At 38.3% G+C, this 288,358-nt stretch overlaps 1 protein-coding gene, 1 long non-coding RNA gene and 1 other non-coding gene across 8 annotated transcripts; all 3 read left to right on the forward strand.

Annotated features, from left to right (window-relative positions):
• Positions 1 to 58,554: 58,554 nt before the first annotated feature.
• Csnk1g3 (casein kinase 1 gamma 3) lies at positions 58,555 to 164,649 on the forward strand. 6 transcript variants are annotated; one of them, XM_048358100.1, is made up of 14 exons: positions 58,555 to 58,980; positions 94,439 to 94,863; positions 101,456 to 101,496; positions 104,760 to 104,829; positions 119,796 to 119,944; positions 122,129 to 122,363; positions 138,191 to 138,276; positions 138,408 to 138,492; positions 140,247 to 140,395; positions 141,393 to 141,488; positions 145,019 to 145,114; positions 153,655 to 153,761; positions 154,431 to 154,454; positions 162,284 to 164,649. In XM_048358100.1, the coding sequence occupies exons 2-14, from the start codon at positions 94,686 to 94,688 to the stop codon at positions 162,336 to 162,338; spliced, it is 1,371 nt and encodes a 456-aa protein (XP_048214057.1). In that variant the 5' UTR covers positions 58,555 to 58,980; positions 94,439 to 94,685; the 3' UTR covers positions 162,339 to 164,649. The 6 variants fall into 6 exon arrangements, with proteins under 6 accessions (XP_048214057.1, XP_048214052.1, XP_048214054.1 ...); XM_048358095.1 differs by lacking the exon at positions 145,019 to 145,114 and having other exon boundaries at positions 58,558 to 58,980; XM_048358097.1 differs by lacking the exon at positions 145,019 to 145,114 and having other exon boundaries at positions 58,558 to 58,980; positions 140,250 to 140,395.
• A 51,270-nt stretch (positions 164,650 to 215,919) lies between these two features.
• LOC125359653 lies at positions 215,920 to 219,191 on the forward strand. Its single transcript, XR_007212596.1, has 3 exons — positions 215,920 to 216,107; positions 216,270 to 216,273; positions 219,178 to 219,191. It is a non-coding gene; the product is annotated as an uncharacterized LOC125359653 (long non-coding RNA).
• A 33,748-nt stretch (positions 219,192 to 252,939) lies between these two features.
• Positions 252,940 to 253,048, forward strand: LOC125360336. Its single transcript, XR_007212724.1, has one exon. It is a non-coding gene; the product is annotated as a U6 spliceosomal RNA (small nuclear RNA).
• Positions 253,049 to 288,358: the final 35,310 nt, after the last annotated feature.

Raw genomic sequence — 288,358 nt, forward strand, 5'->3', positions numbered from 1 at the left:
AATCAAATCAGAATTAAATCAATTAGAGACAAGAAAAACCATCGAAAGAATCAACAAAACAAAGAGTTGATTCTTTGAAAAAATCAACAAGATAGACAAACCCCTGGCAAACCTGACCAAGAAAACGAAGGCAGCAAGCCCAAATAAACAAGATCAGAGATGAAACAGGTAACATCACCACTGAATGAACCAAAATTCAGAACACAATAAGGGACTATTTTGAAAATCTTCATGCCAACAAATTTGAGAACCTGGAAGAAATGGACGATTTCCTAGAAAAAATTCATATCCCCAAACTCAACGATGAAGATTTAAACCTTCTAAACAGACACACATCCAGCATTGAAATAGAAATGGCAATAAGTGATAGCCCATCCAAGAAAAGCCCAGGTCCCGATGGATTCACAGCAGAATTCTACAAGGCCTTCAAGACAGAATTCACACCAATATTTCTCAAACTCTTCAGTGAAATTGAAAGAGAAAGTTCACTACCAGACACATTCTATGAAACCAGCATAACCCTCATCCCAAAACTCACAATGGAAAGAGAACATAGATGCAAAAATATTCCCAACAAAATTCCAGCCAATCAACTTCAACAGGTCATCAAAAAAATCATACACCATGACCAAACTGGATTCATCCCTGGGATGCAAAGTTGGTTCAATATACGCAAGTCAATTAATGTATTCCACCACATCAACCAGAGCAATGTAAATAATCACTTGGTTATATCCCTAGATGCAGAAGGCATTCGATAAAATTCAGTACCCATTTATGATACAAGCCCTGGACAAACTGGCATTCCAGGAAACATTCCTGACTATAATAAAGGTAGTCTATGGCAAACTAACAGTAAGCATAATTCTACATGGTGAAAAGCTAAAGCCATTCCCTTTAAAATCAGGAGCAAGACAGGGATGTCCTCTCTCTCCTCTCCTATTGAGCATAGAACTAGAATTGACTGCTGTGCAGAGCTAGTAAGCAAGCAGAAAACATAGAGGGGCTCCAAACAGGAAAAGATGAATTCAAACTGTCTCTCTTTGTAGATGACATGATCCTTTACTTAAAGAACCCCATAGACTCTACTCCCAAGCTACTAGAGCTGATCCAAAACTTGGGAAAGTAGCAGGATATAAAATAAACTCTCAAAAATCAGTGGCTTTTCTATATGCCAATGATCCGAAGACCGAGGCCAAAATCAGGAAGGCAACTTCTTTTGCAATAGTCTCAAAATGTGTTATGATTATATACAGCTGCAGATCGTTAAAGGGTTTCTTATGGGTGGGGGGGAGGGAACTAACTGTTAAGATGATCATGAACAGTTGTAGGTTGTTTAAAAGGATAACCATGGTGTCCAGATTATCAAGTGTTGAGATCTTAATGAATTCACCAGGGGGATATTAGGATGTATCTCTTAAGTTTCTGAAGAGATTCAATCAGGAAGGATGTCAATAACTGTTCAGTTTTTACAGAATTTCCCTAAGAGATGGTGTTAACCATATGAAGTTGATAAAGGGATTATTGCAGGGGACTTGGTAAGCAATCTAAAGTTGTTAAAGATATGATCTGGATGATATTTTTGAACAGCTTTTGGTTGTTAAAGGGAGTATCTCAGTGATGGGGTTACAAACTGTTTAGATTTTACACAATGTACGTAGAGGTACCCTTACTTAACCTAAATGTAACCCTACCCCTACCCCTACTCCTAACTCTTCTCTGGAGGTGATTGAGAACAGTTGTAGCTTATTAAAGGGATTATCTTGGCAAGGTTATAAACATCTGTATCCTGTTAATTAATTATCTTGGTGATGATTGTACACAGCTCTATCTCGTTACAGGGATTGTGTCAGGGATGCGGTAAGCAACTGTTCCTATTTTCCAGAATGTAAGTAGAGGTTTATATAAACAATTGGTAAATTGTTAAAATGAATGTGTTGGTTATGATTGTAAACAGTTGTAGGTCGTTAAAAGTGTTTTATCGGGAAGGAGGGAAACACGGTTAAGATGATAACAAACAGTTGTAGGTTGTTTACATTGATTACCTCGGGGATTAAGTCATCAAGTGTTAAGATCTTAATGGATTCACCAAGGAGATGTTAGGATGCAACTTTTTTGTTTCTAAAGGCATTCTATTGTGAATCAGGTAAAAAAAAAAAACTGTTCAATTTTTACAGGATTTCCCTAGGAGAATGTGTTAAACAAGGAAGGCATAAATGGGATTATTGTGTGGGACTTGGTGAACAACTCTAAATTTTTAAAGAGATTATCTGGGTGATATTTGTGAACATCTGTAGGTTGTTAAAGGGAGTATCTCGGAGATGAGGTAAAGAACTGTTAAGATTTTACACAATGTACCTAGGGGTTCCGGGCTCGGGTCGCCTCCCCTGGCGCGGGGGGTCAGGCTCTACTCTACTCTAATTGCTCCCTTTCTCACTCTCTCCCCTGGTCACCCGACCCACAGGTAAGGCCAGAGTGGAGTGGGTGTCTCAGGAAAGACCTCAGGTGCACGCGGCCATATGAGATCGCTTTACCTCCCTCCTTACCTGTGAAGAAAGCCAGGCGTACGCGGATCTCAGAGACGCTTCAAGAGCAAATCTGATTTAATAAGGGAGTGGCTAGCAGTTGATATAGTAGGGGGAGACAAGAGAAGGGGTGTTCGATCAGAGAGCTGGCGATAGGCTGGCGAGCTTGTCATAGGACCCCCTCATGAGCTAACGTCACCAGCTTAGCACCACCTCAGGGGCAAAAAGCCTGCGAGACTGGGGGGCACATGGGCTGGCGAGAAAGTTGTGGGGCTGGTTACAAAGCCAGTTGTTCTGGTTCCGGACCCAGAGAATTGTGGACTGCTTCCACATTCCCCCAGGGCTGGGGAAGGGGCGGCGTCTCAGGAGCACTCTCTATTGCCCTTCCCCCTCAAGGCCAAAGCTGAACCCCAACAGAGGGTTACCCTAACCGCAACCATAACATTAACCCTAAATGTAACCTTTCCCTAACTCTTATCTGGGTATGAATGTGAACAGCTATAGCTTGTTAAAGGGATTGTAGGCCATGTTCTAAACAGCTGCAGCATGTTAAAGGGATTATCTCTGTGATGATTGTACACAGCTCTAGCTCATTAAAGGCATTGTCTGAGGGATGTGGTAAAGAACTGTTCATCTTTTCCAGAATGTACATAGAGGCTTATGCAAACAACTGGTAAATTGTTACAGGGAATGTGTTGGTTATGATTGCAAACAGCTGCAGGTCGTTCAAGGGGTTATCTCAGGGAGGAGAAAAACAAGTGTTAGTATGATCATAAACAGTTGTCACTTGTTGAAAGGGATTACCTCGTGGATCAGGTTATCAACTGTGGACATCTTAACAGATTCACCTTGGGGATGTTAGGATTCAACTCCTAAGTTTCTAAAGGGATTCTATTGGAAAAGGGGTCAATAACTGTTCTGTTCTTACAGGATTTCCCTAAGAGATTGTGTTAAACAACAGTGCCGATGTCAAGGGATTGTTGTAGGGGACTTTGTACACAAGTGTAAAGGTTTTTAAGAGATTATCTGGGTTAGGCTGGGAATATGGCCTAGTGGCAAGAGTGCTCGCCCCGTATACATGAAGTTTGATTCCCCAGCACCACATATATAGAAAATGGCCAGAAGTGGCGCTGTGGCTCAAGTGGCGGAGTGCTAGCCTTGAACAAAAAGAAGCCAGAGACAGTGCTCAGGCCCTGAGTCCAAAACTCAGGACTGGCAAAAAAAAGAAGAGATTATCTGGGTGAAATTTGTGAACAGCTGTAGGTTGTTAAAGGTAATATATCGGAGGTGGGGTAAAGAACTGTTAAGTTTTTACACAATGTAACCACAGGTATCCTAACTGTAACCCTAATGTTAATCCTAAATGTAACTCTAACACTACTCCTAATTCTTATCTGGGGATGACTGTGAACAGCTATAGCTCATTAAAGGGATCTTCTGGGGCATGCGATAAGCAACTCCTCATCTTTTCCAGAAAGTAAGTAAACAACTGGTAAATTGTTAAAGGGAATATGTTGGTTATGATTGTAAAAAGCTGTAGGTCGTTCACAGGGTTTTCTCAGGGAGGTAAGAAACAACTGTTAAAATGATAACAAATAGTTGTAGGTTGTTTAAAGTGATTACTTCGAGGATCAGGTTATCAAGTGTTTAGATCATAATGGGTTCACCTGGAAGAGGTTACAATGCAACACTTAAGTTTCTAAAGGGATTTAATCAGGAAAAGGTCAATAACTGTTTAGTTTTTACAGGAATTTGCAAAGAGATGGTGTTAAACAACTGGGAAATTGTTACAGGGATTATTGCAGGGAACTTGGTAAACAACAGCAAATTTTTAAAGAGATTATATGGGTGATATTTGTGACCAGCTGTAGGTTGTTAAAGGGAGTATCTCGGAGATGATGTAAAGAACTGTTAAGATTTTACACAATGAACCTAGAGGTACCCTAACTGTAACACTAATGTTAAGCCTAAATGTAACACTAACCTTTACCCTACCCCTAACTCTTATCTGGGGATGATTGTGAAAAGCTATAGCTCATTAAAGGAATTTTCTCCTCAAGGTTCTAAACACCTATAGCTTAAAGGGATTATCTCGGTGATGATTGTAAACAGCTCTAGCTCAATAAAGGGATTGTCTGGTTCATTCTGTAAGCAACTTTTCATCTTTTCAAAAAGGTAAGTAAAGGGTTATGTAAACAACTGTAATTGTTAAAAGAAATGTGTTGGTTATGATTGTAAACAGCTGTAGGTCCTTAATAGGCTTATCTCCGGGAGGAAGTAAACAACTGTTAAGATGATAATAAACATTTCTAGGTTGTTTAAAACAGCTCAAAAACTGTTCTATTTTTACAGGATTTCCATAAGACATTGTGTTAAATAACTGTAAGTATGTCAATGGATTATTGCAGGAGACTTGGAAAACAACTCTAAAGTTTTTAAAGAGATTATCTGGGTGATATCTGTAAACAGCTTTAGGTTGTAAAAGGGAGTATCTCGAAGATGAGGTAAAGAACTGTTAAGATTTTAACCAATGTACCTAGTGGTACCCTAACCCCAACCCTAATGTTAACCGTAAATGTATCCATACCCCTAACTCTTATCTGGTGATGATTGTTAACAGCTATAGCTTGTTAAAGAGATTGCTCTGCCATGTTATAAACAGATATAGCTTGTTATAGGGATTATCTCGGTGATGACTGTACATAGCCCTAGCACTTAAATGGATTGTCTGGGAGATGTGGTAAGCATCTGTTCACCTTTTCCAGAATGTAAGTAGAGGGTTATGTAAACAACTGGTAAATTGTTAAAGGGAATGTGTTAGTTATGATGGTAAAGAGCTGGAGGTCATTAAAGGGGTTATCTCGACAAGAAGGAAAACAACTGTTAAGATGATAATTAACAGTTGTAGGTTGTTTAAAGGAATTACCTCTTGGAGAGAGTTGTTGAGATCTTAACGGATTCACCTGGAGGATGTTAGGATGAAACTCTTAAGTTTCTAAAGGGATTCTATCAGAAAAGAGGCCAATACCTGTTCCATTTTTACAGGAATTCCCTAAGAGATGGTTAAACAACTGTGAAGATGTTAAATGGATTATTTCAGGGGACTTGGTAAACAACTCTAAAGTTTTTGAGGAGATTATCTTGGCGATATTTATGAACAGCTGTAGGTTGATGAAGGGAGTATCTAGGGAATGAGGTAAAGAACTGTTAAGATTTTACCCAAAGTAGCTAGAGGTACCCTAACTGCAACCCTAAAGTTAACCATAAATGTAACGCTACGCCTAACTCTTATCTAGGTATGATTGTGAACAGCTGTAGCATGTTAAAGGAAGTATCTCAGACTTGATCTAAATAGTTGTAACTTGTTAAAGTGATTATTTTGGTGATGATTATACACAGCTTTAGTTCGTTAAAGGCATTATCTGGGGGATGTGGTAGGCAACTGTTCATGTCTTCCAGAATGTACGTAGAGGCTTATGTAAAAAACTGGAAAATTTTTAAAGGGAATGTGATGGTTATGGTTGTAAAAAAACTGTAGGTTGTTAAAGGGGTTATCTCAGGGAGGAGTGAAACGAGTGTTAAGATAATAATAAACAATTGTAGGTACCTCTTGGATAAGGTTATCAAGTGTGGACATCTTAACGGATTCACCTGGGGGATGTTAGGATTCAACTCTTAAGTTTTTAAAGGGATTCTATTGGGAAAGAGGTCAATAACTGTTCCGTTTTTACAGGAATTCCCTAAGAGATTGTGTTAAACCACTGTGAAGATTTTAAGGGCTTATTGCAGGGGACTTGCTAAAAAATTCCAAAGTTTTAAAATGATTATCTGGATGATATTTGTGAACAGCTGTAGGTTGTTAAAGGGAGTATCTCGGAGATGACATAAAGAACTGTAAATACTTTATGCAATGTACATAGAGGTTCCTAAACCTTAACCCTAACTTTAAGCATAAATGTAACCCTAATCCTAACCCTACCCCTCTTATCTGTGGATGATTGTGAACAGCTATAGCTTGTTAAGGGGATTATCTCGGTGTTAAAGGGGTTATCTTGGTGATGATTGTACACAGCTCTATCTCCTTAAATGGATTGTCTGGGGCATGTGGTAAGCAAGTGTTTATCTCTTCTAGAAGGTAAGTAGAGCATTATGTAAACAACTGGTAAAATAGTTAAAGAGAATATGTTGGTTATGATTGTAAACAGCTGTAGGTTGTTCAAGAGTTATCTCAGGGAGGAGGGAAACAATCTTAAGATGACAAAACAATTGTAGGTTGTTTAAAGGGATTACCTCAGGGATCAAGTTATCAAGTGTTGAAATCTTAACGGATTAACACGGGGGATGTTAGGATGCAACTCTTAAGTTTCTAAAGGGATTCTATATGAAAGGGATTGACTCAAAGATAAGGTTATCAAGTGTGGACATCTTAACAGATTCACTGGGGGATGCTAGGATTCAACTCTTCAGTTTTTAAAGGGATTCTATCGGGAAAGAGATAAATAGTTGTTCAGTTTTTACAGGAATTCCCTAAGAATTGTAGCTAAACATCTGTGAAGATGTTAAGGGATTATTGCAGGGGACTTGGTAAACAACTCTAAAATTTTTAAAGAGAGTTTTGGGGTGATATTTGTGAACAGTTGTAGGTTGCTAAAGGGAGTATCTCGGGAATGAGGTAAAGAACTGTTAAGATTTTACACAATATACCTACAGGTACCCTAACCGCAACCCTAATGTTAACCGTAAATGTAACCCTTCCCCTAACTCTTATCTGGGGATGATTTTGAACAGCTATAGCTTGTTAAGGGGATTATCTCGGTGATGACTTTTTTGCCAGTCCTGGGGCTTGAACTCATGGCCTAAGCACTGTCCCTTTAACAAGCTGCTGCTGTTCTCAATCAGCACTGAGACACTCCCTTTAAGAAGAGATATTTCCCAAGTCCTCGGAGATAATCCCAGACCAGAACAGGTTATGCCACTGCTACATTGTAATATTCATAGGATCAGTAGAGACCAAGAAAAGGATCCTTATAGTTGTTAGGGAGGAAAGATCAGTCACCTGCCAAGGAAAAACCATCAGAATAGCTACAGATTTCTAAATAGAGACCATGACAGCAAAATGACACTAGAATGAAGTATAACACATTCTAAAGACAAACAACTGCCTACCAAGAAGATTGTACCCAGCTCAACTCTCTTTCATAATTGAGGGAGAAATAAAAACATTTCATAGTAAACAAAAGATGAAACAGTACGTTTCCACCAATCCACCATTACAGAAGATATTTAAAGACCTATTACATATAGAAAATTAACAAGAACATGATATAAGCATAGAAACAGCCCCTTATCAGCCAATCAGATAATCATACTAAAAATGAACAAGGCACATTCCCCAAGAAGGTGTATAAGATGGCAGGAACTGAAAAACACCTCTCTTCCTAACTCTCATATTAATGGACTTAAGCATTCAATAAATGACATAGATTGACTAGTTGGATACAAAAGAAAGATCCATCTATCTGCTGTCTTCAAGAGACACACCTTGTCCCACAAAACAAACTTATTCTGAAAGTGAAAGGCAGAAATAAAATATTTTCTGTATACCAACAAAGAGAAGGGCAAGAATGAAAACAAGAAAGCAATTCATTTGTAATAGCCTTTTAAAAAACATAGGAATTCACCCCAAAGGTGAAGGACTTCTATGATGTAAACTTTAAAAACCTGGAAAAGGAAATTAAAGCAAATCTAATGAAGTAGAAAAACCTCCCATGCTCCTGGACTGGGAGGAATAGCATCATGAAAATAGCAGTATTGCCCAAAGCTATCTATAAATTCAGTGCAATACCTATCAATATCTTAGCAACACTCTTTAACGAAATAGAAGAAGCAATCCAAAAACGCATATGGAATAATAGAAGACCCTGAATAGCAAAAAAAAAAAAAATTCTTAGCAGGAATAAAAAGATGGTGGAGAAATATTAATACGAAACTTCAAACTCTATTATAAAGCCACAGTTATTAAAACTAGACCCTTATATATCACCCTGCACCAAAATCAAGTCCAAATGGATTAAAGACCTCGAAATCAAAACAGACACTCTGAAAACACTAAAGGAAGGAGTAGGAGAAACGCTTGGGCTCCTTGGCACAGGAGGGAACTTCCTTAACAAAGACTCAGAAAGGCTACAAATCAAAGAAAGGTTGGGCAAATGGTACTGCATCAAACTGCAGAGCTTCTGCACGGCAAAGGACATAGTTTGCAAGATCAACAGAAAGCCCACAGACTGGGAGACGATCTTTACCAGCCATTCAACGGACAAAGGCCTCATATCTAAAATATTTACAGAACTAAAAAAATTACCCTCTTCCAAAACAAAACCGCAAAGAGCCAATAGCCCCCTCATCAAGTGGGCTAAAGACTTACAAAGAGACTTCTCTGATGAGGAAATGAGAATGGCCAGGAGACATATGAAAAAATGCTCTACATCACTGGACATAAAAGAAATGCAAATCAAAACAACATTGAGATTCCATCTCACTCCAGTAAGAATGTCATATATCAAGAAAACTAACAATAACAATTGTTGTAGGGGATGTGGCCAAAAGGGAACCCTACTTCATTGTTGGTGGGAATGTAAACTGGTTCAGCCACTCTGGCAAGCAGTATGGAGATTCCTCAGAAGGCTAAATATAGAACTCCCCTATGACCCAGAAGCCCCACTTTTGGGTATCTATCCAAAAGACCACAAACAAAATCACAGTAATGCCACCAGCACAACAATGTTCATCGCAGCACAATTTGTCATAGCGAGAATCTGGAACCAACCCAGATGCCCCTCAGTAGACGAATGGATCAGGAAAATGTGGTACATATACACAATGGAATTTTATGCCTCTATCAGAAAGAATGACATTGTCCCATTTGTAAGGAAATGGAAGGACTTGGAAAAAAATATACTAAGTGAAGTGAGCCAGACCCAAAGAAGCATGGATTCTATGGTCTCCCTTATTGGGAATAATTAGTACAGGTTTAGGCAAGTCATAGCAGAGCATCACAAGGCCCAATAGCTATACCCTTATGAACACATAAGATGATGCTAAGTGAAATGAACTCCATGTTATGGAGACAATTGTTATATCACAGTTGTAACTACTTTCAACATCCCATGTGTATCTGTAGCTTCTATTATTGATGATGTTCTTGTATCACCTTCCTGTGGTTGTACCTACACTATCTCTGTAATCTTATCTGAGTATATTGGAAACCATGTATACTGGTATTGGAACTAGGAAATTGAAAGGGAATACCAAATTTGAGAGACACAGGGTAAAAAAAAAGACAAACAACTACAAAAACAATACTTGCAAAACTGTTTGGTGTAAGTGAACTGAACACCACGGGGGGGGGATGGATAAGGGGGAGGGGAGGGGGGTATGAGGGACAAGGTAACAAACAGTACAAGAAATGTATCCAATACCTAACGTATGAAACTTTAACCTCTCTGTACATCAGTTTGATAATAAAAATTTGAAAAAAAATAAAGCCACAGTTATAACAATATCTTAGTACTGGTACATGAACAGGCCTAAGGACCAATAGAATAGAATTGAAGGTTCAGAAATGATCCCACAGACCTATGGCCGCCTAATCTTGGATAAGGAGCCAAACTTATCACATGGAAGAAAGATAGCCTATTTAATAACTGTGATAGCAGAATTGGCTATACATATGCAGAAAACTGAAGTTCTCATATGCTTATATCACCCTGCCCCAGAATCAATTCCAAATGGATTGAAGACCTCAATGTAAAATCAAATACCCTGAAAATATTACAGAAAGGGATAGGGGACACACTAGGGCTCAGCACAGGTTGAAACACAACAGATTAAACAGATTAAAGAAAGGCTGGATACATGGGAGTGCATTAAACTGCAGAGCTTTTGCATGGCAAAGGACATAGCTAGCAAGATAAATAGAAATCCCATGTATTGGGAGAGTGTTTTCACAAGGGCCTCATATCAAAAATATGCTCAGAAATTACCCACCCCCCAAAATAGCAAATTCTCAAAGTAACAATCACCCCATTAATAAATGGGCTAAAGTTTTAAAAAAAAATACTTCCTTGGAGAAGAAATAAGAATAACCAACAGACATTTGTCCACCTGAGGAAATGTTTAACATCTCTGGCCAATAGACATTTGTCCACCTGAGGAAATGTTCAACATCTCTGGCCAATAGACATTTGTCCACATGAAGAAATGTTCAACATCTCTGGCCATAAAAGAATTGCAAATCAAAACCACATTGAGATTCCACCTCACCCCAGTTAGAATGGCCACTATCATGAAAACAAATAACAGATGCTGGCAGGGATGTGGCCAAAAGGGAACACTACTACACAGTTGTTGGTTCAATCATTATGGAAAGCAGTATGGAGGTTACTCAAAAGACTAAATGTAGAACTCATCTATTATCCAGCAATCCTACCCCTGGGCATTTGCCCATATGAGCACAAACAAGGCCACACTAAATCTACCAGCACAACTACATTCATTGCAGCATTATTCACCATAGCTAAGATATGAAACCAACCCAGATGCCCCTCAGTGGTTGAATGGATCAAGAAAATATGGTGTGTGTATACAATGGAATTCTATGCTTCCATCAGAAAGAATGGCATTGCCCCATTCATAAAGTGATGGAAAGAATTAGAAGAAATAATATTAAGTGAAGTAAAGCAGACCCGAATAAACATAGGCTTCATGGGTTTCCTCATTTGTAATAGTTGGTATATGTTTAGGATATGTCCAGAATAGTCCTAACAGAGGATCACAATAGCTCAATACCTATGTACATATGCCCATATATAATGATGTTAATCAAAATCAACTCCAAGATATGGAAACAAGAGGTTTGTTTTTTTAATGTACTATGTGGATTTTTTTGCTTTCTTTTTCCCCCCTTTGGTTTATACCCTACTATTACTATTCTTCTTTTTTATACCTGGTGTTTTGTATATACATTTATCTGATTTGGGAAAAGGAAGGTGAATAATAAAATTGTGAGACAAACAGCAAAGGATGAACCAATACAACAGCAACACTCACAAAACACTATGTTGGAAATGCACCTTACAATTTGGGGAGAAGGGGAGGAGGAAAAGTAGGAGTAAATAAGGGAGGGGTGACACTGTTCAACAAGAAATGTAATCATTACCTTATTTAAGCGTAACCCCTCTCCCCATCACCTTTACAATAAAATAAATTTTTTTAAAAAGTTAAAAAGAACATAAACGTGGGCATTTCATGTTAGTAGCAAAAAATAAAATAAACAAAGAACTTCAAACAAACACATCAGTTGTTTGGATAAAGTGAATGCTCCTGTTTGGTAATTTCATTTTTTATTTGTTTGTTTGTTTGTTTTGTTGTTTTGCCAGTCCTGGGGCTTGAACTCAGGGTCTTAGCACTGTCCCTGGCTTCTTTTTGCTCAAGGCTAGCACTCTGCCATTTGAGCCACAGCGCCATTTCTGGTCTTTTCTATGTATGTGGTGCTCAGGAATCGAACCCAGGGCTTCATGTATATGAGGCAAGCACTCTTGCCTTTAGGCTATCTTCCCAGCCAACTGGTCATTTCTTTCTCATTAAAAGCAACAAATCAATGAGGACACAGAAGAAAGGGAGCCAAAGTGCAAGTTTTCTAATCTAATCCCTAAGCTAGGAACTAGAGTAAATAAACCCACTTTTACTAAGCCTCCTGAAAACAATAGAACTGACGAAGCTTGACGGTCATCCTGTAGGGTACCATAGGACATTAGAATAATGCTATGGAGTGAGAGGTTATCAGTTTTCAGTCTTGTGCACCTACAAACAGACTTGCAAACTTCACCATGGTGCTATCCATCACTGCCAAATTCCTTCTGCACGACTGTTAAAGATGGAGAGGGGGAGAGGGAAAGAGAAGTGACAGGACAAATGGAAAGTTAGTTCAGATATTTGTATTACACAGCATCTACACTTGCACAGCTAGCAGGTAGAATGAAGAACCAGACATCCATCTTCATTTGACATTTATCTCAGCCTGTCCTTCACTCAGGAGCCATAGATGCTAGCACAAGCTCCATGCAAAGCACTCCCTGGAGTAAGCAAGCATGTGCATGCTAAAGGCCACTTGCATACAAAGATGTTCTACCAACGGAGTATCTCAAGGGGTAATAGATTTCACTTAACCATTTATATACACCTTTCTACTTCCTGTGGTGACAAAGGCCAATTCTTCATCACAAGCTCTACATGGAGTACACTGTAGAGGAGACCCATGTAGAGAGTATACCTTCCATCTAGGACTCAGACATTGATTTCTCTACCTTTTTTCTTGTATATAAGCTTATCTGATCTGTGGAAGGAAAGGGGAATTGCAGAAACAGTGGGACAAAGGATGAAACAATGCCACAGTGATATTCACTAGACAACCATATTGGAAATGACCATTATAACTTTGGGGGAGGGGAGATGAGGGGCAGACAACAGGAGAAAATGAGGGAGTGAGTTCAAAAAGAAATATATCCATTACCATATTTATGTAACTGTATCCCCTCTGTTCATTCACTTTTACAATAAAAATAAGACAATAAAAACAAAAACAGCAAAGAAATACAACACACTTGTGTGTTTATTTATGAAGTAATTGAGTCAATAAAAAGAAAGCATTTTCAATCAGAACACCAACTTGCTTGCTCAAACTTGCTAAATATTAAATGATTATCAGTATTTTTTTAAGGATCAGGGACAGTGCCTATACCGTGGATTTGAACCCCAGGACTGTCATGCACACAAAAATGATTACCATGTACTAAATTGCCATCAGGAGTTTCCCATGTATTTATATAACATACTTAGATTATATTTGCCTTTTCCCTCCCTAAATTCCCCCTTTACTTTTATAATCTTCTTTTTCTTTTTCTTTTATTTTTTTTAATCATCCACAGATGAGAGAAAACGTATATGCTTGTCTTTGTAGGGCTGGCTTCTTTCACTAAACTTAGGATGTCCAGTTCCATCCATTACAGCAAATGACATAATTTTTTTAAAAAAGAAAATAACTCTTACCTCATGCCTGATAAATCTGAAAAAAAATCTGAGAAATCTAAAAGGAGGATAAAACTAAACATTCATTATATTTGATACCTTATATTCTTTCTATAATTTCTCATAGAATTACTAAGAACACATTGGTCACCAAACACAGTCATCATGTCTTTTTAACCCTTTTAAAAAAATTGGGCCCTTCATTATAATACATCTGAACTCTGGGCTTTAAGTATTTTAGATTCAGTGTACTAAAAGAAACATGAAGCATTTTCTGTTCATAGGCAGAAAGTTATTTTGCTCTGAAGGAAATTTGGTAATGGAACTACATTAGTCCAAATTAGTTTCTGATAATTTGGTTTAAATAATTTGTCATTTGGCCAAATATACATATATGTTCAATTTTCAACAATCACTGATATTCTCAAGAATAAAATGATTCCTTTCTAATTACAAAACAATCGCCTTTTTCTTCTCAATTCAAGTAAATAAAAGATGTTATTTTTGTCCATTTGAAATTGCTATCATCTCCAGTTTCAATACCATGTACTGTTTTATTTGCTTACCTATTTGGCATGTTTCCCATCTCTTTAATGGCCTGTGTTTGTTTTCTTTGATCTGTAAATATTGAGTGAATTCTTTTGTTTCTCAGCCTTTAAGCTGTTTGCATAGTTTTAATACTTTCAGAATTTCTCACAGAACCTTCCACAAGTATGTCCATGGATGGAACTGGAGATCATTTTATTCAATTCAGTAATCTAGACTCAAAAAGATAAATACTAAATATCTTCTCACATATGTGGAATTTAGATTTTAGAAAGGCATTAAAAAGAAAGGGGAAACTGAGCAGAGGAAAGGGATCAATGTGGATATGAGAGATAAAGTTGGTAGAGGTTATAAATATGATCAAGGTGAAGCATATTGTATGCAATTAAAATATTTTAAAAACTGAACAAATGTACTTTCATAAATGTATATATCTAATATCCTGGTTCATCCCCTTTCATTTTCTGACTTTTATCCCCTATCTTATTCTTCTTCTCTATCCCAAGCCAGGCTTTCATCCTGCATGCCTCAGTATCCTAGATAGTATAGATATATGCCTCCCACACCTCCTACCACCTCCAGTAATCACACTTTGGCTGCCCATTCCCATAGTAATTCCTTAGAACTTAGAACCATAGAAAACATCCCAACTTTAGGGTAACTAATTTAAATAATTTGTGCTTCAAACAATTTCTCCTCTTTTTTTAGTATCTTCTGACTTTTACTCTCCACACAACTCTTTTTGTTCTTATAGACTTCCTGTCCATTGACCTTCCATTTATTTCCTGACAACCTTGCCTTTACTTCATTGTTATATAGCTTAGTTACTACAATCCAGCACTTACATATCCTCTTTCCAATAACCTGAACTCCTTTTTTCAAGTGCTTTACTATCCTTCTTCCTGGAATATTACTCACCCTGGAGGCCTTTATTTGCTTTTTACCAAGTCTACTCAGGCTTTTACATTCTACTAGAGAAAAAACCCTACATTCGACAGGTTCATGTTACCATACACTTACAAGTGTTAAACTCAGTCCTCATCTGACATACAAAACTATTTATGTTACTTAACCTATTCTCCAGATCCTGATATTGCTCATTATTTTCAATAATAATTACTCAGGAACAGAATCTATGTAGTTATATCACATGATTATATTTATGTAATTATTAGGTTGACTATATGACCAAGGCTGAAGAGCTGCATAACAATTACCTGTAGACTACAGAACTGGGGAGAAGCTGCTGTTAAGTCTACAATGCTAGACTCTGTAAAACAGCAGTGACCAGTTACACAGCTCCAGTCTGAGTCTGAAACCTTCTGAGAGTTGCTGGTTGTAAGGCCTCATTCAAAGGATGAAGGTCTGGATTCTGAAGTCCACAGATGACAGAGTGACAAGGAATGTGCCCACTCAGAAAACTCTGAGCATACATACAGTGAAGTTTCCTTCACTTGGCTTTTTCCTTCCATCTGGGCTATAGCTATTGGATGGTACTACCCTCTTTCTAAGGGAGTCTTGCTCATTCAATTTGCTGACCACAAACCAATCTTCTATGGAAATCCCCACATAGACACATCAACAAGTGTACTTTAACAAGTTTTTAGGCATCTCACCGCTGGTCAAGTTGACAACCTAGATGAACCACCCTCCTCTTTTTCCTTCAAAGGTTTAGTCAGTTGCAGGAGACTTTCTCATGTCCTCCTTTAACAAAAAGAGAGTAACTAGAAAGAACATTTCCTCATCTTGTCATCTTAAACCCTATCCATTTATATCTTCATCCAATCTTTCCTTTTTCATCTTACCCAAATACTCTTATCGAGTTCCTGCCGGCTCGCTGCCAGGCAGTGTTCCTGTTGCTAGGAATCCAAAGGAAATACTCAAACTTCCAGCTGTTTTGTTTGGCTCTGGGTCCAAACACCCACATTAAGGGGAAATAACATAATATGTAGAGAAATAAATAAAGGAATTTGTTTAGAACTTGGGTGATGTATGTGAGGTCATAGTTTCATGCCTGGTGTTTGCTCTGTGTGTGGGGGGGTGTGCTTGTGGGGGTGTGTGCATGCATGTGCTGGCACTGGGCTTTGAACTGAGGGTCTCAGGCTCTCTTTCATTGTGCTGCTAAAGGATGGCATTCTACTTCTTGAGCCATACCTCTACTTCCATCCTTTTCCTGGTTAATTGGAGTTAAGAGTGTCACCGACTTTTGTGCCCAGGTTAGCTTTGAACAAGATCTCAACCTCTTTAGTACTACACCTGTGAGTCACTGGAGAGCTTATCTGGATTTTTTATTTTGAGCAAGTCCAAAACCTCATACATGCTAGGTCAGAGCTCTATTATAGCTACATTCCCACTCCTTAGCCTCTTTCCCAGGAGGTATGCTCTCTTCTGGATTCCAGGGACCCTTCTTCACTCCTTAGTGGAATCCTACTTCTCAGCCTTGCCCTTACATTCCTTCATACAGTTTGGTGGAGAACACATCCCTCAAATAAACTATAATAATTCTATTGCGATGAGTGCAATGATGACAATGAGATGAAATTCAATTACTTGACAGAAGGAACTGCCTAATTTTTAAAGTAATTCTATGATAAGGAAAGCAAACAGGAGTTGTTCAGGGAAAGGCATACAAGTGTAGGAGCACGTGTACAAGCAAGTCATACCTACGGAAGGAGAGCTGGCTGGCAAGTCAGGACGATAAATAGCTGAAATAATTGTGGGGATATAGGCTGTTTGTCTAAAGGCAAATATTTTGCGATGGAATAATGAAATACTGATTGGTTTTGTACTTGTTTTGTTGTTGTTGTTGTTGTTGTTGTTGTTGTTGATTTTGTGCCCATCCTGAGACTTAAACTTAGGGCCTGTGCACTATTGTCAAATATTTTGCTTAAGGCTAGGGCTGTAGCCACAGCTCTACTTTCAGCTTTTCCACAGTTAGCTGGAGACAAGAGTCTCATGAACTTTCCTGACAGGCTTGGTTTCAAACTGCAATCCTGAGATCTCAGCCTCCTCAGTAGCTAGGTAATGACTAGTTTTGTTTTGTTTTTAAATGAAAATTTTTTTAAAAAGCAAAATCCTAATTTGAGCACTTAAAATATATTGTTCAAGATTGGTAGGATGCAGCCAAAATAGATGGAGCAGAAGCAGATTGGAGTTAATGTGAGAAAGGAAATGGATCCATCATAAGGACAGCATGCTAACCTTTCCAATTTTAGCTCTAAAGAAGAGAAAAAAGATGGTTAGATGTTGTGCTTCCAACTTCAGAAAAGTATCCCAGTTTGCTGTGTTAAGTTAGCATTGTACAGAAATTAATAACCATATTGGTCTAGAAATGTTAAACTTAATTTTTCCACTTGTACAGGGGTTTCACCCTGAATTAAATATAGGTCTTGTCTACATGATTGATTACAAAAACTAATAAAGAATTTTCTATATAATTTTTAAAAGATGATTAGATGAGGCTGTGAAGTCATGGGGGTTGATCTTTCTCAGGACAGAGTTGACAATTAATACTGTGGAGAGGTCAAGAGTGAAGGAAAGATATATTGACAAAGATGCAATCTGATGATTTAGGACTCTGTCAGAAGTGTGCTCTGTGGTGACATATATGCATACTTAAAAATGCTCCCTTCCTGTAGCAGGGGGAAAACATGGCAGATAGAATAAATGATAGAAGGTGAGTCATAGTGGGGCACTAAGGAGGATGCAATGTATAGGCTAAGCCTTGAGGCTTAGAATAATAAAGATGACCTCAAACATTATTGATGGAGGCCCAGATACAAGAGACACTTCAAAGTAAAAGTCCATTTTACTTCGTGATAGGCAATTAGGCTGTTTTGAAACCTAGTGGGTGTGAATCAGTGCTACTAAACTTAGAAATAAATGTTAGCACTCTGGTTTGGCTCAAAGATGAATCCACCCGCACCCCGCCCCACACTGTGGGAACAATGATCAGGAGCTGTAGGGAAAGAGTGAAGTGGAGAAACTGAGCAAGACCCAGATGCTACCAAGTCATCTCCATTCTGTGGCCCATTTTTCTTCTTAAAGTTTTCCAGAATAAGAAAGACATGCACATCCAAGAGCAAGTGCAAAATTATGCATTTCTGTCTCTCAGCACTAAGAAAACAGAAATGATGTTCAAAGTATTTCCTTGGTATAAATGATATCTTCAGGAATTTATCATAAAGAATAAGTCATAGAAAAACACAAGCATGAAGATTTCAGGGTAAAGTAACTCTACCCTGAAAACAATCTACATATCCATTATTTGAATAATAAACAAAGCATGATATATGTACACAATATACTCTACAGAGATTCAAAAGATAGAAAAAATGTCAATCTAATATACCCATATAGAAAGACATCCACAAGACAGGTTTAAAAGGCTGTCTACTGCTAGTGGTTCACATTTGTAATCTTTACTCAGGACACTGAGATCTGAGGATAGTTGTTTGAAGCAAGCTTGCACAGGAAAGTCTGTAAGTCTTATTTCCAAACAGCCACCAAATACCAGAAGTGGACCTGTGACTCAAATGGTAGAGTGCTAGCCTGGAGGAAAAAAATCTTAGGCCCTGAGTTCAAGCCCCAAGACTGGTATACACACACACACACACACACACACACACCCCAAATTATATTTATGACATGTATGATGGCATATGTAAAAAAAATACACATAATAAAAGTCAAAAGAGACACAACCAGAGACGAAAACTTTGCAAAGATATACAATCAAGTGTTAAATGTGATTGAATGTGAGAACAAGTCCAGCTTATTTTTGCTTGTTTTTAATTTTCTTTGTATTTTCTAAGTATTGACCATTGATATGTGTTGTTCTTTTAAGGTAACAGTTAGTTTTAAGCTTAAGAACCCAACGCTAAATAATTTGGGATACTATAGACCAATATTAACTTTCATCTGCATAAGCTATTCATAGTAAAAGAAAATAAATTAAAATTTGGAGCTAGGAGGTGGTAAATGTGTGTGAATTCTGGAGTTTGAACTCAGGGCCTGGGTATTGTCTTTGAATTTTGTTCAAGATTAGCGTTCTACCACTTGTTCCACAGCTCTACTTCTGGCTTTTTTTTTTAAATTGTCAAACTGATGTACAGAGCGGTTACAGTTTCATACATTAGGCACTGGATACATTTCTTGTACTGTTCATTACCTCATCCCTCATTCCCCCCTACCCACTCCCCATTTCCTTTCCCCCCTCCATGAGTTGTTCAATTCATTTACAACAAACAGTTTTGCAAGTATTGCTTTTGTGGTCATTTGTCTTTTTTACCCCATGTCTCTTGATTTTGGTATCCCCTTTCAGTTTCCTAGTTATAATACCTGTATACATGGTTTCCAATGTACTCAGATAAGATACAGATATAGTGCAGGTACAACCACAGAAAGGGGACACAAGAGGATCATCAACAATAGAAGCTACGGTTTCAAATCGCATGTTGAAAGTAATTACAACAGTGATCTAACAGTCGTTTCCATAACATGGAGTTTATTTCATTTAGCATCATCTTATGTGTTCATAAGGGTATAGCTATTGGGCTCTTGTGATCCCCTGCTGTGACTAGCCTAAACCTCTGCTAATTATTCCCTATGAGAGAGACCATAGAGTCCATGCTTCTTTGGGTCTGGCTCACTTCACTTAGTATAATTTTTTCCAAGTCCTTCCATTTCCTTACAAATGGGGCAATGTCATTCTTTCTGATAGAGGCAGAAAATTCCATTGTGTATATGTACCCCATTTCCCTGATCCATTCGTCTACTGAGGGGCATCTGGGTTGGTTCTATATTCTAGCTATGACAAACTGTGCTGCGATGAACATTGTTGTGCTGGTGGCTTTAGTGTGTTCTTGTTTGTGGTCTTTTGGGTAGATGCCCAAAAGTGGGGTTACTGGGTCATAGGGGAGTTCTATGTTTAGCCTTCTGAGGAATCTCCATATCACTTGCCAGAGTGGCTGAACCAGTTTATATTCCCACTAACAATGAAGTAGGGTTCCCTGTTGGCCACATCCCCTCCAACATTTGTTGTTGTTGATGTTGTTTTGTATTGGAGATGAGTGTTGCACAGACTTTCCTGCCAGGACTGGCTTCAAGCTATGATCCTCAGATCTCAACGTCTTGAGTAGCTAGGCTTACAGGTGTGAACCACTGGTACCCAGCATTTTCATAGTTTTTAAAGAGTATTTTTCAGTGTCATGAAGCATATTCACAGTTTTGTGTACGTATCCATCATCAGAATCCCTTTCATCTTGCAAAAGTCAAACTCCATACTCATTAAACAACAACTCCCTAGTCTACCTTCCCTACAGCCAGCCCCTGGACACCAGCTTCTACTTTTTTTGTGAATTTGACTACTTGAAGAAGTAAAGTGGATTCATATTTTCCATTTTGACAAACTTAGGACAATATCTTCAACTGAACATATGTCAGAACATAATTTCACTATTATTAAAGTGTTATAAAAAAAGGGTTGCCATTTTATATTCAGGTAATGAGTCATTTTTTGACAATGTCACCCTTTCCATATCTTTCCCTCAGATTCCTCTCTGATACCTGCCCACAAGTTACATAGGTCATAGTCCACACAGAGGATACTGAATAGAATGATTGCATTTGCTCACCCTTCCACCTCCATTTCTGTGCCCCCTCCTTTTCCCATCCTTAAAGAAAAAAAAGCAAAATTTCCATGACTTTTAAGTTGGAGTAACATTCCATTGCATCTATACACCAGATTTTGTTTATCCACTCATCCGTTGATAGAACTATAGGTTTTCTCACCTTTGGCTGTTGTGTCATCCTTTCTTGTCAAACAGAGATGTTCCCTAACTCACTTATTCAGGGAAGTTTGTTTCATAATCAGTCATGAGCCAATCCAGCACTAAAATGAGTTCTCAAGTATTTACAATTTATCATCTATTTACTTTGTCTGAAAATTCAGCCCTAACTTGTGATGACAATTTTTGACTAACATATAAAATGATGTTGATTGATTATGCTGTCAGTGACTATGCATGTTCTACTAATATTGGCTAGCCAATCTGTTTTTTGAACACCTAAACTATGAGAAGTGCCACCCCAAGAAGACTCACATTAAGAATGCTGTTTCCTTTTCTTTTTTCTTTTTCCTTTGTGCCAGTAGTGGGGCTTGAACTCAGAGCCTGGGATCAGTACCTTAGCTTTTTTTGCTCAAGGCTAGCTTTCTACCACGTGATCCACTTTTGAGTTTTTGCTGATTAATTGGAAATAAGATGCTCACGAACTTTCCTGCCTGTACTGGTTTTGAATGATGGTCCTCAGTGCTCAGCCTTCTGAGTAACTAGGATTACAAAAGTGAGCCTCTGGCACCTGGCAGTAATGCACTTTTCAAACACGGTTTTTGCATTTTGATTACATTCATGGTCAGCTTCCCTCTCCTTCAGGCACATAGGAGAAATTTAGTATCCAATTTTCCTTGCACTTAGGGGAAACCATGAATGTTTCTGGTGAATGAATTGTAAGAAGTGTGTGTGTATGTGTGTGTGTGTGTGTGTGTGTGTGTGTGTGTGCGTGCATGTGCATGCACACCTGCCTCTTTTAAGTTGAATCAACATGGTCTACATGTATGGTAAAGTTCTCTTTCTCTCAGTGCAGACCAAGGATGCTGTTTGTTCCAGGCAGCGCAGTTAGGAGGTGATAGAACTGCAAATAACCATTGAGGAGCCATATGGCAGGCGTTTGCCCTGGAGTGTTGCCCAGAGCTTCCACAGATATGTAGAAAGGAAGAAATTAAATCACTAAGATTTGTGGGTTACTTGCTTTAGCAAAACAACCTAGCCTATTCAGACTAATACAATAGTGAATTATTTAAGCACATTGTGGGTTGACCAACATTCATTATTCATGCTTGAATTAAAATGAGTTAGGCTAATATGTGCTGGAATGGAAAAATTCCCCAAACAGAAAGATATAGAATAGAAGGTGTAGCATGTTACCATTTATGTGCACTATAAACACAATTGCATTGAATATCTGTCTAGAATCTAAACAAGTCAGCAATAATTGTCTCTGAGAAAAGGAAAGCAAGATGGACAGGTGATAAGAGGCACTTTTCATTACGGTTGAGTTCCTTGGAAATAAATATTAAGAGTACTAATGAAAATGTAAATAAATTCAGTAGTCAGACAATCAGGAAAAAAAGATAAATTTGAGAATTCAAGCAGATTCAAGTTCCTTTGGGTCATTGCTAGTAGTATTAGCTGATTGGACAAAATGCCAATCTTATTCACATTGTCTTTTGTAATTTGCCTATGTTCAGAATTAGACCATGTCCTTTACATGGCATGAAAAGCCAATAAAACTTTTTTTTTTTTACTTTTTTGGCATATGTGGTACTTTTAGCTAACCATTAAATAAACTTAATGAGAACATGTTTTTAAAAAGATAAAATCAAACCACAGAAATATTGAGTGAAAGCTAATAATTTTCAGTCTGCTGATAACTAAATGTTTAGGAACCATCAATGGTACAACTCCTTGGAACAACTAACTTACAGCTCAACAAAATGAATACCAGGAAGCTGTAACTCATGTTGCCAGGAAGGGTGGTGAGGCTGAGGGTAGGACAATAAATGAATGGAGATAGGAAATGTGGGCAGTCTAATACATAGCATACATATATGAAAATGGTTCTAGGTAATTGAGAACAATCTGTGGGGCTGGGAGAGATGAGAAGGAGTAACGAAAAGAATGACATCCATCAAGATGCATTGTACTCACAAACTGTCATGCCAAATTAAGACCACTTTGTGAAATTACTTAAATATAATTTTTTTAAATAGTGAAATGTTTTAGAACTGTATGTCCTTATGAATTGAGGCTATCAAGAAAATATCAGCTGTTTTAGAATTTATAAATCCTAAATGTTATAGAAATGTTACAATTTCTAAAGGTTATAGAAAATAATTTTGCTTTAGGTATCACAGTGTGTACATGAAGGTATTCCTGATTTCTGTTTGGGATGGTTTGTTTACAAACATTTGAAAACTAGCACTCATCTGAACTTAACAAAACTGTTTGACTTATTCTCTTTTCCGGTTATTTGGTGAAAGTTTGCAGCATTACTAATAGGAATATTGACTTTCTTTTCTTGAGGATTTTGTAAAGCCAGAAAGTCCTTTTCAACCATGCACACCAACAGTAGCTCTGGTGTGAGTCATACCACACTTTCTAACTTCCCACACATGTAAGGACTGAGGTCAGGGGGGAATCTCTTTACATACAAGCAAGCCCAGTTCTATGTCCAAATAAAAAGTATAGAGAGTACTCAGAGTAGCTTACTTTCCTTCTTCATGTACAAAAGTTGATTTGTGAACTAGAAAGGGCTACAGGAGGCATGCCCTACTGCTGAGCTCTTAGCTTCTCTGCTGTCCTGTAGGTATGGTCCCAAGCCTGTATGACTCTAATAATTTGGCTTTCTGGTAGCTGCTTCCTGGGCTGAAATCAAGAGGCTTTCTCCTTATAGGCTTGGTCTGCCATGACCTATTTCCATTTCCTGGACTGTTTGCATACTATGAACTGTGTTGTCTTTTGTGAACTCTATGATAAAACCTTTTTCCCTGACCCTTTCTACTAAAGTGTTTTTTCCTATTTCCCAGCACTGGCAGATTCATAAGCTTTCCTTTTTTTTGGTGCTGCCCTCCAGTCATAACTGATGTCTATGCCTCTGTTTTGCTGCTAGAGATTGCTTAGGAAAAGCACTTCTGCTTTGCTCAGTCTCTCAGCTCAGGCATGTGCAGGAACACTTTCCAGAGAATCCCTTGAATGGAATCCAGATGAATAAACAGGACATTTGAGGAAAGTGAATATACCTAAGTTATATAATTAGTCACATGCCACATGCTAGGAACAGATGACAGTCAATTTGTCTTTGCACTTGTCAGTATTATGTGAGGCTTTCTTCCCCCAAAATATCAGCTGTCAGAGGCTCACACCTGTAATCCTAGCTACTACAGAGGCTATGATCTGAGGATCACAATTGGAAGACATTCTAGGCAGAAAAGTCTCTAAGATTCTTATCTCCAATTAGCTAACAAAAGTCTCAAAGAGGAGTTGTTGCTCAAGTGGTAGAATGCCAGCCTTGAGTGAAAAAGCTAAGGAAGTTCTCAGTGTCCTGAGTTCAAGGCCCAGTAATGGCACAGAATAAAAATTAAATCTCATTTCAGTGAACTGTTAGAAATTGCCAATATTCTTTTGTAACAATAGGATTTTGTTAATGTTAAAACAAAATGTTGAGAAATTACTTTAACAAAGTTATAGAGTTTTAAAGAAATATTCATTTATGTATTTATTTATTTTTGTCCATCTGAGGGCGTGAACTCTGGGCCTAGGCACTATCCCTGCACTTTTGTGCTGAATCTAGTGCTGTACTGCTTGAGCCACAGCTTCATTTCCAGCTTTTTATGATTAATTGGAAATAAGAGTCTCATGGGCTTTTTTGCCCAGGCTGGCAATCCTCATATGTCAGCCTCCTGATTACAGTCATGAGTCCCCAGTGCATGGCTTTTTCTTTGTCTTTTATATATAGATTGACATGTATAAATAAAATGCTAAGCATATTGGTAATATATGCTAAGTATAGTAACATTAGATTGTTGATTTTAAAGTTGTCTTTTCTTGGGAAGCTAATACTGGTCCTTTGTTCTTAAATGCCTTGAAGACTGCAGCATATTCAAGGGTTGAGTAGAACTCAACTGTGCAATTTTTCTTATTCTAGGATCAAATATTCTATCTCCAGGATCATGGACACATTCACTCAGACATGGGACATATCCAGGAGGCTGGGATCTGAAGAATTGCAGTTCAAAGACAGTCTGGGCAGGAAAGTCCATGAGATTCCATTTCCAATGAGCCTTCAAAAAGCTAGGGTGAAGGTGTCGTTAAGTGCATTTTTTTTCCTTAGCTAGAAGCCCAGTGAGAGCTCAAGACCCTGACTTCAAACATCGGTACAGGGAAAGGGAGAGAGAGAGAGAGAGAGAGAGAGAGAGAGAGAGAGAGAGAGAGAGAGAGAGAGAGAGAGAGAGAGAGAGAGAGAACGAGATAGGGAGCATGAGAAACAGAGACACTGAGACAGAGACACAGACAGACAGACAAGAGAAATACTAAATAGAACCATGTCCTATTTCCAGATATGAAGACACAGTAAGAAGGCACTGTATACAAAGCAAAGACAATGCTATCACCAACTCTTCAGGCACCTTGATTTCAATCTTCCTGATTTCTAGAACTGTGAAATAAATTTCTGTTATTTACAAAGGGCCAGATCAAAGGCTTTTTGTAGCCTAAACTGAGGCACTCTAGGTGAATGAACAGAAAACTTTTGTCTCTGGCTGAAAACTGCAGTGGGTTGTCTGTGATGTGAGTCCCCTCAGAGATTTGGTTATTGGAGGCTGACTCTTCAGCATGTTGCTAGGACCTGTAAGAGACAGAACCTGCTGGGCATCCCTTATTGAACTGGAGACATTCTCCCCAACGGGAGTGTGGGTCTCTCACTCATTCTTCTCTTTGCTCCTTTCTCAGAGATGAGAATTTCCACTGATGCCTAAAGAAACAAGGTTAATTGATTGTGGACAAGAACTTCTAAAACTGTGAAAAAACTAAATATTTTAACAATTATATTGCCCCAGCCATTTTGTTATAGTAACAGAAAGCTAAATAAATAAGGATTTAATGTATCTGCTGGGTTTTTGCTTAGCTTTGGGTTGATACAATCTATTCTCCAATTCTTCCCTTTTGGAAGGAAAAGCTTGTTCTATAATTGCCCCATTGGAAGTATATAACTTGCTTTTTTTTTCTTTTGTTTTACATATACAGCTCAGAGAGTTCAGGTTGTCTTAGAGATGACTATGGACTTGGACCTTTAAGCAACATTGGAGCAAATGACAATTTTGCATTGTTAGAGACAGAATGAGCACATTTTCATTGTGAGATGGATGGAGGGACCATGTTTTCTATATTCCTTCGTTGGCTCCTCACAGGTTCATATTTTGGAAGCTCTGTCCTCACTGTGGGGATGTGAAGTCAGGGTCTAAGGGGAGATCGCTGCTGACTGTTCCTCTTGTTCTGGTTTTCTGTTTTATGGTGTGGCGTTTTTATTCCCTTGTGTACTTCTGTCCTGTAACCCCAGCTCCTCAGTAGAAACAAGCTAAAACTGGCCCTTTGCTCTTCAATGTCCAGAACTGTGAACTAAACAAATCTCTTTCCTTTATTCATATCTCTCATTTTATAGCACCAAAACCTGAACTAACTTAAGACCACACACAGCATCTACAGAAGAGTACTCCATAGCAGCAGTATTGCTGCCTAAGCTATACAACTGAGTATTCGGTAGGCATTCTAATGTGACACGATACTTGTGATTCCATGGATATTGGTATATTGCCTTATTTGACTGAAAAGATAGATGGGTCAAAAGTAATATTTTCAAGAGATTGTTAATAAATATTGTTCATTAACTCTACAGATGGCTGTGTTTACTGATATAAGACAGGAAAGAAAACTGAAAGCCCAAAAAATGCTCACTCCAGTAACAGCAAAAACAAAAAACTCCCCTGTAGGAAGAAGTGTAATCACCCTGACACCAAGTGCTTTTTGGTTCCTCTGGATTTGGGACCCACATTGGAGACGCATGTCTAGTTTTGGCTGATAAAATCCTAGACACTTGGTAGTGGCGATTCCTGACAGTCTTGCCTGAAGAATCCATGCAGTTAGCCCATGCACAGTGTATTTGTCACAGTGTGCCCACTTCTTGTGCCTACTGAATAGGCACAAGAGTTCCTTAGAGAATGTCCAATTTTATTACAAATCTCTTCCATTCTTTCTTTACCAGCACCCAGTAGCCACTAAAAGCTGTTTCGCAGATGGAACATTATTACTTGGCAAAGTGGTTGTGCTTATTCACAAATACCCTGGGGCCTCTGCCATGCTTCATTTATAGGAATCTCCACAGGGTTTAGAAGGCATTCCACTCAGCTGCAAAAAGAAATTTTGAGACCATGTACATTGAGTGGCAGAGAATGCCTGCTGCTTGTTGTGCGTGGAGGGGCAGGCTGTGGGGGAAGGGGCAAGTCACGATACTGAGACTTGAACTCAAGGCTTAGGGGCTGCCTTACCTTTTTGCACAAGGTTGGTGCTCTACAACTAGAATCACGTCTGCACATTTGGCTTTTGCAGATTAATTGAAGATAGGGTCTCATGGACTTTTCTACCCAGGCTGGCTTCAAACTTCAAGCCTCAGCCTCCTGAGTAGCTCAGGTTACAGGTATGAGCCACCTGTGCCTGGCTTGTAGTGAAGCTTCCACTACCTAACCTCTTTTAGTCCCAGTCCTTGTTAAAACTTGAGGCAACTTAAGTCCTCCTACAGATAGGTCAAAGGAACACAGCCACATTGTTGTTGCTTCCAAAAATTCAATGCGGTGTGTTACTGTTTCTTTAACAGTATTGGGAATATGTTTGCATTTTATATGTGTGAATCTTAGATATGATTAATGACAACACAAAACAGTACTATACAATCAGGAAAGCATAGATTCATCTTCTGAAAGTCACTTTGAGTGTACACTTATAAGTATGTCCCAGTGGTTAGGATCTAGAATTCCCATCTGAAAATTTGGGCTTTGATCATTACCTGAGAATTACTTAGCATAGATCTGAATATGATCTATTTTATTTTATATAGCTATTTACTTTTGCCAGTCTTGGAACTTGAACTCAGGGCCTGGGCTCTGTCCCTGAGCTTCTTTTGTCATAGTGCCAGTTCTGGCTTTTTCTGTTTATGTGGTACTGAGGAATTGAAGGCTTCGTGCATGCTAGGAAAGCACTCTATGCCTTAACCATATTCGCAGACCCATATGAGCAATTTTTATAAGAAAGTAATGTGATCCAATCTAGAAGGAACTTCCACAACTCTTCTTTAATGCCCTGTGTGTTAGTGCATGATGGGTTTAGATTTTTCCAGTTTGATCAGTTCCTTTTAAATTTGTTTGAGATTGTTTTGCTTGTGAATTGAAGTAATGCTCCTGATTTTATCAGTGAGGTATGTACTTCCAGTAGTTTTGCAATAATGGTGCTTCACCTTACTAGTGAAGATGCAGGTCTATCTATATACTTCAGCTGTGAACAGAATGAAACCTGGAACTAACCCTGGGCTTGGTTTCAACCTGGTGCATTATGGTATTATCTTCTGACCAGCACATTTCTCTGATAGCTAATAGTTGCTTTCACCTCTAAAGTACATGCAGGCTTTTAATGTCTTGTTTTCTCTATCTAATTACTTAAGCTGGAACTATTTTATTTGCTAATATTTTCTAGCTTAGGTTGAGTTTCAAGCCAAGGACATTACTGCAAGAGGAGCAACAAGAGAAAATCAATACGACATTGTTTGCAAGTGAAAATATCTATGAATAACTTAAGGTTCTCCTTTGCAGTGTAAGGTCAATTGTGATATCTTCCCCATTTATGCAACTCTGAGGGCTTTTTAAAAAATATTTATTGTCAGACTGATATACAGAGCGGTTACAATTTCATATATTAGGCATTTATACATTTCTTGTGCTGTTTGTTTCCTCATTCCTCATTCCCCCTCTCCCTCCCCCTTTCCATTTCCCCCCATGAGTTATTCAGTAGATTTACACTAAAAAGTTTTGCAAGTATTGCTTTTGTAATCGTTTGACTTTTTTACCCTGTGTCTCTTGATTTTGGTATTCCCTTTAAGTTTCCTAGTTCTAATACCTGTATACACGGTTTCCAATGTATTCAGATAAGATAGAGTGATAGTGCAGGTACAACCACAGAAAGGGGAAAGAAGAAGATCATCAACAATAGAAGCTACGGTTTCACATCGCATGTGGAAAGTAATTACAACAGTGATCTAACAGTCGTTTCCATAACATGGCGTTCATTTCATTTAGCATCATCTTATGTGTTCATAAGAATATAGCTATTGGGCTCTTGTGATCCCCTGCTGTGACTAGCCTAAACCTCTGCTAATTATTCCCTATGAGGGAGACCATAGAGTCCATGTTTCTTTGGGTCTGGCTCACTTCACTCAGTATAATTTTTTCCAAGTCCTTCCATTTCCTTACAAATGGGGCAATGTCATTCTTTCTGATAGAGGCATAAAATTCCATTGTGTATATGTACTACATTTTCCTGATCCATTCGTCTACTGAAGGGCATCTCTGTTGGTTCCAAATTCTAGCTATGACAAACTGTGCTGCGATGAACCTTGTTGTGCTGGTGGCTTTAGTGTGTTCTTGTTTGTGGGCTTTTGGGTGGACACCCAAAAGTGGGGCTGCTGGGTCATAGGGGAGCTCTATATTTAGCCTTCTGAGGAATCTCCATATCACTTGCCAGAGTGCCTGAACCAGTTTACATTGACACCAACAATGAAGTAGGGTTCCCTTTTTGCCACATCCCCTCCAACATTTGTCATTATTAGTTATCTTGATATAGGACATTCTTACTGGGGTGAGATGGAATCTCAATGTTGTATTGATTTGCATTTCTTTTATGGCCAGTGATGTCGAGCACTTTTTTATATGTCTCTTGGCCATTCTCATTTCCTCATCAGAGAAGTCTCTTTTTAAGTCTTTAGCCCACTTGTTGAATGGGCTACTGGTTCTTTGAGGTTTTGTTTTGGAGGAATGTAATTTTTTTAGTTCTGCATATATTTTAAATATGAGGCCTTTGTCCGTTGTATGGCCGGTAAAGATCTTCTCCCAGTCTGTGGGCTTTCTGTTTATCTTGCGAGCTATGTCCTTTGCCCTGCAGAAGCTCTGCAGTTTGATGCAGTCCCATTTGTCCATCCATTCTTTCATTTGTCGCATTTCTGGGTCTTTGTTAAGGAAGTTTCGTCCTGTGCCAAGGAGCCTAAGAGTTTCTTCTACTCTTTCCTTTAGTGTTTTCATGTTATCTATTTTAATTTCGAGATTTTTGATCCATTTGGAATTGATTTTGGTGCAAGGTGATATGTAAGGATCTAGTTTTAGTTTGTTGCATGTGTTGAAACAGTTTTACCAGTACCATTGGTTAAAGAGGTTATCTTTTTTGCATCCTTTTTTGTTAGCTCCTTTATCAAAGATTAAGTAGGCATAGTTCTGTGGGTTCACTCCTGGGTCTTCAATTCTGTTCCATTGGTCTTCCGACCTGTTGCAGTGCCAATACCAAACTGTTTTTAATACTACAGCTTTATAATTCAGCTTGAAGTTGGTTATTGTAATTCCTCCAGCACTGTTCTTTCTGCTTAGGATTGTTTTTGAAATTCTGGGTCTTTTATTGTTCCATATAAATTTCGGGATTGCTTCCTCTATTTCATTAAAAAAAATGGTGTTGGAATATTAATGGGTATTGCATTGAATTTGTAGATAGCCATTGGCAATATTGCCATTTTGATTATATTAATCCACCCAATCCAGGAACATGGGTGGTTTATCAATTCCCTTAGTTCTGCCTTGATTTCATTTTCCATGTTTTTAAAGTTCTCATCATAGAGGTTTTTCACTTCTTTGGTTAAGGTTATTCCTAGGTATTTTATGTTTTTTGATGCTATTGCAAAAGGAGTTTTTTCCTGATTTCAGCCTCGGTCTTCGGTTCATTAGCATATAGAAATGCCATTGATTTTTGAGGGTTTATTTTATATCCTGCCATTGTGCAAAAGTTTTGGATCAGATATAGAAGTTTGGGAGTAGATTCAATGGGGATCTTTAGGTATAGGATAATGTCATCTGCGAAGAGGGAAAGTTTAACTTCATCTTTTTCTATTTGGATACCCTTTATAATTTCTTCTTGCCTTATCACTCTTGCTAGGAATTCTAGTACTATGTTGAAGAGAAGGGGAGAGAGCGGACATCCCTGTCTTGTTCCTGATTTTAAAGGAAATGGCTTTAGTTTTTCACCATTTAGAAATTATACGTGCTGTTGGTTTGTCATAGATTGCCTTTATTATATTCAGGAGTGCTCCCTGGAATTCCAGTTTTGCCAGGGCTTTTAGCATAAATGGGTGCTGGATTTTATTGAATACTTTTCCACATCCAGAGATATAACCAGGTGGTTTTTTATCTTGCTCAGGTTGATGTGGTGGATTATGATAATTGACTTGCGTATATTGAACCAACTTTGCATCCCTGGGATGAATCCAGTTTGATCGTGGTGTATGATTTTTTTTGATGACATGTTGAATTCGATTGACCAGAATTTTTGCATCTATGTTCATCAGGGAAATCAGTCTATAGTTCTCTTTCCATGATAAGTACTTGTCTGGGTTTGGGATGAGGGTTATACTGGCTTCAAAGAATGTGTCTGGTAGTGAACTTTCTCTTTCAATATCATTAAAGAGTTTGAGAAATATTGGTGCGAGTTCTGTTTTGAAGGCCTTGTAGAATTCTGCTGTAAATCTGTCTGGACCTGAGCTTTTCTTGGATGGAGATCACTTATTTCCATTTCTATTTCAGTGCTGAATATGGGACTGTTCAGAAGCTTTAAACCTTCATGGTTGACTTTGGGGATATCAGTTTCTTCTAGGAAATCATCTATTTCTTCCAGGTTCTCAAATTTTTGTTTTTGATTTTGTTTTTGGCCTGTCCTGGGCCTTGGACTCAGGGCCTGAGCACTGTCCCTGGCTTTGTTTTGCTCAAGGCTAGCACTCTGCCACTTGAGCCACAGCACCACTTCTGGCCGTTTTCTGTATATGTGGTGCTGGGCAATCGAACCCAGGGCCTCATGTATACGAGGCAAGCACTCTTGCCACTAGGCCATATCCCCAGCTCCCAGGTTCTCAAATTTGTTGGCATAAAGGTTTGCAAAATAGTCCCTTATTGTGTTCTGAATTTTGGTTGTTTCTGTGGTGATGTTACCTGTTTCATCTCTAATCTTTTTTATCTGGGTTTGCTGCCTTCATTTTTTGGTCAGGTTTGCTAGGGGTCTGTCTATCTTGTTAATTTTTTCAAAGAACCAACTCTCTGTTTTGTTTTTCTTTTCTCTAATTCATTTAATTCTGGTTTGAGTTTAATTATTTGCTTCTGTCTATTGACTTGGGGTTTGGCTTTTTCTCTTTTGAGGAGATTAAGGTGCTTCCTTAAGTTGTTGAGTTGCTGTTTCTCCAGCTTGTTGATGTATGCACTCAGAGATATAAATTTTCCTGGGAGTATTGCCTTTGTTGTGTCCCAAAGGAGCTGGTACTTTGTGTACTCATCTTGGTTAATTGAATTTCTGTTCTAATTTCTTCAAAGACCAATGATGGTTCAGCAGTGTGTTGTTTAGTCTCCATGTACTGTAGGATTTCCTGCAGTGGCTGTTTGAGTTGAGCTCTAATTTTATTCCTTTGTGGTCTGAGACAATGCAGGGAATGGCTTTGATACTTCTGAATTTGTACAGATTTTCTTAGTGCCCTAAGATGTGATCTATTTTGGAGAATGTTCCATGAGCTGCCTAAAAAAATGTGTATTCAGTTGTTGTTGGACGGAATATTCTGTAGATGTCGTTTAAATCCAGTTGGTCTGTGCAGTTGTTTAGTTCTGTGGTTTCTTTATTCAGTTTTGGGCATGTTGATCTGTTCAGAGGTGACAGTTGATTGTTAAAGTCCACAACTAACAATGTGTTTGGGTCTATCAGTGTTTCTAGAGTCAGTAGGATTTGTTTAATGAAGTGGGTGCCCCTGTATTTGGTGTGTAGATATTTAGAATGGTATAGCTGCCTGTAGCAGAGATCCCTTTATTAGAATGTAGTAACCTTCTTTTTCTCTCCTTACCATTTTTAATTTGAAGTGAGTTTTATCTGATACTAGGATTACAACACTAGCCTGCTTTTGAGGGCCATTTGCTTGACAGATATTATTCAAGCCTTTCACTTTTAGAAGATGTTTACTTTGGCTGGGTAGATGTGTCTCTTGGAGGCAGCATAAAAATGGATCTTGATTTTTGATCCAATTTATGAGCCTATATTGTTTGATTGTAGAATTAAGTCCATTAATGTTAAGAGTTTGGATTGAGAGATGATCATTTGTTCCTTTCAGTACATCTATCTTGTTAAAAGTTGTATCTTCCCATTTCTTGATCTAATATTCTGGTTTTCTATTTAGGGTTCATTTCTCTGCCAGTATTGGGATCTTGATTATTTTACCTGTACAGTACATCTTTGAGGATATAAAGCTGGTTTAGTGGAAATATATATTGTTTCAGTTTTTCCTTACTGTGGAAGACTTTTATTTGACCTTCGGCTATGAGTGAGAGTTTAGCTGGGTACAGTATTCTTGGTTGGTAGTTATTTTTACTTAGGGCTTTGTACACCTCATTCAAGGCTCTCCTTGCTTTCATGGTCTCTTTTGAGAAGTCTGGGGGTAATTCTGATTGCTTTTCCTTTATATGTGGTTGTTTTCTTCTCCCTAACAGCTTTAAGCATTCTTTCCTTGGACTCTACTGATCCTGTTTTGATCATAATGTGGCAGTGGGATGTCCTATTCTGGTCTGGTCGGTTTGGGGTTCTAAATGCTTCATATATCTGTATAGGCCTATCTTTCTGGATATTTGGGAAGTTCTTGGCTAGTATTCTGATGAATGGGTTGCCTATTCCATTAACTTCTTTCTCCAGGTTTTCCTCAATACCTATCATTCTTAAATTGGGCTTCCTTATTGTGTCTTGGAGCTCCTGGAGTGATCTGTTTTGTCGATTGGATTGGTTTTGTATTGATTTTTTTTATCTTTCTCCATAGATTCTAGGGAATCTTCAGCTCCTGAGTTTCAATCCTCTACTTCAGTTAGTCGGGATTGTAGGCTAGCTACTTGATTTCAAATCTCTTTTCCTTCTGACTGGACTTTTCTGATGATTTCCATGTCCTTGCTATAATTATCTCTTAAGTCCTGCATGGACTTCTTTATTTCATTAACTTTATTAATTTGGTTTTGAGTGCTGTCTCTCAAATCTTTTATCTGGGACACTATCTTTTTGTTTTACTCTTGAAGTTCAATTATCTTTCTATTTGTGGAGGCCATGAAATTCTCCATTAATTTTTGCTTTGCCTCTTTACACTCTAAAATAGTTGACTGAAGAGATTCAAACTTTTCATTTATCATTTTTATCAGTAGACTTTGTAGAGCTTTTTGAGGTTTCTCTTCTATGTCTTTGATTGAGTGCTCTGCTTCCTGCTTGTTTTGAGTGGGAGATGAGACTCCATTGTTTGCCATCTTTCTTGTGTTTCTTCTGCCCATTTGGATTGGGAATGCTAATTTACAATCACTTGTGACCACCATTTAAGATTCAAAGCAGACCTTACCAAGCACTGTTTTGTAAATCTTAGACGTACACAATTATATACAGATACATTGTATACCTGTGTATAAAAGTAGATTTGGTGTTCCTAAAGAATACAATTTCAATATTACAACCAATCCTGAGCCCTGTATTCAGTAGTTACTTATTTGCTGTTACAACCCTATGAGCAATTTTTGTTCTTATATTAAGTTCTTTTTGGACTGGGTAGCTTTGTCTTTGAACCCCTTTGATTCACTCTGATTGAGCAGGGATACCCTCTATCCAATAACCAGGTGTCAGTGGAATCTGGAGGTCCTGGAAGTAAGTGAAGAGTGTAAGTTAGAGGTAGTAAAGAGAATAGAGTAAAGTGTATGGGGAGGGTGATGATTTGGTTTAGTTTCAGTGACGTGGAAATGTGGAGAAGAGTAGAAGCAGTAGAAAGAACAAGGTTAAAATGATAGACAATGGAGTGTTAGCAAAATAGAGTGGAGGAGTAATTCATAGGAAAGTAAATTTTTAAGGAAAGAGAATGTGAAGAGAGAAACAAATTAAAAATACTGGAAGACAAATGCACAAAACATAGAAAAGTATTTTTTAAAAAAAAAGACAGAAAAATGAACAACCAAAAAAAAAAAAAACTTGATAAAACAAACATGTAAAAATGGAAAACAAAAAACCAATGACGTTTCAGAAATGAAAAAATAAAAAAAAAAACATTTAAAAATGTTTTGAAAAGAAAAAAACATGGAGTCTTCCTCGTTCGGGTGGGCTTTCTCTGGTTTCCTTGCTATGGTCTGCAGTCTATTTTGCTGCTTGACTGGTTTGACTTGCTTTCAGTTTGCAGGGAGTGGATCTATTCTGACCCCCCTCCCTTGTTAATGAAATCCTGGGGCTCTGTGGTTAACACAACTTACAGGTAGGCCTTTGGCATCCACTGTAGATGGGGGACATGAACAGTCTTGGGAACTGTGGCTCCCCCTGTCTGCTGTGGGTCCACTGCCTTTAACACCTGGTTCTGAATAGGCTGTGGACTCAGCAGGGCAGGGAGCCTCTGGCCTGGTTTACCTGGCTGAGAGATGCTTGCCTGGGGGAGGTTCCTCCCTCCTGGCCTGGGGAGCCTCCTGGGAGGAACTGGCTATGGAATTCAGCTCCATTTCGGGCTGGGAATTGGGCTTCCTTTGTGAAGGGACCATTTATCTGTCTCGGGAACTGTTTGTTCTCCCATCTGGTTGTTCTGTGTCACCGGTAGGTCCTCGCCACTTTTGATTTTATTTTAGAAATTCCAGCGGGCAGGTCGGGGCACCTCTGGTTGAGTTCACCTGAGTGTGTAAGCCTGGGCCCAGGACGAGCCTCCTGTCTGGGCAGGGGGCATTCTCCTGGGTGGAGCTGGCTCTAACTGGTCAGTCCCTTTTGCCCTTATCAAAGATGGCTCCTTTTTCCTTGCTTTCCCCAGGCCCACTTTAGTTCCAGTCTTGTCTGACCCTATGCCAGTATCAAAGATGGTGCTTTGCTCTGGCTGTGGGGGAAGGGCTACCTCCCAGACGCTGCTCAGTGGGCATGAGTGAGAATGTCTTTCATGGGGTACTCACACTTTCTCTGCGATTTCGGCCCGTCCATGCTCAGCCTGCGATCCGCGCGTGTCTGCCACCGTCTGGAGGATTTCTCCCTGCTCACCTCTGTGTTCTTTAGGTGCGCGGAGTGCAGGGCACCTGCACTGGCGCCAGCAGTGTTGTGGTGGTGGGTCGCCACCTGGAACTCAAATCTGTGTTTTCAGGCCAGCAAAGGCAATTTCTCCTTCCTGGCCAGAATCCCTATACTGTTATAACTTACTTGAGCTGTCTTTCTAGGAGTAAAAGTGTCTCTGGAGTGGGAAAACTGCAATGTTGGAGGGAGCTTAGCTAGGGTTCTGCTGCTCCTCTGCCGTCATCCCAAATAATCTCATCTTTGAGTTTGTATAAAAAATATGTTAGCATTGAAACAAAGATATAGAAAAAATTGGCCTACTAAAAATTTTAAATCCATAAACAGTCCTGAAAAAAACCTTTCAACCTTGACCTAAACAGGATTATTTTGCTCTATTTCTTTAAAAAAAAAACTAATACTTCTTTCTTTCTCACATCATTAATGAAGTGTCCATGCTTAGCCTGATCTAATTTAAATATTTACCTGTCTTTAAAAATTTCATGTAATTTCAGTATATATAAAATATATTATTTGTGATATATTCATTTTAGAGTTGACATTTCTTTTAAAACATTGAACATGAAAGACAATATTTAGTTAATTGTTGACACAGACTTGTTTTAAATTTTAGAGAAATGACATGTCTTGTTTTGGGGGACCTAGGAAAATACATGTGTTAGTTACCAGAACAGTATGTGGATGGGTGTTAGCCTGACTTGTTAGTTTCCTGGAGAAATTGGATATTCTCCTGATAGAGAAAAGCTCTTGGAGCCTCACAAATTGCAGGTTTGGGGACCTAGATTCTGATTTCCCCTTTGGGAAAGCTGATTTTGAAAAGAACTAGAAACTTGTCATTTTTTTATACTGAGTTATCTATGATTTTTTTTGTTAGCGACAGAAATGATCTTAGCTAACTTAAATGAAAGAAATAATATACTGGGGGGATGTAGCTATTTCCAGAATACAAGATATGTTGAAGACACAGACTTTCAAAGGGACAGGAGTTAAAACTTCTTTGAGAATCTAAGTGTCCAGGAAGTCCAGACTAAAAATGAGACAGCAAAATATACTCATTATCTGACATGTAACTGTAAACCCCTCTGTATATCACAGTAAAATAAAATACAAAACAATATAAAATTTAAAAAATTAAGAAGTGAGACAGTATCAATTATTTTCACTTTCCTTCTCTTTGACATTCAAATTTGTGGAGAGAAAGTACAATTGATCAAACTAGGGTCTCGGGACTACAACAGGCAAGACACTTAGATATAGGGCTGTCTATATTCATGGTGGATGGGTAAGGGTCTTAGAGAGATTGAGATACTTATATTTATATAAATAATATAGATAAGTAAACAACAGATATTCATTCCTAAAGGTAGTATTTTTCTCACCCTAATATTTCAGAACTTGTGATACTCATTATCCCAATATTCTATTCTCCCTCCTCATAGACTTATGTATATTTGACACTAACTTTATTTTTTAATCCTTTTCATTATAGACTTATCTTTAGAAAGTAGGTAAAAACTCCAGTCCAGTTTTGAGGAAACATTCAGTATCTCTTAGGTTAGATACAACTTTATAGTTAAATCTATCATAGTTTTTAGATACAATCTTCTTGTTTCTGAGACTTTAGGTTAGTGACCAGAAACTTTTATCTCTGGATCTGATCTGACCCAGCTTTGCTTCTTGCTAGTTCACTATCCTCGCCCAAGGCAAGAGACTAGCAAGAACCTGGCGCCCTGTTTCCTACTATTCAACTCTCCTCACATGATCTGCCTGATTGCTTCCAGTTTATCTTTGAGCCTCAGTTAACATTAACTATTTGTTTAAGGTAGATAATGAGGCAGTTACACTCCAGAGATGCACATCTGCCATTGTATCCCTCACATTACCTGTCCAGCCCTTCACAAGTTGGGGTGCTTTGTGGTGGACCTGAGATCCTTAAATTCTTTTCAGTAGATTATAAAATCGATCTTAAGAATGGTGTCTGATGGGTATCTTATCATCTTAATTACAGCTGATGGAAAGGCCAGCAGTGTCCATTTTAGGGTTTTCATTATCCCTGTCTATAAGATACAAGATTATACAGGTAACTACAGATATCATGGCAAGACCTAACCTGGCCACTTAAATGTTGGTTCTGTTTAATCATCCCTCCAATATAACTATCAGTGTTTAGCCAAGCAAGCTGTCCCCATTGCTGCTCAGCCTTTCCTGGAACACACATTTCAGTTAAACAACGTATGAAGATTGATGTTTATTATTTGTTCTGTGTCTCTCTTCAGAGTAGACAGCTTGTTAAATGTATTGGTCTTCTTTAGACTGACTTTATCTTCCTGTTCTTAGCACAGTAGGTACTTAAATGTGTCATTCAGCAGTACCCACATAGGCTTTCCTTATACAACTCGGATCTAAAAAGAGCATTTAAGTCCAGTGTAGGTGGAGCATGCCTATAATTCTAGCTACTCAGGAGACTAAGATATAATGACCCAGTTAGAAGCCAGCTTAAGCAGACAAGTCTGTGGACTCTCATCTCCATTTAACCACCAAAAAACAAAAAATAAAAAAACAAAAAACAAAACAAAACAGAAAATGGAACGGTGACACAAATGGTAAAGCATTAATCTTGAGTGGAAAAGCCAAGTGAGAGTACAAGTGGGGCCCTGAGTTTATCCCCCAGTATCCCCCATGTGTGTGCACACATGCACATGCACAAACACAATAAGTAAACAAATAAATTTAAATATTGCATGTGTAATGAACCCAGTCCTAAAATTACTACTTTGATCCCTAAAAGAGACTCAACCATCAAATTTGGACACAGATACATGGAAAGATACAATGGTTTCAAACTGTTTTTTTGTATCAATTTTAAAATCCTTAGAATGTGTCTGAACTTATAATAAAATATTCTATTGTTTTTTGTATTTCCTGAAATCTAATGTTCTGTGTCAGGTTGGCCTTGTCCGTGTGCATGAGTGGGCAGGAGAATGCTTCACACTCTGCCTGGAACAGTGAGCAAGAGCTCTCCACAGGGTCACAACTCCCAGGCCCTTTGCCTCCTCCATCATGCTGTCCTGTTGTGAGTCTGGGGAATGTTCTAGAGAAGGATGGCAGACAGAATCACACTGATAATTTGTTTCTTTCAGCTTAAATGAATATGTCCAAGTGAATTGCCACCCACATTTGAAATTCCCTGGAGTTTTATAGTACTCCCCCTTTTTTCTTTCTTTAAAAAGTGCCATTCTGCTAGCAATGAAAACTACTCCATAATCCAACAGTTGTGACATTGTTTTGTAAAATTCACTAAAAAGCCTTTTAAAACCCAATTTAGAAAATAGTCTATAAATATGCACAGTGTTGCTTTCCATTAGAAAAATATGGCAGACATTGACACATCAGATTCAAAAGAGCATATAAGTACTTTAGCAATTACTGTGGGGGTTGATCTGGAAGAGCAGTGTTTCTTTCCATTGGTGATGAGTGTGTGGGAAAGAGTATTTCACAGGCAGGCAGCTAAGCAACAAATGTGTTTGTGGTAGCAAAGCAGGGGAAGGCATTCATAAAGGTTATGAGCATAAAATAATTAGACATCATCTGCGGTAAAGCAAATAACAGTAACCTTCCAGTCAAATTCTGATTTACCTCAAAGGATAAACAACCTGTAGTCTAGCTCTTACTAGTTCTCTAACTAGATGTGGCCAAGCCCAACCAATATAGTAACTGTTCTGTTTTGAAAAATACAATGTCTAGCCACATGACATACTACTCTTTTAAAGAATGTCAATTGGCCAGCAGCTGGTGACTCACACTGATAATCCTAGCTAATCAGGAGGCCAAGATCTGAGGATTGCAATTGAGAGCCAGCCTGGGCAGGAAGGTCTGTGAGACATTTATCTCCAATTAATCACCAAAAAGCTGGAAGTGGAATTGTGGCTTAATTGATAGATCTTGAGCAAAAATGCTCAGGGACAGTGTCCAGACCCTGTGTTCAAACATCAGGACAGGAAAAAAAAAAGAATATGAAATGATAAGCCAGATGCGGGTGGCTCATGTCTGTAATCCTAGCTGTAATCTTAGCTATTCAAGAGGCTCAGATCTGAGAATCATAATCTGACACCAGCTGGGGTAGATAAATCTAATAGACTCTTATCTCCAATTAACCAGGAAAAATAAAAAAGTAGAGGTATGGTTCAAGTGGTAAAGTGTCAGCCTTGAGCAGAAAAAGTTAAGTGAGAGCTTAAGGTCCTGTGTGGGGCACAGCTGGAAGTCAACTAGCTGGCCCCGCCTGTTTCTCAGTCTTGGGGTCATGTGTGGCTAAGATGCCGGCGCCTAACAACAATGCGCAGCTGCTACAAGTGTCTTTGGTTATAACCCGGAGGTGGTTCTGTGTACTGAGATGCCCTGGCTCTTCTGCCCTTGATGGACAGCTCATGCCTCCCCTTCTTGCCGATCTTAGACCTGATTGGCTCCTGTGCCTTATATTAATGGCACGTACTTCCCCAATAAATGAGATCTTGCACCGATTTGACTCCCAGGCTGTCTGATTATCCTCCAGTGAGGGAGGGCTGGGTGCGGAAGGCCTGCTGACCCTTCTCCTTTCTTGGCTCATCCGGTCAGGGGGTGCCTTTCCAGTCTCTCCCATGGGTCAGGGGAGCACGGAGGGGGCTAAGGACCCTGACAACTGATGCCCAATGTGGGGCACGAGGAAGTGTAGGTTTTAGCTTTAGATGACCCAAGGTAAAGGTATCCCTGAAAAGATGGGGCAATCTCACACTAAAAGTGAAATTCGTCGAGCCAAGCCAAGCCAAGCGAGTTCTGAGGTAAGGGTATCCCCGAAGAGATGGGGCAATCTCACACTGAGCTTTAGACGACAGGAAACTGAACAAAGAAGACTGTTTAAGGAAGAAAAGGAGAGAAGAGGGGTGTGAAGCGGAGCTGAGTGGAGCCAGACAGAGTAGAACCAGTCGGACTGGAGGAGCAGAGTGGAACGCTGAACCCAGCTGCCTGGAGGAGTGGTGCAGAGCCCACCAGAGCTGGCTGGAGGAACGAGATGCGGGAGGAGGACCATGAGGAGGCCACCAAGAGGAGAAGCAGCAGGAAGAAGGACAAGAGGAAAGGGGGCTGGCTGGGCCCAGGAGCAAGTGCAAGGGAGTTTGCGTGTCTCAGGGGCATCGTCCTTGGAACAAGAGTGGCCTGGTGTGGGATGTGGCCTCCCATGCTCTGGCAGCAGGTGAGTGGCAAGTGGCGGTGCCACTGGGTACCAGTGCACCAGCGAGGGAGCACATGGCGTGGAAAGGCGCTGTGGGCACTGACGCGGGACAATGCGCAGCTGCTCATTAACCAGCTGTGGGGCCCCGGGAGGAGGGTGTGGCACAGAAATGATGGCCCCGAGAACGACAAGGATGCGACCTGTTGCTGGGCGCTGAGGAGCTCCATCGGAGACAGCGGCCCCGCGCAGTAACAGGACTCCCTCTTGAGTGTCAGTCTCCCCCCCCCCCCAAGTAAAACAAAAAGGGGGAGATGTGGGGCACACCTGGAAGTCAACTACCTGGCCACGCCTATTTCTCAGTCTTGGGGCCACATGTGGCTAAGATGGCGGCACCTAACAACAATGCACAGCTGCTACAAGTGTCTTTGATTATAACCCGGAGGTGGTTCTGTGGACTGTGATGCTCCGGCTCTTCTGCCCTTGATGGACATCCATGCCTCCCCTTCCTGCCGATCTTAGACCTGATTGGCTCTTGTGCCTTATATTAATGGCACGTACTTCCCCAATAAATGAGATCTTGTACCGACTTGACTCCCAGGCCATCTGATTGTCCTCCAGTGAGGGAGGGCTGGGTGCGGGCGGCCTGTTGCCCCTTCTCCTTTCTTGGCTCATCCAGTCAGGGGGTGCCTTTCCCGTCTCTCCCGCAGGTCAGGGGAGCATGGGGGGCTAAAGACCCTTACAGTCCTGAGTTTAAGCAAGGCCTAGTACCAACACACACACACACACACACACACACACACACACACACAATTCCAAAATAATAATCATGAGTCTATGCACATGAAATTTCAAGGACAACAGTTCAACTATCTCATTGGTTTGACTTTCATCAGCAAGAATTGGTCAATATACATATATAATTGAAATAGTATGCCTTAAGGAGCAAGGAAGAAATAAATACATGTAACTGATGATCACCACATTGATTTAATCAAGGTTGGATTTAAATATGGGTGTCTCATTTAATATATAGTTAATGAATAGAAAATGTTCTATGCTTGTCAGATAGTTTGAGCTAGTGTTTTTACATCTATGGTTTGAACAATATAATTGCTCCCAAGATTCCCCATTTTTACCCATGTACAAAATAAAATGTTACATATGAAAAACTTAAATTGTTCATTGTAACTATGAAGCAGAGAGACAGTTATGGAGAAAAGATGAGCTGTTCAAAAGCTCTGATGAAGAAAGGGACTTTTTGTTCCTGTTTCATGCTATTGGTTTGTCTCTCTATTTGTGCTGGATCAGCTTAAGGTCAATTCTAGTGATGTATGGTTCTTTCTCTTCTTCTTCCTTATGTGAATATTGAGTCCCTGTCTATTTATGCAAGAAGCAAGTAATTTGAGTCCTTGGGCTTCTATGATTAAAGTGAAGGTCACTTCCAATCTGGACAGATGGTGTAGACCTATTTTTCCTACTTATTTCCACCAAGCACACTATAAAAGGATGCTGAAATTGAGGGGATGGGGGAGGATGATGAAAGGGATGCACTGATGAAAGGGATCAACTGATATGTTAAATTGTAATTCCTTTGTCCAACTACTTAAATATAATAAGAATGTAGTTTAAAAAATAAAGAAAATTTTAAAGGAACTCTGGAATGATAAGAAGAAGACAATGTGGTTTGGGACCTCAAGATTACAGAACATTTCTGATAGAGAATACATCAATCATGTATGGTCTCCATAAAAAGCAGCTCAGTGGCAGTGTCATGCACAAAGGGAGATGACCCAGATCTAGACTAACTTTCAACCTAGTGACAGGAAGCAGCCTAGAAAGGCTTCTTCATTTTCTTGACTCACTTGAGTCCTAGATGACAGCATCAGGTGACATGACGGCACTAGAAAGCTGAATTTGACCCACTGGAAAATTCCTCCTAAAAAGAAGTGATGGGGAGGGCCCTCCTCTTCTCTGCAGGGCCTGAGATTCTCCTTGTCTAAAACTTGTCAGAACTGTAATCCTAGCTACTCAGGAGGCTGAGATTTGAGGATCACGGTTCAAAGTCACTCTGGGCAGGAAAGTCCATGAGACTCATATCTCTAATTAATCACCAGAAAAAAAGAAGTGTTGCTATGGCCAAAAGTGGTAGAGCACTAGCCTTGAACAAAGGAGTTCAAGGACAGCACTCAGACCTGCGAACAACAACAACAAAAAGAATCTCACAAACTTTCTTTCCACAGCTGTTTAGTCCTCAGAACTCAGTCTCCTGAGTCGCTCTCTGTAATTTTGATAGCATGTTCGTGGCATTATAATTTACCAAAATATATCATTTACATGACTTAGAATAATGAACAAGGGATTGTTCTGGTAATTATTTACAAATCTTAAACTGTCATGACAAAAACCAACCAAAAATAGAGCTCTACACTTTAAACTTTAATAGAGGTAAATTTAGGAGAATTACAAGAAGGTAGTTGGAATCATATGGATGTTTCTAAGCTTCATGTCTGAAGCTGAGTATGTGGACAACACAAATTCATTTGATATGGTTTATATCCATGGTTCACCTACCACAGATTCTTCTTTCTTTCTTCACGTCCTTCTTTTCCTCCTTCTTCTTTTGTGCTGTCCTGGGTTTATACTAAGGGCCTGGGTGCTGTCCTGGGCTATTTTGCTGAAGACTAGTGCTCTACCCCTTGAGCCACAGCTCCATTTATGACTTTTTGCTGGTTAACTGGACCTAAGAGTCAAGATGTTCCTGCTTTGGCTGGCTTTGAACCACAATCCTTAGATCTCAGTCTCCAGAACAGCTAGGGTTATAGTCATGAGCCAGGGGCACTTGCCCCGATAAGGAATTCTTGTATGTAATTTGGACACTCTGTGGCTCATCTGAACTCTCAATGCTCAGGGGAATTTATCCATTCCAGAATGCTTCTGGATGCGTCTCACAAAGCTTTTACGTAGTATTTAGAAATAGAGTGATGTTTACAATGTCAGTCCATGGCCATTCTTAGGTGTTTCTCAGAGACACATTCAGGTGTAAGAGAAGTTCATTCAAAGTTTTTGTTTTGTTTTGTTGGTTGTGGGGCTTGAACCTGGGCCCTGGGTGCGGTCCCTGAGCTCTTTTGCTCTTTTGCTAGGGCTCTACCACTTTGAACCACAGTTCCACTTCCAGTGTTCTGGTTAACTGGAGATAAAAGTCTCACAGACATCTGTGCCAAAGCTGGCTTCAAATTGCAATCCTCAGATCTCAACCTTCTAAGTAGTTAAGATTACAGAAATGAGTCACTGGTGCCTGGCTTTTCAAAGATTTTTTAATTTAAAAGGAAAAAATTTTATGTTCAATTTTTTTGTTTTCCTTGAGAAGAGATATGTGTAAATTTAAGTAAAAATGATAAGAAAGATGTAGTGGTTCATTCCTGTAATTTTAGCTACTGAGATTGAGACCTGGAGGGTGGTAGTTCAAAACCAGTCCAGGTGGAAAGTTTCATGAGAATCTGTTTTCAAAACAACCAGCACAATGCAAGGTAGGAGGCATAGTTCAAGTGGCAGAGCACCAGCCCATCAAGCAAACTGAGGAGAATGAAGCCCTGAATTAAAACCCCAGGACCTCCAAAATAAACAAACCTCCTACTATTATGGTGAACCAAGTCATGATGCAAATGACTGGGATGTTAGGTTCTCAGAGAGCCACCTTTACCTTCACAGATCACTATAAGGAATAGAGAAGTCATTTCAAGATATACAAAACAGTCATCCATCCAAGGCTCCTTTTAGCTCATTTTCAAAAGCTTTACTTCAGTTTTGAAACATGAACACTGAAGTAATTATTTTTAAGATGCTTCATCCTGTTGTCCCTGTTAACATGAATTCTTTTTTTTTTTTTTTTTTTTTTTTGCCAGTCCTAGGCCATGAACTCAGGGCCTGAGCACTGTCCCTGGCTTCTTTTTTGCTCAAGGCTAGCACTCTGCCACAGTGCCACTTCTGGCCATTTTCTGTATATGTGGTGCTGAGGAATTGAACCCAGGGCCTCATGTATACGAGGCAAGCACTCTTGCCACTAGGCCATATCCCCAACCCCTGTTAACATGAATTCTAAGAGAGCAGAAAAGGGCAAAGTAAAGTATCAAGTTTTGCTAACTTAATTTTTTGGTCTAGTAGATGAAAATATAGAACTATCCAGATGACAAATAAATTAATGCCTGACAATACATCCAATGGCATGATATGTTAGTATGATATTTACCACCTGTGAAAATGTTTACCATCTGGGCTTAATTCCAGAACTCTAACTTCACTCATTTCTAATCTATAGAAACTTATTTAAGGATTTAAGTCTGATGTTGTATAGGTTGAGGGTAATAGAAGGATCCTAAAACAATAGTAAAATAATGTGTGAGACTAGAATTAATTCTAACCCTCAAGCAATCTAGAAAGTACACATATAAACAATACATAATTTTGAAATAGTTTTGAGTTATCAGGAACTTTTCCAGAAAACCCCTGTGGAAGTCTGTGGAGTTTGTAGAAACAAGATCAGTTTTCAGAAACATGTATGAAACTGAAGAAGTATATACGTCCCAATACAATTGCTAAAGTAGCAACCACAAGAAGACTTTCAGCTTGTGGAAGACAAAGCAAAGGGATACTCCAATATCCAGGAGAAAGAGACCATGGCTAATCTTTTAAGAACATATGCTTCCAGGGCCAATCGCTCAAACTTGTGATCTTACCTATGCAGGAAGCTGAGATCTGGGGATCACAGTTTAAAGCCAGCCTCTTTGATCTCGAACTAAAAATCCAGAGGTGGAACAGTGGCTCAAGAGGTCTTTAAAGTTTGTATCAGTTACTTTTGTGTAGTTGGGACTAAAGAACCTGACCAAAAAAAAAAAAAAAAAAAACCCAAACAAACAAAAAACAAGGAAGGAGGGCTTTATTTTGATTCTGGTTTTACAGTGTTTCATTCATGAGCATTAACTCCATTATTTCAGGGTCTGTGATGAGGGAGAACATCATGGTGGCAGGAGCTATTGATGTATTGATGGAGAACAGTTTAACTAATGGAGGACAGGAAGTAGAGGAAGAGAATACAGGAAAAGTCAGGGCAAAATATGATTCCCAAGAATAAGCTCCCAGTGATCTACTATCCCTAGGTAGGTTCTACATCATACCTTTTACCATCTCTGAATAATGCCATCACATTTTGAATCCATAAAGAGATTAACCCATTCATTAGGTCAAAGCTCTCAAGATGAAATATGGAAACATCAACACAGATACTCTCAGAAGTGTGCTTTTCTAATTTCATAGGTGTTTCTCAATCCAATCAAGTCAGTAATGGAGATCAACCATTACATAGCTTAATGTGGGTGAGTTGGATTGTAAATGTTCCAAATAGAGTCAGTGTCGCAGAATTCAGGCACATATGTGCATGTGTGTGGTGTGCTTGAAGGTGATGGCAAGGGGTGATGGACAAAATGCAAAAAAATGCACCCCACAACAAAACAGTGACTTACATAGGTATTTTATCACACACAGTACACGAAATATGTTACACACACTGTATAGTATATTTAGTATATAATATACTGTATTATATAAAATATACATATCTAAAGGTATATTATATACTCACACAATTAGAATGTAGATAGCAACTTAGTGATACCATTTTAGGGTTACCACACCCCAAATTGGATCTTGGTTTACACTAGCCCAGCAGTAGAAGGCTCACACCACACGTAAGAATGTATAAAACATATAATCTCCTTGCAGACAGTCAAAACACATATGGGAAAACAGTGTTACTGAGACCACAATGCAGAGATCTCTCTCAGAAAGAAAGGATAATATTGTTGAGGCAAGAAGAGGGCTGGTAGGACAGGCATGTCTACATTACACTAGATTATTCTGAAAAAACACATTTTGTGGTAAAGCGCAGGGACTGGGTAATCTACAATAACTTTAGTTGGATTCCATAAGCATAAGACTTATTTAAAATTGCTTCTTACATTTGTTTGGCACTTGGCTGTTAGCAGTAGCTTTGTATGGGGGCCTTAACATTTTTGGGGCCATAACAGTGCTGCTTGGCTTTTTCTATACTAGGCTTTTTCTACTCAAAGTTGGTACTTTATTATTGAGTCATAGCTCCAAGTCCAGCTTTTTGCTGGTTAATTGCAGATAAGAGTGTCAAGAATTTTGCTGTTTGGTCGGGCTTTAAACTACACTCTTCAGAACTCAGGCATGAGTCACTATCATCCAGCCTTACTGTTGTTATTTACATAATATCAAAGTTCTATATTAAGTGGAGAAAGGTTTCTGAAGAGGAAAGTCAAGAAATATTTAAGAATATTGGAATCTCAATATCCTTCCAAGATTTCAGTTGCCTCACATGTGCTCTTCCATGTTCTTCAGTTTGATGCTGGGCCTGCTCACAGAGCTGAAGTGGCATCACCACAGAAACCAAAATAAGGAAGTAGATGCTAGCTTTCTCTCTCTCTTTACAAACCAAAATTCCAACTCTTCCTTGGAAAGCAGCCTACATGAGGAATACCAAATCATCAGGAAAAATCCCAGGGCTTCATCTTCAAATTGGACTGGAATGACAGAATTTCATTTGACATTTGATAACCTTTGTTTAATGGCCAACAGACCATTGGCTTTGGAAAAGAAAACTGTTATGCCATATTCTATCTATCTATCTATCTATCTATCTATCTATCTATCTATCTATCTATCTATCTCTATCTCTTTTATGCACTAATTAAATATATTCTGAACCCAACACATCTCCATATCACTCTATCACACTGTGCACACATTTACTATGAAAGTGTGTGTGTGAGTGTGTGTATGCTGGTCCTACAGCTTGAACTCAGTCAGGCCTTGGGCATTTTCCCTTACCCTTTTATCTCAAAGATGGCACTCTACCATTTAAGTCACAGCACCATTTCCAGCTTCTGTGTTGTTAAGTAGATTCTCATGGGCTTCCTCATAAGGCTTTGTTCAAACTGTGATCTTCAGATCTCAACCTCATGAATAGCTAGAATTACATGAGTGAGTCATTGGTACCCAGTGTGTATATATATACAGTGTGCGCACTTTTCTCCTAAAATATAGAAAGTGCATCCATCACACTGCTTCTATTTTATCAAAGCTAAGCCTAATCAGGACACATTAGAAGATATCAAACTTCAAACAAGGCAGCTTCCTATTGAATCCTCAAAGATAAAAGTACTTAAACTTCTAAGCAAATAAAAGCTGGAAGACAAAGCCAGGTGCTGATGGATCACACCTGCTTTGAGTGAAAAAGCTAAGGAATAGCTCCTAGACTGTGAATCCAAATGCCAGTACTTGTAAAAACAACAAACAAACCAACATGTATATAACCAGACATTTGGAGTTAGTCATATATTACTAGCTGTATGGACATGCATTTAGCTTAAACCATCAATCTCCAACAAGGGAAAATAATAACTTACCTATGGCAATTAAAACAGATATTATCTCGAAAAAGCCCAACACTCTTCCAGTAGGCACTCTTTGTTGCTATTTTCATTTCATCTTATCCTAGGAAATAGTGATTAAACTAAGCATCCAGACTGTGCCATTTGTGTATTCTCATCTCATCAACAGGGATTAGTTCCCACCTCCTTTTCAAAATCTAAGCTCTTGTATTTGACTTGGGTAGAATAATGATCCCTTACTCTCAGATTGTCCAGGCCCTAATACTCAGAATCTGTGAATAAATTATCTTCTGTAGTAAATGGGACTTTGAATTACATTAAGTTAATGATTTTGAGAGGAAAGAACTACCCTGCATCACTCTGGTGGATTCAATGTAATCACTAGCACTCTGATAAGTAAAAGGAAGCCTTCCTTGGCAGATACGATGACAGGGACAGAAAGAGAATATGGAATGGTGGAAGTTTCTAGAAGCTGAAAAATGCAAACAGATGAGCTCTTTCTTAGGGGCTCCAAGAAAGGAACTCAGTCAAACCAATGAATGAATTTTGTCAGAACTTTTTGGATTTTTGATGTCTAGACCTATAGGACAATACATTTGTTTTTATCTTCAATCCCAATGTTTGTAGTAATTTGCTTTAGCAGCAAGAGGGGAGTAATCTAATATTGTATTTCTATTTGGCTTGTGAAATGTGGGGAGCAACAGAGACTCACTGTAAGTCAGTTGGAGCTAAGCAATATCTGCAAGTTCGTGATGTTTCTTCCAATTAAACTCTAGGACTAGAGGCTGGTTAGTTGCTCTCCGGTTTCATTTTCATCCACATCAGGCCCCTAGTGATAACATTAGAAGATAACACAGTCCTCCTGCTTGTTTTGCCCTAAATCACACTCAGTGATTTCAGCAAAGCAATCATCAACAAGAATAATAATGAAAAGTCTAAAGAGTTTTGTGCGGATTTTTGTCCATACACTATATCTTACTGGGGATATACAAGGTTGTGTAATTTCAAATTCTCTCAGCATTTTGATCTTTTTCCTTCTTCTTCTCTTTTTTTGGTGCGGGTCCTAGGGCTTGAACTCAGGGCCTGGCTGCTGTCCCTGAGCTTTTGTACTCAAGGCTAGTTAGTACTTTATCACTTGAGTCACAACTCAACTTCCAGCTTTTTTTTTTTTTTTTGTAGATAAGAGTCTCATGGACTTCCCTGCCCAGGCTGGTTTGAACCTCAATTCTCAGATTTCAGGCTACTGAGTAGCTAGGATTACAGGGGCAAGTCACCAGTGCCCAGTAACATTGTGATCTTTTATTAAATAATTATAGATATATGTATATATATATATATATATATATATATATATATATATATTAGATCAAGTAATCTTGGTCAACCATAGTACATACTTATTACAAAATTATTTTTATTGCTCTGGCCAGTGTTTTAGTCAGTGTTTTAGAAGTAGCTAATCTTTATTATTAGAATCACTTAATCACATGCAATTTGTTTAATTTTGGTGAAATTATTTTAAAGCTAGCTTCCTTTTCTTGGAGGTATGTAGGGCCTCATACTTGCTAAGCACATGTCCTACCAATTGAGTTTTACCAAAAGTTATCTATCTATTTACCTATATCTACCTATCTATCTACCTACTTACCTACCTATCTATTTATCTATCTATCTATGTACCTGTGTATCTATTTAACTATCTATGTATCTATGTGTGTATGTATGTATGTATGTATCTATCTATCTATCTATGACACAAGCTTTTGCAAAGTTTGCCTGGTATGGCCTCAAACTCAAGATCCTCCCTGGTCTTCCAAGTATCTGGGATTCTAGAAGTACCGTCATGCTCAACTAATGCCAGTTTCTTTATAACACCAAATGATTGTTATTCCTGATTCTTAAAAGCAGTCTATTCCTGCCACTAAACAGGGAGAAATTAATATCTAATTTAAAGACACATAGAAGAAAGGGGATTGAACTTTTAGTTTGTAGCCCAAATACTAAACAATTATGTTCTCTTTAATATTATAAACTCATGACTGATTTGATTAGGAAGCTTGCAAAAGGAAGTGATACACATCAATAAGTACCCAAATACAGTAACTTTATAACACAGAACACTCCATTGTAAAGAGACCAGTGGAGCTTTCTTTGCTGGTATGTATTAACACAGTCAGAAGGACACAGATAGTAGTACACTAGTGGCTTACATCTGTCATTATACCTATGCAGGAGGTTGAGATCTGAGGCTTAAGATTTGAAGCCAGTGCAGGCAACTGATCAGTAAAAAGCCAGAAGTGGAGCTGCAGCTTAAGTGCTAGAGTGCTATCTTTAGAGAAAAAGCCAAGGGACAGCGCCCAGATCTGGAGCTGAAGCCCCAGTATTGATACAAAAGAAAAAAGGGATTGGGATAATGAATTTAACTATTATAACTATAATTCAACAAATATAAACTTGTAGATACTACAGTAGTTCTAGAAAGCAGCAAATATTGGCATGTGGTTTAAATTTGTTATTAGGTTAGTTCATCCAAGCTAGTAGAACATAATGCATTAACTGACAGTCCAAAGGTTAGATTTTCAGTTGGCAGAGTTTCAGCAAGAAGCTGAGGTAGGGCTGCATGGCAACAAGAGACAGATGTACTGAAATAGAAAGCTTTGGCAGGGTGTGACGGGCTTTGTCAATGACGGGAATACAAGCCTGAATCTAGAGAGTTGTAAGACAACAGTGAGGCAGAGATGACATCACACTTAAAGCAGGCAGGTCCTCTGGCCACTAAGTAGAATGAGATGGAGAAAGTTTGTCTAAAGGAATTGGGACTGTTATTATGAAAAACAGAGGCTAGAGGGATAATATCCCAATGATGTCTATATGTACATTAAGTAAAATCAAGAATAAGAGAACATAAAAGTTTAGCAGCATGGCTCAGGTGGTAAAGCACTGGCCAGTCAAGCAGGAAGCTCTCTGTTGAAACTCTATTATCATCAGTAGTAGTAGTAATAAATAGTAATAATGCTTGAAGCAACGTCAATGTTTTAACCATGACTAAGAAAATAATTTCAATTCTATGTTTTAGACTCTTTAGTTAAAATTTAGACTCTCAAGTTAAAATTCATCTTCAGACTTGATATTTCCAATTTCTGATTACAATTCATGTTGGAATGGAAAATGCAGAATCCTAGGGGGTATGTGGTATCTAAAAAACCCAAAAGTTTAGTGCTCACTACATATCAGACAATGACATGCCAGACTGATCACTGCATTTACTCTTCCTGACATCAGCGGGTGCTGGTGGCTCATGCCTCTAATCCTAGCTACTCAGGAGTCTAAACTCTAGAGGATCACATTTTGAAACCAGCACAGGTAGAAAAGTCCTTGAGACTCTTATTTCCAACAAAACATCAAAATTCCAGAAGTGGATGGGTGGCTTAAGAGGAAGAACATTGACCTTGAGCAAGAATCCAAGGGAGAGAGCAAGGCTTTGAGTTCAAACTTTCATACTGGTGCACGGCCTGCGTGCACGCGCGCACACACACAAACACACACACACACACACACACACACACCTTCCAGATGTAAATATAATACAGGTTTTATGGACTGCTTTTTCAGATGAACTGAGGATCAGACCACTTAAGTAGTTTGTGTAGGAAGGAGTATAGAAAGAAGCTTAAAAGCGGTATTATCCTAATTATAAAAAGTCAGAAAGAGAAGTAAATGGAAGGATTCTAAGGCATTCTCTTACATCAATTTTAAATTGTTGACCTTGTGATTTTATTTAATCAGTTTTGAAATCAAGACCCTAATAGGAACAGGTAGAAAGATGAAGACATGTCAAAAACTCAGCAGTATAAGTTGGTAAAGACAAGGATGAAGTTACAACCAAGTATGGCAAAGACTACATAAAGACAAGTAGACCAATTTCCTTCTTTACTGTCCAAAGAGCATAGGGAAGTTTTACATGGCTTGGCAAGCTTTGTAACAGTGTCATTCTGTCCAGAAAATAGCAATCCACTCATCCTGGTCATTCTAAGCCATTCATGTTGAAGAAGTTCCATAGTTTGGAGGGGATCTATCAAAGCAGAGGCCATCAAGGCAAACAGGCTAGTCAGAACCAGCCATGGGCAGAACTAACAAAGTTTTCCAAATTAAGCTCATACCTTCTCTGGATTGGTTAGGAGTTTAGAAAGGGTTATCATTTCCAAAACTGGATTTCAAGCTATTCATTGTATAAACACTAGGAATGTAGGTGAGTGGCAGAGCCTGAGGTCTAAGCAAGAGTCTATAACTGCATGCTCCATCTTCAACCAGAATCCTGAAGGATTCCTGAAATTTGGGGCGGAGCATCCACCTTACATAAACTCCTGAGGTGGATCTAGGGAGACATAATCAAAGGAAATGAAAAATAAGGGAATTCAAAAACCAACAGGAATTAATCATTAGGATTATCTCCAAGTGTTAAATCCATGATATTACCCAGAATTCAAGCTAGTCTTAAATAAATTAAGAAAAAAATAACAATCCAGCATCCCCACTTTTGGGTATCTATCCAAAAGACCACAAACAAAATCACAGTAAAGCCACCAGCACAACAATGTTCATTGCAGCACAATTTGCCATAGCTAGAATCTGGAACCAAACCAGATGCCCCTCAGTAGACGAATGGATCAGGAAAATGTGGTACATATACACAGTGGAATTTTATGCCTCTATCAGAAAGAATGACATTGCCCCATTTTTAAGGAAATGGAAGGACTTGGAAAAAATTATACTGAGTGAAGTGAGCCAGACCCAAAGAAACATGGACTCTATGGTCTCCCTTATTGGGAATAATTAGTACAGGTTTAGGCAAGTCATAGCAGAGCATCACAAGAGCCCAATAGCTATACCCTTATGATCACATAAGATGATGCTAAGTGAAATGAACTCCATGTTATGGAAACGATTGTTATATCACAGTTGTAACTACTTTCAACATCCCATTTGTATCTGTAGCTTCTATTATTGATGATGTTCTTGTATCACCTTCCTGTGGTTGTACCTACATTATCTCTGTAATCTTATCTGAGTATATTGGAAACGTGTATACTGGTATTAGAAGTAGGAAATTGAAAGGGAATACCAAAATTGAGAGACACAGGGTAAAAAAAGACAATCAACTACAAAAGCAATATTTGCAAAACTGTTTCGGTGTAAGTGAACTGAACACCTCAGGGGGGGAAAGGGAAAGTGGGAGGAGGGAGGGGGTATGAGGAACAAGGTAACAAACAGTACAAGAAATGTATCCAATGCCTAACGTATGAAACTGTAACCTCTCTGTACATCAGTTTGATAATAAAAATTTGAAAAAGAAAGAAAAAAGTAATAAAAAAAGAAAAAAATAACAGCATTAACCAACCCTTTCATTTATAATAGAACATTCTTTGGATGGCTAATTTTGCTTAAAAGCTACCAAAATTCAGGTCTGCTAATGGAAAAAAACAACAACTAAATTTCCTAGCAAGAAATTTAGCCACTGTTTTCAGATTTTTATCTTTAGAGATTTTTCCTTATTGAACTTCTTTCCCTTCAGATTGTATCTTTAATGCTTAACATGTTGTTCACAAGTTACTAGTTCTTACGGATTGCCTATTCTTTATCTTCTCTCTTATCTATAGATGATTTACTTTGTATACTGCTCTGAGGAATCCAATGGACTGGATGTTTGTCCTCTCCAAATTCCTATGTTGAAGTCTTAAGGACTAATGTAATGGTATTTGGAGGTGAAGTTTTGGGAGGCAAACTTAGTCAAGGTCAGGGATGCAACCCTTCAGGAAGAGATGAAGAGGAGGAGGAAGGGTCCACAAGAGAAAAGGCCACTCAAGGACAGAGGGAAAAGGTATTATCCTGAAAGCTGGGATGAATGCTCTCGCCAAAACCTGTAACCTTACTGGCAAGCTTGATCTTGAACTTCTAGACTTTAGAAATGTAAGAGAATAAAATTATATTGTTTAAATTATAGGTTCCTTAGTAATATTTTGTTATGGCAGCCTATCTTAGCTCATTTTTCATTGGCATAACATAATACCGGAGACTGGGTAATGCATAAAGAAAAAGAGGCTAGCCTAGTATGGGTGGCTCATTCCTGTTACAACCTGGGAGGCTGAGACTTGGACAAGGTCTTCCATTAACCAGTGACCAGAAACAATGAAGGCATGTCTCAAGTGGTAGAATGTCACCCAGTAAGTGAGACTGTGAATCCCTGAGTTCAAGACCTGGTCATGGCATAAAAAAGAATGGGTTTATTTTGCGTCATAGTTCTTTCTGGAGGCTGGGAAATCTAAGCTCAAGTGGCTGAAACCTGTAAGCATCTCCTTCTGCTTGAATTTATGGCAGAAAGTAGGGCAAAGGGGGGACACAGAAAGAGAGCATGAGGAGTGGATTTGCTTTCTAACAACTTGCTGCCAAAGTAACTCACCAAGTCCCACTAATGAACTCATTCATGCAAGAAAGGTTTTAATCCTTTCACGATGGTTCTTCTATGACTAAAACACACTTCTTAACTCTCCTACACTGAGGAGTTAAGGCATACTCAAACCATGGAACAGCAAGAACTGAGAAGATATATTTTGTTAAGCATTTCTGGAGATCATTAGTGTAATGTCTCAGAAAAGTCTCATGTTCCTTGTATATGTAAACCTTTTCCCATGGTTCCCATGGCCAAAATAGTTAAAATTATCCTATGGCTATGTCTTGACTCTTTTTACCTCCACTCATAGAAACACTCTGAAAGGTTCCTAAAGCAGTATCTTCCCCCAAGATTGGAAATCTCCCAGGATGTTTCTTGTCCCTCACTTTCTTGGCAAGTGGGACTAGGGAAGAAGTGAGGAAAATACATGTCTTTGTCCTAGGTCCTAGGCAACTGTTACAATGTTTCACTTTACATCCTTTCACTTTGTACTTGACCATTTTTTTCTTAGTTGTATTTATCTTCCAGGTACATTAATTTAAGAGTGACATTGAAAAAAAGAAAAGGAAATAAATACAGTTCAATGATGCGGAAGGCTACTTAGCCCATGTCAATCATTAAGTCACTATAGTAGTTTTCCATTATCAGTAAAATATTTAGAAGATAATGAAGGTTTTATCTGTTTTTACTTTGAAAATTTAAACCTGGCTTCCTTCCTGTTAATACTTGAATTTTACCTTGCACATTCACTTACCTATTTTTCTTAAGACTGGCAACTCTGCCACTTGAGCCACAACTCTACTCCCTGCTTTTGGATGGACTTTTTTTCCCTTACTGGATTTGAATAGGGATCTGCAGATCAGATGGCTGATTTGAGGGTCTGGACTCAGCAAGTCAGTATTTTAATCTCATAGTTTCCTGCTAAAAGCCCCAAAATATTCCATTCCTGCTCCAACCTCATTGCTTATAGGGAAGGGAAAATGGCCACTGTTTCTTTTCACAAAATTGACATATTGTTCTCTCTCAAACAAAACAATGCATTTGTTGGAGATGAAGAGACCGCTTTTGTCAAAAGAGAAATATGACAAATTTATATTTTCAGTTTTTTATAAAAATTGGACAGGTGTAGACAAATAGATATATGCCATAATAGTGATGATATAAAGTAATACTTGAATATAATATAAAAATCATTGAAAGATAACATAAAGCAATACTTGAAGAGCAGTAATGCTAGAAGCCATAGAGTGACATGTGACTGGTATTTACTTTGTAATGAGGCAGATAGAAAAGTATGAGGTGTCTGCTTTTGATGAGACTTCATGCTATGAAATACAGGTTTTGCTATGGGGCCTGTACTTTGGCTTTTAATTCATTAATGCAAGGTGTTTTCATCTTGTCAATTTTTTTTTTCATACAAGATAATAGATCTGAAAATTTAGTAGCTTGCCTACTTTCATTTATAGGACGTTCTAGCCAAATTTTTAACCAAATATCCTTAATAAAGGGGTAAAACACAAATATTTCCACCCATATCTACTTAAACAATGATTTAATCATATATTTATAGTTGAATGTCTTAAACATCCAAACTTAGAGGTTGTTATTCACATTAGTTCTTAGTTTTTGGTAGTGTGGTTGGATTGAAAATGAAGCTTTCTGCTTTGTGTGGCTTCCTGAAAATAAAGATAGGATTAACTTTATTGTTTAGAGATAGATCACCAACTTTAGGATTCCTCCTTTGATAGGCACATCATTCCAAAACCCAAGAATGCATAAAATAGCTGCTAAACTGGGCTCCAGCGGCTTACATCTGTAATCCTAATAATTTAGGAGGCTGACCTATGAGGATCTCAGTTGAAACAGCATGGGGAGGAATCCAGGAGCCTTTCATCTCCAGTTAACCAGCCAAAACCTTAGCTCAAAAAACTCAAGCTGTGGCTTAAGTGGTAAAGCCTCATCCTTGAGTGCAAAAAGGTAAAGGACAATGCCTAGTCCCTGAGTTCAAGTCCCAGTATACACACACACACACACACACACACACACACACACACAAATTGCTGTTCTTCCATTTTCTTTCTTTCTGGGATTCAAACCCAGCAAGTTCATACCCAGGAGTTCAAATTCTGGAGTGCTGGGTTGAAATCCAGGGCCTCCTGAATGCGAAATGAGGTAAGCAAGCATTTACTGTTAATCTAGGACAGAGTTCCCTGTTTTCTCTCGCCATCCCTTTCCTTCTTGTTTTGAGGCCTGGTCAGGCTATGGGGCCCAGATTGACCTCCAACTCACCATCCTCCAATTTCAGCTTCTTGAGTAGTGGATTACAGGTGTGTACTCGTTACCTAGCTTGAGTCGTGTATAGAATGATGTGTGTTGACTAGGAAGCAGTGTTTAGTAAAGAATATAGTCTTTTGCCCTTTCTCTGCGGGGTAGCATGAATTTGACAAGTCAAGTCAGAAAACTTTGACTCCAGTTTGGGCTGTACAACTTTTATTTATTTGCGAGTCTTGGGGCTTGAACTCAGGGCCTGAGCACTGTCCCTGGCTTCTTTTTGCTCAAGGCTAGCAGCTACTCTACCACTTGAGCAACAGCACGACTTCTGGCCTTTTTATATATATGTGTGCTGAGGAATCGAACCCAGAGCTTCATGTATGCTTTATCACCAGGCCATATTCCCAGCCCCATGTACTACGTTTAAACATGAGTCATGTTTGGCTTCTTAGGATGCCAGGAAGTTTATTTGAAAAACGGACCTCTTACCTAACCACATTACAAGGTTCAGAGCATTTACCTGAACTAGAAATGGCATGCTTCATAGCAGCAGATTAAAGGGAAATGTGAGCCACTTCACCTTTCCAAGCATCTGAATCCTGGATGTTAGCCCGTTGACGTCATCTCCCAGGCCAGGCCCTGTGGTTCTCTGGCTCCAGTTGTGGCACACTTAGAGAACGCCTCAGCGCCTTCACTTTGCAAAGGACGCCCACAAGGTTTTTGGATCCCTCAGTTCGTAGCAGGAGCATTTCTAAATCCCGGGAGCCCGTCTCCAGTTCTCTCCGCACACCCAGCAAAGCCTCTCCAGCTTCAGCAGAACACTGGGAACTGCCACCGCTCTTCAATCCCTCATACACAGCTCCTGCTGTGTGGGCAGGGTGCGTGGCCTCTGCGTCACAAGCTCTGATGGCCAATGAGTGTGGGGCTGTTCTTCGGGCAAGCGAGCCGACCAATCCAAGCTCGTCGTGAGCCTTGGGGCCCTGCTCGGCCCCCTCCGCTCCTGCCGCCGCCGCCGCTGGGGAGACTCTTTCCTCTGGTATTATTTTCCCGTGTGTTCACTTCCGGGTCCGGCGCTGATCCGGATTCCAGAGGCAGGAGGATGTTTGACCTCCGGATAAGCGAGGCGCCGCTGTGCATTCATTTCTGGTTGCCTCGCTGGCGACCGCTGCGGCCCGGGCGGCGACCCTCCCGCCAGCGGCGGTGGTAGAAGGCGCTGGCTAGGCGTGCGGAGACGCTGTCCAAGCCGAGCTGCGTTCCCTTGGCCGCTCGCGGCTCCCCCGCTTCGCTCGTTCCGTCCCGGCGTGGCTCAGCTTTCCTCCTCCGGCCGCGCGCGGTGTTATGTGCCGCCGCCGTCGCTGCCGTCGCTGCCCCTGCCGCTGCCGCTGAGGGACAGACCGCGGCGCGCTCGGCCCGCGACCCTGCTGCGGACGGCTGCGCCTCTGAGGTAAAGTGCCTAGGGTCCGCATCGCTGCCCTCGCGCCAGTAGCGGCCTGGCCCGGCCCGACCCGGCCTCGGCTCGGCCGCGGTCGCCGATGGAGCTGGGTGGGCGGCGGGGCACGCGGGGCGGGAGAGGGACGCGCGGGCCGGGGCAGGCGCGGGGCCCGCGGAGCCCTGCGACCCGGCCCAGTGCACGCGTGACCCTCGCAGGACGGTGCGGGTGGACTCCGGGGCGGGCTCGAAGTGCTCGCGAGGAGAGCGCGGCCCCCTTGAGCGTCTTGTGCCCGGCAGACCCGCGGCTCGGGAGAAACTTCTCCGTGGCGTCCGGGCGCGCGTGGGGAGGCGGCGGGATCTTCCCGGGAGAGTTCTAGACTCCGCTCCAAAGTTACCAAGGCGTTCGTGGTAAAGGCCCCCGCGTCGCTGCCACGGCTGCCGTGTGGGCCCCCGGGTGCTGGTGCCGCCCTCCAGGAAGCGGCCCCGCCGGCCCCCCTCGGCCCGGGCCCGCAGACCCCGCGCGTCCTCCTGAGGGTTGCGCTGCAGGCTGTGCGTCCCTGGGCTGGGGTCCCAAGGCCCGGGCACGGTCCCCATCCCCTCTCAGGTCTTGGGAAGGAACACAAAAGTTACTGAGCAAGGGACGAGTCTGGGTCGGGGGCGACGGCCGACAGTGCTGAGCGAATTCGCTCTTTTTTTTGTTTTTTTACTCTAAGCTATTAAGTCAGTGCTTGCTTGCCTTTGAACCTTCTATTACCACATCTAGCAGACCAGAACGTTAAAAACCTGTTTTTACAAACATAAATTAAAAAAGAAATAATTTATTTTCTTTATATTCTTGTGTGATAGGCATTGGAGCAACGAGAGATAGTTTACACCAATTTTGATAGTTTTAAAAATAAAAATGTCGGATTTTTAGTCATGTATGTCTCTTTGAAGATTAGCTCGATCCATAAATAAATACTTCAGGGAAGAAAAATAATCACAAATGAATTTAAGAATGATTTTCAGTTAGAAGTATTTGAGACTGGTTTAATAAATCATTTTCCATGAAAAGTGAGATCTGATTTGTGTCATTGTCAATAGCTTTTTTTGAGATGTGCTTAAAATTGTTTTAAAATTATGTCCAAACTTTGCTTCCTGTCCTAAGCCAGAATAAACTGTTTTCCTATTTTTGTATATGTTTTTATAAGCATTAGAAGAACTGTGTTGCCAAATATGTTGTGTGGCTTTGGCATTCATTTTTTTTTTTTTTTACTTTTGCTTTGTGAGCCTGCATTTCTGGATATGCATCAGGTAGGACTTCGTATTAGAATGGAAGACAGGAAGTTTATTTTTATTTTGCTATATTATTTATTGAGACAGGGTCTCATCATGTTGCCCAAGGAGGCCTTGAATTCACTGCATAGCCAAGCTGATTTTGAACCCTTGAACTTCCTACTTTAAGCTAATGCCACTATGGGAGGATCTTTTTTTTTTTTTTTTTTTTTTTTTTTGTCAGTCCGGGGCCTTGGACTCAGGGCCTGAGCACTGTCCCTGGCTTCCTTTTGCTCAAGGCTAGCACTCTGCCACTTGAGCCACAGCGCCACTTCCGGCCATTTTCTATATATGTGGTACTGGGGAATCGAACCCAGGGCTTCATGTATATGAGGCAAGCACTCTTGCCACTAAGCCATATCCCCAGCCCCTATGGGAGGATCTTGATGAATGATTATCTTTGACTATTCATTGAGCTTATTGCCTTGTTCTGTCATTTAAAAAATTAATGCATTATGTAATTATTGACATCTTCCACATTAGACCTTCAAACACTAAGAAAATATTAATTATTAATCATTTAATTCAACCCATGTCTTACTATGTATAAGAGTCTTGGACTATATGGTGATGTTGGAAAAGTGGTTAGAATAGGAATAAAATACTAGTTTTCTTCAAAGAGAAGCAGACATGTTCAGAAATAATTGCAACAGATTTCTGTAGATTTTATTAGAGGTTCATGTAGTTTAGTGTTTGTGTCTAAGATACTAATCTGGGGGGAGTAATCAGTGTACCTTAATTAATTTAATTTTTTCCTTTGTGTGCCAGTACTGTGGCTTGAACTCAGGGCCGGGTGCTGTCTATGAACTTTTTTGCTCAAGGCTGGCACTCTGCCACTTAAGCCACAGCTCTACTTCTGGCCTTTTGGTGGTTAATTGGACATCAGAGTCTTGACTGGGCAGGGATCCTCAGATCTAGTTTCCTGAGTAGTAGGAGTATAGGTTTGAGACACTGGTGCCAGCTTTTCATTTGCATTGATAGTGAAGGTGGGAGACTAGGTACAGGGAGCATCCTGGGCAGGAGCATGTGAGAGAGGGAGTTACAGGACCTGTTGAGCTGGACATGTGGCTGCTGAACCAGGAGCTCCTTGTAGAGGAGGAAGCTGTGAAAGTAGGTGGAGATCAGCCATGGAAGCCGGGAATCCCTTCTATTTAAAAATGAGTCAGTTTGAGGTATCTCTAGGTTCAGTGTCTATCTTCTGTGTTTATATTAGGTAGGCAAATAAGGATAAAAAGTTCAAGGAAACAACAAAATAGTGAACTTGCTATCATTCATGATACTAGAGGATAGTAGAAAAGTATATAGCCCCAAATAGTTTATAAATGTCTTTGTTCTATTTTTTCACTTGCATTTGAATATGGGTGTGTCTGGTAATCTGTGTTTGCTATTATGTGAAATAATCCAGACTGTAAAAACCGTGAGTCAGGAAGAAATGGGAAATAATCCAGACTGTAAAAACCATGAGTCAGGAAGAAATGGGAAGCTTTCCATTTACCTTTCTGTGTCTCTTGTGGTCTCTCTTGTAATTCTTTCATGCTGAGAGCAAGTCATCATTATGGTATAGTTTTTTGGTTCACATTAAAAAAAAACCTTTCAGAATGGAAAAAGTGTTGGTTTCGTTTTAAAAGGCTTCTCATCATATCAAATTAAAAAGGGAAAATACTGGAATAGTAAGTAATGAAACAAAATGCAGGTCACTGGATAGTTCTGTTACTGCTAATGCACTTGAAGGTGAAATTTACTCTGGATAAAATGATCTGTAAAACAAATCTATATGAAGAAATATATCTATAACTGTAGGAAGATAAAATGAGAAACATCACAGTTCTAGATAAGTATGTATGAGTTTTTTAGTCATTAAAGATGACAAAGAGTATCAGGTAACCCTAAAATAGTTTAGTCTTAAACTAAATGGAAGGAGTGCTTAGAAACTACTAGTTTCCAAATGCAGGTAAAATCATGTTACAGGCAAGTGTTTTAATGCTCCCTGCTCCCCAAATAATTTTCCTCTTAGCATTCACCATAGTAGGTGAATTTGTGTTGCTTGGAACCTTCCTAAAATGATGTCTGTTACAATTTGTTTTAAATATTTTGTGCTAGGATCATAATTGATACTGTTAAAACAGCTCTGAGTTAGATGGTACAATTTCCCTTTTTGAGAACAGGAAATCGTTTTTTTAGAGTTCAAGTAAACTGTTGCAGATATATCTTGGGAGTAGCAGAATGCATGCTTAAACTATTTTTTCCTAACTTTATAGTTTTAAACCACCAGTTACTTAATTTGATTCCTAGCCTTCCTTCTTCATTTTTATGTCTTTCCAAAACATACTTGATACTGTTAATAGGCTTGAGTGTTGGTTTTTCAAAATATAATGTGTTTAGAAGTGTCAGTTTTGGTAGTATCTTATTTCAGTTGCAGGGATTCTGTAGGCACAAAAAGTATGTTCCTACTAATTTAACCTGCTTGGGATCATGGTCTTTGTGCCTCTTTGTAGAATAGAAACACTTTGAACCATACTCAGAACCAAGTGTGTATTATCCATGAATGTAAAGTGAGTCTGGAGGGACTGTGAACTCTGTAGAGAATATTAACTGAGAGATACTTGTGGGTGTAAATAACTTTAAGAAACATCATGGAGACTATCTTTGGACATTCTTCACCACCACCCCCCTCCGGCCCTGGTTTCTTTTCATGAGGATTTAGAAAGTGTACATGTTTGGACTGCTCAAAGAGGTTCATCATGCCTGTCCTGTAATCCTAGCTTCTTGGGAGGAAGTTGAAGGACAGAAGGAACAGTGGTGATGGTATATATGCCTCTCAGTCATTGGCTGAGCATGGTAGTGTGCACCCATTATTCCAGCATTGAGAGAAGTACAATGGCTGGGTGTGATTGGCCGCTACCTGTCATTCCAGTGAAAACAGGAAGCATAGAATAGGAGACATAAAACCAGATCTTACCTGGAAAGCTACCCAAGGATCATCAAGTGGTAGATTGCTTCCCTAGCAAGCTTGAGGCTCAGAATTCAAGTAACACACATACACCTATTAAAAGCAAAAATAGGAAAACTAGGGACACACGCACACATACACAAAAGGCAAAAAAAGGAAAACTAGCATCTTAGGGAGATAAATGTCAATTTATATTTGTGTACGTGGGAGAAAAAACAGGCTTTTTTGACACCCCCCCTTTTTTTAACTAGTGATGTGTTATTTAATTATAATTGAATTTAATGAAAATTTGTGGCTAAATCATGTCGACATTTTTATAGCTTTCTATGGAATAAGGTCAGATTTCATGATATTCTTTTTATTAAGCGTGTGTGCGTGTGTGTGTGTGTGTGTGTGTGTGTGAACTCAGGGCATGGGCACTGTTTTTGAGCTATGTTGCTCAAAGCTAGTGCTGTACTGCTTGAGCCACAAGTCTGTGTCCCATTTTCTTTTTTTCTGGATAATTGGAGATAAAGAGTATTTAGGACTTTCCTGCCCAGGCTGATTTTTAATCTAAATCCTCAGATCTCCTCCTACAGGCATGAGCCATTGGTACCAGGCTTATACAAACTGTCAATGTTTAAATCAGGTAAAGAGTAGGTTTCTTTTCAACTATGTCACCCCTTTCCTTGCTCTCTCCCAGTTTTTCCCTTCGAATCCCACCCACAAGTTGTAAAATTCATTTTCAACATAGTATCCAATGAGTACTACAGCTGTCATTGTTCACCCTTTGTCCCTCCATTTCTGTGCCTCCCCTCACCCTCCAAAGACATGTAATAGAACAAACAACAGAAAGAAAAGACCAGCAAAATGAAAAATCTTGTTTCCATTTCCTGGGGTACGTTTTGATAAATATTTTCAGTACTTTTTGTCTGTAGAGTAGTAATGTTACATTTGAAGCTTTATTCAAGTTTACTGCATGTACTTTATTTCGGTGGTAGCCACAGAGAAAGAGGGTTGGGTTTGTATGGAACTGCCGGAGAGGGGGACTGAGACTTTGCCATTATGTTCTTTAAGATCAGAAAAAATCATATAAAATGCCAAGCAATGGTACTGCATAACTCTTCCTTTCACTTTCCAAGTTGTTGATACATAGGAATTGCTAGAGGGTTGACTGTTTGGTAGAGTCACCAAAGACTCTGGGGAAGAACTCACTACTGTAGAATACCTCTCTTCACTCACTCACTCATGAGATGAAATGATATTAACTGCCTGATAACCATGCTACCCTGCATGAAAGTATTTTCTAGTTTGTTCTTGAGCTTCTATTTCCACTAGTCACCAAGAACCATTTGTGTTACAACTCAGTGAACTTTTAGTGGTAGCTAGGTCTTGATGCTGCAATTGCAGAGTTTAATGCAATATTCAGCAAACTCTGAAGGCAAAACGGTGTTGGTGTGAGAACGTTGCATTGAAACTAGGAGAGTAGCGAAAATCAGTTAAGGATGAAATAATTTTAAGTGATTGACAGAAAAACCCAAACAGTCTAAAAGAATTCTAGTAAGGCTACTTTTCAAGTATTGTGTGATGTTTTTGCAGATTTTAGAAACAGGAACTGGAAATCACAGGTGATATCTGTGGTTTTGGCAAGAAAAATAAGACCTGTACTTGAAGAAAAGATCTTGTACTTTGTATTGTTTTAGTTGCAGTAAAATGTTGAGGTGATTTTTAAAGATGACTTCTTTTTTAAAGCTAATTGAAGCATTGTTAATTGTTGATACTTAAGTAACTACAAAAATATTTTTCCTAATTCATACTTTCTCTTGGAGACTTATTTAATAATATCTTCTTTTGAAAAAGAAATAGTTTCTGGCATTTAACTTACCAAAGGTTTTTTCCTACATGAATTATTTATCTAGTTGAACATCACTCTCATTCCCTTATATTTTTCCAGTGTGGTTCCTGGTTTCATGTGGTACCTTTCAGCATTTATACAGCATCAGCATTGGAGAGAAACCTTACAATCTCAACTTTTCCGCAATCTAAGTAGACTGTGTTCCTGTGGATTGGTAATGGAGATTATTCTTTGAAAGAGAAAATGTCACACCCTTGATGTATATCAGGAACAATTGAGCTTAGTGCATAGCATGCTGGTCTAATGGCTTATAACAGTTAACCTCCTTATCTGGTCTGTCTCAGCTCTAGTGGAAAGGAGAATTTGCAGTTGAAAACAGAAACTCCCAAGTTGGAAAAAGAGAAGGTATATGAGATATACATTTTATCTGGATTTCACTGTATTACAGTGCCTCTGAAGTCTAGTATATACTGAAATGGAACATTGAAATACAGAATTAGTTGTAAGCTGGAAAGTAGCAATGCTGAGTTCTGTTCTGCCTCTCTGTGACTTTCTTGCTTTGCTGTTCTCTGTCCACATGCTGGTAGCAACGTCTAGATATGGTTTGGTAAAAGGAAAGAATGAGGCCTTTTTCCTTTCTCTTTTTCTCTCTCCCTCTCCTCTCATTCTCTTTATTTCTCCTCCTTTTTTTTTTTTCATAAGCAAGGAGGTCTTTTGCAGTAGCCTTTTGCATTACCATCTTTTCCCTATCTTTTTATTGACCAGAATTAAGTCTTACATTTTTAACTAGTCATGACATGTGGAATAGGGTTATCTCTCTAATCAGGACATGTCCTCTGCAAATGATGATAGGGTTGCATTTCCTTGAGTTCTATGGTGGAGGAAGAATATTTTAAATATGTTGGGAGTAGAGGGAATGTGAGAGAAGTGGATGTTAGAGAGATAATCAATAGTGACCATTATGTCTATTTGTTTTGAGAATGAAAATAAATAATGCATACAAACACACTTTGAACTTTAAATGTGTTGCACAGATGTAATGGAGGAATGATTAGAAAGCTGTTTCCACCTTGCAATCTTAGGTATGCTCAGGTTTGAATATTGTTAGAGCTAAAAACACTGCTAGCTTTTTAATAGAGACTAATGTAATCAACATGTAAAAAAATTGAATATTTTTTGTGGAACTCAACAAACTTATTTTAATTTTGAGGTAAACATTTGTCTGTATAAACTTGTTTGTTTTTCTTAGTTGCTGTCATCCCTCCTTGCCAAAAAATTGCCCACATCTTTGATCTTATTAGATTACTTTGTTCCGCATACTAGTAGATAGTAAATGCATTGAGGAAATGAAAGTTTATTAACAGACTTTGAATTGCAGAGTCTCAGTGAGCTAGGAGGAAAGGATAGCTTTGAACTTATTTTGAGAACAGCAAAAATGGATGGTAGCACAGAGTGGTATGGGAGAATCACAGAATTTTAGAATTGAAGTGATTCAGAGGACGTTTGAGTAGAATGTTGTAGTCACCCACTTGATTAATAGAGTTCTCATATCTTAATTACTAATGTAGTGCACTTTCTGCCCAAGCAGTGGGAAGTAATAAACATATTCTTGTCTACATTGCCATTTGCTCAGAACCATGGGGTGTGACTATTAGTCAGCCAGCCATTTTTCATATAGATATCAGTGTTTGTGTACTTTGGGAGAAGGTAGCCAGAGGTCTCATTTTTTTTTAAAGTAAAACAAGCAAACATTGTATTTACTCTCCAACAGTTAATATCATCATCATCATCAAAAACAACAGCACACAGAAACATACAATACTAAGTAATCTCACAGTTAGCATTATTGTGTATTTATGCACACACCTAGATAGATGTCTGTATACAGTCAATATACACAGTAAATGTGTTCATTTTCTGGACAGCTAATGACATTTACTTACAATAGGAGGAGATAGGAGCTGATTTTTATCTTTGTACTTTTTGTATTTCCCTTTGGGTTTTGAACTCTGCCTGTGTATTATCTCTACCATCAAAAAATGATAATTTATTTTGAGAAGAGAAAATATTCTTGGTGACATTGTTTTCTTCCAACTTAGATTTTAACATAAAAATCAGTTTTTATCGTACAATACCTTGAATGCATTGATAGATTGCAGGGTTTTTTTTATTTTAAAAGTTGTATTCATTAACATTATTTACTTTAACGTTTTAAGTTAAAATTGGCCATATACCTTTCGGCATAAGTGTACTTTATAAAAGTAGTCTGTTTCTAAGCATTTAAAATTATTATTTATTTTTTAGATTTATTTGTTTTTGACTTTTATGAAGTGATAGAGTTAAAGTTATATTCAGAATTTTCCCTAGTTAGTAGGGAAATGAAAAAAAAAGGTTTTTCCTACACCCAGTCTGTGTCATGTTTATTTGCTATTTCTCTGACATACTTTTTCTGGCATTGAATACTGTACTTTCAAGTGGTAGGCAAATATGTTAGGTAATTTAATGGAAAGAAGAGTGGAAATTCAAGAAATTCCACTAGTTAGAGGTATGCAAATATTCAACTACAAGTCTGTTTAATAAAATTCCATTTTCAGATAGCCTAGCATCATTTTAGAGCTGGAATTATTAAATCTCAGTTATAGGTGTCAGGGTATATTGTGGGTAATATATCTTCGTGTCATTGAGGTTCTATAAGTGTTTTTATGAATAAAGTATCAAAATACAGTCACCTCTTTAAAACCATTGCCTGAATATTTTCTGCACAATCTATTGAAAGTTGATTAACTGAGACATATATGTTGTGTGATTACTTAATATACCCTACTAATAAGGGTGTGGATTGAAAGCTGGAAATAAAATATTGAGTATTTAGGAATGAAATTATCAAGTAAGTTAAAGTGGATTTCTGTCATACTCCCTAATTTAAAAACTTCCATTAAGATTCATATTTTTTCTCTTGTAAGAGTAAAGGAAAATGAACAGCTTTATTTATATTAGTTCAAAGGGATTGCGATACTTCCATATATGCCTATACTTGGTATACATTAGCCGAATTTGCCCTATTACTTTCTTATCTCCTTCCTACCTTTTTGAAATGTTTTAATAGGTTTCAGTGTTGTATTTTTATACATGTATATGAAGTTCTTCAATTATTCATTTATGTATAAAGTAATTCCATCTACTCATATGTGTACATAAAGTACTTCAAGTACTTCAAGAGGGGTATGAATATGTCATACCCCTCTGCCCTCTTGGTTTTTCCTTCCCAGTCCCACAGATTGCCACCCTAAACAGTCTCAGTTTTACACTGGTTTCACTCATTCATTTTCTTTTAAGGTCAGATTTGGCATATGAGAGAGAACATGTGATGTTTGTCTTTTGCAGGCTGGCTTATTTTACCTGCTATGATGATCCTCTAGTTCTATTCAAAAAGTAGATACTTGTAGACAATTGCAGAGTCGTGACTGTAGGCCTGGGAGAGCTAACACTTAATGGATTTGAATAGGGATAGGTTCCTGGAGAATGCAGCATCTACCAATGATAATATTACTTTTTTCCCTTGGGATTTAGAAGATAGAAAAAGTGTGGGGACCCTGCCAAGTCATTTATAGTTCAATCTGTGATATGACCAGGGCATTGGCACCATTTAGGATTTCTATGGGCTATTGCAGTTTGTGACAAGGTTAAAAGTAACCAATTTAGCTGGATACTGCTAGTTCACATCTATAACCCTAGCTCCTCAGGTGGCTGAGATCTGAGGATCTTGATTTGAAGCTGGCCTGGGAAGACTCATCTCCAATTAACCACTCAAAAACAAAGTGGAGCTATGGTCAAAGTGGTAGAGTGCTATCCTTCAGCAAAAGAGCCCAGGGACAGCGCCTAGGCTTAGAGTTCAAGGCCAATATCAGAAGAAAAAAAAATTAACAATTTTCTGCTTCCTTTTATCCATGTCTCTTAACTCTTTTTTGAAAAAATGACTTCCTTGGCCAGATGATTGGTGACTCGCACCTGTAATCCTAACTACTCAGGAAATTGAGATTGGAGTGTGAAGGGTTGAAACCACTCTTAAAATAACCAGGAAAAGCTGGGCTGGAGGTATGTGCTAGATGGTAGAATTTCAAGCTGAGTAAGTTCAAGGATTTGATTTCGAGCAAGAGTTTATGCCTCTGAGTTCCACCTCCAGTAATGGCCAAAAGCAAAGAAAGGAAGAAGATATCCTTTTATTTTCAACCTGTCTTTTAAATTGGAGATGACGTATGAAAAAGAAGAAATACACAGAAAGTTTAGGCAGTTAAAAAAATGACTTCTCGTGGTTTGATACTTAACATCCTTAGTTGAGGCTACTGTATTATTGTACTTTAGTAAATTCTAGTAAGCATCGTTGTCATTACTAGGGCATTACTAAAGTCAAAAAAAGTTTGTGAAAGGGAATTAATTAAGAAAAACTTAAGTTATCAATTTGGTGCCTTGGGAAATATTAAGACAATTAAAAATACAAACATGTCTTGAAAGATATTAAACATTATATAAAGGCATGAAGTGTTAATGAAAAGTTAATTTATCTTGTGTTACATTTATATTTCTAAAATCCCTGAGTTGTGGTTTTCTATTTGTGTTTTGAGACAGGGTTTTACTCTGTAGTCCGGTCCTGCTTTAGCCTCTCAAGTGCTGCAATTACAAATGTGTAATTTCCCTAGAGTTTTATTTTGTGTGTGTGTGTGTGTCCATCCTGGAGCTTGAATTTAGGACCTATGCACTGTCCCTGAGCTTTTATGCTCAAGGCGAGATGCATTTCTGGCTGTTTTGCTGGTTATTGGAGGAAAGGGTCTTACAGACTTTGCTACCGGTGCTGGCTTTGAACTGCTGTCCTCAGATATCAGGCTCCTCAACAGCTAGTGTTACAGGTGGGAACCACTGGTGCCCAGCATAAAAAACACATTTTAATAATGAGTTTTCCTTTCACAAAAGTCTGTTCTGGTATATTTTTATTTTATGTATTTATGGGTTCACTGGTATAAGGACAAGTGTTTGACTATAGTTGCTCTTGCACACTTCTCCATGCTATCTCATTCTTCAGGAAGTATATATGCAGACTTTTACCAGTCTTGTCAAAGGTTCCAAGACTTCCTAAATTCTATAGTTTGTTTGATGTGGAGAAATTTGGGAGAGAACCTGTGGACCTACATTAATTTGTGTCTACTGCTGAGTAGAAACTACTGGATAGAAACTACTTACCATCTTCTCTGATACAGTTTCAGTAATAGGCTAGTGATTTTTTTTGCACTGTAGGCATTTTATTTATTATTTTATTTGTTGTTTATTATCTTTGTTCTTTTAACTGTTACTTGAAGTTTTTCTGCTTAAGTTATTATCAGTGCATATGTGGCCCCTCTGTGTCCCAGAAGCATGTTTCAGGTGACTTTGGCATAGCCGTATTTTTTAATAAATGCCTTCTTTAGTTATTGTGATTACATAATTTTACTTCTGAATATCGTAACTTCATGCCAAAGTACCGAAAGGCAGTCCTCTTTATAAAGCCTCCCCCTCTCCCCAACCTTGGGGCTTGAACTCCTGGAGCTGTTTTGCTCATAGTAGCACTCAACCACTTGAGCCACAGTTCTACTTCTGGCTTTTTTAGTAGTTTATTGTAGATGAGAGTCTCAGTCTTTTCCTGCTTAGCTTTGAGATCTCAGATTTCAGCACTCTGACTTGACTGGCTTTCAACCATGAGCCTAAGATCTCAGTCTTCTGAGTAGCTATGTACCCCGTTAGCTTTCTTTTTTTAAGTAACAGAAGCAAGGGTGTGGTTATAATGCATCTATTTTAGTTTCTTTGAACTTCATTAATTTGTTTTTAAAACTTCATCCAAAAATCTTTATACTTACTTTGACTTTCCCTACCCTGCTGATTCAGTGCCTAATCTTTATCTTTTCCTTTTTTCTCCCTTTCTTTTTCTTCTTCAAAACAGTGTCTCTCAAGGGAAAATAAACAAAAAACACCTTTTATTTATGGCATTTGGAATCAGAAGAATTTCAGAAATAAGTTTGCATGTAATATACTAGTATTTCCCTAAAGAGGACCTTACTATATTGAAGCCTGTATTCATTTCTTCTTAATGTTGAGCACTGTCCCATTGTATGGATGTACCTTAGCGTGTTTTAACTATTCAGCTGCTTAAGACTTGTTTCCAGTTTGTGGTGATAACGAGTAAAGCTAGCATAAACTTTTGTTCAGGCTTTTTGTGACTGTAGGGTTTAATTTCTCTTGGGTAAATTCCTTGGATCTAGATTATTTAAAAGTATATGATTAACTTTATAAGAAATTGTCAAACTGTTTCTTAAGAAGAGTTCCAGTAACAAGTAGTTCCTGAACTGAAAATGGCTATACTGAATTTGTTTGATTGCATGCCAGTAATATCATGACAATAACATAATTGTGAATACAATATTTTCAGTTTCATAGAACTATCAGTCAGGGAATGGTTTAGGGGAACCTCATTTTTCACTGGATGTATTCTCTAGTATGCTATGGAACTGTTTGTTTGCTTAGGCAGTATCGCTGTGATCTCTGTAAGAAAAGCTACACTTTTAATCCTGCTGTTCTAATTAAAGTTTAAGGTACCTTTGGATCAACTACTCTGTCTCTGACTTTAAGTAGTCACCCTTTTGGGAAAGAGTCTTTTGATTTGGGCAAAAAGAAATCTTAGAGGAGTTTTCTTTTCTCATTGATTTATCAGTCCCTGTGTAAGGGCATTCTAGAAATTTTGTAGTTAACTTGATTGTTTAAAATTTACAAGCATTTTTACTTCTGTGGCTAGTCTGTGATGAGTTGATAATGTATGTGTGTGTATCCATCTTTTTTTTTTTTAAAGGGATTGTAACTTTGTTGTAAGACTTGTGTCACTGACTTTGCTGAAATGTATTTTCATATTTATCTAGCATTATAAAGAATAACCCATTAAGTAAATTAGGAGACTAGAAGACCCAAAGTGTACCTTTTATCGAAAGATATTTTTATTTAAAAAACCTTTTTTTGGTGCCGGTTTGGGGGCTTGAACTCATAGCCTGGGCACTTGCTGAGCTTTTTTGCTCAAGGCTAGCACTCTATCACTTGAGCCATAGCTCTACTTTCAACTGAAGATGAGTCTCACAGACTTTCCTGCTCAGGCTGGTTTTAAACAATGATCCTCATATCTCAGCTACCTGAATAGTTAGGATTATAGGTGTGAACCAGTGGTGCCTGGCTCTTTTGGATTAGTTAAATGGCAGATTGTAAGGTAATTTCCTCAGTATTTTCTGGTCCTTTCTCCTAGTAATGCAGTGTTTTTTTATGCCAGATATTTAAAGTGTGTTATCATGAAGAGATATCTATAAATGCATTGTTAAGTTTTACAGAATTGTTTTTCTTCTCTTCTCTGACATATTTTTTTACATTAGTTTTCCCTTTTAAAATTTCCTTCCTAGGATGGCTTCGAACTGAGAGATTTCAGATCTCAACCTCCTGAATAAGAATGAGCCAATGGTGATTGGCTAGACTTATTTTAAAACAAGTATACTTTTTTTAAAACAAGTATCCTAAGTATACTTTAGGAGCTTTTATTAAACAAAAGATAATATGAACTTTGTGACCACTGTTAGTGATTTTTTCTTTATTCATGGCTATGTTTTGGAAAATTATAATTAAAATATGACTGACCTTTGATCTCTGAAGAGTTATCCCCACTTCTTAAAGCATTGTTTAGATTTGAAACTTGCATTGCAGCTATAAGTTGCTGGTACCTTTGTCTTTCTTGCTTTGGAAGAGAGTTGGTTATATTAGCTAATATTCATAAATTTGTAAGCGATTATTCATTTACTTATTTACTCAACAAACTTTGAACCATTGTTTACTGTGCTATATAATAGTTACTGGAGAGACAGTTGAATAAGAAGTAACTACACCTTGAAGACATATTTTAAAGAGTATTGTAAAGAGTTACAAATACTCTTGTCTTTCTTCAAAGTTGATAGTTAGAGGTAGAGGTTTGATCAGAAAATTTCAGAATGTTTTTTCATTTGGGTAGATCAGAGATTTTCTTTTTGTAATGTCAGTCATTAGTGATCATTACCTAGTTTCCTTATCAGAACTTGTCTTATTTATTAAATGGAATAGTGTGTGTGTGTGTGTGTGTGTGTGTGTGTGTGTGTGTGTGTGATTACTGGAGCTTGAACTCAAGTCCTCATGCTTTCCTTTAGCTTTTTTGCTCTACCACTAGAGTATACCTCTGTAATTCTGGATTTTTTTTTTTTTTTTTTAAGATAAGAGTCTCTTGGATTGCTGGATGCTAGTGGCTCATGTCTGCAACCCTAGCTACTGAGGAGGCTAAGATAAGAGGATCATAGTTGGAAGCCAGCCTGGGCAGAAAAGTCCATTAGACTCTTATTTCCAGTTAGCCAGAAGTGGAGCTGTGGCTCAAGTAGTAAAGTGCTCGCCTTGACCAAAAGAAGCTCAAGAACAGTGCCTGGTCCCTCAGTTCAAGCCTTAGCACTGGGGGAAAAGAAAAGAAAAAAAAAAAAAGAAAAGGGAAAGTAAATAAGAGAAAAGAAAAAGAGCCTCTTGGATTTGTCTACCTGGGTTGGCTTTAAACTCCTATCCTCACATCTCAGCCTCCTGAATATCATAGGTATGAGCTAATGGTGTCTGGCTTGTAATGCCTTTTTTTTTTTTTTTTTTTTTTTTTTTACTTTAAAGGCAGGATCTCCCTATGTTGCCCAAGCTAGTCTCTTGACTTGACTTCCCACCTCAGCTTCCCAAGTATTTTGTCTTATAGGTGTGCTACATTGCACCTGTCATTTTTTTCCACCTGTCATTTTTAAATGGGTGAGAGGTGAGGGTGGTCTGTGCTTCTCTTCCTCACTTTTAATGAGACAGTTATCTTCATCAGTTAGAATTGATTCTTACTATTGAAAATTCTGTATTTGAATGTTTGCCTGTTTGTTAAAACTTATTTGTAACCTAAACCATCAATACCCCTGGTCTTCACTCAGTCAATCACAGACATGAGTGTACACAATGGTGATTCACTCAAGGCATATTCCCAGCTGAGGTTGAATGAAGTGATTTTGACTTCCAGGTTTGCTTTTCATACTGTATTTTAGCCTTTCTTCCTTCTTTTTTTCCTTCCTCAGTGGCCTGGAAGCTTAGTGTTAGCATGCTGTACAGTGGTCCTAAGTAAAAAAAGCGGTGATGTGCTCTATGGAGAAAAGCAGGTATTAAGTAAGTAGAGGAGTTTTTAAACCAAAGCATATGTAAAGCAAGGTTGTTTATTGATGTGCTGTTGAAAATCCTTTGACTAAAGAGGTTGGTAGGAACTTAAAACTTGTATTTTCCCTAGGAGCAATGGTTCAATTCTGTGTTTACAGAGACTCTATAAAAACATACTACCACAAGTCAGCTGTGGTCTGATTTTTCCCTGAGGAGTGGAAGAAAATGATTTTTAATATCAAAAGTATACTTGTAGATCATAGAAGCAGGTATATCATTAAGTGGTGCAATGAAACCCTCTTTCAAGACAGGCTCATTATTTTATTTGTAGTACCTAGATCTGTGCTGGTATGTGGTAACTGTTTTTGAATGGAAGTAAAGTCCTAAAGTAGAACATGACTTTCTTTGATCTCTTTCAGTGAACACTTTGTATTGTTGCTGTAATTCGGAGTTGAAACAACATTGTGATTTTAGTACAGAGATGACCTGCTCATATAGATCGATCTGGTGGATATTTCAGTTATACAAACTTGGTATACCTCTGCTTGGTATATTATTCCTGTCATTCTTTAAGAATGGTCTGTGCTTCTCTGGGTATGTGTAACAACTGATTAGGGTGCTGGCCTTATTTAAATGAGACAGCAATCCAGAGAGTAGGGGAAGGCTAAGAATTTTCAAGTGGCAGATTTTTAAAAGGCAGTTTACTCAGTATTTTCTGATCCTTTCTTGGTGACAAGTCATTGTTGTGAGAATTAACTTAATTCCTTCTAAGGGCATGGTCCGATTGAACTAACAATGTCATACTAGGACTTGCTTCTTAAGGATCTCATACCTCTTAACATCATCACCCTGAAGACGAAGCTATCAGCATACACATCCTCAACACCCAGTTGCCAGAGAACTGTCAGACTGGATAATTAACTTGAGTACACTTAGAACAATATTTATGCTCACTGAAGAAATTGAGATTTTAATACTTTCTCATTTGCGTAGAGATGTCTGATACTCCTGTTATATAGTTGCTTTAACTATAAAAACACATTTTTACTCCAGCCTATATGAAAACTGATTTTTTACCCTGTGTTACACACGTGAACTCTGTTTTCCTTTCTGCTATGTACTGTGTTAGCTAAAAAACTGCTGCTTGAGGCCCATTAAGTTGGCTTAATGATCCTGTAATGGATCTCAATTCATAGTTTGGCAAACACTGATACAGGTGGTTATGTTTAAAAACTGCAAAATCCTGGATCTTGGGAAGTCACTGAAATGAAGTTCAAAGTAGAAGTTTTGTGATATGTTAATAAATCTTTCTGAGAAAAAAAGTTGTAGTATATAATTACAGAAATTTATTTACATTTCTTGCATTGCAGTTAATGATTTCACTTTTAAGTATTTATTCTTAGACAACCACAGTTGAGCAGATGCCAGAAGCCGGTTACTGGGACACTTGCTGCTAAGAGAAGCACGTGATGTAGTGCCTTGCCATCTCATCACAAATATCCTTAATCATTAAATTTCAGAGAACGTGTATTAAAATATAACTATGACAGAGACTGAATAGAGTTTGAAACACTGAATGAGTCATTTTGACTTAACAAAGCAAAGGGGAATCAACACTGTGCCAAGTAATATTTGAATACAGAGTTGGATTTTTAAAACTATGTTGCAGTTTTATACTTGAAAATAATACAAATGAAAAGTTACGTGAAAATTATAGATACTTTTTGGGGGGGATGGGGGGGGGCAGTCCTGAGGCTTGGACTCAAGGCCTCAGCACTGTCCCTGGCTTCTTTTGCTGAAGACTAACCCACTACCACTTGAGCCACAGCACCACTTCTGGCTTTTTCTGTTTATGTGGTGCTGAGGAATTGAACCCAGGGCTTCATGCCTTCATGTACTATGATGTCATATACTCAAAGCAAATTTATTTCTGCAAACAAGAAATCAGAATTCAAACAAAAAAGAAGTATGATTAGCTACAAGTTTCCAAGTTCTCATTTATATCTACTACTTGCTGAAAAGACCACTGACAAATCATGATAGAGGCAAGCACTCTACCACTAGTCCATACTTGCAGCCTATAGATACTTTTAATGCTTATTGTTCCAGGTGTATGGAACAGTTCCGTATATATTCCAACTGTGATTTCGAAGGGAGTAGAATATTAACCATTGAAAAGTTAGAACATCTTATTAGCATTTAGGTGAAAACTTTATTTTAGGTCCTAGTATTTTCTTATGAAAATGTAATAAATTTATACTGATGAGTTGTTAGACTACGTTCTCTGTTTTCTCTAGTTGCAACCCTAAGGTGGTCAGATGGCTCTGATAGGGTTTAAATAATTGGAGCATACAGATTAGAAAAACTGACTTTCTGTTCTAAAGATTTAGTGATCATCAAATTAGAAATATGCCTGTGACCTACACTTCTACTTATTTAGTCAGATTATATCTAATGTTTTCTGAATTTAGGAACTTTTATCTTTATTGACTATTGCTATATCAAAATTGAAATTGTCTGTGAAAGCAAAGTAAATGATTACTTCTTGAGAATATTCAAATGCACCATTTTTTGGGATTTCTATTTGTAATTAAATATTTTATTACAATTTGTATATAATTACATAGGTAAATGTACATATTAGTACTAGGAGATCTAAAGTGTTTTTTTCTTTGTTGTTGTTGTTTTTGCCAGTCCTGGGGCTTGAACTCAAGGCTTGAGCAATGTCCTTGGCTTCTTTTTGCTCAAGGCTAGCACTCTGCCACTTGAGCCACAGTGCCACTTCTGGCCTTTTCTATTATATGAGGTGCTGAGGAACTGAACCCAGGGCTTCATGTATACAAGGCGTGCACTCTTGGCACTAGGCCATATTCCCAGCCTGAAATCTAAGGTTTTAAAGTGGCTGTCTATCTTATTGTAAAAGTTAAAATATCCTAGAGAAACATAAATAATTTAAATTTTTATTATGAAAAATTATAAGCAGGTACATATCTATAAAACTTCTCTCAGTAGTTATTCCTATAGATGCCTAATTTTTAGATGTGTTTTTCAGGTACTTCCCTTGTAACTTTTGAATCTAAAGTTTCTGTGACAAAGCCACGTATTGTTGGCTTATGCCTATATTAGTAGCTACTCAGTAGGCTTAGAACTGAAGATTGCAGTTTGAAGTCAACCCAGGCAGTAATATCCATGGAACATGGTAGTGGAGATGTGGCATGTGGCTTAAGTGGTAGAACACCAGCCTTGAGTGAAGAAGCCAAGAGAGATTGGAAAGCTCCAGTACTGGCATAAAACAAAGCAATTTTAGTTTCACAATTTTAGTTTTTGCTGTCTCATTTCCATCTGTAGGTGTAATATAATGTCATGATTTATCAGTGGTCTTTTCAGCAAGTAGTAGATATAAATGAGAACTTGGAAACTTGTAGCTAATCATACTTCTTATTTTTTGTTTGACTTCTGATTTCTTGTTTGCAGAAATCAATGTGTTTTGAGTATGTGACACCATAGTACATGACAGCATAGTTTGATTTCTAACATTTTCCCTTCACTTCCATACTTAAATATTTCTCAGTCTTTTTGTAGTGCTACTAGTATTTTTTTATTGACATTAACAAGTTGAGACTTTAAATAAATAAAACACAGATGGGTCATAGAGTTTAGAATTGTTTCTAATATATATACACATTATTTCTATTATATATGACTATATGCACATATGTATACATACATGTATATGTATATATGTATGCCTATGTACATACCTATGTATATGTCATGCGTATAGTACATGCATATTTGTATTTGTGTATTTATTTTTGAGATACAGAGCATAGAACCTAGTGCTTTACCAAACAGATCCCTGCCCTCCTTGCTTCTTAGAATGGGTATGGGAAACAATCTAGTGAGAAGTAACAAAACAGTAGTTATCTGCTTTCCTGAATACTATGACATGGAAGGACTATGGATTTTAGGTTAAGAACTTTCCGTTTATATTTACCTCTACTGTTGCATTCTATTTTCATTCAAACAAAAACAAAGATTTATAGAGGTATTAATTACCTCTACAAACTTTATTTATCAATCTTTTGAAATATTCTTTGTCAAGCTTCAACAGTAATTTTTTTTTGTTATTTTTAGGATGAAAGCTACCTATTTGATAGAATTAATTTATTAGTGCCTGTGTATGGAAAATTTAAATAATATAGAAACAGGCATAAGCAGTAGTCCTTTGGCTCATAACTATAGACCCAACTTTTCAGTAGATATATCTGCTTTTAACTATTTGCCTTAAATGTTCAGGCGTTCCTTTTGATAGTTGCAAGGAACTGACCTTCTCTTTGATACTGTCAGATTTTTGCGGTTTCTCGGTTATACACTAAGAATTATGGGATATTTAGATCACATATTTTTTTTTAATTAAATTTTATTGACAAGGTGATGTACAGAGGGGGTTACAGTTACATAAGAAGGTAGTGAGTACATTTCTTATCTTATTTGTTATACCCTCCCTCATTTTTCTTTCCCTTCCCTAGTTCAGATAAGCACATATACAATATCCAGTGTGCCAAAATCATATACAAAGATCACATATTCTTATTTCCTTTTTTAACTAAGTGTTTGGATAGTTATGTTTTGTCATTCCTTTCCTTTGATAACCTTAATGTTCTTTTATCTGTATTTCTTGTTCTAGTCAATTTTTACATTATCTCTTTATATTATGGATGATGCAGATATGTACTTCCTTTCATTGTCTGTGCCTTACTAATAGCCAAACAAACTTTTATACCACTGTATACGTTTTTTTTCTTGTGCTTGTCCTGGGGCTTTAACACAGGTCCTGGGTGCTATTTCTGAGCTTTTTTGTCCAAGGCTAGGACTCTACCACTTGACCTACAGGTCTACTTTTGCTGTTTTGTTGGTTAATTTGAGGTAAGAGTCTCGGACTTTCCTTTCTGGGCTGGCTTTAAAACACTTCTGAGATCTCAGCCTTCTGAGTAGATAGAAATACAGGTATGAGCTACTAATGCCCAGCTGTACTATACTTTCAACATTGCTAATGTAGGTAAAATACACATTCGTTGCTGTGATCTTTTTCTTGCATTCTTTTGGTTTAAATTCTCCTACTTGGAAATCATTTTATCTATGTTTACAATATTATACTAGCTGTGGAATCAAGTAGTATGCTAGCGATACTTTCTTCCGTGCCTACCATTTGAAGTCTCTTTATTCCACAGTTCAGGTGAACAGTTTTTGGTGATTTCTGACTCTTAATTTTCTTTGTTCTCTGTATTAATATCTATGATTAGATATTTGGGAGTTGGAGGTGTTGAATTGTTTTCTAGTTTGAACTCAGAGGCTCATACTTTGTTGACTGATGTTCTACCATTGAGCCATGCCTCCAGACTGATTTTTTTCCTGGTTATTTTTGTCTATCGCCTCCCCTTCCCACTGGGAATGCCTGAGCTGTGATCGCCCTATTTTAGGCTTTCTTTTATTGCTGGGATCAGTGGCTAATGCCACCTTGTCCAGTCTTCCTTGGTAGAGAGAGAGGAGTCTCCTTGACCTTCTGTATGAGCTGTCCTGTAGTTACAGCCCTTTTCAACCCCAGCCTCCCAAGTAAGTAGGTTAGGATGATAGATACATACCACTGCGCCCAGGATTTTAGTGGCTGACATTGGGTCTTGCAAACTTTTTTTTGTCTGGGATGGCCTTGAACTATGGCTTTTCTGATCTCAGCTTCTAAAGTATTTTGGATTACAGGTATGAGACACTGGCATTTGGCTCTTTCATTTCTCTTTAAAATTTATTTTATATTTCTGCCTTATATGTTAGAATTGTTCTCCCCACTTGTCTCTGACCATTCCTTTTACTGCATTAGTATTTTTCATATTTTGCATCTATGTTATACTGCTCAAAGTCTTTGAAGAGCTAATTGTTTTGACTCTCAGTGTTTCTAAAGATCTCTTCTGTTGTTTGGATGATCTACTTTACCAGAGTTAAAATCTTTTTTTAATGTGAGTGCAGTTTTCTTTCATATTGTTCAATTTTTCCATACTTGATTGTTGATTGATATTCATGAATGGTTAGGTTAATACTTCTGAGAAATAATTTCTTGGGTTTCCTTTGCTTTATTTTTATTTGTTTAGCTGTCTTTTTCTTCATAATGCTCTTGGACTTCTAGAAGTGCTTAGAGAAAAAAGAACTCATTAATCTATGATATGTATAAGGGTCTGAGGTTTCAGGCAATGTGTTAATAAGTTCAGGGATCATTAAAATTACTTGTAAGAGTACTTATCAGACACAGTAGGCAGTTATAATTATGTGCACAGTATAAGAATGCCTATAGGGATATCATAGTCTAATGCTCCAACCTTATAATTATTAAAATAAATTTTGGCAGATTGTCTTATCCAATACTCCCAACTAGTTAGTATCTAAATTGGCACTTTGAAGCCTTCTTTTTGTCTAATCTTGTGTTCTTTCTGTTACAGAGGCAGGCAGCCATCTAAGAGCTCTAGAGGCACATAGCAAGGATCCTAACACCTGGGAGCATTGGGGTATGGTACAAAATTATGAGAAGTGGTTTTGCAATAAAACTGTAGAAGATTCATTCTTAGAGCTTGTGCTCTTCTTGGGTGTCTTAAAGATGTCAGTAACCATGCTGGAGAAGCCCACATGACAGGAACCCTTGAATCTGAGGGTTGCCTATGTCTGATAGCACAGTTTTACACAGATTTTATACAGTTGGAATTTTCCACAGGAGTTCTGCCCACAGTCTGAAGAAGATTGGAAGAGTGTTTTTTCCACTTGAATCCTTAGATGAGGATGTGGCCAAAAGAATACACCTGGGCAGATAGCTAAGCTGTACTCAGTTTTTCAGTACATAGAAATCATAATAAAATAAATCTGTTGTTTAAACTCCTTCTCCTTCCTCTTCTTTCATTTTTGTGGTTACTTGGAAATAAGATTTTCTTTTATGCTGCTGTTTCTTATATTTTCTAAGAAGTGTTTGCTTATGTAAGATCATTTAGGGATTCTCTTTTATGATTTGAATATTGTATTCAGATTTGTGATCCACTTCAAATCACTCATGACATGCATGTTCCCTCCCGTAGATGTGTGGTTGTTCTGATGTTGTTGTTAGGAATACTTCTTGCCATTAATGAACTGATGAGGTGTTTTGCTGGCTGTGCAAGTATGGACTTATGGACCACTGTTTCATTTCTCGATGTGCCAGTTTCACCTTGTCTTGATTATTGTAGTTCTCCCTAATAAGTCACTATGTAGTGTAGATCCTCTAATTTTTGACTTTCTTTTCTGAGATTGGTTATTCTAGATTCTGCTTTTCAAAATTACTTTTAGGATCAGGAGTCAATTAAAAAGCTCTATAGTCACATTGTTTGGGATTGTGTTGGCCCTGTAGATCAATTTTGGAAGTATGGACATCTTAAGAACATTTTATTTTCTAATCCGTTTATTTCTTCCTTTTAGACTTCTCTGCAACATTTGGTGTTTCAGTGTACCTAGTGTAGCACATATTTTGTTGAAATTAAAACATTTTAATGCTATTCTAAGTTTTTCCTTGAATTTTGTTTTCACATGTTTGTGGCTAGTTCATGCATTTCAGCTTGTTGTATATTGACCAGGATTGCTCTAGTCTTAGTAGATTCATTTTTTTTTTCTAGTGACATATTTTTCTGAAGATTTGATAGTTTTCTGAATACATGATCATGTTAACTGTGAATAAAAACAGGTTTACCTTTTTGTTTCTGATTTTTATGTCTCTTTTCTAGTTGGTTCTTTAGTGCATTTTTGGGTACCAAATTTGATAGTGAATTTTCTTGAGTGTTTCTTCCCTTTCCAGTTTTGTGGGGGAAATAATTTGTTGTTTTATTATTTAGAATCACATTAACTATTTTCCCCTCTTTATTAATCTTAAGCATTTCTGTCCTATTTCTGGATTACTAAAGTGTTTTAATCACTAATGAGTCAAATTTTATCTAATTGAATTTCTTATCTGTTGAGATTATGAGTTTCTTTTTTATATTAATTTGGTGAATTGGTCTTTTAAAATGCTAAATTTACATTCCTAGTATTCCACTCTGATTATTTAACTTCTTATATTTCATGAAAATAATATATGCTCACAAAAATTGGCTCATTTTGTTTGCTGGAACTCTTCTTATTAGGCAGACATTCTACTGCTTGAGCCATGCATCAGCCCTTTTTGCTGTGGTTAGTTTTTAGATAGAATCTATTTTCCACATTGGCCAGACTGGGCCTCAGTCCTTGGATCATTTCCAGCATCTCTACCATATGTAGGACTTTCTCTTCTGAGTTTTGCGGCTTTTTTTATCTGGATTGGCTGGAATCTGTGATCTTTCTGATCTCAGCTTCTCCTATGCCTGGGATGACAGGCAGGCTTCTACCCCCAGCTATAGGTTGAGGTACTGTCTTGAAAGCCTCTTTGCCTTGGCTGGCCTCAGAACATGATCTTACTGTCTCTGCCTCCAGAGTAGCCAGGATTACAGACAAGGCGTGAGCCTTCATTCAGACAATAAATCTAGTTTTAAAAATAGGTACATAACTTACTGATAATCTGTTTTATATTGTTTTTCTAGTTTAAGTTACAATTTTTGTGGCAATAATAATGAGGTGCCAGACTTTGAAGTCAGGCCCCACCACGTGAACCCCATTTTAGTATCGAACCCTGAGCCAATCAGATTTGTACCTGTGTTCTAATCTTGCTTGCACAGCTGATTGTTGTAACCTTGTTCTTTGCCTTTATAAGCCCTGTGTAATCACAGCTCGGGGCTTCCTCCTAACCTCCGCTGTGTCGGTGGGTAGGACGAGGCCCGAGTTGGCAGCTCGTTCAATAAACCCTTGCCTTGCTTTTGCATTTCGGAGTGTCTGAATCTTGGTGGTCTTCTTGGGGGTGGTCTTGCAACTTGGCACAACATTTGGGGTTTCGTCCGGGATAGCCCCAGAGACCCCGAGATCCCAGACTCCGAAGGTAAGAAAACAGCGCTGTTCATTTGTCTTGTCCTGTAATTTGTCTGTCTGTTTTGCTTTTGCTTATACTTGTAGGGCGCGAGTCAGTTTGGTTTTTGGGCGGAACTGACCAGGAGGGCCTCCTAAACGAGACTCAACCCGCCCACCTTGTACTTGGGTCTGCTCCTTCTGCTTATCTGGCAGGAGGTTGTGGTCCAACTCGGGTCCACTCCTTCTTGCAGGAGGTTGTGAGCCAATTCGGGTCCATTCCTTCTGCACCCTTGTAGGAGGTTGTGGGCCAGCTTGGGAGATCTCCAACTCGTAGCTTTTTTTAGGCCTGTGTGTTTTCCTCCTTTTGTATTAGTCGTTTTGTTTTTGTAGCCTTTTGGAAGAAATTTGGAAGTAAAATTGTCCTAAATAATTATTGCAAAGTGAGAAAAGGAGAATTATGGCTACCAAAATGTTTAATTGCCATTCCAGCTTCTTTGTAGGTTTTTTTTGTAACAGTTTCCAGCAGGCCCACAGAGAAGCACAGGTGATTCCTACAAGTTTGTCAAGATCTAATACTGACCCTTAATAAGTTCCAGGTAAGAGAGCATGCTTAAAAACTACTTCTGTGTGGACCACCTTGTTGCTTATAATTGGAGTAAAGTGGCCCCTTATAAGACTCATTGATCTGAATCTGCGGTTCGAAGCCAGCCCGGGGAAAGAAAGGTCCCTATGAGAGACTTGTCTCTAATCAGCCAGCAGAGTGCTGGGAACGGAGTAGTGTGGAGCTCAAAAGTGGTACGGTGCTAGTCTTGAGCTGGAGAGCTGAGGGACAGCACTCAGGCCCTGAGTCCAAGTCGAAAGTCACTCCTCCTGGGACAAAAGTGATGGAGCATCCAGAGGCAGTAAGCCACTGCTTGGATGGCAGAGATGGTGTCAGATCCTAGAGTCACTACTGTTGGCCTTTCAAAAGTTAAAGCCGGGAAGTCCTAGAAGAATAGTTCATAAGCATGCCTTTCCAATGCCCATGTCTGTCTACTGGGCAGGAATTTGCCAGTCATCTGTGATAGTGGTTAGTAAGGGTAAGTTTGTCAAATGAGAGGATAGATTAAAATCTCACCCCCCGCATTTACTCAAAGCCCTGACTGGCAGTGAGAATTTTAAGCTGATACATCTGTTTAGTAAAGAAAGCTTGTAGACCTGAGATTGTGTCCTTATTGAGATCTGTTAAAGGCCTGTCAGCTTGCCAATGCCCCCAATCAACAGATTACTAAAGGAGCTTGCCTCTGTGGGAATAGGCCACAGAAATTACAAATATTTGCTAGTTTTTGTAGACACCTTTTCAGGATGGGTTGAAGTCTATCCAACAAAGCATGAGACTGCGAATGTAGTGGCTAAGAAGATCCTGAAAAAAATCCTACCCAGGTATGGATTCCCATCCACCATTGGGTCAGACAATGGGCAGGCTTTCGTCTCAAAAGTAAGTCAGGGAATAGCCGCTGCACTGGGGATGGATTGGAAATTGCATTGTGCTTATAGACCCCAGAGTTCAGGACAGGTAGAGAGAATGAATCGGACTCTAAAAGAGACCTTAACTAAATTGGCCTTAGAGACTGGCGCAGACTGGGTGTCACTCCTTCCTTTTGCTCTGCTTAGAGTAAGAAATTCTCCCTATCAGCTTGGCTTTACTCCTTTTGAAATAATGTACGGGTACCCCCCACCCATTATCCCTAGCCTTCAGACTGAATTGCTTGCTGATTTGGATAATGCTGATTTTTTGTGTAAACTCGATTATTTGCAGCTCGTGTACAAGAATGTGACCCCAACTTAAGGCATTATATGATTCTGCTTCTGTCCCTACCCCCCATTTATTCAGACCAGGGGACTGAAATCCTAAGAACCACGGTGGAAGGAACCCTAGACGGCATCGCCACTTGGGTTCATTGCTTCCACGCCAGGCCAGCTGACCCCTTTGCCCTGGATGACAACTACCATGATGGAACATGGGAGGTTTCCAAGCACCCAACTCAGCCGCTTTGCGTTCGCCTCAAGAAAAGAAAGTTAGACTGAGACTAAGGTTATAGGTTCCTGGCTAAGTAAGGTCTACGCCCCTGAGTCAGCCTGAAGAAGTTACAGAAGATGGATGATCTTCACCCATCAGCCCCCCTTTAAAATCAAGGGACCAGAGTTGTTTTTGGGAAGATGAGGCAGGATAAACTAGAGGTATGCAAAACAGAGGTACAGAGACTATTCTTGTAAGAAATGGTGACAGGCCCTTTGGTTACTACATTGGGCCCTACTGGCCCATGCCTTACCTCTATATCATCCCCTAGACATGCAAGCCATTGAAATGGACAGAATGGAGCCATGATTGGCTCCCAAGATACCAAAAGAAAAAGGGGGAAATGAGGTGCCAGACTTTGAAGTCAGGCCCCACCACGTGAACCCCATTTTAGTATCGAACCCTGAGCCAATCAGATTTGTACCTGTGTTCTAATTTTGCTTGCACAGCTGATTGTTGTAACCTTGTTCTTTGCCTTTATAAGCCCTGTGTAATCACAGCTCGGGGCTTCCTCCTAACCTCCGCTGTGTCGGTGGGTAGGACGAGGCCCGAGTTGGCAGCTCGTTCAATAAACCCTTGCCTTGCTTTTGCATTTCGGAGTGTCTGAATCTTGGTGGTCTTCTTGGGGGTGGTCTTGCAACTTGGCACAACAATAATCCTTTATTGTTTTAAATAAACTGGAAGGATCTTTTTGATAACTTTCAATTTTGTTATTGATGATATACTTGATCATTTTTGCTAGGAGTTCCTAGTTGTATTTACCTCCCCCTTACCCCCAAAGAACCAGTTTTTTTCAGTCATTAGGACTGTATTCTCAGCCCGGTAGGGTGGTTTATGCTTGTAATCCTGTTGGGAGACAGATTGATAGGATTATGAAGCAAGGCCAGCTGAGGCTAAAAGTTTAAGAGAACCCATCCCAACCAGTATGTGGGTGTGGTTATGTACAACTGTCATACCAGCTACATGGAATCATCTGTAGAATAATGTCCTAGTTGTCCCAGGCATACATTTGAGGTCCTATTTGGTAAATAACTAAAGCAGAAAGGTCTGGTTGCGTGTATCCCAAGTATAGGGTTCTGAGTTAAAACCCTAGTAACTGTGGGCTGGGGATGTGGCTTAGTGGTAGAGTGCTTGTCTAGCATGCATGAAGCCCTGGGTTTGATTCCTCAGTACCACATAAACAGATAGGCCAGAAATGGTGCTGTGGGTCAAGTGGTAGATTGCTAGCCTTGAGCAAAAGAAGCCAGGACAGTGCTTAGGCCCTGAGTCCAAGCTCCAGACTGGCAAAAAAAAACCCCAAAACCCACAAAACACATTAGTAACTGCCCCCATCCATGCTTTTCCCCCTGTAAGTCCATGGACTTTAAATTGCTTATTTGCTTTTTTTTTTTTAAGCTTCTTAAATAAACAAGTTGTAGATTATTGATTAAATTTTTTTCCTTCAATATAATCATTTAAAATTTCTAATTTCCCTCTAAGCGCCGCCTTGGCCTGTAAGTTATAAAGTTTAAATATCTCACTGTTTCTCTGTTAGAATTGATTTCCATTTCCCATGTGATTGCTTTTTGATGAATTATTTAAAAGTTTGTTTCATTTTCAAACATTTGGGGATTTTCTAATTATCATGGTTACTAATAACTAATTCCATTTTGATCAAATATGCACTCGTGTTTCATTTATGTAATGTCAGGGTTTTTTAGCCTCCCGTGCTTTCCTGTCCTGCAGGAGAGACGGGAAAACACACCCCACCCGGATGGGCCAGGGAAGAGGAAAGGGCCGACAAACTGCCACCCCAGCCCTCCTTTTGTCGGAGGACCCACAGACAGTCCGGAAGCCAGTCAGCGCTAAGACTCATTTATTCGGGAAATGAGCTGTTCTTTTACATGGGTCGGAGGGTGGTGGAAGGGGAGGGGTATGTGCGCCTATGTAGGGGCTGTGATTCGATGCCTGAGCTGTCCTTGGGGGTGGAGCTTGAGGGACCTCCCTAAGGGGTGGCCTACATCTACGTCATGGCCCCCAGGACCCCCTCTGGGTTCATCATCCTTAGCCATCTTGGTGCACACGCTGTCTGAGGCTGGGAAAAGAGGCGGGGCCAGCTAGGAACTGCCTTGTAATGACGAAGGTGTCCGGGCGGGTGTGCCACACATTTCCCCCTTTTGTCTTTCATTAATAGAGGAAGGGGTACCAGGCTGGGAGTATGGGCGGAGGTTGTATCTTCTGGAACTACTTCCTGTTGAAAAGAGGCGAAGTAATCAGGGGTCCCTGATTCATCATTTAGCCTGGTACCATCCACTTTGGTTGATAAAAGTCCTCATCATTTCCACGAGAATGGTTATCAGGGCCAATGGGTGTCATGGTCTCCTCTGGCTACCTCCTGCAGCTTGGGCACATCAAGGAGTCACAGGGGCTGGGGTCTTCAGGGTCCAGATCTGCGCTGGCCACAGCAATGTAGTAAGAGGATGGCCTTGAACAGCAAGTTCCCAGGTGGCGGTCTTGGTGAGGGATGTTATCCTGTTAAAAGAGACTTTTGAAAAAGTCAGGCAAAAGGCTGACAAGTTCACAGGACCAGTTAACATGAATGACATGGAAGAACACACCCTTGGCATATGCCAGAAAAGTTCCATTTGGAACTTAAACCCAATTGTGGCCCATTACAAGGAAGGAGGAAAAACTGGACTGGGGGCAGGAAGGAAGTGTTTAGGGATAGTGGGCTAGTTGGGAGTAACCAGTCAGAGGCTAATATGATGTATGTATGTATGTATGTATATATATATATATATATATATATATATACACACACACACACACACACACACAAATAGCAAGTAACAAAGGCAAGAATGCAAGTTTGTGTCCAATGGAAAATGGACATTTATGGGCATTAGGTGTGTAAACAACTATTCCTCTAGGTGGGTAAACAACTATTTCTCTTGGTCCTTTGGCTCTGATTAATTTTGAAGGGGCAAGACAAAGTGACTCCATTTAGGATGTGACATCATTCTCCTCTTATTCCTCTCCATGATCCTTGTTCCCTGGACTGGCTGAGTACCAGGGGTCTAGGTGCTTGTTGCTGGGATGGCTTGCCCCCATTGGCATTCACGGGGTTTGAACTCAAGGCCTGGGCACTGTCCCTGAGCACTTTTGCTCGAGGCTAGCACTCTACCACTTGAGCCACGGTGCCACTTTCAGCATTTCGCTGGTTCTCTTGAGCCAAGCTTCCAGTCTGGCTCTTTGCTGGTTAGTTGGGAGATGGAGTTTTAGAGGGAGGTGTGTTTTTTTTCTTTGTTTTTTTTTCTGCCCGGGCTGGCTTCAAACTGCAATCTGAGGAGTTTTAGCCATAAAAGCCCTTTTTATTTCCAATTAAAGCAACAAGGAGAACAATAGGAATAGAGCTCACCTGTAACTTGTTGAGAATTGGCCAACAAATACTTGCCAGAGTTCTGCTATAACACTTAGAGAACAGCAGACTGAATGAGATCCATGTGCCATCAAATCTTATCATTTAACTTTACTGGAAGGTAGAAGATAACACGAATAACAATCAGAGGGCAAAGGGTCAGGACAATGTAAAAGTCTCAGCTTCAGCAGTGGCTGTGTCTTCTTCCATCCTGGATCAGCAAGCTTCATTATTTATGTGTGATGGAGGCAGGCAGAAGACATAGGTTGGATCTGGGCAAGGCTGTAGTGGCATCTCTCAGAACCCTCCGGATAGATTGTCACACTTCCTGCTGGGTTGCCTGCAAAATTCTACCCAGACTGGTTAAAGACATTTGAAATCTCCCAGTATTTCCTGGTTGCTTACTCTGAGTACTCTGGCTTTTGTGGGCTGGTGCCCTACTGGTTTAATCAGGGTTACAACTTTAAACAGATTTTAGAAGGCTCGGGCCTTTAACCATCTTCCTAGTCACAAAATCCACACTGACCAAAGGCCAACCAAGTCTGCTCTCTGCAGCAGCCACAATAGTTTCTGAGACATGGAGGGGGAAGACCAATGCTACCCCAAGGCAACCACCAATCATAACTCTCTATTGCTATTAATCTTGGAGTGTTGTGCCAAGTCGCAAGACCACCCCCAAGAAGACCACCGAGATTCAGACACTCCGAAATGCAAAAGCAAGGCAAGGTTTTATTTAACGAGTTGCCAACTCGGGCCTCGTCCTACCCACCGACACAGCGGAGGTTAGGAGGAAGCCCCAAGCTGTGATTACACAGGGCTTATAAAGGCAAAGAACAAGGTTACAACAATCTGGTGTGCAAGCAAGATTAGGACACAGGTACAATCTGATTGGCTCAGGGTTTAATTCTAAAATGGGGTTCACGTGTCTGGCACTTCAGGAGTAACTGTTATGATAGGACTGTTATGAACCCAACTCTAATCTTGGGAGGGGATGGGGCCGAGCCAGAGCAGGAGCACTCTGGGCCTGTCAAAATCTTCGTAGGACTCCTAGATTCCCTGAGCAGTTTTCCATGAACGAGAGAGAGAGAATAAGGAATCAGTGAAACCAGGCAGTTTGGGAGCAGACTGAAGGCAGCTTCACGAACCGCCACAGTCCACACAGCTAACACACTTGTTAACCTGTATCCTATGGAGCAAAATATTAATCCTAAAGAGTTTATGAGAGCACAGGAGAGAAAAATGGAGAAGCAATATCTTAGTCTATACCAAAGAATTGTCAGGATCAGATTTACATTTGGCTTTTAGCATAGATAGACATAAAAAACAACACACTGATTTGACACCATTGTATACCCTGCATATTTGAACCTTTTGGAGTTCTTGTTAGACACATTTGCTTGCACCCAAACATAATCAGTTTGGGTTTAAAACCTGGCTGGGTTTTTTTGTTTGTTTGTTTTTTTGCCTTGGAATCTGTGATAAGTCAGGATTGCCTCCAGGCTGTTTACTGTGACTCCACCTACAGGCTGCATAAAACTTAAGCAAGTTAACATAAAACTTAAGCTAGTTAAAATAGTTAAAAAGGCAAGCGATTTTTAAACCATGATGCTAGTTTTTACATGTTTTACCCACAGACAAACAGACAGACCGACAGACAGACAGACAAGCACAAGCTTTGGTGCTTAGAAAAAATTTTCTTTTTCTGAATTGGCCATGTAAATCTCCTGGAATTCCAGTGGCAAAATGATATTATTTTGCCCATATTAATTTAGAACCACATGGTCAGTTAGAAAACAAAAAAACTTTTCTTAGGAAACAAAAATTTTCACAGATTATCTGGCAAGGAAATGAGGAAGCCACATTTTGAAAAACCAGTTCAGCTCCAATGGGGAGCTGAAGTGGAATGCTATGACCAGAGAAGGTCCAGGAGATGAGAGACAGGACGCGAACAGAACAGACACATGGCATGGCTTACTGGTGGCGGAGCTGGTCAGAGCCTTAGCAGGCTCACAGCAAGACACCTTCATTGCAAGGCCACAGTTAGAGTTCAAGGTGGGGGGCAGGGTTATCGGGAGCCTCCAAACTCCTTCCCAGCCTTGAGGAATTTGGCATGCCCATCACCTGGGTCTTGGGTGGGAGGTGCTTGCTAGACCCATTCTATTGTCCAATGAAAGCTTAGGATTTAGCCAACAACAATCAGAATTTAACCGAATCTCCAATTTAGCAAACATCAACAAGACCTGAAAGCCTTTTTTTGTCTCTTTCAAAGCAGATTAGCCAACAACAGATGTTAAGTAAATAAGCCTTTTTCCTCCTGGGCAGCCAGAGGGCTGTCTCCCCAGCATCTAGGACATTTTTCAACAAATGCTTCCCAGGCTCTTTAAGGCCGCCTCAGAAGCGATCCTCTCCTGAGTCCGCAGAACATGGTGGGAAGCCTTCGCCTCCAGTGGAGGAGGGGTGGCAAGGAGGTGGCGAGTGTCCAAGGACCGAGACGCTTGCCCCGGGATTCGGGGGATGAGACCAAGGCAGGTGTAAGAGCCCATTGGAATGAGGATTTGAGCCCCTCTCCTCCTGGGCAGTGGGAGGGCTGCCTCCCTCCCAAGCAGCCAGGCTGAAAAGGCCAGCAGCCGCCAGCCAGAGTGTGGTGTGTTTCAACCCTTCCCAGACCCTCCCAGTCTGGGGGTCCGAGACCACCAAACTTATGTTTTGTAGCATGAAGCTCAGCGTTTTGAGCACTTGGTTGTCATGCTGTGTTTGTGCCTGCCCCATCTTTTCGGGGTACGCTCACCTTGGAATCTGATTGTTCTGGCCCTCCGACAGTTTCACCTCGTCCTGCTTGGAGCCCCACGTTGGGCGCCAAAAATGTTGGGGGTTTTTAGCCTCCCACGCAACGGAAAGACACGCCCCACCTGGGTGGGACAGGAAGAGCAAAGGGCCGATGAACTGCCACCTCAGCCCCCCTTTTGTCAGAGGACCCACAGACTGTCCGGGAGCCAGTCAGCGCTAAGACTCGTTTATTCGAAAAATGAACTGTTCTTTTATGTGGGTCAGAGGGTGGCGGAAGGGTATGGGTACATGCACCTATGTAGGGGCTGTGATTTGATGCCTGAGCTGTCCATCAGGGTGGAGCTCCGATGGACCTCCCTAAGGGGCGGCCTACCCCCCCTGGGGGGGGTCATGGCCCCCAGGACCGCCTCTGGGTTCATCATCCTTAGCCATCTTGGTGCACAGGCTGTCCCAGGCTGGGAAAAGAGGCGGGGCCAGCTAGAACCACCTCATAATGAAGCAAGGCATCTGGGCGGGTGTGCCCCACAATGTAAGACTTAAATTATATAGCACAGCATGTAATCTTCCTAAACATTGAAAGGAGATTTTATTCTGCAAGGTTGGATGTTATATTTCCTAATTGCTGTAGGTAACACTAAGAAGTTATGCTTTAAGCAGTTCTTTATCTTTGGAGGAAATGAATATATCTGTGTTTCCAGTTAAAGTACTCTTTCTTTCTTTCTTTTTTTTTTTTTTTTTGCCAGTCCTGGAGTTGGGACTCAGGGCCTGAGAACTGTCCCTGGCTTCCTTTTGCTCAAGGCTAAAACTCTACCACTTGAGCCACAGAGCCAATTCTGGCTTTTTCTATATATGTGGAGCTGAGGAAAGGAACCCAGGGCTTCATGTATGCAAGGCAAGCACTCTACCACTAGGCCATATTCCCAGCCCTGAAGTACCCTTTATTCTTGAAGTTTCAAATTTCTTTCTGATAATCATGATTTGTTTCAAGTTAAAGGACAAGGTAATAATTTTTCATTTTCATTTTTATTGTCAAACTGATGTACAGAGAGGTTAAGTTTCATATGTTAGGCATTGGATACATTTCTTGTACTGTTTGTTACCTGTGCCCTCATTTCCCCCTCCCCCCTCCCCGTTTCCCTTTCCCCCATGAGTTGTTCAGTTGATTTACACCAAACAGTTTTTCAAGTATTGCTTTTATGGTTGTTTGTCTTTTTACTGTGTCTCTCGATTTTGGTATTCCCTTTCAGTTTCCTAGTTCTAATACCAGTATACACGGTTTCCAATGTACTCAGATAAGACAAAGAGATAGTGCAGGTACAACCACAGGAAGGGGATACACGAGGATCATCAATAACAGAAGCTACGGTTACACATCGCATGTTGAAAGTAATTACAACTGATATAACAGTCATTTCCATAACATGGAGTTCATTTCATTTAGCATCATCTTATGTGTTCATAAGGGTACAGCTATTGGGCTCTTGTGATCCTATGCTGTGACAAGCCTAAACCTGTGCTAGTTATTCCCTATGAGGGAGACCATAGATTCCATGTTTCTTTGTGTCTGGCCAAGTCCTTCCATTTCCTTACAAATGGGGCAATGTCATTCTTTCTCATAGAGGCATAAAATTCCACTGTGTATATGTAGTTGGAAGCATTTGAAGCCAGTGGGGTTTGTGAAAATAGAATAATTGAACTCACTACAACTTGTTTAAAAAAGGCAGAAGGTATAAGAAATGTGATAGCAGGGACTGATTTTTGTCAATGTATATTATATACATGCTTTGTACAATTCATATTATACTAACAATGAGTATTAAGAATAATTACATATTTGGGGAGCTGCTGAAAATTAGTTAGATAATACTATTTGTTTCAATCCTATTTAAATTACTAGTAAATTAATCCTTTATTGATCCAAATTTTTAAAATTTACTGTATTATTTTTATTTTTTGAAGTGAAAGCTGTTTTGAGATAAAGTCTTGCTCTGTAGTCTAGACCAGTTTAATCTGAGGATTGGATTGCCTTAGCCTCCTGAGTTCTGGGATTGCAGGCTTGAGCCACCACACTGAGTTCAAAACTTTTTTAAGTGTAAAGTAATGAATCCTATTTGTATTGTTCAAACCAGTGTAAGGGCTTGTGTAGAATAGGGTTGCAGATTTACAACAGAGTATATTCAAAGGCTGCAATTCCAAGAAGACAGACTCTTCCAAAAAGCCTTCATCTTTTTATGTATGCTTAATGTTTTCATCTGTATTTTACAAAATGTAATAATTTTTCTACCTTTTAAAGGTTATACTTCTCAACTGTGTTAGCTATGTATATTTTCATTTTTCTAAAAAGTTTAGCTGGAATGTTATATAAAAATATCCTAATTAGATAGCAAGAATTATTTAAATATTACCAACTTTGTGTTCCTTTTCTGTACATAAATAGTAATAAGTACTTGAATAAGTGAAAGTCAAAAGAGAATGTATACTTGAAAAGACTGAAAATTATTAAGCATATGAGCATGGAGAAGACACTTACAAGAAGGTATTCTGATTTTCCAAATGTTCTGTCTTTCTGCTTTAAAATAGGAGAACTGTTATTTATTCAATCTCCTGAGTTTTTTTTTAGTTGAGATGATTTTTAAGTTGAAAGGTTCTAGGTTAGTGAATATATGCTGTTTCGTGAAACAATACCTTTAAGCACCATTCTATTTAAAAAGCAGAATACTTGTTTTTTTCCCTTGTCTTTTGTTTTTGTGATTTCTTTAGCATTATTGTGTAGAATTAAAGGGCTGTTAATAGTCAATTTAAGATTCTGCTGCGATTTGATTTCAGTGGTCATTAACATATAGTAATAATTCATTGTGTAAGTTCATGGTATGTCATCTAACTTTATCTTTTCTTGATGTTCCAGCTTTCTATCAGTATCAGCTCATATCACAGAGAAGATACTTGTGAAGACATGTTTTTCTGAAAAGATAACTGAGAACAGTTTTACGAATGGGATGAACACGCTCCAGTTCATTGACTACCGACTGAAATTTGAATGCTAAGAGTACCCATCTGGTACAGTTACCTAGGGATGTACCTGTTCTCACATACCTTATTTCAGCGTGCTTATTTTGATTAAAGAATTCAAAGTGGAGTACCACAAACTTGATATGGATAATAAAAAGAAAGACAAGGACAAATCAGATGATAGAATGGCACGACCTAGTGGTCGGTCAGGACACAGTACTCGAGGAACTGGGTCTTCATCATCTGGAGTTTTAATGGTTGGACCTAACTTTAGAGTTGGAAAAAAAATTGGATGTGGCAATTTTGGAGAATTACGATTAGGTAAGACTAGTTTATTTATTCCATTATAAGAGTAGCATATTTTTGAATGGAAGATATTTTTAAGTTAAAGATTGTCATCTAATCAGTTAATGTTTATGGTAATTCTAATAGGCATTTCTTACTTACACGGTTTTTCATTTGTGCAGAATTCCCTAGCATAGGAATGTCTGCTTACTAGTGATTAGCCATTCTCATTTATTGATAATATGAGAAAATGAGAAGGTAGCTTGAAACGGTCTAGAAGGCTAAAAAAAGCTACCAACGAGGCCTTTTGCAATGTTCTTCAGGTATGATATTTAGGTACATTTTTCATATTTTGAGGCAATTAGTAACTTTTAAACCATATATATGACTTCAAAGTTAATATACTGAAATGACATAAAATTGATGAAATATACATTATTATAATTGAATTTTTCTCTCCAACCTTCTTCCTTTTCCTCTGAAATAAGTTGACTGGGCTCAGGAATCTTTTCTTAACAAAAGACTCATTAACTCAGGTTACCATAGTTAGGTAAGTCTAGAAACATAGGTCTAAACAAGCTTCTAACTACAACATTTCAGTATGTTGAGGGAAAGTTAGTTGCTGGATGTCAGCAAGCAGTTTTAAGACAGATTCAAGAACAAAGGTCTTTTAACACCCGATATCATAGAATTGTAGTTGTCTCCTTTGAAGAGAAACCAGAAACGGGCTAATAGTCATTCAGGAATCAGAATTGATGGACAAGGAAGTTCTGACCAGTGGACCATGGAGATTGGGAATTTTGGAAATAAAAAAAGTTAACTACACAACTTTTCTTAGGTTCTATCCTGTTGCTGGAAACCATTCCAATTTAGTTAATCTACTCAACTGTCTTTTTCTCATTGTCTTGTAAAATCAATAATTTGTAGTGACTCTTTTGTCTCATTAGTTTGTTAATGCTAATATACATTGAATATTTGAATGAAGCATGCTAATAAAAGATGGCATGCTTTGTACATAGCTATCTCATGATATGGCTGGCAAACTTTTGCATTTAATAGAATCTAAAACATTTCTAAAGGTAAATGTTTTGCATTTTTTAAAACCAGATAGTTTGGAATTTTTACACTGTTTGGCGATAGCGAAACCAGGTAATTTACTTTTTGTCTAACTTTGGGACTGTGCAGCCAGTAGTTAGAGAAAGTAGTTAGAGAAAGATAACAGTGTTTCTTATCCATATAGAATATATACTTATTTAGCCATTCAGGGTCTCAAGTTTTTCAGCTTTATATTGCAGTTATTTCTACTTCCTAGGTTATTGTAATGCTTAAGATTAGAGAATAATTTAAGAAGCCAGCACTATATCTGCCATTTCTATTTGAAATTTGTTTCACGTGGTTTATTTCAAATAACTATGTACCCACTATACACATATACATTATATATACATTATATGTGTGATATATATGTGTATGTTTGTATGTATTCATGTTTGTGTGTATTCATACAAAACAAATCTAGTGGACTGTTAACAAGAACAGTATAAAAAAATTGTATGAGCTAGAAACTATAGTATATTACTAAAGCTATACAATATTGTGAGAAAGCATAAACCCCCTTTCTTTTACAGTCTGAATAAGTAGTGATATAAAAAAGATACCTTCTTAGTACCTCTAACCTAATCTTTCTAGTTAATTCATATTATATAGCTGTGCAATATTTATATGAATTTATTTAGATGTAATATCTATATCAAATATGTATGTTTTGTGTATGTTTAAACATATTGTATGTGTTTCTATTGTGTATATATCTATATATACTGTGTATATGTATGTATGTATATATATATATTACACACATATACATACAGAACTAAATTGACCAACTTATTCAAATACTACTGAAGAGGGCATTTTACTACTTTTGTCAAGACTGCAAATAACAAATAATTTCTGCTTAAAAGATGCATTCTTTCTATAGCTGCCTAAACAATTTGTAATGCTGTAATTACAAGTTGGTTTGTAGTTTTAAAATATTTTCTTTAAAATCACCATATTTTTAATTTTTCTATTCAAATTTTATTGTAGAGATGATTTACAAAGGGGTTACAGTAAGGGGTTATGTAAATCAGGCAATGAGCACATTCCTTTCTGAAAAGTGCTGCCCCTCCCTCATTTTCTCCCAGTTTTTCCCCTCCTCATTCCCCTTCCCCTGCAAGTTATATGGTTAATTTACAGCATAGTGTCTAGTGAGTATCACTGCTCCATTGGTTTACCTTTTGTCTCACCTTTTTTGTCCTTCCCCTTCCCCTCCCCAAATTAGATAAACATATCAATAGAGAGGGTACAGAAATAAAAAACAGTGACCAAAGGGAATAAACCAGCTGGGCATAAGTGGCTCACACCTGTAATCCTAGCTACTCTGGAGGCTGAGATGGGAAGGTAGATTGGAAGGTCATGGTTTGCAGCCAGCCTGGGCAGGAAAGTCTTTAAGATTCTTATCTCCCAATTAACCCTATAGGAAACTGGAAGTGGTACTGTGACTCAAAGTGGTAGAGTGCTAGCCTGAGTGCAAAAGCTCAGGGGCAGCACCTGGGATCTGAGTTGAAGTTCACAACCTACAGAAAGGAAAAGGAATAAACAGAAGGAAAACACAAAGCAAAAAATAACTGCAAACAGTACAATAAAAAAAAAACCCACTTGTTTTCATTCCTTGGAATTCATTTCACTGTCATCAACCCATTCTAATGTATACTCTATAAACATTTATTGGCACTGAATTTCTGAGTTAGAAAGAATAAGGTATACCTGTTATACTTAAGTGATTTTCAGTAAAGTGGCTATTGCAATTTTGACTGTATAGTTCTTTTCATTTCTTTGTAGAAGGCTATCACATTGTAGGGCAATGTGACTCAGATCTCTTGGGTACCTAATATTAGTTGAAATCCTATACACAACTCAGAATATCCCCCATATCTACATACCTCAAGGAGAGCTGTTGCAATAATTCTTCATAGATAGTTCTTTGAGATTAAAAAACAAAATTGGGTGGGCTGGGAATATGGCCTAGTGGCAAGAGTGCTTGCCACTCATACATGAAGCGTTTGATCCCTCAGCACCACATATATAGAAAAGGCCAGAAGTGGCACTGTGGCTCAAGTGGCAGAGTGCTAGCCTTGAGCAGAAAGAAGCCAGGGACAGTGCCCAGGCCCTGAGTCCAAGCCCCAGGACTGGGAAAAAAAATGGTAAGCACTTAACAAAATTGATAAACATTTAAATAAGTATTAAGCATTTTAATCTATTTTTATTTTAAATTTTGAGTTGATATATTTGTGGTGTGCGTGCATGTGCGTGCGTGATGCTGGTCTTCATGGTAAGTCATTTTGCATATTGTTAGGTATATTTCTAGATTGAACAATCAATGAGAAATCCTTTGAATGTTTCTGACACATAGAAAGTGACTATAGCTAGCCAAAATATTTACTTGTTTAATTTCTAATTCTTCTGTGTATTTGGGAACTTTTTTTTTTTTTTTTTAAAACACCTTTCTGGCTGGAAAGAAGCATCTTTTGTGGGTCAGCCAATTCTCAGAGATAGTCTGGGCTGGGAACATGCCTGCTTTTGATATGCAAAGAAGCCCTAAGACTTACCTGCTCTGTCTGGCTCATGTACTATGGAGGCTATATTCTTGTGTGTTAATCTAGTCCCATATAGCTCAGAAGTCCCTAGAACTGTAGAGAGTGGCCAGCTCTATTTTGTATTGCCTTCCCTGCACTCTAATAAAGGCTTTGGCTTAGACTTTTTTTTGCCTCTTGTGTGTCCTACCACCTAACCTAAATTGGGTGCTTTTCCTGTAACTCCTACATGCAGTGTGCCTCCATATCTTAAGACTTGTAAGTTTAATAAACTATGTTTTCCTGAGCCTGTCCTGTGCTATTTATTATGAAACAGCATACTGTAACTTTTTGACGTAATTTTTCTACTGAAGTTTCCATAAATTCCTTCCTGTTCTTTTTTGTTGTTGTTCTTATACTTAAGTAGTTCATAGTTCTCTTTATATAAGTGTTTGTGTTTGAGAATTGTTTCATTGAAAATTCTGTAGGTCTTATATATCAACTACATAAACAGATCAGGTGAACTCATTAGTCCTACGTTTATTTTCCTACTGTTTCTAGCTAGAGCTAGAACAAAAAACACATTCACAAAATATGGTGGTTTCAAGTATTTCACATAACACAATCTATAGAGAGAGAGGGGACACTGAGGCTGTCAGTGTATTTGGGCATCCTTCATATGTGCCTGCCTTGTCTCTGTGCAAGGTGTTCTTTCTAGTTGCTTCTCCTTCCAGCCAGTCAGCAGGATGAAGAAAAAGAGCCATAAATGGACACATGGGTTCCTGGGAGTGAGAGGTGACGTACTTCTTGTTCACTGATATTCATAACTTAGTCACATGACCACAGTCAGTGGAAAATTAGGCTAGGAAATTGTGATCCCGTAGTCATTTTCAAACTTGGGCATTCTATTATGAAAAGAGGAATAGGAATATTGGTGGATAATCGCTTATCCCTGCCACAAACATATTTATAAGTATATAGTCTGAAGTTTCTGTATTAATTGTCATTCTGATACCACAATATTGATAAAACCATGTTTTCAAGTTCAATAATGCTTAAGGATATAGTGACAGTTTCCTTTGAAATTGAATTACCTCAATTATATCCAGTTCCTTGGAGACTTCTTTTATTAGGATTGCTTTTACACCCACAGTCCCTCCTCACTGATAGCTTCCACACAAACATACTTTGTGCATCATTTGTTTGTTCATGTCTACAGAAATGTACAATAATTACTTACAACTGGAACTATGGCTTTGCTAGATGATAGAAATGCATTTTTATTATTCTTTGATTGTCCGTGTTATAACTGTAACCTCCAAGCTTCAACAAAATCTGTTTTTATTTACATATGATGCCTTTAGGATTTAGTGTTTTTCCCAACAACCATATAAATGCCAATAAAAATAAAACTTTTGAAAGTATTGCTATATCTATGGTATCTATAGAAAACTTAATTTCTTACCTTGTTTATGTTTTCCTATTTATAAGTGAAAACTATATACAAAATAGTTATAAAGAAGTGATAGCCTTGTAAAAATGCTTATTTTTGTCTTTTAATTTGAAATCAGAACTGTTCCTTTGTTACATACCAGTTCTCCAAGATTAAGTTCTTCATTGTATTGTTATTCATTTAAGTTTACTAGATAAATGTAAATTTTCATATATACTAAATTTCTTGAAAATGTTTGTGTAGACATCTTACTGCTATGTTAGCTTGAAAAGTAGAACACTTTAATACTTAAAATTTTTATATAGGTTTAATGAGCATTGGCATTGAGCTTAATAAGTTCATCCATTTTGACATTTCTCTTGAGCTCCATCTTTGTAACAGATATATTGAGTTTATGAGACCTACGCTACTTAGCATGAATATAATACTTTTTTGTTTTTACTCATTTTTACTCATAAAGACATGAAATCATGGAAGTAGTATTTGTATGAATAAAGACTTCTGTAGAAAGGTATCAGGTGACACATATATGAACGAAACTTGACTACTCATCAATTGCTGTATGAAAGGAGGTTAAAGAGTATTTTGTAGAAAAGCATGTGTCAATGACTGGTGTTCAGTTGTCATTGTGACTCAGACCAGGTTCTCACAGTTGAAAACAAAATACAATCCCTACTTCCCCCCAGGTCTGTCGTTTTTTTCTTCATGATGAAACACACTTATGCTAATTGGAATTATTAGATATTCCCAAATCACCTTGTAATATTTCTTTTATTCAGTTCTTTTAAATGTACTTATAAAAATACACATTAGTTTAGCTATCTCTATGTGCTAATCACTTCCAAAATTCTCCTACAGTAGTCTCCTTGGGTTATATATACACATTGGGATTTTCTTTCTGCCAAAAATTTCTGTAAATCTTTTGCATTTTTGAAACATTAATGATAAATCTCTATCTTGATTTGTTATTCACCTTTTCTTTGTACATAACCGTCTTCTCAACATTTAGGAGTTTAAGTATTTCATGGGAATAATTGGATCATAAGATAACGTGTTAATACCCATTTTTCTCAAAGTTGTTAACCTCGTTTTCTAGAGCCATATTTTGAATAATTTTTCTCATTGCCTTTAAAAATATTCCAAATAATTTCTTACAGATTTGATACATTTACTAGATTAAATATGATTAAATAATAGACTACATCCCATAATCATGAAAGATTTAAAATGAGACCATGGTTAGCAAAGGAATTTAAAGTTTCTGCTTTTATTAATTTTAAATTTTGGTATTCACCTAACAGTAGATTAGTTTCTAAATTGTAATATTCCAACAAAATCAGAATCTTCTTATTTTTGTGAGTGAGATTTATTAGTATTGCTTTCTAGTCTGAACCTAGATGAAATACTAAATAAAGCACATCAGTTTATTTATTTATTTATTTATTTACTTATTTGCTTAATAGTAGGAAGTAAAAAATGGGTAGTTTTCTTTTTAACAGTACAGGTTATGTAATTAAATTATAAATGATTAGCAGAATCTGATTTTATTTTCTTTTTCAAGGGAAAAATTTATACACAAATGAATATGTGGCGATTAAACTGGTAAGTTTATGTTTCTTCTTAAGTATTTTATTTAATTATTAACTTATATTTTAATTACTTTTAATATCATTATTTATAATTTGTATGCTTATTTGAAAAGGAAAAATGACATTGTATAACTGAATTTTTGTGTTACTGAAATTCTTTCATAATTCCTGTCAAGTTCATGATAATGTGTAGGGTATCTGTTTTTCTTTGCCACAAAGCTGTCCAAAACTGGGGCATAACTAAAGAATAGGACATTTAAATATTGGTGCTATTTTTAACTTAGATAAAAATTTTAATTACATAAAAATTTTCAAGGTTTTTCTTTCTGATTTAAGTATTTCGAAACAGCAAATGTGTCTGGCATTCTGGATTCTTCGAACACATCAAGTATTTTCTGAAATACTTTGTATTGACTTATGAGTATCATAAACTTATTGCTTGGATTTCAGGGTTTCAGAAATATCTCATGTGGATTTGAGGTATCGGGGAAAGCAAATACCCATGGACTTTGTCTGAAATCCCAAATGTGCCCAATATAAGTAGAGAGATTTCTTTTAGAAGAGTTTAGACCTAGGAATTGTTTCTGTAAGGTAAACTTTCTCCTGACCCAACTTTTCTACTGGCTTGTCAGCTTGGATTCCCCATGGTTTAGCATGGCTTCGTTTCCCTAGCTTTATGTTTCTTAACCCGTGGTAGTAGGATGATGTAGGATGATGTGAAATTAATGATACAGAGGAGAGAGGCAGGTACATAGGAAAGAGGCAGGTGGGAGGAAACAAAAGCCTAAAAGGATCTTTATGTGTATATCTCCACTTTGACTTTAGCAAATACTTTATTTTTACTTGGAAATAAAGATACATAGTAGGGTTATGGAGAAACCGGTTGATGTAGCATTTACATAGTTGATTCATCCTAGCCTCAAGGTCTAATACTTGGTTTTATGATATAAACATTGGGTCTGTCATCTCAGTAAGGTGCTCTCTCTCTCTCTCTCTCTTTTTCTTTCCTCCCTTCCTTCCTTCCTCCCTCCCCTCTCATTTTGGGGTGGTTGTGGGGCTTGAACTCAGGAGCCTGGGTGCTGTCCCTGTGCTCTAGAGCTCTACTACTTTGAGCCAGAGCTCCACTTATGATTATCTGTTGGTTAATTAGAGCTAAGAGTGCCACAGACTTTACTGTCCGGGCTGGTTTTGAACCTCCATTCTTAGATCTCAGCTTCCTGGGTAGCTAGGATAAGAGGTGTGAGTCACCAGCATCTGGCTTCCTTGGTTATTTTTGAGGTAGGATTTTGAGTTTTTCCAGGGCCAGCTTGAGCTACCGTCCTCCTACTTGTGTGCCCTTTGTCCATGATTGTGCTTCCTCTATAGCTTAGGATAGTAAGTACATGCCACTGTGTCTAGTCATTGATTGAGATAGATTCTCACAGATGGTCACAGTCTCAAACTCCCATCTTCCTGATCTCTGCCTCCCAAGTTGCCAAGATGACAGTCCTGTGCCACTGTGCCTAGCTAGATTTTGAGCTAGCTTTTTAGCTGTATCATTCCTTTAATTATTGTTTCATTGTTTTCCCTTTTTAATGATTTTTCTCCTGCATTTTTAGACATACTTACTTTGCTCTGATGTGCCTATTTTAAAGTACATGGTCAGCATTACATATAGAAATTACATTACTCAGTATACTTTGGAGTAACAATATTTTTAGATCTGTGTCTTCAGTGTTTTGGAGTTGACATAGGGTAGATAGTCATTCTCCTCAGATTCATCCAAAAATATGTTATGACAAAATATTTCTACATTTTGATACATAGTTTGCTTTGTATTTTTTTATTTTATTGTTTCATTTTTAAATTTTTTATTGTCAAACTGATGTACAGAGAGGTTACAGTTTCATACGTTAGGCATTGGATACATTTCATGTACTGCTTGTTACCTCCTCCTTCATTCCCCACTCCCCCTCCTCCTTTCCTTCCCCCCTTGAGTTGTTCAATGGACTTACACTAGACAGTTGCATGCAAGTATTGCTTTTGTAGTCTTTGTCTTTTTAAAGCTTTTTTTTTTAGCTTATATATATTTCATCTTAATGCAACAGATAATACACAGTTTTGTTCAGAACTGGCCATAAGGTGATAATTTGAAAATATTGTGACTGTACTTTCAAACATATCTGACTGTAGCACTTGGGAACAAATTAAGAACATTAATAAAAGGTAATTAACAATTAAAAAGCTAATTAATAAATAAAAGCTAAAAATTAATAAGAACTAATAAAAGCATTTCAACTGTTACTTGATTTAAATCTTTACGTTTATCTCATGTTACTCTTTTAGATTGATAGTTTGTTTCAAGGTAATTGATGAATCTGGCCTTGGCCACTACCTTCATATCTTGTTGTTTATACTTATATAATAACCAGTCATTCATGGATAATAAAAAAAAAACCATCTGTGGCAAGGTGGCTTTTGTCATGTGGTGGTATACTAATAACATTTTATTGCGCTAGTGATATACTAGAATCAACTTTGCATGACTAAACTTTCGATCTAGCATCATCATTTTTTCCCTAGGGATATTTACCTTTAAGATGAGGGAACTGAAAAGTATAGAAAGGTTAAATAACGTGCCAGAAGTCTCACAGCTACTAAGTAGAAGATTGAGGATTCAAACTCAGCGTAATTCAGTTCGGTGTGTGCTCATTTTTTTGTGTGTGTAATTTTTTTTTTGTTGTTATTCCATTTGGAGTTCTCATTCTTCCTGACTCTGTGGTTTGCTATCTTTAGTTCTTGAATATCCTTAGACATTATTTCTCTAGATACCACCTATGTTCATTCTTCTTTCTCCTCCCCTCCTGACACTAAAATCAAGTGTATATTTGACCTTGATTACATTGTTCAGAGCTTGTTTTCTGTATTTTCCTCTAGCATTCTATTATAATTTTGTGTTTACCTTTCACTACCAATAGTGTCTCCTTTGTTGTATTGGTTACCTAGAAGTCTGAATTTTTAATTTAGTGATTATCTTTCATAATCCTGTTGGTTCTTTAAATTTTGTTACTTTGTTATCTCCTATATTTTCTTAAAATTATATATTATTAAATTTATATATTATCCCATTTTAACACAAAGTGGTATTGTGCATGGGTCTAATCTTAGGAAGACAAAAGATGCCTAGCTGAATATTACATTACATAAGAGCTGATACTAAAATTTTTAACATTTGGAATTGGGACATAGTGATTTTTTAGTGACTTAAAGGCTTTTGCTTTTTTGTTGTTTGACTAGGAGCCCATGAAATCCAGAGCACCACAGCTGCATTTGGAATACAGATTCTACAAGCAGTTAGGATCTGGAGGTAAAGCTTTTTATTCTTAAATTTTGAATTAAATAGATTGTCATGGAAAAAATCTTTGGTTTCAAGGAATATTATTTTGAAATTGATCAAGAAGCATGATTTCTTATCATTGTGCTTATGAGAAATTGTCTTACAGTGCCTTTTTAAAAAAAGTTTTTTTTGTGTGTTACTGGGTTTGAACTCTTGGCCTCAAGCCATTAAGTAAGAGATGTACCCCCAGCCCTCTTACCATAGTCTTAAAGGCCATTGGGTTTAAGTTTAACAACATAAGATGCATATAACTTCCCTATTCTTAATCTTCTTGGGAATATTATAGCTTTCATATTGTGATATAGTAGTCTGAATAGTAGTCTTATTGAAGATAAGCATGTGCTAATCTTTGTAACTTGTTAATGTTACCGGGTACATGTTTCTGATGACAAGAGAATTCTTTCTGAGAGACCTAAGTGTAATTACAAATATCCTTATAGGAAAGAGGCAGAGGGTCATGTTACATTCATAGACAAGAAGGCATTGTGACCATAAGGCAGAGATTGGAACAGCGGTCCATCAGCAAGCCAAGAAATGCTTTCATGATTTTATAGGTCCAGGAAGAAATTTCCAGGTTTCTGACCTATTGCTTATGCAGGGATGGTGGTCTTACTTAACACTACCTTTATTTCAGTTTACTGAAACTTAGTTTCAACCTTAAGGTTGTTTTAAACCTCCACATTTTTAGTAACTTGTTAAGTATCCCTAGGAAACTAATACAGGTATATTTTTATATAACTATAAATATAAGTGAGAATGGATGTTTTAAGCCATTGGAAAAAATTGATGGAAAAATTTCTACTGCATTCTATACCTCTTTCATGTTAAAGCTTCACATACTGTACTTTTGATACTCATTCTTTTAACTGATTTAGCCTGGATAGTTTCCCATATAATATAAGTAAGTCATGAATTTTGTTTATCCAGATTTAATAAATTGGAATTTTTTCCTGTATTTTTTTTTTTTTTGGTTGTGTTAGGGTTTGGACTCAATGGCTTACAGCTTGATAGGCAGATATTCTACTTGAGCTATACCTCCATCTGTCTATGCATGTACCTTTTGTAAGCATATCTATGTTCTAGTTCATAGCTGTTCATTTCATATGGTATAGATTTTACATGTTTTCCTTAAAGCATACTTTACAAATGAATCATCATTGTGGTGACAATATATGCAATTTCATTTTGATGTGTTGATCACTGTACACTTATAATACATATTTAAATGTGATGTAAATACTTCTGTGTTAGTTAATTTGGCATTTCTGTGGCAAAGTATTTGAGATAATCAGTTTATGAGGAGGAAAGATTTACTTGGCTCATGATTTTGGAGATTTCTAACCATAACTGCTTGATACCACTGTGTTGGGTTTATAGTGAAGCAATACATTATGGCAAAAATGGGTGGTGGATGAAATCTGTTCACCTCATAGTGTCTGGGAACTAAAGAGAGAGACAGGAAGGGGCAGGATTCCAGTATCCACTTCAATGGCTTATTCCCAATGGCATAAATTATTTTTCCTAGCTCTTACCTACTAAAGGTTCTGTCATCTTCTATAGTGCAAAAAGCTGGGGACTAAATCTTTAACAGTGGGCCTTTTGGGGAGACACTCCGTATCGGCAAGGCTTCTATGTTACAGAAATTGCTATTGATAATTTTTTTAGGAGATAAAATTAATTGTATATGAAACCAAACATGCCAGTTATGTTTCACAAGTAAGCTAAGTAGGAAGGAGAAGCAATTGACTCATCTGAAAATGAAAGGGAACAGCCTAACGTAGAGGATATTCCTGTGTCTATAGAATTTCACATGTTCTCATCAGTGTCTTTCAGTCTGTGTGGTCTCCTTCACTTGGTATGTCTATGTATGTAGGTCACTCTGTGGTTGGTTCTTGATAGTAAATAATTCATAATTTCTAGTCGAGGCTAGTCATATCTCTTTTAAGAATTGCTCAGCAAAATATCTAAGACTGAACCTTATTGTTTCCTATTTTTCCCTTTTCTTTCCTTTGATTTAATTGCAGTGGATTTGGTTTCCCAGAGTTTGGTCATTTGATCATCCCAGGAGGTACCTGGACCTCAAAGGACTGAACATAGAGAGCAGTGGTTAACTACTATGAAAGAGATTTTAGAAGTAGAGAATTTAGTACAGAGAAGTAAAAAAAAAAAAAACAGCTCTCTACTAAAGTAATGGAATTCTTCAGAAGGAATGAATATATGGGTTTAGGGTTTAGTAAGCCATTATATTGAATTATAAAAGTGTACTTTTACTATTTCAACTTCTTAAAGCCTTACCTTTTAAAACTACCTTTAAAAATTACATTAGAGATAGTAATATTAAAATGAGACATATAGGCCCACATGTTTTAGCATTGAAAGACCGTGAAGATCTTCCCTTATTTACAGAGTAGTATTTATATATATGGTGCTCCCCTCCACTCCCCATCTCCTGTGTTACAGTGTCATTTATATGGATCAGAATATGAATGACATTACCTGAAGCACATCACAATGACTCTGAAAGTCTTAAAATGCGGTCTTTTTGTGTATTATATAAACAAATATTTGTATTTTTGTGTTCTCTGCCCATACTCCCAGCCTGGTACCCCTCCTCTGTTATTAATAAACAACAAATGGGGGAATGTTAGCATTTTCCTAGCCTCAGGTCCTCAGCCCCTCCCACTATCCCCCAGATTCACCCATACCTAATGAGCCACTCCTACTCACTACCTACCTACTTCCCCTTTACACCCAGAGAGAGAAGCTGCCACCTGGATAAGGTGCAGACGCCATGTAGCTCCCTCTCCCGTGGGAGATATGGCACCACTAATAAACCTCCTTATGAACCTTCTTCTTCTGCCTGTGATTATCTCCGCATGGTCCTATGGGATGGCCAGGACCTGTCCTTTCATTAAAGCACTTTTGAACAATCCATGTGAGACTTTTATTAAAAACTAGAGTACTTTGTTGTTTTGGGAGAACTAGTATCTTTGGAACAATTTAATTTTGGAATTAATTCAAGAGATGATTATAGTTTTAGATTTTCTTAAACAAAGATGAGTTGTTTCAAGTAATTTAAACCCTAATTTTTGTATAGCATATTAAGCTTCATTTAAATAACATCTTGTTTGTTCATTGTTTTTAAAATAGATGTATCATCAATACAGCTGTTTATATAACATATTGAAAAATAGGAAATAACAGGCTGTTAGTATAGATATGGGGAAATTAGAACCTTAAACTTGCTGGAGGATTTGTAAAATAGTACAGCTACAATGCAAAAAAAAAAGTATGATAGTTTCACCAAAAACTAAACATAGACCTACCATTTGGTGTGGAAAATTCGTTTCTTGACCTATGTGGATATCCATGTGTGTGAATATATGTACATGAGGGATGTATGTACATGGGGTCCTTATGTTTGCTTGGCACATGGGTTGCACTTCAGTAGGAAATGTAATCTTAAGTAGAAATATAAACTTTTCTTTCATTAGATATGACATCATGCTGTAAAATCTCCAGATTTCTCATAGATTTGAAGCTTCTGCCATTTTGTTTTAAAACATGATACATTCATATGCAATAGAGCCTCATTAATTTGAGTTTATTTCATTTCAGAATAATGAAATTTAAAAGTTTTGTATGACTTAGTTTCATAATTATTTTCTTACGATTGGGTGTATATTTAATATCTGATTTCAGTGAACTAGAGATAGAAGGAAAAAATCACTGAAGAGAATTTTTAACTTCATGGAAATAATAAATATTGGGGCTTTATAAGACTTTCTGAACTGTATAATTCTGCTGTCCACAAACCATCAAGTTTCCAAAGAATGATAGTCTTTAATTCATGGAGTTAGCCGAATATTTTATTCATACTTTAAGGCTGGGATGTAGCTCAGTGGTAAAGTGCTTGCCTAGCAAGTGCAACGTTCTGGATTTGATTCCCAGTACCAAAAAAAGAAAAGCCAAAAAAAAAAAAAAAACCCCGTTACTTGAATTACCATTTTATTAATTAATAATTAAAAAGTGAATTAATTCATTGATTTCATAAATGCATTATACACATGAAGTGACATGTTTAACTGATATTACTTTACAATTTTAAAATAATGAAGTTGTTTAAAAATGTAATGTTGAACATTTTAAGAAAGATTGGTAAGTTTGCCTTTATTTGAATTTCAGAATAATTTCTAAATATGTAAACAAAATTGTCCCAGAAAGGACTATTTTTTTGCTTTTCTCCTGTTGCCTTGGTTTGTTGGGGTTTTTTTTAAATCTTTTTTTATAGTTGTTTTTTTTTCCAGAGCTGATGACCAAGCTTGTTCTTCCACTGAGCTAAATCCCCAGCCCCATGCCTTCTGATCTTTACCTCCTAAGTAGCTGGAATTATAGGCATATACTTCTACTTCTGCTATTAAGCAGACTTTAAGAACATATGACTTCCAGGCTGGACACCAGTGACTCAGACCTGTGATCCTACTACTCAGGAGGCTGACATATGAGAATTACAGTTCAAAGCCAGCCCAGTCCACAGGATTTTTACCTTCAATTCAGCACCAAAGAGCCAGAAAGTTGAGCTGTGCGTGAGGTGATAAAGCACTAGCCCTGAGCAAAAATGCTCAAATACATCACCCATGAACTGAGTTCAAAAAAAAAAGTAAGACTTCTTATGTGTTATTGTTCTGTGATTTATTTAAATTAGTAAAGACTGTTTTGTGATTCTGAAATACAAAATTTTTGTGGAGAGTAAGAGTGAGATAGTTATGTTCTTGCTCATTGTTAAATTTTTCTTGTGGGTGGGAGGTGGGTAATAGACTTTCTGGGAATTAAGAGATGCCAGGAAGCATCCTGATGATTAGATGTTGGAAATTAATTTACAAGTAACTTGCTTAGATCAACAGTGGATAGTATTTTTTAATTTATTATTTTTATTATAATATTCTTTTTAAATTTTTTTATTTTATTATATATATTTTATTACCAAACTGAATTACAGAGAGGTTACAGTTTCATACATTAGGCATTGGATACATTTCTTGTACTGTTTGTTACCTGTGCCCTCATTCCCCCCTCCCCCTCCCCTTTTCCCTATCCTCCCCCCCATGTGTTGTTCAGTTCATTTACACCAAACAGTTTTGCAAGTATTGCTTTTGTAGTTGTTTGTCTTTTTTTACCCTGTGTCTCTCGATTTTTTTTTTTTTTTTTTTTTGTGGCCAGTCCTGGGCCTGGAACTCAGGGCCTGAGCACTGTCCCTGGCTTCCTTTTGCTCAAGGCTAGCACTCTGCCACTTGAGCCACAGCGCCCCTTCTGGCCGTTTTCTATATATGTGGTGCTGGGGACTCGAACCCAGGGCTTCATGTATACGAGGCAAGTGCTCTTGCCACTAGGCCATATTCCCAGCCCCTGTGTCTCTCGATTTTGGTATTCCCTTCCAATTTCCTAGTTCTAATACCAGTATACCCTGTTTCAAATATACTCAGATAAAATACAGAGAAAGCGTAGGTACAACCACAGGAAGGTGATAAAAGAAGATGATCAATAATAGAGGCTACAGTTACATATGGCACATTGAAAGCAGTTACAACTGTGATAAGACAATCGTTTCTATAACATGGAGTTCATTTCATTTAGCATTATCTTATGTGTTCATAAGAGTATAGCTGTTGGGCTCCTGTGATCCTCTGCTGTGACTTGCCTAAACCTGTGCTAATTATTCCCTATAAGGGAAACCATAGAGTCCATGTTTCTTTGGGTCTGGCTCACTTCACTTAGTATAACTTTTTCCAAGTTCTTCCATTTCCTTACAAATGGGGCAATGTCATTCGTTCTGATAGAGGCATAAATTTCCATTGTGTATATATATATATATATATATATATATATATATATATATGTACCACAGTTTCCTGATCCCTTCAATGCAATACCCATTAATATCCCGACACCATTTTTTAATGAAATAGAGGAAGCAATCCAGAAATCCATATGGAACAATAAAAGACCCAGAATAGCAAAAACAATCCTAAGCAGAAAGAACGGTGCTGGAGGAATTACAATACCCAACTTCAAGCTGTATTATAAAGCTATTATAATAAAAACAGCTTGGTATTGGCACCGGAACAGGCCTGAAGACCAATGGAACAGAATTGAAGACCCAGAAATGAACCCATAGAACTATGCCTACTTAATCTTTGATAAGGAGCTAAAACAATAGTGTGGAAGAAAGATAGCCTCTTTAATAAATGATGCTGGCAAAGCTGGTTCAACACATGAAACAAACTAAAACTAGATCCTTATATATCACCCTGCACCAAAATCATTTCCAAATGGATCAAAAACCTAGAAATCAAAACAGACACCCTGAAATCACTAAAGGAAGGAGTAGGAGAAACACTTGGGCTCCTTGGCACAGGATGGAACTTCCTTAACAAAGACCCAGAAAGGCTACAAATCAAAGAAAGGTTAAACAAAGGGGACTGCATCAAACTGCAGAGCTTCTACAGGGCAAAGGACATAGCTCACAAGATAAACAGAAAGCCCACATATTGGGAGCAGATCTTTACTGGCCATACAATGGACAAAGGCCTCATATCTAAAATATATGCAGAGCTAAAAATCTACCTTCCTCCAAAACAAAACCGCAAATAACTAATAGGCCCTCATCAAGTGGGCTAGAGACTTAAAAAGAGACTTATCTGATGAGGAAATGAGAATGGCCAAGAGACATGAAAAAGTGCTCTACATCACTGGCCATAAAAGAAATGCACATCAAAACAACATTGAGATTCCATCTCACCCCAGTAAGAATGTCATATATCAAGAAAACTAACAGTAACAATTGTTAGAGGGGATGTGGCCAAAAGGGAACCCTACTTCATTGTTGGTGGGAATGTAAACTAGTTCAGCCACTCTGGCAAGTGGTATGGAGATTCCTCAGAAGGCTAAACATAGAACTCCCCTATGACCCAGCAGCCCCACTTTTGGGTATCTATCCAAAAGACCACAAACAATCACACTAAAGCCACCAGCAAAACAATGTTCATCACAGCACAATTTGTCATAGCTAGAATCTGGAACGAACCCAGATGCCCCTCAGTGGATAGTATTTTTAAAAATAGATAACATGTATTTTCGTCTTATTTTATTTCCTTTCATACAATGGCTTCTGTTCCCTCAGTTTCCAATTCCCATTCCCTCCAATTCCCTCTCTATATAACCCACAAGTTATATAGTTCACTTTCATCAGTGTCCAGTGAGCTCCACTGCTGCACTTTTCACCTTTTTTCTCCTCATGCTCTGTACCCTGTCCCTAGCCCTTCTGAAAATGTACACTTGAGAATACATCATACATAAGGTTAAAGAAGACAGAATCATCAAAAACTAAAAACTAAAAAAAAGAAAAAAAAAGAGGTCTCTTGTTTCCGTTTCTTGAGTTCATTTCATTATGTATATTACTTTATATAAATGTAAATGGCACTTAGGCCTTGTGCCTTTGTGTTTCCTATAAATAGTGGATTGCCTTTTATTAGTTCAAATAATAAGTTTCTAGCAAATTAGAAATGGGTTTGTTAGGAGTTTATACTTGAAAATTCTCCATGAAGAAACAAATGCATTGCAGAGGCTTACTTTTGTCCATGAGTTGAATTTCCTTGTACAGAGTTCAGTGGCCATATTGATCAGTAGACACATTCTTTCTCCTAATTCTTTTTCTGAAGCTCTCTTCTCTTCTTACCTCTCACAAATCCTAAAAACAATTGGCTTGTACTTTTGCTTATGTTGCTGGTAGGTGTGTGTGTCTGTGTGTGTGTTGCTACTTTCTGTCTCAAATTCTGCTTGTTAGTTCTGACTTGTCTTAAGACAACAATTTAGTTAGCTCAGTGTTAAAATAAAACTGCCTAGACAGTACATGGGAAATAAAATTATAGTTTAAGTATTTTTCCCATTCCAGTTTTTGCTTGTGGTCCTAGTAGAATATGTGCATGTGTATGTGAACATGCACGTGTGCCTACCCTGGGGCTTTAACTTAGGTGGGGGGTGGCAGCTGTTCCTTAGCTCTTTTGGTCAAGGCTTAGCAGTCCACCTCTTGAGGCACAGTTTAACAGGCTTTTGGGTGGTGGTTCATTAGTGATGAATGTCAAGGACTTTATTGCCCAGACTGGCTTTGAACCAAGATCTTCATGGTTCAGCCTCCCAAGTAGCTAGGATTACAGATGTGAGTCATGGGACGGTTCTATAAAGAAGTTTTTACATGCTCTTTTTTTTTCTACTGGAAAAATAGTATGCGTTCTTCATAAAAACGTGGAAAAGTCTAAAATACATAAAAATGTAGACATTACCTGTGCTTTCAGTAATTTCTGTTAGCTTTCTGATTTTTCCTTTTTGTATCTTCTCTACTCATGTACACCTAATAACATCAAAATATTTCATACTGGATTTGATGGATGAGGCCGGGAAGTATTGACTTCAGAGATAGCCTGAATGATAAAATAAGGGTTTGTCTGAAAGGGATTTTAAAAAATCATTACTTTTAAAACAATGTACAATTGCAAATAATAACAAAAAGTGAATGAGCCAGTGTGATACATAGTCATAATTTATCCTTCTTAATCTCCAAAGCTAAAGACTATATTGTATTTCACAGAACTGGCATGGCCCAATTTGTTTATTTCAGACTTTGGTAGATGATCAGTAGCCAGTTTTTTCCAGGAAGAAACAACACAACTTATGAACCTTTGTATTTGTGCTTTGTTTACTTGGGAAAGAATAGGGTAATTTTTCTTTTAGCCAACACTTTAGCCCTCACTTTGTAATCCTTGACAATTAAGTTTGGCTCTTAAATTATATATACCCTTCTTGATACTATATGAAAACGCGATGGAAGTGGTGCTCAAGTGGTAGAGTGCTAGCCTTGGGCAGAAGAAGCTCAGGGATAGCACCCAAGCTAAGTTTAAGCCCCAGGAATAGCACAAAACAAAAAAAAAACATGAAAAACAGTAATTTCTTAAAGGTCATTTATATTCTTCAGTTAGTAGCCATATTAAAATAATTCTAATTGTTTACCTTAAAATCCATTGTATTTTGAATGGCTCATTCTTAAAAGTTTGAAGTATTGTCAGGGCTATATTGACAGATAAAAATTTTATAAAATTCTGGCCTGGGAATGTGGCCTAATGGTAGAATGCTTGCCTAGCATGCATGAAACCCTGGGTTTGGTTCTCAGCACCACATATACAGTGGTACTGTGGCTCAAGTGGAAGAGTGTTAACTATGAGCAAAAAAAAAAAAAAAAAAGCCAGGGACAGTGCTTTTAGGCCCTGAGTCCAAGCCCCAGAACTGGCAAAAAAAAAAAAAAAATCAAAAATTTTACAAAATTCTTATGAGTACTTCAGAGTTTGGATTTGGATTTTATTACTGGTAACAAACAATTGTCTGTTTTTCTTGTTATAGTAGACACTATGCTTTTTTTCCCTTTTATGCCAGTACTTGGGCTTGAACTCCAGACCTCATGCTCTCATGGATTTTTTTTTTTTTTTTTTTTTGCTTATGACAAAAAAATCAAAGCTTTTTGCTGATTAATTAGTGTGAGCTTCATGAATTTTTCTTCCGAACTAGCTTGGAGCCATGATTCTCACATCTCAGACCCTTGAGTGCCTAGAATTATAGGTGTGAGCCACAGGTACCAGGCTGACTTCATGCCTGGAATTCTTGAGAATACATTTGTTTTATTGCACTTGTCAAAAGATACAGTTATGAAAACATCAATATTTGACTTGATGTTTGGTTCTAGAGTCCTGCAACATTTCTTTCTATAGAATAAAGTATTGTGACAAGCTGAACAAAGAGATTAGTTTTATCCACCTAAAAAAGGAGAAACAGAAGAATTGACTTGGTTATTTTAGTTAATTTCCTAGTAGTAAAGTACAGGGCATAGAAGCAGAACAATGAAAACATCAGTGGTTAACATCAGATTACATTAAGTCACTTCTTTTTTTTTTAAATTTTTATTGTCAAACTGATGTACAGAGAGGTTATAGTTTCATACATTAGGCATTGGATACATTTCTTGGACTGTTTGTTACCTGTGCCCTCATTTCCCGCTCCCCCCTCTCCCTTTCCCTTTCCCCCATGAGTTGTTCAGTTGATTTACACTAAACAGTTTTGCAAGTATTGCTTTTGTAGTCGTTTGTCTTTTTACCCTGTGTCTTTTGAATTTGGTATTCCCTTTCAGTTTCCTAGTTCTAATACCAGTATACACAGTTTCCAATGTACTCAGGTAAGATACAGAGATAGTGCAGGTACAGCCACAAGAAGGGGATACAAGAGGATCATCAATAATAGAAGCTACAGTTTCACATCGCGTGTTGCAAGTAATTACAACTGATATAACAGTCATTTCCATAACATGGAGTTCATTTCACTTAGCATCATCTTATGCATTCATATCTTTTAAGGATATAGCTATTGGGCTCAAGTCACTTCTTTTGTGAGGATAAAAGCAGAGGAACTTCATTATTGAGCTGATTGAAGCTAGCCTGTATGTGAAGTTTGGTAGTTGTCTGTTAGTTATTTGATAGTTATCTCTTGATAGTTATTCCCTGTTCTTGAAAGGTCAGATAGAGAGCTTAGTTTTCTGAGATATGTAACTGATTTGAATCTGTTCTCTTGTGGCCAGTGTGAGAGTGAGTTATAAAATGATAGCTTCTGTTATTTTTACTTAAAAGACTTGAATAGAAGATATGGAAGTGATTTTTTTTTGTGTTCTCAGTTATTACTAGAAAGCCTTCAGTTTTTCACCATTGAATATATTGTTGACGTAAAGTTTTTTGCAGATACTCTTTATCAGATTTAGATGACTTACATTCCAGGTTTTGCTGAAAATTCTGTCAGGTGTGTTGCTTATTTTTTTTTTTTTTATAACTATCAGAATGATCTCTAAAGACCTGAGATGTAGTTCCACAGTAGAAGAGTTGACTAGCATGTGTAGGGCCCTGGATTTGGTCCACAGTACCACAAAAAAGAAGGGAGGACTAGGAGGAGGAGAGGAATAGATGGCAAGAAATGTAAATTAATGTGTACCGGTTGGGATGTGGCTCTGTTGGCAGTGTACTTCCCTAATTTGTATGAGATCCTGGGGGGTTCAGTTTCCAATACTGATCAAAAAGTTAAACAATCACAAGAAACACAAAATAATAAACAGAATGTTGAAACGTGTGTGTGCATATACCATGAAATTTCTTAAGCTGTTTTCCATTTTAGAAACTTTTGGAAAAAGACAGCTGTTGAAAAATCTTATTGGCCAAGGGCTGTTGAAAAAGTTTAACTGTGGCCAGGTGCTATCTAGTTACAATTATATGCTTGTAATCCTAGCTACTTTGGAGGCTGAGATTGGAGGATTCTGGGTTGAAGCCAGCCTACGCAGGAAAGTACTTGAAACTCTTTATTGCCAATTAAATACCAAAAAGCCAGACGTGGAGCTTTGGCTCAAGTGATAGATCCCAGCCTTGAGCAGAAAAAGTTATATGACAGTGTCCAAGCCCCTCAAGACTGGCACCAAAAAAAAAAAAAAAAATCTTAATTGTGATTCCAGGCTCCTAATACATATAACATGGCTAAAATAAACCCCAAGATTTCAGAGTACAGAATAAACTAAGCCTCTCATTCATTATTTTTAAATTTTCCTCTGCTTTTGTACTTGTGAGAAGCTAATAGGACGTGTATGGTAAGACTGGCACTGTACGTATGGCTTACACTAAGGTAGTGATTTCTAGTGTTAAGGGAAAATGGAAAAACAATGCATGCTGATTGTGTGTGTTTGTGTTTTTAATCAATGTTGGCACATATATGAGCATATATCAGAATCTTATTTATGAAGAGAGACTCAGATATGCAGCTTGAACTTGTTTCTTTACCCCCTGCCACTGTTACTGTACCTGTCCTCTCCTCTGCCCTCACTGCCATGATTGGCTGCCTCAGTAATATTCACATAGAACAATTAATTACTAGTCATATTCAGTGATGAATGGCGAGCCATTCACACAGCTAATTTGGTGAAAATTGGCATACAGTTTAGTGTTTTTTAATCTGCTGCAGTCAACAACCAGGAAGAATTTTCCAAAATTCCTTATTAAAAAGAATGGTGAGATTTATTTTGGAAAGTTTCCCAATGTATTAGCTGAAATACAGTAGATTCAGAGGACAACTCAGATGTTGTAATTCTTGGAAAGGCTCACTTGCAAAGGAGAGGGATCAAAAGTGGTAGATAAATGAAGAGAAGAAAAAGCCATAAAATTCAAAGCAAATGCTACAAAATTAAGAAAATTGAAGGAAACAGTGGGGTTGGGAGGAATAGGAGAGAACATAGACGTGACATTGATCAAGATATTTTATATTCATAGACCACTTTGTTAAATGGCTACTCTTTTGTACAGCTACTTAAAGATAGTAAAAATTATATTTTAAAAAGACTAACTGCCACACTTCATTTTTTTTTATTGAGTTGATGTGTACAGAAAGGTGTTAAGGTTTCATTAGTCAGTAATGAACGTACTTCTTTTTGGGCAATGTTACCCCTTCTCTCTCTTTTCCTTCCAGTCCCACCCACACTTTGTATGGTTTGTTTTCAGCATAGTACCATTTCTATAGCTCCTCTTATTCCCAAAGACAGATAAATGACAAACAAGACCAAAAAAAACCCAAAAAACAAAAAAACAAACAAAAAAAAAAAACAACCCAAGAAACAAACAAAATACACCAAAATGCAAAAAATAGACAATGCTATCCTCACTATCAACAGCAGGAAAAAGAAAAACAACAAAACAAAGAAATCACATTTTCATTTCCTCAAATTCATTTCAACAAAATTATTTTAAATGACTCTCCCTGGCCTGAAACCTGAGATTCACTTGCCTCAGCCTCCCTACTGCTAGGATTATAGGTATGTATCACCACATCTGACTTGTCTTTTGCAATTACTGGGAAAAAAAAAAAATAAACCAGAAGTAAAACAGATTTTTTTTTTTTTGGCCAGTCCTGGGCCTTGGACTCAGGGCCTGAGTACTGTCCCTGGCTTCTTCCCGCTCAAGGCTAGCACTCTGCCACTTGAGCCACAGCGCCGCTTCTGGCCGTTTTCTGTATATGTGGTGCTGGGGAATCGAACCTAGGGCCTCGTGTATCCGAGGCAGGCACTCTTGCCACTAGGCTATATCCCCAGCCCAAAACAGATATTTTTAATGGAGTAACTTAAATTCCTTGTAAACAACATGTAGATAAGGCAAACTAATCCCATATTATCTGTTGGAAATAAAGTACAGATGATCTCAAATTTATATTTGGGGTTTGTCTCATTTGTATGACTGCATAATGAAATTATTTTAATATAGTGTCTTAAAACAAGAAGCTATGTTATTTCACAGTCCCCCTGGCTCAGGAGTCCAGCCATGGTCTGACTGGGCCCTCTGCTGAGTGTCTTACCATGCCCAAACTAAGCCAGGGGCCTTCCTGGACTGTCTTCATGCTCACTGGCCTTGCTTGCCTTCAGGGCATTGCAATTACAGGATTGAGGCCTTTTCCTAGAAGCTTCTAGCCTGGCACATGACTTCTTCACAGTGTGCTGGAATGCTTAAGGCTCCACAGGAAAGCATTTCTGTTGCTCTTTTTTTTTTTTTTTTGCATTTAGTACTAAGGTTTGAACTTAGAGCTTTGCATTTGATAGGCAAGTGTTCTATTGAGCTACTCTTGAACATGTAGAGCATTTTTTAGAAAGGATCTGGGAAGGTTAGATGCACCATTCTACCTTTTGACTGACTTATGTCTACTGATAGGGGCCTTAATTATACACATACATACACACACGTATATGTTGTATAGATAAATAGGAGCATATATATGCATAGATATGATATGGATAAATGTGTATGCGTATATACATCTTTGTGTATATATATATGTATTATGCATAGAAACATACATACACACATATATGTGTATATATGTATATGTGTATATGTGTATAGGTAGTCAGAAGAGTGAGAGCCCAGGAATTTTGCCCATATTTAAGGGAAGAGAATTTTATTGGGGATTCTTAAGGGTGGATTTAGTAGCGTGTCTACCACAGGGTTATTAAAGCTGTTTATCCAATAAAAACAGAATTTTTTCCAAGTATTGCTAAGTATTTCTCTAGACTGAAAAGAAACAATTAGGCTGAAAGTTCAGTATATGAGGGGGTGAAGAGACACTTTACATTGGCACCCAGTAATGCAGGTACACTAGAGCTGTATAAGCAGGCTGCAATGTGAACACGGAGGAGAAGGCATAGTGATGGCAAGACTTTTATTGCATGTGAGGAAAAAATAAAAATACTGCTACAGGGACTGGGGATATGGCCTAGTGGCAAGAGAGCTTGCCTCGTATACATGAGGCCCTGGGTTCAATTCCCCAGCACCTCATATACAGAAAACGGCCAGAAGTGGCGCTGTGGCTCAAGTGGCAGAGTGCTAGCCTTGAGCAAAAGGAAGCCAGGGACAGTGCTCAGGCCCTGAGTTCAAGGCCCAGGACTGGCTAAAAAAAAGAAATACTTCTACAGTTCTTGAAATTTTAAAGTTAAAACATAGTCCGTCCGTCCTTCCTTCCTTCCTCCTTCCCTCCCTCCCTCCCTCCCTCCCTCCCTCCCTCCCTCCCTCCCTCCCTCCCTCCCTCCCTCCCTCTTCCTGGGACTTGGACTCAGAGCCTGAGCACCCCTGGCTTCTTTTTGCTCAGGGTTAGCACTCTAACACTTGGGCCACAACGCCATTCTGACTTTTTCTGTGTATGTGGTGCTGAGGAATCCAACCCAGGGCTTTGTGCATGCTGGGCAAGCACTCTCCCAGCCCAGTTGCTCTTTTCTTGAGAGAAAAATTTAAAATGAAATTGTGAAGTGATCTTATTTTTTCTCCTAGATGGTATACCTCAAGTTTACTACTTTGGCCCTTGTGGTAAATACAATGCTATGGTGCTGGAGCTGCTGGGACCTAGTTTGGAAGACTTGTTTGACCTGTGTGACAGAACGTTTTCTCTTAAAACAGTTCTCATGATAGCTATACAATTGGTAAGTAAAACAGAGTGTTTTGAAGTGGTTGGAACAGTTGCTTGGTTCATTGGTCACAAGTTTAAGTTAATAGCTCTATTAAAGTTTTATGACATCCTGAAGAGCTTTTGACCTGCCTAGTTCAAATGTTTCTGATTTTTATATATGCATCATAAGATGCATATATCTTAAAATGTGTCAAATATATTTCATCTGTGTGAAAATTAGTGTCATACTGCTTGAAGACCTGAGTATTCTTAAAGAGTGTTCACTTTGAGAATTGTCTTTTTTCTATGAGTTTTCTTTAAAAGAGAACCCTCACATTATTATTTTTTAAGTAGTTGTATAAGGAAGATATAATCCTATAAATTAGTTTGTAAGTACATTGCATCTTGACCAGTGTCCCCACTTCCATCGTTTTCCCACACTTTACTTCCTCCTGTCCTCGCCCTCATACTACATAGTTGAATTTTTACAAAATAGAAACAAATAATAAGAATATATAAATTTCAGGCAATCTATGAGAAAACAATTTAGAGGATTTATTTATTTATTTTATTTTGAGAGTCTTACTGTGTAGTCCAGGTTAGCCAGGAACTTACTAGGTAGCCAAAGTTAGCCTTGAACTCTTAGTTCTGCCGTAATCCCAAGTGCTGGAATTATAGGTGGACACAACCATGCCTAGCTAGAGAAGAGTTTTAGGAGAGTTTTGACATAAATTCCAATGTGACAATGCTGTGAAAGTCTTAAGGTTGATTTTATTCATTGAACCATTAATTATATGAATTCATTTTATGAAAGTATTCAGATGTGCTTAAAATGTTTTGTACAAGGAAAGATATAATTTTTAAAAAGGGGAAAATGCAAATGTGAAGATTAACAGGTAGGATGGTTAAATTATTAATAGCCTAAAATAATATGCAGCTATTGAACATATGTATTAAAAGAATATTTTATAACTTGTAAAATGTTCATATAATTAGTTAAAGCATAGGTTACAGAATATTTTATATAACCTAAAGTTTGTTAATAAGCATATTATAGTGACTTATATAACTTTGTGTTTATATTGTAATTATTAATCATAATTGCTAGTAGATGAAGCAGTTCTTATTTTTATTTGTTTGTTTTTGTGCCACTGTTTGGACTTGAACTCAGGGCCTTGGCCCATCCTTGAGGTTTTTTGCTTAAGGATAGCACTTTATACCACTTTAGCTTCAACTCTGATTTTGACTTTTGGAAGTTAGAGATAAGAGTCTCATGGACTTTCCTGCCCAGGGTGGCTTTGAATCATGATCCTCAGATCCCACTCTCCTGAGTAGATAGGATTGACAGACACCAGCTACCAGTGCCTGGCTGTGTTCTCATATTTAATACTCTTTTTAAGATACTTGGATGATGAACATTATTTGAGAATTTATAATTTATAATATTTGAGAATTTATAGTTCATATAGATTTCCTATATTATTAGAGTTAGATAAAAATTTCCAGTTTTGGCCTGGGAATATGGCCTAGTGGCAAGAGTGCTTGCCTCATATACATGAAGCCCTGGGTTTGATTCCCCAGCACCACATATATAGAAAATGGCCAGAAGTGGCACTGTGGCTCAAGTGGTAGAGTGCTAGCCTTGAGCAAAAAGAAGCCAGGGACAGTGCTCATGCCCTGAGTCCAAGGTCCAGGACTGGCAAAAAATAATTTGTTTTTTTTTTAAATCCAGTTTTAAGTTTCTATTTTTAAATGTTAATACCTAAGGAAAAAATAAAAAGTTATATAGAAGAAAATAAATACTGCATGATGGTGTTTGTCAATTTTAAGGGTTTAAGTTTTTTTAAATTAGAAAAGTTGTTTAACTATTGATTTAAACAATAATGAAACTTTATGAGTCTATCTATTTATGTTTTTAACTTCATGAGCTATGAAAATGTTGATCCTATGAAAATGTTGATCAAATTAAGCTTATTGATATGCCATAGCCTCATGAAATTATATGTAAGGGCATATATATATATATATATACACATTTGAAGAGCTATAGACTAGTATGAAGGGTTGAAACAGTTTCTGATTTTTTCCTTTTTTACATCATTTTCATAGTGAAAATTTTGCCTTGTATTTATTTGTGGTTTCTTTTGCTAGTCAAACGTATAATAAAATTTTTTCCTGTTTGTTTTTCTTTTTGTTGTTGTTGTTTTTTAAAATCAAGATTTCTCGTATGGAGTATGTCCATTCGAAGAACCTGATCTATAGAGATGTAAAACCTGAGAACTTCTTAATAGGACGGCCAGGCAACAAAACCCAACAAGTTATTCACATTATAGATTTTGGTTTGGCAAAGGAATATATTGATCCTGAGACAAAGAAACATATACCTTACAGAGAACACAAGAGCCTTACAGGAACAGCAAGATACATGAGCATAAACACACATTTGGGAAAAGGTATGTGTATGTTTTGTAAGCATGGAGGTTTACATTCAGCAACCATGCTGACAATGTGAGTATGTTTTGTAATTGTGGGTCACTTTTTGTAGACAACAATAGCTGCATTATAGTTTTAGTTTTCAGATATCTACAGGTTACTTCCATTTATTTTTTTTTATTTTTTTATTTTTTGGCCAGTCCTGGGCCTTGGACTCAGGGCCTGAGCACTGTCCCTGGCTTCTTCCCGCTCAAGGCTAGCACTCTGCCACTTGAGCCACAGCGCCGCTTCTGGCCGTTTTTCTGTATATGTGGTGCTGTGGAATTGAACCTAGGGCCTCGTGTATCCGAGGCAGGCACTCTTGCCACTAGGCTATATCCCCAGCCCTTCCATTTATTTTAATACTGTAAGTTGCCTAACTATAAATAAATGACAGGTATCCTTCTGTTCACTATATCTCTTTTCTTCCAGTAATAACTTGGGGTAGTCATCTATGTTATAGGTACAGGGCTACGTTTGATGATTTCTATTAAACAGTAAAGGATAATGCCTAATTTTAACCGAATTTAGTGCGTGTGATGATTTTTTTTATTGAGATTACAACTCTCCCTATTGCTAGTCAGGGAGCTAGCAACCTGCCTAATAACTACAATGCTGATAGCTTTGACTGTGAGGCAGGCAGAACTAGCTTAAGTGTATCCTTACTGTAACAATTCTCAATTCGGTGGACAAATTCTAAGAACTTGTGTTTTTTTTGTAAAGAGTTCCTTGTAAAAATGTAAAATAATACCATCTTCATGTCGGGATCTGGATGATCCCTTTATCCCCAATTTCCCGGGGAGAAATGTCCGAACCCCAAAAACTATGAGAGAGCATTCAGCCTTATCTTCTGCCCGCAGAAGGTGAAGGCGTGCTCTCCTTGGGCTGCGTTTAGCCAAGGAGAGTGAACTACTGAAATCTCCCACCCCTGCCCCTTCTCACGTGTTGGCGATCAGCGCAGAGAATGGAAGACTTCAGGGAGGCATTCTGGGGTTTTGAACTGAACTCCTCGACCAGGGGCGGGGGGAAGGTTTTTATTAAGGTGGGGAAGGCGGGAAGGCAGGCTTTGCTAATAGGCTGAGCCAGGCTGTCTTGGGAAGAGTGGCATCATGGGACTTCCCCCATGGGCTGACGTCATGCCCTAGTAGGACCAGCCCTGGGCGCCGGCGGTGCCATCTTGAAGGCATCCACGTGGACCCGAGATTGAGACGGGAGGCGGGCCAAGCCAGAACTACTCTTTCCGGATCCGGACCCGGAAGGTGTAGGAGTGGCTTCCGGCCATTCGGTCCCAGGGCGGGAGGAGGGGAGGTCGATTGGGGACCGCTCCTCTACATATACAGCCAGCACCCCTTGTAGCTTGGGCCAAGGTCTAAGATAGGATCACACATGTTTGCTTATTGTATAGCTTTAGTTTTTTTTTTTCAACCTGGAAAAGTTCCTCAGCCTTTCTTTATTGTTTGTGACCTTAATATTTTTGATGAGCTTGGTCTTATTTTGTACAGTCCCCTTAGATTGAGTGACTTATTCTTCTGGAACATATTTTGGGGTGCATGGTCACCATGAATACAGAAGTGGATATGCTCATTGTGGTATGTCAAGGGCTGTGTGATATAATTAGTTTCAAACTTCTTTGATCATTTGCTTAGGATAGTGTCTATTGCTGACTTTTTCCACTTAGGAATTTTCTGTTAGTGATTTTCTGTCATTTTTTACACATTTTGATGTTATAATATCAGCACACACTTCCCAGTTGTTGATATCTGTCTGTGTAGCCACCTTTATTTGTTTTATTTTCAAAGGGTCTCAGATTTGGTCACCACTTGTTTCTTCCAGTGGGTTCCATGTGACATTTTCTTATTGTTTGAGTACTTCTTTATTTTCTTATTGAAACTTCTTCTAAATTTATCTTGCAGTTTTTCTGTTTCAGCTCCATATCAGTCATTTCTTCAAGAAGTCATAGGTCCTTTTACTGAGTAATGTTAATATTTAAAAACCAAGTTTTGGCCACTGGTATGTCCTGCAATGGTTTGTTATTGCAATTGGGCCCTGACTCAAACACTAGAATATGTGTATGTGTATATATTGTCATACAAAAAAATACCTATACAATTACATGCATATATACACATTAATATTTTCCCTTTAAAAGCTTTTAACTTAATACTGGCATATCTGATTTTATTGTGTCACTACAAAATAGTGTACTCCTAAAGGTATTTATAAGTCTTTTCTCCTGTTTGTGTTTGTGTCTTCTCTAGCTAACAGAACTCTGCCTACCACTATTCAAATATTTGTTTTTAGAAGCCTAGGGTATTGAGAAAAGAGCTTCAGAATTGCCAAGTGACTGGAATCAATCCATCTGGCATCCTGCTTAGTATGATGTCTGTGATAGTGTGTACAATACCACAAATAGTTTACTGTTTGTAATGTGGGCAGATATTTGGGTTAAAAGTTTTTTAGTATCTTATTACCATGAAAAAAAGTCTGTCATTCTTACACATTTTATGTAGTTGTTTTATGTGGAAAGTAGGGGGGGGGTGCTGTTACTAGGACTTGAACACAGGGCCTTTATCTGTCTTGTTGGTTTTCTTGCGCATGATTGGTGTTACCTTAGAGAGTCTCATAGAAGCAATGTGATACAACTGCAAAGAGTGACTGGGAACTGGCCTGTGCACTGGTAATTGGATGCTATCTAAAGAGAGCTTTAGAACTGTTTGAGTAGTACACACAGTTTTTCTTTCATATGTTTCCTTCATCAAACCCTTCAGTTTGACTTACTACCATATATCCTTGAAGTAGAAAAGCAAATATTTCAAATATTTCAGCACCACCCATACCAAAAGCTTAGCAATGAAACTTCTATTTTGAAGAGGTACTGTGTACTGTGACAAGGTCTAGTATTGCTAATATTGCTGATGTAAAACAGGTAAAGACTAGGAAATCCGTGTAGTTTCTTTTTCTTTTTTTTTCTGTTTCTTTTTCTCTGTCATGGGGTTTGAATTCAGGTCCTAGATGCATCCCTGAGCTTTTTTACTCAAGGCTGATGTTCTGACACTTTGAGCCACAGCTCCACTTACAGTTTTCCGATGGTTAATGGAGATAAGAGTCTCACAAACTTTCCTGCCTGGGCTGGCTTCAAACCACAGTCCTCAGTTGTCAGCCTCCTGAATAGCTAGGGTTACATGTGTGAGCCACTGGTGCTCAGCTTATACTGGTAGTTTCTAAAAGTCATTTGAAAAACAAAACTGCAGTGTTAAAACAGTAAAGCTATTGCTTAAGGAGGAGACAATAAGACATTTTCTTAGGAGAGAAGAATTTTTGAAAGATGTAAAATGTTCCATTTAAATTGTTATGTTTTAACTACAAGTTAGCACCAAGATACACCCCCACTTGAAGTGTCTGAATGTCATTATTATAGTCAAAATTAAGTAAATAAAACCAAAACAATCAGTATAATAATCCTGAGTTTCCATATTTCCCTTTCATGGACATTTGAGTAGGTCATCATAATCTGGGAAAGCATGTCTTTCACTAGTCAAACCTCAATATATCTTCCAAATGGAGGATCTATACAGTAAGTTAGTCTAAACCATTTACATTTAGCTTTGGAATCACACACACACACACACACACACACACACACACACACACACACACACACACCAGGGCAGACTCACGATCTACAAGCTGAACCATACATAAAGAATTTAGTGTAGTAGGGTTCCCTTTGGCCACATCCCTGCTTGTATCTGTTATTAGTTTTCTTGATAATGGCCATTCTTTTTTTTCTGAATAATTACTTATTTATTCTCAAAGTGATGTACAGGGGTTACAGTTTCATACGTAAGTCAGTGTGTACATTTCTTGTACAATTTGTTACCTCCTCCCTAATTTCCCCCATGCCCCTCCCTCCATCCCTTTCCCTCTCCCCCCATGAGTTGTTCAGTTGATTTACATCAAATGATTTTGTAAATATTGCTTTTGGAGTCGTGTGTCTTTTTATATTTTGTCTCTCAATTTTGATATTCCCTTTCCCTTCCCTAGTTCTAATACCAGTACATATAGTATCCAGGGTACTCACATGAGATACAGTGATAGCACAGGAATAACCACGGGAAGGGGATACAAGAGGATCATCAACAAAAAAAAGCTACGGTTTCACATGGTATGTTGAAAGAAATTACAATAGTGATATAACACTCATTTCTATGACTGGAATTCATTTCACTTAGCATCATCTTATGTGTTCATAAGGGCATAGCTGATAATGGCCATTCTTACAGTGGTGAAGTAGATTTTCAAGGTTATTTTGATTTGCATTTCTTTTATGACCAGTGATGTTGAGGACTTATTCATGTGCCTCTTGACCATTCTCATCTCCTCTTCCAAGAAGTCTCTCTTTAAGTCTTTAGCCCATTTATTAAGGGGGGCAGTTGTTTCTTTGAGGATTTGTTTTGGGGGAACTTAATTTTTCTAGTTCTAAGTATATTTTAGATATAAGGCCCTTCTCTGTTGTATGGCCAATAAAGATTTTCTCCCACTCTGAGGGCTTTCTACTTATCTTGCGAGCTATGTTCTTTGCTGTGCCAGAAGCTCTGCAGTTTGATGCAATCCCATTTGTCCAACCTTTCTTTGATTTATTGTGTTTATGGGCCTTAGCCCAATAGCTATCACATAAGCAAAATGAACTCCAAGTTATGGAGCTAAGTGGTGTATTGTTGTTGTTATGTTCAACATAACATGAAATTTTACCCTTTTCTTTTGTCTTCCCCATGGTTTTACCCCTGATGTCACTGTAACTGATTTTGGTACTCTGGTAATTATATATATATTTATGGGAACTAGGGAAGGAAAAGTGAACATCAAAATGGAGAGATAAAGGGTAAAAGGCGAACCAATGCAACAGCAGTACTTAAAAGACAGTATGCTATAAATCAAACATACAATTGAGGGAGGGGGAGAAGGTGGGAGAAAAGTGAAGGATGAGGTAACAAGTTTGATAAGAAATGTACTCATTGCTTTACATATGAAATTGTAACCCCTTTGTAAATCACTTTGACCATAAATACTTTTTTTAATTTAAAAAAAGAATTTAGTGTTTTATCGAAAAATGTCCACACCCAGCTGGCTCTCTAGCAGTGGAGTATTCTCAATGATGGCTAGTCTGCCTCACCATTTCACATCATTAGCTGATTCCACTATGACAGTAAGGATTGACAAAGAACTAATGAATTTCAGTCACTTCAGCTCTGCTGATAGGAAATGTGCAATTAATGAACCAGTCTCATCTATTCAGGTATTTTACTAGTGGTAAAAAATGAACTTCCAGAGCAGCGAGGAAGTATGTACTCCTTTGAGTATGTACTTTGCCTTTAAGAAAAGTTAAGACTCAAACACTTTACTAAAAGGATAAAACATACTTCAGATAGTATTTTTGGTGACTGTATTTCAGGAGCAAACTTTGTACCTTTTATTAAAAACAGATACACTATATTTGCTTGTCTGTGAGAAATTTTTATTTCATGTGAGTTGTTAACAGACTACTTTATTGTAGCTAACAAAGGCTCACCACTTTTATTGTGTGATATGAAGTCACTACTTCCTATGGCCTAATATTCTTTATCTGAACAGTGGTAAATGCAGCAGCATTCTATTTGTAAAAATGGTAAAGTGAGTCATACATTTGTCCTTGTTGGGAAAAGCCCTCAGAACTAGGGAAATAGTATGAACTTGAAGCAATCTCCTTACTCTATCAAGAAGGAAACAAAAATTTCTTTGGCAAGTATAGCAAACAATAAAAGCTTCAGTTTTTCTTTACTTTTAAAAGCTCTCAGTTTTAATGAAGATGTGCAATATTTAAAATTTTTTAAATGTATTTTTATTATCTTTAGTTGTCCAAAGGTGTTTCAATTCAACATGTTGGCTTTTAGTACATCTTGATCAGTGTTACCCCTTCCATTATTCTCCACCCTCATCCCAATCCCAACTATCCCTTCAAGTTACCTAGTTTAGATATGTAGTACTATTAGACAAGTATTTACCAGATGACATGAATTTCTATTTTAAAATACATTGAGAGTAAGCTAAGGTAGCAGGAATTGGGGTCCACCACATTCGGTAATTTTTTGATGTCTTGAATATAGAGTATTGAGCATAGAGTATTTTCTGGTGTTTATTTGTGAGGAGTCAGGAGGGCATAAAAAGGGGAAGAGAAAAGAGGAATTACAGTTTTTTAGTGTGATCTTACCTTTTAATCTATCTAACATCAGCCTTCCTTGCGTTGCTTGAGTTTTGGTGATTACTTCTTTATTTGTATGTTTGGTTGGTTTTGTTGTCCTATTAGGCAAGTGCTCTCTTCCAGAACTCTATTTCTAGCTCCTTGGCAATCCTGTCCTGCTCTGCGCCACTCTCTACCCCCACCCCCATCCCTCCCCGCCTTCCTTTTTCTTTCTTTCTTTCTTTCTTTTTTTTTTTTTTTTTACTTCTTGAAACAAGCTTCCCTTAGGTAGTCCAGGTTGGCCTGGGACTCATGTTCCTTTTCTTACTTGCTGCATGGCAAGATTTATTTCTAGATGTGTCCATTGTGAGAAAACAGAAAGAAAAGATATATGCGGGAAAATTTTATTTTGAATTGCCTTTCAATAACACATTTATTTTACTAGTTTATGGTTTGAATTTTTCAATGGTATGTAGGTTATGAGAGCAATACTGTTAGACATCTGTTACAACCATATGGGTAAGATTATCTTATGATTATTCTTAGTTGTCACTGTGGTAATTAAAGGCCCCTTTCCTTGGATAGAATTCAATAGGAATTGTCTTTTATTCTGAGTTTGTCTCCTAAATAGAGTCCTACTGTAGAGCTCAGGATCTTTTTAAATATACTTTAGTTTTTTAAAGTGTATGTTATAATACATAGATCTTATATGTATACATATCTTTATCTACATATTTCCTGTAGTTCAATGCTGTTGTAAGGATTATAGTTTTAAAATTCACTTTTCTGTTGTTCATTGCTAGAGTAGAAATCTGGTTGATTTTACATATTGATCTTATGTCCTGTCACTGTTAAAATTTACTAGCTCTTAATAGACGTTTGTAGATTACTTTGAAATTTCTGTATCACACAAATCATTGGCAAAGAAAAATTGTTTTCCTTTTGCTCTCCAATTTGAATACATTTTGATTTTTTTTCACTGCATTTTTGTACTGGAAGAACTGTTCATACAATACTATACTAAATAGAAGGATAAGAATAGAGCTTTTATTAAAAAAAAAAAAACCTTGATCATCAGGTATCTTTTGCTATTTAAAAATTATGTTGTAGGTCCTTCATAGTTGTCCTTTGTTAGAATATATGTAAGTTTTAAAATTTCTTATTTGCAGTTTTCTTATGGGAATGCATGCTGGATTTTTGTTAAGTTTTTTTTATATCTAAGCTGATCCTGTGATATACGTGTTTTAAAAAATTCTATTACTATGACTTGCTGTATTTGCTTTTGAAAGTTAAACTAACGTTACATTCTAAGTATGAACTTTACTTGGTTACAATATATTACTTTATTAAGGACTTTGTCTTTATCAGGGCTATTTCCCATATTTCTGGTACTTGTTGTATTGCCCTTAGTTTTTGTAACAAAGTGGTAAGATGGGAATGACTGTTTTTAAATTAGTATATTTTCTTGATTGTTTGATATAATTCGCCAGTGATGCCATCTACTCCTTGCATTTGGGGACGGCTTTAAGTTAAAAACTAAATTTCTTCAATTGAAATAGAGCTATTATCATTGTTTGTTTGGTTTGTTGGTTTTGGTGCCAGTTCTGGGGTTTGAACTCAGGGCCTGAACACTGTCCTTAACCGTTTTTTGCTCAAAACTAGTGCTCTAACATGTGAGTCACAACTCCACTACTGGCTTCTTTGGTGCTTAATTGGAGATCAGAGTCTCATAGGCCTTCCTGCCACGGCTGTCTTTGAGTCATGATCATCAGATCTCAGCTTCCTCTGTAGTTAGGATTAGAAATGTGATGAGCCCTGGTGCCTGGCCACATTGTTTTCTTTAGTTACTTTAGATTATTAATACTTTTCAAAGCATTTTGCTAGTACATCTTAGTTGTTGAATTTAGTGGTATAATATTAATTCATAGTATCCTGAGTCCATTCTCTGAATGTCGATAGCATTTGTTTTGTATTTTTCTTTTGATTTTCTGGGTTTTGGCCATTGATTTCTTCATGGTTTTCAATATAGGTAAGTGAGTCAAAATTTAAAGTTTGTAAATAGATTATAGGTGGAAAAGCATTTATGCTTTTTTTTTTAATCAAGAAACAGGATGAGGAGCTGGGAATATGGCCTAGTGGCAAGAGTGCTTGCCTCATATACATGAAACCCTGGGTTTGATTCCCCAGCACTATGTATATAGAAAATGACCAGAAGTGGTGCTGTGGCTCAAGTGGTAGAGTGCTAGCCTTGAGCAAAAAGAAGCCAGGAACAGTGCTCATGCCCTGAGTCCAAGGCCCAGGACTGGCAAAAGAAAAAAAAAGAAGAAACAGGATGAAAATAACTGGGTATCTATATTGAAAAAAACCAAACCAAACCAAAAAAGTAATCTGAACTTTTATCCTACACTAGAACCAAAACTAAGTTTACTTCACAATGCAAAGTATACTTAAATATTAGAACCAAAATTATAAACCTTACAGAAGAGAAGCTTCCTTAATAAAAGTCCAGAAATACAACAAATCAAACAAAGGTTGGAAAAATGGAACTGCATCAAACTGCAAAGCTTCTGCAGGGCAAAGGACATAGCTTGTAAGAGAAACAGATAGCCCAGACTGGGAGAACATCTTTCCCAGCCATACAATGGACTTTAAAGGCCTCATATCTAAAATATACTCAGAACTCAAACATTTAAATTCCTCCAAAACAAACTGTCAAAGAACCAACGACCCTCTAAACAAGTGTGCTAAAGACCTAAAATGAGACTTCTCTGAAGAGCAAATGAGAATGACCAAGACACACATGAAGAAGAAGCGCTCTACATCACTGGCCATAAAAGAAATGCAAATCAAAACAACATTGCGATCCCACCTCACCCCAGTAAGGATACCCATTATCAGGGAAACTAACAGTAAAAAATGCTGCAGGGGATATGGCCAAAAGGGAACCCTATTACATTATTGGTGGGAATGTAAACTTGTTCAACCACTCTGGAAAGCAGTATGGTGGTTCCTCAGAAGGCTAAGCATAGAGCTCCCCTACAACCCAGCAGCCCCACTTTTGTACATCTATCCAAAAGATTACAAGCAAGAGCACACTAAAGCCACCAGCACAACAGTGTTCATCGCAACACAATTTGTCATTGCTAAAATATAGAACCAATCCAGATGTCTCTCAGTAGATGAGTGGATCAGGAAATGTGGTACATATACACGATGGAATTCTATGCCTCTATCAGAAAGAATGACATTGCCCTATTCGTAAGAAATTGGAAGTGTTGTATTCTGGGGAGTGAGAAAATCCACCAAGCAGTGTTAAAGGTGACAAATGAGTTTTATTAGTCGGTTTGCCACTGTCTTGCCCTGGGCTAACCCAGAGCTAGGAGCAGTTGCAGCCTCCAGGGGGTGAGTTTTTTTCCTTTCTTTCTTTCTACAGGCCTCTCTACAGGCCTCCTGTTCTCCACAGGCCTCTGTTCTTCATAGGTCTCTCCCCTCTCTGAGGGACTCCACTTTCCACATGGCTCTCTGTGGGCCTCCGCTCTCCTTGGGCCTCCTCTCTCCATGGGCCTCAGGCCTCCATCCTCCACAGGTCTCCGCTCTTCGCAGGCGTCTGCTCTGCATCCTCTCTGGCTCCCACAGGCACCAGGCTTCAGACTTTCCCATAGGCCTCAGGCTCTGGGCCCCTCCTCAGGCCTCAGGCTCTTCTCGGTTTGGCTCTGCTCTGCTCCTCTGTCCACTCTCCTCTGGCCTCTAGCTCTCGGCAGGCCTTGGCTCTGAAGGCCTCATCTCTCTCCCCGCCCAGAGGTAGGCCGCTCTGGCCTCCTCCCTTCACAGGCCCGGGGTTCGGGCCTCCTCCATCCCAGGCCCGGGGCTCTGGCTCTCCTATCCCCAAGCCCAGGCTTGGGCTTGCTCCATCCACAGGCCCAGGCTCAGCCTTTCCTTTCCGCAGGCCCAGGCTCCCCTCAGCTCCACGAGGCACCTCCTTGTGCCTTGCCTTCTCCATGCCTCTCCTCCTTTTCCTGGAAATCCCACCCTCTTATGTCCCTCCCAGCTCCCTGCAGGCTGGGGGTGGTGGTTCCGGTCCCCTCTTCGTGGGGCGGGATCCCTTTTTATGCTCTGCAGTGGGGCGTGGTAATGATGACTACATGGGGTGGGGCTTCCCCCCCTCCAAGGTTATTACATTCCCCATTGGTTTTATGATGAATCAAATCATTGATTGAACTGATTCTTTGGGTCAAATCCTAAACTCACATCTCCCCATACAACAGGCTTAGAGTTCAGCAAATCCAGCAGAGAATAACAGGCTGCCTGTACAAAGGTTTGGGCAAAGAATCTCTCCCCACAGTAACATGTTAAGAACAAGAACCATAAGAATCTTGTTGAACACATTACCACTTAATAAGTCTTATCATTCAGGGATCCTCTGAGTGTCTCTGAACAGTCCATCTTGCAGTCGCCATCTGGATATTGTCCCTCTCCTCATTTCTCTTGGGAGTGATGGATCTAATGCTGTTTTCTTGCAACTTTTCTATATAAACTCATTAAGGATACATTGTATAGACTTGGAAGGCTGAGGCCCCACTGGTTTTCAAGGGAGTTCTAGGCAGTGCCCCAGCCCAATTTACCAGGACAAAAACCACATATCCTGCCTCCTTTTCCAAAAGATTACTCTGGTCCCTTGATCTAAAAGGGGGTTGATGGGCGAAGACCATCCATCTTCTGTAACTTCTTCAAGCTGACTCAAGGGCACTGACCCTACTTAACCAGGAACCTATATCCTTACCCTAATTTACCAAGGGGTTGCCAGAATTAAATATCATTACTCCAAACTAAAAAGTATATACAACACATTCAGACAAAAGACAAGATAGAACCTTACTTCTGGAAGATTTAAGCAGACAACACCAAGAGACAGATCCACAGACACTTCATGCACATGATTTTTTTTGAGGAGGCCCGACATGGCCTCAGATGGTCCCAAATGGCTCTTCTTGGTCCCAGATGGCTCCTCAAGGAAGCTCCAGGAGGCACAGTCGACGTCTTGTTCCAGCCTCAGACTCTGGATGTAGTGCCATGTCCAGCCTTCCGCTGAGTCCCCCAGATGCAGACCTGCCCAGATCAGATGGCTTCACAAGGAAACCCCAGATGACTTCTCACAAAGAAGTCCCAGATGACTTTTCTAGGAAGTCTCAGATGGCTTCTCAAACAAGTCCCAGGTGACCTCCCCTAAGGAAGTCCCAGATCAGATGGCTTCTCAAGGAAGCCCCACAAAACCTCCCAATGAGGTCCCAGATGACTTCTCAGGGAAGTCACAAATGGCCTCCCAAAGAAGCCCAATGAGGCATGGGAAGTGTCTCATTTCGGCCTCAGACTCACTCTTGAATGGTTGCCAAATGACTCCTGACTCCTATCCATGTTGGTCCTTGGCAAACACTCTGGAGGGAGACTCTCTTACCTGAGGGCGAAGACACTCACCTACAAGGCGGTATCCCAGGGGCCAAGGCCCAAACCATCTGGATGGAAAAATCTCTTGTCCGTGCTCAGTCTCTATGCTCTTCTTGCCATTCTCAATTGTGGAGACATCCTGAGACTTTTCAGCCAGTTTCCTCTTTGTAGGCAACAATCACTGGTTGGCAGAAGGTGTCTTCTTCCAGCCACTCAGCCTCCACCACAAAATTCCGCACCAGGTCCTTTGCCTATGCATCCAAATTCACAGAGGTCAGAGCCCCCCTCCTTTAGATTGGTTTTCAGCCTGGACTGCAGTAATGCTATCTCGCTGGGGCCTCCATCTGTGTGTTCCGGGAGCAAGAAAATGCACCGAGCACTGTTAAAGGTGACAAATTAGTTTTATTAGTCAGCTTGCAACTGCCTTGCCCCGAGCTAATCCAGAGCTAGGAGCAGTTGCAGCCTCCTTTTCTTTCTTCCTTTCCAGCAAATAATAACAGGCTGCCTGTACAAAGGTTTGGGCAAAGAATCTCACCCCAGAGTAACATGTTAAGAACAGACCACCTGTTCTCCACAGTCCTCTGAGGGATTCTACTTTCCACATGGCTCTCCACGGGCCTCTGCTCTCCACGGGCCTCCCCTCTCCTCATGCCTCCACTCTCTGCATCTGCTCATGCTCTCTCTGCATTTGCTCTGGCTCTGATAGGCACCAGGTTTCAGACTTTGCCACAGTCCCCAGGCTTTGTGCCCCTCCTCAGGCTCCAGGCTCTTCTTGGTTGGGCTCTGCTCTGCTCCCCTGTCCGCTTTTCTTGGGCCTCTAGCTCTCAGCAGCCCTTGGCTCTGAAGGTCTCAGCTCTCTTCTGGCTCAGAGTTGGGCCGCTCTGGCCTCCACCCTCCACAGGCCTGGGGCTCCGGCTTTCCTGTCTCCAGGCCCGGGCTCTGTTCAGCTCCATGAGGCACCTCCTGGCGCCTTGCTTTCTCCGTACCTCTCCTCCTTTTCCCGGAAATCCCACCCTCTTATATCCCCCCAGCTGCCTTGGGGTGGGGGTGAGGGTGAGGGTGAGGGTTCCAGTCCCCTCTACATGGGGCAGATCCCCTTTTACACTCTGCAGTGGGGCATGGCAATGATGACTACATGGGGCAGGGCTTCTTGCCCCCTCTCAAGTTATTACAGAAGGACTTGGAAAAAATTATACTAAGTGAAGTGAGTGAGACCCAAAGAAACATGGACTCTATGATTTCCCTAGAAGGGAATAATTAGTACATGTTTAGGCTAATCATAGAGAAGATCACAGTAGCCCAATAGCTATGCCCTTATGAACATATAAAATGTTGCTAAGTGAAATGAACTCCACATTATGGATACAAGTATTATACCATTGTTGTAATTATTTTCAACATGCCATGTGAAACCATACCTTTTTTCTTTTGTTTCTCTTATATCCCCTTCCTGTGGTTGGCCCCGTGCTATCACTGTATCTTATCTGAGTACTCTGGATACTGTATATACTGGTGCTAGAACTAGAGAAGGGAAAGGGAATATCAAAATTGAGAGACAAAGGCTAAAAAGACAAATGACTCCAAAACCAATACTTACAAAACCATTTGGTGTAAACCAACTGAACAACTCATGGGGTAGGAGAGTGGAAAGGGGAGGGGTGGGGGGGGGAAATGAGAGTAGAGTAACAAGGTGAACAAGAAATGCATTCACTTACTTACATATGAAACTATAACCCCTCTGCAATTCACTCTGACAATTAAGAAAAAAAAACTTAGAAGATAATAAAATGAAAAAAAGGCTAATTTTTTTTAGGAATCAGATTCTCTACCATTCCCTGTAAATTGGAGTTCATCAAAGTATGAAACCTTGTTTGTTTGTTTAACTATGCTATTAAGAAAACAACAGAAACAAGCCATGGTGTCAGACAAAGGAAGTATTTACAAAATGTTTATCTGAAAATGACTTGTATTGAGAATATACCAGGAAGTTTTACAACTTTGACAAGTACTCATATGGGCAATGTATTTGAATAAACATTTCACAAAGATGCATGCATGATTAATAGCCCATAAAATGCACTTAAACATAACTCCCTAGTGAAATACAAATTAAAGAATAATCGTACATTTCATAGGTATTAGCATGGCTAAAGTTTAAAAGATAACCATATTCATTATTGGACATGTTTTGAAGTGCCTGGAGCTCTTATTCATTGCTGCTGGGAATATGAAATGTGTCACACATAAACCCTTTTGAAAATATTTAAGACCTTTATAAAGATAAATTTATACTTGGACTGTGATTCCATGATGTAATTTCTAAATATTTATGGCCAAGGGAAATAAAAATGAATATTCAGGGGCTGGGAATAGAGTTTACTGGCAAGAGTGCTTGCCTCGTATACATGAAGCCATGGGTTCAATTCCTCAGCACCACATATATAGAAAAGGCCAGAAGTGGCGCTGTGGCTCAAGTGGCAGAGTGCTAGTCATGAGCAAAAAGAAGCCAGGGACAGTGCTCAGTCCCTGAGCCCAAGCCCCAGGACTGCCAAAAAAAAAAAAAATAATAATAAAATAAAAAGTATATTCATAGGAAGACTTGTATTAAAATATTCAAAGTAATCTCCTTCCATTAGTTCCAAACTGGAAACTGTAAGTATCCTTCAACAGGAAGATAAACATTTTGTGCCTTGCCCAGTAATAAAACATAATGAACTACGGGTGCAAGGTGTAGCCTTGGTGAATTACAGAAACATACTCAAGGAAGAGTCTATATTGTGTGATTCCATCCATGTGTCAGCATAAAAAGTCTCATTGTAACTAACTTCCGGGTTGTTTGAATGTAGGAGGTGCTTTCTGATGATGGTGGCAGTCAGGCAAAGACAGTGTCAAAATTGGTCTTATTCAGAGCGTATTTGATTATGGACAAATTATGCTTTGTTGAAAGAAGTTTCTTTTTAGTGATTATCAAACCTAGATAAACTTCAGTATCATCTACTAAGCTTTTGTAAATGCACAGCAATCCGTCACTAGTGGTAGGATTTCTGTTTTTGAAAAGCTCAGATAATTCTAGTTTTTAACTGAGCGTAAAAGTAGAATTCGCCCTCCCCACTAAGACTTTTCATTATTTTACAACGCTAGAACATAGGATCCATGAAGACTGCTCTGTATTGTCGCTATATACATTCTTTTAATGATAATAAGGAACTTTCAGTCTTATGGAAGGAATTGATAAAGAACACAGAGAGTCTATGATAAAGTCTAAAATGATTTCTGACCCTTTCACCTGATCCTTTCCTTGAGAAATGTGATTTTCTTATAGCAGCACCTGGATTAAACATCTTTTATACAAACATCTCTTAGTAAAGCATTGTTTTTCTCTTTTATTATTACTCAGCATTTATGATTCATAACTTAAAAGATCAAAAAATTCAAGTTTAATTTCATTGACAAAAGTTATGTGCTATACATTTTTGTTACTAAAAATAAATAACTTGAGAATGATTTGCTCTGTTCTTAAGTTTTGGTGATAGTGAAGGGATTATCAGTATTGGTTTGTGTTAAACATCAGTTTTTTAAAAAATATTTTATTGTCTTCAAATAGTTACACAAAGACTTGATGTTCAGTGGAGCAGTTTATGAACACAGTACATCTTGATCAATGTCACCCACTGATGTTTCTTGAAATAACAATAATTGCTCTTATTGTTGATGGAGAATATGTGATTAGAAGTTGTATGCTTATATAACTTCATGGAAAGGATCATTTAATAAAGCTAAACATTTAAAACTCAAATGCTTCTTGGGACCTTTAATATGTTGTGCTATTTTTTAAAATGGAGCTCTATTCTACAAGGACTCTGGGTAATCACTGGAATCCTTTTTCCTTTGGCCTGTATTTCCGTGAATATATATCTGAGTAAATGGAAAATCTGCAGTCACATTTAAATTATTATAATAGCACATTTATGTATAAATGCTGTTTTGATTTAGTTTAGTCATAATTTTCTTACCTGTAGAGAAGGGATCCATATGTTGTGTTTATGTATTGAACATTGGGAAATTAATTTTACACCTAATGAAAGAATCAGTTCTCCATTTTTCTAACTTTTAACTGGTAAAGTGTGATGTATGTATCTTCTGTTTCAGAGCAAAGTAGGAGAGATGATTTAGAAGCTTTAGGTCACATGTTCATGTACTTCCTGAGAGGCAGTCTTCCATGGCAAGGCTTAAAGGTATTTGTTTTTGTGTTTCCTCATGTAATTTCATCAAGCCTTATATACTTAAATCACCTGTCCTAAATAACCATTTTTGATTTACATGTTTTCAGGGATGTTTTCTGTTTTTGTTTTTTTTTCTATTTTAGGCTGACACACTAAAAGAGAGGTATCAAAAAATTGGAGATACAAAAAGAGCAACACCAATAGAAGTGTTATGTGAAAATTTTCCAGGTACTGAATACTGCCACACTGATAACTGCTGATAGTTATTGCTTCAATTTATAAATATTTTTATACTTAAAAATGTGAAGACTTTAAAAAATGTGTATCAATAACATTATTAATAAGTAGAAATACAGACTAATGAGTACCAAGTATTAAGCTTAGTACAATATTAGTCATTTGGCTCTTAATGTCAGCTTCAAAAGAAGAGGTTCAAAGTACAGAATAGTTCTCGAAGTAGAGTAAAATCTGACCTTACTAATTTTAGATTAGTTTTATGTTGGAGGACTGTATACATTTATGAAAAGAGTTTTGTTTTCAGGTAGGTATATAGCAACTCTAGATCAATGAATTTTACTTCACAAATAACACATAACTGTAATTCTGGAGAGTCATGGTTTAGGATCAGCTGAGCAAAATGTTAGTGGGACCACATCTCAACAACTTAAGTGGGGCATGGTGTTTCATGTCAACAATCTCAGTTTTTTTTGGGGGGGGGATTGTAGTTAGGAAATTTTTTATGTGAGGTTGGCAAAGGCAAAAAGTGAGATCCTATGTGAAAAGCAGCACAAAAGGACTGAGGATGGGCTCCCATGGTAGAGTGCCTAAGGCCCTGAGTTCAACTATTGAAGTTTTCTAAATCAATTAAAGAATAAGAATAATTTCATTAACACATTAGAATCCCTGTTGTGATTTGTGAAGCAGAAAAAAGGGAAAAGAGAACTGGGTTTGAAGATTCAAGATTGACTTCTTGTTTCCTTTGAGCTTCTGGTTCTCCCATTGTTACTTCAACACTATCAGTGTAATCTGAGGTAGTTCTTTGTTAAAGTGGCTAATTCTTCATTGTCAGCAAATTGTGTGCCCTTAAGGAGGGCTGCTGCCACAAACAATTGACCATGTTGACTGTTATTATGTATTCTTCTTTTCCCCCTTCTTTTTCTTTTCTAAGTATTTAAAAAATGGACATAGCTATTAGAATTGGGAATTATAATGGTGTGCAGAGATTGGTCTATTACCAAATAGTTGTTCACCATGACCAGAAAGTGAGAGAAGGCATCAAAAGTGTTCCTATATCACACACACACACACACACACACACACACACACACACACACGCACACGCACGCGCGCGCGCACGCACAAAGGTTTTTGCCAGTCTTGGGGCTTGAACTCAGGGCCTGAGCATGGTCCCTGGCTTCTTTTTGTTCAAGGCAAGTACTCTACCACTTGAGCCACAGTGCCACTTCCTGCTTTTTATGGGAACTATTTTAGATTTATTTTGCAAGCTCATTTGGTTAGAATAATGGTCATAGCTAAGATTAGGCATTTACTATTGCTGAGTTAATGTATATTGCTGATTCTAAAGGAAACTAGTACAAATGCTATCACATAAATCAATTCCTACTAATATTTTAAATGTACTAAAAACTTATGCACTATGTGTGATAAAAATAATCATTCAGCATTGAACTGCTGCTAATCAACCTTTATTACTGTCCGGATATCTATAATTTTGTAAAACTTTAGTCTTTGCTAATAAGCAGCAAAACTAGTGGTTAACCTAGCTTACAACTTTTGTCTCTATGTTCTTTTCTCCTTTCTTTTCCCCTAAAAAGGCAAATTTTGTTGTAATTGAACTCTGAAGGTTTTAAATTGAAATTGTTTTTTCATGTTTTTGTAGCAGTGTGCTTTGAGACAGTAACTATTTTATTACTTATTAGTGTAGAGAAGTGTAGTCAGAACAATTTTTATTTTCTTTCCAGAAGAAATGGCAACATATCTTCGTTATGTAAGAAGGCTAGATTTTTTTGAAAAGCCAGACTATGATTACCTAAGGAAACTTTTTACTGACTTGTTTGATCGAAAAGGATATATGTTTGATTATGAATATGACTGGACTGGTAAACAGTTGGTGAGTACTCTGCCATATAATAGTTGATTTTTATCGTATTTGTTGGGAAGATTTGAGACCTGCTATGTATGTATGTATATTTTAAAGGATCCATCTTCCTATTTTGAGAGATTTCTTCAGGTCTTATCAGTCTATTCTTACTTGAGTTTTGTAAACGTTCTACATTGACTCTCCTTTTTAGAATAATAGTTTCTTTTGGACTTTTCATCCCAATTTGATTTTTAAGATCAAGTATGCTAGTTTTGAATGATAGTCTCATGACTAATTTAAATATGTAATTAGCTTAAGAATATGTGAATTTTTATAAACCTCTTTCCTGAGTCAAAAATATTAGATATCGGGAGCTGGGAATATGGCCTAGTGGCAAGAGCGCTTGTCTCATATACATGAAGCCCTGGGTTTGATTCCCCAGCACCACATGTATAGAAAATGGCCAGAAGTGGCGCTGTGGCTCAAGTGGCAGAGTGCTAGCCTTGAGCAAAAAGAAGCCAGGGACAGTGCTCAGGCCCTGAGTCCAAGGTCCAGGACTGGCAAAAAATAAAAATAAAAAAATTAGATATCGGTAGTTTTGTTTATTAAAAATTGTCTCTTAAATTTTGTTATAATGGCTGGTTCTGTTTGTATATTAGCTTTGGAAATGAGAGACATTAAAAATATTTTTGATAAGTAACCTAAATGTAATAAGTCTTACAAGACTTTTTATATTTATAAAAGTATTTTAAATATTAGCTTGGCATTGGGCCATGATCCTCAGATTTCAGCCTCCTGAGTAGCTAGGTTGCAGGCATGAACCACACTTAAAAAAGTGTTTAAGTGCTTTAAAAACATTTTTTAAAAGTAACAATTTCTCTTTTTTTTTTACTTTGTTGGTTTTAATAGTATATTTTGAGAATATTGCTTCCCATAATCTAACAACTTTTAGTATTCTTCCTTGATCATTTCTCTAAGGAGATTTCTGAAATACATGGTATTATTGGCCCATGTTGCTGTCTTGCAGCCTACTCCAGTGGGAGCTGTTCAGCATGACCCTGCCTTGTCCTCCAGCCGAGATGCACACCCACACAAAGACAAGACACAGCAGTCCAAAAACCAGGTTTGGTGCCCTTTTTACCTAGGAAATAAATTTCACTTACATAGTATTGCTGTGACCACTTCTTTTTTTCATGGGATCAAACACACATACACATATTGAAAAATTTAAAATAGTATTTTCATTTGGTGACCTATTTTTCCTAATTCGTATTATTAGTTTAAAAACATTAAAATGTTTAACTATAACTTCCTAATTAATAGTATAAATTACTGTAAACTGAAAAGACATCATTTGATATTCTATTAGTATGTAAGTATTTGGATACTCGATTGTAGTAAATTATAATAGCAACTGAAATTTCTAACTGTTGTATAGTTCAGTAACTTAGTGTCTCTCTGCTGTTGACAGCTATTTTCTATGTGTTCCTTTAGAATTGTAGAAGTAAGAAAGACAGTCAGATAGATAAGAATTTTTTTTTTTTAGACCAGTATTTAGTTAACTAGGAGGTCACCCATGTTTGGGCGATCAGACATCCATGGGTGTGGCAAATTAATAAACATCACAAAACTTCAGTTTCCTGAAGTATATGCTGATTTCTAACATATAGTCAGCTTTCAATAAATCTCTTGTTGCTGGTGTTACTATTATCACAAATAAATGCATATAAAACTAAACTTCTAAGCAGAATAAGCTGTATCACATGGGATGAGTTAATAAAGTGCCTAGAGGGTATTATGTAAATATTTGTGGATATGATAAAGCTTATAAGGAAAAGGTGGCTTTGGGGATGCATGTGAAGAATGAATCAATCCTTCAATCCTTTCTTGGGGAGGGAGGTGGCTGGTCTTCAGGCTTGAACCCAGTACCTAAGTGCTATCTCTGAGCTTTTGTGCGCAAGGCTAGCACTCTGTCACTTGAGCCACATAGCACTACTTCCTGCTTTTGGGTGGTTAATTGGAGATAAAATTCTCATGGACTTTTCTGCCTAGGCTAGCTTGGACCACTAACCTCAGGCTCCTGAGTAGCTAGGATTACAGGTATAAGCCATCAGTTCCTGCAAGATACTCACACTTTAAAGGCAAATGATGAAATTGGCATTTTGGAGATAGTGAACAGTTTTGTTTTGTTTTTTTTAAAGCATAAATTTTAGCAGTCTAATTTTCTTAGAGCAGAGAGTAAATTGGCGACAAGGTACAGAATATCAATTGACAATTGAGAGTTCATACTTTTAGGGAATAGAAAGCTGTTGAAATTTTTGAGCAATATTTTTGTTTCCTTTTTTGTAAAAGAAAGCTTTATTAAAAGTCTTACTTCTTCATCGAATAAAGAATATTTAGAAATAATTGGTTATAACCTTTTTTACAGAAGGACAATGTCTTGTCCGTTTTTACTTTTATCCCATAAAGTTCAAGTGAGCATCAACACAAGAAGAAAGTGAAAGGAAAGAAGACCTTTTGTTCAAATCCATTCAGCAAATAAAATGCTGCATTTGGGGGAGCATTTAACAGTATTATGCTATTAGGTTCAGCCAATTAAAAATTAATTTTTAAAAATTAGTACAATGAAGTTCTCATAAATGAGTTCTAATACAAATTATAATTAGTTGATAGTTTGAGTACTCTGGTAAGGTGCTATAGAAGGAAATAGCTCAAAAATTGAGGCTTATAGTTTTTGTTTTGTTGATTTCTTGAATATATTTAGAAGATCAATAATTTATATTTCCTTATTAGATTGTAAGCCTACTGAATGTAGTAATATATTTCTTTTTACACTAAATTAAAGGAGAAAATATATATATATTCTTATATGTATGTGCATATATGTAAATTTTCAGTAAATACTTTAAAATAAACTTGGTTTATTGTATTGAATTTGGTTCCTAATACTCAGATTCTCATTATAGAAAACTTGAATACCTAGAAAATCTCTTTAAATGGCTATGTATCAATAAACAGTTAAATTTTGTGAGAGACTATTCAATTCTAAAGGGAAAAGTTAATTCTTTAAAGGAGAAAAAATTAGTAATGTCATTCAGTAGATAATTGATAAACTTTTATTGAGTCAATAATTAAATTTAGGTGATCCTATAATTTTATATAAATGTGTTAAATGTGTGTAATTGTTTATATGAAGAGAAAGTATGTTATTTTAACTATATTCTTAAGAGTTCTGTAACTTCAAAAGACAACTGAGCTGTTGTCTCAGATATTTGTCTTAATTTTGGCACCAGTTTCATTTTTAGATTTAAATTCATCTAGTTCATTTCAATATAATAAGGTGTAAATGTGACAAGTTCTGGTTATGAATTTTGAAGTTAAATGGAAAGAGCTATCATACTTTATGTGATGATTTGGAATATGTGATTTTATGTTATGCAGTTTAATTTAGGATGTTTAATGCTAAAACATTTATTCACATCTGCTACTTGAGCTTTAACATCTCTGCCCCAAAAGGTTTTTATAGTTGCACAAGTACTTTGGCTCCTTTAGCCTTTGTACTTTGTGTCAAGATTCCTTTAACTTGAGTTGAAAAAGAAAGCAAAGAGTACTGAAGAATTAAGAATCTATTCATTGTTATAAGCAGCTGGATAGCATTACTGGCAGAGCAGTGGGCTTGGAGTTGGAATCCCTGCTGTTCTTCTTGTTAGCTTTGAGATTGTAGGGATGTGTTTAATGGCTTCATTAAGAATATGGGCATACTATTTCCATCTCAAAATGTGACAGCAGATAAAGTAGCTAATATAAAACCAAACAAGGACTAAAATATGAAAATTTCTCTATTCTTTTTATTAGTATTTCTCACATTTCCTGAAACACAGGAATTTACCTCTGTAAAGAAGATATTAAAAAAAAACAAAACGCCCAAACTCTGAATTACTCTTAGTTCTACTGGTGATATCTATTAGATTGTGCTTATCTCCAGACAGACTTGCTAGGATATTAAAATAGAGAGAGAGAGAGAGAGAGAGAGAATTTTAGCATGTTTTTATAGAAGTGCGCTCTTTAATTCAAACCAGATTTTTCAAAAAAGATCAAGAAAACAGATTAATAAATGTAGGGTTGTTGCTTTAAAAAAAAACACAACACTTAGTTTTTGTCATGTAGTATTTGTCATAATGCTCTTCACTTTTCAAAGAACCTTTTTCTGTTGTACCTGTTATCCTTATAATCAGGAATAGAATTATAAACAAGAGAGAAACTTTTCTAAGATCTCAGGTACATCTTTCTAGGATCTCTATTTTTACATGGTAGTTAAAAACAGATATTCATAAGAAAGCATGGGGATTTCTGTAAGAAAATGCAGTACTTTTTTGGTTTACTTGGCATTTATATGGAGTGCTGTTATGGACAGCACTTACCCACTGACTTGAGTCTGACCTACAGAGCCCTGTTACTTCTAAAATTTTAGGACGCAAAGTTTTCCACATTTTGTGTACAAAAATAAATGCACCTTTGATTAGTTATTACTAGGATAGTGGGGATATTTTTAAATTCCTTGATACATTTGTTTTATACATTATGAGGATGAGATGTTTAACATATTGGGTTTTTCTTCTTCCATGCATGCCACATGCATTAAATAAATGGCAGTCGGCAGACCACAGGGCAGCTTGGGACTCCCAGCAGGCAAATCCCCACCATTTGAGAGCTCACCTTGCAGCAGACAGACATGGTGGCTCAGTACAGGTATTTTCTGATTATTGCATGAGTGCTTATTCCCCAAATTTATACACTAACCCTTTTTTTGAACTCATGGCATGATTTTATATCCTATGGAAAGCTTGTTGCTGAATTCTATTAATTTGTTATTTAACCAACGAACAAAAATAACATGGTCTAAAAAGACCACCACGGATACTGTAGCTTTGCCTTTGTTCATTTTGCAAATATATGCATCCAAAATACTTAAGTCATACTCATAACAGGCTAGGAAAAGGAGCTATATTATTTTAAATATTTATGAAATTTGATTTTTGATAAGATAAATATTTGTAATGCTTATGTAATAGAACAGTTTTATACCTTTTTCCACTCATTGATTTTTTGCTTTTGTCAAATTTCATTCACATATATGTAAATTTTTCATGTTTAGTACTCAGAATATATTTTCTGATTAGTTGATCAAATGAATACAACCCTGATTTATGCATTTATCTCGTGTTGGTACTAGGGCTTTAGCTCAGTGCCTGGGCTCCGTCACTTCGCTATTTTGCTCAAGGCTAGTGCTTTACCACTTGAGTCACAGATCCATTTATGACTTTTTGTGACTAACTGGAGTTCAGGGTCTCTTGAACATTACCTGCCCCGGCTGGCTTCCAACAGTGATCCTCAGATCTCAGCCTCTTGAGTAGCTAGCATTATAGGCATGAGCCACCGCTCCTGGGTTGGCCCTGATTTTTATAAAGGAACGTTTTGTTTTCACTTTTAGAAAATAATTGGACAAACAGTTTCCATGATAAGTGGAATTAAAATATTCCCTTCATAAAGTGTGTTAAGCTTTACAGAAATTTAAGTGATTTTTAAATCTTCATATACACTTGGAACAGCTAGTATATTCTGCCCTCTCAAGCCCTCTGTTTTAATCATTTGTGTGTATTGTAGAACTAGGAAAGGTGTATTGAGTTTCTTATACTTTTAAAAGTATCTGTTTAAGATAATCTTAATCTGGGCTTAAAGTACTTGAGTAAGATTATCTCTGTTTATTTCATTTTAGAATCGTTTTATTGTTTTTCTACATATATTTGTAGCTAACAATTTCCTATTTTATTTGATCAATTTTGCATTTTTCTTCATGTATATTTCATCGACCAAGTCTATGCTCTGGAGTTTATTCTTTCCTTAAAGTCTAAACCCATGATTAAATCTTATGAGTTTGTTTGTTTTTCTCATTCTTAAATATTAGAAATAATTTAAATGAAGCAACCAACTATTCATAGAATTTTGTAATCTATGGGATTTTCAGTTAATGCATAGTAGAAATAATTGTATTGTGAGTAAGCTAAGAGTGAAGAACTTAGAGGCAAAAGGTACCTGAATTATAAAATGTTTTCTCACTTCACTTCCTTTTGAAAATTAGAGCTAATGGAGAAAAAGGATATATTTAACTTGCGTAAGAGAAACTGAATTGTTTATGTATCTACCTGTGTTTACATATATTTGAATTCCCCTATGTGTTTTGTAGCATGTACTTTGCTCCATGCTCAGGGAAGTCTTCAACTATTGAATAATTTCTAGATGGCTATCCTATCACTTTTGTATCATTAGCCCACACTGATTCTCTTAGCCTCTTCTTACTTATGTGGCTCAAGGAATCCCTTTGGATTATCAAAGGGTGAGTGAACATGAGTTTTGGCTCACTTCAGTACTTGAGGTACTATTTTTTTTTCCCATGTAGTTTGCTCCTTTTTTTCTAAAACTTTTCTGCCCATAAAAACTAACTTAAACTCTAGTAACACAGACAATAATTACATAGGCAAAACAAGAAATTACCTTCTACTTTCATTGGCTTCACTACTATTTTACAGTATTAAACAGACCTGACATGATAGAGAGTAAAAACATTTGACATTAATAAAAACTTTCACTAACTTCCTAAGGTAATGCTTGAAGCTTGTCCCAATGCAAAATAAAAATCTGAATTCATCTAAATCTTTGCACTTTATACCATACTTTGCAATTTATGCACACTTTCAAATTTATTTGAAATGTTATTTTTACATGCTTAGACTAAAGAAATTATAAACTAATGATAAAACCTAAGCCAATGTGATTATTGTAGTTGAATACTGTAGTTAACCTTGAATGAAAATAGAAAGAGAACTAGTGTGCACTATCATTCATACTACTGATAAAAGGAAGAGATAAAGAGAAAACCAAAACCAAAACCTATAATCCTAGCTATGGGAGGTTTGAGGATCAAGGTTTGAAGCCAGCTTGGGTTGAAAAGCACTTGAGACTCTTATCTTCAGTTTACCAGCAAAAAATTTAAAGCCAAATAGCTTTTGGCCCAGACTTCAAGTTCAAACCTCAGGACTGGCAAGAGAGGGGGTGGGGGCAAGAACTCCCTAATGGTGTTGAAGATAAAACCCAAGGCCTCACATGTTGTAGGCACATGTTTCATCACTGACCTGTACAATCCAGCTCCCCAAGAAGATTTTATTAGTTTAAAAAAAAAATCCTGACAAGGAGTTTGCCTTTGAGAGTCATCATGCAAGGGTCATTAAACTACCTATGGGACACTTTGTAGCATTCAGGAGATACAAAATCTTTATCTGACAAAGAAGTATTGTCAATGAATATCAAAGGCATACTGCAAATCTTTTCTCAGAAAACATGTTTCAACCAAAAATAGTACAATTGATTTAGATATAAGATACTTAGGAATCGGGAATCAAATCAGTGGTTGCCTGAAATGAGGTATTCTGGACCTGTGGCATTTCTCTGGTGGCATTTCACTGTAAGGTATCCCAGCTTGATTAGAACTGTGCAACCTCGTGCCAATTTTAGCCTACAGAAAGACCTGCAGGTATTTGCTGCTTCAGATGGGCTTTTAGTAGATACTGACTTAGTTGAATCTAAACTTGAGCTCCCTGTTTTTTCCTACTTTATTACATAGTACACCAGACATAGAAATGAACAAATTGATGACATTATGATTAAGAGCACAAGCATGCGATGTCAGATTTGGTTCAAATTCTGTGTCAAATTATCAGTAAAAGGATATTAACAATATATCTATCAGATGATTTTGTTGTAAAAGTTATTTAAGAAAACAAAAACAGTATTTAGCCCAGTGGCTGGGGTTTAGAATGTGCTAAATAAATGAAGAAACTTAAGTAGTATTTCATCAATCTCTTATAGATGTTGTATAAGATTTCTTAGAAGTCAAATATATAGGCGCAGCCAAAAAGAACTATCAAATGAAAAAATTTCCCATGTTATTCTTTTAGTGAAATTAATATTATTCCACAGTTGTCCATTTGATAAACTCTCCCACAGAAGAGACTGAGAATAATAATCAAATATCTGAAGATTTTATTTTGAATCTATTCTTGATATGTGTGTGTGTTTGAAAAATCCATAGGAGAATCATGTGCGTCCATTTCTGAGTAAAGTAATAAACATGGCTAGAAACATGTATGTCACATTCAGTTTCTTGACCATTCAGTATTCAGAAAACATTTCTTTGACAATTTCTAGGGGATAAGTACTATCTTTATCTGGAGGTTTCCATAGATTGAGGAGGCTAGTGAATAGGCAGTAAAGATAGCACACAATACTAGGGATATTATAGGGACACGCCGACCTGGGGTTTATAAGAGCAGTATTTCCTGGGGGGGGAAAAACAATACCTAAATTATGATCACAACAACCTGAATGAGTTGATTAGCTGAGAAGGTTGAAAGGGAAAAGAGAAGGTAGAAGAGAGAGCATGCACAAGGTTGTGGAGAAGAGAGACATACTGAAAAATTGAAATCAATAAATCTGGTGTGTCAGAAATTAGGCAGAGGTAGGCAGGAGGCAGATTTTGCAGGAGATAGGTCTTGTTTTGTAACAAATGTAATATTTGGAATTTACTCTGAAGACTCGGGGGAATTTTAAAGAGAAGCAGGGGACTACTTGACTAAATTTGTGTTTTCTAAAGACCACATTTGCTAGAGATGAGAGTAAAATAGTGTGAGGCATGGGCACAGCTAGACTATTGCTTAGGAACATTGATAAGTAGTGAGATGAAGAGAAAAGAAATAATTAGAAAAGTTAATTCAAAAGAAGAGTTTAGGTGAACACAAGGACTGCGTGGAAAGGAAGATTTCAGTTACTCTTGATAATTTCCCCCCTGGGAAATTAGAACTCCAAAGTTAGGTTTAAAAATGTATTGGGAGGATAGAAGGGTTGAAATTGATTAGAATACAATATAAACATGTGTGGAGATATAATAACAATGAACACACTGATATAAGCCTTTCAAAAACTGCACTAGGAGTAGCAGATTTGGTAAATAATCTCTGCCTGTCTTATCCTTGTTACCCTTGTGCCTGCTGCAATAGCACAACTCTCTTGATCCAGTGCCACCAGCTGAGCATCTATATGTAGAAGACATGTTAACAAGACATGTTAAATAGTATGTAGTTTACCTTGCTTTTGGATCGAATTTTAAGATTAATGCAATTTTTAGCTCCTGGGCAGGGGGTGTGGGGGGGAAACAGTAGAGTCACAAACTATATAAAAGACATATGTAGGGGCTGGAGGCATGGCTTAGTTGGTAGAATGCTAACCAGTACCAAGTTTAAGTCCCAATCTCAGGCCAAAAAGCAAAAAAAAGAAGACTTGTAATCAGACAGAGTTAAGGAAAGTGAAAGAATAACATTAATTGTTATAATAAAATTCTCATATTTGAGCCAGTATAGTACAGAACTATGAAAAAAATATGAAAATGATTGGACAGTTTCTTGCACCAGTAGAACACATACCTGATTGAAAGTGAGTGGAGTGATAGTTTCCATATCAAATTGTGAATGTAGAATTTCCTAAAATATTTCTAAAACTATTATCAATTACCTCTATAAATCTTTAAAACTACAGAGCTACTAACAAGGAACAAAATTAAGTGACTGTTAGAATCACATATTCCTTCTATAGCTTTCTGCAGTTCTGAAACCTGCACAAGAATTGTAGTTGCTTACCTTTATTATGTTAATAATTTCTAGATCACATCCTGTAGTCTAGTTTAGGATTTCTTGTCCATTTCTTACTGGGATGAATCAGTATTCTTAATTTGTTTTGATCTTCAATGTTTATAGCAACATCTCCACAGATTTTTTATGATGAAAGAAAATAGGGTTCTAATAGCTCTACTAGTGAAAGTGAGCTTAAAAATTCATCTGGTTTGTCATTGTTCAGAGTCCATGAAAATGTCTCTAATGATTAGGGTCATCTTTTGGAATATTAATAATATCAGATCCCTAGCTGTAGTGTAAATCATTTTCAAACAATACATATATCCCTAGCACAGGTCCAGTAAGCTAAGCTCTTTGGAAATTTTTTTAAATTTTATATTGTACTATTTTTCTCAGATGTCTTTTAGAAAAAACTGAGTGCACAAATAAAAGACACAATGTTTTAGTATGTCTAATATGCTTACTGGGCAGATTGAAATCTGGTTGATTAATATATTGAGTATCAACTGTGCATTTGGTAGTTATGATTAAAAGCGTCAAATATATATTGGAAGATAGTAGTATAACTAGTTTCTTAGGAATTCTGTTTAAAAAATATATTTGCTTTAAAAGCCCTAAAAAGTTCTATTATCTTTGTAAGATGTGTTATCTCTATACTCAAAGTCATATGAATTGACTTCCTTTGTAATGAGATCTAGTAGACACCTTTTAAATGAATTGTTACTTATTTCTCCCATGCTTACTTATGAGCTGTTTCCCCTAAGTGTTCCCTTGAATTCTGGTAGTGAAACTAGTGTCTGCTAGCCTTTTCTTCTCTCTCTCTTATTGTAAAATAAGAGGCTATACTAAGTTTCCTTTCAAAATTGTAATGTGAGAGGAAATTTCTTTTGAATAATAGAATAAATAACAATCCTAAAAACACCTGAATTTGCAAGTTTTTTGAAATGAGCATCTGACATTTTTATATAATTTTTTATTAAAAGAAGTGATCTCGAACACTAATGTTTCTGAGATTTTGTTTTCTAGTTCAAATTAATTCTAGAAACATTGCCTAAATATAATTGTTTATACTATGGCTTATAAAAATGTGTATGTATTTGCTTTGTTGACTGACTTAGGCTTCTAGCACTGTAATGATACATTATTTATAATATATCTTTATTTCCCCTTTGTATGAAGACCACTGATTGTAAGTGAAAACAGCTTTAATGCTGTGACATTGGTCTCAAATCATTAAGTAGGCTGACTGTATGGAGGGGAGCAGCACTATCACCTCTTAACCACTATATGGCATTTTTTTCTGACTTGAGAGCTATTGACCTCTATTCAAAGGGTTAGGGAATTTGGGAAACCTGGGAACAAATACATAAAGGATGATATTTTTTCTTCTGCTGTCAATGGGATTGACACATTTAAGCGAAATAAAGCTTATTCAACCAAGTGAGGTATGAAAAGTACCCCTTGATGAGCTGAAATAAATTAGATAATGTAAGGGTAAAGTATATATAGTTACTGTTGTTGGAACTTGAAATAATTTGCATTTAGATTATGAACTATGGTCCCTCAGGTAAAAGCATACAGGACCAACCTGGAATTTGAGATGGTCACTTAGCCTGTAGCTGCCCAGGGCCAGTGACTGAAAAAGAGAAAAGGAGACCTGTGAAAATTATGCTGGGGAAAGAGTAATGGAGGTGATTCAGTGGAGTGTTTGTCAGCTATTTCCAAGGCTGAGACCCTTGCTATTGATATGTTATTTTCCTTTTCAAGGCATACTCTGAGATCTTAAAGTTTTAAATTAAGAATCAAATTAAGGAATCAAGTTGTTTTTCAGATCTCAAAAACAACTATTTTATAATGTTTTTAGAACAAGAGAAAGCTAGGAAGAATGACAGAAAGGGGGAAAGAGGTGTCGTAGAAACAGAGGTGGCCTTAGGTATTACAATGTTCTTTTCCTTAGGTTACCTCAGAAATGATTGAAGCAATTTTGTGTGTCTTCATATTTAGATATAAAACCAAATCCAGTGTTTATATCTAAGGGAATATTCCACTTTGGACACTGATTTCTTCCTTTCCATGACTCAAGAATTAAATCAGATATGCTGATTGATTTCTTTCTTTGAGAAGAGTCTGTCAGGTCATGAGGAAAGGGTACTTATCTGTTTAATATGATGTGGTACTTCAAGTAACTAGGACCATGCCTGGCTTATTAGGAACTCAGTTAAAACTTCTGAATTCAGTTTTTGGATATATGGGGCTCTATAAATAGTATTGCTAAGTTTAGTAGTCAGTTTGTCTACTTTGGTGCCCACGCCATATTATGGAGATACATTTCTATATTTCGATATGCTTTTTTTCTGATAAAGAGATTAGGTAAAGGTTAAATTAGAAAATCAAAGATAATTCTTGATGAATTCTGGGAAGATAGTATGGCTTTAACTGAATTTTTTCTGTGGGAATAATAGGAAAAATAATAGATTTAACTGGAGGTATGGTTAATTTAGCCTTAGAAATGCCAAGGTTATAGTGCCAAACCTGGCTCAGCTAAAACTTTGGTTAAGTTCATAGGCTTACATAGAAGTGAGGGTTGAAACCACGATTACACATGATACTGATAGTAATGATGATGACTATAGTATATGAATGTCTTTTAAATCAAGGCTTTCACTATATTTGATTGTGTTGATTTCACTTGATACTCACAGAAACCATGTTAAATAGATGCTGCTATTTTCCAGTTTTTAGTTGAAGACCTCAAGGTTTACATTAGTAAGATAAGGTGTCTTATTTATTTATTGTGTGTCTTCATACTTTGCTTCCATTAAAACTAAGTTTCATAAGTATGGGAACCATGTCTTAATCCTTGCTGTAGCTGACACAGAATAGGCAATTTAAATCACTTGTCAACACAAATGAATGCATGCTTGAATGAGTGAAATCCTATGACAAGAGAAAGACCCTAGCAAACTTCTGGTAAGTAGTATAGTTAGTTTTGCATGTAGACCCATCTCCCCAGTAATCAGCTTACATCAAAGAATGCAAAATGTTTAAGAACATAAGGGCTGGGCAAAGCTCGCAGAACACATTTTTGAAGACTCATTGATTGCCGTCAAGAGAAATATTTATTAAGGTTCTGAAGTACAGACAGAAAATAGGTAAGAGAATTAAGGAAGAAATAGGATAACAAGTGAATTGGCAAAACGAAGACAATTTGAAAAATTTAGTAAGTTATTGTTATTTCCATTGGAAAGAGCAATATTAAAGCTTCCATGGGAAATAATTTACAGTCTATTGATGCATCAAATAAAATGATACATTATAGGAACAGATTGACACCGTGGAGTAAGAGTTAGCTTTCATAATCAGAAATGAAACACAGAAGTTTCACAAAGGAAAAAATGTTAGACTTATTTTAATTATGAGCATCTGCTTACTAATTGTTTTGTATTTCTCATCTTAATTTTCTAATTTAATCATTTTATTCAGTGTATGTGTAGGTATGTATAATATGTGTTTGTATGATATAAAAGTACTTTATTTTTTAAAAAATAGGTTGTAAGTTCTACAAATGGAGAGCTAAATACAGACGACCCTACTGCAGGACGTTCTAATGCACCCATCACTGCCCCCACCGAAGTAGAAGTGATGGATGAAACCAAGTATGTACTGCCTTACTTTGTTTAGGAACTTTTTGTTCTTTAGCTCTGCATGTTTCAAATTCATCCATAGTCACATTCAATTATTTCATGATTTTTTCCAGGAAATAGGTAATATAAAACAAGTGGTATAATTAATTGGTTTAATCATTTTAATGTTTTAAAATAATGATATTTCGGTAAATATTTAAAAACATAACCATAATTATTTTTAAAACTTTCTTCAAATCCTCAATTAAAATTAATAGCATATTTTTAGCCTTTGATACTTGAGCTTTGCATGAAAGTTGTTAACATACTATTGGTATTATTTTTCCTGTAAGTTTAAAAATAATTAGTTTAGGGGCTGAGAATGGGGCTTTGTGGTAGAGTACTTGCCTAGCATGAATGAAGCCCTGGGTTTGCCAGAAGTGGCACTGTGGCTCAAGTGGTAAAGTACTAGCTTTCAGCAAAAAGAAGGAAGGACAGTGCTCAGTCCTGAGTTCAAGCCCCCCACGACTGGGAAAAAAATTGTTTATAGGATACTACATAATTTCCTGTTGGATTAAAATACAAATTACATTAATCCTGCTTGGATAATTAAGCGTGATAAACAATGTGATCTGTCATTGTGTGCTGTTTCTGATGATCTTTTTTCTTTTTTTCCTTGTATTTTTTTTTTCATGTGAATAGCTGCCAGAAAGTGTTGAACATGTGGTGAGTTCTCAAGTTTAGGCAGGCAGAACTAGCTCCATTGGCTATCATTTCAAATACTTAATACATTAAAAAAACACAACAAATGAACCTCTGGCCATAGAAATTGTAATTGGTAAAAGTTATATTAAAGTATTTGCCATCATTAATAGTAGCTCTTGAGAGCAAAAAATATTTGAGGAGCTCTTTTGCCTGCTGCAACTTTTTTGCTTTAAGTAACATTTTGATTGTGTAGATGACATGCCAACCCTGCTTGTGCTTGTGCCTTTCTTTTTATTTAGTCCAAATAGAAAAAGAGGCAAATTTTCTTTTCTCCTTCTTTGTAATTACTAGAAATGCTTATAATAATAGACTCTCTTCCCTATGTTATCACTAAAACTATTTTAATTACTAACCAGTTATCATGGTCATTAAATATAATGTTGACAAACATGATAAACTCTACAGAAGGAATAAAGATTCTCAAAGTAGTTCCTGGGAACAGATATTACAAATAAAATTATTTGTGAAAATGATACTGACACTGGCTTTCAGTTGTTTCAGTTGTAAATTTTATGTGTCAGTTTCAGGAACATTTTGAGTCAGCCTTAGAAAAACAAGGAAGATGCTTACATTAGTAAATTATGAGACATATATACTTATATGCCAGTATTATATAATTTCTTTAGAAGTGCTTACTCACATTGTGTTTATTATTATTTTTTACCATTATGTAGTTGTACAAAGGAGGTTACAATGCTTTTTAATCAGTAGCACCCATGTGTGTTTTGTTAAATAAAAAATAGTGTTTGTGAATTTCATCACCACTCCTTAGGGAAGTTAAGAAAGCAGGAACAGCAGGGTGTCTGTGAGAACAGGTGAGCCTTACAGTTAGGCATAGCTTGGACAGCCCTTCTGCTGCCACTTGTTACTGTCTTCACACTTGTTTCTTTCCTATGAAATGATGTGCCTAATGTTACCTCACAGGTAAATGTGGTAAAGCTCTGGTATGATGTCTAGCCCACATTACCACACACCAGTGACTTTTCTTGTTTGCATTTCTTCCAGCAGTGTCCCTCTTATATTTCTGCTTTCTTCTCAGCCTCTTCATAGGATCAGGCTGGTCATTCTGCACTCACTTGCTTCCAGAGACTTGCTTTCATTCAGCTCCTTTACCTTTATTCATCTATTCAGTTGCACTGCTGAGATTTCAGAACCATTGGATACTCTTCTCACTCCTCAGTAGATTACAGAGTAGCAGGAAAGATTGCACTTGTACTAGCATAGAGTAGTATATGATACAAATTACAGAAAAACAGAGTTCGTAAAGAAAGAGATTGCTTCTTGATTTGGATGATCAGAGAATACTTTATGGAGATGGCTTTAAAGAGGAACATTGATCTTTATTTGTTTGGGGTGAGTGGAGGTGTGTATGCTAAGGGTTTGGTTATTTTTCTAGTCATTAATTAAGGGAGGGTATAGGGCTTGAGGAAAACATCAGTGGAGTTCTTTGGACACTGATGGGTGGAGGTGGGAGGGAGTGACTGGGAGGAAGGGAACAGAAGACACTCCATAAAAGGAAATATATTCATTACCTGAGTCATGTAAGTATAATCTCTCTGTACATCACTTTAATTATAAACAAAGTAATTTTTTTTAAGGATGAGAAAGAAGAAAGTGACAGGAAAGCTATTACTGAAGGAAGTATTTTTCATTGCTTACAGCATCATGTCCAGATTTCTTTTTAAAATTCTTTTAAAGTTGTTATTATGAAGGTGATGTTCAGAGGGGTTATAGTTTCATAAGTCAAGTAATGAGTACCTGTTTTTGGATAGTATCACCCCTCCCTTCACGCTCTCCTAGTTTTCCCTCCTATCCCCACTCACAGTTTTATTGTTTGTTTTCAACATAGTGTCTAGTGAGTACCACTGCTGCTTTCGCTCTTTTGTCCTTCTATTTCTTTGTCTGCCTTCCCCCAAACAGATAAACAAACAAGACAAAAAGAAAAGAGAACAAAATAAAACAAAAAACCCTCTTGTTTCCATTTCATAGCATTCATTTTGATAAATATTGCCTGTGATCAGAGGCACATAGGCATTGCACCCTCGTGTTCCTCTGGATTTCCCAATATGGCATCATGATCATTGTCTAGTCACTGCCCATCCTTCTCATCCTCCCACCCCATCTTTCTCATTGTCTTACCTATTCCATTGAGTGGTTTAGTTTGTCTATGTGAAGGTTATTTACTTTATGTATTTCCTACATGATGAAACTTTATGCATTTGTTGAAAACAAGGTTTTTTTCATCCTCAGACCCCTACTCCCAGTGGTTAAGACAGCAAGCTTCAATGAATCATTACTAGTTAACTAAATAATATTGTAAACCTATTTAGTGTACTGTTATCTGACCCTTTAAAAGAAGGGAAATTGTGGGGCTGGGGATATAGCCTAGTGGGCAAGAGTGCCTGCCTCGGATACACGAGGCCCTAGGTTCGATTCCCCAGCACCACATATACAGAAAACGGCCAGAAGCGGCGCTGGGGCTCAAGTGGCAGAGTGCTAGCCTTGAGCGGGAAGAAGCCAGGGACAGTGCTCAGGCCCTGAGTCCAAGGCCCAGGACTGGCCAAAAAAAAAAAAAAGAAGGGAAATTGAAAACACATTTGGTAAAAGTAGCCAGACCCAGAGGTCTCATATTATATGATTCCCTTTAGAGAATTGTCCAGAATAGGTTGAAGGACCAGAAATAGGTTAGTGGTTGATAAGGCAGGAAAGAGGGAAAGGCAGCTGCTTGTAATAATATGGGTTTGTTTGTTTTAGTGGGATGCTAAACATCCTTGACTTATCTGTCACTGCATTGTACGCTTTAACAGTGAATACATGATATCTTCCTCAAGGTTATTGGAATCCTCAGAACTTCTCTGGCTTGCCACTAAAACTCTTTAAACACATAGTTTTTATTTTTATATAGTCTTTTGGTTTTGTTTTTAATTTTTTTTTTTGCCAGTGCTAGGGCTTGAACTCAGGGCCTGAGCACTGTCCTTGGCTTCTTTTTGCTCAAGGCTAGCACTCTACCACGAGCAATAATGCCACTTGTGGCTTTTTCTGCTTCATGCATGCTAGGCAAGCACTCTAGCACTAAGGCACATTCCCAGCCCTTAAACTTTTTAAATTGATTTATTTATTGTCAAAAGTTATGTACAGTGGGGTTACAGTTTCATATGTAAGGCAGTGAGTACATTTCTTATCAAGCTTGTTACCTCTTCCCTCATTTTTCTCCCACATTCCCCTGTCCCAATTCCACCACAGGGTACCAAAATCAGTTACAGTGACATCAGGGGTAAAACCATGGGGAAAAAAGACAAGAGGAAAAAGCAGAATTTCACACATCATGTTGAACATAACAGAAATGATAAGCCACTTATTTCCATAACTTGGAGTTCATTTTGCTTATGTGTTCATATGTACGTAGCTGTTAAGCTATTGTAATCTTCTACTAGGATTATCCTAGATGTGTATTAATTATTACCAAGGAAGGAAACCATAGAGTCCTTGTTTCTTTGGGTCTGGCTCACTTCACTTGGTATGGTTTTTTCTAAGTCTTTACATTTCCTTACGAATGGGGCAGTGTCATTCTTTCTGATAGAAGTGTAGAATTTTCTTGATCCATTCATCTACTGAGGGATATCTGGGTTGGTTCCATATTTTAGCATTGGCAAATTGTGCTGCGATGAACATAGTTGTGCTGGTGACTTTAATGTGACCTTGCTTGTAATCTTTTGAGTAGATGCCCAAAATTGGGGCTACTGGGTCACAGCGGAGTTCTATGTTTAACCTTTTGAGGAAGCTCCATACCACTTTCCAGAGTGGTTGAACAAGTTTACACTCCCACCAACAGTGTAGTAGGCTCCCTTTTAGCCTCATCCCCTTCAGCATCTATTGTTACTAATTTTCTTGAAAATGGACATTCTTATTAGGGTGACATAGAACCTCAATGTTGTTTTGATTTGCATTTATTTTGTCCCTTGGTGGCCAGTGATGTAGAGCACTTGTTCATTGTGTGTCTTGGCCATTCTCATTTCCTCTTCAGAGAAGTCTCTTTTTAGGTCTTTAGCCCATTTATTAAGGGGGCAGTTGGTTCTTTGAGGATTTTAAGCACATAGTTTTATCTGTCCCTCAATTTTTAATATTTTTCCACCAGGACTTCTTGTTTTGTGTCTAACAAAAATCAGCATCATTTCCTTTGTTAGATTATATTATATGAGTCTGGCCAAAACCTGCCTAGAATTATTTCAGATTTTTTTTCCCATCCAGTTAAACAGCAAGTGAAGCTGTGCCTTAAGTTGTACAATACCAGCCTTGAGCAAAAAAGCTAAAGGACACAGGCCCTGAGTTCAAACCCTAGTATTCTCAAAAAAGTAAAGAAGGAAGGGAACCGTTCTCAGTTGCCTAAGAAAGCAAGCTATCTTTTTTTTTCTTATTTATTGTCAAAGTGATGTACACACAGGTTACAGTTTCATACATTAGGCATTGGATACATTTCTTGTACTGTTTGTTACCTCCTCCCTCATTCCCCCTCCCCCCTCCCCTTTTCCCTTTCCCCCCATGAGTTGTTCAGTTGGTTTACACCAAATGGTTTTGCAAGTATTGCTTTTGGAGTCATTTGTCTTTTTAGTTAAGATCTTGGTTTTGCTTGGGGTGACTGGGACCATGGTCTTCCTTCTTATCATTCCTACCTATCTGGGATTCCAGTCTTGAACCACTGTACCTGGCTTGTTTACTTGATGTCTTGCTAATAGCATTTTGCCCAAGCTAGCCTCGAACTGTGATCCTCCCAAGTTCCACATCCACTTGTTCATATCTCTGAAGGGTACTGTGAGGACTTGCTATTTGCAGTAGTTACTGACAGTCACTGTCACTTTCCCCCCTGACCTCCGTAGTACCCAGTGCTAAAATTCTGTTGTCCCTTTTTACACATGTGCCTGCCTTACATAAACCAAAGTCCTGGGTCCACTCAGTGTCTATAGTGCTCATCTTACAACATGCAGGACCAAGGTTGAATGGAAGTAGAAACAAGAGCAGTCATCCAGCAGCTATGCTAAAAAGCACTGCTTCCTGACCTTAAGGTTCAGACTTTAAAAAAAAAAAAAATGTTGTGCATATCATTTTCTCCAAAACACATATGTGAGATAGGCACAGAAATATTTATTTTGTGAAGATCATTAGTGCTTGTGCTCCAGAGAGAATTTTAGGTTTACGACATGTCTAAAATGTTCACTACATTCTTACTCTTAGGAATCAATTACTTTCAGGAGCCAAAACATTCATTAATTCGATAGCTATTAATTAAATGGGTATCAACTTTATGCTACCTTTTGTATATATCTGGGAGCAAACCCTTATAAAGCTTAAATTCTAGTGAAGGAACAGGAATTTAAAAATGTGACAAAGGAGTAAAGGGCTGGGGCCCCAGTTGTAGAGCACTTGGCACATGCAAAGCAGTAAAGTGAATAGTACTGATTAAGGTCCAGTGGGGTGCTGGGGACGGAGACAATTGAGCAGGGACTTGATTCTTAATCACTTAGGGAAAATTGTATTGGAAATGACTTTAAAGGAATTAGCTAGGGTTAAAATATCACACAAAGATGTGTTTTGAGAAAATTTCTGAATTTGAACATTCACATTACATGAAGCAATGCTGCCATCTGGTGGTGCTTTCTTTAGTAGCAGCCTAACTTTGCTTTTGCAAGTTTAAGGCTATTTTTAATTAGTGGGATTTATTTTTGAAAAATAGATGTCTGGGGTTTTGGGGAGGTAATGGTTGAATTTAAAGGGGCTGTACAATTAGAATTCACATTAAAATCTAAGTCTTAAGTACATGCCTGGTGTGGTTTTCTGTATATGATCTTACTTAGGTTAATAGGTTCTGACTTTCAAAACTGAGATACTGGGATATAAATAGGGCATGTGAATAGCTAATACAAGTGTGAAGAACTGGGATTTGAGTTTGTTCATAAACTTGTATGACATTAAGTTTCCCATTCTAAAAGTCTTAAGTAGCATAAAATAGTATTTTAGAAAAAGTTTAAAAGAATGCACTTAGGAATTCAAAATGACATGATATTTGAAGCAGTTAACACCATTAAAAAACTTTATATTAATTGATTCATTTCCATTTAAGTATGATGAGATTCTTAAAATTAATATTTAAATATTGGTTCGTTTGTTTTGAATGCTGTTTTTTGATGATTTGCTTTTTTATCCTGTGGATGTTTTCTGACTTTTTTCTAAGTCTTTGGTTGAAAGATTTTTGTTTAGATGAGTGATTTTCATCTCCTACAAAGCATTTTTTACTTAAATCACATGTTGCCTTATTATTTTAGAAAAGTTATGTAACAGATTTGAGAAAGATTTGGTAGCCACAGTTGCAAGTTTTTTACTTATTTTATTAAAGATAATGTAAGGGCTGGGAATATGGCCTAGTGGTAAAGTGCTCACCTCATATCCATGAAGCCCTGGGTTCAATTCTTCAGCACCACATATATAGGGTAGAATGCTAGCCTTGAGCAAAAAGAAGCCAGGGACAGTGCTCAGGCCCTGAGTTCAAGCCCCAAGATTGGCAACAACAAACAAACAACTAAATAATAACAATAATGTAGGCAGAGAGATTGATAACATAACTAGATAGTGTAGAATAGGCCTCTTGAAACTACCAGGTATTTATTACTATTAGCTTGCAGATAATTGTTAATACTCCTAAATGAATGTGGGTTAGTAAGAATTCCAAAAAGCATTTTGCTTTTGTTACAAAATATGCACACCAACACACCAACAACCTCACACAGGATTTCAATGGAAAACTCAAGGATAGCTAGCCATCTAGCCATGTTTGCCTGTACCAAAAGTAAACTCTAGACCAGAGCATGGATCAAATGGTACATCACCTGTCTTCATATACAGGACTCCGAGATCAAACCCTAGTACCACCAAAAGAAAAAAGTAAATGTAAAAGGAATTAGAGGTGACTTTTGCTTATACCTCTTTGGAGGAGTGCTAATGAAGTATGTTCATAATTCCTTTTCAGTTCCTAGTAGCCTCCACATCATTGTACAGTCTGGCAGGAAGGAGGTGGTGTACTGTGAGAGAAATGGGTTCTCTCCAATCTTTACTTAGGAACGCAACAAATCAGGACTACAGTGTTCTGAATATATAGTCTGAATTATGAAGTCACCTTGACTGTGCTGTTTGGCATACTCAATATAATTTTACTTAAGAAATACTCAGTAAGGTTGACATTCTTTTAACTTTTTAAGTGTCAGTTTGGGCTTTGCATGTAAGATTTTGCTTTTCCAGTAGGTAAATATGGCGGGAAATGTTGAATGTGTTTCCTAGTTCTTTTTATTTCTGGAATCCAAACTGATGCAGGGTGACTGAAACCCCTACCCTTAGGATCATCATTGCCTTTGTTACAGTAGCTTCAACAATCATGTATCAGAGAGAAAGGGAGAGGCTGCCTAGGAGGACTTTAGGAAAGCATACCTTGTCAGCTTCTTGAGAGTGGTGAGTGATGTGCAGGTCATTTGAGATGCAGAGCACTTGTAGGGACTCACTTCTGGGAGAAAAGCCCTTTGAATTTTGCTGGCTTCTGTTTACATTGCCTAGGATGTGTTGCTAAACTAAAAGGCATGTTGATGAGACATAATAGTAATAACTCTGCCATTGTCTCACTAATATACATGCTTCACTGGTATTTTTACTTTTTTGCATTAGCTTGTTGCTTTTTATATAATTTAATTCATTTAACCATTGTTAATGTTAGTGCTTATATAATAAAGCATTATTCCCTCTATTTCCAGGTGCTGCTGTTTTTTCAAACGAAGGAAAAGGAAAACCACACAACGTCACAAGTGACTGTAGATGGACAGATCGCAGGGCATTACTTACATGTTCATCTGCTGTCTTGTGATTGAAATCATCTCTGTAGTGACCACACATACTTCTAAGGACTCACTCTTAGAAACAAAAAAATGTCATGCTTTCATACTTCAGGTTTTGGTTTCTTACATTCATTTGTTTGTTTGTTTGTTTTTTCCCTAATTTAACTTTTATGGAAGCTTTAAAGTTTGATCAGAGCCCGAGCACTTTGTCCATCAGTAAATGGAGTGGACCAATGAGGTGATCCTGCTGAGTGCTTGTCCATAGGTGCTTTCCAGAAGCTCTCTGCTTAGGAAAGCAGTGTGGTATCTTACATGTCCAGCATTTAGATCGTAATTTGGTTTTTCAAATGCTTTGTGTAAAAGCATTTGCAAACAGAAATTTCCTTCCCAGTAGACAGGACAGCAGAGAAAACAAGAACTGGTTGAATATTTTAAAAATAATTCCTTGAGAAGTTCATATTTTATGTCATCTACATTGATTTCAGTTTTCCTGATGGTACTTTCATCTGTGAGTTCTGTTAACATTCACTTTGTGAAATCATGGTATAGTCACGGCCCAGAGGTACTAAGCAAAACACACATGGTTCAGTGTATGGTGGCGATAACGTGAATCACGATGAAGTGCAGAAAGTTCCAGCTCTTGCTTTTGATGCCCTACTATGTGAAGTACAGTGTTGCAGAAGTGGCAAAAGCACTTGTTTTTTTAAAAGTCCAAATATTTGTATAATATAACTTTATGCTTCCAAATAATGCTGTATGTTAGATGTTGAGGAATGAATATTTTGAGAGGTTTGAATTTTAAAAAATATACTGAGCAAAAGAAATAAATGTGAACTTGGTTGTAAGGTTGGATTCTGAGGAGAGGCCCCTGGAAGCTCCTGCTGAGTGACACATCCTCCCTCCAGCAGAAAGCTGAGCTGCTGTGCCCTGGCGCCCCTTTATTGTTTTGCTCTTTGATTAAAAAGCAAAACAAGAATACTTCTCAGCAGTAAAATCTGGACCGCTCACTCAGTTGCCCTCTGCACACTAGTCCTTTGCATTAAATTGGCTAGTTCTGGGGAATTCCTCACTTTAGGCAAGACTTTGATGATTGAAAACTGTTTGGAGAGGGTGGATCAGGTGCTTTGTCTCCTGGTCTTTTGAAGTGCCTGCACTGTAAGAAGAATAACTGTTCTGTGAAAGAACAAGCCCTTCCCACATTTCTTTCAGCAAGCTTTGTTTTAAGCCACAGAGATGAAAGTCTTTTGTCACATTTGACTCAAAGGGTTAAAACAGGAAGACTGGCTGGAAAGAATTCTGTTGGTCAGTTTTCCTGTCTAGCATTCATTTATGAGACTCCTCCCAAGCAGTCTCCTCTTTGTCTTTAAGCATGTGCCTCCAGTGTGCTTATTTATTTTTATTGTCTCAAGGTAACATTTAAAATGTGCATCAATGTAAATGAATCCACATTTTTATTTCATTGCTGCACTTACAGGTATTTAATTGTACTTTGTAATTTATTTTTCTTATTAGCCAAAAGCTCAATGTGTTGTTCTTGATTTATTAAGCATAGTATGACACCACAAATCAGGACATTGTTTGTCAATGTTGCTCTGAGTCCTAAGATTGATCTCTTGATTTTGAAAACCTACTAAGTCGCCCAGCCTGGAAGACATTGGCTGTCTCATTTGGTCAACAGTGCCATTCTATCTATGTGTATAGATATTTGTTAAGATGTCTTAAACTACAAAAGTTTCAGACTATGCTTCTATTTTTGTTTGCTTTGAGCAAATGGATGTTTGGCCATTATAATGTGAAACCACTTCTTTCTTTACAGTATTCGACCAAATTTATGTGTCTTATGATATTTGTAAATACATGGGCTATCTGTATTTCTCTGTTTAGTTTTATTCTCAGTAGGGTTTTTTGGACTGTACAGTGTTTATATGATCTGAATTCCTTATATATAAGAAGGTGTGTATATTAATCCAATTATGGACTTAAATATTTTAAATGTATAAATACCCTTATTTGCTGCAAAGACCAGTGTGTAGACATTTGCTTTTTAGCAATACTTTTTTTCAAGTGCTCCATTTTAATGCCAGGATGGTGTCCTATGGTGACACCGATGGTCAGTGGTGGGCAGTGCAGGTGTGTGCGAGCTACGCCAACAGTGTTTTGCATTCTTATGCTTTTCTGTCAACACTAATGAAGTCAACATTGCCTGAACGTCTTGAATAATGAAACACATCCCTGTTTAAAAGTATGTAACTGAAAAAGAAAAAATAAAGGTAGTTTTTTTTTAACTTGCTTTTTTCCCCTTTCCTCTAATCATGGATAAAATAATGCCACCACTAATTCCAAGCAGTAGTTTTAACACTTCATTTCATCTGTTACATGGGAGCAGCAGGGCTAAAGGAACATGGTTTTGTTGTTTAGGTTTTGTTTTGCTCACCTCTGTGAGAGCAAAGCTGTAAGAAGCACATGACTCAGAAAGTGAAGCTTTCTTTGTTTTATATTTTTCTGAATTAGTTACTTGAACAACTAAAGCTGTAGTCTGATAGTCTGATAAACTAAGGGAAACAATTTATTCCTTTTTGAAAGTGAAATCATGTATTATGCTCATAAAAATTGAACAGTAGGAACTCAATTTTAAGTGAACAAATTTAAAATTATTGCAGCTGGGAAGCGCAAACTGTTTCAACTCTGTCATTGTGCTTTGAGTGTTTTTACCACTTGCACTAATGGCATTTTGCTAGGTGAAGTAGCAGTCACTTTGCCTGGAAGTACTGTTGCCATTAAGCCCCATGGACAAGCAGGTGAACTAACATATACATAAGCTTTAGATGGCCTTACTTAGAAAGGCCTGAGGTAAGATTGGGGTTCCAATCTCAATGATTTTGTATTTGTATTACTAAGGAACCTCAGATGATTGAACCTTAACCTGGCTTAAGCAATAGGCACATACACTATCTCACAAAGTCCAGTGGTAAAATGCTTGAGACATGGTTAATCCTTGTACTAATGACAGGACTGTCTTGATAGCCCTTGGTTTGCTCCCCCCGCCAATTGGGTGGTGGTACTGAACTCAAGGTTGGGTGGGTTTGAACTCAAGGTTTCATGCCTACTAAGCAGGTGCTCTATCACTTGAGACACTCCCCAGCCACTTTAGCTTTAGCTTTTCCCCCAATAGGCTCTTGTGATTTTACCTGGACTGTATTGGACCAGACCATGAACTTCTTCTATTTACCCTTTGGGTAGAGGTGGGGTTACAGGCACATGCTACCACACCCAGCATATTTGTTGTGGTATGGTCTTGCTAACTTGTCTGGGCTTGTTCCAGACCATAACTGGATTAGTATCTCCTGAGTAGCTGATATTACAAGGTATGAGCCATTGTTAGGTATTGGCTTTACTTTCCATTCTACCGTTTCCTCTTTGTGTGTGTGGTGGTGAAATGACCACCCCATAACTTGAGATTTTTTTGCTCTGCTGCCTAGTAACTACAGTATGAACCTAAGGGCTGTTTTTCTCAATGGCTTCAACAAGATCTGAAGACTGAAGTTCCTGCAGTGGATCACATGTCTACCTCAAGCCAGTTACTACCTGCAAAATGATGCAGTTTTCCCAGTGGGTAGGCCTGAGCTCTGGGCCCACCTTTAGAAGACACATGGACTAAGAAATTAAGCAGAAGAAAGGTCACCTGAAAGGATATGGGGGGTAGTAACACTAGGAGAGTGAATAGCTACTGAACAGGCAAAATAAACAGGCCAAATAAAATGTAGGCAAAACACAAGGTAGGCAAAAGCGTACAGCATGAATGCATACCTGGTTGTTTTGCTGTTTTTCAAAGTCGTAAGCATTTTTATTATTAGGCATTACTTATGAGTGAGTACTGTAGAAAAATGTTTTAGACGCCGGTAGAAATATGGAAGATGATAAGTATCTTATTTTGTGTGTTTTTGTTTAGCTTTTCAACATTTTGGTGGTAAATTTGTATTAGAGGAATTAAAATTTAATTTTTCTGTCACTGAAAGAATGATGTGTGATAAAGTTTTACTGATGTTTAGGGTAACTAGTTTCTTCCCTTCCCAGCTCTACTAGATTCACATAGGTATCAAGATTCGCTTCTTAAGAATGTGTTGACTGTAGTGAAATAAAGGACTGGCAAGATGTATTAGCAGTGTGTTGCTGAGACAATAAGTTCTCTTAACCTTTTTCTAAAGAAAACACCTATGAGTAATATATATCAGGTTTGATGTCTGACATGTTCATAGGCTTTGTAAATTTATCCAGGTAATCCTTTTCTCTTCAACATATTTCTACCCCCACCCATTTCAACATATCTTGGGAGATTCTGGTTTAGGTTGTACTGGGTTAGTTTTCTGAGCATCTTTGAAAATACTTTTTGTTATTCTGTTCAGAGTATTGGTAAAAGCCTGTTGAGTCACAGTTGACTTCTTCAAGGTAGTGCCTAGCTGCATTGTCAACACCTGCTGATGCATCAAAAACTAAGGAAAACCACTGGAAGTATGTGAATTTTTTAAAACCAACTGAGGATTATGCTATAGTGTCCTAATGTCTTAACTTCCTGCTCAAAGGCTCACAAAGTTGCTCTGGATATACTTTGTGTCCATATACCATCAGGAGACAGCTTTCTTTGCTTAGCTAACAAATAATGCATACAGAAAGTTCCTTGTGTTGCATCTTTTTTTCTTCGTGTGTGTGTGTGTGTGTGTGTGTGTGTGTGTGTGTGTGTGTATGTACATTCACGTGAATAAATTCTGCTGGGAAGGGATGAGAGCTTATCTTAGTAGTATAGAAATAAATTTTTAGCTCAAGTATTCCATAATAAATACAATGTTTTTTTCATGTATTTGTATAACAATTTGACTCCACTCTGCCTTACTGGTGCCACTCTTGATGAATGTGCACCAGGAGAAGACAATCAGATGTTTGTATGAGAATAGGTGTGGCTCCTGGAACTGCTGTTGATTTACACTCATTCCTGAGATTTACTGGGTGTTGAACAGCTGTACAAAGCAGTACAAGCACCACATAGGGTCACTGTCACAGTGTCTACTCTGCTTTTGTAGCGTGGCTGAGCTCCAATAAAGTTGTATTTATAGACATTAAAATTTGAATTTCAAATAATTTCATATGTTTTCAAGTGCTGTTTTGATTTTCCTAACCATTTAAATAAATTATCTGGGTGCTGGTGGCTCATGCCTGTCATCCCATCTGCTCAGGATCCTGTCTACTGAAGTATGAGGATTGTGGTTTGAAGCTACCCTGGGTAGGAAAGTCTGAAACTTTTATCTATAGTTTACCAGCAAAAAGCTAGAAATGGAGCATGGCTGAAGTGTAGAGCACTAGCCTTTAGCGCAAAAGCTCAGGGACAGCACTTAGGCCTTGAGTTCAAGCCCCAAGAGTAGCAAGTGTGTGGGCACAAATTACCAGACACTAATAGCCCATACCTGTTAATCTAGCTACTCGGGAAGCTGGGATCAGAAGATCAGAGTTCAAAGCCAACCAGGACAGAAAAGTCCGCGAGACTCTTACTTTGGCCACCAAAAAGCCAAAAATGGAGGTGTCATTCAGCTGGTAGAAGTGAAAAGCTCAGACAGCACCCAGGCACTGAGCTCAAGCCCTAGGACTGACACGGATGTTTGTATGTGTATATGTGATCCTTACTGTCCCATTGCACGTTGGCTATATTGCCTCACTTAAGGACATACATGAGCTAAATGACTGCTTTTATGTCTTAATAAAAAATGACAAAATACCAGGGCAAGCCCTTTGTCAAGCCACTACAATGTGCTGAGGTCAGTACCAATCCACTGAACAGTAGTTAAGTATTCTCATTGCTATATGACAGTTCTTTTGGCCACTTGAATACCATTAGCTATTTATCAGGTACTTTGCTAAATCCAGGCAAACTGTTCTATTTCTTTGCCCTGTCATTCTCAAAAACTCAAGTAGATTTGATTTGATGTAATTTCCTGGTGTAATGTTTACTTGTAAAGATCACCATTTTTCTAAACTTATAATTTGCCTCCTAACAAATTATGTATGATCTTATATGGCCATCAGTGTTTGTCAGTCTGTTGTTTTATAATCCACTCTTAAAAAAAAAAAGAAAAGAAAAGAAAGGAAAAAAAGGAACTTAAGCTGGGGGCCAGTGGCTTGCAACCTTAACCTAGAGATTGAGACCTCAGATTGAGATCCGAGGATTAACTGTTGAAGCTAGACGAGGCAGAGGCATCTGTGAGACTATTCAGGGCTTGAACTTGAGTCTTGCTCAGCTTGCTTGCTCATTGCTGCCACTCTACCACTTGGAGATAGAATCTCACACATTTCCTGTCTATGCTGTCTTTGAAACATGATCCTGAAGGCCTTAGGCTCCTTAGGAGCTAAGATTACCTCTGTGATCCACTGGACTGGACTACATTGAGCTACAACTTTTCTGTGTGCTTTTGCACTAAAAAATAAAATAAAAATCCCTACCTAACTTGGAGGCTAAAAGTTTTTTAATCACTTTTCATCTATTTGCTCTGCTGATAGTTTTACAATTTTTGTGTATACCACTTAGATGCATAGTTTGTTAGGGGGAAACTCTTTTTTTCTGATGATACACTTCTTTTTCCTTTTTGTGAAAATGGAAAAATTAAATTCTTAGTTTCAGAATTGGAATTAGACTTCTGAGTTCCTTTTCCTAAGCAACACAGAGCTTAAAAGGCACATACTTTTAAGCATTCTAACACTACCAGTTTTCAGTCAATTTTGTTTCATCATCATCATCACCACCATCTTTGTGGTTGGTAGGTTCTCATACCTAATGAGTAATGATAGTCAAGTTAAGGATATGCCTGCATTGATTTATGATTCAGTCTGGCTGACTCTCTGTTCCTAGGTGCCAAAGACCATCAACAATAATGCCATTCTTCTCCAACTTTAACATGTATGGCATCAATTTCACCTATGAGTGAATTTTGAGATTTTCAGTACTTTATAAATGAGCATTGAAAACTGATGTTATAAGGAAACAGAATGAATGGTACAAAATAAACTTTGAATCATTTGGCTTCTCCTTTTAAGAAGTTTGGTTGAGCTGTGCACCAGTAGTTTACACCTTTTATCCTAGATATTCATGAGACTGAAGTTGGAGGGCTGAAGCTCAAAACCATCCCGGGAAAGGAGAGTGTGTTAGACTCTTTATCTCCTATGAACTGTTGTATGAGGATTCAGTCACAAGTAACTGAGAGGCCACATTTTCAGAGGTTGAATTGGGAGTCTTTACTGGAGAGGAGGCGACTGCAGGTGGACTCCTGTCCCAAAGAACTGCAGCCCCTTGAATACACTTAACTCTTAGGAAACTGAGCCATTGGAACAAGAGAGGAAAGAAAGAGCAGAAAAACAACAAACCAGATCAATTCCAGTGAAAAGCTGAAGTGGGACGCCATGGTGCCCATGGTATAGTGAAAATATTTTTACCTCAACATACCACTTAGTAAAAATGTAACCCAACATTTCATATTTTGATACATGTAGACTAAATTACATTTCTATATTTATAGGGTTTGCAAACAAAGGATACATTTGTCCAAATCAGATGTCAGCTGTAAAAATTGATTGAATTCTATTGCTTTAGATTTGATAAATGGAAAAATTAATGGTCAAACAAAAATGTTAAGTAGAACAGGAAATGATTCACCTTTTGTTATAGGCTTATCAGTTAAAACACTTAAAATTTAAATTTTGTGTTATAACAAAACAAATTTCACGTTTTAGTAGCTAATGTTTGAATCTAGTCTTTTAGACACCTGAGGAAGTTTCTGCTTACAAAAAAAAAAATTATCATCTGGGGAGAAAATCTTTTTGTTTCCTTGTGATATATATATATATATATATATATATATATATATATATATGTGTGTGTGTGTGTGTGTGTGTGTATGTATATATATGTGTGTGTGTGTGTGTGTGTGTGTGCGTATGTACAAAAAGGAATTTCAATTCAACTACTCAGATGAGTACAATGCATTTTGAACAGTGTCACTTCTTCCATCACTCTCCCCCATCTTTCCCAGTCCCTTATGGAATTATACTCTTGTTATGTAGTTCAATTTTTTATCTTGTAAATTGCATACAATGACTGTTTTTGTCCATCTTTCCTTCTTCCATTCATCTCCCCCTCTTCTTGGCCTCCTCCCCTCCCTCAGACAAAACAGGCTTCAGCTTCCTAGTTTTAGTTTTGTTAAACTTTTGCTTTCACTGTACATTGGTAGTGAAAGAAATGTGTGTGATGGTGATAGAACCAATACTTCTAGGTGCTAAAAAGAATATGAATATAGATCAGTGAACACTCTTTCAATTGACATTCTAAAAGAATTTTTAGAAGGACTTTACAGTGGACAGTATTGCTTTCTCAAAAGATTGGCAATCTTTTATAGGTTTCCTCTATCTTTGAGCCCAGATTATCTCCAGTTTATCCTGCTCCATCATATCTATCTAGCTATCTACCTACCTACCTATCATCTTCTATTATTCATCTACCTATCTTCTATCAATTTATGTATGTATCTGGCTATCTTTCTATATCTACCTACTTTATTTCTGTGCTATGTTTTTGTTGTGTATACCTGTATGTATGTGCCTATTTATGCATGTGTGTATTATGTATCTCTCAACTAAAAACTTAAAAGACATCTCTTCACTTATTCAAGAATCTCAGCAAATCCAAGGAAGAGAGCATGCATAGTTTTGTTTATTTTCTTCTCTTCTGTCAGTTCTAGAAAAATCCTTATTTTTTAACAGCTGTGCATGTGATCTGAGCAGTTTTCAGGACCTGCATTAACATCATGATAGCCTTATATCTTATAAAAGTTGGAAGTTTCAGTTTTATCTATAAACACTTTATTTGTACTGTCTTGTGGGAAAATGTAGCAAGTAATATATGAGATGTATTAGGGGTAAGTAGAGAGAAATGGCTATATAGGATCTAATGTTACTAAGGAAAATTTAAGTGCTTATATTCCTCTTATGATGACACTTGCTCACCTGTGCTAACTGGAATCTTCTAGAAATCTTAATTGTAGGAAGAAAGCCACAGAACCTGAGGCAATAGGCCTTTCCTGCTATTTCACACCAGATTCCTGGACTATGCAGGATATGTTGACATCTCCAAGCCTAGAGTAGTGTACTCTATGAATTATGTGTGTAGTACTCTAGAATTATGTGTGGTTTACTTTGGATTAAAACCTAATGAAAATAAGTTTTCTAATCTATGTAGGAATATAAGAATTTGTCGGAAAAGGAAAGGAACAGGGATCAGTTGACAGAACCTGTTAAACTGGAAATGAGATTTTTGTATTACTAGTAAGTCCAAGATGGCTCATAAAAAAGTTGAATGGTTATTAGGCTTTAATATATTACACATGTATTTCTTGAAAATTTTAATACATATGTATTCTCTCATTTATACTTAAAAATATTATAAACATAGTTTAGGTAAATAAAATTTTAATAAATGTGTGTCATAATAAAATAATTATAATTAATTAAAAGTATTATATATAAATATGTATTTTAAAATATTATAAACATATTTTAGGTAACATCATATATGTACTAAACATAGCAATATGAAGTGAATTATTTTTTACTTTCTCTTGATTTTACCACATCCTGCCCCATTTTCATTAGCATTCTCTGCTGTATCTTTGAAGTCTGAAATTGCCTGAAGATCAGTTAGGAAGTGATTGATAGTTAACTTTTAAAAAGTTTCTCAGGTTTTTGTTCTTGTTTTGTCTTTTTTAATCTACCCAAAGAGTAATTTATCCCATGATAGAAATCCTTCTGACACAGAATACACAGTTTTCTAGTAGTCTCTTCTCTAGAGGCCAACATTGTTTACTTTCTTGAGCATTCTATTCTATGGTTGTGTAAATTTCATAAACACATATCCATATCTTGATAGTATTGAAAGACTAGGATGACTCCATCTTGAAACTGCAACCATCTTGTTGTTTGTGTTAAGCTAAGAATAACCCAACACATACATAAAACCCGGAAAATGGCTTGTTTATGGTGAAACTAGACATTATACAAATTCCAGGAACAAAGTTGTTTGTGCCAAAACCAACTGGCCATAAAAGCCCATTTCCTGGATGGTCCAACCAGTTCGGGAACATTCCAAATACGTTGACCACCCTGGAATGTCATCAGACCAATTTTAGAGAACCCCTAGCCCCGAGCCAATCAGATTTGTCCTCTTACCCCAACCCTGCTTGCACCTGGTCTATGTAACTTTGTGATTTTTCCTTTTAAATACCCATGTAAAACTCTGCTCGTGGCCTTCCTCCTAACCTCCTCTGTGTCGGTGGGTAGGACGAGGCTACCAAACAGCAGTTGACTGGGAGAATTCAAACCCAGATCTTTCTACCAGTACAGCAGAAGTGTTTAACTGAAAGCATAGGTCTTGGCCATCCCAGAGGACCATGCGGAGATAATCTCAGGCAGAAGAAGAAGGTTCATAAGGAGGTTTATTAGTGGGGCTATAGTTCCGACGGGAGAGGGAGCTACATGGCCTCTGCACCTTATCTAGGTGGCAGCTTCTCTCTCTGGGGGTAAAGGGGAAGTATGTATGTAGTGAGTAGGAGTGGCTCATTAGATATGGGTGGATCTTGGGGCTAGTGGGAGGAGCTGAGGACCCAAGGCTAGGGAAATGCTAACATTAACCAGTCTCCCCTGGCAAACAAATACCCCACGGGTGATCACTTTACCATCACCTGCAAGTTTAATGGAAACTCAGTAAGCAAGCTCAGAAGAATCATCCGACTTCCTAAAGTAGTACAGAGACTGTCCAGTATAGGGTAGGTACAGGTAATTCACTTTGAGATTAATTACTTGATTAAAGGAGTATGTAAAACCATTGCTATAAATAACTTGCTGCTTTTAACTTGCTTTCTCCATGGCTATACATGTATACATGTATATGTACAGGTTGTATAGCATTAGAAATAACTTTGTTCTGTTTAAAAGATGCAGGAGAAATGGCAGGAGAGAACAATGGGAGAAAGTAAGATGACAAACAGTGGAAGGAAATAGTGAAGAAAACATTTCAATTCCACAGCCTAAAGACACACACCACTTTATTTCCCTTTGCATGAAACTGACCTTCATAGTTCTGAAATAATAGGAATTGTTTTCCCTCAGGTACCTGTGCTGCATTTTAGGATAGTAGTTAACCAGAATGCTTGGCATGGATGAATATGGTTAGGAATTGTCACAGAAGATTTTGATGGACAATCCATGCTAAGCAGCAATATAAATGTAAGAGCTTGCAGCAATGAACTTCATAGTATAATGGTCAAACCTGCCTAAGAGAGACTTTTAGGTGAACTACTGGGGTGAAAACAGATTCTCGATTTTTTGTAATAGGAAATGTGCAGTGGTGAGTGAATAACAGTGCTGTCTTGTGCTGGATTCAACAAATATGTGCATGGCTTCTGTTAACTTCATGACAAATGACTACTTTCTTTTTTCCTAAATATAAAATGAATGACTAAAAACATTACCAACAAGGTAGGTGTGTCTTATCTAGAACTGGTATGTTTTATTCTTAGATAAACTCTGAAGATTTTGGGTGGATAATTTAAGAGGAGGGATTTATGTAATTTTGACTTTAGTAACAGGTGAGCTGAATATAATTGGAGAAAAAATTAGAGAACTAGATCTACCCTGAAATGTATATTGTTTGTGTGTATGTGGTGTGTGTGTGTGTGTGTGTGTGTGTGTGTGTGTGTGTGTGTGTATACATGTGCATTTGCCAGAACTGGGGCTTGAACTAAGTGCCTGGCCACTGTCCCTTTTGTTTGCTAGAAGCTAGCATCCAACCATTTGAGCCACAGCTCTACTTCTGGCCTTTTGGTTGTTAATTGGAGATAAGAGTCTCACAGACATTTCTACCCAAGCTGGCTTCAAACTCTGATCCTCAGATCTCAGCCTCCTGAGTAGCTAGGATGACAGGTGTGAACTACTGGTGTTTAACTCCATGTTTTTTATTATGATGGCTTTAGATGAGTTTTGTTCTGTTTCTTACCTGAAATGCATAAATCTTAAAATCTGAGTAGGAAAGATAAACTAATGTTAGACCAGCTATAAGGAAGTTCAATGTAATTTATCAAGCACTTTGAATATGCATTAGTTTCTTCATTCTGCTGTAACCAATTACTATGACACTTGTGGCTTAAAACACAGATCTATTATTTTGCATTTTTGTACATCAAAAATCTGTTGTCAAAAGCTGGGAGAAAACAAGGGAAGAGGTGACTGTGGAAGCATGGGTAACTGCAACAAAGACAGGACACAGGGGATGTGGTTCTGTGAGAAGAAGACACATACTTTATTTTTGGGGTGTCAGGGTTATATAGGGTTAGAGATCGATTCATAATTCCAAGAGCAAAATAGAATGATTTACAGCTCCATTCACACCAAGGATGTCATTGTAACAAAAGATCAGATTAGCAAAAGTAAAGCTCTAATTAGCTTCCGGAAAAACTCAATTGTCTTGACAGTGGAATTCCTTAATACTGTGAATACTGTGAATACTGTGAATACTGTGAATACTGTGAATACTGCCCTTCTCTGGAGTAATTGGGTAAACAATACAACCCAGGAAAGCCCTTCTCCGGAATAGGTGGGGCAAACAATACAACCCGGGAACTTTCTATGGAAGGAGAATCTCATGACAAAAGTGACTTTCTTTAGCCAATCAAACAGAGGAAATCCCTTAGTAGGAGTTTTCCCCCACTGGCCCTTAGGTGTTCCAGGAAAGGCGTCAGAATTTTGTCCCCCACTGGTCAGAGGAATGTCGTCCTTCCACAATTCCCCCTTTTAATTTTTCTCTGCAGCCTCTTCTCTAGAAGGCTTAAGCACAGGGAGCAAAATATCAGAAGATCTATTCTTAGCAAAACGCTTCATTACTCCTATGATAGAACAGTGTCCTAAGGTAAAAACACCCAACCTAAGTATTAAGGCCATAGAAGCCCTTCCAACACTATGCGTAATACTTTACCACCACCCCCTGGGGTCTAATCCTTCTAAGGTCTGGGCTAGTCCCTGGGCTGTCTCATCAATAGAAGAAGCATTTGGTAATTCCCTTTGAAAAGCCTCAAAAACTGCATGGTACAGGCTTTGATCATTTAAGGAGCCATTCAATACAGCTCCATCTATAAGAATTTGTATATCATTCCATTCACATTCAGAAGCATTATATTTGTAGGGCATTACACAGACATGACTAGAATTCCAATCACAAGTCAAAAACAATCACTACTGTAAAGCCAGGTATTTCTGTCCAAGCCAGAACACTCCTCCTTTGAAGGCCTCTATATCATCCTGAAGATGTGCATTCACTGCCAGCTGATGTTGCCATAAATTGTGGGAATCCTGAGGCAATGCACCATAAAGTCATGAGTTTGTACAGATTGTCCCAATGCGGCTCCGGGTATCACTGCGGTAGTAGCAATGGCAATCAGTCCAATGAGTCCTGCGATAGATCAGTCCAATTGCATGACCATAATCAGTCCAATTGCATGACGATAATCAGTCCAATTGCATAATGACTCCTCTTCAAAAGCTGCTTGAAAAATTGCATTACTAGTCCTTGTACAGGTCCTCCAGTCCAGGGATGATGTATGTGAACAGGCACCCAAAGCGAGTGGTGCTTGGTCAAAATCACGATCCTGTCTTGACACGGTAGCTGTGCACCGAGTGAAGATGTAGATTCTTCCAGATGACTGTCAAGCAGTCCTCCATCTTAATCCAAATAGGATGAGCAGGAGCCCTGGCAGCAGCAGGCAGTAGTGTCTCCCAGTGGCTCCAATAGAATGTCACACCTCCTGCTGAGCTGCCTGCAACTTTCTGCATAGACGGGTTAAAGAAGCTTAACCTAACACCTGACTTGAGCAAAATCTAATATTTTCCTGGTTGTTTTTTAAGTACACTGGCTTTTGCAGGCTGGTGCCCCACTGAATTTCAAAATAGCTTTAGGCAATCAATGGCCCTTGGGTAATTTTGCCAGGACAATAATTTTTATTAATAAGACATTTTTTATAAGGCTAGGATTTTCTAGGCCAACATAGAAGGTTTGGCCTATAGCCATCTCTCATAAGTGCAGTCTCTACTCTTGTACACTTGTTAGCACTGCTTTCTATACCTCTGGTCTATCCTGCCTCATCTTTTAAAAATAACTATAATCCCTTAATCCTTAAGGGGAGCTGATGGGTAAAGATCATCCTTCTTCTGTAACTTTTTCAGGCTGACAACGTCTACATTATCTTTTAATAATTATATACACTTTTTCTTGGGGCTACAGCACTCTAGCCTGTTAGATCATTCTTCTTCTGTAACTTTTTCAGGCTGACGACAATGCCTATACATTATCTTTTAATAATTATATGCACTTTTTCTTGGGGCTACAGCACTCTAGCCTGTTAACATTCTACATTGTAAAGGTATGTTCCTGACTGGCTGGGGGAACTGATAGTAAGACAAGTTAAAAGATCGTCCTTCTTCCATAGGAAAGACTGGAATACCAGACCCATAAGGGGAAGAAAGTAAATCAGGAATAGATGTAGAAACAAGGACAGGGGTTTCTGTCCATAATTATGGATGCAATAAAGGAGGATTAGGAATATAGGCCCAATACGTTATCTCTGATGTAACCCCTACAGGTTACCAGTGCACACCTGTCCATTAGAATTGCCTCATCACTTGGATGAGGATGTTTCACCCTGGTCTTGATACCCAGGGACCGTTTGTTGCCGGATCTACCAGAGGAGGTGCTGGAAGGATCGGCTGTCTTCTGTAGAAACGTAAGCATACTCTCGCCCCTGGGTTATTATCTCCCCTGGAACTCAATCTAGCCACACAACCAATGGAGTCCAGACAGCCTGTGGCTTGTTTAACAAAGGCAGGGCTAAGAAGTGGTGCTTTGCTCTGGCCATTATATCTCCTTGAGGCAAATTTTAAAAATTAAGAACAAATAAAAATATTGCTTTCTCAATAACGGCTCGGGCTACTTCATAAAGACCTTTCATAGAAGTCTTGTACCCCTCGATACTATCTATATTCCCCCGTTTTAATTTTTTAATTTGTGTTTTTAAAGTATACCTACTATACCTTGACCTTGAGGATAATATTTAATTCATGTAAGATATTATGAAATTTTAAGGATAGCATGGATTTCCTTTGTGGGAGCAAAAGATACTAAAGCATGTACTTGAGAATTACCATATGCCATAGGATCTGGCAAATTATAATGAGCACAAATGTGAACTGCATACAGGGAATGCTGTCTTTGGCGTAACAGGCTTTGAAATTGAATAGTGAATCTAGTGGGTGTTTTATCTAGGAAATATTAGCAGAATATATATTGCATAATACATGTACTGCATAGGCTGAGTCAGTGATTAAATTAAAAGGTATTAAGCATCATATATAACAGCTTGTAACTCATTTTGTTATGCCAATTGCTAGGGAGTGAGAAAAATTTGATATTTATCTTTTATCCAAAATGTACATTTGTTATATCTAGTACCATTTACGAAGACATTTGGAGCATTTAGAATGGGTTCAGAAAGTAAAATATTATCAACAATATAAATTTGTTTTTGAAAGAATTGCCATAAAGAGTTAGAAGGTAAATGGTATAAAATTGTAGGCACCTTTCATGATCTAGCATAATAATAAAACCAATCATTTTTAGATGTGTTAATTTATGAGGGCTATTTAAAGCCAAATCTACTTGAAGAATGGATACTAGATTACGTAAAACATAGGTAGGGATCAGTTAATGTTTCCCAGTAACTTTTGAAAAACACTAAGAGTGTTTAATTCTTTAGTCTGAATCTTTATTAATTGGGGGGTAAATGCTTGTCTTCTAACTAAATATCCTAGATACTTAAATGGATCTTCTGTTTAAGTGAATTTTATTGGGGGCAATTAGTAAACCATACTGTTGCAAGCACAAAGGCAAAATTTGCAACAATTCTGATACAATATTTCTATCAGGTGCAGCAAATAATAAATCATTCTACTGAAAACCTTTAAGGCAAACTAGAGTAGCAATTACACAATCAACTTGGTAGCCATAATTTTTTTATATCCAACTTAAAACAAACTTTGAGGACAAGTCTGTTTTTCAAATCTCATATCTAGAAATCCATTTTTTATTTCTCAAGTCTTTTACCTAGCCTAGATGTATTTGAAGAAATCTGGAGCCTAGGTACCACCTACTGCTTCAGGCTGCTGTTTTCACTTCCAAATTTCTTATCTAGAAAGTCATTTTAATGCCTTTTAAAGTAGAGGCTTTCACACCTTCACCTCAGCCTTTATTTTGCATCTGAAAAACTGAAGCCCAGGGGGCACATTGCCTCCTGGCTGCCTGTTTTAAAAGAGCCATTTTCTTTCTTTCTTTCTTTCTTTCTTTCTTTCTTTCTTTCTTTCTTTCTTTCTTTCTTTCTTTCTTTAATATACAGAGAGTTAACAAAAGTTGTGTACCTCTATCCCCATTAGTTTATATACTTTAAATATACTTTACAATATTTACCAGATTATATGTAACTTAAGATAGTTAGTCTTACTATTACATCACAGTTTACACTTATAAAATTTAGTACCTGAATCACTAAACTGATACCCAAAACAATTGTAACAAGAGTACATTTAGCAGTGTGCCCCAGAAATATAAACATGAGATTCCAGACTTAGCACCTTTGCCCTTTTAATACATCCAAATTGTAAAACTGTACAGAAATCAAATTATATCAAGTAAATAAACTTTTAACTCTCCTTTAAGATATTCCAACTTTAATCCATCCTAAGGGGCAGTTTTAGAAATATCAGTCAAATCATTCATTTTTACCACCAGGTTTCCAATGTTCACCTGAAAACATTGGCCTGTCCTATAGAATGGGCCTATCTCCATCCTACTTCTTAGAGCTTGATGAACTGCCTTGGCACCAGCTTGCCTTCTTCCACCATGAATGGACTCCCCTTATGGCTATCCCACCTAGCTAAGCTGGACCTTTGTCAATTTACCCCTTACTCCTGAGGAGAGGCTCACTGGCCCATGCTAAGTTCTTATTTATTTATTTATTTATTCTTAACCATGAATTAAGGAGATTTTTAACTGCAGTTCCTCTTTGAAATAAAGTAATAATCCTTTAAAACATTTGGTAATGCCCAAACTTGATGACCTTTTGAAGTTTAAAGTTAAACTAACCCATTTTTACATCATACACTTTGAATCTTGAACACATTTACACCCACATACACGTGCGTGCGCACACACACATACATACATTCACATATACAAGTATTTGTGTAAAAAAACTTAAAAGCGCTCAAAACAACTATAGGCTGTACATTTTTTAGTGGCAAGAGGTATTTTTGCCAGTCTTACAGTCGCAATGACCCAAAATTAAGACAAAACTTTTAATGAGTGATTTTAGCATTTTTTAGTCTTATTCACCAGGCCCTGTTAGTTTTAGCAAGATATTTTAGCATACTAAATACTTTTCAGCTGAAGATAACTGGGTTGGGGTCCCCTGGAGTATAACTGAGCCCACCCAGCATTTGACTCTAGTGTCTAGCCCAATTTTAGCTAGGAGCATTTACAGTTTTGAATTACTCTCAGGCTAAGATGAGCCAGCTGTTTGAACCAGGCTCTTAGCAGCCTGCAATTTTTCTGCCTTCTTGCAGAAGGGGACACAGCACATTGTAGATTCTGATTTTTCCCCATAGACGTGTAAATAGACAACAGAAATATGGGAAACAAAAGTTTATATTTTAAAATGGTACCAACTTCAAAGACAAAACTAGTCAAGACAAAACAGGACAGAGAAATAGAGGCTTTATGCCTTGGATGGCATGTCTAGCGTCCACAAGCTGCGAGCCAGAGTGATGGAAAGTCCATAGGGCCCTGAAAATTCTCAGGAGGATCCTCCCCAACGGAGATTCCCATCCCCTGGCAATCAGCCTGCTGAGGCCGCCTGCCAGAGGCCTTTTTCCTAATATAGCAGTCCACACAAACCACAACTAATCACAAGAAACATTTGCGCAAAACATGTAGCCCTGGAGTGAATTAAAAATGCAATTGCAGTAAAAGTTCTCTCGAGAGGTTAAAGAAAAAATTACTGGTCCTTCCGCAATTCCAAGTGGATGGACGGAAATGGGGAGTGCTGGCTTCCCTGCTCGTGCCTGGTTGTAAGGAAATAACAAGAGAGAGAAACAACACCATAGGAATCAGAAGAAAAGTAAAAGTGGGCCCCACGACAGCAATCTTTTGTTTTTCACTTTCACCTTCCTGACAGCCCCTGGCAGATTGTGAGAGCGTCTGTCTTGCCCCGACTGCGCTGCTGAGCTGCCTAGACCAGCTTCAATTTCTAAAGAAACGTGAGCAGCAGCCAAGGGTTTAGCTTCTGACTCTGACTTTTCTCTATCAGAACTGGTTGGCAAATGCTCAGGTGTAGCCATATCTTTCAGTTCCTGCCCGATATGATTCTTTGCTTCCTCAGGCAAGTTATAAGCATTCATTGCCCTTTCCACATCAGTCTCTAGCTCAGCAGCAGACATCATACTTAAAGCTGCCTGTGTTAGCGCCCAGATAGACGAAAATGTAGCAGAAACTTTCTCACCACACCTGTATGTCTTTTCCACATTATTTTTTACTCATTCCCAAACTTCCAAGTCCAAAGTACCTTCCTCTGGGAACCAAGGATTATATCTCACTACCACTTGCATACATGTGTCTATCTGGGAACGGGAGACCATAGCGCAGTTACATTTTAACACATGATGGATAATATTAGAAAAAGGAGTAGATTTCGCTTGTCCCTGACCTCGTAATATCTTAATTTCCTCTTGGAAGCTCACTACACAGCTTAGCTATCTTTTATGAAATAAAAATATCTCTTACCTCCTCTCGAGAGTTCACAATACAGTTCCATGGATCTCCTGTGTATCAATTGTCTTGCCCCACATTGGGCGCCAGATGTGGAAGCACGGGTAACTGCAACAAGGACAGGACATGGGGGACGTGGTTCTGTCAGAAGAAGACACGTACTTTATTTTTGGGTGTCAGGGTTACATAGGGTTAGAGATCAATTCATAATTTCAAGAGCAAAGCAGAAAGATTTACAGCTCCATTCACACCAAGAATGTCATTGTAACAAAAGATCAGATTAGCAAAAGTAAAGCTCTAATTAGCTTCCAAAAAACTCAATTTTCTTGACAGTGGAATTCCCTAAATCTGTGAAAGCCCTTCTCCGGTGTAATTGGGTAGACAATACTACCCATAAAAGCCCTTCTCCGGAGTAGTTGTGCAAACCCCTAAAAACCCTTCTCCGGAGTAATTGTGCAGACAATACAACTTGTGAAAGCCCTTCTCCGGATTAGATTGGGCAAACAATACAATCCAGGAAAGCCCTTCTCCAGAATAGTTGGGGCAAACAATACAACCCGGGAACTTTCTATGGAAGGAGAATCTCATGAAAAAAAATGGCTTTCTTTAGCCAATCAAACAGAGGAAATCCCTTAGTAGGAGTTTTCCCCCACTGGCCCTTAGGTGTTCCAGGAAAGGCGTCAGAATTTCGTGCTGAGGCCAAATTCCCCCACGGGTCAGAGGAATGTTGTCCTTCCACAGGTGACAGCTTTCAAAATCTCATTACCTGACTTATGTAACTGTACCCCCTCTGCATATCACCTTTACAATAAAAAAGAAGAGATAAACAAAACAATAAAAAGTCCTAAGTCAGCGGTATAGAGACTAGATCAAGGTGTTATAAGGCTGAACATACTTCCTCTTTATCTTCATTCCCTCCCATTTCCTACATCCTCCTTTCAAATGAAGTGAGTTCTGATATTATTTCTAAATTGCTGTGGCTTCTAACATTTGTTTTGTTATATATAACATATGTAGTATTTATACACCCAGCACACACACTCACACATGTATCTGGTACTGGGGTTTGAACTCAAGTCCTTGTATACTTGGCTGTCATGTTACCATTTGACCCACACCTCCAGATTCGCTTTGTGCCTGGGCTGGCTGTGGAACATGACAGTCTAGCTTTCCACCTCCTAAATAGCTAGAGTTACAGGTATGAGCCATCAATAGCCATCAGTGCTCAACTCTACTTAGAATTTTTTTTTGGGGGGGCTAATGTCTTTACAATTATATCTCCATTCATCAAGTAACAGCTTCACTTCTGTTTTTCTTTTTTGTTGTTGTTGTTTTGTTTTGTTTTGTTTGTAGTTAAGTGGTAATAAAATGTCTTATAGGTTTTCCTGTTTGGGGTAGTTTTGAATATTGATCCTCAGGTCTCAGCCTCCCAATTAGCTAGAATTACAGATGTGACCAGCAATACTGGTCTAAAAATACTGTTTTTTGATGACTGATATGTATGTAAACACTTGGCCTGTTTTTGTATTATAGCTTGTAAACGTTTTTCTTCTTCATGTTTGCCATATTCTTTTCATGAGGCTTTTGCCTCTCTCTTTGAACATGCTTCAAACAGGTACTTTTTTTGTGGCTATCTCTCATTTTTAATACCTATCTGGAGCCATCAATGGATGACAAACAGTATAAGAGAGGGCTAAGGAGATAGAAGCAAGTAGTTTGAATTTAGAGCATATTTTTTGAACACATTCTCACTAATATTTCTACTCTAGGGATATAATTTAATTTGACTTTAAGTTAGCAATAAATTCTTCTGGCACATATATAGAAAACCAGGAGTTCATGTTTATTTTCTCTCTTTATCTCTTTTTTCTTTTCTTTTCTTTCTTTTTTGGTAATGATTTTCCCTTGCTTCTCTGCAGGTCTACTTGTCACTGATGCATCGCTAACACCTCTTACTCCCCATTTCCTCCATGCAAGCTGTCCTGAGAAGATGGCATGTCCATGCTTTCTTAATCAGCTTAGCTTCTCATAGTATGCCATACAGGAAGGCTTCCTAAGATATCTGCAACCTCTGTCTCAAGCTCTGTCAGCCTGTCAGGTTAAGGAGATTGTTTTTGTCTTCTTGACTTCCAACTAGGGTGGGGAACCCACCTGTCTCAATGGTTGTTCACAAAGCCCACCCATCCTTGTATCCCTCTTCCTCTCCAAGCACTTGACAATAGCTGTGGTTTAGCACGGTGGTGTTTCTTTGTATGTTGTAGTTTAGGGCTATAGTTGTTTCTTAGCATATTAATGATCTCTTCTTAAGTCACCACACCCAAACTTTCTTAAGTCAACCACAATGAATTATTTCTAATTCTAATGGCTGCCTGGGCATTTCTGCTGCTCTCTCCTGGATCCATTGATGCAGCTGTAGTCAGCAGTTAGCCTCCATAGTTGACACAGCTATATTGTATCCACATTCCTCCACATCATCTTACACTTGTCTTTGTAGCACGGCTGTCTCAGTGGTGCAGGAGAGGGAAGCTTCCAGGCCACTGAGGGCAGAGGCTGAAAAGACCTCTCTATCATACTGTTACTCCAAGCAATCACAGTCCACTTTCAAGGGATGGCAAAGGCACATTGGAAAAGGCTGTGGATCAAGTGACAGAAGAACTAGTGTACCCTTTTGCAAGTCACTGGTCTATCCCATTTCAGTTCATCTTTTGATTTACCTTACTTGACCTTGCTGAGAATCTGGACAGTAAGCAGCTCACACTTGTAATGAAAGATACTCAGAAGACCAAGAGCTTAAAGATTAAGGTTTAAAGTCAGCCTGGGAAAAATTGTTCATGAGACTCTCTCTCTAATTAACCATCAAAAACTTGAGCTTATAGGCATGGCTTAAGTGATAGAAACAAAACATGTATAGATTGGTTTCCAAGACTGTAATATAAAGTAATTTATTTATAAAAACCAGAAAACAGAGCTCAATGACTTAACTTTTAAATAGGCTATGGTCAATGTCACCAACATATAGTACTGCAGTAAGGCAGCTACTCATTTGTATTTTTTGTTGCTGTTGTAATGAAAGAGGCTAAACCAGCCCCCTTGAGTAGGAAGTTACCCAAACCCCTCTCCCTCCGGGACACGAGGACAAACCCCCCATCCTGTCATCCATTGTCATCTGGACTTTGTAGTTATCTGGACTTTGTAGCCTGCAAGCAGTCACCCAACCCCACCTTGAGGGGAACAAACAAAAGGCGCCAGCCCGTCCAAAAGGTCACTTGCACATTCCAAGAATCCTCGCACACATACAACTTGGCACGTATCCCTTACCAGCCCAAATTAGGATTCCTTAAAATGATTGGTAAATGTATGTGACTCAGTGTAAAATGATTGGCTGCCTGCGTGCAGACCACGATGTGTTACTTTAAATCTATTGGTTACAAATGTGCGGGCTTTCCCCTAACGGATAGTAGAGTCCTATATAAGGTCACCCTCAGAAAAGCTCGGGGCTCTCAGTTGTTGACTGGTTTACGGTCATGCTGTGAGCCTGAGCTTGCTCGAATAAACCCTTTGCTTTTGCATGAGAACGTCTCTTGGTGTCCTCCATTCCGTGGATGCGCTTCTCGACCCTTTCATTTGGAGGTCCCACCGAGATCTGCTCCAGCGGTCTGGAGACTCCAACAGACTCTTCTCGGGGTAAGTGAAGGTGCCTTCCATCATTGTTTGTCTGGGCCGGCCCTGTGTGTCCGTCTCTGTGTCTGTCTGTTTATTCGTTTGTAAATTCTAATTCAGAGTTTTTATAAGATCACAGGGAGCGAGTCTAGCCTCTTTTAGTTTCTTTTTAGTTTCTTTTTTCTGACCGGTAGCACCTGTAGTGACTGCCGACGGGGTGCGTGAGCCCCTGCCGGCCGCGACTGACAGACGTGTCCGGGGTCACAGGTCACAACCCTGGGGGACGCCTCAGTGGTGGTTCTGGAAGGCAAGAGCCTTCACCTGGGGGACAGAGAGCCCCACCTGGAGGAAAGCGGAGTGCCCTCCGCGCCTCACCTGGAAGGCAAGAGCCTTCACCTGGGGGACAGAGAGCCCCACCTGGAGGAAAGCGGAGTGCCCTCCGCGCCTCACCTGGAAGGCAAGAGCCTTCACCTGGGGGACAGAGAGCCCCACCTGGAGGACAGCGGAGTGCCCTCCGCGCCTCACCTGGTTCTGTCGTATGATTATTCATACGAGTCTGGTTCTGAAACTCTGTTACCGGTCCGGCAACTTTTTGTCTCTAATCCCTTACTTTCACTACCTTACAGGTTTCCCGCGATCGCGTTACTCGTATTCTTGTATTGTTTATCTTGTTACTTGTTGTCTGCCTGACTGTTTATTTGTTTATTGTGGAACAAACTATGGGTCATAAACCTTCAACATCTCTCAGCCTGACCCTGGCTCATTGGTCTGATGTGAACTTGGGTCCATTCCTTCTGCACCACTGCAGGAGGTTGGGGGCCGACTTGGGAGATCTCCAACTCGTACTAATAACTTGTAACTTGTCTTTTTCTCAGGCCTGTGTGTTTGGTACCTTTTCGTTGTTGTAATTGTTGTGTTTTTTGTAGCTATCTGGATTGAACACCTGACCAGAGCTATAGGTAATGTACCATCTAGCCCCCTAGACTTGACCCTAGCCCACTGGAAGGACCCCCCCAAGTCCTCCAAAGTCAGCCCAAGCCACCCGCAGGTGGCGGGGAGTGACCCCACTGCGCAGCACTGTATCTGCATTATTTGTGAATCTGACAGTCTCTTTTGTGTCAAACCTGCATAACCTGTTTTGTTACCTTGTCCTGTGTTTGTTGGCGCCTTCAGTTTATAAATTAGTAGATTGTTTATGGCATATTAATTCCTTTATGTGTTTTTTATGTGGTCTGTGTGTAACTGTGTCTAACCTCTCTCCACACTGGCGGGAGAAATTCCTCCTAGGCATAGGGACTAAGCTGAGAACGTGGCAAACAGAAGACTTCTAGGGGTGACTCCTTCTCTTAATGTCCCCAGCAGAATTTTCCTCCCTACCTTTTCTTAGCAGCGTTCTCCAGATTTGTCAAACTGCTTTTACTCTCACCACTTTTGTATGTTTGTCTGGTTTATATAAAATGCTCTGAGAAGTCTAAATGATGTGGTTAATTGGACTTTGATGTAAAAGAGAAAGTGAAATCGAAAGCAGAAGAGCCTAGGACGAGAGTGAGTACTGAGGAGACTAGGTCTGGTGGTAAATTAGAAAAGAAAGTAATAGTAAATCCAATTACATACTAGAAAAGATTATGTTGTAGAAAAAGTTGTCTGGTCTGGACTGTTCTTCCCTGTTTTTGTATCTCCTGACTGTGACGGACGTAATAGGACATATTCCCTCTACCCCCTTGGATTTATGTTTAGCTCATTTGAAAGATGTACGGGCGACAGCTCACAATCAGAGTGTGAGTGTCCGCAAAAAGAACTCTGGGTGACCCCCACCCAGCCTTCTTCAGCAGAAAATTATTTGGTGTGCTAAAATGTTTTGCTAAAATTATCAAGCCCTGGAAAATGAGGCTGGAGAATGCTAAAATCATTTGTTAAAAGCTTTGTCTTAAAATTTGGGAGTTACAGGAGTAAGATTGGCAAGAATACCTCCTGCCACTGGAAAATGTACGGCCGATGTTAATTTTGCGCGCTTTAAGATCTTTTAAATGTGTGTGTGTGTGTGCATGTGTGAGTGTGAACATGTACAAGACTGTTAGCATGATGTAAAATTGAGTGAGTTTAAGTTTAAATTCAAATGGTCATTAAGTTTGGGCATTACCAAATGCTTTAAAGGATTATTGCATTGTTTTAAAGAGGAACTGTAGTTAAAGAAAATGTTTCATTAATTAAAAAAGAAATTAAGGTTAAGTGTCAGAAATTTTGATGTAAAGGTTTATCACTGTTAAAAAAAGAAAAAATTGCTTGGGTTTCTAGGAAAGGAGACAAATGGGCCTGTATGCCTATCCACAGGAGTGAGTGGTGATCTGGCAAAGGTGCAGCTTAGCCAGCCCATGTGGTGGCACAGGCCCTGGAGGGAATCCACGTGGTGGGACAGCCAAAAGGGGTGTCCTTTCATGGTGAAAGAGAAGTGGGGCCGGCACCAAGACAGTTCATCAAGCTCTGAGGAGTAGGATGAAAATAGGCTGTTTGGCAGGACAGGCCATGGAGGTCTCTCCTTTGACTCTTTTGTTTTCAGGTGAACTTTGGAAACCTGGTGGTAAAAATGAATGATTTGGCTGGAATTTTTAAAACTACCCCTTGAAGTACTAAGAATTAAAAAAGTTTTTTAAATGGTTAAAAAGTATATTTATCTGATGTAATTTGATTCCTGTGCTATTTTTGTAATTCGGATGTATTGAAAAAGCAAAGATGCTGAGACTGGATTTCATGTGTTTGTAATTTTGGTGACTGTTTTAGCTTTTGTTACAATTGTTTTGGATATCAGTTTAATGATTCAGGTACTGAATTTTATGTGATGTAATAGTAAGACTCGTAACTATCCTAAGTTACACATAATGAGGCAAGTATAAAAGTAAACTCTCATTAACTGTATGTAGGAAGAAATGGCAAAATGGGCTATCTCACTACTTTATTGGAAAGCTGAATGGATAAGTATTTCTAATTTTGTAATTGTAATTCTTGCATTAAGAAAAAATTGTCATTTTAGTCCAAAGGTCTTCATGCCATGTGGTAACTGGGACTAAAAAAAGAAAAGAAAAAAGGCTCTTTTAAAACGGGCAGCCCAAAGGCAAAGGGCAGTACTGGTTTCAGAATGCCTCTAAGCTTCAGAGTTTTTCCAACGCAGATAAGCGCTAAAGTGTTAGTGTTAAACAGAGGTTAGTAAAAGACCTTGCAAATCAAGAATGCATTTCTAGATAAGAAATCTGGAAGTAAAATTGTCCTAAATGATTATTGCAAAGTGAGAAAAAGGAGAATTATGGCCACCCAAAATGTTTAATTGCCATTCCAGTTTCTCTGTAGTTTTTTTTGTAACCATTTCCAGCAGGCCCACAGAGAAGGACAGATGATCCATACAAGTTTGTCAAGATCTAACACTGGCCCTTAATAAGCTCCAGGTAAGAGTATGCTTAAAAACTATTTCTGTGTGGACCACCTTGTTGCTTCTAATTGGAGTAAAGTGGCCTCTTGTAAGACTCATTGATCTGAAATCTGCTGTTCGAAGCCAGTCCGGGCAGAAAAAAGGTCCCTGTGGGAGTCTTCTTGTCCAGCTGACCAGCAGAAGTGCTGGGAATAGTCATGAGTTGCTTTGAGGCTCAAAGTGGTAGGGTGCTAGACTTGAGCTGGAGAGCTGAGGGACAGCACTCAGGCCCTGAGTCCAAGTCCAGTGATGGACCAAGAGAAATGACAAAGGTGCATTTATACCAGCATGGAAAAGTTACTCCTGGGACAGAGTGATTGTGCATCCAGAGGCAGTAAGCCACTGCTTGGATGGCAGAGAGGGTGTCAGATCCTAGAGTCACTGCTGTTTGGCCTTTCAAAAGTTAATCAGAGCCGGGAGGTCCTAGAAAAATAGTTCGTAAGCATGCCTTTTATTGCCCATGTCTATCTACTTTGTAACTGGACAGGAACTTGCCAGTCATCTGTGGTAGTGGGTAGTAAAGCTAAGATTGTCAAATGGGGAATAGTTTAAAATCCCAACCCCCTGCATCTGCTCAAAGCCCTAACTGGCAGTGAAAATTCTGAGTTGGCATATCTGTTCAGGAAAGGAAACTTGTGGACCTGAGATTATGTCTTTATCGAGACCTACCTGAGGCCTACAAAGGTAATTTAGGCATTGTTAGGTTATCAGAGATCCATTTCCCCAGCCAGTCAGGAAAATTCTTTTGCAAACTAAAATGTTAAAAGGCTATACTGATGTAGCCCCGAAAAGTCTGTATAGTTAAGTTAAATGTTGAATGTAATTTTCAGTTTGGAGTAAAGCTCCTACTGGACATCTGACCCTGCAGCCCCTTGGTAAAGTAGACTAAGGTCCCTGGCTAGGTAAGGTCAACGCCCCTGAGTCAGCCTGAAGAAGTTACAGAAGATGGATGATCTTCGCCCATCAGCCCCCCTTTTAGGACCAAGGGACCAGAATTGTTTTTGGGAAGATGAGACAGGATAAATTAGGGGCATGGAAAACAGAGTTAACAGTGTACAGAAACTGCACTTGTGAGAAATGGTTACAGGACAAACCTTCTATGTTGGTTAAAAACAAAAACAAAAAAAAAAACCCTAGCCTTATTGGAAATATCTGATTTAAACTTATTGCCCTGGCAAAATGACCCAAGGTCCATTAATTGCTAAAGCCGTCTTGACATTCAGTGATGTGTCAGCCTACAAAATCTAGTGTGCTTAAGAAGGGATCAGGAAAATACAAGGAAATTTGACTAAAGTTATGCCTCAGGTTAACTTAGGTTAAGCTTCTCTAACCAGTCTATGGAGAAAGTTGCAGGTAACCCAGAAGGTGTGACATTCTACTGGAACCACTGGAAGCCACTGCTGCCTGATACCACCATGACCCCTGCCCATTGCATTTGAGTGAGGATCAAGGAGAGTCTAACAATCATCTGGAAGAATCTACATCTTCACCCTGTGTAGCCCTATCTTGGTAAAACAAATGGGACTCTTATCAAAAGCAGCTTATTTCTGCTGGAAAGTACTTTGGATCTGCTGAAACTAAAATTTTTGGGGGACACCCTTGAGTTGACTGGAGTTAACTAGCTCTATTGAGAAAATTGGATATTGTAAGAAATTTTCAAGCAGATTGGCCTGCTGCTAGAATCAAAGCATGTATGACAGGCTGGAGAGTCACTTCCAGGCAATGCCTGGAGTGGGAGTATTAAAATGTGTCCAGATGAATTAGGGTGTGACCTCAGAAGAAAGGGAGGTAACTGCCATCAGGTGTGCCAGATACCAAGGTAACTGGACAGAGATTTAAACTGTCTGGGGGCATCTTCATGGAGCCCTCCTGAGGGTGGATCTTACAGATGCCACTGGCCAACCTTAGGCACTCAAAGGCACTGGAATCAGGAGAAATCCACTCTAAAATAGTAACTCATGATAGTTGGCTCTGGTCTGGCTTTTTAGGAGCAGCAGTCCCCATCAGGCTGACCCTTGCCCCACCTTTGTTTTCTCCAACAGCCTGTGGGTAGAGTCACAGTAAATTGCCTTGATGTAGCTGAGATAAACTAGATTCTACAAACCAGAGGAAGAGAAAATGTAGACAGTTCAAAACTCTAGCAGCAAAGAAGCCCCAGAAACTGTAAAGAGGAAAGTTAGTATAGTAAGCCTTGGAGAATAAGAAAGGGATTTAAAAAGCCAAGTGTTACAGAATGTTCCAGTAAGTTGCTGCTGGCGTGAGGAAGTAAAAGATGGTGTGAGTGGGGATATGTTAAACTGTATAAAGAAAGACTTTAGAAAGAGAATTAGGGAAGCAAAAACATTTCTTTTAGATGAAACGGTTTTGGTATGCTAAAAGTAAGAATGACAATCCCTAGAAAGTTTGAGTATGTAGCAAATGATATCAATATGTCTTAAAATTAGAGCTTATGAGTAAAGTTGGTATATAATCAAATTGGCTATAATATAAATAGGTAAATAGTGTCAGAATTGGGGGTTCGATGTGAAACTTCTGTACCTGCATCTGCGGGGTTAAGGGACTTATGTGATGCCATCTAAATGTTAACCAGAAAGATCTCATATCTTTCTGAGATGGTTTCTAGGTAAATCCTGGATTTGCTCATGTGTAGCCTTAGGAACAACAGGGTTGGGTTGAGAGTTGGTTCACCAGGTCTCCCTGGCTAACCACCCTGGTGTCAACGTTGGCTGGACCCATAATCCTTTTACTGTTGGCCATCACTATCGGGCCTTGTGTGCTTAACCGAATAGTGACCTTCCTGCAGGGGCAAATAGGCCAAGTAAAACTTATGATAATCAGACAACAGTATGCTGCCCTTAACGAGGTTCAGGACTCTGATTTCTAGGATTAGAAATGGTTAAAGAAGAAAAGGGGGGAATGAAAGAGGCTAAACGAGCCCCCTTGAGTAGGAAGTTACCCAAACCCCTCTCCCTCCGGGACACGAGGACAAACCCCCCATCCTGTCATCCATTGTCATCTGGACTTTGTAGTTATCTGGACTTTGTAGCCTGCAAGCAGTCACCCAACCCCACCTTGAGGGGAACAAACAAAAGGCGCCAGCCCGTCCAAAAGGTCACTTGCACATTCCAAGAATCCTCGCACACATACAACTTGGCACGTATCCCTTACCAGCCCAAATTAGGATTCCTTAAAATGATTGGTAAATGTATGTGACTCAGTGTAAAATGATTGGTTGCCTGCGTGCAGACCACGATGTGTTACTTTAAATCTATTGGTTACAAATGTGCGGGCTTTCCCCTAACGGATAGTAGAGTCCTATATAAGGTCACCCTCAGAAAAGCTCGGGGCTCTCAGTTGTTGACTGGTTTACGGTCATGCTGTGAGCCCGAGCTTGCTCGAATAAATCCTTTGCTTTTGCATGAGAACGTCTCTTGGTGTCCTCCATTCCGTGGATGCGCTTCTCGACCCTTTCAGTAATTTTTAACTTTTTAAACCTCAGTGGGCCACATTTTTTAACATGAAGATACATGCTACAATAAACAGGCCACAGACTGCATGTGGCTACCATTTATAATAATATTTTTTAATTTTTTTAACCAGTCATTGAGTTCTGAACTCAGGGCCTGGGCACTGCCCCTGAGCTGCTGCTTCTTCTTCTTCTTCTTCTTCTTCTTCTTCTTCTTCTTCTTCTTCTTCTTCTTCTTCTTCTTCTTCTTCTTCCTTCTCCTTCTTCTCCTTCTTTTTTAATTTTTTTTGCCAGTCCTGGGCTTTAGACTCATGGCCTGATCACTGTCCCTGGCTTCTTTTTGCTCAAGGGTAGCACTCTGCCACTTGAGCCACAGCACCTCTTCTGGCCATTTTCTATATGTGTGGTGCTGGGGAATCAAACCCAGGGCTTCATGTATACGAGGTAAGCACTCTTGCCACTAGGTCATATTCCCAGCCCCATTTATTATTTCATATATATAGAATATATATGATATATGATATCTATATGCTATATATATCACTAATATGAATAACAGAGTTACTTGGCTGATGACTTCATTTTTAAAAATATGTTCATTTATTGTCAAAGTGATGTACAGAGGGGTTACAGTTTCATACGTAAGGCAGTGAGTACATTTCATATCAAACTTGTTACCTCCTCCCTCATTTTTCTCCCACCTTTCCCCCTCACCATTTCCCTGCACCCCCCAAGTTGTACAGTTGGTTTTGTTGTCATATAGTTTTATAAGTACTGCTGTTGCATTGGTTCACCTTTTTACCCTTTGTCTCTACATATTGATGTTCCCCTTCCCTTCTCTAGTTTCTATACACATATATACAATACCCAGGGTACCAAAATCAGTTACATCAACATCAAGCGTAAAACCATGGGAAGAAATACAAAAGGAAAAGGCAGAATTTCACAAGGTAAGTTGAAAATAGCAACAACAATGATAAACTACTTATTTCCATAACTTGGTATTCATTTCATCCTATGTACTAGCTATTGAGCTACTGTGCTCTTCTGCTAGGACTATCCTAGATGTGTACTAATTGTTACCTCTGAGGGAAACCATAGAGTCTGTGTTCTTTGGCTCTGGCTCATTTGACTTAGTATAATTTTTTCCAAGTTTTTCTATTTCTTTATGAGTGGAGCCAAGTAATTCTTTCTGATAGAAGCATAGAATTCCATTGTGTATATGTGCCACATTTTCTTGATCCACTCATCTACTGAGGGACATCTGGGTTAGTTCCATATTTTAGCAATAGTAAATTGTGCTGGTAGCTTTAATGTGAGCTTGCTTGTATTGTAATCCTTTGGGTAAATGTCCAAAAGCAGGGTTGCTGGGATATAGGGGAGCTCTATGTTTAGCCTTTTGAGGCACCTACACACTGCTTTCCAGAGCATTTAAACAAGTTTACACTCACACCAACAGTGTAGTAGGGTTCCCTTTTGTCCACATCCCTTCCAGCAGCTTCTGGTGTTTCCAGTTTTCTTTATAATGACAATTCTTACTGGGGTGAGGTAGAATCTCAGTGTTGTTTTGATTTGCATTTCTTTTATGGCCAGGGATGATAAGCACTTCTTCATGTGCCTCTTGGTCATTCTCATTTCCTCTTTGAGAAGTCTCTTTTTATGTCATTTATCAAGGGCAGTTGTTTCTTTGAGGATTTGTTTTGGGGGAACTTAATTTTTTATTTCTAAGTATATTTTAGATATGAGGCCCTTGTCTGTTGTATGGCCAGTAAAGATCTTCTCCCAATCTGAGGGTTTTCTATTTTCCTTGCATGCTAATGCTCTTTGCCTTGCAGAAGCTCAGCAGTTTGATGTAATCCCATTTGTCCAATCTTTCTTTGATTTGTTATGTTTCTGGACCTTTATTAAGAAAGTTTCTTCCTGTGCCAGGAGCCATAATGTTTCTCTTATTCTTTCCTGCAACGTTTTCAGGGTATCTGCTTTTACCTTGAGGTCTTTGGTCCATTTGGAATTGATTCTGGTGCAGGGTGATATATAAGAATCTAGCTTTAGTTTGTTACAGGTATTTAACCATTATTGCCAGCACCATTTGTTGAAGAGGCTGTCTTTCTTCCATCCTATTCTTTTTAGCTCCTTTATCAAAGATTAGGTGGCCATAAGTCTGGGGGTTCTATTCCATTGGTTCTCAGGCCTCGTCTTGTGCCAGTACCAAGCTGTTTTTATTATTATAGCTTTGTAATAGAGTTAGAAGTTTGGTATTGATATTCCTTCCTGCTTAGGATTGTTTTTGCTATTTGTGGTCTTTTATATTCCATGTCAATTTTTGGATTACTTCCTATATTTCATTAAAGAGTGGTGTTGGGATACTGGTGGGTATTGCATTGAATTTGTAGACAACCTTTGGCAGTATTGCCATTTTCACAACGTTTATCCTTCCAATCCAGGAGCATGGGAGGTTGTTCTATTTCCTTGGCTCTGCTTTAATTTTTTTCAGGTTTTTAAAGTTCCCATCATAGAGGTCTTTTACTTCTTTGGTTAAAGTTATTCCTAAGTATTTTATTTTATTTTTAAGGCTATTGCAAAAGGTGTTGCTTTTCTGATTTCAGTCTCGCTCTTTGCATTGCTTGCACACAGAAAAACCATTGATTTTTGAGGATTTATTTTATATCCTGCTACTTTGCCAAAGTTTTGGATCAACTCAAGTAACTTGGGAGTAAAGCCTATGGGGTTCTTTAAATACAGGATGGTGTCATCTGTGGCAGTGTTGCCATCTTTCTCTGTCTCCATGACTTCATTTTTTGTTAGGAAAACTCCCTGTGTGGTCACTTGATGGCAGCATTTACTATGCTCTCACATTAAGCTGCCTTTATTTTATTTTATTTTCCCGCTCTAGATTGTTCAGCATTGTTTAACACTGGCGGTAGAAAAGATTGATAGCAATGCAAATGTATTTATAACCACAGAGAGATAGTCACCTTCCACCCCAATTAGCCTTTACATTGATTTACTGAGGAAAAACGTTTATTACTGAAAAAGTCTTACAGATTAGTGTTGCATTATTTTGCTACAGTTGAAATAGCTATGGGAAAAATTGATCCCACAGATCTCACTTTAATTTAACAAAAAAAATGTACTTTCCCAATTATTAAAAAAATATAAAGATTTATCATTGAGATTGCAACTCTGTTTCTGGATCCTTTACCACAGGGGTATAGACTTAGTTATTTGAATATATATTTTTAATCATGTATGCCATATTTTCTTCCCTTAAAAGAGATTTATTCATGAGGTGTTGCATGCATAAAATCATTGGTCTACCCAAAGGAGTAAAGAAAAGAAAATCCCATTTTTCAGTTTCTTTGTGAGAATATAATTATGATCTAAAGACTTCTTTAAATATAAAAAGGCACTATTGCCTCTTGAAATAAATTTTTGTATCCCACAAAGAATGGGATGCAACACAGGCATGTACTGTAGGGAAAAGCCTACTGGTTGGCAACGGTTCTATAAACATCCCTGGAACCACTTTCTCAGGGCCAGCTTTCCCAGAGATGTCCCATCGGAGATTTACATGGAGCCCAAATTGATGGAGATTTACAAGGCAGTTACGATGTAGTGCTTTTAATTTTAAAGAAGGGAGTATGGTTGTTTGCTTTTTAACTAGCTCTTTTTCCCTCCTGGCCCTTATTTCTTTTAAAAAATAATGGTATTTGGACATGTTTGGTGACTTTCTGTGTTTTGAGCTATTTTTGGAGAAGACCCCTCATATTATCATTCACTACCATTTGAATTTGTATGTCAGAGCAAGGTCAGGACTGGAAAGCAGGCTTTGCTGGGGCCACCAGGGCTGCATAAATGGTAAGACAGTAACATGGATCCTGAGCTGCTATAAATATATATATATATATATATATATATATATATATATACACACACACACACACACACACACACATCAAGGGGAGGTAGTTCCTTTGCTGTTATTTTTACAGGCTCAATTCTATTTTCATGAGCATTGTGTATGTTTATTTACAATTGTGTATTTCCTTCTGCTTATGAATACTTGAGCATTCTGGGCCTAAGTGAGGATATTTGCATTCTATATACACTCTTCTATAGCTCTTCTCATACTAGTCTGTAAAATACTTTTCTAAATAACAAACGTATTGCAAGACTGCTATAGAAACCTTAGAAAACATGTATAAGTTCCAAGTAAATAAAAGCATATGGTGTCTGAGCCAGGTGCTGATGGATCACTCCTGTAATCTTAGCTACTCTAGGAGGCTGAGTTCTGAGGATCATGGTTTGAAGCCAGCCCAGGCAGGAAAGTCTGTGAGACTCTTATCTCTAAACAACTAGCAAAAACTTTGAGGTAGAGCTGTGGCTCAAGTAGTAGAATGTAGTCTTAAGCAGCAGAAGGGCAGGAAGAGTGTCAAGGCCCTGACATTAAGCTTCAGGACAAGCACATACACACACAGAAACACACACACATACACATGCATGCACACACATGCACACCATGTCTTATTATGATACTGTTTCAGCACTACAGTCTTTTAGTTTCATATCTATGTGTATGTATCTTATTATCTGTGTATATGGATATATGCCTATGTAGGTGTATGTAAGTGTGTATATGCAACTATGTACTACAAAATTAAATCATATTAGTTTTACACAAATTTTCCCCTCACCTGAACTGATTTTCTACCTATACACAATTTAATTCTGGTTATTTCCTTTAAGACCCACACACTTTCGTATTTCACATTGTGAGGTATACTATGTAGCTTGGTTTCTTATTAAAGAAACCTTTAAATAATATTAATGTAGTCACCAACTGCCTCTGATTGTACATGTCTGGAAATTCATAAAGAAGATCCAGCTCCATATGGCCTCTGACAACAGGGAGACATTCAAAATTGTATAGGAAGTTTAAGTCTAGATTTGACAGGCATAATTGCTGATATGTTCAGTCTCAGATGAAGTCAATGTGGAAAAGAAAAAGGAAATAATAAGTCTGACAGCTCTTCCAGTGTGTAGCATTTGCTGTCTGTAGGGTCCTGTTAAATTCTAGCCAGCCATTTAGGAATGAAAAGCTTAAGTGAATGTACTAAAGAGGAGCTGGTTGTCTCTTTTGGAGTGCTTTGTTTTCAATTTCCTTGAAAAACGGAGTGGAGTGCTTTTGTAGTGCCAGGCACTCTGCCATTACCCATGAAAGACATTGTGAACTTCATGCACACAGATACCAATTTTAAGGCAGAGGAGCATTCTTAGCAACTGCTCATTGTTAGGAATGCAGGTGTGCAAATACCTGTGTTTTTATGCACAGGGGTCAATGGTCCAATCAGAGCTTGGCTACTGGAGCCTGATTCTGTCCTGGCTCTCTTCTGCTGTGTGGTATTTGAATTCGGGTATCTAGTCTGAATATGGCAAAACTCCACTCCATTATCCTCAGCTGGGTCTTATTCTCAGCAAAACAAAAGGATCTCAGAAAAGAGAAGGAAATAGAGAGTTGCTAGTGGTTTAATTTTTTTTTGGGGGGGGGCAAAGAAAATGTTGAAATGCTTAAAGGTCTACCATAACATTTTGGAAATCTTAAATTCTGAAGCAACTTTGGGGTCTAGCAAGTTGGTTCAATGGTCTTGGTGAGCACTGTTACCCAAAGATGTGTGTGTGTGTGTGTGTGTGTGTGTGTGTGTGTGTGTGTGTGTGAGTGTAGCCACATGTATGTGTGATTTAGAACAAATGGTTACCAGGACAGTTACTTTTTTTGTGTTTGTTGTGCTATTGTGTGCACATGTTGAACCCTTGTGAAATTGTTATGTGTTCAATAAAATGTTACATAGAGATTTAAAATTGGCATTGATTATTAATTTCTACAGAAGTTATTACAGACATATATCAGTGTCAATTAAAACAGTTCCATTGCTTGCTACATACAAGAACTAGTTTCAGACTTTAAAGGTCACTGAGGGGAAGGCTCTGAGTTTAAATTAAGTTGCTTTAATTTTTCCACCAATTCTTCCTAGAATACAAGTGGTAGACAGGAAATACTAGCATGAGTAAACATTAACTAGATGATGCCTATTTTCTACATTCTTTCTTATATCCCATTCTCTAAAATTGCAAAGATAACTTCAAAGTTGGCATGCCATTGTGTTAATAGGGAGTCATAAAATACAAATGGAAAGTACTTTGGCTCTGATTTACAAAAACAGCATGCATAAAAATGTCAGTTCTTGATGTTCTCAAATTCATGGTATCCCCAGTGAGGTTGAAGTGTAAGGTTTTCCTCTAAATTATTTTTCCCTTTCCTTTCTCCACTATCCATCCTCTCTTCCTACTAAGTTTGTAGTTTGGAAATTTTGATTCTTTCTTTGTCTGTTCCAAAAAGGTAATAAAGACAATCAATCTTTAACCTTTTCTGAAGCCACAATTAGTGACTGGAGAGAATTCTGATACATAACACATTATCTCTTACTTATGAATTCTCTCACTTGTGAAAGCATCAGACCTCAACCTCCTGAGTATCTAGGGTTACAGGTGTGAACTACCACTCCTTCGTTGGCCTCATCTTCTTTAGTTTCTGGTCAGTGCCAGTGATTTAATCACAGGATGTATGGCACCATGGTGGAAGCAAGGGAGATATTCACTGTGATACGTAAAGCCAGAGATATTCCCATGCTGTGCTTTTTATTACTACTATTGCTGTAAAGCAACTGGAGTCTCACAAGAACAATAGTAAGTTTTCTGAGAGTGTGGCTTCCCATGATTTCCAGCAAGGCCTTCTCCTTCCAGGTCTTAGAACCACTTACCATGGCATGCTAAGGACCAACTTCTATTACATATTCAAATCTGACAAGGAATTTGTGCATCATCACAGTGGATGATAAACATGGTATCATTTAGGATACAAGTTGGCTTAAGAGGGCTAGAGAGATGACAGTACTGGTTTATTGGCTCTTCAGTAAACATAATGATTTGATTTATGATATTTTGGAGTTATGGCTATAGAAAATGTCTTTATTAAATGTCCTCCAGACATTAACTTTATTATTCTATGTTTAAAGTTATTCAGTAGGAAGCAAAAGCAAGAGCTGGCTTGAAAAGACTTCTAGCAAGATGGATTGATTCAGAGAAGAAACAAGACAAGAAAACAAAAAATAATTACAGATAACATAGGATTTAAAGTAACAAAATTGTACTAATAAATAAATATAGTCAAACGTATAGATAAAATGATTGATTTGTGAAAATCCCCCAAAATGGTTTGAGGGGGAAAAATGTTTAATAAATGTAGAGTAGACTTCAAGACCTCTTCTCTCAGGAAACTCTCAGGCTCAGAACACCTCAAAAGAGTATTTTACCAAAAAGTTGACTACTAAGGTCTTTATATTATTTGGATGATGCTAGGAAGTAGAAATAGGAAGTGGAGCTTCCTCAAGTGGTAGAGCACTAGCCTTGAGCAAAAGGATCTGGAAGATAACCCCTAGGCCCAGAGTGCAAGACCCAGGACTGGGAAAAACCCAGAAAATAGAAATAAAGAAAGTTGAATGGAGGCATGGCTCAGATGGTAGATCACCAGCCAATGAGCTAAAATAAGTATCAAGTTCAAGTTCAAGTCTGATCTTAGAAAAGGCAGGAAAGAAAGAAAAGAGAAAGAAAGAAGGAAGGAAGGAAAAGAAAGTGGAAGAAGGAAGGAGGGAAGGAAGGAGGGAAGGAAAAAAGGAAGGAAGGAAGGAAGGAAGGAAGAAAGAAAGAAAGAAAGAAAGAAAGAAAGAAAGAAAGAAAGAAAGAAAGAAAGAAAGAAAGGAGGGAGGGAGGGAGGGAGGGAGGGAAGGAGGGAGCAAAGAAGGAAGGAAGGAAGGAAGATAGTCATCCAATTCATTTAGAGGCGACATCAACCTTTGTTATAAAGCCAGATGAAAGTTTAGGAAATTTCACATACTTAGTTATGAATCATGATGACAAGTTCTAAGTAGATAATGCAAGAAGGAACCCTGAGCATCAGGAAAATAATAAAAGAAACAAAAGAGAGACAGAAAGAGAGAAACAAAGAACAATCAGAAAAGTTATAGGTAAGTACTTTAAGCTTTCCTTGAATTTTCTAGAATACACTTGATGATTGGAACACAAAAAGTTTCTTAGTGGGACATGGTTCTAAATAAATGTAGAGAAATGAAGTACTTGAGAAAATCAGGGAATAAACAGATGATCAAGTAAGGCAAGGTTTTTGTATTTCACTTGAACTGATTGTCTATGTATTTATTTTTTTTAAAAACTTTTTTTTTAACTATCAAAGTGAAGTACAGAGGAGTTAAGAGTTTCATATGTAAGGCAGTGAGTTCAACTTGTTACTTCTTCCCTCATTTTTTCCCCCACCCCTCCCCTCCCCTCTCCCCCCATGAACTGTACAGTTGGTTTACACCAGATGGTTTTGTAAGTATTGCTTTTGGAATGGTTTGTCTTTTTATCCTTTGTCTCTTGATATTCCTTTTCCTTTCCCTAGTTCTAATACACATATATACAGCATCCAGGGTACTAAAATAAGATACAGTGATAGCGGGGTACAACCACAGGAAGGAAGTAGGAGAGAAACAAAACAAACAAACAAATAAAAAAAACAAAAGGCAAAGTTTCACATGGCATGTTGAAAGTAATTACAACAATTATATAACACTTGTTTCCATAATGTGGAGTTCATTTCACTTAGTATCATCTTATGTGTTCATAAGGGTATATCTACAGGGCTATTGTGATCTTCTGGTATAACTAGTCTAATCATGTATGAATTATTCCCTATGAGGGACACCATAGAGTTTATGTTTCTTTGGTTCTGGGTCACTTCACTTAGTATGATTTTTTTCCAAGTCCTTCCATTTCCTTACGAATGGGGCAGTATCATTCCTTATGGTAGAGGCATGAAATTCCATTGTGTATACATACCACATTTTCCTGATCCACTGGTCTGCTGAGGGGCATCTCAATTGGTTCCATGTTTTAGCAATGACAAATTGTGCTGCAGTAAACATTGTTGTGCTAGTGGCTTTAATGTGGCCTTGCTTGTATTCTTTTGGGTAGATGGCCAAAAGTGGGGCTACTGAGTCATAGGGTAGCTCTATGTTTAGCCTTCTTAGGAACCTCCACACTGCTTTCCAGAGGGGGTAAACAAGTTTGCATTCCCACCAACAATGTAGTAGAGTTCCCTTTTGGCCACATCCTCTCCAGCATTTGTTATTATTAGATTTCCTGATAATAGACGTTCTCACTGGGGTGAGGTGGAATCTCAGTCTTATTTTGATTTGCATTTCTTTTATGGACAGTGTTGTAGAGGACATTTTCATGTGCGTCTTGGCCATTCTCATTTCCTCTTTAGAGAAGTCACTTTTTAGGTCTTTAGCCCACTTGTTAAGAGGGCTGTTGGTTCTTTGATTATTTGTTTTGGAGGAATTTAGCTTTTTGAATTCTGCATATATTTTAGATATGAGGCCTTTGTCCATTGTATGGAAAGTAAAGCTCTTCTCTCAATCTGTTGGCTTTCTGTTTATCTTGCAAGCTATGTCCTTTGCCCTGAAGAAGCTCTGCAGTTTGATACAGTCCCACTTGTTCAGCCTTTCTTTGATTTGTTGTGTTTCTGGACCTGTTGAGGAAGTTTCATCCAGTGCCAATGAGCCCAAGTGTTTCTCCTATTCCTTCTTGCAGTGTTTTTCAGGGTCTCTGATTTTATTTCCAGGTCTTTGATCTATTTGGAATTGATTTTGGTGAAGGGTGATACATTGGGATCTAGTTTTAGTTTGTTACAGGTGTTGGCCTAGTTTTGCCAGCACCACTTGTTGAAGAGTCTGTCTTTGTTCCAATCTATTTTTTTTCTTATTTATTGTCAAAGTGATGTCTAGAGAGGTTACAGTTTCATATGTTAGGCATTGGGTACATTTCTTGTTCTGTTACCTCCTCCCTCATTCCTCCTTCCCCTCTCCTTTTCCCTCTCCCTCCATGAGTTGTTCAGTTGGTTTACACCAAATGGTTTTGCAAGTACTGCTTTTGTAGTCATTTGTCTTTTTATCCTTTGTCTCTCGCTTTTGATATTCCCTTTCACTTCCCTAGTTCTAATACCAGTATAAACAGTTTCCAATGTACTCAGATAAGATACAGTGATAGTGTGGGTTTTTTCCTTTGTCAAAGATTAGGTAACCGTAGGTCTGTGGGTTCATTTCTGTGTCTTCAGTTCTGTTCTATTGGTCCTCGGGCCCGTTATTATGCCAATACCAAGCTAGTTTTATTACTATAGCTTTGTAATACAACTTGAAGTTTGTTATTGATATCCCTCCTACACTGTTCTTTCTACTTAGGATTGGTTTTGTTCTTTGGGGTCTTTTATTGTTCCATATGAATTTCTGAATTGCTATTTCATTGAAGAATGATGTTGGGATATTGATGGGTATTGCATTGAATTTGTAGATAGCTATTGGTAATACTGTCATTTTCACTATGTTAATCCTTCCAATCCAGGAGAATTTCCTTAGTTCCATTTCCTTAGTTCTGCTTTAGTTTCCTTTTGTAGGTGTTTTCAAGTTGTCATCATAGAGTTCTTTCACTTTTTGGTTAAGGTTATTCCTAGATATTTTATGTTTTTTGAGGCTATTGTAATAGGTGTTGCTTTTCTGAGTTCAGCCTCGCTCTTTAGGTTGTTGGCGTATATAAAAGCCATTGATTTTTGAGGATTTATTTTATATCGTGCTATTTTGCCACATGCTCTAGTAGCTTGGGAGTAGAGTCTATGGGGTTTTTTAGGTATAGGATCACGTCATCTGCAAAGAGAGAAAGTTTAACTTCATCTTTTCCTATTTGGATCCCCTTTACGTTTTCTTCTTGCCTAATTGCTCTGGCTAGGAATTCTAGTACTATGTTGAAGAGGAGAGGAGATAGTGAACATCCTTGTCCTGCCCCTGATTTTAAAGGGAATGGCTTTAGCTTTTCACCGTTTAGAATTATGCTCGCTGTTGGTTTGTCATAGACAGCCTTTGTTATTTCAGGAATGTTCCCTGGAATCCCAGCTTTGCCAGGGCTTTTATCATAAATGGGTGCTGAATTTTATCAAATGCCTTTGTCACATCTCAGAATATAACCATGTGATTCTTTGCCTTGCTCCTGTTGATGTGGTGGATTGCATTAATTGACTTTTGTATATTGAACCAACTTTGCATCCCTGGAATGAATCCAGTTTGATCATGGTGTATGATTTTTTTGATGACTTGTTGAATTCGGTTGGCCAGAATTTTGTTGAGGAGCTTTGTATCGATGTTCATCAAGGAGATGGGTCCATAGTCCTCTTTTGTTGATGTGTCTTTGTCTGATTTTGGGATTAGCATTATGCTAGAATCATAGAATGTGTTTGGTGGTGAGCTTTTACTCTCTATTTCATTGAAGAGTTTGAGGAGTGTTGGCGTGAGATCTGTTGTGAATGCTTTGTAGAATTCTGCTGTGAATCCATCTGGACCTGCACTTTTCTTAGATGGGAGATCTCTTATTGCAGTTTCTATTTCATTGCTGGGTATGGGTCTATTTAGTAGGTTTAAATCTTTTTGATTAACTTTGGGCATATCATTTTGTGTTAGGAATTTGCCCATTTCTTCCAGGTTCTCGAATTTGTTGGCATATAGTTTTGCAAAATAGTCCATTATTATATTTTGGATCTTTGTTGTTTCTGTGGTGATGTTACCTGTTCCATCTCTGATCTTGTTTATTTGGGTGTGCTGTTTTTGTTTTTTGGTCAGTTTTGCTAGGGGTCTGTCTAGCTTGTTAATTTTTTTAAAGAACTAATGCTCTGTTTTGTTGATTCTTTCTATGGTTTTTCTGGATTCCAATTCATTTAATTCTGTTCTGATTTTAATTATTTTCTTCCATCTATTGGCTTGGGATTTGGCTTGTTGCTCTCTTTCAAGGAGCTTAGCGTGGTTTGTTAAGTTGTTGAATTGAGATTTCTCCAGTTTGTTAATGTAGGCTCTCAGAGCTATAAATTTTCCTCTGAGTACTCCCTCTGCTGTGTCCTGGAGGAGCTGGTAATTTGTGTGTTGGTTTAATTCCATATATATTTGGAATTCTGTTCTTATTTCCTCAGTGATACATTGGTGGTTCAGCAACATATTGTTCAGTCTCCATGAGTTTTGGGGTTTTCTTTGTTGGCATTTTGAGTTGAGCTCTAGTTTTATCCCATTGTGGTCTGAGAGAATGCAGGGAATGATTTCGATACTTCTGAATTTGTACAGATTTACTTTTTGCCCTAACATGTGATCTATTTTGGAGAATGTTCCATGTGCTGACGAGAGGAATGTATATTCTGGTGTTGCTGGATGGAATATTCTGTAGATGTTCATTACATCTAAATGGTCTATGCAGTTGTTTAGTACTGAGGTTTCTTTGCTCAGTTTTTGGCATGTTGATCTATCCAGGGTGACAGTGGTGTGTTTAAAGTCTCCAACAATCAATGTGTTTGGATCTATGAGTGTTTTTAGTCAATAGTGTTTGTTTGATGAAGTTGGGTGCTCCTGTATTTTATGTGTAGATGTTTAGGATGATTATGTCCTCCTGTAGGAGAGATCCCTTTATTAGTATGTAGTAACCTTCTTTATCTCTTTTTACTAGTATTAATTTGAAGTCAATTTTATTCGATACTAAGATTGCTATACCAGCTTGCTTATGGGGGCTGTTTGCTTGATAGATTTTATTCCAGCCTTTCACCTTTAGAATGTGTTTGCTTTTGCTGGCAAGGTATGTGTCTTGGAGGCAGCAGAAACATGGATCTGGGTTTTTGATCCAACTTATCAATCTATGTAGTTTAATTGGAGAGTTATGTCCATTAATACTGAGTGTTAGGATTGAGAGGTGATTGTTTGTTCCTTTTATTGTATCTGTCCTTGTCGGGGTTTTGTCTTCCCTTTTTTGCTCTAATAATGTGGATTTTTATTTAGGGATCCTTTCTCTGTCGTGATCGTGGTCTTGGTGATTTTCAATGTGGAGGACATACTTGACGATATTCTGTAATGCTGGTTTAGTGGAGGTATATTGGTTCAATTTTTCCTTGCTATGGAAGACTTTTATTTGACCCTTGGGTGTGAATGAGAGTTTAGCTAGGTACAGAATTCTTGGTTGATATTTTTCTTTAGGATGTGGCATAACTCATTCCAGGCTCTCCTTGCTTTCATGGTCTCTGCTGAGAAATCTGGAGTAATTCTGATTGGCTTTCCTTTTTTTTTTTTCCTTTATTGTCAAAGTGTGATACAGAGGGGTTACAGATTCATATGAAAGGCAGTGAGTACATTTCTTGTTCTACTTGTTGCCTCCTTCCTCATTTCCCCCCCTCCTTCCCCTATCCCAATAGTTGTGCAGTTGGTTTAAACCGTATGGTTTTGTAAGTGTTGCTTTTTGAATGGTTTGTCTTTTTGTTCTTTGTCTTTCTATTCTGGTATTCTCTCTCCCTTCCCCAGTTCCCATATAAACAGTATCCAGGGTACTCAGGTATAATACAGTGGTAGCAAGGGTACAGCCACAGGAAGAGAGTACAAGAGAAACAAAGCTAAACAAACAAATCAGTTAAACAAAAAGAGAAAAAAAAGAGTAGTATGAGTTCACATGGCATGTTGAAAATAATTACAACAGTGGTATAACTCTTGTTTCTGTAATGTAGAGTTCATTTCACTTAGCATCATCTTATGTGATCATATCGGTGTAGCTATTGGGTTATATTGGTCTTCTACCATGACTAGCCTATTCATGTACTAGCTATTCCCTATGAGGGAAATAATAGGGCTTATGTTTCTTTGGGTCTGGGTCATTTCACTTAGTATGATTTTTTCCCAAATCCTTCCATTTCCTTACAAATGGGGCAGTGTCATTCCTTCTGATGGAGGCATAGAATTCCATTGTGTATACATACCACATTTTTCTGATCCACTGTTCGGCTGAGGGGCATCTCAATTGGTTCCATGTTTTAGCAATGACGAGTTGTGCTGTGATGAACATAGTTGTGCTGGTGGCTTTAGTGTGGTCTCACTTGTAGCCTATTGGGTAGATGGCCACAAGTGGGGCTACTGAGTCAGAGGGGCACTCTATGTTTAGCCTTCTTAGGAACCTCCACACTGCTTTCCAGGGGGGTAAACAACTTTGCATTCCCACCAACAATGTAGTAGAGTTCCCTTTTGGCCACATCCTCTCCAGCATTTGTTATTATTAGATTTCCTGGTAATAGACATTCTTACTGGGGTGAGTTGGAAACTCAATGCTGTTTTGATTTGCATTTCTTTTATGGCCAGTGATGTAGAGCACTTTTTCATGTGTCTCTGGGCCATTCTTATTTCCTCTTCAGAGAAGAGGTCTTTAGCCCATTTTTGAGAGGGCTGTTGGTTCTTTATTTGTTCTGGAGTAAGTTAGCTTTTTGAGTTCTGTGTTTATTTTAGATATCAGGCCTTTGTCTTTTGCCCTGAATAATCTCTGAAGTTTGATGCAGTCCCATTTGTCCAACCTTTCTTTGATTTGTTGCCATTCTGGGCCTTTATTAAAGAAATTTCAATGTGGAGGACATCTTTGAGGATATTCTGTAATGCTGATTACGTGGAGATATATTGGTTCAATTTTTCCTTGCTATGGAAGACTTTTATTTGACCTTCAGCTATGAATGAGAGTTTAGCTGGATACAGAATTCTTGGTTGAAAGTTATTTTTCTTTTGGATATGGCAAAAGTCATTCTAGGCTCTCCTTGCTTTCATGGTCTCCGCTGAGAAATCTGGGGTAGTTCTGATTGGTTTTCTTTTATATGTGATTGTTTTCTTTCCCTTAGCAGCTTTAAGGATTCTTTCTTTAGTCTCTATTGATCCCATTTTGATTACAATGTGTTGATGGGAAGTCTTATTCTGGTTTGGTCTCTTTGGGGTCCTAAATGCTTCCTGTATCTGAATGGGCCTTTCCTTCTCAATGTTTGGGAAGTACTCAGTTAGTATTCTGTTAAGTAAATTGCCTATTATGTTAACTTCCTTCTCTAGGTTTTCTTCGATACTTATTAGCCTTATATTGGGTTTCCCAATTGTATCTTGGATCTCCTGAAGTGACCTGTCTTGTTTCTTGGATTGATTTTGTATTCTTTTTTGTTCTTTCTCCATAAAGTCTAGGCTGTCTTCAATTCCTGAAATTCAATCCTCTGCATCATCCAGTCTGTTCCCTAAACTTACAACTTGTTTTCTTGTCTCCCTTCCTTCTGATTAATCTCCCTTGATGGTTTCCATGCCTCTGCTGTAATTCTCTCTTAGGTCCTATATGAACTTCCTTACTTCATTAATTTGGTTCTGGATGCTGTCTCTAAGCTCTTTTAGCTAAGTAGCTATCTTTTCATAAGCCTCTTTTTCTTTCTGTTGGAGTCCGTATATCTTTCTGTTTGGGGAGACCATGAGGCCATGAGATCATCTATTAACTTACAGTTGGACTCATCACATTCACATATTATTCTTTGGCTTACCTCCTCACGCTCTAGATTACTTGTCTGGCGAGACTTGAACTTTTCATTTATCATTTTTATCAGCAGAGTTTGTAGAACATTTTGAGGGCTCTTCTCTAGGACTTTGATTGAATGCTCTTTTTCCTGTTTGATAAGATTCCCTGTCTTGCCCTACTTTTTGTGTTTCTTCTGCCCATTTAGATTTAGAATGCTAGTCTGCTAACCCCTTTTGGCACTGTTAAGGACCTGAACCAAACCTTACCAAGTCCTGCTGTGCTAATTTTACACAATCCTAGACAGGTAAATTCCCTTTCTCTTTTTTTTTTTTGTATGTAGCAGCAGATTTAGAATCCCCACAGATTGCAATTTGGAAGTAAAAACCAACCCTGAGCCCTGTATTCAGTAACTAGATTATATATAGTTACAATTGTGAATATGTTTGTTCCTGCTGTTATTTATTTTAGGGCTGATAAAACTGCTCGAAAAATCCCTTTGCCTCACTCAGATTGACCAAAGATGCCTTCTATCTTGCCTGCCAATAACTAGGGATCAATGGACTCTGGAGGTCCTGAGAGTATATTTAGGCGGGGAAGTTGGGAGAAGTGGAGTAAAGGGAATTATAGGAGAGGAGGGTGAAGATTTTTATTCAATTTCAGTGAGATAGAGAAGTGAAGAAGTGTAAAATAGAAAGAAAAAGCACGGCTGAGGGTCAACAAGAAAACAGCAAAGGTAATAACCAGTGGGGAGTGATTTTAAAGAGAAAATATATAGAAAGACAAAAAACGTAAAAGTGGAAGCAGCAAAAAAAAGAGTAAAAAATGAAACAAAAATGAAAGCGATCAGGAGATAATAACTTCAATGCCTATCTATCCATGGGAGAAATGAGGTATTCTTTGTTTGGTTTTGTCTATGTCTTGTAACACTGGAGCGGTTCCTCCCACCTGGGTCAAAAAACCTCCTGGGTGGTGTTGGCTGTGGTTCTCCGCAGTTTTCCCAAAGAAGTTGGGTGCCCTCAGTAATTGGGGGATTGTGGTCAGTCTGGGGAACCAGTCTGTTGCTACCAAGGCGTTGGCAGTGGCTGTGTTCTGCATCTCCGTAGGTGGGGCCTGTGGTGCCTGGCTGGACCTATTGAGCTGCTGGCTGTGGTGGTGGTGGTGGTGGTTGGCTCCAGCTGGAACTGCTGAGCCAACTATAGTGGCGAGGGTGGAGGATACCAACTGGTGCCACGGAGGTGAGGGCTGAGGCAGCGGGGGCAGTGGCAGGCACCAGTAGGGGCCCTTGAGGTGCTGGCAGTGTGGCAATGGCAGCGGTGGTTGGTAACAGCTGGGGCCACTGAAGTGCTGGCAGCAGGCGGGTGCTGACTGGTGCCATGTAGGTGCGGGGTGCAGCTGAAAGTTGCAGGTCTCTGGGAAGTTCCTCCCACCTGGGTGGGGCTGTCTTCTCCTGGGTGGAGCTGGCTATGTAGTTCGCTAGGGTTTGGGGGGAGAGGCTGGGTGTCCCCAGTCTCTGGTGGACAATGCTTGGACTGGGGAACCAGTCTGTTGCTGCTTTGGCAGCAGTGGCAGTGATGCCAACCTGGCGGTGCTCCTCTTGTTGTGTTTACCGCTGGTAGGAGGCCGCTGGCCCCTCGAAAAGTTCCTCCCACATGGGAAGGGAGTCCTTCCCCTGGGCGGAGCTGGGTCTCACTACTCAGTCATCTTTGCCCCTTTCAAAGATGGCCCTTTTGACCTGGCTTTATTTCTAGTCTGCTCTGGCCTGGTCTGTGCCAGAGTCAAAGATGGCTTTTCACTATGGTGGAGGGCTACTTTGCAAATGGTGTTCTGTGGGCACAGGCAGAAGTGAGACTGTCTTTTGTGGTGTACTCATGCTTCCTCTGGTTTTTTGGACTTTCCACTATCTGCTTGAGGACTGAACTGCATCTGCCTGATGCCCATCTGGTGGATTTCTCTCCTCATCGCAGGTGCATGCTGGAGGTGGGTGTGGATTTGGTTCCACCTGGAGCAAGTGGCGGGCTTGTGGCACCACTGCCTGGGGCTGAAATCTGGATTCTTAGATCTGCTGTCTTTTTTTCCCCTCCTGGCTTGAATCTCTCTACTGTTATACTGTAATATACTGTTATACTGTAATATACTATTATACTGTAATATACTGTAATAGTAAAACTGGGTTCTTGGAGAGAGCTTAGATAGGGATCTGTTGCTCCTTCACGATCTTCCTCCCGCTCCATATCTATGTATTCTTACACATGTACTGAAATATATATACACATATATCTAAAAATATACATCTATCAAACAAAAATTATATATACATATGTGTATATATACCAAAATCAAAATAAAATGCAAAACTATCATGCAGCAAAATTTGATCAGTATATATAGCAAAACGACAGAGTGATATTCTTCATAAATACAGACATAAAAGCTTTAAATGATGTATTACTAAATATAATAGAGAAATGTATAAAAAGCATTATGTGTTATGACAAGTACAGATTTTGTGTGGATACAAAGGCTATTTCAGTATTTGAATAATGCGCAACATACTAGCAAGTTAAAAAAGAAATATTACACATGTGTAATGAGCAATGCAGGAAAGCATAAAATTAAAAAGTATGGCAAGACACTTGTGGCTCACAGACACTCCTAGACAGTCAGGTGGCTGAAAGCTGAGAATTGTCATTCAAACTCAGCCAAGGCAAGAAAGTCCGTAAGGCTCTTATATACAATTAGCTACCAAAAGGTCAAAAGCAGAGCTGTGACTCAAATGGTAGAGCATTAGCCTATAGCCAAAAAGGTCAAGGACAGTGACCTGGTTCTGAATTTAAGCCCCAGGAGTGTCACAGTCACACACACATTGGCATGACTTGAACACACACACACACACACACATACACACACAAACACACATTATTAAAACTCAGAAAAATAGAAATAGAGAACTTTGTCGAATTGATAAAGAGAATATATGAGGAACCTGCAGCTGACATTATACTTGGTGATAAAAAGTGAATGTTGTCCCCCTAAAATCAGAAATGGGGAAAGGAGTCTTCTCCTTTGTTTTCAAGCCAGCACCGAAACTGTTAGCTAGTAAGAGGGCAAGCACATGGAATAGAAGGACACAGGCGAGATCCTAAAACCACAGCTATTCCTTTTTGCAAAGGACATAATTATTTTTCTCCTTCTGTTCTTCCTTTCCCCCTTCCTCCCTTTCTTTGTGCCAGTATTAGGGCTTGAGCTCAGGGCCTGGACACTGTCTCTTTTCACTCAAAGTTGGAACTCCATCACAGCTGTACTTCTGGCTTGGTTAGTCAGAGAGTCATACAGATTTTCCTGCCTAGGCTGGCTTCCAGTTTCAGTACTCAGAAATAAACCTCCTTAGTAGGTCCTGAGAGCAGTTTAGTAGAGTTAATGTTGAATTTTCAAGCGATGGTTCTGAAACAATTAAACACGTACAGGTAAAAACAAACAGCACTCAATATTCACCTGATAATAAAATGTAAATGTTCTATGTTGAAAGGGGTGACATTGATCAAAATATATTGTATTCATAAATTGCTTTGTTAAATGGCAACTCCTTTATACAACTACTTAAAGATAATAGTAATCTAAATGATAAAAATTCAATTTCTAAAATGAATACTAGGAAGCCAAAACACATTTTGTTATGGGAGGGGTGAAAGAGAGGTCAGACAAAAGTAGAGAAGAGGATGAACACAGTCATTATATTCAGTGTACCTGTGCAAAACTGTAACTATGTAACTGGAGGGTTCCAGTGGGGTTGGAGAGATGGGGGAGTACAATGCAAGAGGCAAAGAATTGCATTGCCATCACTGAGTTGAAACTTTTTATATACCTACTTACAGATAGTTCTATGTGGGTGGGGATGGGAAGGAAAAATTGGGAGACAAGGAAGAAATGACATTGTCCAAAAAGAAATGTACTCATTACCTGACTTATTAAACTGTAACACCTCTATATATCACCTTTATAGTTACAACCTAAAATATATATTTTTTAAAGTTCCAAAAGGATTTCAGGTGTAGGAGTAGGCAGACACTGTCATCCTTGATACCAAATCCCAGTCATTAAAAGGAAGTGTAGATGAATTTAATGTTATCAAAAGTGAACACTTTGATTCCATCAAAGCCCCTTATGAGAGAATGAAAAGAAAAGCTACGACCTTGTCAGAGAAAGCCATATACCTGACAAAGGACTAGCATGTAGGATATATAAAGAATTCTCAAAACTCAATGGTTAAAAAGGGTAGAATTCAATTAGCATTGTCAACAGAAGACATAGGAAACCATGGTCAATACCAGGAGATAACAGGGGAATTAAAATCCTCAGTAACACATCATTACACAACTATCAGAGTAGCCAAAATAAAGAACAATGACAACTGAGAATGCTGTCGAGTGGGCGATTCAAACAGAGCTGATGAGAATAGCACACAGTATAGCTCACTTGGAAAATAGTTTAGTAGTTCTTTAAAGAATTCAACATAAACTAGCATTTGGCATAGCAATTATATCAGTCGAAATTTTAACTAGAATAATTAAAGTTTATTTATATTCACATACAAATCTGTGTATGAATATTTGTAGTAGTCATTCATAATGGCTCCAGATTGAAATCTGGCTATGTGAATGACTGAACTTCAGTACATCCATCTATAGTGTAAAATATTACTATGTAACAAAAAGGAAGGAGCTGTTGATATGATAATCTGGCTGTATCCTCTAGAGAATTATGTTGACTGACAAATGCCAAAGCCAGTAGGTAATACATTATATACTTCCTTTGACATACGTTCTTGAAAACAACCACCACAACAACTACAGAAATGAATAATTCAGTGGTTTGAAACTTTTAACAATGAAATCAACTTTGGAAAAATCATCTGAATTTACCATGTTGAATTTGCACTGTACTGAAATTAAGAGCCATATTGGTCTAGAAACACAAACATATTTCATTGAATATATAAAGTCTTATCTATGTGGTTTTGCAGAAACTAATAAAATATTCTCGGAGTAACAGAAAAAAAACCTGAAATTTCCCATTAAAGACTAGATAGTTTCACTGCTGAAGTTCACAGCTAAGTACCACCATTCCTGGACTAGTTTTCTTCATAATTCAATCTCATTAAGGAGTTTATGTCCCTAAATCTGTTGATTTTTCCTCTAGATCATTGAATTTGTTAGTGTATTCATAATAGTTGCTAATAATACTTTGTATTTAAGTGGTATCAGTTGTAATGCTTCATTTTTCATCTCTGATTTTTATGTTTGAAACTTCTCTCTTTTTTTTAGTCTATTAAGGGATTCATTTGTTGTATATTTTTGTTATGTTATTCATTTGTTTTTTAAACTTAAGTGCTCCAATATTTAGTGTGTACATATATATATTTATTTTTATAATTTTTATATACTCTTGCTAAGTTGACCCCTTTTCCATCACAAAACTAGTTCCCTTGTGTCTTTCTGGCTTTTAATTTAAAGTGTTTTAACTCATCTAAATTTTGATACTCTCATTTTCGTTTGGATCCCATTTGCCTGTAGTATCTTTCTCCATCCCTCCATTTTCCAGTCTACATATGTCCTTAGAAGGAAAGCAAGCTTTTGTAAGCAACAAATAATGAGTTTTTATATTTTTTATCCATTCAATCATGCTATGTTCTTTTGTTTTTTCTTTTCAGTACCGAGGATTGAACAGGGTCTCATCATTGCTAGAAAAAGCCCAAGTCATTTGTGCTACTTCCCCTCACCAGTCCTTTTAGTTTTTCAGGTACAGAATCATGTATTTCCATATTTAGCTGCAACCCTCCATCTCAACCTCCAAAACAGTGAGATTACAGGCATGCTCTACCATGCCTGACCTATTTTTAAAATAAAGGTTTACCAAATTCTTTCAATTGTCTTCTTGGGAATATCTTTATCATCCCATCACTTATTTGTTTTTTCTCTCTTTCTTTGATGCTAGGGGATCAAACCTAGGACTTCACAATTTCTGTGCTTGTGTTTTTCACTACTCCCTCCCCAGCTTTCCTCCTCCTTCATCATAAAGAATTACCCTGCTGGATAAAGTATTCTCACTTGATGATGTTTCGTTCTTCAGAATCATTTGTAAATATCTCATCCCATTTGCTCCTGACACTAGAGGTTTCTGCTGAGAAGTCTGCTTTGAGAAAAACTGGGAAACCCTTATGTCATTTGTTTCTTTCCTTTGCTTCTTTGAGTACCTCTCTTTTTTTAAGTTTTTATTATAAAACTGATGTACAGAGAGGTTACAGTTTCATATGTTAGGCATTGGATACATTTCTTGTACTGTTTGTTACCTTGTCCCTCAGTACCTCTCTTTTTTAAACCCCTCAGTGCTTGAATATAATGTGTCAGCTTGGCTGAGCTGAATCTGCCTGCAATCATTAACTTTCTGTACCCAAATATTTGTACCCTTTGCTAACATTGGGAAGTTTCTCGCTATTATCTCTCAAATAAGCTTTCTGCCTCTTTAGTGTTCTCGTAACTTCTTAAAAACTGATAACTGAAATATTTGTTCTTTTAATGTCCTTTCAAAACTCTTGCAAAGTTTTGTTGTGCATCTTCCTTCTTTTTCTTTTCCTTTTCCAGCTTTCTTTCAGGTAGTCGGCTTTGTCCACGTAGATTTCTCTGCTTTAGGCAGTTTGTTATGGATGCTTTCTATTGTGCTTTTCATTTGATTTCATGTGGTTTTCCTTGGAAGATTTGTTTGCTTTTTTAATAAAAAGCTTTCCAATCTCTCTAAAGTTCTTTTTTGCTTTTTTTAAAAAGCTCTCTAATCTCTGTAATGTTTTTTTAAGTCTGTTTTAACATGGCACTGAATTATTATTTAGGCTTTAAAATTATCACCAGTAGTATAGAATAGTTGTAATTCAATGTATTAGTTTACGAGTAGAATGCATCGTGATCGGTGCCAGCCTTTCCATCATTCTCCCCCATTGCTCCTGAATTTTTTGATTTTTTTTTAAGTTTGATGAGTTCATAATATGAACATTTAATAATTTCTGCCTGAGAGTTCATCAGTAATTGATTACCTGGTGGTCAGTTTCTGGCATCTCATTTGTCTGCTAGGTGACCTCATCTTCATACTAGTTAGAATACAATGATATTAAATGTTGAAAGATTGTTTCCTCAGTCTTCATAATCTGGCTTTGTTTGCCCTTTTCCCCCTCAAAAATTCAAAGAAGACCACTTATTTTCTCCACCTCTGTGCTCCACATTGCTATCTCAGTGTTGTACAATGTGCTGAATCTCCTTTAACCATGAGCCTATGGTTGGTGTATTATTTGGGCACTAGAAAATTCCACAAAACTCACTTGACATTACTCTGTTGGTGTGTTGTTGGAGATGGTGGGGAGGAGAGTCTAAAGGTCATATCCATTCCTATCATACTCCATAAGTGGGCCTAGATGCCTCATTTGCTGCCACTGACCTGTGACCAGGCACTGTGGGATTCTGCCTGCCACTGGGTCTCATCCTGGAGGGAGAAGGCCCTGTGTTCCTGAGCAGGGATGTGCTGCCTACTTTAATTTCCCCAAGCAGAATGACTCTCTCTGGTTTTCCATCCCTAGTTTCTGATTTGGGATAGGAAGTTGTACAGTTATGGATGCCTGAATGGTAACTTGTATTTTGAATCACAGCCTAGAGGCAGTGTGGCTGGAGCTGGAGAAGGCCTGTGATGTCTGGCCTGCCTGCTGCTTTGGGACACTCACGGGGGAGGTAGCTGTAGCCAGCTAGAGGTGGAGGCCAGCTGGCGCCATAGGATTCTGTGTGGCATTAGGGTAGACTCCCTCTTAACCCAGGCACTGGCAAACATTGTTTTTTTCTTGGTTTTAGATGTCATTAGGGTTAAGTCCCGTGCTTACTTCCTTATTCTACCCATAAGCAGAGAGCCCCTAGGCCATCAGGCTGATATGGGTCCAGATGGCTTCGTTGCTGCCATTTTGTCTATTCTGATTTTTAAGGAAGTACTCTGAAAAGTCAGAACATGGCCAAATACATTTTTCTCCTCTATTCCCTTGACAGAACAATCACCAAGTTGTGCCAGCCACTGTCTGATGTGGATCCGCTGGAGTAGCAGCAAGCTGCCCCGCCATTATTACTACTTTTCTATTTAGTTTAAGTTACTACATGTATTTCACAGTACACATTCCAAGCTTCACAATGATGAAAATTATCGTTCTACTCTACATAGCTTACCAGGTCTATGAACTTTAACAAAAAAATTATTTCCCCTATTTCGGGTGATATGTACATTACTGTTCTTTTGCTTAGTAACATCTGTTCCCTCTTTCACTCATTCCTTCCTTCCCATCCCCAGTCATGAATTGCTTAGTTCACTTTCATCAATGTCTGATGTAGCTGGTGGTCCTCTGCTATATTATTATTGTTATTGTTATTATTATTTTCACCCACTTTCCACTCATTCTGTGCCTTCCTCCCAGCTTCCCTAGGGTGTGCTTGTGTATAACCCATATATGAAAATTCCATTGCATATAGGTATCACATTTTTTTAATCCAGTCATCTATAGTGGGGCGTTTGGGTTGTTTCCATATCTTGGCTATTGTGAATAGTGCAGCAATGAACATGGAGGTCCAGGTGTCCTTGTCGTGTCTTGGTTCCTGTTGTTTGGGATAGATGCCCAGTAGTGGTATGGCTGGGTCATAGGGTATGTTTAGTTTTTCCAGGAACCTTCAGACTGCTTTCCAACATGGTTGTACTAGTTTACATTCCACCAGCGGTGCAGTAGGGTTCCTCTTTCTCTGCATCCTTGCCAGCATTTGTTGTTGTCTGAATTCAGAATGTAGGCCATTCTTACTCAGGTAAAGTGGTATCTCAGTGTTGTTTTTATTTGTATTTCCTTTACATCCAGGAATTTTGAGCATTTCCTCATGTATTTCTTTGTTATTTTTATTTCTTTTGAGAAGTTTCTATTTAGTTCTTTGCTCATTTAGGGATTGGTTTACTAGGCTTGAAAGGGGTTACTTTCTTGAGCTCCCTATATATGATGGATATTAGGCCTTTGTTTCATTGCTGATGAATATTTTTTCCCAATTGGTTGGCTATCTTTCTAGTTTTTATCTATGCCTTTAGCTGTGCAGAAACTTTGTATTTTAATATTGTCCCATTTGTCCAGTCTCTCTCCTATCTGTTGTACCCCTGTGACTATTTTCAGGAAGTTTCTGCCTATGTATATAAGTTGTAGTGTCTCTCCCACTCTGTCCTGCAGTAGTTTCAGAGTTTCATGTCAGTTTCTGGGGTCTTTAATCCACTTTGAGTTGGTGTTAGTGCATGGTGACAGGCTCGGATCCACTTTTAGTTTTCTTCATGTGACTGATCAGTTCTCCCAGCACCAATAGTTGAAGAGGCTCTGTTCCGCGCCCCCCCCCCCCCCCCACTGGATGTTTATGGCTCCTTTGTCCAAAATCAGCTGACTGTATGTGGTTTTATTTATGGGTCTTCTAATCTATTCCATTGGTCTTTGGGTCCATTTTTGTGCCAATATCAACCTGCTTTTCTTATTTAGTAGAGCTTAAAATCTTGTATTGTTATTCCTCCTGCGTTACTTCTTTTGCCTAGAATTGCTTTGGCTATTCTAGGTCTTTTGTTGTTCCATGTGAATTTTTGGATTGATTTTTCTAATTCAGTAAAGAATGTCATTGGGATTTTGATGGGGATTGCATTGAATTTGTATATAGTTTTTGACAGTATGGCCATTTTTACACTATTGATTCTGCCTAACCATGAGCATGGAATGTCTTTCCATTTCCTTTTGTCCTCTTTGATTTCTCTCTTAAAGTTTTTATAGTTTTCATTAAATAGGTCCTTTACATCTTTGGTTAGGGTAATTCCTTGATATTTTATTATTTTTGAAGCTATTGAAAATGGAGTTGTTTCATTGATTTCCCTTTCTACTTGTATACTGTTGGCATACACAAAGACTACTGATTTTTTTTTTTTTTGGCCAGTCCTGGGCTTGAACTCAGGGCCTGAGTACTGTCCCTGGATTCTTTTTGTTTAAGGCCAGAACTCTACCACTTGAGCCACAGTGCCACTTCCAGCTTTTTCTATATATGTTGTGCTAAGGAATTGAACCCAGGGCTTCATGTATATGAGGTGAGCACTTTACCACTAGTCCATATTCCCAGGCCCCAGACTACTGATTTTTGTGGATTAATTTTGTATCCTGCTACTTTACCTAATTGGTTTATTATTCCTAGGAGTCTGGGAGTGGAGTTTTGGGGTCGTTCAAGTATAAGATCATGTCATCTGCAAAAAGAGATATCTTAATTTCTTTTTTCCCTATCTGGATCCCTCTAATATCCTTTTATTGTCTATTGCTCTGGTTAAGAAATCCAGAACCATCTTGTTTCTGATTTTAGGGGAAATGTTAGTTTTTCCACATTTAGTATAATATTAACTGTTGGTCTGTCACATATCACCTTTATTGTTTTAAAGAATATTCCTTTTATTCCTATTTTCTCCAGAGCATTTAACATGAATGGGTGCTATATTCTGTTGAATGCTTTTTCAGCATCAACTGAGATAACTATGTGGTTCTTTTTTCTTTTTTTGGCCAGTCCTGGGTCTTGGACTCAGGGCCTGAGCACCATCCCTGGCTTTTTCCCGCTCAAGGCTAGCACTCTACCACCTGAGCCACAGCGCCCCTTCTGGCCATTTTCCATATATGTGGTGCTGGGGAATTGAACCGAGAGCTTCATGTGTAGGAGGCAAGCACTCTTGCCACTTGACCTTGGCTCTGTTGATGTGATGAATTACATTTATTGATTTTAGTATGCTAAACCAGCTTTGCATCTATGGAATGAAGCCTACTTGGTCATAATATATGCTTTTTAAAAATTTTGTTTCTGGATTCTGTTGGCTAATATTTTATTGAGGATCTTTGCATCTGTGGTCATTACAGAGATCGGCCTATAGTTTTCTTTCTTTGTTGGATCCTTGCCTGGTTTGGGGATGAGTATGAGTTTGGCTTCATAGAATGAGTTTGGGATAACTCCCTCCGCTTCTATTTCACAGAAGAACTTGAGGAGTATGGGTATTAATTCCTCTTACATGTCTTGTAGAATTCCATGGTGGATCTATCTGAGCCTGGGATTTTTCTTATTGGAAACCTTTTGATTGCTTCCTCTATCTCATTCTATGTTATTGGCTTATTTAGTTGATCTATATCTTCTTGGTTCAGTTTGGATAATTTGTATTTCTCTAGAAGTGAATCCATTTCTGCTAGGTTTTCCTTCTTTAGTGAGTATAGGTTCTGCAAATAGTTCTTTATGATCATTTGAGTATCCTGTATGTTGTAATTTGTCCTATGACATCTCTAATCTTATTGATTTGCATTTCTTCTCTTTTTTTTTGTTAATCCTGCAAGAGGTCTGTCAAGTTTATTGATTTTCTCAAAAAATATACCAGCTATTATTTTTCATGCCCCTAGACATCTAGAATATTCTATGGTCCATCAACACTTGGAAGTAGAGAAAAACAGCAATTGTTCTGTTAATATCCCTTTAAAATTCAGAACATTAACTGCATGCTCCATTATTTTCCAACCCCAGGGAGAAGTCAGAAGTTTGGAGTTTCTACCCTTCATTCTTTGCTAAGCTCATGAGGGACTATGACAAGTGGCTTTTCCACACCATTGCGGTCTCAGTGGCCTCTGTAGACTACACTGGGAGTAACACCTATTCCAGCTGGCACTCAGAATCAAGGACAGCAGATGAGGGTCTCAGTAGTTCTCTGAGAAGTCTGTATGTTTAACTTAGGTTTCTACTCTCTCTTCTCTCCACAGGAAGAGCACTGAGAGTTTTCGCTTGGCCATGTCATTTTAAGGAAGAGGTAGGGTGGGGGTGTGTGTGAAATGCAACACCAGTTTTCCTCCTGTCTTTGTTTTGAATGGCAATGCAAGATCCTCTTACCTGGTTTCTAGGTTTCTCACACACAAAATTGTTCAGCTTATTGTAGAGTTAGTATCGCCACAGGGAAAAGAGGATCCACCACTTCCTACTCTATCCTCAGGCTCTGGACTGTCTATTCTGTTACATTGGCTTGTTTGGCTTTATACCAGAAATTGTCCTCATAATGGGCTTTATATAAAGTACTGGAAGCTTTTCCATTAGTTTCCTTTAAGAGATCTTTGATACTATTGTTATGATTTAGTTTTATTTCTAAATATCCTTTAATTCAGTCAATTTCCATAACACCTCCACCGAAACTTGGTCTGAAATTTTATTGACTAGCCATGAAATCTTCATCTTTAAAATAGTTATTCACAATATGTGAACACACTGAACATATTGCCTCTCACAACTTAAGAGACTATTTTTGCAACATTTTACAGAATTCTGTTCTCATTATATGTTCTACAAGCTGTTAGCTATTATGAAATGTTGTTAAAATACTTTAAATTAAAATTAAAATATTTAATTTTTTTTTGTTGAAGCTCTACAGACCTGAAATACATTTTAGATATTGTGACTGTTCTGAATTTGAGTAGTATTAATTCTTATCTGTAAATTATTTTGGGATTTTGCTGTCATGACAGCTGAGAAGAATGTTAGTTTCAGCTTTATTTTCTTTCTTAATTCTGTCTTATTTCTGAAGTGCTTGTGAGGGCTCTATTGGTAACTGTGTTGAAGAGTTGAGAAATTACTCCAAAGCAGCCTAGGAAAATTGTGTACTCTTGAAAAAGCCCAACAATACTGTAATTCCGGTAAGTAAAAGCAGGATGAAAAATATTAACAAGCCATAGAAAAATGTTTTATATGGGTTTAATTACAGTCAATCTAATTTGTAATTGTCCTCTATATAAACTCCATTTATTTTTATATTTTTGCTCCTTACAACACACAAATATTAAAGATTAAAAACTCCTGGTTGTCTTAGTCAGGGTTTCTCTCTCTCTCTCTCTCTGTCTCTCTCTCTCTCTTTTTCTCTCTCTCTGTCACACACACACATAATTTTATGTTTAGTATTGGCTCATGAAATCTATAAATTGGAGTCTCAAAATCTGGGGGTGGTGGTGTTGTTTGAATGCCTGAAAAGTCAGCCTTGGTAAATAAAACTTACAGTATAACAAGATCACCAGATGCTTCTTATATGGACATCTGAGTTTGAGAGGTGCTGAGCATCACTCCCTGTCATTCCAATGGGGATGTTAAGTAGAAGAAAATCTGCTTTACAGTTAAATCTATTTTTATGTGATTTTCCTTGGTTAGTGTATCATTACTTACTTCCTTCATTCAGTAAGCATTTGTGAGTGTGTAATTTACAGGCCAAGAATACAAACAGAAACAGGATAGATTAAGGCGCTGCTAGTTTTTAAATTTTAATTAATTTATGTTTGTGCCTTACTATAGCTTAAATCTAGGGCCTTCTGCTTTTGTTTGTCTTTTTCACTCACATCTATCATGTGAACACTTCTAGTTTGGCATTTTGATGATTCACCGGAGATGAAATCTGTTAGATTTTTCTGCCAGGCTGGCTTTGAATCAAGATCCTCAGATCTCAACTTCTTGTTTATCTAGGATTACATGTATAAGCCACCTGTGCCTGGCCACCGCTGGCTTTCAAATGAAAAGTTGTATGTAGGAAGAAGCCCAAAATTTCAGTGAAACACACTTCTAGTCCTCAGGGGAAAGTTCCCAGGTCAGTAGTCTGAACATAACAGCATGCTATAGAAACAGCCAAGTGACCTTGTTCAGTGACTGGCCTGGTTCTCAGCAAAGCCATCAGGAAAAGCCAGGGACAGCGGCCAGAGTGAGCTGAGACTTTTGAGTTTCCTAGTCAGACCTGACCTCACTCTGGCTGGCAGCCAGGATGCCTCCTTGCCTTCTGGATATTTTGATAGGTAGAGCAGGAAAGGGAAATAGGATGTCAGGGTTGGGCTTGTGGGTCTGGAGTGTGTAGCATCCATTTTGCTATGAGGCTGTGTGCCATGATGGAAGTGGTCTGAGCAAACTTCTTTTTCAGAATGTTGAAGCAATAGAAATTATTTTAGTGGACTCCAGTTTTGCATATTGAAAAACAGTGAAGTTAGGCCCAGTCTCAATGGATAGTAGAAAAAAGAAATACCATAAGAAGTTTCTCTTAGTTTAACTTTTACAGTATGGTAAAATCAAGCTTCATTAATTCTCTCTCTCTCTCTCTGTGTGTCCTGGAACTGGGGCTTGAACTCAAGAACTCTCACTCTTTCTTAGCTTTCTTGCTCAAGGATGACACTTGACTCACAGCTGTATTTTCAGTATTTTGGTGGTAAATTGGACCTACAAGTCTGATGGACTTTTCCTTTCCAGGCTGGCTTTGACCCATGATGTTTGTTCTAGGATCATACTGTTGTATGGTAAAATATACCTTAAATCAGATATAAAACCAGTCATGAGAAAATAGAGAAGCCATATCATGAAAGTTCGAATTCTGGAGTCTTTATTGGGGTGCTGGCTGTCTGCAGGCAGGCAGGCCAATTATAAAAACATGTAGCCAGGAACGGAGCTTGCACCAAGCTTTTTTTTTTGCCGGTCCTGGGGCTTGGACTCAGGGCCTGAGCAAGGTCCCTGGCTTCTTTTTGCTCAAGGCTAGCACTCTGCCTCTTGAGCCACAGCGCCACTTCTGGCTGTTTTCTATATATATGGTGCTGAGGAATCGAACCCAGGGCTTCATGTATAGGAGGCAAGCTCTCTTGCCACTAGGTCATATTCCCAGGCCCTTGCACCAAGCTTTTAAAGACAAATGGCACTTGTTAGGCTGGAGACCATGCCTCAGCAAAGCATTACACATAAACACAGCACAAGGGGCGCTCTGGGGCTAAACAACAGAATATCTACATATTCCCCAAAGCAGAGCCCTCCTGGCTCTATCCAATTCTGCAATTCAAAGGATAGCTTGTTTCATTTCTAGAACTTGGAGTTGGATGGATAGCCCCCCCCCCCCCCATCTCCTGGCTAGTCTCCAGGATGACTGTGAAACCCCCAATACCTGGCCAGGTGATGGGATGGCTATGACTCAGTTTCCACACCACAATATCACCCTGACATGACTCATGCCTTCAGTACATGATAGATTTAACCCTATTTCTTGTCACTCACAGGACTAGATAGTAGATAGTAGGCCTATGATTTATACTCCAATAGAAAGATGAAAACCTGCCATGGTGGAGCTTATCAACCCAAAGACACAACACAAGCCTGACTCTGCCCCCCATCTTTCTTGTAATCACATGCAGGAGCAGCCCCTTAGTTGAGCCCAGATCATGGAAAGAGACCAAGTTGTGCTGATGGTTGTAGAGTCCTCAGATTTCCTGCCTCCACTAGCTAGTGAAGGTGATTTCTAGAGGCTGCACTGAAGCTGTGAGAGCTACCCAGTTTTCATGGACAGGAAGTTACAATGTCTCTATGATTACTGGGCTGGGACAGAATTCTTGTTGAGACTGAGTTCATAGGCAAGATAGGGTAAGACTTTTGAAAACAGCTGCCACTTGCTTTCAGTTTAGATTTTTTTTTTCTCCCTCCAGAAAGATTGTGCTTCTATAGATATTTATGACTATACTTTTTATATGTATCTTCTTCAAGCAGATGTTTACTAATCAAAGTCTGATTCCATGAACATTTATAGAATGTGTACTGTATTTAAGGTATTCTGGTTATTAATGAGACAATTTGCATGTCTTTAATTACTTCTTAGCAAGTCATTAGATTGTACAACCAGTTAAGAGACTGAGAGGAAAGAATGGTTTCCTTACCAAAATTGTAGAGAAGAAAAAGAAATACACTAAGCCAATAATCTGCATACAGAGCAAGCAGTGCTATGATGCTGAGTATTCACTGCTGTGTTTGCTGTGTGACTGTGTGTCAATTATTCTTTTTGTGTGTTTGTGCCAATACTGGGCCTGAACTCAGGGCCTGGGCACTGCCCTTAGCTTTTTCAACTCACCGCTGGAATTGTCCCCCTCCCCCTCCAGCTTTTTGGTGGTTAATTAGATAGAAGAATCTCGGAGACTTTCCTGTCTGGGCTGGCTTTGAACCATGATCTGTATCTCTCAGCCTCCCGAGTAGCAAGGATTTCAAGCATGAGCCACCAGTGGTCAGCTGGTGTTGCCTTTGAAGTCACCCTAACAATTACTCACACAGAAAGAGAAAACCTTTTCATCCTCTAGCATGTGGCTTCATGGAAGTGGACTTTTCTTACTTTTTGTGGCTCTTCCCTATCAGCAAAGAGGCAGCTAAATTTGTAATTCATTCAAGCTGTCCAAGAACATCTAAAGCACATTATCTTCTACTTCTCAGGAGAAGCAACATTTTATTTTCCTACTGTAACCTTGGCTTCATAACACCTACTCCACATTATAGTCTCTTTTTGAGGAGGAGAGATCCTGTTTGATTCCCTGGACAAAATGGACTGGTTGTTTTGTTGCCTCTTGGCCTGTAGCATGTAGAGTGGTGTCTGATCTGCTACCAGACCATGCAGCCTTCTGGAAATCAACCTTGTTGCCCCTTAGACCTGTTTGATTACACTGTGGTTAGTGTTGGAGGAAGAGCTGGGAAATAGCCCTATACTGAGGAAAGAACCAAAAGGCATGTTTTCTACTCCAAAAGTCAGTGTTCAATAGTGAAGAATGCAGAATATATTATTGACTGTTTTGTTAGGAACACAGCACATTGCTAAAATAAAGCACAATGCCAAACTTCAGACTAAGCAGTCCTAAGACCCTTTGCCTTTTACTGACAATGACAGTCTGCGATTTTTTTCTTGCCCGTTATGTTACTTTGCAACCTGGCTCTGCCTTTTATTTTTGTGTTCTGGTGTGTATGTGTGTGTGTGTGTGTGTGTGTGTGTGTGTGTGTGTGTGTGCGTGCGTGCACGCGCTAGGATGATAGCTGTGAGCCATTGGGGTTGCCTGTCTATCTTTTTAATTGGTTATATGGGTTATTTTGGTATCTGAAAATTTCTTAGAAAGCAAAGCCCACCAACATAAAAAAGATTGTCTGGTTTCATAATTGATGTCTGGTTATGTGTTCTAGAAATGGCAGGAGGAGGTAACTATATAAACACTATATAGTTGTGATGCTCATTTTCAGATGCATGAATTTCACATTATATCTCAGTATTGACATCAGTATCAAACTATTTTCGGAGAAATCTAGAAAAAACAAAGGGATAAAAATTTGAAGTAATGATCATGGCAATTTAGGCAATAGAAAAATTAATTTTACCTTTTAACTACTGGATTTCAAGGATTTGCGCTTATTTCTGGTTAGCTGTATTCCTTTTGTCTATCTCTTTGCTTAAGAATGTCAATTTTAGGGGTTAATCTGCATATATTCTGACTTTCTGGCATTGTAAACCTGCCTAGAAATGTTTATGTTTTTGGTATAGTCCTGAGGCTTGAACCCAGAAACTGGAGACTGTCCCTGAGCTTTTGTACTCAAGACAAGCACTCTACTGCTTTGCCCACAGCCCCATTTCTGGCTTTTGTGGTGGTTAATTGGTGATGAAAGTCTCACAGACTTTCAGACTTAGTCTGGCTTTGAACTAGTATCCTCAGATCTCAGCCTCCTGAATAGCTATGATTACAGGTGTGAGCCATTGGTACCCATACTGCCTAGAAAGTCTTAATGAAGAAAAATTCTAGGCCACTCATTGTGTTTTTATCTTTTGGTTAACAACATAAAATTCATTTATGTAAATTAGTTTATAGTTAAACAAGTGAAAATTAAAACCTTTAAATATTAGTATACAATGATTATACTCTCTATTATCAGTGAAAATTGACACTCCAAACAATTCTTTCTTTCTAAGGAGAAGATTGAATATTGAAGCCTGGGTGATATTTGGTATACATATGTAGCTCCATCCAGGTAATAAAATCTTCATGTAAGTCACCTAACTGGATCTCTGGTCTCTAACTTGGTCAAGATGTGGGCTAGTAGAACAAGGAGACTGCTTTAGGATCATACCTGTAAAAAGATATAATTTCTATAAATTCATAAATAATAAACAGACAACTTTTACTTGTTTTCTACATTTGATTTGTTAGAATTCAATTTTCTGTAAAAGCTAAGAAATTTATTGGGTTTACGTTTAACTTTGTTTAAAGCATTTATCAGAATTAAATCAGACACTTGTTTAAGAGCATAAAATCAATGGAAAATTGGAAGAAAAAAGAAAATGTGTATATCAAAGTACTCCAAAGATTATTTTTAAACGTGGCTTTTAATGATTAGAGTTTAAAAAGTAGAAAATTATAGAATTAAAAAAATGATATCCTTAATTCAGTTGGTGTGAAAGATAATACTTGGCGGGTTTTTTATTGTTTGTTTTCTTTTTAATCAAAACTTGTCCTTTGACCTTTTTTGACCACAAGTTCAGGGTGAGGATTTTTTGTTGCTGTTTAGTTTAGTTTGTTTGTTTTGTAGTCTCAATCCTGGGGCTTAACCTCTGGTCCTGGGTAGTGTCTCTGAGATTTTCTGTTCAAGGTTAGTAATCTACCACTTCAGTCTTAGCTCCATTTCTTGCATTTTTTTGGTGGTTAATAAGAGTCTCATGAGCTTTATTGTTCAGGGTGGCTTTGAACCTCAATCCTCAAATCTCAGCCTCCTGAGTAGGTAGGATTAAAGATGAGCCGCTGGCCAATGGGAGTTACTTAAAAGGAAAACGATGTGAGGGGATGGGTGGAGCTAGGATTTATTGAGGGAGAATGACAGAAAAGGTGACACTGATAACAATGAATTGTACTTGTAAGCTGACACAATGAATTGGAGCCCTGTTGCAGAACTACTGAAGATAATAAAAAATAAAAGCAAAACTTGTGAGAAGTTTTGTCAAGCATGTTGTGATGGTTAACCTTGGTTATTAATTACATTGAGCAATGCCTAAAACCATAGCAAAGCACATCTCTAGTGTACCTGTGACATAGTTTCCAGGTAAGACAAATTAAGGGAGAAAAATCAGTCTTGAATGTGGATGGCCACACCACATAGACTGAGAATGTAGACTAATAGGGGACAGGGAGAGAACACAGGAGAGAGGGGGGTCACTCTGTATCCCCTCCTTCTTCTATCTCTCTGTCTCTCTGTCTCTCTCTTTCTCTCTCTCTCTCTGTCACACACACACACACACACACACACACACACACACACACACACACACACACACACACACTCTGCTTCCTGGCTGCCATGATGTGAGTTACTGTGCTCCATCATTTCCTTCCATCATGATGGATTGAAACTTCTGAAACCATAAGCTGAAATAAATTTTCCTTCCTTAAGTTATTTTTATTAGACACATGAAGTCTGACTAACACACATACACATGCACACACATGTGCACACACATATACTATAAATTATTCCTTGGTAATTGGCTTAATGTTCTCAAGAGGGGTATTTACGACTGAGGGGCCTCAGGAGTTCACCCTTTCTGCTGTTTTTCACATTCATCTGCTTCTGACTGACTTAGTGATGGTCATCATCCTCTCTCTCAACATCTGGTAACTAAATGTATTCTTTTAAAAATTTAATTTTATTGTCAAAGTGATATACAGAGTGGTTATATTTGCATAGATAAGGTAGTGAGTAAATTTCTTGTCAAACTTGTTACCCTCGGGGCTGGGAATGTGACTTAGTGGTAGACTGCTTGCCTAGCATGCATGAAGCCCTAGGTTCAATTCCTCAGCACTACATAAACCAAAAAGGCTGGAAGTGGTGCTGTGGCTCAAGAGGTAAAGTGCTAGCCTTGAGCAAAAAGAAGCCAGGGACAATCCTCAGGCTCTGAGTCCAAGAACCAGGACTGGCAAAAACAAAACAAAACAAACACACACAAACGTTAGCCTCTCCTTCATTTTTCTCCACCTCCCCCAACTGAATGCATTCTTAATAAAGGACCTGGGAGTTATTTATACTAAAAGATAAAAATAAAGAAGTGAAATTCAGCCACTGTCCAGGAGGAAGGAAGTGGAAAATTTCTGCTTTCTTATCTTCACATTGTATAGTAAAGACCCTGCTTAGTGGAGGAGGAGTGTATAAGCATTTCAGAAGATGCTCAAAATAATTCAACGTAGGTTTAATGGCAGTCCGATCCAGCCCACTGAATCATGGAGGCAGAAGCCTTCTGCAGAGGAGTTCTCAGTTTTCATTTCCTAACTTGCATCCCACGAGTGCCTTTTGGAATAACAATGGAATAAGCAGTCAGTGTGGTCTGCATCAGGAATGTGTAGAAGTAGGTTCTAGTGTGGCCAGTCACCTTGCAACAATAAAACTGTATCAGTTCTATTCTGCCATGCAGATGTCTTAACTTCATTTATAAAGTTTCTGTGCTCCATGGATTCCTAATGCTAACACTATGCTTGTTATCAAGTACAATCTGTCACTGACATGTGGCTTTGTGGAGGAAAAGTCCTGAATTGTGAGTTGAGAGATAGAGTTGCTTAGCTTTGTCTCTATCTCAGTTATTTAGAAAATATAGGCAAGTTGCATCATTTCTATGTGCCTCTGGTTCCTTAGCAATGGCAGGAGTGGCTCTTACACTTCAACTTTGAAATCCCAAGGAGCAAATCTTGAGGTGTCATCAGTGGATTCAGCTTTTCTCTGTTGCAGAAATGCAGACCTTGATAAGGGTAACCCATTTACAGAGAGGACTTTGGCACTCACATAGGATGGTGGCATTGCTCCTAAACAGTGTACTTCAGTCTTTGTTTTAAATGTTATTACTATCTTCCCTTTTAGAAAGGCCAGATGGTCTTACAAAAAATGTTTTGCATACTCCTTGACCTTTCTCAGCCGAAACTTCTTTCCTTTCTGCAACAGGCAGAATAATTGTCTCCCCAAATGTCCACTTTTGTTCCTAGAAGCTAGTGAACATTATGGTACATATCAAGGGGCAGTTAAGATTGTAACTGGAAAAAAGATTGTAACTGGAATAAAGAAGAATAAACTATTCAGCTGTCTTTGAAATGAGGTTTTTTTTAATGCACTTAAAATTCTTTAAGTAGTTACACAAAGAGTTGCCTTTTTTGTGTTATTTATGGGACTTGAACTCTGGGCCTGGCTGCTGAACCTAAGCCCTTCAGCTCAAGGCTAGAACTCTACCACTTGATCCACTGTGCAACTTCCAGTTTTTTGGTGGTTAATTGGAGATCAGTGTCTCACGGACTTTACCCCCTGGGCTGAGTTTGAACAGTGATCTTCAGTTCTTAACTTCTTGAGTAGCTAGGATTATAGGTGTGAGCCACTGGCACCTATTAGCTGTTACCACTTAACAGTTTATAAATACAATGCAACTTGATTGGTGTCACCCTGTTCAACCTTCTCACCCATCCTTCCCCTCCCCACCCCTTTTCTCAGTCTTTTAAACTTCATAGGATATTCATTGGATTTTGTCTGCATTTTCCTCCTCTTCTCTTCATTTGTCTGCCCTTTCTTCTTGACCCCACCCCACCCCTTTCAACTACCTGTTTCCTGGGTTTTATTTTGTGGTATATTGACTTTGTCTTTTTAAGGAATTACACTATTTGAGTTCTCCCTTATTTCAGTGAATACATTTGTATACACTTGCATACCACCCAACATATTTACTTATAAGTTTGTAAGCTAAATCTACCTTCCACATACAAAAAAATACATGCATCCATTGTCTCTCTGGGCCTGACATACTTCACTTAACCTGTTTTTCCCCAAGATTGTTCCATTTCTTTATAAATGGCACAATACTATATTTCTAATGGTTGAGTAAAATTCCATTGTGTGTATATATATATACATTTTCTCGATCCATTTTCCATTGAAGGGCATCTGGTCTGGTTGCATACTGTGGATGTGGTGAATAGTGCTGTCCTGAACATGATTGTATTGGTGGCTTTTCAGTTTACTCGTTTTAATGGTTTGCATAAATACCCAGGAGTGGAATTGCTGGATCATAGGGTAGTTCTATGTTTATACTGCTTTCCAGAGTTGTTGAACAGCTCCCATCAACAGTTCTTTTAGGTAATGAGGGACTTGGAAGTCAGTATTAGTTTATGTGATGTGAGAAAGGCTCGGGTGATCATTGTTAGCTTCAAAAATGGAGAAAAGGACCATAAGTTAGGAAATACAACTTCTAGATGTCTCTAGACACTGGAAGAGGTAAAGAACTTTCAGGAAAATATCAGCCATGCTATCTAATATCATTATTTATCCCTCTCATACCAATTTCAGATCTCCAGTTCCCAAAACTGTAAGAAATTAATGTGTGTGTGTGTGTGTGTGTGTGTGTGTGTGTGTGTGTACTTGTACTCAGGGCCTCTATCTTTCATTTAGCTTTTTTACTCATCAGTGATACTTTATCACATGAGCCATGCCTCCATTTGCATGTTTGTTCAGGTTACTTGAAAATAAGAGTATCTCAGATTTGTATGCTGGGCTGGCTTCTAACCATGATACTCAAATCTCAGCCTCATGAGTAGCTAGGATTAAAGAATGAGCCACTGGCACCAGGCTTAATTTGTGTTGTTTTAAGACACTAAATTTGAGGTAAATTGTTGCTGCAGTAGTAGAGAACTAATATCCTTTTCCACATTGCTAAGTCTGATAGCTAAGTAAAGAAAAAAAAAAGCTAAGTGGAATTTATCACTAATGTGGACACAGGACAAGGCACACACAAAGGCTGCACTTTAGCAGACTAGATAATTTAATATCAATGTGCTTTTATTTATCAAGGTGCAAGGAGAAGTCACACTATCTCTTGCATATAGAAAATAGTCTTTCCTTCGCAAAGACAGACTGTTGTGAAATAAATGTGTTTCAAGGCCAAGGTTTCAGGAGGAATATAGAGATTCAGACATACATTAAAAGCACAAAAGGACTTTCCGCATTATTTCCTGTCAGAGAAAGAGAAAAGCAAGAAAAGTAATAAGAATTCAAATTTGTGAAATCAAAATGACAACACGGTGTGTTCTTGCCTTGGGTCATTTGCAGCAGTGATTCTACACAGAACTCACATTTTTTTTTGGGTTTGTTTTCTAATCTGTCAACCTCCTCACGTTTGTTGTGACATGTCTGCTCTTTGCTTTAGGATTTTCTCCTCCTTCTTTCTACAGTCTGAGAAATAAATATTGCTTTACAACAAATTTTCCTTTACATTGTTGAAAATTTCTTTTGATAAGTATAATTGAAGGCATTTCATTGCAGACTGCCATAAATAGGATGCATTTTCCAGAAATATATGTTCACTCAAGCTACGCTTAATCAACATCTGTTTAAGGCAAATAAATGGAAAAATTATTCACTGGTGTCCAAGCCACTTGTTTTGCTTGTCTTTGAGTGAAAGAGATTCATGTGGTAGCCTAAAGATGAAATTGTGTTCAATAATAATACTATTTTGTAAATCTCATCTTATAGAAAAGAAAATATCTGAAAAGGAATTTATTCAAAGAAATGAACATTTTCAAACATTAAGGCAAATGATAAATGATAGCGTTCATTTGGATGTATCCAATCATTAAGTTTGGAGGTATAGGTTTTGACAGCTGATTCAGCTGGCCAGAGTCAGTTGAACACATGTCTTTCCAGATTTGGTGTTCAGTGATGTCACAATGCTGTAACGTAAAACTGGTTGTGTTGGGAATATTTATGAATAGAAGTAGGTGTATGTTATATACTAGGATTTCTTTTCCTTTTGGAGGGGGGTTATGTAATACTTACAGTAACATGACTCATAATTGTTCATAACAAAACAGACTCCTGGGTTAAAAAGTAGAGCCAAGAGAGTTAACTGTTCTGGCTATGTGGACAGCACACTGTTTTGACCCTTCAAGTGACAGTTAAGGCTCATGTTTCTCCCTGCCTCCTAGGATTTATGTTGTCTTTACCTTGGGTGTGACTCTCTGGCATGCAGGAATTTCAGCTCTCCTGGCTTGTCTGAGGCCTAGGTCTCCATCCTCTGTCTTCCCAGCATCAGAAGGCTGTTTCCTTCTCTTCTTAGTTGTTAGCCTCTCATCTGTGGTTTTCAGCTAGAGTTTCTGTAACATGATCCTGTGCACATACAGTTTAGCCTATCTGTTAACTTGAAAGGAAGATGTGTTTGCAGATTTGGGACTGTCTTCTTGACTTCTGCTTTTGAGACTTTTCCATTTTTGTCTGTTGGCTGTTAGACATGGACCTCTGCCTTGTCAGTTCATCAGGACCACTACTTTTGCTGGGCTTCAGGGAGTCCTCTGCTCTGTAACTTGGGAAATGTTCTTTGACAATATGAGCTAAAGTGATCATAGATTTCATTTCCTGTGTTTTCTTTTCCTGAAGGATGCCAGAGCCTATGAATATATTTGGCATTGTTTGTTCCATAGTGCCTTTAAGCTGTTTTGTGCCAGCCTTTCATCATTGCTAGCATAGGAGACCTAGTCCACCATCTACATTGTCATAGCTGGGGTTTAGACAAAAAAAGGAGATAGAAGAAAGTTTCTTCCCAAAAAGGAAAGCTGGGGCTGGGAATATTGCCTAGTGGTAAAGTGCTCGCCTCATATACACGAAGCCCCAGGTTCGATTCCTCAGCACCACATATATTGAAAAAGCCAGAAGTGGCACTGTGGCTCAAGTGGTAGAGTGTTAGCCTTGAGCAAAAAGAAGCCAGGGACAGTGCTCAGGCCCTGAGTTTAAGGCCCAGGACTGGCAACAAAACAAAACAAAACAAAAAAGGAAAGCTTTTTAGACGAGCATTGGTGGCTCATACTCATAATCCTAACTACTCAGGAGGTTGAGATTTTTGAGGATCCTGGTTTAAAGCCAGCCTGGGCAGACAAATCTGAGAGTCTCTTACCTGAGATTAAGCAACATGTGGCAGGAAATGGAGCTGTGGTTCTACTGTTTTTCAGCTTTTGGCAGAACAAGTCACCGGAGATCTCAAGGCCTTGAATTTAAGTCCTTGTACCAGTGTGCACGCACACACACTACTTGATGATAACAGTTGAAGGTATCTATCATTCAAAAATTTCAGGTCTTAAGCTTAAAAAAAACCTACCTAAATTGAAAAAAAATCCCCATATACATACACATATACATATACATATACATATACATATACATATACATATACATATACATAATGGAATTCTATGCCTCTATCAGAAAGAATGGCACTGCCTCATTGGTAAGAAAATGCAGGACTTGGAAAAAAAATCATGCTAAGTGAACTGAGCCAGACCCCCCAAAAAACATGGACTCTATGGTTTCTTTCTTTCTTTTATTTGCCAGTCCTGGGCCTTGGACTCAAGGTCTGAGCACTATCCCTGGCTTCTTTTTGCTCAAGGCTAGCACTCTACCTCTTGAGCCACAGCACCACTTCTGGCCATTTTCTATATTTGTGGTGCTGAGGAATTGAACCCAGGGCTTCATGTATATGAGGCAAGAACTCTTGCCACTAGGCCATATTCCCAGACCTATGGTTTCTTTCATAGGGAATAATTAGTACATATCTAGAACAGTCAAAGCAGAAGATCACAATAGCTCAGTAGCTATGCGTGTATGAACATATAAGATGATGCTAAGCAAAATGAATTCCATGTTATGGAAACAAGTGGTATATCGATGTTATAGTTATTTTCAACATGCCTTGTGAAACCATACTCTATTTTTCCCTCTCATATTCCCTTCCTGTGGTTTTACTCCTGCTAACACTGTAACTGTTCTTAGTATCCCGGATACTGTATATGCATGTATTGGAATTAGGGAAGGGAAAGGGAATACCAAAATTGAGAGACAAAGGATAAAAAGACAAACCATTTCAACAGCAATACTTACAAACCATTTGGTGTAAACCAACTGTACAACTCAAGGGGGGAGAGGGAAATGGGGAGGGAGGAGGTGGGCAAAGTGAGGGACGAGGTAACAAGTTGAATAAGAAATGTACTTGCCTTACATATGAAACTGTAACCCTCTGTACTTCACTTTGACAATAAAAAAGGAAAAAAAAAAACACATGCTAAACCCAACAGAAAAAAAAGAGAAAAAAATCCCCACAAACCAGTAAATATTTCTGCTACTAAGCCATGGAATGTCTAAGTAGTAGCTTGGGGTTGTTGTGAGGATAAACTGACTTAAGCATAAAGTAGTGAATGTAATACTCATTAGCTACTTTAAGATTTAGACAGCAAGGAAGTCAAGAAAAAGTAATACAAGTTAGGAACAGCTCATGAATTACTATTTCTTAAACATCTCATTCTTTTTTAATATAGGTGTTGAGAACTATCACTTCGTGTGTGTGTGTGTGTGTGTGTGTGTGTGTGTGTGTGTGTGTGTATCAGTTCTGGAGCCACATCTGCCTCTTTATTGGCTAATTGGAGGTGGGTCTCACAGATTTTTTGCCCAAGCTGGCTTCAAACTGAAGTCCTCAAATCTCAGACTCCTGACTAGCTAGGATTATAGGCATGAGCTACTGGTACCCATTCCCAGCACTTTTGCTGAAGTAGTGTCTTAGTTCCATTTCATGAAGTTTTGGTATGTTGTAGTTTTGTGTTTACTTGACTCAAATTTTTTCTAATTTTTCTGTGGTCATTGGTTTTTAGAAGATATTGTTTAATATCCCTAAATTTTCTTCTGTTACGGATTTCTATTTAGTTCCATTTTGGTGATTGAATGTACTTTGTATTATTTCAATCCTTCTAAATTTGTTTAGGCTTTTTTTGAGACTCAGTGTAACAGTCTATTCTGGACAATGCTGTATGTGCTTTTGAGATACATATGCAGCTCTTCTTCTCTCTTTGCGTTCTCTTTCTTTAAAACTTACTTTCCTATGAAGAACACCTCCACTCTTTTCTGCTAACTCTCCATTATCTATCATTGCAACCTTATTCTCTCTACTGGTTCTACTCTTTTCGACACTTCCACGTCACTGAAAGTAAACCAAAGTCACCACCTCCCCTCCCCAATACATTTGACTCTATTCTCCTTACTACCTTCAACTTACCCTCCTGACTTACTGCCTGGACCTCCAGTCTCCAATGACTCCTGGTTATTGGATAGAGGGTATCCCAGCTTAATCCAAGTGAATCAAAGGGGTTCATAGAGAAAGCCAGTCCTAAAAGAACTTAATATAAAAACAAGAATTGTGTATAGGGTTGTAACAGTAAATAAGTAACTACTGAATACAGGGCCCAGGATCAGTTGTTATATTGAAATTGTATTCTTTAGGAACACCAAATCTAATTTTATAGACAAGTATACAGGGTAACTGTACATAATTGTGAACTTGTAAGATTTACACAACAGTGCTTGGTAAGGGCTGCTTTGGGTCTTAAACGGTGCTCACAGGTGCTGGTAGACTGGCATCCCCAATTCAAATGGGCAGAAGAAACACAAGAAAGATGGCTAACAATGAAGTCTTATCCCCCACTCAAAACAAGCAGGAAGCAGAGCAGTCAATCAAAGACATAGAAGAGGACCCCCAAAAAGCTGTACAAAGTCTACTGATAAACATGACAAATGTAAATTTTGAATCTCTTCAGTCAATTATTCTAGAGCGTGAGGAAGCAAAGCAAAAATTAATGGAGAATTTCATGGCATCCACAAATAGAAAGATAAATGAACTTCAAGAGTCAAATGAAAAGATAGCTAACCACCTTAAAGATTTGAGAGACAACTCTCAAAACCAAAGTAATGAAGTTAATGAAGTAAAGAAGTCCATACAAGACCTAAGAAATGACAGGGAAATTATCAGGAAAGACCAGTCAGAAGCAAAAGAGATTTGAAATCAAGTAACTAGCCTACAGTCCCGACTAACTGAAGCAGAGGATCGAATTTCAGGAGCTGAAGATTCCTTAGATTCTATGGAGAAAGATAAAAAATCAATACAAATCCAGTCCAATCAGCAAAACGGATTGCTACAGGAGATTCAAGACATGATCAGGAAGCCCACTATAAGGATAATAGGTATTGAGGAAAACTTGGAGAAAGAGGTTAATGGGATAGGCAACCTATTTAACAGAATATTAGCTGAAAACTTCCCAAATATCCAGAAGGAAAGGCCTATACAGATACAAGAAGCATTTAGAACCCCAAATTGACCAGACCAGAATAGGACATCCCACCGACACATAGTGATCAAAACAGGTTCAGTAGAGTGCAAGTGAAAAATACTCAAAGCTTTTAGGGCAAAGAAAACAATCACATATAAAGGAAAAGCAATCAGAATTACCCCAGACTTCTCAGCAGAGACCATGAAAACAAGGAGATCCTGGAATGAAGTATACCAAACTCTATATAAAAATAACTATCAACCAAGAATTCTATACCCAGCCAAACTCTCATTCATAGGCGAAGGTCAAATTAAAGTCTTCCACAGTAAGGAAAAACTGAAACAATATATCTCCACCAAACCAGCTTTACAGAAAATCTTCAACGATGTACTATACAGGGAAAATAATCAAGATCCCAATACAGACAGAGAAATGAACCCTAAATAGTAAACATCACATCAAGAAATGGGAAGACACAGCTTTAAACAAGATAGTGATAATGAAAGGAACAAATGATCATCTCTCAATCCTAACTCTCAACATTAATGGACTTAATTCTCCAATCAAACGACATAGGCTCATAAGTTGGATCAAAAATCAAGATCCATCTTTCTGCTGCCTCCAAGAGACTCATCTATCTAGCAAAAGTAAACATCTTCTAAAAGTGAAAGGCTGGAATCAAATCTGTCAAGAAAATGGCCCCCATAAGCAGGCTGGAGTTGCAATCCTAGTATCAGGCAAAATTGACTTCAAATTAAAAAAGGTAAGAAGAGACAAAGAAGGTTACTACATACTATTAAAGAGATCTCTCCTACAGGAAGATATAACCATTCTAAATATCTACACACCAAATGCAGGAGCACCCAACTTCATCAAACAAACACTAATGACTCTAAAAACACTCCTAGACCCAAACACATTGATAGTTGGGGACTTTAACACTCCACTATCACCTCTGGACAGATCAACACGCCAAAAACTGAACAAAGAATCCACAGAACTAAATAATTGCATAGACCAACTAGAGTTAACCAACATCTACAGAATATCCACCCAGGAACAACAGAATACACATTCTTCTCAGCGGCACATGGAACATTCTCCAAAATAGATCACATCTTAGGGCACAAAGAAAATCTGGAAAAATTCAGAAGTATCAAAACCATTCCCTGCATTCTCTCAGATCACAATGGAATAAAATTAGAGCTCAACTCAAACAGCCACCACAGAAAATCCTCCAATTCATGGAGACTAAACAACACACTGCTGAAACTTCAGTGGATCATTGAAGAAATTAAAACAGAAATTCAAATGTTTATGGAATTCAACCAAGTGGAGGACACAAAGTACCAGCTCCTTTGGGACACAGCAAAGGCAGTACTCAGAGGAAAATTTATATCTCTGAGTGCATACATCAACAAACTGGAGAAATAGAAACTCAGTAATTTAAGGAAGCACCTTAATTTCCTTGAGAGCGAACAACAAGCCAAACTCCAAGTCAATAGACGGAAGCAAATAATTAAAATTAAATCAGAATTAAATCAATTAGAGATGAAAAAAACCATTGAAAGAATCAACAAAACAAAGAGTTGTTTCTTTGAAAAAATCAACAAGATAGACAGACCCCAGGCAAACCTGACCAAAAAACGAAGGCAGCACACTCAAATAAACAAGATAAGAGATGAAACAGGTAACATCACCACAGAAATAACTGAAATTCAGAAAATAATAAGGGACTATTTTGCAAACCTTCATGCCAAAAAATTCGAGAACTTGGAAGAAATGGATGAGTTCCTAGAAAAAATTCATATCCCCAAACTTAACCATGAAGATTTAAACCTTCTAAACAGACCCAGATCCAGTATTGAAATAGAAATGGCAATAAATGATCTCCCATCCAAGAAAAGCCCAGGTCCAGACGGACTCACTGCAGAATTCTACAATGAACTGCATGTTATGGAAACGATTGTTATATCACAGTTGTAACTACTTTCAATGTCCCATGTGTATCTGTAGCTTCTATTATTGATGATGTTCTGGTATCACCTTCCTGTGGTTGTACATACACGATCTCTGTAATCTTATCTGAGTATATTGGAAACATGTATACTGGTATTAGAAGTAGGAAATTGAAAGGGAATACCAAAATTGAGAGACACAGGATAAAAAAAGACAACTACAAAAGCAATACTTGACAAACAGTTTGGTGTAAGTGATCTGAACACCTCAGGGGGGGAAAGGGAAAGGGGGAGGAGGGAGGGGGGTATGAGGGACAAGGTAACAAACAATACAAGAAATGTATCCAATGCCTAACATATGAAACTGTAACCTCTCTGTACATCAGTTTGATAATAAAAATTTGAAAAAAAATTAAAAAAATCTATTTTGACCATATTCATCCTCTTTCAAAATGTATTCACCATTTATCTATCCTCTCATATTTTTTCATTCCCTGTTGTTTGCTAAGTAGTCCCTTAGTTAGATTCTTCTTCTGTGTTTACCCATATATATGTAGATGGATGTGTGTGTGTGTGTGTGTGTGTGTGTGTGTGTGTGTGTGTGTGTATGTGTGTAGATGGATATATAGGATATACATGCAGGCATGTCCATGTCCAGGAGTATGTATGTCTTTTAGATCTAGTTTCCAGATATGAGTAAAACATAAAATATTTTGCTTTTTCAACTTGTCTTGTTTTGATTACTATGATGTTCTCTAATCATATTCATTTTTCTGGAAATGATTTCATTTTCTTTATGGCTGTGTAATATTCTGTAGTGTATTTCTTTGTATGTATGTCTCTATGTCTCTATATGTATACCCACAAACTCCTCCACATCTTTATTCATTTATTTTTTGGACACCTCAACTTATTCTATCACTTGCCTATTGTGAACATTGTGGTAATGAACATAGTTATGCAATAATCTTTCTTGTGTATCCATTTGTTCTTCAGATACCCAGTAGTGATACATATGGTCATGTGGGAAGTCCTTCATTCTGATTTCCACAGTAGTTAAACTAGGTTACCTTCCCACCTACAGCATCGGAAGGCGCTCCCCTCCCTACCCTGCCTCATGTCTACAGAATTTGTTATTCTTTTCCTGATGTATGCCATTCTGACTGGGGTGAGAAAGAATCTTAGTGTGGTTTTGATTTGCATTTACATTATGGCTGAGGATGTTGAACATTTCTTTATCTATTAGCCATTTGTATTTCTTCCTGTGAGAACTCAATTGAGATCAGTTGACTATCAATGAGATTATTTTCTCTTTTGCTGTTTAATTTCTGTACTTCTTTGCATATTGTGGATGTTACTACTTTATATGTTGCATAGCTGGAAAAGGTTTTCTTTCCATCCCATGGGTTGTCTCCTGGTGCTGGTGACGTTTACTTTGCCGTCAGAAACTGTAGAAGTTGGTATAGTCCCATTTGTCATTTCTTATTCCCATTCCCCTGGCGGGGGGGGGGGGGTGGGGTGGAAACCGGGTGTCTGGATGCATCTTCTTTGAGTACTTTCTCAGAGTCCATAGCTTGTCCTCTCCTTCTCTTGGTCCTCGAATTATTTATGCACTTTAAGTTCTTTGAACATATTTGTAATAGGGATATTTTTCTCATAAGCTTTAAAAAATGTTATAATTTCAAATTCAACATGCTTAGTGTGTTTTCAATCACAGTAAATGAAAGTAGAAGCATCCAGATTTATTTGACAGCATTTAAAACTTACCTCAAAGAGAAAAAGTATTCAAGTTTCAAAGCAGCAGGAAAACTTAGTGCCATATACCAAGGAACTCAAATGAAGTAAGCTTCAAAGATTACCCACAAAACTGGGTGATAATGAAGGGAGCATTTAACCAAAGAGGTGTAAGAGAAAATGCCTGTTCTTTGTGAAGATATTATTCATATTTATAAACAATAGAAAGACATTGTCAGGTATGCAGCGGGTTCAGAAAATACATTATTATCCATCCTTGGAAAATGAAGTAGAGCTTCTTGTGTTCAAAGGTACTATGCTAACATAACCTGGGAACTTGTTTAGGATTGCAGAATCTACAGTCCCACCTCAGACTAACTGAAATTAGAATCTACATTTTTAGCAAGTTCCATAGGGGCTTCATATGCATGTTTGAAAAGTACAGTTCTTACTGATCAAAAGTTAAAGGAATATGATGCCTCAGTATAAGAAGACTACTTTGCTGGGGGCCAGTGGCCTAGGAGGCTGAGATCTGAGGATTGTGGTTGCAAGCCTGCCCTGGCAGGAAGGTCTGGGAGAGACTCCAATAAATTATCAAAAGCCAGAAGTGGAGATATGGCTGAAGGGGAAGAGCACCATTTTTGAGCTTAAAATCTAATGGACAGCACCTTATGCCTCAGTATTGGAAAAAAAAAAAAAGGAAGAAAGAAAAAGAAAAAAGAAAAAACCATCATGTCCATAAGTAGAAATTAAACACATAGAGTTGTCTAAATATTTGCTATACTAAAACATGGTATTCTGGGTATTGTATATATGTTTGTCTGAATCAGGGAAAGGAAGGGGAACATCAAAATGCTGAAACAAAGGGTAAAAACAGTGATACTTATAACACAATATGTTGTAAATCAACTATACAACTGGGGGCGGTGAGAATTGAGGACGAGAGAGGGTAAGAGAAAAATGAGGGAGGAGGTAACAAGTTTGACAAGAAATGTACTCACTATTTTATGTATGTAACTATTACTCCTCTGTACATCAACTTGACAATAAAAATTTTAAAAAGCATACATAACATAAAATGATAAAATGTAGTAAAATAATAATTTATGTTTAAACTGCTGGGTTCTATTGGCCAAGATATGCATTATTTGGGAAATTAGATTGTGTAGAATTCTTGACCTTTCTAAGGATAGTGACATTTCACAAAGAAAGAGGTGTGAAATACCTAAGATAACACATAATACAGTTGCTAAGCATGTTTGGCAGCAAAAAGGGGAGGCAATAATTCAATCATTTTGTGTTTGTAGTCTCTGATCAGCCAAAGTGAATGATGTTGATTTTTTCTCATCAAATCATATTAAAAATTTTAAATATGTGTGTATGTATGTATGTGTTTGTGCTGGTCTTGGGTGATGAACTCAGGGCCTGGACATAGTCCCTGAGCTTTTTTCCTCAAGGCTAGTGATTAACTGCATCAGCCACAGTTCCACTTCTGGCTTTTTTGGTTGTTACTTGGAGATAGGAGTTTCATGGAACTTTCGTGCCTAGGCTTGCTTTGAATAATAATCCTCAGATCTCAGTTTCCTGAGTAGCTAGGCCGAATCACTGGGGTGCTTAGCTTATTTGTTTTTGATGCCATAAAATGAGAATCACAAACAGCAAAAGGCAAAGAATGGCTAGTGAGTGTCATAAAAACCTTCACCTTCGCGGGAAGAATGGAGGTAAGCATCTTTGTGTCTACAATGATTAAGACTAAAGGTGTTTTTTGGTGTGTGTGTGTGTGTGTGTGTGTGTGTGTGTGTGTGTGTGTGTGTTTGTATGTGTGCTGGTCCTGGGGCTTGGACTCAGCTCCTGGGCACTGTCCCTGAACTTTGGCTTTTTTGGTGTTTATTGGAGATAAAAGTCTCACAGACTTCCTGCTCAGGCTGAATTCAAACCACGATCCTCAGATCTCAGCCTCCTGAGAGCATTACAGGTACAAGATTACAGGTGTGAGCCACTGGTGCTCAGCTAAAACTGGCTGGATCTTTAAAGTTTTTGTAATTTTGTATTTGGATAACTGTATCAACTTACCTATCCCTATTCCTCTACTACCAATACACATACTACCCTCATAAATTTGACATCTTTCATTTGAATGGTTTTCAATTTTTTTCTTTGAGCATTATATTTTGCAAGGCTGTATGTTAATATGGCTCCAACATATTCATTTAATACAGCTGTACTTTTAAATTACTGAATATGTCACATCTAGTATTGGTTAAAGAACATTTAATTTGTTTCTAGCTTTTGCTCCTAAATACAATACTGCTAAGAATATATTTATGCATGACTCTTGAGAAACTATCTCCAAATGGTTAGGAAGAATCTAAGTTCAACATCTTTGTTTGTGTGTGTATGTTGGTACTATGACTCGAACTTAGGGCATGGATGCTGTCCTATAGCTATTTTGCTCAAGGTTGCACTCTGCTATCTGAGCCATGTCTCCATTCACAGCTTTTTGCTGGTTAATTGTAGATAAAAGTCCCATAGTCTTTCCAATCCCAGCTAGCTTTGAACTGTGATCCTCGGGTCTCAACCTCCTGAGCAATTAGGCATGAGCCACTAGCACCTCGAAAATTCCCACAAATTTTAAAATATATTATTTTGGAGTTTCTACTTGTCATTTTGTGAAGAGTGTGATAGTGTGAGGAAAGAACTTTATTGAATTTGTTCTCTTATGAATGAAGAATTCCTAGCTTCATTTTGACCGTCTTATTTCTTTCATAAAGTTCACTGGTGTTGTGAGCCTAGGTAGGAGTCACTTTACTGAGCTGTGAGATCTGTTACCATCAGGATCCTGCCCTATTTTTCTCACCTGTATATCCTAGGCATCTAAGTCAGTGCCTGGCACATAGTAGCTACTTAAATTTATTGAAGAATATTTTTAATATAGCACAGAAATAAGCAAAGGGGCATATTCAAGTCCCCTTCTCAGGCATTTACTTAAAGATGTTCAATATTCTTTCTTCAGAGGCAGTTCTGTCCCAAAGGTTCTTAAATACCTCATATGAGAACAATAACTACACAGGTGTCACGTGTTCTAGTTGAAAGAAAAACTTATTTTATTTAGTTGATAGCCACAACAGAACATTACACAATAGGTGTTTGGTGGTAATATCCAGGCCTGAGAAGAAGATCAAGGATGAAATCTGATGGTTGAGTAGAGAGCACAGCATTCTCCCCACCCTGTTCTTTATCTTAAAATGGAATAGGACCAGGATTACACCTGTGAACCTACATACTCAGGGGGCTTAGGATGCTGAAGATTGCTGTTCGAATCTAACCTGAGGAAAAAGGCTTGCCCCTGACACTCTCATCTTCAATTAACCAACAAAAAGCCACAATTGGAAGTGTGGCTCAAGTGGCAGAATGTGCTTTGAGTGGAAAAGTTAAGCAAGTGGGGGAACCACTAAGTTGAAACCTCAGTATCATTACAAGTAAAATAAAATAAAATATAAAATGGAAGAGGATTTCGGAGAATATTCTGGAAGGAGGTAAACAGCAGTAGGGAGTATACTGCAATGACATGAGTGCCACACTCCCACAACCTGCACCCTGGCATCATTCTCCTCTAGAACCCCAACAAGGTCTCAAATGGGAGTTTTTGAGTTCATAGACTATTGCTTATGACTCGACAAGAGCTCCTTAGATTGGTGTAAAATGCATGGAGGGGAAACAGTTGTGAGGTTTAATATATTGCAGTTTATACAGGAGAATTCATAATGATAGTTGGGCACTTTGGCTAGGAAGAACTTATTTAGTGAAACATGTCTACCCAGTGGCATCACTGCCACACTGCCCAAGAAATCAGCCCGGGAGAAGCTGGTCTCCTTCTCAGCAGTGCAATCATAGAAGGATCTCTGTGGCTTTATGGCTGTCTATCCATTGTTCAAGCACACACTAGCTAGGTATGTTCACGCATGTGCAGTGTGGCATAACAAAGACCTCACTGAAGGCCTAAGTTTGCTACAGGCACCCCTGATAACATACAAGTTAGAGAGGGTGGAATGTAGACCCAGCAGGAATGGCGAGGCATGGGCTCCTACCTGCTCCCCATTTCAAAGCAGTGTAGCTTTGTCACCACGTTATTTTATGCCTGTTCTAAACCTTGAACTCAGGGCCTGGGCACTGTCTCTTAGTTTTTTCCACCCAAGGCTGGTGCACTACTACTTGAACCACACCTCCACTTTCAATGCTTTTTGCTGCTGCTTAATTGGAGATGAATCTCACAGACTTTTCTGCCTGGACTGGCTTCAAACCATGATCCTCAGATCTCAGTCCCCTGAGTATTGAGTATTATAGGTGAGCCACCAGTGCCAAGTCATTTTTATTTTTAATCCGCTTCTGAATTTCAAATGTTTACTGAAAAAGTGTAGAGTAAGGCATAAATGTCTGTTCAAATGAATGACAATAATTTTTACCAGTACTGATGTTTGAGCTCAGGGTTCTGTGTTTCCTAGGCAAATGCTCTCTACTTGAGACACACCTCTAGCAAGAGTGACTATTTATTTAATGTACCTTCTGGCTCTAGTCTGGCCTGAAACATTGGATAATGATGTTAGGACAATTTATAACAACCAACAAGTGTTAGGTTCAAAGTGATGATCTCAGATGATATGGAGAAAATTATGAATTTACCAATATCACAACTTATAATTAGAGGGAAACCCATTTAACCAATGTGAATTTCTCTGCCACTGTTCTCGATGTATCTGTCTTTGATCAGGTCTCTAAGCACACAAGGCCAAGAAAGATTCTTGTGATGTTTGTCATGAGGTCTGGTAGATTGAGATCTATCTCCAGCTATGTTCCACTGGCCCAATCAGTGGGATGGGCAGTCTCACTGAGTAATGATTAATTTCAGAATTAGAAATACATCAATTGATAGGATGTTGGTAAGGTAACAGCAAATAGGAAGATATTTAATTTTACTTAAAATTTTCTTTTGCTGATGTAATATTTTTTTGTTGTGTTATATTTCTGGGAGAAAGGAGGTTTCTAAAAGTAGCATGTTCTATTTTAAAACTGCAGTGTGTCACACACACACACACACACACACACACACACACACACACACACGCATGCATGTCCATACTGGGGCTTGAGCTCAGGGCTTCACAATTTCATTTGGGTTTTTTAACTAAAAGCAGGTGCCACTTGATCCACATGACCACTTCCATCTTCTTGATGGCTAATTGGAGATAAGAGTATCCTGGAATTTTCTCCTGAGCTGGCTTTGAACCTCAAGCCTCAGATTTCAGCCTCCTGAGTAGTTAGGATTACAGATATGAGCCGAGCTATTCTGATATTTTATTCAAAGCAGCAACTTTACATTGGAATTTTGTAAACAAAAACAGTTGGGAAAAAATCCTCCACCATTAGTAAGTCTTATAATCATTTATTGACATGTTGACATACTTGTTTTTTACAAAACATAAAGTAAAAATTACAGAAGCTTATTTCGGTTGATCAAAATTGTGTTTATTTAACAGCAATTTGTCTTTTTCCATACTGGGATTTAAGCTCAGGACCTTGCTCAGCTGGTGTTCTACCACTTGAGCTATGCCTCTAGCCCTGCTCATTTTATTTTTGGATGCTAGTCCTGGAGCTTGAACTTATTGTGCCTGAGGTTCTTCCCCTGTCCCCCCCCCACCATACTACCTCTTTAGCTCCCATCCCACTTCTGGATTTTTGGTGGTTAATTGGATTAAGGCTCTCACAGACCTTCCTGCCCAGGCTGGCTTCAAAATGTGACCCTCAGATCTCAGCCTTCTAAGTAGTTAGGGTTATAGGCATGAGCCACTGGCACCCAGCCTCTAGCCCTGTGTTTTTCTCATCATATTTTTTGGATATGGAGTCCAGTAAAACTTTTCTGCCCTATCTGGCCTTGAGCTAAAATCCTCCAGATCACAGCCTCCTAAAATATTTGTGGCTACAGGTAACTCCAGTACCTGGCATAATAACAATTTCATTTTTCAACATCCTCCAACAATCAATCCAATTTATGGTTTAAACAGTTAAGTGTGGATTAGGTTTCAGGTAAATAGGTTCTCACTAAGCTAATTACTTTTCATAGGCCTTGGTAGTTCAGAGTACTGAATTTATTCATATACTAATCTAGATATTATCTAATACTGTAGAGCTTTCCTGTCCAGGCTGGTGTCCTTGCTATAAGGAAAATGTGTCATACTATAGATTTAGTCACACAGAAAGACCATAATAGAGAAAAAGCAGCCCTTCTGAACAACATTATGTGAGATGTCATTGTATCATGTGCATCACTGTATAGATGTCTCATTTGATCTTCAAAAACAGTGAGCAAGGCTTCCTTCAGCATAGCGCTGGGACTGCCTGAGAGTGAAAGCCTAGAGGAGCACTGTCTTGGGATGATGGCATCCCCGGAACCTCTGAACATTGAAGATGTAACTGTGAACTTCACCCCCAAAGAGTGGGACCTGATGAACGCAGCACAGAGCAAGCTGTGGAGAGATGTGATGTCAGAGGTTGCCTGTCTGCTGGAGTACCTCAGCATTTCCGTTCCACATGGCAAAGATGGCCATCTTTACATAGAACAAGTCAGCGGTAAGGTCCCCATGACCCCGTCAGTGCAGAAATCTCTTTATCGGCAAGACTCACTTGACAGGAATGACTCTATAGAAACAAAGACTCACAGTGCTTCATTGACACAGAGTTTGCTAAAGGATGCAGAAGACATCTCCTGTGTTAGCCTACACTGGGGAGAGAACCACCACGAATATTCACGTACTCCTGAGCACCTGGAACACAAAGAAATTGATTATATAAATGGCAATGGCTTTGTGAAGAATTCATTAGACATTTGACAATGCAGTAAGTCTCTCAAGGAAAACAGACAGTGTGACTGAGGTCTATGTGCTAAAGTCTTCGATGAGAACAATGAATGCTGTAAACACAATGTAATTCACACTGGTGGGAAATCACATGTTTGTAGTTTGTGTAGGACAGCCTTTGTTCCGTCAAAGTTCAGTCACCATACGACTGCACAAAATGGAGACAAAGCGTGTGGGTATAGTGACCTGGGGCATGTACTGGGTCAACCCAGGGAGCTCAGTTGGCAGGATGGAGGAGACACTAGACAGGAAGTTGATGACAGCCACCTGTGTACTGCCCTCTCCATTCAGCCAAGTCACTTCCGGCAGCAGGAGGACATGATCACTGGAGGGGGGGCAGATGAAGGTGCCTTCTGTGTGTGGGAAGCGGTCACTCAGTCTTCTCATTTTGGAAATCAGGAAGGAGCACATGCTGGAGAGAAAGCACAGGCGTGTCCTACCGGTGGGGAAGCCTCCCAAAGGCCAAGTGACATTAAGACACATAACAGAACACATACTGAAGAGAAACGGCATGAATGTCACATCTGTGGGAAAGCCTTCAAAAGGCCAAGTAACCTTAAGGCACATAGCATAGTGCACACTGGAGAGAAACCCTATGAATGTTGCACCTGTGGGAAAGCGTTCACTAGGACATCTCGTGCCAAACATGAGAGAATACACACTGGAGAGAAACGCTATGAGTGTCACTTCTGTGGGAAAGCCTTCAGTCTGCCATCTGATCATGCAAGACAAAAGAGAGCACACACTGGAGAGAAGACCTATGACTGTCACACATGTGGGAAAGCCTTCAGTCTGCCATCTGATTGTGCAAGACATGATAGAATACACACTGGAGAGAAACCCTATGAATGTCACACCTGTGAGAAAGCCTTCACTGTGCAATCTTCTCGTGCCACACATGAGAGAATACACACTGGAGAGAAGCCCTATGAGTGTCACTCCTGTGGGATAGCCTTCAATATGTCATCTAAGTGCCATACATGAGAGGATACACACTGGAGAGAAGCCCTATGAGTGTCACTTCTGTGGGAAAGTTTTCTTTTTGCACTCAAGCCTTTGTTACCATATGAAAGTACACACTAGAGAAAAAAATGGTGCGTGTCATCAGTGAGTGAAATCATTCAGTATTTCATTTCATCCTTGCCAGGATGAGAAATGAGAGCAATCACACAAATGCAACCTGTGTGTGGAAGGTTTTGGTACACCCTGTAACCTTAGAAAGTAAGAGCAATCCTCCCGGAGGGAGAACTCAGGAGTCTCATCTGTGTGGGAAAGTCTTCAGTCAATCAACTCATCTAAGACAGCACAAGAGGACATGTACTAGACAGAAACCACCGATAGAAACCATCTTTGTGAGAGGCTTTAGGCCTGACTATCCGTGGGTGAGAAAAACTATGAACATCACAGCTCTGGGAAAGCCTTCAGTTATCATGGAGGGTTGGCTCCCTTAAAGAATAAACAGTGGAGAGAAACAGTGAGTGTCACTCATGGAAAATCTGTGAACTGATCTACTTCTCTTATATAGAATCAAACATTGCACACTGATGAGAATCCACAAAAACATTTTTCATGTGAGAAATCCTTCTGTCTATAGTCAGCCCTTCAATGTAATGTGGGAATACAGAAAGGAAAGAATATAGCTATGTGGGGTATGATATCTTACTTGTATATTATGCACATAAGAACTATGACTATGACTCAACTTTCAGTGAAAATTTATATATGATGACCTAGAACAAGAAAAGCCACCTAGAGACCCAAACTCAGTTTTGCTAGTCAGTCCCTATGCACAAACACATTTAAAGAGGTATGTGTGTAATCTGCTTGGATTCTAGCGAATGTAGGAGTCTGGAGTTATAATGTTAGTTTCAAATACCCTAAGGGCCTTAGCAGGAAGGAAACTCCTAATCCATACTTAATGGAGAAACCTTTCCATCTATGATGTTTTTGTATGTGTGTTTTGGTTCTTTGTTGGTCTTCTGGCTTGAACTTGGTATGAGGGCTGTCAACTATCCTTTAGCTCTTTTTTCTCTAGGCTAGCCCTCTATCATTTGAGCCACAGCCCCAGTTCTGCCTTTCTAGGCTAACTGGAGAACTTACCTGGCCTGGCTGGCTTTCAATTTTGATCCTTAGATAATCAGCCTCTTGAGTTGCTAGGATTACAGGCATGAGCCAACAGCACTGGGATACAATGTATTTGTAAGTAATAGGAGAGCATATCACTTGACATACCTCATTTGTCTTTAATTTTGTGAACAAATTCTCATCTAAGCACCAGGTATGGCATGCAAAAAAACCCCTGAAGTAACAACTTCTAAAAACACTAAGTATTCCATCTAAATGAATGATGAGCTTTTATAATTGATAGCTTTTTTATTTTACAGCCAAGTTTGTGGCATATGTAATGTTCCATATTGTATATGATGTTTAGTGTCGTGAGTGATGAAAATCTCAGAGTGGATAACGATGTAGTTTTCAACAGTAAGATTCACTGAGGAAGCTTGATCTTACAAAGAAAGTAGAGTCATTGCTGATTTATTGGATGTTAAAGTGTCTTTAAACAATATATAGATATGTATGAGTATGTATGTACAAGAGTGAGATTGCATACAATTAATAAGGAATCATCACATGTAGATTTGGATGAGATGCAATCCAAACTAAAGGTCAACCAGACAGAACCTAATTTTCAGATAGAATTAGAAATACAGATATCAAATAATTGAGAGACTAGTTTGAGAAGATCTGACATTTATTTTGTTCTACTTTTTATCATGAAGTTTAACCCAGAACATTGGTCTGAACTCCTTGATAGGTGGGAAGATATTGAGCCCATACTTTGGGCCATCGCTTCCTTCAATATCCTTTCCACTGAAATAATTTCCGACTTCTTCACATTAGCAGAAATCCCCAAATGTGCTGAGAAACACAGCACAGGGTTTTCTCTCCTTCCCAAGTGTCCAGGAATGCCACAACTATGTCAAAAGTGAGTGACTGGGTATGCAGTCTAAGGCATTTGGGGCTTCTCGGTCCTCCTCAGTACATGGGTGTTACCATGTCTGTTGGTCAGGCCCTCAGAATACTCCTGATGTTTGTCCTTAAACATCTCCTTTGGGCAGAGTAATGGTGGCAGCTCCTCTAAGTCAAATTATTATGATAGCCCTGAGGTAACTTAAATAAAATATATGGAAAGTGCCTAGCCCAATTGTCTCAGATATGTAATCCCAGCTTGTCAGGAGGCTGGGAACAGAAAATTATTTGAAGCCAACCCAGGAAGGAAGTCTATGAGACTCTTACTGACTGCCCCAAAGTCAGCTGTGGAAACAATGGCTCAAGGGGTAGAGTGCACACAGAAAAGGCTGAATGTTCTGGTTGTTTTGATATGAATTTATCAATTAACACTGATTCTGACTGCAGTCAGGTCACATCGGAAGGAAGGTGTGCCATGAAGAATTGGGCTATGCTACTCCAGGACACATTGGCGCTCTCAGCTTCTTCAAGCTTTTTTTAATTGGCCTTGATTTATCATCTTCAAGGTCACTGACCTTTAGGAAAGGAGACATAAAATGTGAAAGGGAACTTCGGTTCTATGAGATGCAGTGATGACAAATAATGAATACGTGTAAACACTGAAGGATATTTTTTCCTTTTTTAAATTTAAAAGAATTTGAGGCAAGTAATGGGGAAGATGTTACTGTTTCTCTCATAGGTACCTGGTTATGCTCACTCCCCATGCAGCTGCATCATATTCATTTTTAATAGGAGCTTTAAATACAGTTGATTAGTTTTAGTTAGAAGCTTTAAAATTTTATAGCTTTCAGATGCCAGCTTAAAAAATCCCTTACTTATTTTTCAAAGACATCTTTCCTCATCCCTATTTTTCTATTCAAATTTTAGATGCAGATAGTTTTGCAGTGTAGAAATAAGAACACTAGACTCTGAATCTGAATACCTGCAAGGGCAAAATGAAATGCTGAATACAATTGACCTCTGAATTCAGTGTGGTGCATATGGGAAATATTAGTGTAAGACTCTGAGTTTTATTGACTGTCTCTGCATTCTGAGTTAAGATTTACTCTATCTAAGGAAAGCTGTGTACAGACATAAATCCACTTTGAAGAAGATTGTTACAATATAATCCAATGTGGGCAAAAATGATAGGAAATTTACACAGAGAAATCCAAGGACAGAGCTCACAGATACGATTCTGGGGATGTCATTTGTTGTCTCTATTTTCCGAATATTCACAATAATGCCTCCCTATGGGAATCCTAGGACCCCAAGGGACATGTGGAAGGATCTAGACTTCAGACTTAGGAAAGAAAGATGAAACTATTCTTTCTTACTGTATACATTATGACTAATTTTCCTCTTTACTTACAATGTATTAGATATCTCACATTAGCATATAGGTCTTATAGGGTTTTGGAAAATTTCTATGTAGCGTGGAAATGACTAATTTCAACTTCCATTTAGTAATCAGTGTTTCTGTTGTTTATATTACAATATTGCAATGAAAATTATTGTACTGATTTCATTCATTTATTCACTGAATAGACACTTACTGAGTGACCACTGTATGTCAAGCATTACCCTAAGGTATAACAAAAATGAACAAGAAATACAGAACAAACATATACATAGTTCCTTCACAAGTTGGGGTCAGGAGGAGTTACAAACTTTAACTAATTTAAAAAATCTCAGTAATCAAGATAAAGAGTAATTTAATGCAATATTTTAAAACCATTAATTACTTTTTAATTGATTTTTCAAGTTGAAAAATTTTATACTAAAATATTACAATTTAAAATAGTCAGCAGTTAGCTTTGACTCTAGTAAAGGATATGACATAAACAAAATTTATCATTATTACTCTTATTTACATGTTGTTATGGAAGGAAATAAGAGGGCATTGCAGGCAGGATCTTGTGTTGAGTTAGGTTTGAACTGTAACCTGCAAGTTGGCGATCCTAAGAAATGAATTCTGAGGGCTAAGTATTGGTAGTGAATGCTGTATGTGAGGCAGAGGTACAAAGTTCTCTGTGTAAGGTATGCCTGAACAAAACGTGAAGGCTATCAAGAAAACAAACTACCTCATGGCCTGCCTCCCCCACTCCCCCCACTATCCTGACCCACAGACTTTGACTCCTACAAATCCTACTAGATTACTAATTGTCACTCCAGGCTCATTTAAAGGGAAGGCAGCAGACTTCCTCTGTAGAGTTTTGACAGAGTTGACTACACAGAGGATGTGCATGATTTTACCTGGCCAAGTATTTCTCACCTCTTTTGTTATCAGAGAACTATTCTAATCTCTTACCTTGCAGTTGTGTAGAAAGCTGTTTTATGATCAAAGATCTTCACTGGAGGATTAAGCTGTGCTTAATAAAGTCTATAATTGCATTACGGAAAAAGAAAAGAAAAACTGGAGGCAAAAGGACTGGGGCTCACATGATAGAAGGCTTGCTTCACAACACAAGCTCTGAGATTAATCCCTACCTCCAACCCTCTACTCAAATAAAAGGCAAGTCTGAGATTAACATTTAGGGAACTGTTAGGTACATTCTTGCTCTTGGATCATCACATGGGAGGAAAGTGAAAGAAGCTGCATTTGTTGAGTGAGAGAATGAGCTGTGGTTGTCTCATTGGGTGACTTATCAAGTCTGCTGTGATAAGACAAGATGGCTGGGCTTAAACACTTTATGTCACTAAATTGCTGGACATGAACCTCCTAGGCAGTTTTTCCAGGACTAGATGACTTCAGGGAAGATAACCCGTGGAGGAGTATACAGGCTTGCTTTCATGAATAACATCTGTGGTAATAAGTCATCCATTCCTGGGTAGCACATGAGAACAATGGATGCTTTCTGGTGGAAACTGTGGCAAAAGAAAGGAGGCTTGAAGTGGGATGAAAATGTTGAATGGATGACACAGATCAAGATGCATTGTGTACACAAACTTCTTTTCTTAAGTGGCAAAAAATTCCAATACGTATCCTAAAATTTTAAGAAAAGTGAGGGCAGGTGTTAGATTGAAGGAATGGGTGAGAAGGTTGAAAGGGATGATATTGATCAAGATGCACTGTAGCCATAAATTATTTTATGGATTGGCAACTTCTTTGTGCAACTATTTAAAGATATTTAAACTAGTGAGAAGAAGAATCATAGTAATATGAACAGTCATTTATAAAACTCCTGCGTAATGCCAAGCAGTGGTTCAGGATCTGAGAATACAGCAGGGGATGGAGATAAGGCTTATGGGATGCCATGTTTGCATTAAGGCTTTCCAGGGATTATTTGTTCCTTAATTCCCACTGGATTTATAAGTATAGTTCTACAGATAACACTGAGGTTTTGAGATTTTGCAGCTTAACCTGGGTCATAAAGTTAATAGGAGTCAGAAGTAGGATCGAAACTGTAAGTTGCCATTACACACCCATGTCAGCTAAGTATTACCCCATTATTATATCCATGTTAGACTAGTTCTGAATGATTCCAGGCTCCTAATAGTGTAATTGTTGGATCAAAGTGTATGCACATATCAAAATGTTGGTAGGTAACTAACCAAGTTATCCTCAAACAACAAAAGAATGTACATAGTCCCTTGAAGTCTATTGGAATACACATGCTTATGCTACCATGTGAAAATGGAATATAACTTGTTTTGATTTGTCTTTTCCCAATAACCAATAAGGTTGAATCATTTTCTCAGTTGCCAAGTTGGAAGTATCTTTTCCTTGTAATTGCCTATTTGTAAACTTTGTATCGTTTTAATAATTTTTAATATTTTAACAGTGTTTATTTCCTTGCTTCTAATGAGCATGGTGAACAGTTTTTCAATCTTTTATTTTTAATTTGTGTATTCATCTTCCATTACATAAACTTAAAAACTTAGTGAGTCAAATCTGTCTCTCTTGTGCTTGCTTCAGTGGCACACACACACCAAAATTGGAAGAATACAGAGAAGATCGTCATGGTTCCTGTGCAAGAGTGACATGCAAATTCATGAAGAATTCCATATTTTTATAAATATGTTGAATGGAAAGATAGAAAGCCTGCACAAGGCAATGCATGAGTTTGATAAGGCTAACCAAAGATTGTTTATGGAATCCACAAGCAGAAAGTTAAATGAGTTCCAAGAGAAGGAAAGGGAATCAATGAAAATACAGTCACTCATGAGAGAAGATCAGAAAATGAAACCAAGGAGGTAAAGAAGTCCATAGAAGACTTAAAGCTTCAGTGAGGAGATTAAAGTCATCAAAAATAAGCAATTAGAAGGTAGAAATATAAAGAACAAAGTAGAAAGTCTCGAAAGCAGATTAAGCAAAGCAGAGTCTCTGGAACTGAAGAAAGTCTAGATATTATGGTGAAAGAACAGAAAATTATTCAGAACAAATGCAAGAATCAAGAAACATCCTTACGGGAATGTCAAGATTCAATAAGAAGACCTAATTTCAGGAAAATATGAATTGTAGAAGGGCATGAGAAGGAAGCTAAAGAGATAGGAAATATATTTAACAGAATTCTAGCAGAGAACATCCCTAACATACAAAATAATAGACCCTTTCAGATTCAAGAACCTTTTTTTTTTTTTTTTGGCCAGTCCTGGGCCTTGGACTCAGGGCCTAAGCACTGTCCCTGGCTTCTTCCCGCTCAAGGCTAGCACTCTGCCACTTGAGCCACAGCGCCGCTTCTGGCCGTTTTTCTGTATATGTGGTGCTGGGGAATCGAACCTAGGGCCTCGTGTATCCGAGGCAGGCACTTTTGCCACTAGGCTATATCCCCAGCCCTCAGATTCAAGAACCTTTAGAACCCTAAATGTACCAGAAGAACAGAACATCCCATGGCTCATTGTAATTGCACAGGATTAATAGTGACCAAGGAAAGGATCCTTAAAGGTGTCAGGGAGAAAAAAATAATTACCTATGAAGGTAAACAAATCAGAAAAACTATAGATTTCTCAGATAAGACCACGAAGGCACAGAGAGCTTGGAATGAGATATGCCATGCCTTAAAAGCAAACAACTACCCAACCAAGAATAGTGTACCCACCAAACCTCTCCATAACCAAGGCACAAATAAAACCCTTCCACATCAAGGAAAAATTGCAACAATATATTGTCACTAAGCCAAAATTACAGAAGATACAGAAAGCATACTATATGTAGAAAATCGACAAGAACACACTATTGGCAGAGAAAAGGCCACTTACAAGAGAACCAGATAAGTATAGTAAGAAATAATGAGAAATATCCCCTATGAAGGTGAATAGCATGGGAGGAACTATCAAACAATTCTTAGTTATAACTCATAATGTTAATAGACTTAACTATCCAGTTAAATGACACAGATTGACTAATTGGGTCTAAAAGCAAGATCCATCTATTTGCTGTCTCCAAGAGACACACCTTTCCCATAAAAACAAACATATTCTGAAAGTGAGAGGCTCAAATAAAATCTATTAAGCAAATGGCCTCTGTAAAGAGGCCAGACTTGACATCCTAATATCAGATAAAATAGAATTTAAATTAAAATTAATGGAAGAGACAAATAATTACATTACATACTAATAAAGGAATTTTTCTTACAGAAGGATATAACAGTTGCAAATATCTATACACCTAATGCTAGAGTACCCAGTTTCAGCAAACAAATACTACTTACCCTAAAAACACACATAGATCCAAACACATTGATTGTTTGTGACTTTAACAAACCACTGTCACCTCTGAATAGGTCAGCCCATCAAAAGCTCCACAGAGAAACCTCAGAGCTAAATAATTGTATTTACCAACTACACTTAACAGATATCTACAGAATAATTCACCCACCAGCATCAGAATGTATGTCTCAGCAGCACATGGAAGATTCTCCCAAATAGGTCACATTTTAGGTCACAAACAACTCTGTATAAATTCATAAATATTGAAACTATTCATTCTGTACTTAGAGCTCAACACCAAAAGCCACCATAGAAAATTCTCTAACTCTTGGAGACTGAACAATGTATTGTTGAATCACCAGTGGGTGAGATCAGAATGGAAATTCAAACATTCATGGCATGTTATAAAAATAACACACAATATCCCAGCTCTCTGGGACATAGCAAAGGTAGTACTTAGAGGAAAATTTATTGCTGAGTTCTTGCATCAACAAGTTGGAGAAATCTCAAAGCAACAATTTAATGATGCATCTTAAGCTCCTTGAAAAAGAGGAGCAAGCCAACTCCAAATCAACAGACAAAAACAAATAATTAAAATTAAATCAGAAATAACTGGATTAGAGACAAAATAATAAAAAGAGTCAACACAACAAGGAATTGGTTCTTTGAAACAATTAAAAAATTGGCAGACCCTTATCAAATCTTACCAAAAAAATAGGGAAAACCCACAAATAAATAAAATTAGAGATGAGAATGGGAACATCATGACCAAAAGACGTGAGATTCAAGATTCAGATTATTATATGGGAATACATTCCAAACCTTTATGCTAACAAATGGGACCACCTGTAAGAAATGGAAGTTTATAGCAAATATTGGTATAACCAAACTAAACCAAGAAGATTTAAACCAACTAAATAGACCCATACCAAGTAATGAATCAGAAATTGAAATAAAAGCCTCCCAACCAAGAAAAGTCCGGGACCAGATGGATTCACAGTGGAATTGTGCAAATCCTTCAAAGCAGAACTCACACCAATACTCCTCAAACTCTTCAATGAAATTGAAAGTGAAAGTTTGCTACCAAACTCTTTCTCTGAAGACAGAATAATCCTCATACCCAATACAGACAGGGACTCATCAAAGAAAGAGAATGTCAGACCCATTTCTTTGTTGAACATCACTGAAAAACTTCTCAGTAAAATTCAGGATTCATTACAGGTATGCAAAGCTGATTGAATATATGCAAGGCAATTAATGTAATTCAATACAACAACAGGAGCAAGGATAAAAACTACATGATCATCTCCATAGACACAGAAAAAGCATTTGACAAGATCCAACACTCCCTTGTGATGGAAGCTCTTTAGAAACTAGGAATCCATGTAATATTCCTCAACATAATAAAGGCTGTGTGACAAACCTACAGGTAATTATACTTAATGGTGAAAAGTTAAAGCCATTTCTTCTAAAATTATGAAGGACATAAGGATGTCTGCTTTCTCTATTCCTCTTCAATATAGTATTGGAATTCCTAGATATAGCATCAAGGCAAGAGACAAACACAAATGGGGATCCAAATAGGGAAAGAACAAGTAAAACTCACCCTCTTTGCAGATGACATGATGCTGTATTTTTTTAAAAACCATACAAGTAAGATGCTGGTGGCTCATGTTTATAATCCAAGGAGGCTGATATCTGAGGATCATGGTTCAGAGCCAGCCAGGGCAAGTCCATGAGGCTCTTATCTCCAATACACCACCCAGAAAACCAGAACTGGTGCTGTGGCTCAAGTGGTAGAACGCTAGCCTTGAGTTAAAGAGCTTATGGACAGTGCCCAGGTCCAGAGTTTAAGCCACTTGACTGATCAAAACAAAACAAAACAAAAAAACAACAACGATACATTCCTCTCCAAAGTTACTTGAGCTAATCTGAGACTTTGACAACATAGCAGGGTATAAAATTAACCCATAAAAATCCACAGCTTTTCTGTATGTCAACAGTGACACAGGAAGGCTGAAACATCATGAAAGCAAGTCCTTTTGTAATAGCCTAAACACACACACACACACACACACACACACACACACACAACAACAACAACAACAACAAAAGCAAACCAAACCAAAAAACCCAAAACCAAAACCAAAACCCAAAATCTAGGAATTAATTTAATCATAGATGTGAAGGACTGAAAATTTCAAAAACCTGGCAAAGGAAATTAAAGCAGATGTAAGGAGGTGGAAAAACCTCCCACGCCCCTGGATTGGGGTGGACTAACATCATGAAAATAGCAATAATTCCAAAAGCTATCCACAAATTCAATTCAATGCTCATCAAAATCCCAACATTCTTCAATGATATAGAAGAAGCAATCTAAAAGTTCATATGGAATAATAGAAGACGACTCAGAAAAACAAAAACAAGAAATGTGCTAGAGGATTATCAAGACCAAACTTCCAACGGTATAACAAACCTATAGTTTAAAAGCAGCTTGTTAGTGGTACAAGAACAGTCCTTGGACCAATGGAATAGAATTGAAGACCCAGAAATGAACCCATGGACCTATGGCCACCTGATCTTTGATAAGAGAATAAAAAACACAAGATGAAAGAAAGACAGTCTTTACAACAAATGTTTCTGACAGAATTGGCTGCAGATGTGCAGAAAACTGATGCTAGATCCTTATATATCACACTGAACCAGAATCAACTCCAAATGGATAAAGGACCTCAAATGGATCAAGGACCCTGAAAATATTACAGGAAAGGATAGGAGAAATACTAGGGATCCTTTGGCACAGCTCAAAACTTCCTAAGATCCAGAAACAACCAGTCAAAGAAAAGGTAGATTGTATCAGACTGCAGGGCTTCTGCATGACAAAGGACATAGCTAGCAAGATAAATAGAAAGCCCACAGAATGGGAGAAAAAATTTTTTTCTAGGTATGCATCTGACAAGAGCCTCATATCTAAAATATAGTTAGAACTTAAAAAAAAATCAACCCCACCAAAACAAATCTTCAAAGAAACAACAACCCTATTAATATGAGATTTCTCTGAAGAAGAAGTAAATATGGCTAATAGACACATGAAGAAACATTCAATATCGCTGGTCATAAAAGAAATGCAAATCCAAACCACATTGAGATTCCACTTCACTCTAGTTAGAATAGCCATTATCAAGAAAACAGATGCTGGCAGGGATGTGGCCCAAAGGGAACACTACTACACTACGTGACACTGTTGGAGGGATTGTAAACTTGATCAACAATCTGGAAAGCAGTACAAAGGTTCCTCAAAAGACTGAAACATAGAGCTCTCCTATGTCCCAGCAATCCCACTCCTGGACTTTTAACCAAATGAACACAAATCAGCCCATGCTAATACCATCATCACAACCATGTTCACTGCAGGATTGTTTATGTAATCAACCCAGATGTCCCTCAGAAGACAAATGGATCAAAAATATGCTCCACACACACACATATACATACATACATACATACATACACACAATGGAAACCTATTCTTCCATCTGAAAGAATGATGTTGCCTCATTTGCAAGGAAAGGCTTGGAAAAATTATGTTAAGTGAAGTAAGTCCGATCCAAAGAAACATAGGTTGCATGGTCCTTGCATTTGTAATAACTTGTGTATGTCTATAAATCTATGAGTTAATCCAGTGGATTGGAAAATACAAATAACTACACTTAAACATGTTTAATTAGGCATTTACACTTTGAGAACAAAGGAGGATATTCTTAGGAGAGGATCACAAAGGCTCAGTAGCTATGTCTATATGATCATATTAAACAATGCCTATTGAAATAAACTCCATGAAATAGAAACAAGAGATTTTTTTTATTGTCCTGTTTGTAGTTACTTGTTTTTCGTCATGTGTGTGTGTATGTGTGTGTGTGTGTGTTTTATTTCTGTACTCTTTGTCTTGTGTACATTTATCTGAGTTAAAGAAGGGAAGGGGAATCACAGAAATGGTGGGACAAAAGTGATGATATTCACTAGACACTATGTTGGAAATGAACTTTATAATTTGGGGGCTTGGGGTGGCAGGTGGGGAAAAAGTGGGAGAAACTGAAGGAGGGGATAAGACTGTTCATCTACTCATTACACTATTATTTAACTATAACCCCTTTGTACATCACCTTTACAAATAATTTAAATTAAAAAAAAAAAGAAATACCTACTTTCTTCATTAGCCTGTATGTAATAAAGACTTTTGTAGATTTTATGATTGGGTTAGGAAACATTTTTCCTAGGAATATTAAAAATATTTAATGCTTTCCATTTTATAAAATTCTTTGTAAAATACTTTGTGTGGACTTTATTTTGTGAGTGATTAAATATGTTTATCTTAATGAAGTTATATGTTTCAAGTCAGTAGATAGAAATCTATTGAACTTAGTGACTGGTTTTAAATATTACCTTCAAGTTGCCAACTTTCACTGATGCTGCATCTGTTTTCTAGACTCTAGTTTTATCATTTCATTTCTCTATTCTTTTTTTTTTTTTTTTTTGGCCAGTCCTGGGCCTTGGACTCAGGGCCTAAGCACTGTCCCTGGCTTCTTCCCGCTCAAGGCTAGCACTCTGCCACTTGAGCCACAGCGCTGCTTCTGGCCGTTTTCTGTATATGTGGTGCTGGGGAATCGAACCTAGGGCCTCGGGTATACCGAGGCAGGCACTCTTGCCACTAGGCTATATCCCAAGCCCTCATTTCTCTATTCTTGAGTAAATTTCATACTATTTTAATTGCAGGAGTCATGTCATAATTACAGTTTCTGTTAGGGTTAGCCTCTTGACTGTTGCCAGGGAACTTTATAATCAGTGTATTTTATTGTGGTACAAAATGCCTTATTGGAATTTTGGTTGGGGTTGAATTGAGTTGTAGATTAATTTCGGTGAAAATGCCCACCTTTATAAAGCTGATTTTAAATTTAACATGTAGTTATCAATCTGTCCAGTTTTTACTTCACTTCCTTCTCTCAGACATTCTTGTCTTCTTTTAAGTTTTGTAATTTCCCCTACCTACATGGAGCATTTAGGATTAAGTTACCATCACAGTACTTTCAAGACCTGTAAGGAATACCTTTGTTCAGCTTCTCTTTGAATTGCTTAAGATTCAAAGAAGAGCATAAGAAAAGAATTAGCTAACCCTGAAATAGAACTTATAGTTTCCCAGACACATTGTTTCACACATTTTAAGGCACAATTTTCAGAGTCAATGAGGCATAGAGAAGCCAGGTAGGTACATTGTGGCTATGCTAGATCTAAGAAGAAGTAAAACTGATTTTAAGTAAGTTCACATTCTTTACTCCTATCTGTAATCCTAACTACTCAGGAGGCTAAGATAAGGAGGATGGTGGTTGGGAGCCAGACTGAGCCAAACACTCACTGAACTCCTTCACAAAAATAGCCAGTGCAAAGCAGAGCTGGAAGCTTGGCTAAGTTGTAGAGTGCCAACCTTGTAAATGTGAGACCCTGAGGTCAGATCCTAGTAGTGCAAAAATAAAGAAAAATGTTGCTTGCTTGTATTGTCTTAAATAGATAGGAATTATGTAATTTGTTGGTTATGGAGGTGTGTTTTTTTTTTTCCAGTCCTGGGGCTTGAACTCAGGGCCTGAGAACTGTCCCTGGCTTCTTGCTTCTTTTTGCTCAAGGCTAGCACTCTACCACTTGAGCCACAGCACCACTCCTGGCTTTTTCTATAGATGTGGTGCTGAGGAATTGAACCCAGGGCTTCATGTATGCAAGGCAAGCACTCTATCACTAGGCCACATTCTCAGCCCCTGGAGTTCTATTTTTTTAATTTTTTTGCTGGTCCTGGGACTTTCACTAAACACCTTGGAGCTTTCCTCAAGCTTTCTTTCTCTCTCTCTCTCTCTCTCTCTCTCTCTCTCTCTCTCTCTCTCTCTATCTTAAGGCTCCACTTTTGGATCTTTAGAGACTAATTGGAGATAAGAGTCTCACAAACTTCATTGCCTAGGCTAATTTTGAACCATGTTCCTCAGATCTCAACCTCCTGAGTAGCTAGGATTACAGGCATGATCCAACAGCATCTGGTAGATTACAGCAATTTTTAACTGAAAGGTTAAATTATTTTGTTTATATTACTTCTCTTGTACCGAGAACATTACATTTGGTATTTTTATCATCTAGAATTCTTTGCATGGTCCTGTCAATCTTTTTCACCCATTAGATTTCATTTCATTTCCTCAGAGAAACTTTTCTGTTTTACCTTGACTATAGTAGTATTGGCCTATCTCATTCCTTTTCTCACCTGTCAATCTCTTCTTCTTCCTATTTTCTTGAAGGTACTTACTATTTATCATAATTATTCTATTTCATTGATAAATCACAGCCAAGTTATTCATAAAGAAAGGCCATCTTATTTTTTCTCTCTTTTGTCTTCCATATTATTTTCTTGCCTTATTATTCTTGCTGGAAATCCATTGAAAGGGAGAAGACTCAATATTTCAGCATTAAGCATCAGTTTCCAAGAGATACTCTTCATGGAGTGAAGGAGGTTTGTTTCCTTTTGTTCCTAACCCTAATCTAATTGTTTGATTATGACTTGGTACTTTCATTTTGTCAAAATGCTTCATGTGGGCAGAGATGATCACAAATTTTTTTGTTTTAGTTTATTCAAATGATGTTTTACATTGAAGTTATTTTGTTAAACCAACTCTATGTTTGTGATAAAATTCTTAATCATGGTATCATTCTTTTTATATATAATCAGGTTTAATTTGGAATTTTTTTAGACGGTATGTTTCTGTTTTTAAGGCATTACTCTGCAGTTACACTTTCTGTTACCATTTTTTCTGATTTTAGAAACTGAATAATAATGCTGGATAACAGGAAGAGATGGGAAATGCTACTTCCTTTTAGGTTTTCTACAAGGATTTACCAAAAACTGGTAGAAAGTCTTCTTTAAAAGATGCTGATTTCCTTTGGCATCCTCTATGTCTTCATAGGGCATAGCTGATGCTAACTGAAATGAACTCCATGTTATGGAAACAAGTGTTATATCATTGTTGTAATTATTTTCAACATGCCAAGTGAAACTGGGCCTTTTTTTGTCTTGTCTTGTATTCCCTTCCTGTGGTTTTACCCCGCTATCACTTTATCTGATCTTAGTACCATGGATTCTGTATATACATGTATTAGAACTAGCAAAGGGAAAGAGAATGCCAAAATCGAGATAAAAGGACAAAAAGACAAACCATTCCAAAAGCAATACTTACAAGACCATTTGGTGTAAACCAACTGTACAACTCATGGGGGGGGGGTGGAGGGAAAAGGGGTGGGAGAGATGGGGGGCAATGAGGGAGAAGGTAACAAGTTGAAAAAGAAATGGGGAGGGAAGATGGTGCTGACACAATAGGGAAGCACTCCAACTCGTTCCAAATAGTGAGCTGGGAGCCCCAACACTCACTGATCCTTCAAGAGAATGGCAACATCAACAATCAGAATAAGCAAAGAGACACAGGAACCTAAAAGGAACACAGAAAAAAAAAACCCAGAAACTTCACAATCTTGGAAAATCTGCGGGGTACACTCCCCTACCCTAGCCCAAACAAGGTCAGGGTAAGCAAGTGGCTCTGGCAGCGGGGACTACAGGACTCCAGAGATCACAAACACAGATGCTAGAGCAGAAAATTCCCACCATGAGTGCAGCTACCAGACAGCAGGAGATGCACAGGAACCAGACCACAGTATAGGAATGAGACTGAGCCAGACAGTAGCGCAGGAGCTGGACACCACAGAGGCTGAGAGCAGAGGCCAGGCACTGCCACACCCTGACCCGGAGAGATAGTACAACACCGCAGGACACATCTTGACCCCAGGACCAGTAAGTACCACACTGGAGTTCCCCCCACCCCTGAAATGGGAGACCAGCTCTGGCAAACCCACAGAACTTGACTTGGATCTCATTATAAGGGGACAAAGAAACCAGAGCTCTCCACTGTCCCCCACCCCACTAGCCAGCCCTGAGGGAGGGAACAAAGGATCCCATACATAGTGGGCATTAGGTCTCTACATCAGCCAGAGAGCCGGAGAGTAGGAGAGCACAGGAACCAGCAGCGGATGGAACACTCCCCAACAGAGAAGCCTGGGGGGACACATTCATCCCCCAGTACAGTCTCTTGGGTCCACATCCACCAGCACCGCAGCAAGGTTGCCTGGTTCACATGCACCCACCCCCAGAAGGGTTCCCTGGGTTTGCATGCACGCAGACGCAAACAGGGATGCCTGAGTTTGTGTGCATTTGACCTCCAGCAGAGACATTTGGATTTGCAGAGACTAGCCTCATGGCAGAGGTGCTTGTGTTTGTGTGCACTGCCAACCAGCAGGGTTACCTGGGCCCATGTGCAGGTATCCCTCAGCAGAGATGCAGATGTTCGTGGGCACTGAACCCCCAGCAGACACTTGAATCTGCTTGGGTTCACACATACCTGCCCCCCAGCAGAGGCACTAAAGCTAGCGCACACACCCCATCGAGCAGCTTGGGAATGCGCGCCCCCTCCCCCCAGCAGAGGTGCATGAGTTTGTATACATTTGCCCACCAGCAGCTTGGGTTTGCCATGCATGCACCACCAGAGGTGCTTGAGCTAGCATGCACTTGCCCCACAGCAGGAGGGCTCCTGTATACACGTGCGGTCTTCTGTGGGAGCACCCAGGTGTCTATGTCTGCTCCTCAGTGGCAACACTGGCCCTTATAGGTGCACTCTCATGCAATAGCAACCATCAGGGGAAAGAAACAAAAAAGAGAAAAGCCTCCATGCCATGCCTAATCGGCAACTCACAAACCCTCACCAGGGGCTTACAAGGGACAATACACAGCGGTGGCAGAGGCAGAGAAAGTCACAGAACCTACTTACCCTTAACTGTGGAGAGGATAACCATGTTGGCAACTGTTGAGGCAGGCACACTAATGCATAGGGCAGAAAGGTACAAGCGGTGAAGCTCAAATCCAGAGCCAGGAAACAATCAGTCAGTCCATCCAGCCGAAGGAGAACCAAGTGCCTACACAGGCACTGGATTGGCTGGAGACATATATGACTGGCAGATTAGCAGGAACCAACACAATGCCAAGCTAAGGCCGCCACCTACAGGCCACTAAAAGGAAGTGCAGTGGGAAACAAGCCTCCATAACTCCTGCATCTTAGATGCTTAAATCACGAAGAAACATCACAAATTTCATGACAAGTCAAGTTAACTCACCAACTCCAAAATCCAACAACACCCCAGGAAAAAACCCTCAGTGCAAATGAAGAAGGGATAGAAATTAAAACCCAAAACAACTTCAGGCTATGATGGCAGAAATGTCTGAAAGCATCAAGACTGAATTCCAAAAACAATTTCAGGAACACAGAAAGGAATTCTTGAGGGAACTTCAGGATACGAAGAAAGAAAAGGAAGTGAAAATGGCTACAACCAACTCCTCATTTAAAGAAGTAATTAACATCGTGGACCAAAATGCATGAAAAAACAGGATAAAAATTCAACTTATTAAAAAAAATTACCACCTTGAGAGCTGATCTAGCAACCATAAACAATTCAATTTCCACAATACAAACTACACCGGAAGCTACATCCCAAAGGATTGACCAGATGGAGGGCAGAATTTCAGCCCTTGAAGACAATTTAGCTGATAAGGATCAGAAGATTGTTGCACTTTAAAAAACCTGTCAATCTTCATGAAAGATTAATCCAGGAAATAGAGGACAAAGTGAAGCGACATATTCTGCATATAATTGGAATAGACAAAGGAGAGGAGTATCAGAGCAGAGGTATAAAACATATATTCAATAGAATTATTCGAGAGAATTCCCCCAATCTCAAAAGAGAAAATCTTACTCTAATAACATAAGCATACAGAACATCTAACAGACCAGATCCTAGAAGAAACACCCCCAGACACAACATAGTCAGGGCTTCAGATCATAACAAGTAACATATCCTGAATGCAGTTAAAACAAAGGCAGAGCTATATTATAATGGAAAAAGATCAGAATCATGGCAGGCCTCTCCACACAAACTTTCAATTCAAGAGCCTGGAAGAGCACCGGCCAAGCCCTGAAGGCCAATTACTGCCAACCCAGTCTTAGATATCCAGCAAAATGAGAATTTTCATTTCACAGAGAAACCAAAACCTTCCACAATAAAGAATAATTAAAGGAATATATGAACAAAAAGCCTGCCCTACAGAGAATACTAACAGAAGAACATCATTAAACAGAAAACAGTCAAGAACAGGGCAACTCAATAATTGTAAGCCAATTGAAAAACAAATTAATAAACACAAGACAAAGAAAGAAGCAAAACACAGGTTAATAGGAAAATGGAATGAAAAATCCCACACCTAGCTATAATAACTATAAACATCAATGGACTGAACTCTCTGATCAAAAGAATAAAAACTGCAGAGTGGATATGAAAACAAGATCCATCCATCTATTGTCTTCAAGAGACCCATCTCACAGCCAGGGACAAAAACAAGCTCCGAGTGAAAGGATGGAGTAGGATCTTTCAAGTAAACACACTTACCAAGATGGCAGGGGTAGCCACCCTGATTTCAGACAAGCTAGACTTCTCATTAAAATCAGCTCAAAAAGACAAAGATGGTCACTACATATTAATACAGGGAACAATGCAGGAAGAAGATAAAACAGTAGTCAACATATATTCACCAAATAATGGAGCACCTAATATGTAAAACAAATTCTTTCCGAACTATAGAACAAAATAGACCTAAATACAATAGTAGTGGGAGACTGATACTCCACTGTCATCAAGAGATAGGTCTAACACACAGAGGATTAGGAAGGGAGCCCAAGACCTAAGTAACACTGTATCCCAGATGGATCTAACAGACCTGTACAATGTTTTTAACCCTACAGAGACCCAATATATATTCTTCTCAGCAGCCCATGGAACCTACAAAATAGATCATATTAAAGTCCATACAAAAAGCCTCAGAAAATACAAGAATATTGACATTATCCCATGTATTCTATCTGATCACAGTGGAATCATCTAGCCCTTAATATCAAGGGATATTGCAGAAGCTGCACAAACATTGGAGGTTAAACTCCTCACTGCTAGCTGACATTTGGGTCACAGAGCAAATTAAGGATGAAATTAATGAGTTCATACAACACAATGATAATGAAAATACATCACAAAGAAACCTCTAGGATAGAGCAAAGGCAGTGCAGAGGGGCAAACTCATTGCACTCAGCTCACACATTAAAAAATAGGGAATTGGATAGGGTGAATAACCTTATGATACAATTGAAACAAGAAAAAATGGAAACAAAAATGTCTAGGAGAAGAGAGATTACAAAGATTAGAGCATAAATTAATGAGATAGAAACTAAAAAAAAACCTAAACAACAAATTAATAAAATTAAATCTGGTTCTTTGAGGAAATAAATAAAATTGACAGACCCCCTTGCAAGACTTACAAAAAAAAGAGAAGAGAATAAACCCATATCTATAAGATCAGGGATTCCACGGGAAAAATTACAACAAATACACAGGATATTCAATCAATTATAAGAAACTATTTTCAGAACCTATACTCACTAAAAAATGAGAACTAAACAGAAATGAATTAATTCTTAGAGAAGTATAAACTGATCAAATTGAGTCAAGAAGATATAAATCAATTAAGTAAACCAATAACTTACAATAAGTTACAGGAAGCAATCAAGAGCCATCCAATAAGGAAAAGCCCAGGCCCAGATGGATTCACCACTGAATTCTATAAAATCTTTAAAGAGGAGCTAATACCAATACTCCTCAGGCTCTTCAGTGAAATAGAAGCAGAGGGAGAAATCCCAAACTCATCCGATGAAACTAATATCATACTCATCCCCAAACTAGGCAAAGACCCAACAAAGAAAGAAAACTACAGGCCAATATCACTTATGAACACAGATGCAAGGTCCTCAACAAAATATTAGCTAACAGAATCCAGAAACTAATTAAAAAAATCATATACCACGACCAAGTAAGCTTCATCCCACAGATGCAAGGTTGGTTTAACATACGCAATTCAATAAATTTAATTCACCACATTAACAGAGCTGAGACCAAGAATCACACCATCATCTCAGCCTTCGACAAAGTACAACACCCATACATCTTAAAAGCCCTGGAGAGAATAGGAATAGAAGGAACAGTCTTTAAAACAATAAAAGCCATATAAAACAGACCAAGTGCTAATATCATACTAAATGGGGAAAAACTAAAAGCATTTCCCCTAAAATCTGGAACAAGACCTCTGGCTCCATTACATGGTGGATGGCTTCCTCATTGGAGGATGAGTCATCAATCACAAGGCAGAATGGCCACAAGCCAAAGCGATTCAGAATCAGTCTTGCTCTTTTAGTTACAATTGATGCTTATGGGAATGGAGTAGGTTCTTTTAAGAAGTGTGTTATGCAAGGCAACAGTGAGCCACACCTGTAATCCTAGCTACTGTGCTCAGGAGGCTGGAATCTGAGGACTGTGGTTCAAAGTCAGCCAGAGCAGGAAACTCTGTGAGACTCTTACCTGTTACTTCCAATTAACCAGAAATAGCCTAAAGTGGAGTGATGGCTCAAGTGGATGAGTGCCAGCTTTGAGGGAGAAAGCTAAGGGACGGCATCCAAGCCTTGAGTTTAAACCCCAGTATTGGCATGCACTAAACACACAGATCCACATCCACATCCACATCCACATACACTAATCATTTCTGAAGGTGGCGACCCCATGGTGTAATTATCTTCCACCAGGTCTCACCTGCTAAAGGTTTGAAAACCTCCCAACATCATGATACTGGACACCAAGCTTCCAGTTCACTAGACTTTGGAGGACTTAGTCAACCATATCCAAACTGTAGCAGGCAGGATAATTAATATGGATGGAGAAAGTATGCAGAGCTGCCTCATAGGGGCTGTGAGAGGCTGGCTGCAGTCTGATCCGGATGCATAGTTGATGTGAGATATTTCAAGTATAAATGTTCTACACATATTCTAGAAGTATGAACAAAAGCCAAACCTATAAACCAAAGGCCTCAGGGGGCTGATTTCTTCAGACTTTAGAAAGTATTTTTGGGTGATAGTTTTATCAGGAATTAGAAGGAGGACTTTTGTTTGCCCTTAACTCTAACTATGTGAGCAGAATAAAGTTCAGGTGGAATTTTTTAAAAGCAGAATATCCTAAGAGGATTGGGCCCTGATCATTCATTCACTCTTGTAATCAAGCTACTTAGGAAGCTGAGATCTGAAGACTGTGCTTCTAAGCCTGGCTCTCAGGAAAATCCATGAGATCTATCTCCAGCCAGAAGCGGAGGAGCTGCTCAAAGGTAGAGTGCTAGCCTTGAGTGTAAAAGCTAAGGGACAGCACCTATGCCATGAGTTCAAGCCCAAGTACTGGTGTGTGTGTGTGTGTGCGCGCATGTGTGTGTGCACGTGCATGTGCACAGACACACACACATGCACACACACTCCTAAAAAAGCAAAAACAGAGACAATGAGTACAGGAGCTGTTTATGTAATCACAGAGTGTTAGGTCTGGGGCTATAAGATTGTAGTACTTTGACTTCATGAATTTAGATGGAGTAATGCCTATTGTTTCAAAACCCAGGATTTAATAGCAGTTGTTTTCTAAATAATGTAACATATTTTTCCTTACGTTAATAGCTTATTTAAAGAATCCTTTTCCCATGGTACCCATGGATGTTGGAAATAATTCTGCATTTCCCCTGGCTTGTCAAAAAGTCAAAACACAAACACTAGCTGAACAGACTCAGTTATATCTCAACATTGTAATTGTTAAATCACTCAGTAGGGGAATAAAAAAAATCACATGCGAAGTTATTACTATGCATATGCATTTTTAATGTCAGATTCTCTGTATAACCTTAAATTACAATGCAGGTTAAATTTCCATTGCTGATTTATAAGCATAATGTAAACTCTAGACACGGTTAATGATATTGCAATGTAAAACTGTTCTGTTGCAGACTAAAGACCTTGCTTAGCACTGCAAAGCTCTCGGTTCATTTCAATGTGATCATTGAGGCACTATGCAGAGATTATGCATTTATTGTATTTTTTTTCATGAATACATGAATGAATAATAAGTTCAACAAACAAGAGTTTCCTACTGGGAATGTCAAACAAATCATTCTGTAAAGTGCTCTGAATTTCAATCAATCACCCTGCATCACACTTGCCCTACCCGATTCTTCAGCATCAGCAGACTCAGCCCTTGGAATGATTACATGTGGTCCTGGCAGAGGCACAGGTTGGGGTGTGTGTGTGAGATCAGCTTGTCCCCTTCTCACCAGCAGGGATGCTCTACCACAGCCCCACTGGCTGACTCTGTATGGATAGAGGCTTGCAGGATTGTCCAGTCATCTTCCTATAGTCTGGCTTCTCCTCGCTGAGATCTATAGCTGGAATCAGGGTGCTCCCATGGCTGGTGAGGCCAGTGTCCTCTGGGCTGGGTGGACAGAACGAAGCTGTGCTCTTTAACTGAGAACGGATAAGATGAATGGTTGGTGGGTTATAGGGTGACTTTAAGACACCACGCAAGATCTGGTTGGGGGAGCATAGAGTTGTAATTTTTGCAAGTGTCACTTGAGGTTCTAAAGTTAAATTCTGGTCATAAGGAAGCACATTTCCTGTTTTGGAGAGTTCACTACTGATCTTATGGTATCTTGATTTATATTAAAATGGGGAAAGAGGAGGCAGAAAGCAATTTGTGTGTGTACACGGCCGTACTGAGGCTTGAACTGAGATACTGGGTGCTGTCCATAAGCATTTTTACTGAAGGCTGATGCCTTACCACTTGAACCGTTTTTGGCTTTTTGGTGGTTAATTGAGGAAAAGAGTTTTATGGCCTTTCCTGCTAAGGGCTGGCTTTGAACATTGATCCTCAGATCTCAGCCTCCTGAGTAGCTAGCATTATAGGCATGAGGCATCACTGCCCAGCCTAGAAATAAGTTCTTTTTTTTTGCCAACAAGTAGCTTTCAGCCATCAGCTTCTCAAGAGCTGCCCCTTTGTCTGCAGAGGCAAATTGAGGTGCTGCTGTTTAGGTTTTGAAGTCGATTGCATATAACTTGCCATAGCACACTGAGTTTGAAGAAATTTGCCTGTATTTTGCCCCCTCTGCTAACCAAGGGAGATTTTTAATCATCACCAGCCCCTCAATCAGTGAATATGCAACAAAGTTTGAGTGATTCCAAAAGATGTGATAATCAGATTTCTATTTCAATATAAATGAACATCTTAGCTCCCCAATGAAATATTACTGCTTGATACAATTGCATAACTTTCCCCTATAGCCTGCAAAACAAGGAATCTTTTCCTTCCTAACTCTTATTAGACTCTCCTGGTCATAGAACTCATTCTATATCTATGTGGATAAGATATTGCTTTTTCAACACATGCTTAGTAGTTGCTCAAGTTTAGTTCTGTCTTCTCTTCCCCAAAACTGAAGATTTATTGTAAAAACAAATGTTGTGGCTGGGCACCAGTGGCTTATGCCTGTAATCCTCTCTACTTAGGAAGCCAAGATCTGAGGATTGCGGTTCAAAGTCAGCTCAGGAAGAAAAGTCCATGAACCTTTGTCTCCAATTAACCAGCAAAAAGCTTGAGGTGGAGTTGTGACTCAGGTAGTACAGCCATGAGCCTCAAGCAAAAAAAGCTAAAGGACAATGGCCACTCTGTGGTTTCAAGCCTTAGCACCAACACAAACAAAACATATATAAACTAAACAAATGTTGCAACCTGCAGAGTGACCAAATTTTGTTTTAAAGGTGTTTCCCACTTTAATCTGATATGAATACATAATGTTTGATTTTTATTTTCTCTTGATGGAGTTCAATGAATAAAATGTGACCCTCATTTTAACTCCTATAAGGCAAATCTTGCATTTTCATTCTGAGTTATGAGTGTTTATGATTGGAAAAGATCTCAACTTTCCACTCAGAATGCTTGTCCTGACCCTGTGTGTCACTCACAGTGTATGACATTGCCACTGTACACCTCTGCTGTTCACCTGTAAGCAGGCTCAGCCCTGCTCCAAATACTGCTCATACTGCAGCCCAGAGTGTAGAACCACGGGAGGGGCTACAGACCAATGACTCAAGAGTCAAACTATTGTAAAATCGCTTAAACTTTCTGTGATTCAGGGTCCTCATCTATGAGGATTAAAAAAGGTGGGTCCTGGGCTGGGGATATAGCCTAGTGGCAAGAGTGCCTGCCTCGGATACACGAGGCCCTAGGTTCGATTCCCCAGCACCACATATACAGAAAATGGCCAGAAGCGGCGCTGTGGCTCAAGTGGCTGAGTGCTAGCCTTGAGCGGGAAGAAGCCAGGGACAGTGCTCAGGCCCTGAGTCCAAGGCCCAGGACTGGCCAAAAAAAAAAAATAATAAAGGTGGGTCCTTCTGAAGTATTTGCCTATTGCAGCTTAAGTTCTGCAAGGAAGTTATCATTCTGTTCCATTGCTCATGGCTTCAGTAACATCTATTTATGGAGTTAATTAACATGTTATTGCCACAAATAGATTCAATATGTTTGCATCTTATAAAATGTCACAACAAACCTGCTATGAAAATATCATAATTATCTCCACTTTACAAACAAGAAAAATAAGACGAGTGCCAAGCTTGGATAACTCTCCAAGGTCCAGCAACTGGAATCTAACACACTCCACTAGAATTTCTGCATTCTTCTGCCTTCCTAGTTGTGTTGCCATAGTTGTTACCTTACTGTCACCTTCCAACCCTATTTTCCTTCTTTGCTCCTTCCTAGAGACAAAGGGCAAAGGTAGCTGCTGCAACTTAAATTGTGACCGCAGAATTTCCAGAGGTTCCATTACTTGTTCAAGTATGTGAGTATACTGTTGGAGTGAGAGCTAGAGGCAGCACTATCCTGCCCCTCTCCTCTCTCATGCTGGCATCAGGACATGACCTTGGCCTAGGCACTGTCTCTCAGCTTTCTCACTAAGGACTGGTACTCTGCCACTTGAGTAATATCTCCACTTCTGGCTCATTGCTGATTAAATGGAGGTAAGACTTCCACAGACTTTCTTGTCCAGGCTGGTTTCAAATTGTGATCCTCAGACCTCAGCCTCATGTGTAGCTAGAATTACAGTTATGAGCAGCTTGTACTCTCATTTCCTTAGCTCCACGTCCATCAATATCCTCCATGCTTCCATAGGAGTTTTGGGGTTGGCATCTCACCATATCCATTTCTTACTTGGGACTCTGCTAAGCAAGAGAAAGCTGTGATATAATTATCTGAGTCCCTTCAGCCTTTTATTGCCATGTCTGTGAAGTCAGAATTTGAGCTTCCAATGGAGTCCTTACTCTGAGTCAAATGCTGTCCTGTGTAAATCAGCTACCTGATTTACAAAAGCAAACACCAAATGGTGAGGAAAAAGGGTGAACCAATTCAGCAGTGAAACCCACTAGACACTGTTGGAAATGAACAATACTCCTCTGGGGAGGAGAAAACCTGGGAGAGAATGAGGGAGGTGGTGACAATGTTCAAAGATATGTACTTACTACCTGATTTATGTAACTGTAACCCCTCTGTACATCACCTTTACAATAAAACTTTTTTAAATGTTAAAACAGCAAACACAAAATACATACTCATATTTGCTATAGCGCTAATCTTAAATTTCTGTGCTATCTGAACTGGTCTCTTTTGAATCTCTAAATTCAATCATCTATATTCACACCAGCTGTTTGGTGTACATATGCTCTCTCACTCGTTGCCTCCCCTCCCCCCATTAGCTTTGGTCCTAATAGTTCTATCTACCACTTCTAGTACTTACTAGCCCTTCACAGGGTACCTTTGCCATCCCCTTCACTGGACACTCCATGTATGCTTCTTCTTTCATAAACTTATCTATTTTTTCATCAGTGTCAAAGAAACAAATTTGAAATTCAGTTTCCATATTGTTCCCATGCCCACAAGTTTGAAATGGCTCCCATGATCTGAGATCAGACTCCAAGGCATAGCAGATAGTTTTCCTCTGTTTAACCTCAGTTGCTTTCCCACCATGTATACCTGTGCTGCACTCCATGTACTCTGCTTTCTTAAGTGTCCTCATCTATCTGTGCTTTTTCTCTCTGAAATGTTCTTTCATTTATACATAGAAAACTAAAATGGAAAGACCATGATATTTTGCCCAGTGTTGAATCCCCAAAGCCCATCCAATGCCACACAGAATGGACATAAAGAGCTAGACTGATTTGCCCCAAGACACACAAAGACTTTCAAGGAAGAACTACTATTTTATTTCTTGGCTCTCAGCCTTGTGTTTTCCATTTGAAAGTAGCTGGTGACTTGGGCATGTAAAAAATACATTTCTTGGGTTGATAGAGTGCTGGCCAGTGAGCAAAACATCAGGCACCAAGTTCAAGTCCCAATCTTATATCTAAAAATACAAAAAAGAACAGAAAGAAAAATACATTTTTCAAATAGTTTTCTGGAGATCCGTTGGCGTTTACTTGTTTTGCCCTAGACTTTATAAAATACATGTCAAAGGCAAGTTGACATTTTTTTATGAGCTATAGGAAAGAAGTGCAGGTAATGAGTTGGGTTTGACTCTTCTCTTTGGTTCTCACATAAAAAAGATAACTACAACAGTGCTACTCAAAATTTAATATACTCACAAATCACCCAGGATTCTTATTAACTATGGATTCCTCTTTTATGAGATTCTGAGTTCCTAACAAGTTACCAGGTGGTGGCCATTCTGCAAACCAAGATCTTAGATCATTATATACACACATCTTCAAGTTATGTTTCACTTTTACTGGGTAATTTGATGTATTTAAAAAATCCACACAATTCCATTATCATCTACAGAAACACATTGGTTAGTATAATAAGCTTTTGAATGCAGTACATTTGCCACTCCTATATCGTGGTTCACTTATTGTGTCTTGACTGTATCGCGGTTGTTGTTTTTATTACATTTGTAAATAGTGATTCCCGAAGCCCCACAAAAGGTGCAGTACGTTGCACACTCACCCTCGTGCATTGTGGTTCTCTTAGGGCTGCTCAGGGATGCAGCTCCTGCCGTAGGTGACGGTCACTGTATCTGTGTGCAATACCATGCAAATAAAACCCAAGTACAGGCAGATGAAAAAACAAAACTGATAGTGTGGATGAATGGAATGCTTATCTATAGCTTCTCTTTCCTTGGTGATTATTTCAGGAAAGTAAGCTTCTGCAAGCTGCCAGTTTTCCATGCCAAGGTGATGTTTATTGTTTAATGCTCCTTTGTGGATACCCTCAGTATAATTAAGCTCAAAGTTTATGAAAAACTGGCCTGGAGAATTCAGTATGAAAATACTTGTTATTAAATTCCAGTGGAGGCATGTTTTCCCTGAATCTACCAGTATCTGAATTGAAACAGTAATTGCAGCAGGGTTGATGTCATTTGTCACTACCTTACTGTGTTTGAAATGGCTCAGTCCAGACCTGTTCATGTCACTGTTGCCTGTGCACTTAGAATTTCAAGAATTCAGGCCTGGAAAATATGGCCTAGTGGCAAGAGTACTTGCCTCATATACATGAAGCCCTGGGTTCGATTCCTCAGCACCACATATATAGAAAAGGCCAGAAGAGGCATTGTGGCTCAACTGGCAGAGTGTTAAACTTGAGCAAAAAGAAGCTAGAGACAGTGCTCAGGCCCTGAGGTCCAAGCGCCAGGACTGGCAAAAAAAACAACAAACAAAACAAACAAACAAACAAACAAACAGAATTCAAAGTGAATGGGAACAGGATATATAGCCACTGTCACTAACCAGTGAAAAGTCTGGGATTAGACTACAAGGCTTCTTTTTGTAGTGTCAGAATTTTATAAACTGGTTGATGTCTCATCAATAGCAAGTAATATTAAATTTGCTCTCTATAGTTTTTCTATTGTATTCATGTTAAGTGGTAATAAATTTTAGCTATGTAACTGCTACCCCTGCAGATTATTAATTTTTGTTTTTTAGGAAACATAAATAAGAAACATGTCTAGTTACCTTCTTTCCCTCTTTCCTTCTTTCTTTTCTTCCTTCCTTGATTCCTTCCTTCCTTCCTTCCTTTCTTTTTTCTTTTTTTTTTTTATTGCCAGACCTGGGGCTCGGAGTCAGGGCCTGAGCACTCTCCCTGGCTTCTTTTTGCTCAAGGCTAACACTGTACCACTTGAGTAGTTACATTTCTATGTATTATATTTAACCTATTGAAAAATAAGTCTTATTGCAAATTAAAATAACATAAAGCAAATTAAAATAACATAAATTTTCATTATAATTGATTTCCTGAGCTGGAGAAGGAATAGAACAATTAATCTGTGAACAGAATTCCTTTCTACATTTGCCTAATAACAGTGCTTAGAACTTATGATACTGCTCCATTTTTTTTTTTTTTTGGCCAGTCCTGGGCCTTGAACTCAGGGCCTGAGCACTGTCCCTGGCTTCTTCCCGCTCAAGGCTAGCACTCTGCCACTTGAGCCACAGCGCCGCTTCTGGCCGTTTTCTGTATATGTGGTGCTGGGGAATCGAACCTAGGGCCTCGTGTATCCGAGGCAGGCACTCTTGCCACTAGGCTATATCCCCAGCCCCGATACTGCTCCATTTTGAATTATTAAGTTTGATGGTTGGGGAATAATTTCAAAACGTAACAACAAGCCCATCTTCACCATCCCCAACTCCAGCAATCTACATAAGAATGAATGCTTCTGTGACTGACATAAAATTATTTGTTTTGATTGTATTAAAAATTATCTTTTCTACTCGATAATCTGAATTTTTTCACATGATTTTTCAAGTTGGAACCCACTGAATTCCTGTAATAGTGTTTCAGAGGGAATGGTTTCAGCTGGGTCTGTGATTGCCTTGTAGTAAACAAAGATAATATTCAGAGAGAAACAGTTATGACACTTTTAATTTACTAAGGATCTGTCTTAATATTTGACATTTCAATTCTGAAAGCTCCCAAGACTGTGCTGAGGGTAGGGAAGAAAGTCCATGTTGAATGGGCCAGATTTCTTTAAAGTTGACATTTTATTTTTTAGGTATATATCTGCAAGTCCTTGAGATAGACTGAAAACTTTTCCAGCATAGTGGTGTTGAATGAAACTCTCCTCTGTAATGATGAGGGGAGGGTAGAATGTTCCATCAAATTGTAGCATACAGTTATGAGCCAAATGTTCTTCAATTCTTCCTTTGTCTTTTAGTTATGACGGATGGCAGAGTCCTTGGCACCCAATCTATGTGTTTTTCTAAAGCACTCTAAGGCAAAACAAAACATCCTCTTCTCATTGGAGTCTATTTTAGGATTAAACACTTTTAGATTCTGTTATAATTTCCATGGAGCCATATCTGTTTTTTTCTTGAGTTCAACATGTCCCATTCCCCAGTGACTCCACGGGAAGTGAGTCACTGTCAGCAAAATCAAACTGGAAATGGAGCAGGGTAGATAAGCTGTCAAACACAGGGCTGTGTGTGTTTCTGCACGTGATTGTTGTCCTGGAGAACAGAGGAGCCAGGAAGATTAAAATTATTTTGTATAAACTGGCTCATGCCTTTAGTCCTAAGAAGGCTGAGGTCTGAGGATCACAGTTTGAAGCCAGACTAGACAGGTAAGTCTGTGAGACTCTTATCTCCAATACACTACTCAGAAAAAGCCAGATGTGGTACTGTGGCTCAAGTGGCAGAGTCCTAGCCTTGAGCAGAAAGGTGCTTAGGGACAGTGCCCATGCCTGGAGTTCAAGCCCCAGGACCAGCAAAAGAAACAAACAAAAATGTGTGATGTGAATAAGAGGGAGCCACTAAGGATTGCTTTCATTTTAGGCTTGATCTGGAACTCTTGTAGTTAATAAGGCTTGATAATGTTGGACAAGCAAGTTAATATTTTTGGGCTTCAGTTTTTCCACTTATAAACAAGACTATATGATATCTAATGTTTGTCTGGGTACGATGGTTCTGCTCCATAGTTTTCCTTTGCTTAACAAAAAAGAGCCCTAGACCCTGGGTATTCTCTGAAAACCCTATTTTTTTAATATGAGCTTAATCTCATGAATACCAGCAATGTAGAAAAGAAATCACTAATAGATGCATATGGTATTTGTTGCTTAAATGCTAATCTTGCTTGATCATTTGGTATGAAACATGCTGCAAGTATATTACATATTGTATTTGTATTTTATATTTGGAAGCACCATTGAGCATTGCACATGGCTGCTCTGGATTTGTCAATGATGTGCCCTATGCAATCCATATGGGACAGCTACATAATCCTTATATGCAAATATTCCTTTTTTCTATACTGCTATTTATGATTTGCATAAGGCATATGTATTTCATAGCCATAACTTTAAGAAAGAAATAGTAATTGGAACAGTTCTGTATAGTAAAAACTTTCCTTCCTTCCTTCCTTCCTTCCTTCCTTCCTTCCTTCCTTCCTTCCTTCCTTCCTTCCTTCCTTCCTTCTTTCCTCCTTCCCTCCCTCCTTCCTTCTCTTCCTTCCTCTCTTCCTTCCTCTCTCCCTCCCTCCTTCCCACCACTTCCCTTCATCCTTCTCTCCCTCTTACCGCTTTCTCTTTCCTTTCTTCCTTCTCTCCATTCCACTCCCTCCCTCTCTTTCTCTCTCATCTTTCTATAAATAATTGACTCTAAAGAAAGATATTTTCTAGAATAAAAGTTGTAATAATGTTCTTAACTTTGAGGAATTATTTTTAATAGTAAAATCATATGTACCTAACTTATATATCATTAAATCTCAGTTAATTATAATTTCAAATATTATTCCAAGTTTTCATATCACATATTTTTAAGAGCACATTTGAATAATTGTGAATATAATTCCTTACATATTTTGCATATTACTACCATTCACACTGTGAGGACTTAAAAAAAGATTAAAGATTATGCCTGCTAATATTCACGTGCACTTGATTCAAATTTGTATGCTTTAATTGGCATGGACTATACTAGCAAATGCTCTACTTTGTGTAAGTAGGCATCAGTTTTTATTGTTATGAATTAGCTATGAAGTTCTCATTTTCAAAGAGATATGCAGGACATATGCTTGCACATTCTGTTAACAGCTAGTGATCCAAATGTGGAACCCATTTCCATGAGAAAAGCCAGTTATACAATGAAAAGAACCTTAGTAATTTAGGCAAGGCTATTAAAAACATTCCAGACCATCCACATTGATGACATGTACTTTGAAATGTTTCAAAATCGGAAATTCTTCTTGCAGTTGATGATCACTTGTATTTAGTTAGTGATCTAACAGGTTCATCCAGAATTTTTCTTAGTAAACTCATTCCCTGTCCAGAAAAGCATATTTATTTAAGACAAAGAGGCCCCTCTCTGCTGCTGCCGACTCAGGTATGCACTGTAGGCACTGCTGCTATGTTCATTTCCTCACTCATCTTCAGATTTAAAAAAAATGCATTTGGCTGTTTGAAAAAAAAGACCTTGCAATATTTTCCCCCATGTCTGAAATGGCTCATATTAATGCTTTCATAATACCCTTCAGTTTCTGTGCTAAATTGATGTTTAAATTGGAAAGAAAGTGGGAACATTGGCAGTTTGGATAATTCACTTCATCTGGTGGCCAGCTATGTTAACAATCCCATCATATGCCAGCACTTAGCTGAGATGAAAGGAGCCCCCAGGGCACCACAGTTACATTTGAGGAGCAAAGGGAAAATACAATCAGAGGTCTTTGTTTCATCATTTTCTTCTATAAAATGGTAAATTATTTTGACTGGAATTTTCAAGTGTTAAAAGGACAATTTAAAGGTGATGGGTATGAGACCCAATGCAGATTGCCAATCAGTATGCTGGGCAGCAAGTGTTGAGCCCCATGTCAGCAATGATGTCCTTTATTCCCTGGGTACTGAGCACTGCTAGGAAATGGTGATATTGTTAGCATATGAATAACATCAAAGCCCTCTATTGGAAGATAAACCTCTATGTTCTGAAATAGAGTGCACAGCCTCCCTTCCTGGATTGAAGTGCCTTCTTTGCTAACTCTGCGCTCTTGCCAACCTCAGAGCCATTTCATCCACAGGGGGGAAGATAATATTCAGCACTGAGTCACTGGTGCATGGCTTCGCATTCCATCATTTAGTGGCAAACACTTTCACATCAAATTGTCTTTCTATAGGAAGGGGCAAAGAGGCTATTCTTTTTTTTTTCTTTTTTTAAGTTTACTGGGGAGTGGGGCATAGGTGGAAGCAACATTTTCTTTAGAAATCTCACAAGATGTTCATGACTTTATTATTATTTGTTGTCAAAATGAGACATGTTGATCTAAACGGTGGATGACTGGCTCTTTAGCTCTGAATGCAGTCATGACTCTTTTCTCTGCTACCAGATTCTTCAGTCAATACTGCTCTGCTAGCCATACACAAGAGAAAAACAGTATACTGCTCCTATGTTTAGCTGTGCATATTCTTTGATCATGATGAATCTTTCTCTTCCAGCTCCTTCTCTTTCCACCTGTCCTAGTAATCCACAAATACTGCTGCTACTCAAAAGAAAATTTCCTTCTGCAACAGAATTATTGAGGCATTTAAGAGCACCAGCCATGTCAAATAGGTCCTGGGATGATAAAATGCATGACAGCCCCTAGCCCAGCAAGTAATTCCAGATGCTGTGAATGTTTAGTCTATTCGTTCACAGAGACATGTAAGAAATAGTCTGTTTCCATTAATGTTCAATTTGTTATTGGCCAGGATGCTTAGGGTAGGAGGCTGTTAGTCATTTTCTGTAACAGCTTTATTTATAGAGGAAGTCTTTTCTGAAGGCACATAGCTAGAAGTTCATTTTTTACCTCATATGTTATTCTGACCAAAATGTCATCAAAACTTAGATCAATGTCATGTGCTATATTTTTATTTTCATTACTCTTGGAATCTTTTCTTTCACATTCATGCTGCCAGCTGTTATACTAACATTCAATAAAAACATTCAGTAAAGTTTAGGTTAGTTGAATTCCAGCCTATGAGAGTAAGCAGAGCAGAATGTCCACATGATTGATTTCCAGTTACTCTGTGTGGTTTCTCTTGCATGTTTAAAGACATACCTGCTTATAGAAGCAAAGAAACAGCACATTTGTTTTACAAAGAGCTGAATGTACTCTTGATGGGAAGCTGTTTCATATTCATTGTACTTAGATAGCTTTTCTTTTTTTCTCTTAGCCTACCAAATTATGGCTCTCATATTTGCAATGGATGATCAATGTTGAGAATGTGAGTAGTCTTGGTTAGTCAAGCTTGTTTAATTATTAGAGTCTGGGTCACTTCCAAATGTGAGGTTGGAATGGAAAGAACTGTCTTATAGAACGCATTAGGAATATCAAGTGCTGTCTCCAGATTTCCTAATTAGTTTCCAGGACAAATGCTTAGGGAGTTACAATCAAGTACAATGTACTTGTTTAAATTACAAGTTTACATGATAAGTTTACAAGTTTAAATATAGAAGCTTATTCTTCATATTAATATTCCTTCTTCCAGATAGTTCCATTTAAGTTTTTTAGAATGTTTTGTTCTTAAATTTAGGCTTCAAATTCCTTCTTTGGATTTTGATGATTTTTCCTGTTTCTTTTTTTAATTGATTCACATATTGACCAGTAAATGATGTTGTTCTGGGATTTTTTTTTTCCTCTGTAAAGAAGCAGCAGCTTCATTTATAATTAATCAGGGAAAAGGAAGACTGCATGTTTAAGTTAGCAATGGATACATTTGTGTGTGGCAAAGCAGAAGAGCCTTTTGGTTATACTCCCTTAATTATTTTTTCAGAGTATCCCTAGGTAAAAAATGCACATATTTTAGAGAATATTTTACGTAGAAGTGAAGAGGGCAGAAGTTGGGAGGAACCAATGATTTCACTGATAAGAATTATTATTATTATTACTTATTTTTTATTTTTTATTTTTTTGGCCAGTCCTGGGCCTTGGACTCAGAGCCTGAGCACCGTCCCTGGCTTCTTCCCGCTCAAGGCTAGCACTCTGCCACCTGAGCCACAGCGCCCCTTCTGGCCGTTTTCCATATATGTGGTGATGGGGAATCAAACCAAGAGCTTCATGTGTAGGAGGCAAGCACTCTTGCCACTAGGCCATATTCCCAGCCCCACTGATAAGAATTATTTAATGGTGTAGACTTGACTGAATTGACAGAGATTTCAAGGCATCCAAATTCTTTTAAAGTTTTGACCAGCTATCCCAATTGGTTTTTGGGTAATCATCACATATCTTACACAATTACAGGTCGCAAAGCTGTCAATAAATAAATATTAGCATGGGCTGTAAAGATAATAAATATGGTAGCAATTAAAAAAAAATCACCTGGTTCTGTATTTTTCAAACAATAGAACACAGAAAAAATTGCCAATGTAGTGGAAAGCAACCTATACTGATTGAATAAGGTCACCTTTCTGTCTGGGTACAGACCTCTGGAGATGCTGATAGTTTGCCAGAGAGGCTATGCCTAATTTTCGATTCAGATTGAGTTTTGCAAGTACTGTTTCATCCTATGATGATTAATAATAGTCCTCCTCCCTAAGCTTACCTTTATTTTTTAAGGTCATAGATAAATTTCAAATTATAAACCTTAAAAATATCTGTACTTGTGTGTGTGTGTGTGTGCGCGCGCGTGCGTGCACACACACGGTCGTGCTGGAGAGAGAGAGAGAGAGAGAGAGAGAGAGAGAGAGAGAGAGAGAGAGAGAGAGAGAGAGAGAGAGAGGTCGGTTCCAGCTGGAAGAGGGTGAGGACGCGGCAGCTCAGTGCTGTATTTCCTTTGCCTCTGGTCTTCTTGTTGGTTTAAATGTGCACTTGTTACTTGACAGACCAAATGGGAAATATGCTCTGGTAAATGAATTGGCTACATTTTGGAGGAAGCAAATTGAATTTGCTATCTAATTGAATGAAAATTTTAAACACATAAAAAATGCAATTCTAGGAACAAAGAAATACTATGTATAAACTTATATATGGATGTACATCATTATATTTTACATGTCATCTAAGAAGCATGTTAGAGATCTCATGTGCAGTTTCTCTGACTAGAAAAGAAGGCACCTCTTTCAATCATATGGCTTGATATTTGGAAGTTAGTGAATGCACCATGAGAAATTTCAACAAAGCAGACAGAATTTGACTAAATGAAGTATGTAATTTTGTGTAATTGCAAATTATGTCAATTATTTTCATATGGACAACTTTTTTACTTTATTATTTTTTTTTGTGCCAGTTCTAGGGCTTGAACTCAAAGCTGGCAGCTGTCCCTTAGCTTTTTTGCTCAAGGTTAGTGCTCTACCACTTGAGTCACACCTCCATTTCTGTTATTTTGTTGGTTAATTGGAAGAGTCTCAGAATCTTTTCTGCCTGGGCTGGCTTTGAGCCATGATCCTCAGATCTCAGCTGCCTGGTCAGCTAAGATTACAGGAGTGAGCTACTGGCACTCAGCTACAGTAACCCTATGTTAAAGGGACACATTTTTGGTAATTTTCTTGGATTTTCACAAGGCTAATTGTTCACATGGTAGACATTAGAGACAGGTTGGTTAAATTGAGTGAGTTCCATGGTTCCCTGAACTGTTACTAAGATTTTTATATCTTTAGCATTGTGCTATTATTTTATTCTCCCTACAGTCTAATACTTTTCTAGCTCAGTCTGATTTGGTTTCACTATCTGGGACTAGGCACTGTAAACTGTGTCTGTTCAAAAAGTGCCTGACTCAACTTCAACCTGCCTCCTACAACTGCTATTATAGTTAGTCCTGAAGATAAACTGTGACCTCAGACTCGTTGGTATGCACACATCTAAATATTTGTTTGCCAATATTGTGAGGTATTATATATTTATATATGTACATTTTAATTCATCAATTGAAATTTTCTGAAAGCCAATCAAACAAAATTATCTATTCTTGACATGAGTGAGAGCTAACCCTTACTTTTGGGCAGTGTTTTCTTTGGTTGGCATTGAAAGATCCACAGTGGTTTTTATTACCACTATTGAGACAAACATGAAGGGTTGCCTTAAAATGGCTGCTTTAGGGACAGAACTATGGCAACCTATGATGTAACTCTGTTATTTCCTGCCTCTGACTTGGGAAGATTCCCTAAGAACATACATTAAATTGCTCATTTGGCAGGATATAAACATAATTTGTAGAGGGAACTGCCCAGTTGATGCTTCTTAGCCAAGTACCTCTGTGATGAAACAAACTGAGATTTTCTTCATGTTTTATCAATTAAATTATTTCCTTCTAGAGTATAAAGGAATAGTAACTGTGTTGCTTCTAGTTGTTTCTGTCATTTGGTTTTGAGAGATGATGGTATTTCTATTTTATTTCGTAGCAAATACTGATTTCACTAAGTCACTCAGGTTGGGTTCTACAAGTTACAAGAATATTGAATTTTATGTAACCCAGAAGAAAATGCTAACAGATCATATAAAATATTTGATAGCTTCTGGGCATTTTATGATGGCTACTTCACTTTTGATCGGGCACTATAAGGATTAGAGCCAGTGGGTTGGGACTGAGTTGAAAAGGCAGCTGGAGAGGGCCTAGGTCAGGAGAAAGGCCTTATAATGTTTCATATGAAAATAAGAAGTTCTGTCATATTCACAGTTCTAAAGAGTGACAGAAATACAGTACAGCGTAAATGATTAGTTTGGGACTTGTGTTCCTAGATTATATGGTTTAGTTACTATGCATTGGATCTTATTATACACAATGTACTTTGAAAAGCCAACCAATAAAAAGAGAATAGAATAACTTACACTTAGACTACAGCTTCTATCTCATTATATAGAGTAACTTTAAAAATACAGAAGCATGAATGATAAAATAGAGAAATAATATATTTTGGGGGACCTGATATCCTATTTTTGAAAATTAAATTCAGAGTACCTAGCAGAGGAATTCAGTACAAATTTTCACATTGAATAGAAGATGGAGCATAAATCAATACAGTTTAAATAGTTCTGCTCTCTTGAATACCTGCTTATCTGTCTTGAGAAAATTCTATAGTGTTGTTGCCATAATTTTATGACATTAAAAAGTAATGCTCACTATTGCAGTACTTGGAAAGGCTATAAAGTTAAGGGTCTGTCAGCCATTCCATTATAAGCTCTGATTTCCAGTTTAATATAACACAGACATCATATGTAATAAACCCTAATGCAGAAACCTGAAACTTGGATGATTATTTTTTCTATTTAAATTCCAATTGTCTCACAAAGACCTTCTTTAGCCATGGCAAATACCTTTTAGATAAGTTGTAATTTTTAAAATTTACTAAATGCTATTTTCTCCTACTTGTGATATTTTATCTCTAATTTAAAATAATCTCTGAGAAAAGAAGGTTTGCATAAAATAGCTTTTGAATGAAGTTCATCTGCGTATTTGGTCTTTTATAGCTTTTCTTTTTTTTTTTTTCCAGAGCTGTGGACCGAACTCAGGGCCTTGTGCTCCACAGGCAGGTGCTCTTCCACTGAGCTAAATCCCCAGCTGGGATCTGCATGTTTGGAAATGAGCTCCTAGCAGGATTTCTTGCTTCTTTCCACAGTGTGGAACCTGTGGTCCATAAATGTGACATATTACTTTTTCCTTTTTTTTGTGGCAGCAAATCACCACCAATTTAGTGACTTAAAACATGAATTGAGTCTCTTAAATATATTATCTGGAGGTCGGAAGTCTGAAGTCAGTTCACTGGGCCAAACTTAAGGAGTCAAGTGAGCTGGTTCTTTCTAGAGATTCTTCCTTTCTTGAGCTTCCTGTGGCTGCTTCTATGCCTTGAGGTCTCTTTTCCCACCTTTAGATATTATCACTCAAAACTCTGTCTCCTCCAGAGAGGGTAATGAGCAATGAATATTTTTTTAGGTAGGGTTGAGGTGTTTATAGTCATCTAGGATATAACTCATAGGTGGTCCAAGTGGGGAGTCATTCACATAGTCCTGTACCACCTGTGGAATTGACTTTACTTCCTGTCCTCCAGAGGTCAAACAGATACACATGGCCTAGCCTTCTGGAACATGCTTTCCCCATAAGTCATCCTGTAGTTTCTCTATCTTGTCAGAGGATACATGAAGTTCAAGGCCTCACACATACAAAAGTGCTGTCAGATGGGACGTCCATGAGTTCATGTGACATCTCCCAGCAACCAGTCAACAGCCAGCCCTACAGAGGATTTCTTTGGATGGTGCAGGGATCTGTGCTGTAGAGAAAGACTTCGTCGTTTGCTGTAACATCCCCATGGGTGATTTACAATTTCACGGAATCTACAAAAGCATTAATGTTTATGGTGAAGAACCTATCTTTAAAACCTTCTAATTCAGAAGACAGAGGTAAAATGGAAGAGCTCGACAGCTTGTGTTTCTTGATGTAGGAACTGGAAGAATGTGAGCACAGGTATCCATATGTGTGTTTATCTTTCTGTATTCCATTGTGTTCAGATAGGCCAGATATTTGACGAAGCATTTTCAAACAATATAATGTAATGTTGCTAACTTTATGCCAGTGATTCTTAGCTCCAGCTTTATGTTATAATTACCTGAGGAATTTCTAAAATGCCAGTATATGGGAAACATCTTCAGATACTGTCTGGTGATTTTGTTGTTGGCTATGGGGCTTGAACTTGGGGCTTGGATGCTGTCCCTGCACTCTATTGCTCAAGCCTGGCACTCTACCACTTTGAGCCATAGCTCCACTTCTGATTTTTGAATGGTCAGTTTGAGATAAGAGTCCCAAGGACTTTCTTGCCCAGGCTGGTTTCATACCGCTATCTTCAGATTTCAGAGTTCTGAGTAGCTAGGACAGTAGGTGTGAGCCTCTGGCACCCAGCTCAGGTGATTCTTTTTTATTTGCCAGTCCAGGGGCTTGAACTCAGGGGCCTGGGCACTATCCTTAGGCTTGTTTTGCTCAAGGCTAGTGCTCTACTACAGCAACAGCAACACTTACAGCTTTTTCTGTGTCTGTGGTATGAAGAATTGAATCAGGGCTTCACTCATGCTAGGTAAGCACTCTTATCACTAAGCCACATTCCCAACCCATCAGGTGTTGTTGTTTTTTTTTAATGAAAATTCAGCTTTTTATTTGTGGCTCTTGGAGAATTCTTTGGTTGATATTCTTTTTTTAATTAAAATTATCTTTAAGTAATTTCACAAAAGAATTGACATTTGACAAATTCATTTATAAGTTCAATACATCTTGATCAATGTCACTCCTTTCATCATTCTTCTTCATCTCTCCCAATCCAACTTCTCCTCTCAATTGTTTTAGTTTCATAGGACATGCATTGAATATTATGACTGCATTTTCTGTCCTCTTTTCTCTCTTCATTCATCTACCCTCCTCCCCTTGACCTCCCCTACCTTTTAAGGTGCTTTATTAATGTACAGAGTCTGAGGACCATGCAATGGATTCAAAGGATATAGGACTTGGGAACTGTTGACTAATCCAGTGGCTCTCAGTCTGGCTGTTATGCTAGACTTATTTGGAGAAGAAGATGGATCTAGACAAACTCCTTGCTCTGCCCTAGAAAGTCTGTTCAGTTGGTCTGGATAAAGTCTCAGTATTGTTAAGTGTAATTCACAGTCAGAATTGGTGAGCAGTAGTCTAAATAAGTCATAGCCCTGTGATTTCTCTCTATACTGTTCACTTGAACACAGTGCCATCCAGTTAAATCACATAAACTAATTATAATTTTTACAGCAGTCAAGACACACTTTGGATACAAATGGTCTCTGTGGAGGTAACCTATGATCTGAAATGTGGAGATGAAAAGAAGCCAGAAACTGGAGGGACAGCATGTGGAAGGAATGTCAGATGCAAAGGAGATGAGAGAAACTGTTGTGTTTAATGAACAGGAAGAAACACACTGTGGGTGACATGTGTGAGGCCTAAAAGTTAGATATATTAAGAGCATGTTTGGGGGTTGACAGCAGGGAGCCTGGGTGGGTGTGAGAGATTTAATAGTGTAGGAGGAAAAGGGAAAATATGACAAATAATCCTATAGAAGGTGAAAGGGAGTCGCCCCCAAGAACAGGTGGATGGATAGGTTTTCAGAAGCTCATTGTCCAGTATATAAGCAGAATAAAGAAATATACTTCAGTCAGCTTGTACTTTTTTCTGCCTAAAAAAGTTATAAGTACTTCTTAGGCTAGAATTATAATTTGGTTCTAGTCCCAAACTGTTCTAAAAGTCAGATGAACAGGTTTATGAATTTTTTTCCCAGAAATACCTTTTCCTTACCTCTTTGATGGATAAGAAATTCTGAACAAGTGCTTCTACTTATATTTGTCTCATTTTTTTTCTTGATGACTTTGACCTGTTTGCTTGAGAAGGGTTCTTTTTTTTTTTTTTTTACTTCACAGCAAGATTTATTAATACATCCAAAAGAAAGAAAGAAAAATCATTTTGTCACACTATATACCGATAATACATACAGTGTTTTATACACATATTACATTAGTTTTTACACAAGAAAATATACATAAAATGTAAACTTTTGTATACAAAAACCCTTAAACAAATTAAACAAAGACCAGATAACAAAAGGAGACCAATCCATTATTATTGCATCAAATTTTTTAAAACAGTAATACAGTACATTTATTGAGAGATATATGGAAAATGCGAGCTATCTTTTTGTTTAAAGGGAAATTACAAACCAAAAGTCAGTCCATCCTTGATATTTTTTCTAGCAACAAACACACACCCAATGCCATAGATAGGGAAGCTTTTCCCACCAGATATGGGGCTCCTACCAAAGCCTGCCCACCACCTCTTACCACTCTCTGTGCAGAAACAAGTGGCTCCCAGTTTTTGTGCATATAACTAAACTATGAACAAACAGAGGAGAAGAGTGTTGGTTTGTAAGTTTCCTTTAAGCAACTATGTATTTTTAATGTATGGCAGGTATTCAACACACTTTCGTGCCAAAGTGAATGAGAACACTGAAAAAGAAGGGCTTTGAGAGCTGCTAGTCCTTGCTACTGTGCAGTTACTTTGTTAGAAGACATTTCAAAACTGTCCAACCTGCCTGTCATTTACTGGTTCCCAATAAGCTACCTCACCTTCAGTTTCCCACTGTAACTTGGTTTCAACTTACACTTTAGTACTCTAGCTAGTTCCACAGAATTGCCAAAGGCTTTTTGTAAAAGGCTGCTTCTGATATCAAGTTCCAGCTAAGTTGCTGAGTAAAACCATTCTAACCCTAGCCTCTGTTTTAGACTTCAGGGCTACCCTCATTCCATGGTTCCCACTACCATCCTACAATTTAGGGTAGTCTATCTATTTCCTCTTTATTTTTTTAGGAAATCCTTTCTTTTAATGTCTATAAATTGAGAAAACATAAGAGGCCAATAGAAAGCCAATTCCACGATATAATAGTAAAAAAGACCTTTGGAGAGGGGCTGAAATGGATAGCCATACCAGCACTGTCGGGTATCCCAGAACCAAGGTGACAACCACAGAAATATAACTCCATAGCAGATGATACATAAATAAAAAATCAATCTCCACATGCTTTCACGGAATTTAGTGAGTGTTTGGGGGCTTGTCTTGATTCCTCCCATGGCGAAACCAGCATTGGATTTTTCGGCATCCCAG

Source organism: Perognathus longimembris, chromosome 11 (genome assembly GCF_023159225.1).
Source record: "Perognathus longimembris pacificus isolate PPM17 chromosome 11, ASM2315922v1, whole genome shotgun sequence".
NCBI lineage: Eukaryota > Metazoa > Chordata > Mammalia > Rodentia > Heteromyidae > Perognathus > Perognathus longimembris.

Bases quoted from the DNA above. Each gene is read 5' to 3' on its own strand.
- Csnk1g3 (XM_048358100.1), top strand. From the start codon at position 94,686: ATGGATAATAAAAAGAAAGACAAGGACAAATCAGATGATAGAATGGCA. The intron at 101,497-104,759 runs GTAAGTTTATGT...TTGTTTGACTAG, and splicing joins AATATGTGGCGATTAAACTG to GAGCCCATGAAATCCAGAGC. The intron at 145,115-153,654 runs GTATTTTCTGAT...TTTAAAAAATAG, and splicing joins GACATGGTGGCTCAGTACAG to GTTGTAAGTTCTACAAATGG.